Here is a 288358-nt window from a genome sequence, read left to right on the forward strand (position 1 = left end):
CAATGGCTGTAATGGAGGACATTGATTATTGGACCAAGCATGCTTTGATATGCAAATTTCTTGGAATCCAGATTTCCCTATCCGCTCTTGAGGCATGGATCCGTCGCTCTTGGCAAGTGGAAGGCGATATGGAGATTATGTTGGCAGGGAATAGTTTTTTTTTTGTTGCATTCTCTTGCATGTCTGATCGTGATCATGTTTTTGAAGGAGGCCCTTATTTGTACAACCATGTGGGGTTATTTGTCAAACCTTGGCATTCAGGTTTTAATTCTACTGAGGATCTCCCTTCAAAAGTGCTAGTTTGGGTTCGCTTGCCTCGTCTTCCCTTGGAATTTTGGCGTGAAGACATCCTTCGACAAATTTCTACTTTGTTGGGGAAGTCGACTATGATCACACATCAATCCCTCGATAAAGAGGTTATTTCTTATGCTAGAATTTGTGTTGAAATTAATTTGAATAACCCATTACCAGATTCTTTGGAAATTTGTCTAGGGGATTCTTCTTGGGTGCAGCAGTTAGATTATGAATCCCTCCCTTTCCATTGCTAGATTTGTCATGAATATGGTCATTTATAGCGTTAGTGCCCCTATAACTCGAGTTTCAAAGGAGTGGATGGTTCTACAGCTGGCAATGCTGGTGGTTTGGCAGATACTACAAGGAAAGGACAATCTCAAATGGTTAATACTACCAAGAGGATGAATCTGCAAGATGCTACAGGTAAGGGTAAGGCTCAAATGCAGGATAAGGATGGATTTACCCTTGTTTTCCCTCAAGCTAAGGGACGTGGTCAAAAGAGGCCTTTGAAAGAAAGATTATCTGATTCAGGTTTTAACCGCTTTGAGGTGCTAGATAGTATGGTTCTAGAGGAGGGTATTCCTCCTCCTATCTCTTCTGATCCAGTTTGCCCAAATGAGAGATCTGTTCCTAATGATGCTTGTGGGGCATCTCAAGTTGTAGTATATCAGAACTGTGAGGTTCCTATAGCTCCTATGATAGAGGCTCTGGTGACTCCTGTAGTGTTGGAAGATAATGATGTTGTTTTGGCTGACTTGGTTAAGGATGTGCTACCATCAGGTAAGGGCAAGGGATCTCCTCTCCCCTTGGGGTTGCTACCTCGACCCTTTAAGTGGGCTTCTTCTACTCCCCCTCTAAGGAGTGGGTGCAAAATAGACCAAGAGAAGATTAAACTCACAGGAGATATATTGATTGAGTCTGGTTCAGTGAAACCTTTGGATTCTCATTTTCCCAATTCTACCCAATGATGATTATTCTCTCATGGAATGTAAGGGGGTTGAATAGCATCCCTAGACAAAAGGCTATTCATAACTTGGTGGTTGATCATAGTCCTGATGTTTTTGTATCCAAGAGACTAAGCTCTCTATGGAGTCTATGGTCCAACATGCCTCTAGTATTTGGTCTTGTGGCAAATGCCAGTGTGTTGGGGCAACAGGCAGTGCTGGTGGTTTAGCTATATTTTGGGATCCTCAAAAAATTTCTCCTCTTGGCTAGATGTCTTCTCACTCAGCTCTCTCTATGGTAGCTTCTACTCTAGACTCAAGAGAGGTAATCATGGTTATTAATGTGTATGCACCTGTTGATCTTGTGGGAAAGGAGGAAATTTGGGAACATATTCAATATGTTAGAAATTGTCATCCTTATCATCCTTGGGTGTTAGCAGGGGACTTCAATTCCATTTTAAGTCTAGAGGAGAAACATGGTGGTTTGGCTAGATTGGGGCCTTCTTCTACTCTTCTTCGGCAACACATATCTCTTTTGCATCTCTCTGATGTTAAGACTTCTAATGGTCTCTATACCTGGAATAATCGTAGGACTGGTGTTGTTGCTATCTCAGAACGTCTGGATAGATTTCTTGTTTCTTGCTTTTGGGTTACTGGCACCCTTACTATCTCTTCAGAAATCCTTGATTGGAGGGGTTCAAATCATTGGCCAATCAAATTTTCCACTATAGGGGCTTATGTTTTGAAGCATCCTCCTTTTAAGTTCCAGTTGATGTGGCTTCGTGACTCCTCTCTTCATGATTTTGTTTTTTGTTGGTGGAAAGATGGTGCTCCTGCATATGGTACTACAATGTTCTCATTTTCTAAAAAGCTTCAATATGTTAAAAGGTAGCTCGAGATATGGAATAGGGAATGCTTTGGGAACCTTCACTTTATGAAGAGGCTTGCTCAAGAAGATCTTGATGTCATCACAAGGGAGATTAGAGATTGAGGTTTCTCAGAGGATCTTGGCAAGGCTGAATCCCTTGCTTCTAGAGCTCTAGAAGAATGGGAACTTCGAGAGGAAATTTTTTGGAAGCAAAAGGCTAGAGTTGATTGGCTCTAGGAAGGTGATCGAAACACTGCCTTTTTCCATAAAATAGTGCAATCTCGCTGAAATCAGAGCACTATCTCTTCTTTGGTTAATTCTCAAGGTATCCAACTGAATTCCTTGCCAGCTTTGTTCCAGGAGGCTATTTTGTACTTCTCTACCCTCTTCTCTAGGACTCTCCTCCTGCTGATAATGAAGAAAATATTATTTTGTCTTGTATTCCTTCCCTTATCACTCAAGAAATGAATGATTATCTCATGCATCCTATCTCTTTGGAAGAGCTGGAGGAGGTGGTCTTTGGCATGCCTAAGGGGAAGGTTCCTGGTCATGATGGCTTTCTAGTTGAATTCTTTTAGGAATTTTGGGACATCATTAATCATGATTTGTTGGAGATGGTTAAAGAATCCTATGCTAGCAAGCAGATGCTTCGAGCTTTGAAGTCTACATTCTTGACTCTTATTCCTAAGAGAGAGGGTGCTAATCAATTGGAGTTTTTTAGACCAATTGCCTTATGTAATGTGGTTTACAAAGTTATTACTAAGTTGATTGCTAAGAGACTAAAAAGGTGGCTTCCCATTATTATCTCAGAAGAACAAGGTGGTTTTGTTTCTTGGCAGACAAATTTTGGATGGGGTGATTATTGCTACCTAGGCTATTCACTCTATGGCTACTTCAAGGGAGAGAGCCATGTTTGTTAAGCTGGATATGGCTAAGGCCTATGATAGAGTTAAATGGAGCTTCCTAAGGAGTATTCTTCTTTCTTTTGGATTTAGCTCTGACTGGGTGAGTTGGATTATGAGTTGTGTTACTTCTACCTCTTTTTCTATTCTTATTAATGGTCAACCTTCTCAACTATTTGGTGCTTCTAGAGGCCTCTGCCAGGGTGACCCTCTCTCCCTATATCTATTCATCATCATGGCTGAAGGCTTGGGCAGATTCATTAAGCATTAGGTGTCCCAACATTCTATTCAAGGCTAGCGGTGGGGTAATGGCTTACCTTCTCTTTCCCATCTTCAATTTGTTGATGATTCTTCTCTTGCTAGTCTTGCTAGGATCAAGGAAGCTAAAGCCTTTCGACATGCTTTGGACGTTTATTTAGCAGCTTCAGGCTAGAAAGTTAATGAGCACAAATCTTTCATTTACTTTTTTAACACTCCTGATTCTATTCAGCGTAGGATTGTTGGTATCCTACGGTTTCAGATAGGTTCACTTCCTTTGACTTATCTTAGCATTCCTATTGTTATTTCCAGGCAGCCACGTCTCTTTAGGAAAAATTTGATTACCAAGCTTCAGGATAAGGTAAATCATTGGACTCATAGATGGCTTTCTACTGCTGCCCAGGTTACTCTTCTTCAAGCTGTTATCCAAGCTCTTCCTACTTATAGAAGCATGGTTCACGCTGCACCTATTTACTTTCTCAAGGAGTTTGATGCTCTTTCTCAACAATTCCTTTGCAGTGGTAATTTGCATAGTACTAAATATAGCTTGGTTAATTGGGCAACTGTTTGTAGGCCTAAAAAGGAGGGTGGTCTTGGTCTTCGATCTACTCTATTGAGTAGTCAAGCTTTGGCTGCTAAACTTTATTGGCGATGGTGCTCTGGAAAACATCAACTTTGGGCTCGTATTATCACTCATAAATATTTTCATGGTGCTGATCCTTGCTCTATTTCTCCACTTCCTCTTGAAGGTCGTGGCTCAATGGTTTGGCATACTTTGAAGATAGGTGCGATGTTGGTGAAGAGGGGTCTGTTTTGGATATGTAAAGGAGGTTCTCAGGATTTGTTTTGGTCTGATGCTTGGGATGGATTCCCTTCCATTATATCCATATACCCTCATCTTTAGCCTCTTTGTGACTCTTTTCTTGCTGCTGGATGGGATAAAGTGGCTCATTACAAGACTCCTTATCAATTGGAACCTATTGTTGGTTATAAATGGAAGCATTCTTCTAATTGGCCTCCTGGAGGTACAGACATGGATCGTCAGGAGCTTTCTCAAATTTTGGCCTCTAGAGAGTGTTCTTCTATGCTTGGTCCAAATGTTTTGGCTTGGGGCGATACCTTGTCTGGTAAATATCATGTCTCTACTGGGTATCAGGAGATAAGTAGACAATTATTTGGGGATGTTGAGGTCCCTTGGTGGAAGCAAGTTTGGAATAAAGTTTCTTGGTCCAAGTGCAATTTTTTCATGTGGCTAGTGGCTCACAACCATTGTCTTACCTAGGATAATCTTTGTAAACATGGATTTCAGGGCCCCTCTTATTGTGTTTTGTGTGGTAATGGAGAGGAGTTTGTCTCCCATCTGTTCTTCCATTGCTCCTATTCTACTCATATATGGTACCTTTGGTGGAGCGCTTGGGGTTGCTCTTGTCGGCATGCTTTCTCTTTGCCTGAGTTCTGGGCCCGCTTGGGTAGTGCTCCCTCCAAGTCTTCTTCTCTCCATGTTGCTTGGATTGCTGGCCCATCTTTCATGCTTTGGCATATCTAGTTGGAGAGGAATCATTGCATATTCCAAGATGTTCGGCTTGGTGTTTTGCATCTTTGGTGGAAAATATCACATTCTCTTCAGGAAACTATTCTTGTGAAGTGTGAGCTTGATGGGGGTATGGATCCAGTTGATCTTGCTATCTGTAATCACCTCAATTTTCATCTGCAGGATGGGATTGCAGCTCATAGGTTTCCTTCTATGTCTAGGCAGCTTCACCATTAGAGGAAGGGTTGGGTTAACTGAGATGGGCACTAGACTCCTCCTCCCTGTGGAGTTCTGAAAATTAACACTGATGGTTCTTCCCGTGGGAATCCTGGTCTGGCTGGTATTGGCAGAGTGGCTCGTTGTAGTTCTGGGGATGTTAAATTTTTCTTCTCAGTTCATAAGGGTGATTATACTAACAATCTCATGGAAGCTTAGGCTATTTTATATGCTATGAAACAATGTTGCTTGCAGGGATGGAGTAAGATTATTTGTGAGTCTGATTCCCAAGTGGTGGTGAACATGCTTCCTTCACAAGAGCCTAAGGATGTTAGTTGGCAGTTGGCCACTGTTGTTAAGTAGATTCTTTTCTTCTCTTCCTCTTTTTAGTTCATTAGGTTCATGTATATTCCTCGTGAATGGAATAGAACTGCTGATTGTTTAGCCAAATGGGCTTCTAGTCATGATCTGGGTTGGAATATTAGGGATAGGGGGCAACTATCCTTTGAGATGGTGCAAGAATTTGATGATCTTGTTGCTCAGGATTGAGCTCCTTATTGAGCTCTCCTTGTTGTATTCCTTTCTGTCTTAATAAATTTTTACCCCTCTTTTTGCATATGTGGGGGTATCAAATTCTAGACCACATTAACATTATCATTCTTCTCTTAGAAATGCCACTGTTTTAGAAAGTCTTCAATATTTCTAGGAAAAATCAAATTTAGCTTCCAGGGAGTAACACATTGGTTCCATATTTCATGAGGACAATGATGTTTGGAAAATATATGCTAGTTGGTGTTCTCTTCTTTTTTGTAGAAATAACATATATTGGATAAGGAAAAATCCCCTCCTACAAAGATTATCCAAGGTTATAATCTTATTTTAAATCATAATCCAAAAGAAAATACCTTATTTTGGTATAATTCCATTTATCCAACAACATACGCAAAATAGGGAAACAATGCAAGGATTCAAAAAATCTAGACTAGACGCTACTAAATAAATACCATTCATTTATGCCTTAAATGATGAAACTTTAATCCTAATTAATATGAAAGGCATTAACGATTAATTGAATTTTTTGAAGAATAGGATTGATACTCTGAAGATCAGTCCAACTCTAATTTATCCAATAGTCTGAGACTTGAGAACCAAAAGTCCTTTTGCACTAGTTAGTGCTATCAATGTTATCCATCTTGTCATTAGGTGGATCCTCCCACAACTATCAATCTTCCAAAAATATGATCCTTCTTCAATTTCTCAATCTCCACTTTTCTTCCTTTTTAGTAGTAAAATTTTAATCTTGAATGGATAGCCATGTAAAAGAACTACCTTTAACATTCATCCCATTTAGAAACTACTTGAAAGAACCAAAGCAAACAGATTTCCACAATCCATGAGTATTGAATTTTAATTTCTAGTGAAGATTGTGTGAGAGTTTTTTTCATCAACATTTCGGATCATACTGTATGATCCATCATCAGGATGCCACTGAGTCACTGAGAGCAAAAAATGGAGTGCAGATCTAGGAGAGGGAATAAAAAGAGGATGGAGAGGAGGGAAGGGGCATGGAGACCGAGGAGGCACGGAGGACGGAGAGGGAGAGAAGTCAAAAGAGGAAAATGCAAGGAAGAAAGGAAGAGAAATGAAAATAATAAGGAAACAAGAATAAAATAAGAATATAAAAGCGCGAATAAGTGTATATATATATATATATAAAATCGAAAAATTCCAAAACAGAAAACAAGGACAAACAACCAAAAAATTAAAGAAATAAATAACAAAAAATAAATAAAAACCTAAGCCAGTAACCAGGCAAAAACCAAGAAACAAAAAATTACATAAGTATTTCTCTTCCTTTCTTCCTTGCATTTTCCTCTTTTGACTTCTCTCCCTCTCCGTCCTCCGTGCCTCCTCGATCTCCGTGCCCCTTCCCTCCTCTCCATCCTCTTTTTATTCCCTCTCCTAGATCTGCACTCCATTTTTTGCTCTCAGTGACTCAGTGGCATCCTGATGATGGATCATACAGTATGATCCGAAACGTTGATGAAAAAAACTCTCACACAATCTTCACCAGAAATTAAAATTCAATACTTGAAAGAATTTTAGAAAAACAATAATTTTCTCTTCAAGATATGATTTCATTTATTTTCCTCTATATATATCCTCCAAATCTTGTTTGTTAAGAAGGCTTTATTCACATTCCCAATAGATCGGATACGTAGACCTACTACTTTTTTTGGTTTACATAATTAGTTCCACACTATGAGAGGCATTCTTTTTATTTCTTCCACTCTACAACATAAAAGGAATTTGTTGAGTTCTTTCAATTAAATCAAAAAATGTACTAGGAATTTTGAATAGGCTGAGAGAATAGGTGAGAAGATTCTATAGGAAGCCATCATATTTTTGGATTCCTAAATGGTAGCCTCCTAAATCATGATGGTATCATCTATGAATTTCTCATAAGTGTAGGATTGAGGGTGGCATAAAGGATTGAGGCCATGGATAGAGCCTTGATAAGAAAAATATGATAAAAATATGTTAAGACAAAAAAAATATATAGAAAAAAGGATAGGGGATAGGGGATCCGCCTCCTATAAACAGTTGACAAATTTGTAAAACTTAGAGGAAGCACCATTAACGATCATAGCAAGTTAAGGAGTAGAAATATTCTAGAATATGATTTGGATACAATAGTTATCAAATATAAAATATTTAAGAAATTTCATGAGGAAATACCAATCCACTATTTCATAAGCTTTGTAGAGGTACATCTTCATAAGGAAACCATTCTTTCAAGATTTAATGAGTAAGTGTACATTTTCATGAAGCACCATAGTAGAGTCCACTATTTCTACCTAGAACAAAACCATTCAACTAGAAGGAGATAATCTCTTAAAAAATTCTCAATAATATGCAAGTTAAAAATTTTGAAGTAATAATGTAAAAGGAATTATAGAGACTAATAGACCTAAACTAGACAACCTCATCCCCCTAGGTCTAAGGGTGGTAACATTAAAATTTGGTATTTTTATCACCCTTTATGAGACAAGTGGACCAGTATGTTTGTTTCCAAAATATTTCCTCCCTAGAAATAATGTCATGGCATTTAACTAAAAGGTTTATTTTCTTTATCAAAGAGATCTAGAGAGAATCCTTCCACTTGGATCCTATCTTGACAATATTTTAAGTTATCTTAGATTTCCTTCTTTTTTTCAAAAATTTTACCAAAGATATTATTCTAGACTCTAACACACTTCTTCACATTACCAAGTTTCTTTTCCAATCTAAACATGGTTGTACCTTCCACTTTGAGATCCCACCATTCTTTAAAGATATTCAAAATTGAGATGAGTTATGCACATTTTTTCAAACCTAAAAGGAAATTTTTTAAATTTTTTTTTCTAGAAATAGGACTAGCATTAAAAATAATGAGGTAATGGTCTAATTTGATCTTAGGGAAAGAAGAAAGAGAGAGATAATACATTTTTATCTAATCATGAGTAATAAGACCTCTGTCTAAGTTGACATGAATATGATCTACCCTTTCACTTCTATTATAACAAGTAAATTTCATACCTTTGAGATCCAAATCCATAAGGGCTTGCTCAAAAAGGAAATTCATGAGGTCAAGTTGATCATCCTAATAGCATAGAAACCCCCCAATTTTGTCTCAATAAGTTAAGACATTGTCAAAACCTCCTATAATCAACCATCTAACATCATTGAATAAGGATTTGTCTTTAGAAATTCTATTCCAAAAATACCTTCCTGAAAGATGAAAGTTATATAGAGCATAGATACTAGATATAACCCAAGAAAAATCATCCTTAAGATGTGTTGAAAATAGATTGAAAAGATCATTGTTTTGAGGGATTAATGAAAGAGGGAGATTTTTGATGATGACTATGTGTTTCAATCATTATTTTGTCACTGATGTTAAACCCACTATTTGTTGGTAAGACGACTACTTATAAGATTCAAGTACCATCACTTATTTGATTGATGAAGAGGATTTGATCAAAATATGTAACAATACCACCTAGAGGAAAGGTTGAGTTATGATTAGGTAATGAAGTACAAGGATCAGTTGAGATAGTGATGACATGATATGTTGATAATCTACTTAAGGTTACAAAGGTTAATTACACTAAGAAAGATTAGAAGAACAAGTTACACAAATTTTGTCTACCAAGCTTGACCAAGTGGATAATAGGTGCCGAGCAAAATCAATACAAGTTGAGTAGAATAGTTTATGTCGATTAAAGTTAAGTTGATGTTGAGCACCTATAAACTTTAGTTCGTGCCGAGTAATTTCATAGCGAATGTTGAGTAACACACTATGATGAGCATCAAAAGGTTGATAATGTTGAGCTACTACATTATTTAAAAGACTATGAATTTGATGAATCTATGCCAAAAAGTCTTTTTTCTTGGATTGTGTGACTAGGTGGAAGATAAATTTAATGAGCTAGTGGTACAAAATTCAAGGTAAACCATTTTTAGGCAAATTCAAATGGATTCTAGGAGAAATTTCTAGAGGTATGAGATATGGGGTAGATACAGTGTATCCTACCTAATCCATCTGAACCCTAAATTAGAACATGGAAATTGAGTGGGAAAATATCTTAATTTCCTATTTATAGGAATGGAAAGTATTGAAGCAAGGTTATCATGTGCAAGAACCTATGGGAGACAAGGAGTCAAGGGTTTTGCTTCATCTAGTGACCTAAGATAAGAGTCTGCAATGACATGTTAAGAAAGAAGGCTTAAGGAGATAAATGCTTGAAGGGTGAACAAGCTATTAGAGCTACAAAGTTTGAAGGCCAAGTAAAATTGAGGATTGAATAGAGATATGTAATCTACAAAAGAAGTTGTAAGTTGTACCAGATCAAAGACTCACTATTACTCTCTAACAATTGTACTAGTCTAGGTTAAATCTTTGGATTAAGGTTGACCTAATAGTCATTTGTAAATCCTTTAACTAGGTGACATTCCAAGTAAATGGTCTAAATTCCTCTAACAAGACTCACTCCTAATGGGGTGATTGAAATCCTTTAATAGGGTCACATTCAATAGTGTGTATTGTAACCTTTAACAGGGTTGGCTTTTCATAGGGAATCACTTCCAAAAAGTGAGAAAGAGTAGCATGTTATTGATGGTTTTTTCTAAATTAAGTTTCCACATAAATCATTATGTCAAGTATATTGATGAATATATTATGTTTCATGCTTTACATTTTTGCAAGTTGATTTGATAGTTCCTACAAGTTTTTAAATGATTGCATAATCTTATGGATGCATGCATGAATATAATTTTTATATGGGTTCACTAAGCTGTGAATAGTTTTATTTATTCACCTAGACCTTGGATAACTGATTCACCCTTCACCTGCCACTCTCAATTATTCTAAAGTATTCCAAAAATTGGTATCAAAGGTAATCTACTTGAAGAGAACTAGTTTAAAGGTACTAGAAGCACAAAGATCAAGATTTCTAAAAGAGAAGTACCCATGCTCAATAGAGATAACTTTCGTACATGGTAAAGTTTGATGAATCTACACCTTGGAAGACTTGGAGATCATGCAAAATCTACCATTTTTTTGGAGCATGTTGATCCTTTTGGTGCCCCTACTACTAAAGATATGAGAACAAAGAAAGAACACAATCAAGAAATGCTGGAGATTGCCTCTGCCCTCAGTTATGCAAAATTTGATGATATCAAAGGTCTTGATAGTGAAAAGAAAATGTGTGATGCCCTAACTACTATCTATGGAGGAGATGCAAATGTTCTTAGAACCAAAGCCAAAAGTCTCAAAGGTAAGTTTGATGATATGAGAATGGAAGAAGGTGAGAATATTGCTCAATATGTTAAAAGGATAAAAGAAGTTTTCAATGCAATAAAAGGAGCTACTAGTAATATAGATGATGATATTGTTTTAAGCAAGGTTTTAAGAACACTCTTACCTATATATGCTATTACAGTTTCTACAATTCAATAATTGAGATGTATTCCAGGGAATAAGCTATCACTTGAATGTCTAGTAGGTAGACTCACTACCTTTGAGCTATATAAATTTGATAATTACAAGTATGAAAAGATTGAATCTTCTTTCAAAGGTATCATTAAAGGAACTTGATGAGAAGAAGAAGAAGAAAAAGAAGAAATATATATCTAGTGATAGAGATATAGATGAGGAGGATGTTGAACAACTTCAAGCACTACTAGCAAGAATATTGCAAAAAGGTAAAGGCAAGTTGAAAGGTAAGTTACCCATCATTTGTTTTAGTTGCAGTGAAGTTGGTTATATTGTTGCTAGATGCCCAGAGAAGAACTATAGAGGTGGTGATAAATACAATAGTAGAAGAGATGAAGACAACAAGGACTAAAAAGACAAAGGAAAGAAGTCTTGCCACATTTTTGAAGAGGAAAAAAATGATGATTTTGATGAACATGATGATGTGGTGGTCTATGTTGCAATGATGAATGCATATAATGAAAATGAGGTAGCTACACTTCTGACTTGTGTGAACAAGAATGATAGATGGATCATTGATATTGGATGTTCACATCACCTGACTAGAGGCAAAAGTAAGTTCATTAATTTGAATTGTTATGATGGAAATAGTGTAAGATTTTGTAATGATGCACCATGTTTGACAAGAGGAAAAAGTTCTATGAAACTCACAAACAAGATTTTGTGTGACAATGCTTACTATGTTGAAGGACTTAACTATAATTTTTTGAGTGTGTCACAATTGAATAATTTGGGATGTATGGTTGAGTTTGAAAACAAGATTGCTAAGATATATGGCACAAATGGGAAACTAATTGGGAAAGATGATCAAACTAGAACTAATCTATTCTATCTTGACATAGAGGATGCTACTTGTCTTGTTTTAAAATTTGATGGTGTATGCCTATGGCACAAGAGGTTGTGTCATGTTAACTTTGATAACTTGGTCCATATTAATAACATAAAGAAAGTTAGATTTTTTCCTAAGTTGAAGAAGCTCGATAATGTAATGTGCAAACAACCTCAGTTAGGAAAAATGACAAAGTCAAGTTTTAAGAGTAAAACTTATACCTCTAAAGGAATACTAAAGATTTTTCATACTAACTTGTGTGATCTAATTGATGTGCAATGCTACAAGGGATATAAGTACATAATGTTATTTGTTGATAACTATTCTAGGATGATGACAGTTATGTTTCTAAAATGGAAATCTAATTCTTTCCAAATGTTTAAGTGGTACTTGGAAAGATTTGAAAGGGAAATAAGCAAATGTCTGAAGTGTTTGAGATCTAATAGAGGATGAGAATTCACATCAAATGAATTTGAGTTGTGTTGTAATGATATAGGAATCAAAAGAGAGTCATCTACCCCTAGAACACCTCTAAAAAATAGAATAGTTGAAATGAGAAATAGATCTATGATGGATTGTCCTAGAACACTCATGATGGATAAGAATGTTGCTCTAAAATACTAGAGAGAAGCTATAAGTATAGTTGTCTATACCTTGAATCATGTGCAAGTCAAGGAAGGTACTCATTTAACACCTTTTGAACTATGGTATGGATATCCACCCAATATATAATACTTTAAGGTATTTGGAAGTATATATTACATTATTAAAAATGTTAGGAAAGGAAAGGTTGATGCAAAAAGTGAAGAAGGTATATTCCTAGGATACTCCTGTGTGCTGGAAAAATGTACAAATTGCTAGAAGCCTAAGGAATCAAGCTAATTTAAAAGAAATTCACAAAAGCAACCAACAAACCAAAATTCCAACCACCTTTACTACTCAACAAGGGCAGCTATGTGTAGCCATTATTGGTGTATCTTTGATGGAGGGTGTGTTTGGTATGCTCTCACAAACACAACAATAAGTAAATTCCTTGTGTGGAAGTGCAAATGTGAGTGTGAGTGCAAAGTGAATGTGCAATATGATCCTAGACTATATGAAAAGAAGAATACTTTCAAGATATGACTATGGAGGAAGTCACACTCAAAGGTATTCTATGATGCAATGAATATGAAATTATGAAAACTATCTATGGATGCAAGCTATAATTAGAATGAAAACTAAAGCTAGAATGTGAACTAAATATGAATGCACAACAAAAACTAAGATGCAATACAAAATGTAAATCTTACCAACTATCAAATCACTAATATGCAGCCTATGAACTCCATGTAGAAATGTAGCTATAATGCAAGCTCTCAATGTGGTGATTCTAGACTCAAAGCGACGGCGTGTCAATGCAATCCAATAATCCTCTATATGCAATGCTTGAGACAAGGGTTCTATTTAAAGACTCTTAGAAAACATCTAGAGGGTGTCTAAAAGATAAGGATAAGGATTATCAATTAAACACCTTATCTCATATCCTTAGTTGGGAGGATAAAATGATGAGGTGGCACATGTGTGTAGAAAGTATTCAAGTTGTAGACACCATGTGCTTAAAAAGAAATGCAAACCCTTATGATGACAACTTATGAGAGTACACATACTCTTAGGCTTATAGATTAGGATAAAAATTAAATTAAATAAAATTTAATTTAATTTAGGTCTAGAAGAAATTAATAGGATATGGAGGATTTAAATATATAAAATTTATTTTAATAAAAAGGAATAAATGGAGAATCATGTGTTAAATTAAATTTAACACATTAAGGCTAGGAAGTATTTAAATTAAATTTAAATACTTAGGCCAAAAATGAACCTATTTAATTAAAATAATTTTAATTACATAAGTAGAAGAATGTGACCATTATTAATTTAAATTAATAAAGTCATTCTGGACAATTTTTAGTGTCTACATTTTGCCCCTCTTTGATGTGGTGTTGGCCCGACATCATATCAAAAAAATAAAATTTAGGTTGCCCCAGAGAAGGAAGGAGAATCCTAATGCCCCCTCACGAAAATTGTGCAAGAAATGTAAATTTGGGCAATTTTTGTGAAAAGGTCTTGGAATGGAAAGAAGGGAAAAAGGGAAAGAAGAAAAATAGGATGAAATATGGAGAAATCATGAGACAGAAACGACTCATAGTGGAGAAGGGCACAAACGGGGTCCACGGGGCCTACATAAGCCTCCAAGAGACCCATAGGAAGGTCATTGTCACACCACAAGAAGAGCATCCAGAGCAGCTATGGATTCGATCGAGAGATTACAGCTTGGTGAGCGTGTTCAGGAGCACCAGAGACCAGTTACGATGGGGGCACCGGTGAGTCATTTGATCCTCCTAGTATTTTGATAGCTAGACTAGGTTAGAGGCATTTATGATGCCCTAAATGCGGCAAAAACTGATCCTGGGCGGAGACAACAGTCTCCACCTTGTCGTCTGCACAGACGATAAAGAAGGGATATCGGTGCCTGCGGAGACGACAAGGAACATCTTGTTGTCTGCGTAGACACTAAGGCTACGACAAGACCAACGAAGACGACAGACCATAGTCTGTCGTCTACGTGATAGGTAATCGGCCTTAGAGACAACAGACCTTGCCATGTCATCTTCGAGAGTGGAGCGGAGACGAAATACACATTTTGCATAAGTGCAAACCAGTGTCTTCGCAGATTTGCATCTGCGCTGATCAGTGTCTGTGCTGATTAGCATCTCTGCCTAATGCAACAGAAATGAGAAATGGCAAGCATGAAATGCCCCATTCTAAAAATGAAATGACTGACTTACTGCATGTCCAGGTTGCAGGAGGGCACGGTGCTCTTTAGGTCACGGGAGCACTATCCACCGACCATGGTTATACAGGAGAGATTGACAGAAGCAGATTGGGGACACGTACGTTTGTGCGGACTAGAGCATGTTCACGAGTGGCTAGACTTGAGAGCTCACACAAAACAGCTATCGGCTCTCATAAAGCAATGGCATACACCCACAGGGAGCTTCCATCTACCGACAGAGGAGGCTACTGTCACTCTCTTGGATGTATGGCGGATCCTTAGAGTGCCTATTAGAGGCACATATCTAGAGTATATAGGTGAGGGAGCTGATCCCTTCCTGAGAGAGTTCTTCGGTAGGCAACGACAGAGACTACCAGTAGAGCGATCTTGGCTATCCTGGTGGGGAGCCTTGGAGCAGAGACTACCGAGACTGGTAGTATTTCTAGCTTCTTTGATATGGCGGATGTTACCAGATCATGCAAGACATGGGTGGCCTATTGGCTGGGCATGGGTGTTGAGCACCCTATTATAGGAGGATGGCAAGGTCTACTGTTGGGGATAGACCATCTTAGCAGAGTTGTACCATGATCTTCATATGTGTGCATACCGGACACAGCGCATGATGGGACCAGGACTGACACTACTGATGGTCTGGTCTTGGGAGCACATTGGGGTTACTCGACCCATCACACGGAGAGATACCAGGCAACCTGGAGAGCCATACGCATGCAGATATCAGCCTACTATCCAGTATACATTGACAGAGTCAGTGGGATTCTGGCGCAGGTTCCTTGATGAGATTATCATGTTTGACTGGACTCCTTATGATGGAGTGGAGCACTGGGGGAGAGTACAGGCAGTAGGGGGTGACGATGATACAGAGGATCAGATGTATCTCCCATTTACACAGACTGATTGCTAGATTATTGGTCGATCCGCTCATGTGATTATGCGATATATGCCTTCTCGGGTGCGATGATAGTTTGGGCGTATCCAGGATGTGGTTCCAGACAGATTCTTGTATCCTGTAGTGAGTCATGAGTATGGTTGGCTGTGGGGTCGGGGGGCGACGTTACGATTTTCTCAAGCATCATGGTTACCGATGGATAGAGTGCCATGGGTTCATGGTCAAGATAGGGGAGATGCTGGTATGACACCAATATATGCGCAGTGGTGGGAAGCACACCGGCCAGTCAGACTGATAGTGCCTAGAGTAGTTCCACCAGAAAAGTAGGCACAGGGAGAGGGAGATGGTGCAAGAGATGGGGAACAAACTGCTATGGTAGCAGTGCTAGCTCAGGGGGGCACAACATGGACCACAGGGTCGTAGGGTAGTTGCTAGGAGGGGTGTTGTAGTAGCACAGGTGCCACCACAGAGGGGACCTCAGGTATAGGCACAGGCACAGGCATAGGTACCACCACAGGTGCCTCCACAGAGACAGGTACCGAGAGAGGAGCCAAACATAGTTAGGGCTGAGTAGGATAGCCTACGGGCAGAGGTTGCTAGGCTACAGGTAGAGGTACAACTGCAGAGAGTCAGAGCAGATAGCACATAGGAGGCACTAACAGCTTTACAGGCATGAGTGGATGCAGAGTATTTTGTGGGTATGGCATTGTGTGCTGATGCTGAGGAGCTAGTGAGGTTATAGGGAGAGGTGGCTACCTTGCATGCCGAGCGAGCGACATATCAGGCTCAGGTCAATGAGTATCGCAGGCAGCGAGACATAGTGAGACAGATGGTTACGCTGGGAGCCAGTGTGACAGTGATGCAGGATGCCATCTCAGCCAGGAAATTTGAGGCACAGGCAGTACGAGAGGTAACTTATTATAGGTCACTGTATCATGATGACGTACCTGCCGACCAGCGGCAGCCTAATTTTGAGAGAGGGGCTAGTTCCTGGACCATGGGTGGCATAGCCAGATCAGAGCAGTCAGTAGGGCAGAGCCGACCACCTCGAGGGGGTGACACAGGAGGAGCAGGACCCTCATAGCATGGCTCCTGGATTTTGTATAGAGATCCGATATTGTGACAGATATGTGCAAATGATGCATTTGTACTATATGATTCTATATGTATTTGGACTGTACAAACATTGATTCTTTTGATATATATACATGACATGAGTTGATGATTCTATATGTGTATGAGTGTTTATGATGTATATGTATGAATTTTATGTGATGCTTATGAGACTGACATTTATGGTGCAGGATGTAGTGGTAACTTTTCTATATACTATATGATGCTTAACCTATGTGATGTAGATTGGCTAGCGATTATGAGACTTATGCATTATGATATGTATGTGCCCCTAAATGTAATGCTAATGCTAAAATGAACTAGACTATCTAATGAGTACTAAGAAATGTAATTTGACGAGTAAACTAATGCAATCTATATTGAACAATTAATGTAACTTAAAAGGATGAAAAATGAACACTCCTAAAGATGCAACCTAATGAATATCTGTCAAAATCATCGCCTATAAAGATCCAAGAGCATAGCATAGGAGGAGGACATAAATAGAACCTTGTCTCAAGCACGACTCGAATGAAACCCTATATTACATGGACCCTAACTATGTGAAGTCAAGGGATTCTGTTGTGTTTATGTGGAGAGCACACCATTATTTTTATTTTGCGAAAGAGTGTATGCATTATATGCTATAGAAGCATAAATGTTAAAACTCCTTTGCATAATTGCCCCCATTGCGGTAGGCATTAATATCTAAGACATACACCTAGTAAAACCATAAAAGGCATAAAGAAAATATGACAAACCAAACAAAAGAGACTTCATGACCAAGTAGTCATATATCTCACAGTTCCTGCCAAGATCCTTAAGTCTGGAAAAGTGAGAGTCCCCATATCGCCTACAGGAAGGACACAACCTACGGGGAAACGTTGGATCAAGTGTTTTATGGTAACATGATTATGTGATTCCGACAGGGGTTTGTGAAATGAATGAACTTCTCGAATCATTAAGCCTCCAAAAGGTGATTTTATGTGTATCCAAGTGTTGTCACTATCGTAAGAGTGTACAATAGAATGTGATTAAACAACCATTTGACAGGAAACATGCTTAGAATGGAAATGAAAATGAGGCCTCGCGGACAAGAGGTCTTTTGTTGGATTTAGCAACAAGCCAAAGACTAAGTACTACTCTACACAAATGGAAAAAAAAGGAATGATGGTAGGACATGAAAGGAATGGTTTGGATAGACAATGGATTGGCATTTTTTTTTTTTTTAAATTTTTTTTTAAAATTTTTTTTTTTGGGTTTTTTCAGGACTTTTAAAGACTGTACAGGATCTACAAATGCTCAAGCATAAAAGCGCTTGAGATGCTGAGTATTTATAGGTTCAGGGAGTGGATCCCCCTCAGGTGTAGCAATCTGATATACCCTAGAACCATATTTGGCTATAACAATGAATGGACCTAGCCAATTTGCTTCAAATTTTCTCTTCTTTTCACAGTTTTGGAGATTCCTCATATTATGTTGTAGCACTAGATCACCCACTTCAAATTTCCTCGGCTGGACCCTCTTATTATATTGTAGTTGGAGGCAATGTTGATACACGGAAAGGTGGTTAAGGGTACGGAGGCGTCTCTCATCAAGGAGTGCCAACTCTTGCAAGTGAGCAATTCGGTATTCTTCATCGGATATGAGGTTTTGTAGAGAGACTCTAAGGGAGGGTAACTCAATCTCAATGGGTAAAATGGCTTCAAAACCATAGATGAGGGAGAATGGAGTGGTTCTTGTGGGGGTGCGAATGGAGGTTCGATAGGCCCAAAGTGCGGGAGCAATCTGGAGATGCCAATTACGGCCAGCTGCATCAACAGTTTTCTTTAGGATTTTCAGGAGGGTTTTATTTGTGGCTTCAGCTTGGCCATTGCCTTGAGGGTAGTATCTGGTGGAGAAATGGTGGGTTATTCAAATTTTTTGGCATAACGTGGCTACCTCTTGGTTTTTAAATGGGGTTCCATTATCAGTGATAATATCTTGAGGTATACCAAAGCAGCAAATAATATAGTTTAGGATAAATTTAGAAATTTGCTTTCTGGTGATGTAGGTTAAGGGAATGGCTTCAACCCATTTTGAGAAATACTCAGTTGTGGCAATAATATACTTGTGACCATTAAAAGAATTAGGATACACTTGACCAACAAGATCAAATCCGCAGCGGGAAAAGGGCCAAGGTGTGATGGTAGGTTGCAAGTCTTGGGCGGGAGCATGTATCAAATCGCCATGCTACTGACAAGGGATACATCTTTTCACAAAATGATATGCATCTGCTTCCATAGTGGGCCAATAATAACCTGTCCTAAGAAGCTTTTTCGCTAACGTAAAACCACTAGAGTGGGCACCACAAATCCCTTGGTGAACCTCTTCTAACGCCATTTTGGCTTCATCTGAATTGAGCCATTGGAGGAGGGTTCCATCAAAGTGTTTCTGAAAAAGGGTATCACCTATAATGGTATAACGAGCAGTTTGGAAAATAAAGGTCTTACTTTGGTTTGGAGTGAGGGTTATGGGAATAGTTTTATGACATAGATAGGAAAAAATGTCGGCATACCATGGAGACTCAGGACCAACAATCTCGCACACCACTTTAGAATCATTCTACTCATAAGCAGGAGTAACAAGATTCTCAACGAGAAACTCACATTTTGGACTATATTCTGGCATGGCAATAATAGAAGCAATAGTGGCCATGGCATCTGCTACTTTATTGTTAGCCCTTGGAACTTGTTGAAAGACATTTTCTGAAAAGTGTTGCTTAAGATTCTCAACTATTCGGTGGTAGGGCAACAATTTCTCATCTTTGGTGTGATATTCATCAGTCACTTGTTTGATAACCAGTTGTGAGTCTCCAAAGACAAGAAGATTATTAATATTCCATTTAATGGCTTGACACATTCCTATCACTAATGCTTCATACTCAGCTATGTTATTTGTGCAAGGGAATGAAATTTTGTAGGACTTAGGAATTAAATCCCCTTGTGGCGTTACAAAAAAAACTCCTGCTCTTGATCCCTTTTGTGTAAAGGATCCATCAAAAAATAGTTTCCATGATATACTAGGGTCTATAGTCATAATGGTATCATCTGGAAAGTCTGCCACAATAGGGTGACTACCTGGAAGAGGTGCTTCAGCTAACTGATCTATGATTACTTGTCCCTTAATAGCTTTACGATCCTTATACACAATGTCAAATTCACTTAGGATTAAGACCCACTTTGCTACTCGACCAGTGAGGGTGGCTCTTGACAATAGGTATTTGAGTGGATCAATTTTGGCAATGAGAAATGTAGTATGATTAAGCATATAATGATGTAGTTTCTGTGTACAAAAGACCATAGCCAAACATGCTTTTTCAATAGCAGTGTAATTCAACTCATAACCAACTAGTGTTCGACTGAGGTAATATATGGCTTGTTCATTTCCATTATCATCTAATTGTGCCAGGAGTGCTCCTAAGGCAACTAAAGTAGCTGAAATGTACAAGATCAATGGTTGTCCTGCTACTGGAGGGACTAAGACTAGAGGATTAGTCAAATATGCCTTGATTTGTTCAAATGCTTTTTGGCACAAGCAATCCCATTGAAACTGATTTCCTTTACGAAGCAAATGCTAAAGGGGATGAACTTTATCAGCTAGCTGTGACACAAATCTTCTGATTGATTGTAATCTTCCTTGAAAACTATGAAGCTCTCTTAATGTGGAAGGAGGAGGCATATCCATGATGGCATTTACTTTTTCAGGGTCTACTTCAATTCCTCTTCTGGATACAATGTAACCTAATAATTTACCAGATTTGACCCCAAATACACACTTTTTTGGATTAAGGCACACTTTGTACTTTTCCAATCTTTCAAAAATAGTAGTAACGACATCAATATGGGTTTCTCTAGTCTTGGATTTTCCTAAGATGTCATCAACATAGTCCTCCATTATGATGTGTAGAACATCATGGAATATGGTAGTCATCGCGCATTGATATGTGGCGCCGGCATTTTTCAAACCAAAGGGCATGACTTGATAACAGAAGGTTCCCCAAGGCATGATAAATGCCATCTTATGTTGATCTTCTTCTGCAATCCTAATTTGGTTATAACCAAAAAGTCCATCCATCAAAGACAACATCTCATGTCCAGTTGTCAGATCCACTATAATGTCTATGTTGGGTAGTGGAAAATCATCCTTAGGACATGCGAGATTCAAGTCTCAAAAATCAAAATAAACATGGATGCCCCCAGATGCTTTTCCTACAAGAACAATATTAGAGATCCACTCAGGATAGTCAATGGGTCGAATGAACTTTGCTTCTAGCAGCTTTTGTAATTCTGCCTTGACTAGAAGTGCTACCTTAGGATGCATTTTATGCAACTTTTGTTTTACTGGCTTGATTTTGGGATCAACTGTCAAATGGTGTACCACTAAATCTGTATCCAATCCAGGCATATCCTTATAGGTCCAAGCAAAGTTGATCTTTCCTTTTTTCAAGAATATTGTCATAGTTTTTTGTTCTCCAGGACTCAAAGTGGCAACAATGTAAGTAATCTGTGGATTATCTTCTGTTCCCAAGTTTATTGGAATAGTATCTTCATTCAAAATGGATGACTTTTTTGGTGGCAAGGATCTAAATGGAAAATTCAACTCTCCCTCATCTGGCGCCTCTACAAGGTTTTCACCAGAAGATGCGTCCTTTATTTTATCTTTTTCATTATCCAAAAGCACCCTAGAAGGGTTTTCACTAGAGGATGTTTCTTTGATTTTTTATTTTTGTTTTCCTTTTCATTTTTGCGAATAAGAGAGTTGATTTGGCTACCAAAGTAGGCTTTTTCATCATATTGGATCTCATTCTCGTAATCTTGAAGATTCTTAAGGCCAAAGAGTGCCATCACTGCCTCATCAGACTTACAAATGTCCAAACTTGGTGGCATATCTTGAAGGTCCCAGTATATCATGTCAGGGTTAGTGAGAGGTAGATCAATGAATGAAAGGTCATTTATGGTAATGGTATGAACATGATTATTTAGGTCATCTTCAACATATTGGAAAGGCACTTCAAAGAATTCCTCCTCTTCAGTTTCAGATTCAGGTTCGGCCAAATAGTTGTCAACAAAGGTAACCTTAGGTTTGAGGGAACCCAAACCGCATCTTTTAGGATAGCTATTAGCTTCTAAGGGTTGTCTAATTCCATTTTCATTTGGGCCAAGACCAGTACCATGATATCCCATGCTTTCAACAATGGGAAGTGCTTTGACATATTTATCCTTAGGAAATTTCACAGGTTCGTCTTTGCCATCATAATATAACCAATCCAAAATATTATCTTCCATGTGTTCATCATTAAGGGAACCCCAATTTTCAAATGTCATTTTGTTAACTTGCATGGTTTCCTTATTAGTAGAGGATGGAAATTGTGAAGGCTTTCCAAGGGAACGAGGGGAGAGTGGTAATTGTCCAATACACAAGGAATTTTCAAACTTATACTCTCCCATTCCCAAGTTAGTAAAGGTGGTCTTTTCCACTGTAGTGCTGACTTTAGTATCTTCAACTTTCTCTTTTCCTTTACGAGAATTTGACCTCTCATGGGCTGCTTCTGGTACTGTAGGGGAAGCAGTTTCTTTAATGACAAGAGGCTTAGGTATAACTGCAGAAAACTCACTTATGGGACAAAGATTTTTCAGAGTACCTTCCAATCTTCTACAAAATTCAAAAGGTGTAGGATCCCCTAGAATTGTAACTTCTTGTCCTTGGTGTGGGAATTTCAAACATTGGTGGTATGTGGAAGGCACTACTTTGAGAGTATGTATCCATGGTCTAAGAAGCAAGATGTTATATGGCAAATCTAAATCTAGGACATGACATTTAGTATTGATAATGGCTGGTCAAACTTTGAGAGGCAACATAATAACTCCTTTTGATTCCCTTTCTCTTTCATCATATGTCTTTATAGTAATTCTTTTGCTAGAATCAAGGAGATCCTCTAGAAGTCCCAGGAAATGAATCATCTTTAATGTACAAAGATTTAGACTGGATCCATTGTCTATGAGGACTCTTTTTATTTTATGTCATTGTATGAGGACTTCAATATGAAGTGACATATTATGGTTGGGACTAGGAGCTTGGAAATCTTTATCTGTGAAGACCAAATGTTGTTGAGTGGCAAGGTTTCCAATCATGGTAGTGAATTGGGCGGCATTAATATTATCAGGGACACGAGACTCTAAAAGGGCCTTTTCCAAAATTTTCTTATGTACAGGTGAGGTGGTAAGAAGCTCAAGGATGGATATTTGTGCAGGAGTCTTACCTAGTTCAGATAATACATCATAGCGTGAAGCGGGCCTTTGTGGAGTGGACGGTGCAGCAGGCACGTGTGGAGCTGGTGAATTATTGTTATTAGGAGTAGCTGCTTGCAAAGTGAGTCTTCCACGTCGAGTGGTTGCATCAAAATCAGCTTCTTGTAAGACAAGGGTATTCACATGGGTGTCTACCCTTTCGATGTGACCACATAAGGAGTCAAAACCACATATATCGTTGGTATCTATTTTACAACACAAGGAGTCAAACCCTAATATGTGGTTAGTAGAGTAATCATAAGGTACAATGTTTGATGTGGAGGCTTGATTCGTATTATTGTTACCATCATTGTGATCGGGAAATGGCTTTTGAAATATTTTCAAACTTAGCATTCTTAGAGGAAGGACCTCCTTCCACTTCAATTTCTCCATTATCAACAAGGTTTTGGATAAACACCTTGAGTTTGAAACACTTATTGGTATCATGTCCTTTGACGCGATGGTATTTGCAATATTCATTTTCTTGATACCACCTAGGTTTTGGTTGATTTTCATCAAAAGCACGTGTATTAGGAAACACCATCAAGTTATGATCCACCACCTTTTGAAAGATGGCTTCCAGTGGTTCACAAAAGTTGGTGAATGTCCTATTTCAATCATAATCACGATTGTAATTGTTATGCAGAAAGAATCGAGTTTGCTGATTTCCCTGGTTGTCTTGATTTGAGTTATTGTTGTTACATTTGCGGTAATTATTGTTGCTACTTCCTCGAAGGCTTTTGACATCCGTAACACCATCGTGTGTAACACCCCTATTCTTAGACCATGATCTAGGCTTGTTATCATTGTTCGATTCATTATGGGAAGATGAAGAACTATAATGTTTGATGGTGCCTTTTTCTAAAAGTCCACTTTCAATGTTTTTACCCTTTTTGATTAGAGTAGGAAAGTCCTCAGGACTCGCCATTTTCAAGTGAAAGGACATTTCAGGTATCAAATTTTTGATGAACATATCTACAAGATGAGAGTCCTCAATTTTATATGGCATATGACTAGCAAGATGTCTCCATCTTTGCAAGAAATTGACAAAAGTTTCTCCATTTCATTGCTTAGTATTACACAAGTCACTTAATGAAACCTGATTGTCCGTGTTGTAAGAGTATTGTGCTATGAACTTATTTGCCAATTCATCGAAGGTAGAATGAGAATCCTTAGGCAAATTTATGAACCACTCAAATGTAGGGCCTTCGAGACTTCATGGAAAGAGTCTCTTAAGGTAATCATCACTGTATGCCACCTCTTGACACAAAATATAGAACTCCCTTACATGTGCGACAGGGCATGTTTTTCCCATATATTTGTCAAACTTTGGAATCTCAAAACCAACTGGGAATGGAGTAACAGGAACAGATTTATCAAAAGGATGAATCTCATCAATAGACAAGTGTTTTACCCCTTTATTGTTTGTGCTGTGCACCTCATTTCGTAGTTCATGAAACATTTGAGTGAGATGTGTTACTTCAGAGTTCATTTGGGCTTGTGACTGCTGAGGTGGTGGAGTTGCTCCATTTGAACCACCCTGTCGATATGCACTCATTGCGTTTGGCGCCAATGTTGTCACCATGGTGGTAGGCACATGCAATTGAGGTGAAGGTGTAGGCTGTGTAGAAATGACCATTGGTTGAGTTGGTGCTTGACTAATACCAAGTCCTCCTACATTTGAAGTTGTTGAGAGGTTTTGTGGAGCATTAGCATATGTGGCAAGATTAGATAGAGCATTGATGAATTGTTGAAAGATTTCAGGGTTGGTTTGAAGCGTTGGTTGTGGTAAAGTGCTAGATGTGGGCATTGCACTAGTTGTCACCATAAGTCCTTTTCCTTTGCTTGATGTTGGCATTGCATTTGAACTAGGTGCTAAGGGAGCACCACCTTTCTTGACTTGAGTAAATAGGATGTTCTCATCAAAACTTGTAGGAATGTTAACACCATCCTTGATCAGATTTAAGATTATGTCGGTCTTATTTGCCTTAATGGATTTTTCCATCATCTCTACATTGTAAGGGTCTGCAAGGAAGGTCTTAACCTCACTAGAAATATCACCGAAATCAATAGGGTCTTCATCTTGGTATACTTCTTCATCATTATCACCTAGATTGCTATTATGAAAATGTTGTTGTGGCTCTTGGATATTAGGCATACCAAGGTTCGGATTAGAGGGAAGCACATCCCCTAATGAAGTTGCAGCTGAGGGAGGAAGATTCTCCATTTCTGATTTCTTTGTTGATTCCCACAAATGTGTTTTGGGGTTGAATGTAAACCTTCCTGATTGTGTGTTTACCATACAAGAATGGCTAAATGATGAATGAAGGCTTAAAAAATAGAAAATGAAAATGAGAGCTCTTAACTTTAGATGATTAGTGGGTCAACTACCCAAATTTGAACAAGAGACCTTAGTTTAGCAAACAAAATGATATTGAAAGATAATAGTATCCTTTTCTTACCAAAGATAGTCAAATATGATCTTGTAGGCAAGATAAGACACCAAATGGATCCCTTACTATTTGGAGACTGACTTGTGGTCCCAAATAAGCAAGGTAAGGTATTGAGTGGACTGCTTACTATTTGGAGATTGACTTGTGATCCCAAATAAATAAGACTTGAGTATCTTTCTCTCACCAAAGATAGTCAAATATGATCTTATAAGCAAGATAGGACACTAAATGGATTGCTTGTGATTTGGAGACTGACTTGTGGTCCCAAATAAGAGAATGTGATTAGGATAAGTGTTTGCTTATGGATGTAAGGTCTAATGTCACGATAAAAAGATGTTTTTAGGTTTTTAGCTCCCTTAGAAGAAAGTTTGAAGATGGAAGAAATGGAAATGAATAAGAAAGACGAAAGTATGATGGCCACTTATACGGTTGATTCAATTTTTGTTTACGGGAAATAAGAACCTTGGGTTTACACCTAGGAAAGCAGACCAGTTTCAAAGTTTTCTATTATAGGTGATCCTATCGTAGCAGTCTTGCCTAGCTTCTTCTTTTTGAATGTCCTTGATCGTGTAGCTGAATTGTTTGTCACGGTGGGTTAGTCTCTTCCTTTCTTTTAGACAGGTGGTTTGGACAGTTTCACTTTCTTATGCTTGGTCTGGTTGACTTTTTTGGTCATGGAAAGAACAAAACAAGACTCAAACTTTTTGACATAAAAAATGGACTCAACCAAAACTCTAAACGTGACTCTAATGCAAAAACTTCCACAAGATGACCACGAGTCAAAGAGACCTCACCTAACCTATCTTACTGCAAAGGTTCCCTCACAATTTCACTCATTTTTTGGCTTGTTTGAAGTTTTTGTGTTTTGTATTTTTTTAAAATTTTTTTTTTTGATTATTTGAACAAACACACCAAACACAACAACAATCCTAATAAGGCTAATACTAGGCTATACAAGGCTTAGCTAAAGGGCATCCTCAATTTACACTAGGTACATGAGGCCCAATTCTGTAGATGAAAGGAAATACTGCCACATAGCTGAGGGGAGACGGTAACCCAAATCTCCTCCTTCACTTCCCAAAGGTATAAAGTTCTTTGGGGCTTAGCCAAGAGTGACAATATTTACACTTCCAAGAGAGGTGTCTTTTGATTCACCTCCCGATTTTTATACTCTGCTAGAACACTGGAGTTGAGGTCATCCCAAGGGGTGATAAAATCCCCAAGTAGGCCTCCTAATAAAATGAAAAGAAAATCCACTTATTTCTTGTGCACCCAAGGTTGCCCAAAGGCGTGAGGGGAGAGAATATGTAAGTGGACTTGGGGTTTAAAAGACACTTGTTTGTTATCCACAAAAATTTAGGTTTGCTACTCTAATTGAAGACACACATGTTTAGAGCATACAAGGTTCTTTCCAACTTTAAATAGCAGAAAATAAAATACTAAAAGAAAATGCTGAAAATGAAAATGCTGAAATGAAGTTAATTTTCCTTAAGGCTTTGGATGTGATTTCATTTTAAGGCCCAAATTCAAATGTGCTCTATATTAAATGTATCCATTTAAAATGCTCCAATTTCAAATGTGACCCAGTCTTTTTCACTCTAGTTCGTCCTCTAACATAAATCATTGACCTGCAAACTCACAAAATGCTCAAGAAAATTGTTAACCGTTAGTTTAAACCACAATAGTCGCAGACACTAATAATCGGAGACACTAAAACATGAAGACGTCAAAGTGCAGAACACAGACGCAAGAGTGCAGAGCGTAGATGCTAAAATGCAGAGCGCAGATGCCAAAGTGCAGAGCGCAGACGCCAAAATGCAGAGCACAGACGCTAAAATAAAAAGCGAAGATGCCAATTTCGGATCGCAGACGATAGATCACAGTGCGCTAATGACAAAGAAATAATCACAGATGACAAAACCCTAACTTAGATGACAGAATAAATTAGACAAAGCCGCAAAAAAAAAAAACCTAACTTTTTAGCAGTGGCGCAGATGCTTCTTCTCGAAGACGCTGATCTACGGAGATGCTGATATGCGGAGACACACAACACAAATGACACTATGATTATCAGAGATGACAAAACGCTGATCCGAACTGTAGAAATTTTTATTGGCGGACTTTTGAAGTGAGATCAGGGACGTGGGTCCCATCGGGTGTGCCAAAATGTGTGCTGAAAAAATGTACAAATTGCTGGAAGCCTAAGGAATCAAGCTAATTTAAAAGAAATTCACAAAAGCAACCAACAAACCACAATTCCAACCACCTTTACTACTCAACAAGGGAAGCTATGTGTAGCCATTGTTGGTATATCTTTGATGGAGGGTGTGTTTGGTATGCTCTCACAAAAACAACAATAAGTAAATCCCTTGTGTGGAAGTGCAAATGTGAGTGTGAGTGCAAAGTGAATGTGCAATATGATCCTAGACTATATGAAAAGAAGAATACTTTCAAGATATGACTATGGAGGAAGTCACACTCAAAGGTATTCTATGATGCAATGAACATGAAATTATGAAAACTATCTATGGATGCAAGCTATAACTAGAATGAAAACTAAAGCTAGAATGTGAACTAAATATGAATGCACAACAAAAACTAAGATGCAATAAAAAATGTAAATCTTACCAACTATCAAATCACTAATATGCAGCCCATGAACTCCATGTAGAAATGTAGCTATAATGTAAGCTCTCAATGTGGTGATTCTAGACTCAAAGCGACGGCGTGTCAATGCAATCCAATAATCCTCTATATGCAATGCTTGAGACAAGACTTCTATTTAAAGACTCTCAAGAAACATCTAGAGGGTGTCTAAAAGATAAGGATAAGGATTATCAATTAAGCACCTTATCTCATATCCTTAGTTGGGAGGATAAAATGATGAGGTGGCACATGTGTGTAGAAAGTTTTCAAGTTGTAGACACCATGTGCTTAAAAAGAAATGCAAACCCTTATGATGACAACTTTTGAGAGTACACATACTCTTAGGCTTATAGATTAGGATAAAAATTAAATTACATGAAATTTAATTTAATTTAGGTCTAGAAGAAATTAATAGGATATGGAGGATTTAAATAAATAAAATTTATTTTTAAAAAAAGGAATAAATGGAGAATCATGTGTTAAATTAAATTTAACAGATTAAGGCTAGGAAGTATTTAAATTAAATTTAAATACTTATGCCAAAAATGAACCTATTTAATTAAAATAATTTTAATTAAATAAGTAGAAGAATGTGACCATTATTAATTTAAATTAATAAAGTCATTCGGGACAATTTTTAGTGTCTACAACTCCACAAGAAGTAAAGCTTATAAGTGTTTAAATTCTAACACTAAAAAAATTGTGAAAAGTAAAAATGTGAACTTTGATGAATATAGAAGTAAATGAGACTGAACCTATGAAAAATTTAGAAGAATACAATTTTTTTGTATACTTTTATGAAGGGATTCCTACTAAAGAAGATGCTGCAAATCAAGTTACAAAGCAATAAGAAGTTTTAGTGACTTTCAAGACACACCCTATGAATGTCAAGTTGCATTCAGGAATTGAGCTACATTCATATGCTAAGTTAGATAATGAAGTGGATGCACATTCTAATTCTAAGATTAGTGAACATGGAAGAGATGTTGAGATATACCTAATAGAGATATACACAACGATTTTGAAGTTGAGAGACAGAATAAAGACACAAGAGCTAAGCCAAGATTATCCAAATATGTCAAAAGGCATCATCCTACTATAGATATAAAGATGCTAGACCAATGACAAGAAATAGATTGATAAGTGAAACATGCTTGGTAAGCATGAAGGAACCCAAATTAGTAAGAGATGCCTTAGAAAATGTTGACTGGAGTAAAGCCATGGAAAAAGAGATTGAACAAATAGAGAAGAACAAAACATGGAGTCTTGTTCCTAGACCAGAAGACAAAAATGTGATTAGTACCAAGTGGGTATTTAGAAACAAGCTAGATGAAAATAGTGAAGTTGGAAGGAATAAAGAAAGATTAGTTTGCAAGGGATATGTGTTGAGCTATCATTTGACATGATGCTAAATGGTAGGATTTCTTGCAAACTCCTCTCTTAAAAAGTTGATCTTGTGAATTGACTCAAAGGTTCTAGGTGATCTTGCGACCTACTTGAACCCACCCAGTTGAAGATAAATGTTAATGTTCACAAGGAGGCCATTTTGATTCATTTTGATTTCAGATGGAATGTACAATCTGCACACTATTTTAAAAATAGCACACAAAGAACTATATTTTTGTATTTTTTATTTTTTTTATGAATGCAATCTAACAATGCAACTAATATGAGCTCCTATTCTAACAAATGATTACCAAAGAAAATAATAGAACTTGAAAGAAAATAACATGAAATTAAAAGCAAATAACATGAAATTGAAATCCTAATAGACATAAGCTATAGAAAATAATACACTACAAGTTAAGATTTCAAAGAGATTAGTAGGTAACCAATGAAAATAGGAGCAACACTTCCTAGATTCCATTGATGCAATCGTCGATGTGAAATTTCAATAATTGAATGATGTTTCACTCTTCATCAAATTGCAAGGCAATAGAAAGTGCACTCATGAAAGACAAAGAGTTAGGCAGGCACAATTTGGTGATTTCTTCTTGAGCTTGATACATTAGCGAAATTCTGAAATCTTTAGCAAACACTAGAACTAAAAGATTCCACAACCAAAAACAATGCAATAAACCTTTGGCTCAATCATAATATCATGAACAAAATTCACAAAAAAATGACACATTCAGGCAAGAATCACTACACTCCAAATGCTAGCACCAAAAGCATAATTTTACTACATAATAATGGTGTCATTTGTTACATATTACAATGGGGTATTTATAAGAAATCATCTCCTCAATTTGTGCTAAGAGTGAGAGATATCTTCATGCAATAAAATACTTTTACAACTATAAAAAAAACTAAATATATACAATCTAACAATTAATCTAGTGCTTAGAGGGACTCCATCCATAATTTATTCAATAATTAGATGCATGAGTCCTTTACATGTCAAAAACAAAGGAATTATGAGAGAGAAAGCATGAGAAAGCTCCAAGCCAAAGTAGAAGTGTTTGGAAGTGCCAAAAATAGAAGCTAATCCTTCTCTAGGCATGTGTCAAAGTTAAACTACCATCAGAACTCATTTTTGATGCATGGAAAGTGCCATTTTTGGAACAAGTAGTTAACTATCGGTGCACATCTAAATTGTGGAGTTGTAGACTTGTGTACCTATGGAGCTATGGAGTTGTGGACCTCAATAGGGTCAAAATCTCAAAATTTTACCAAGTGTCAAAATTCAAATTCTAGCATCTGGGTTTTGTTCTTCTTCATCCCAAAGCTATGTTTGGATGTTTGTCCTTGAATTTCTCTATCATCTCAGTAATTTTGGTTGTATTTAGTAGATCTAAAGCTTCATATTTATCTTTGACCTTCTTTCTATAACTATATACCTCAATCTGGGTGTCAAAAAAATCTTTCATTTTGGTATCCGATTCTAATAATGCTTCTTTAGTTTTGAAGGCCTATTAGATGTCTTCATCATCTGCAACCTCCACAAAAATATTCCTAAAATTTTCCATTACTATCTTTATAGGTAACAACTTTTCTCATTCCTCATCTTCAAAAAGATCAAAGCATGCATCACTATAGTGTCTCTCTACTTCCAAAATTCCCTCTCGGGCTTGATCCTTGAGTCAATGGGTCTCCTCATGTAATGTTCCCATTACTTTATTGCTATCTTCTATCTTTTCTATCTAGTCATAAATCATATCTAATTCTTCTCCAATGTATAGATAAATAAAAACTTGGTACCTTTTCCAATTTGTGGCTTGTAGAGTATGTAAATCCTTACTCCAGGCTCGTACTTCATCCATAATACTGAAGTCCTACTTCAAAATTGCTATGATCTTATTTATGTTCTCCTATGTAACATGTAGTAACTTTAAATTCCCTATGATGATCAAGATACCTTTCTTCTTAAAAATTTCCCACCACTACTAACAAGCTTTCAAAAATGGATCAATGTGCAACACTACCCCTTCTCTAAGAACAGTATGCAAAGCTTTCTTGGGGTGTTCAGGATCCAGAGGATCAACTACTTCTGCTAGATATCCTTTTAGGATCTCAACCTATCTTCAACATGCTTGAAGTTTGGCCTCATCCTATTCCATATGCTTGAGGATGTTTTTTACTCCTAGGGTCATCATCAATTAGGCCAAATCTCATGTAGGCCTCCCAAACATAACATCCCTCATTTCATAATCCTCAAGACCAAGGCCTTCCACATCTATGTCTTCAGGAGGGACAACTACTTTTGAAAACAATTCCTAGTTCCTTATGTTGGTGAAAAATTCCAATTGCACTACCTTGTGTGATGGAGACTCGAGTTTATTCAAAATCTCTGCAATGTCACAAATGTCTTCCACTAAAGAACATAATTGAAGCTTAGTACTCAGTATTTCCTTTTAGATCCATCTAGGAATGCATCTTGTTGTGGACATAGCACTTGATGATGAAGGGGTATGTTCTACAATTTTCTTCCCTTTGTCACTCCTACTCAGAGTTGTCTCTTTTTTTGAGGACTCCTTTTCTATGGTCTTAGTCTCCATGGATCCTATAGCTTGCACCTCAGTGTCTTAGGAAGGTGGTTGAGAATATTCCACCATTTGTCCCTCCTTTGACACTTCATCAATTTCCATTTGTTCTGGTCTCTCCTCCTATGATGGTTCCTTCTAAACTTGCTCTTCTTCCAAACTCTAAGGTGTAGGAGTCACTGAGCCCTATTCTACCACTATAACTCATGGTGGAGATGGAGGAGTAAGATCAAGACCCTATGTATCTAGCAACATTTTCATCTAGTCTTCTTATTGAAGTTCACCTGTAGAGGTGTCCCTGATCTTATCCCCAATCAACTCTATACCTATGAGCATAAAATAAAAATCTAACACTGAAAAAATTTCATTGCCCTCTTCACTCTACTCATCCACCCACTACTATAATTCATCTTCTAAGGAAGAGAGTTCTAAGGGTTTTTCTTGGGTCGATGGCAAGGTACCCGTGGCACTATTTCTCCTTTGTAATTCTATGGATCTTGCTAGTTGAGTTCTTCCCTATAGGAGCACATGTTCCTTTTCCCTTTCTGATTCTTCTTCTCCTTCCTCTTTGTCTCCCTCCGGAATGCTTTCAGGAATAGATGGGGAAGGCACCAATCTTCTATTGATCCTTTGCCCCTTTTTCATCTGGATCTTAATCCTCTTCTTTTGTTTCTTATAAGTAGAAGGAGAAGCTATCTCTTCTTGCATAGAAGGAATGGAGGCCTATGGAATCTCTCCCTTTTCTAGTTGGCTAGGTACAATGGAGGAAAATTAAGGTTTATCCTAGACTTGAGTAGCTCCAATATCTTTGGACCCTTGTGTACTCTCTTCTTGCTACTGGGAAGGCACTTGTGCTTTAGCCTATTCTATTTGAATCCTCTGAGGGGAGGTCCTCTTTCTTTTTTCCTTTCCCTTCCTCTCTAGATGGTGAAAATATCCAACTGGGTGATCAAGTTGGTACACTATCTTTGCCCTGATAGGAGACTGGGCTGTAAAGGTAGGAATTGTTACTTTCTTCCCTCTACCTCCTTTTGGTTGGGCATGTGTATGGAAGATTACTTTATTAGGAATTGGATCAAATGGAAAAGGCATCTTGATCCAATACTTCATCATTCTGATGACATGCCTTGCCCAATGATTAATATCATCGGCCTCTTCCCTATCAACCTTAGCATTCATAATGGTTCTTTCACCAATTTTGTCTATGTTAAATAGGGGGTCCAGTAACTGCTTCAAATCCTGCTACCTTATCTCCTCTAGGATGTTCAACTCAAGCACCTTCTCTTCTATATACAAAGTCATCCAACAATAGTGCCTTATGCAAACATTGTAGTCATTAGTTGCATTCATCTAGTGATCCATAACAACATCTTCATGATGGAAGTCTTTTCCTGCTAGACTCTCCACTCTCCTATTATTGTCAAAGTATGGTCGAGGAGAGTTATACTCTTCAAGGGGATAATTCTCCCATTCCTACTCAAAGGATGGAATGTCTTGCTTCTCCTTCACCTAATATGGTCCAATGACCAATGGCCATGCCTAGCAAGGTCTCTGTTGTCTCTTTATCATCTCATAGGCTGACTAAATTTGTCGAGTAACCTATAATAGAACCAATTTATCACTTGGATATCTTGGGAGCTTTTTTAGGATTGATGGAGGCACCAAATACCCTAAGATATGTGAATGTTTTGAACTAGATAAAGTAGGCTCCATGAATAGTAATCAATGCTTTGGCTTCATCAGATAACCTCTTCCCATAGTCTCCTTCAATGAATTGAATGATTGCAAAATGAACACTTCATTCATAATTCTATATTATTTGCTCTATACTGAGAGCTTTTTCTTCACCAGCTAAGGGTAGACTATGTTTGGCCAGGCATTGGGATCCTACATATTGCCTCTCCTATACAAATCATAATAGTTTTTTGCCCTTGTTGCAAGTAGGTATACCATATAAGAATTCATGTAAACCTTCTTCTTGTCCTTCACCATCTTCAATTGCTCACACAAGTTTTCACTTAGTGTGGTGGCCCAATCCAGTGGTATCTTTGCATGTCTAATGGTCTCAATGAAGTTGACCATGAAAGTATTGAGATGGCCTACTACGGGTAAACCCATGACTCTACTTAAAAGAATAATAGAGTATCAAATGTTCTCCTTCATGTATCCCTAATTCATGTCAAATTTTCCTATTATCCTTCCTTGAGGAGGCTTCTCAATAAGGTAAGAGGATTGTATGATGTCTATCACCTCTTGTTGGTGCTACCTATACCATCTTTGTACCACTTCATATGAGAGTCTAATGAACTAGTCTACTTTTGGGAGATGGAAGACCCTCTCAATTTTGTCAAGTTGTAGATCCAACACAACCTCTCTAGTGACACTCTTGATGACCCTTTCTTCAAGAACAAAACACTATGCTAGGGCCATGATTAATTTTGCTAATTGTACTAATATTGGATGCGGCACTATGTTTACTAGTTTGGAAAAAATCAATGAGGAAACTAGAGCTAATCTTTTGGTGGTCTTGATGCAAATTCTTAAGAATTATCCCAAATCCATGTGTCCTAGGTCGGTATCTCTGATTTCTGCATAATCATCATAGATTCTCGACTTCGAGGGTATGCCTTGAAACTTGGAAACTAAGAGTTTGGGTGCTACTCCAGATATGGAAACCATTTGATCACCTACACGTTATGAGAAAGACATTAGTTAGTTGACAAATAAAAACTAATTGCAACAGAAAATGTTTAATTCAAAAAGAGTGTTGAATAATTAAAAAAATTGCATCCTTTTGGGTTTATTTCATTTCTATTATTACTATTTTTTTATTTCATTATATCCTCTCTTTTTTTCTACTTTTTAAAAATTTAAATTTTTAATTTCTTTTTTATTGCTATATATATATTTTTTTTTTCAAATTTTTTTTTAAATTTAAAAGTGGGGCAAAAAAAGTGAATGTGTGCATGTGGTTAGGGTTTGCAAAGCTGTGTGGTGGCACTTTGCTAAGGTAGGCGACAGATGATGGTGCATCATGATGAAGGGAGGTGTGGCAAAGGAATTTAGGCACCATAGGTGCAAAGTGAGCAATGTCCCAAGCAATGAGTATCAAGTGTTGCAAGCATAGTGTGAGCACTACAGGCACAATGTGTTTGGCACTGTGAGTGTGATTTCCATGGGTGCAGTGTGTTTGGTACCATGGGCACAAATGCCTCAGGCATAATGTTAGGGTTATAGGCACAATGTTGGTGCTATAGGCACAGTGTGAGCAAGCACTACAGTGGTGGTGGTGCAGGCATAGAATGTTTAGCACCATAGGCATAATGTGTAAAGCACTGTGGGCAGTGAGTACCAAGCACCATGGGTAGTGAGCATTTACCTTGTGCAGCATGAAGAAGCCCTAATGAAAATGAACAAAAAATGTTGACTATTGAGGGGGGTAGGGGTTTTATAAGCCCCTGCCCACATGGGGTGCATATTGTGCCTTAGAACATGTGCATAGGCATGTGGTGCACCCCTCATGGGCCACATGCATGATTTAGAATTTTTTTTTTTTTGACTTTTATAATTTTTATATATTTTTGCATTTTTCAAAATTTTGATTCTTTTGTGTCCTTTTTTAATTTTTTAAATTTTTTGGGGTTTTTCTATTCTTTTTTTGTGTTTTTGTCAACCTTTTGACTCTAACATCTTTTACCGACTCTTGAACTGTGAGTTTGGGAGTCTCAAAAAAGTATGGGCTCCTCATTCCTGACTAGGAATGGGGCATGTGTTGTGAGACCACAACAAATAGCCCCAAAAAAAGGAAAAAATGACCAAGGCATTTCTTCATCAGAAAACATTCTTTCAACATATGTCAAACACCAACTGAACTTTGAACATCTCAAGCATCTTTCAGATGACTTTGCAATCAAAATCCTAGAATCTAAAACCTTCGAGCTCATGTGTGATTCATGTATTCATTCCCTTTGATATGTCAAGATGCATTCGATCAAAGTTTTCTGACAACTTGGAAACAATTTTCCACTTCACCTGGCTCATTCATTCAGAATCTCCACGAAGCCTATTCATCGATCACTTACTTGACCAAATGAGAGAATCAGTTTTAGGGCTCTTGGTGAGGTGTCATGTTCTTTTAGCTTTCTAGAAAATTTGAATAATTTCTCGATGACATTCAAAATTTTACTCTTGATGAAGCAATATTTAATATTTTGGATACAAGATACTTTCTTTTGAAAATGTATTCTTTTCCATTTCAAAATTTTAGAATCCTTCAGTCTTAACATTGTATTTTTTCTCTATTTTCTCTCTCTCTCTCTCTCTCTCTCTCTCTCTCCCTCTCTCTCTCTCTCTCTCTCTCTCTCTCTCTCTCTCTCTCTCTCTCTCCCTCTCTCCCTCTCTCTCTCTCTCTCTCTCTCTCTCTCTCTCTCTCTCTCTCTTATCTTCTATATCTTAACTATGCTTAGACTATGTAGTCAAGACATCAATGTTGTTTCTTAGATTTGATCTCTTGGGAACATCCCTTGAATTCCTCTTTTAGAACTTTTTAGAAACTCTCATGCCAAACAATGATCTTGTTGGAGTTGATGAAATTCAACTTTGAAGATGCCCAAGATCACCTGCATGCAAATATCCTATCAAAGGGAAGCCAAGGAAGGAGGAGTGTGGAGCAAGGGAAAAACCCTAAACAGACATGAGAGAGAAAAGATATTGCAACACAAAAAAAAATGTATTTACAATATGCTAAATGTCTTGTGAAATACAATAAGGGAGAGACCGCTTATAAAGGCCTCAAGGAATCTCCTAGAACAAGCTAGAAGATGCTAGGAGATAGGTGTGACAACTAAAGATACATCCACATGAGGTAGAAAGTCCTCGAACAAGGTGAGAGGATAAGTATGACTTAGGAGAGAACAAACTCATGTATTGTCAACAACTTATAACAAACTCTTAGACTAAAACTAATTAATGAATGCATTAACCTAAGTAAGCTTAAGTAAATAGAATAAATAATAAATAATAAATTATTTACTCTAACACCCCCCCTTAAGTGCAAGTTAGGAAAATGCCTTAAGCTCACAAAACTAAGATGAAATGTAGAATGGGTCTCAAAAATGAGGCCATGTTAGGTACCCATGTACAAATGCAAAAGATGAAACCTTTGAAAATGGGGAAAGAGAGAAAACCACGTGAGAAAAACCCTCCCCCAAAAAGAGGTGAGAAGCTAGTGAAGAACTGAAGAAGCCTCCAACTAGGTGAATATCCCATAAATAGGAACAAGGATTGATCATGAAGAACATCACTGAAGCAAGAAGAGCCATAAATCTACCATCAAGAAGAAAATTGCTGATCTGAAGAACCTCCATGGAAGAAGAAGGCATGAACTGAGCATCTCTATATGGTAGATGATCCATCTCACCAAAATGCATAGGTAGCTAGCCACTGCAATCGCCTTGTATATAGGATCAGCCATTGAATACATAGTTCACACTATTGAACCATCAAACCAAGGATGCATTAGAAAAATAGCATAACCCCATCTTAATGTAGACAGGGTGAGATGATAGGCAACTAAGAAGGTGGGCCAAAAATCTCTTGCAGACGAACCAAGAATGACCATAGAGGAAGACATACAAACACCCATAAAAATATGGTTAAACTAACTCTATATGGGCTAATGTCATGGAAAGGACACTCACTTGACAAAGGGAGAAGGCCTAAAACAACAAACAACTATCCCCCTCATGGTGCTTTATAAAAATAGTGCATGCACAACTAACTCAAAAATAATGTTCATTAACCTGAAATGCAAAAGTGACACTTTATCTCAGTGCGTATACATAAGTTCTTAGAAGTGATGTTTACAATGATCAAAATAGGAAAAAAGCTAACAAAAAAGAAAGTGCAGCCCAAACAAAGAAAACCATGCTAGGAAAATGAACCTCAGACCTAAAACACCCATGATATCCAACATATAGAAAAAATGTCAAAACAACGATAAAAAGAACATGGGGTAGAATCTAAAGGAAATGATAGCATTTATAAAAAGTAGACAAAACTAGTTTTTTAGAAATATAAAGTTTTCAAAAAACTAACATGGAACGCAAAAGATATGCATGTTGAAGTCAAAAATAAGAGTTTGGACTTTGACTAAAAAAAATGGGCAATAAAAATGCATCAAAACCTTAAAATACCTACACCAATGTCATCGTCTTGGAACCAGCTTTTCAACACTTCTTTTGGATGGAAAAAATACCTCGGTATGCTCAAGTTATTGCCAAAAAATTGAAGGTAGGTATAAAAGGACCTAGGATGAGAGGTGCAAGAAGTGGATGATGAAGTGCTGATGTCAATATATCACTATACTAAATTTGATTGTCAGTGGCTTGTCATAGCAAAAAAGAAGCCATGTTTCATGCCATGTGGTAGGTCGACGTAGCAACCACGTGGAAAATGACTGATGTGGCAAGGGTGACATGGAAGATCCACATGGCACCAGGCCACATGTCACCGTCACATTGGCTACTGGTGCTAATTGTAAATGCTGACATACTAGCTGAGTGTGCATAGTGGAGGTTGAGTGGTGGGAGAGTTGTAGAATTTGGTGGAGCTACCAAAGTAGTAGAAATAGGTGGTAGAACTTGAAAGCACCACAGAGGAAGGAACTGAGCTGATTGACAGAGAGTGGCAGACAGTCGGTGGCCAGGCCGTGGGGGTGCTGCGGTTGTGCAATCGGCTATGGTGGCCCATGAGCTAAGCACCAGTGGCACTGTGGCGATCGCCTATTTAAAAAAAAATTTAAATTTTTTTTTGTCAAAAATCATCTGTATAGTTGTATAGAAGCCCTAGAATGAATTTTTTTTTTTTCCTCCCAGAGGTCTGTCTCCAAAATCAAAAAGTTTTATGTGAATCCTGACTATAAATAGCTTTCTGGATCCAATGACAGTGTCCATTTGGGCCCAAAGTGCTCCAAAAATTTTATGTTCCCTTGATTTGAAGAAAAATGCACAAAAAAACTAGGGTTTGTGACTTCAAATCACGGCTTCAAAAATCATTCAATGAAGCAGCAACAAGAAGGCTCTGATACCATGTTGGAGTTGATAAAATTCAACTTTGAAGACTTCCAAGATCACCCACATGCAAATAACCTATCAAAGGGAAGCCAAGGATTAAGGAAGAGCATGAAGCAAGGGAAAAAACCTAAATGGACATGAGAGAGAAAAGATATTGCAATACAAGAAAATATGTATTTACAATATGCTAAATGTCTTGTAAAATACAATGAGGGAGAGACCGCTTATAAAGGCCTTAAGGAATCTCCTAGAACATGCTAGAAGATGCTAGAAGATAAGTGTGACAACTAAGCATACATCCACATGAGGTGGAAAGTCCTCAAACAAGGTGGGAGGATAAGTATGACTTAGGAGAAAAAAAACTCTCGTATTGTCAACAACTTATAACAAACTCCTAGACTACAACTAATTAATGAATGCATTAACCTAAGTAAGCTTAAGTAAATAGAATAAATAAATAATTATTAATTATTTACTCTAACAAATCTTGGCAACCTTTCTAGGAGACCCCTCCTATTTGAACCAATTGAAGTTTGGATTGTCCCTCATCATCTTTGACTTCAATTTAACAAGACCTAAACCATCAAATTTTTAAATTTGCAAAGTTTTGAGAACTTTTAGGTCTAGACTCCTGATTTCTAGACTAAAAATCCCCTATTTCCATAAGGAATTTTCATTGCTCAGTTGGTATAAGACACCCAATCTTCCAAATATTTTGACAAAGAAATATCTCTTCCTGAAATCAAAACCAAAGAGTGGTTAGTAAAATCTTTAGAGAAAATCTCAAGTGTGCCTTACCCCCTAGGACTAACATAACTTTGAAAACAAAACACATGACTAAAAGGAAACACACAACATGAAATAAAACACACTTGCAGGAATACAAATCTAATCTAAATGTAGAAATAAAATCTTACTATTTTTTTTTCTTTTTTTTTTGGTGTCTTTTAGGCCTCAAAATAATGCTTAAAAAACTACCCATTTATAGGCAAGGGATGAAATTCCCCCTATAAGGAACTAAGCCTAAAAGTATTTTCTCTGAGAATTTTTGTGATTTGATAAGGGCCCATCCACAATTGTTGAAACTTAGTATGCCCACCTAAATTTTCTTTTTCCTTATCCCAAAGTAGAAAAATGTCAAAAATCCTAAAATATTTTAATCATGGCCCTTTTGTTGCACCATCTTTTCACAACAGCTTGATATTTAGCCATGTGCTTCAATGTAGCTATCTATTTCTCATCCATCTCTAAAAGATTCATCAATTTGATTCATACTTTGTTAGCATCTTTAGCATACCCACTCATGAATTTCAAAATAAGAATTTTGAGATTAAGCGGGAATACTGGCTCTTGTCCATAGACAAGAAAATATGTAGGAGTACCCAAAGCATTTTTTACCCTCACTCGATTTTTCCATAATGTGTATTTGAGTTGTGTATGCCAATTCCTAGGATTCTCCTTCAATAATAATCTTATTACTATGATCAAGTTCTTATTTGTAGATTTTGCTACCCAATTTCCTTGTGAGTAATAATTTGAAGACAACTTGATGATGAATTTATTTTCATATGCCCACTAGGTCAAGAATGTAGATGTGAAAGTAGATATATTATTGCACACTAGGGTGAAGTGTTGGGATTAAAGATAGAGTAACTGAGAGGGGGGTGAATCAGTTACTAACAAAAATTAATCCACTGATCCCTTAGATGTCTTAAAGATCTAGTTACTGATGATTCTTGGTAAACAAATGTTGTAACTCAATAAATTAAACTATTACTTTTCTTCAAGAATTCATGCATGTAACTAAAAAAAAAATGAACACAAGAGACACCAGATTTAATGTGGAAACCCAATGTGGGAAAAACCACCAAGTAACTACTCACCAATTTTTCACTCTTTTGAAGTGAGCCCTATTAGGAGCCAACCATGTTAAAGGTTACAATACACACTCTTAGGTGTGACCCTGTTAGAGGATTTAATCACCTTGTTAGGAGTGGCCTTGCTAGAGGTCTTTAGAACAATTCAACTGAACTATTACCTTGTTAGAGGATTTACAAAATGGCTGTTAAACCAACTCTATTAAGAGATTTGAAATCACTGCTACAATGGTTAGAAAGAAACAATGAATTAACTTGAACAAGATGCAACTGAATTTTTTGGTTACAGGTCTTTGTTCAACATCATTAGATCCTCCTTGATCAAATATGGCTCTACTGCTCCTCAAAAGTCTCTGATCATCCTTCAAATTCACTTCCATAATAATCAATCTTCATTTTACATTAATTCCACTTCCATTTCATACTTCTTAGAATTCAAAAGTTGACCTCTTACTTATACCATTTAGATTGTCAAGTCAGCCCATTTACATGTTACACTTACTAATAAATCATACATCTGTCAGCTATAGATATTACTCTAAACAAATAAACCTTATTTCATAAAATAATGAAATCCTTTACAGGCCGACCCTACTCAATAAATACTACTTTTAGAAATTTTTTGAGTTAACCATCTTGACTCGGTTAACATTGCAATATCCTTAAAGTCATTTGGCTACCGAGTTTACTTGGTAAGAATTGAATTTCTTTGATTACCTTGAAAGCTTAGTAAGAATTGCTTCTGCCAAATTACCTTTGATGATCGAGTGAGCTTGGTAAGAACTACTTCTTCCAAATTTTCTTTGAGACTGAGTGAGCTCGGTAAGAACTGCTTCTTCCACATTTCCTTTGATGACCGAGTGAACTCGATAAGAACTGCTTCTTTGCTTTGCTGACCTTCTGAGCTCGGTAGACACTATCCTTTGTCTAGCTAACCTTCTGAGCTTGGTAGACACTATCTAATGACCGATATGATATTTTTGTAACATCAAAGACAACACATAATTAAACAATTGTATCCAACATGAAGGGCATCCCAGATCTAGTAACAATGCTTTCTTCCAAAAAGTTTATTACCACCTTAGCAGTGCAATTTTAAAATATCTTAGCTTCTATCCATCATGTACAATAAACCATAGCTATGAGAATAAAATCATGTCCAATTGATGATGGTGGATTGATGGGACCAATAAAATCTAGTCCCCACTTTGTGAAGGGGTGTATCTCGTACACAGGCTATAAGGGCATTGCTAAATTCCTTTCTCTATTGGCACTGGTTTGACAGATATGGCAAGAGCATACATGCTCAAAAGTGTCTTTGAATATTGAGGGCCAAAAATAACCCAATCTTAGAATCATGTGAGTTTTTGCTTCTACTAAACCATGTCTTGTACCATACTTGTCATGAAAGTGTTTCAAGACTTCCTTTGCTTCCTCATGACCTAAACGCTTTAGATAAATCCCTTCATAATTCCTCTTATACAACTTGTTTTCATGTAGCATATAAGATTCACACTTCATTTTAAGTCCCCTAGGTTGTGAACTATTCATCCAACTAGGAAATTGGTCTTGTAGAAGATAATAAAAAATGTCTTAATACCAAACATCTGTCACCACACCTCGAGCAATATCAACTTGAGATACAATCCTCTTATTTTGATCATCTTCATTTTTTTCAATGTCAAACTTGAACTCCTTTTAATCTTCATCATACTTATCAGCTATCATCTTTGATAACCCTTGACCTCTGACCAATCTCATAGATTTAATTTTGAGATCAAATTCTTGAAGTATGGTTGTCCATTTTCCTCTCCTTTCACCATGTTCATTCTACATCAAAAGTGTCTTTACTGCTAGATCAGGTACAATTGCATACACCTTACTTCTTTGTATGTAATGATGGAGCTTCTTCATAGCTTAGATTAACACAAAGGATTTTTTTACTAAGGTTTGAGTATTTTAATTTGGCATTCTTCAAAGGGAAACTCTTTTATCCTCCTTTTCCTTCTTTTATGTTAGGATCATTGCACAAGAGTGTTCAAAAGCAAAGGAATAGATTATAAAAGGTAACTCTTAATTAGGACTTACTAAGACCAAAGCTATAGAAATAGCCACTTTCATATCTTCAAATGATTTCTTTATCTTTGGAACCCATTCCATCTTAGCCCCATTTTTGAGTAAGTCATCAAGGGGATGAACTATCTCTACAAATCCACTTATAAATTTTGGCACAAAATTTATCTTCCCAAAGAAAGACTTGAGTTCTTTTTTACTATGGGGGGGTGACAACTTTAGAATAGCTTCAATTCTATTAGGGTAGATGGAAATTCTAACTTTAAAAATGATATGACCCAAGAGCTTTCCTTTAGTGACCCCAAATGAACATTTCTTGGGATTGAGGGATATGTCCTACCTACGAAATCTATTGAATACCTGCCTCAAATCAGCAATGTGAGTGCTTTGATATTTTGAAAAGATGATTAAATCATCCATGTAGATGACTATACACTTATTTACCAATCCATCAAAAGCTTCATCCATGGCTTGCTGAAATGTAGCCCCTGTGTTAAGCAATCCAAAAGGCATTCTCCTATAGGCAAAAGTTCCCCATTTAGTTGTGAAAGTTGTCTTTAGTCAATCCTCTTCTTCAACCATCACCTAATTATATCTTGAATATCCATCTAGGAAAGACATATTTTTTTATCCATTTACAATTTGTAGAACCTCGCCAAGTGAGGTTAAAGGATAATTGTCCTTTTGAGATGCCAGGTCCAAGTTACAAAAATCAACACAAAGAAGAATCTCTCCAATTTTCTTCTGCATAGGAACCAAGTTGGCCAGCCACATAGAATGGTGAATGGGAAATATGATCTTTGCATCCAATAATTTCTTGACTTGCTTAATTATCAGGGGCTCAAGGATAGGATTAACAAGCCTTTGTCTTTGCCAAAAATGTTTGGCATTTGGTTTCAATGGAATGTCATGAGTTATAATCTTAGGGTCATATGTATTTAATTCTTCATAGCTCCAACCAATGACATATTTATACTTAGTAAGAAACTTGAGCATTTCTTCCCTTTCTTGTGTATTGCATGCTTTCCCTATTTGGACCATCCTCAGATCTTCTTTAGTTCCTAGGTTGTATTCATCACACTTCTCAATACCCTTTTCTTGGATCATTCTTTTATTAAGTGTTGATTCATCATATCAAAAATGCATTCTAGCTCAACCATCCCCTTGGGAATAGTGTTAGTCTTTAAATTCAAAATCCCATTTTCATCTTCAAGCTCATCATCCTTAGGTTTGTCATCCAATGTGTCATCAATCTCTTGTCCTTGAAAATGGTGACTACACATGATAAACTTGAGTATGTGTTGATCATCCTGAAAGACCTAAAAACATGTGATATTATCAAGAATGAATGGAATAGCAACCAATTCCACTAAAAATATTTTCAACTTGGTTCTATCAACTAGTTGTAAAGCACTTGCTGAAATGGTGAGAGCATCTTCTACCATATTTTTTCTTCTAGGAATGGACTTGATGCTCAAAGCTTCAAAGTCATCTAGTATATCCCATACCCTTTTTTTGTAAGAAAGTAACCTCTTATCATTGCAAAATTATATTGATTTTACTTTTCGTATGACCAATTGAGAATCCCCTTTGATTATGAGAGCTGTGACTCCTTTCTCTAGTGCAAAGAGAAGTCCTCGAATTAATGCTTCATATTCTATGACATTGCTAGTACATCTAAATTCTAATCGATATGCGGCATAGAAAGACCTACCTTTTGGGTTGACCAATTTGATACTTGCATCGGCTCCCAGCTTGCACCTGGAACCATTGAAGTAGAGTGTCCAAATTGAATTTTCCTTGGGTTTTTTGACTTTATGGTTATTCGTCCTTAGCTTTTCTTTCACTTGAGCCTTGAATAGTTGTTTCTTAGGAAACCATTGTAACTTTCCTTGTGTAGGACTTGATGATTCCCCTTTGTAATTAGTAGATAGAGGAAGTGTGTGTTTTTCCTTTTTATCTTGGATTTCCCCTATCAGTTCTTTGATTTCCTCAACTTTAGGTTCAAAATGAAATACTACTAAAGTCCATCCTTTACCTTTTACATATCATCTTCTTCTTTGGACTTTAATCATCCCTGGAGGAGGAGAAGACAAACCTCCCTCATTTGAAGAGGCATCTATATGACACATTTGAATCTTCAATTTTTTCTTCGATCTACCTTGTCAACTCAGTTGAGTTTATATTACTTTGATCTTCCACAGGTCCCTATTCTGGAATGTGGTTATCATTTCCTTACATTATATGTGTTAACACCTTTGCAACTACTTCCTGGCATGATGAGCATTAAAACTCAGAGTGACTACCTTTTTGTAATCGATAGAATCTAGGGAGAAGTAAGATGCTTGTGTCAGCTTCTTCTCCCAAGCGTTGTAAATTAGTCACCATATTATCTATGAATTATGTCATGATCTCATCCTTTGGGATTGATCTCTTGAGTTACTTATACTCATCTTAGGATTCTTTGATTGGAATAGTGTTGAATGTCATTACCTTGTATGAGCCCAAATTTGATTGTAAGAATGCTCTCATTCAAGGCATTGCAATCTATAATCATAATTTTCAATTTGGATTCTACATCTATCTTTATTTGATTGTTCAATCCTTTCCATGGTAACCATAACTAAGTGAAATCCATAGAAAACCATCCTCTTAGGCATTTTGTCCATTCTCTAAACATGAGCAACCCATATGTCTCTGGAATGTCCACCACATGTATATCAATAACATCTTGAATCCGAGATCAACTGTAAATTGTATTCGAACATCTTTCAACACACTGATGATTTTGACCTCTATTTTGTCCAACTATATGATTATCCTATTGGAATGTTGAGGACTTACACCTAACCTTTGAACTATTGATAGTGACATGACATTACATAAGGCTCCTGAATTAATCAAGCAATTTTGGAGATTCTTTCCATAAATCCATATGTTGAGTAGAAACGGGGGTACTTCAACCTTGTCTTTAAACATAGTGGGCATCACTTCTACTGCATTGAATTGTTGAGATACTATCTTTTGGGGGACCATATTCATGTTATTGAGTACCTTTGTATGATCCAAAATTTTCATGAGTGCTTCTTGCCATTGTGGAAAATTCTGCAACATGTTAAACATGGATATATTTTCTTTGGTTCTTTTCAAGACTTCGACACCAGTATACTTCTTAGTAGACCAAGTAGGATTTTTCAATATTGTTGGTGCACTCACTGGGTTCTAATTCTATTGTCCTCCATATAGTGGCCTAATTGGTGCTAGATTATTACTTTCTCTCAGATTAGGAGGATTTGGTTGTAAACCTAGAGAAATCCTATCCATTAAAGGTTCTTTTCTATTTCTCAGATTATACATATTTCGATTGTCATTGCAAAAAGAAAACATCTCATCATGCTAAACATCGAGTTCTTGACTAAATGGAAAAGAGAACTCTTCATTAGTAGGTTGTTCTACCTACACATTTTGTGTAGAATCATAGGATTCTAGTAACCATAATAGGAGCATTATCATTCACTTGTGAAATTTGAGTCATCTCTTGATTCCCATTGTAATACAAACCATCATTGTTGGGTGCATTCTGACTATCATCATACTGATTGATATCTGCATACTAAACATTGTTATTGTTGTTGTTGGTAGGAATGCTTCCATTATTTGGCCGAGTGTTCCATTATTGGTTCTATCTTTGGTAGCCATTATTATGATCAGGAGGATTGAAGTTGTTTCCCCCATTGTTGTTTCCTGCATTATTGTTGTTGTTCCCACTAAAGTTCCTAGTATAATTCTAGCCATAATTGTTGTGTACGAACCAACTTTATTTTTTTGGAAGTTGTTGTTTTTTCCTTGAGAAAACCTAAGATGAGTTAGTTCATTGTTCATTTGGGACATAGTCTATTTCATCTAACCAAATTTGAAAACAAAACCATTGTCTGCTTTAGTGGGTACTGCTACCTTTTTCTCAAAGAAGGTAGCATTCGAAGGTTCAAACCTTGGATACATTAGAGTAGGACTTTGTGGAGCGAGTGCCTATTTTAATCAAACTAGGTTCATAGGTATGAATTGATTAGGCATCAATGGTACTCTGGCAGGGTATGCTGGCATCATTGTGATAGCTGGAGCTGGAAGCATTAATCCTCCTCCATTAGGATTAGCTTGCTTAGTGAAGGTAATCGCCTCTATGAAGACATTATCCAATGTGTTGATACTTTTTGTAGGAAGTCTTCTTAGAAAAGTTGTTGTAAGATGATCCATAGCATTTAGATAAATCTAAATAGTGGCTTGAACTAGTACAATGTATGGTGTCTCTAGCTTGTGATATGCCATATGAAAGCAATGATTGAAGTGAGAAACTATCTCAACTGGGTCTCTTTTGATTGATATGAATTGTTGATGTATCATAGCTAGGTTGATGAATGTTTTTAATTGTTCCAAGAATTTTTTTTCAAAAATGTCCCAATCTCCAATGCATCTAGGTGGAAAATTGACATACCAATTAAAGGCAATTTCCCCCAAAGAGTAGGTGAATAAAAAAAGAACCATGTTCTCATTAGCAACCTACTTTCAATTTCAAATTTCCTTGAATACCTTGACATGATCCTTGGAAGTTCATGTTTCGCCATAGATGAATCTTGGGCAAAACTTCTCAGGATTCTTAGGGAGGTCATGGAGTGCACCTCTCAAGTTTATTGGTGAGTCTATGATGTTCACAAAAAAGACCATTAGAGGGATTGGTGGACCCAATAGTGGTTGCTGAGGAGTAGCTATTGGAATATGTGGTGGTCCACCAAGTGGTTGGACTGGAGGTGGAGTTGAAGAAGATGATGAAAATTCAAATGGAAGTGGTTGAACACAAGGTATTCCCTTGTCACTACGTGGTTTTTGGAAGTGGGTAAGCTTGAGAAACTTGTGTGTACTTGGAATAGAGCTTAATGCTTTCTAAAATTGGGATTTTGGATCAATATCCTCTAGCTTGCATCAATTCTAGGAAAAGCTCATCTCTGTAGAAGTACACTTTCTCACCTCTCTAAATTTTGTGTACCATAGAGTTTTGCACACCTATGCACCTACAAAGTTGTGGATCTATGGACCTATTAATAGAAAGATCTGCAAACTTGTGTACCTTTGAAGTTGTGGAGCTACAAACCTAAATTTCTCAAAAACTCAAAAAAAATTCCGAACTTGTGTGAAGTGCAAATTTTTGCAAAAAGTGTAGAATTTTGAAACTTTGGAAAATTTTTGACTTTGCTCTGAGTTCTAAAAGTGCAACCCTCCTTCTAGCACCACTTCTATTGAGCTATCATTTGACATGATGCTAAATGATAAGAATTCTTGTGAACTCCTCTTTTGAAAAGTTGATCTTGTGAATCAACTCCAAGTTTTAGGTGATCTTGCAAACTACTAGAACCCACATAGTTTAAGATAAATGTGGATGTCCATGAGGAGGCCTTTGTTGGTTCATTTTGATTTCAAAGGAAATGTAAAATTTGCACACTATTTCAAAAATAACAGACAAAGAACTCTAGTTTTGTATATTATGTTTTTTTTTTTAATGAATGCAATCTAACAATGCAACTAATATGAGATCCTATTCTAACAAGGGGTTAGAAAAGAAAATAATAGAACTTGAAAGAAAATAACATGAAATTAAAAGAAAATAATGTGAAATTGAAATCATAATGGACATAAGCTATAGAAAACAACACACTACAAGTTAAGCTTTCAAAGAGATTGGTAGGTAACCAATGAAAATAGGAGCAGAACTTCCTAGATTCCACTGATGCAATAATCGATGGGAAATTTCAATAACCAAATAATGTTTCACTCTTCATCAAGTCACAAGACAAAGAAAAGTGCACTCATGCAAGACAAAGAGTTATGCAAGAACAATTTGGTGATTTCTTCTCGAGCTTGATACATCAACAGAATACATAAATCTATAGCAAACACTAGAACTAAAAGATTGCACAACCAGAAAAAATGAAATAAACCTTTGGCTTAATCACAATCTCATGAACAAAATTCACAAAAAAATGACACATTCAGGCAAGAATCACTACACTCCAAATGCTAGCACCAAAAGGATAATTTTATTGCATAACAATGACATCATTTGTTACATATTACAATGGGGTATTTATAAGAAATCATCTCCTCAATTTGTGTTGAGAGTGAGAAATATCTTCATGCAATAAAATGCTTTTAAAACATTAAAACAAGAGGGGCTCCATCCATATTTTATTTATTAATTAGATACATGAGCCCTATACATATCAAAAAAAAAGAAATTATGAAAGAGAAAGCACGAGAAAGCTTTGAGTTAAAGTAGAAGTGTCTGGAAGTGTCAAAAATAGAAGCTAATCCTTCACTAGGCATGTGTCGAAGTTAAACTATCGTCAAAATGCATTTCTAATACATAGAAAGCATTATTTTTGGAACAAGCAATTAACTATCAGTGCACCTCTAAATTGTTGAGCTATCGACCTATGTACCTATGGACCTACACACCTATGAAGTTGTGAACCTCAATAGGGTCAAAATCTCAAAATTTCACCAATTGTTATAATTGAAATTTTGGCATTTGGGTTTTGTTCTTCTTCATCTCAAAGCTATGTTTGGATGTTTGCCCTTGAATTTCTCTAGCATCTCAATAATTTTGGTCACATCTAGTAGATCTAAAGCCTCATATTTATCTTTGACCCTTTGTCTATAATTATCTACCTCAATTTGGGTGTTAGCAAAATCTCCAAGTTTGATATCCAATTCTAACAATGCTTCTTCAGCTTTGAAGGCTTGTTAGATGTCTTCATCATAAAAAAATCCACAAAAATATTCCTAAAATTCTCCACTATTGTCTCTATAGGTAACAACTTTTCTCATTCCTCATCTTCAAAAATATCCAAGCATGCATCACTATAGTGTCTCTCTATTTCCAAAATTCACTCTTAGGCTTGGTCCTTGACTCAATGGATCTCCTCATGTAATGTTCCCATTACTTTATTACTATCTGCTATCTTTTCTATCTAGTCATCAATCATATTTGATTCTTCTCTAGTATATACATCAATTGAAACCAAGTACCTTTGCCCCTTTATGGCTTGTAGAGTTTGCAAATCCTTACTCCAAGCCTGTACTTCATCCATAATACTAAATTCCTTCTTCAAAATTGATACGATGTTATTTACATTCTCCTGCATAGTATGCAATAACTTTAAATTCCCTATGATGGTCAAGATATCTTTTTCCTAAAAATGTTCTTGCCATTGCTGATAGGCTTTCAAAAATTGATCGATGTGCATCGCTCCCCCTTCTCTATGAATAGTATTCAAAGTCTACTTGAGTTGTTCAAGATCCAAAGGACCAACTAATTTGGCTAGATATCCTTTTAGGATCTCAACCTACCTTCGAAGTGCTTGAAGTTTAGCCTCATCCTATTCCATATGCTTGAGGACCTCTTTGACTCCCAAGGTCAGCATCAATTGGATTGAATCTCATGTAAGCCTCTCCAACATAACATCCTTCAATTCATAATCCTAATGACCAAGGCTTTCCACATCTATGTCTTTAGGAGGGATAGCCACTTGAGCAAACAATTCTTGGTTCTGTGTGCTGGTGACAAATGCTAATGGCATTGCCTCATGTGATGGAGACTCAAGTTTATTCAAAATCTCTACAATACCAAAAATTTATTCCTTTGAAGCATGAAATTAAGGCTTATTAATCCTCATTATTTCCTTTTAGACCCATCTAGGAGTGCATCTTGCTGAGGACCTAGCTCTTGATGACAAAGGGGTATGTTCTGTAGTTTCCTTCCCTTTGTCACTCTTTCTTGGAGTTGTCTCCTATTGTGAGGACTCCTCTTTTACAACCTCAGTGTCCATGGATCCTATAGCTTGCACCTCAATGTCTTGGGAAGGTGGTTGAGAATATTTCACCATTTGTCCCTCCTTCAACACTTCATCAATTACCATTTGTTCTAGTCCCTCCTCCTATGATGGTTCCTTCTGAACCTACTCTTCTTCCAAAATCTAAGGTGGAGGAGTCACTGAGCCTTATTCTACCACTGTAACTCATGGTGGAGATGGAGGAGTAAGATCAAGACCCTATGTATCTAGTGGCATTTGCATCTAGTCTTCCTATTGAGGTTCACTTGTAGGGGTGTCCCTGATCTTATCCCCAATAAACTTTATACCTATAGGCATGAAATCAAAATCTTACATTGAAAAAATGTCATTACCCTATTCACTTTTATCATCCACCCACTATTGTACTTCATCTTTCGAGGAAGAGATTTCTAAGGGTTTTGCCTGGGTGGATGGCAAGGTACCCATGGCACTCTTTCTCCTTTTTAATTTTGTGGCTCTTCCTAGCTGATTTCTTCCCTATAGGAGCACTTATTCCTCTTCTGATTCTTCTTCTTCCTCCTTTTTGTCTCCCTCTAGAATACTTTTAGGAATAGATGGGGAAGGAAGCAATCTTTTTTTGATCCTTTGCCTATTTTTTATCCTAATCTTAATCCTCTTCTTTTGTTTCTTGGAGGTAGAAGGAGAAGCTGACTCTTCTTGCATAGAAGGAATGGAGGCCTATGGAATCTCTCCCACTTTTGGTTGGCTAGGTACAATGGGAGGTAATTAAGGTTTATCCTAGACTTGAGTAGCTCCAATATCTTTGGACCCTTGTGTACTCTCTTCTTGTTGCTAGGGAGGCCCTTTTGCTTCAACCTATTATATTTGAATCCTATGAGGGGAGGTCCTCTTTCTTTTATTTTTTTCCCTTCCCCTCTAGAGGGTGATAATATCTAATTTGGTGATCAAGCTGGTATACTATCTTAGGCATGATAGGAGACTGGGCCGCAAAGGTAGGAATTGTTACTCTATTCCCTCTAAATCTCTCTGGGTGGGCATGTGCATGGAAGATTACTATATCAGGAATTGGATCAAGTGGAAAAAGTTTCTTGATCTAATCCTTGATCATTCTAATGACATGCCTCACTTGATGATTAATATCATTGGCCTCTTCCTTGTCAACCTTAGTGTTCATAATGGGTCTTTCACCAACTTTTTCTACATTGAACAAGGGGTCCATTAACTCCTTTGAATCCTACTACCTTATCTCCTCTAGGATTTTCAATGGGTGTGCCTTCTCTACTAGATACAAAGTCATCCTACAATAGTCCCTTATGCAAACATCATAGTCATTTGTTGCATTCATCTACCGATCCTAAATAACATTCTCATAATGGAAGCCTTTTCCTACTAGACTCTCCACTTTCCCAATATTGTCAAAGTATGTTCAGGGAGAGTTGTACTCTTGAAGGGGATAATTCTCCCATTCCCACTCAAAGGATGGAATTTCTTGCTTCCACTTCACTTTATATGGTCTAATGACCAATGGCCATGCCCATCAAGGTCTTTGTTGTCTCTTTATCTTCTCATAGGTTGACTCAATTTTTCAAGCACTCTCCAATAGCACTAGTTTTTTAGTTGGATACCTCAGAAGCTTCTTATGATTGATGGAGGCACTAGCTACCTAAAGATATGTGAATGTTTTGAACTAGATAAAGTAGGCTTTGAGAACTATAATATATTTTTTGGCTTCATCGGATAACCTCTTCCCATAGTCTCCTTCAATAAATTGAATGATCGCAAAAATGAATGCATCATTCATGATTCTATATTTTTTTCTTTGTGTTGAGAGCTTCTTCTTCACCAACTAGGGGTAGACTATGTATGGCTAGGCATTGGGATCCTGCATACTCCCTCTCCTATAGAAACTAGGATATTTTGTCACCCTTGCTGCAAGAAATTATACCATATAAGAAGTTATGCAAAACTTCTTCTTGTCCTTCAGCATGCTCAATTGCTCACACAAGTTTTCACTTAGTGTGGTGGCCCAGTCCAATGGTATCTTTTCCTGTTTGATGGTCTCAATAAAGTTGACCACAAAAGTGCTGAGATGGCTTGTTGTGGGTAAACCCATAAGACTACTTAAATGAATGACAAAGTATCTAATGTCCTCCTTCATGTATCCCTGAGTCATGTAAAATTTTCCTATTACCCTTCCCTGAGGAGGCTTCTCAATAATGTAAGAGGATTTTATGATTTCTATAGCCTCCTATTGTTGCTCCCTATACCACCTTTCTACCACTTCATATGAGAGTCTAATGAACTAGTCTGCTCTTGGGAGATGGAAGACCCTCTCAATTTTTTTGGGTCGTAGATCCAACACAACCTCTCTAGTAACACTCTTGATGACCCTTTCTTCAGGAACAAAACACTATGCAAGGGCCATGATTAATTCTACTAATTGTACTGATATGAGGTGCAATGCTACATTTACCAGTCTAGAATGAATCAATGAGGAGACCAGAGCTAATATTTCATTGGGCTTGTTGTAAATTCTTAGAAATTCTCCCAAATTTGTGTGTCCCAGGTTAGTATCTCTGATTTCTACATAATTGTCATGGAATCTTGACTTCGAGGTTACAGCTTGGAATTTCAAAACTGTGAGTTTGGTTGCTACTCCAGATGTGGAGGCCATTTGATCACTTGCACATTATGAGAAAGATGTTAGTCAATTGACAAATAAAAACTAATTGCAATAGAAAATGTTTAATTCAAAAAGAGTGTTGAATAATAAGAAAATTGTGTCCTTTTGTGTTTATTTCATTTCTATTATTACTATTTTTTAATTTTATTATATCCCTTTTTTCCTTTTTTTTAAGTTTTAAAAACTATATATATATATATATATATATATATATATATATATATATATATATATGATTTAAAAGTGGTGCAAAGAAAAAGTGGATGTGCATGCATGTGGTTAGGGTTTGCAAAGCTACACGATGGCACTTTGCTTAGGTAGGTGGTGGATGATGGTGTGTGGAAGCAAAGGGAGGTGTGGCAAAGGAATTTAGGTATCATAGGTGCAAAGTGAGCAGCACCATGGGTAGAGAGTTCCAAGCACCTCAAGAGTAGTGTGAGCATTGTGGGTGCAATGTGTTTGGTGCCATCAGCATAAGCATTGTGGGCACAATGTGTTTGGCGTCATGGGCATGAATGCCATGGGTGCAGTGTTAGGGTTACAGGGACAATGTTGGTGCTACAAGCACAAACTTCCATGGGTGTGGTGTGAGCATCAGTGGTGTAAAGTGCCATAGGTGCTATGTGTCGGTGTCACGAGCGCTATAGTGGTGGCACCATGGGCATAGTATATTTGGCACCGTAGCTATAATGTGAGCATTTACCTTGTGTGTTGCAAAGAAGACCTAATGAAAATGAACAAAAAATGCTAAGTATTGAGGGGGGTGGGGGTTTTATAACCTGCTGCCCACATAGGGTGTGCATTGTGCCTTGGCGTGTGTGCACAAGCACATGGTGTGCACCTTGTGAGCCATGCGCATGATTTCATTTATTTTTATTTTTTTAATTTTATAATTTTTATGTATTTTTGCACTTTTCAAATTTTTGATTTCTTTGTGTTTTTCAACTTTTTTATTTTTTGTGTCCTTTTTAATTTTTTTAAATTTGTTGGGTTTTTTCTAATTTTTAATTTTTTTTTGTGTTTTTAAATTTTTTTTGACTCTAACATCTTTTACTGACTCTTGAACTATGAGTTTAGGAGTTCGAAAAAAGTAGGGGGTACCGATTCCTAACTAGGAATGAAGTGTGTGTTGTGAGACCACAACAATACACACAAAAAGAAAAAATTGACTTTGGAGAGACATTTGCCCCTGTAGCTACAATGGAAGGAGTAAGAACTCTACTTGCTTATGCTACATAGAAAGGTTTCAAAGTTTATCAAATGGATGTCAAATCTGCATTTCTAAATGGTATATTAGAGGAAGAAGTTTACATAGAATATAAAAAAGGTTTTGTTGATGTTAACAATAGGAACATAGTAGTAGACTACATAATGCTATATATGGTTTGAAACAAGCACCAAGAGCATGGTATAAGAGACTTGATAATTATCTTGTGAAGATTGGATTTGAAAGGAATGATGATAACAATAATTTGTACATAAAGATAGGGAAAGGTAAAGGTATTTTGTTATCTAAAATATTTGTTGATGATATCATATTTGGAAGACAAGATGCTTTATGTAGGTATTTCACAAATTAGATGAAGCAAGAATTTGAGATGTCTATGTTTGAAGAGATCAATTTTTTTGTGGGTTTTCAAGTATATCAGAGGAAATATGGTATATACATCACTAAGTCAAAGTATGTCAAAGAAATATTAAAAACTTTTGGATTGGAGGATTCTATGCCAGTAATACACCTATGGTGATAGGACACAAGTTCTCAAAGAATGATGATTCAGCTAAGGTAAATCAAACATTGTACATGTCTATGATTGGAAAATTACATGTAATACACAACAAACCTGATATTACATTATCTATAGGGATAGTTGAAAGATTCTTTGCTAATCCCAAGGAGAATCATTTAATGGTTGTGAAAGAAATAATGAGATATTTGAAAGGAACAAAAAAGTTTGGTCTATATTACAAGAAGAATGAAAATTTTTTAATGAGAGCCTGCATTGATCCTGATTGGGCTAGAAACATTGATGATAGAAAAAGCACTAGTGGAAGAGCATTTTTCTTAAGCAAGAGACTAGTTACATGGACTAGGAAAAACAAAGTTGTACTTCACAATCTTTTGTTGAAGCTAAATATGTTGTTACTATTGTAAATTGTAAGAACATTGTGTGGATCAAATATCTTCTCAAAGGTATTAAGGAAGAAATTATAGAACTAGTGATAATACTAGTGCTATCAATATATCAAAGAATCCAATGATCCACACAAAGACAAAGCACACTACAATCAGGTATGATTACTTGAGAGAGTTAGTTCAAGAAAAGAGGTGAAGATGGAATATGTCAACACAAAAGAAAAAAATATTGATATCTACACAAAGCCATTAACTAAAGATGCTCATGAGTATCTAAAAGGTAAATTAGGGGTGATACCCCTATCAAAGTCTATCTAAGTAATAAGAGGATTGACCTTCATCAAATAAGTTGATGTTCATATATTACACATTAGTGCAAAGGATATTACTTTAGGAGTTTCATAAAGTAATCATAGAGCTGAAACATCAAATCAGTCACAAGCAAGGTGATAGAGGGAGAAACTGAAAGAACCTGACAAAGTTTATATCTACATACTAAGATTATAAGTTTTTGGTAGATATGATTGGTATTGTTGTCAAATAAGGGGAGATTTAATAATCAAAGGGAGATAGATCAAGCCAATATATATAATTGTTGAGGGCGAGTTTACTAATATGAGTAGAATCGAGAGAGAGAGAGAGAGAGAGAGAGAGAGAGAGATTTCTATCAAAGAGATAGAGAAGAATATAAGTAAGAGGGAGAAATCTTAATCTATCTAGTTAGAGGGAGATATAGTAAGAGGGAGTTAGAATTTTGTAACCTAATTAGAAGATGGCAGCTACTAATAGAGGGAGAGATTTCAATGCGATTGATAGAGGGAGATATTTTAATACAAATTTTGTTTTTGGTATTGTCTTACTATTTTAACCTAGTTAGTGTAGTTGAACAAGGGTGTTTACCATTTGGTTGATTTGGTTGATCAATTTGGTTTGCCATCAATGCAAAAGAGGGATATTGTTATAAAGGCTATGTGTTTCAATCATTGTTTTGTCATTGATGTCACTCCTACTATTTTCTAGTAAGACAACTACTTATAAGATTCAAGTACTATCACTTATTTGATTGATGAAGAGGATTTGACCAAAAGATGTAACAATAGCACCTAACAAAAAGGTTGAGTTGTGATTATGAAATAAAGTACAAGGATTAGTTAAGATAATGATGACATGATATATTGATAATCTACTTAAGGTTACAAAGGCTAGTTATACTAAGAAAGATCAGAAGAATAGGTTACACAAAGTTTGTCTTCCAAGCTTGACCAAGTGGATAGTAGGTGCCAAGCAAGGTCAATACAAGCCAAGTAGACAATTAGTGGATCCAAGTAAAAGTTCATTCTAGTGTATACCAAGTAGATTAGTTGATGCTGAGTAAAGTTTAGTTGATGGCGAGCACTAGAAAACTTTAGCTTGTGTCAAGTAATTTTACAATGGATGCTGAGTAATGCAGTATGTGCTGAGCAATAGAAGCATTATAATGCTGAGTTGTTGCATTATTTAAAAGATCATGAATTTGATGAATCTGAGCCAACAAATTTGTTTTCCTAGATTGTGTGAACTAGGTGGAAGATAAGGTTGATGAACTGATGGCAAATAATTCAAGGTAAATCATTTTAAAGAGAATTCAAATGGATTCTAAGAGAATTTTATAGAAGAGATATGAGATGTGGGTTACATGCATTGTATCCTACCTAATCCATTCAAGCCCTAAATTGGACAATAGAAAATTAAGAAGAAAATGTCTTAATTTCCTATTTATAGGAATGACTAGTCATGAAACAAGGTTGTCATGTGTAAGAACCTAAGGGAGACAAGGATTCAATAGTTTTGATTCATCTAATGCCCTAAGAGAAGAGTCTACAATGGCATGTTAAGCAAGAATGATTAAGGTGATAAATGCTTGAAGGGTGAACAAGTTATAAGAGCTACAAAGTTTGAAGGCCAAGTAGACTTGAGGACTGAATAGAGATCTACAATCTACAAGACAAGTTGTAAGTTGTATCAGATTAAAGACTTACTATTACTCTCTAACAATTGTATTAGTCTAGGGTAATTCTTTTCGATTAAGGCTGACCTAACAATCATTTCTAAATTCTTTAACTGGGTGACATTCCTAGTGAATGGTCTAAAGTCCTGTAAAAAGGCTCACTCCTAATAAGGTGATTGAAATCCTTTAATAGGGTCACATTTAATAGCATGTATTGTAACCTTTAACAAGATTGGCCTTTCATAGGGCATCACTTTAGAAGAGTTGAGAAGAGTAGCATGTTATTGGTGGTTTTTCCCAAATTGGGTTTCCATGTAAATCATTATGTCAAGTGTGTTCATGAATCTATTATGTTTTATGCTTTACATTTTTGTAAGTTGATTTGATAGTAACCTAAAAGTTTTAAAGTGATTGCATAATATTCTGGATGCATGCATGAGTATAAATGTTTTATGGGTTCACTAAGCTATGGAAATTTTTATTTATTTCCCTAGACCATGGATAACTAATTTACCCCCTCCTCTTAGTTATTCTAAAGTATTCCAACAAGAGTGTTGGAATTATTTATAACAATGAAGAGGGGGGTGAATCAGTTATCTAAGGTCCAAATGTACAAATAAAACTTTTAGTGCTTAAGAAATTTATATCCATAAAACTATAACATGCATGCATCCATTAGATCATACAATACCTTAACTTAGTAGGTCATTGTCCTAGTTCAAAATAACTTTAAAGAAATGTAAACATGAAATGCTACAAACTCATTCACACAATTTGATACAAGGATTTTATGTGGAAACCCAATTCCAGAATAACCACTAGTAACATGCTACCCAATTTCACTCTTCTAAAGTAATGCCCTATTAAAGGGCAACCCTTTTAAAGGCTACAATACACAATGTTAAATGTGACATGGTTAAAGGATTTCAATCACCCTATTAGTAGTGAGCCTTGTTAGAGGACATTTAAAAATTCCATTAGAATGTCACCCCATTAAAGGATTTACAAATGATTATGAGGTCAAACATAATCCAAAGGATTTATCCACATTGATATAGTTGTTAGAAAGTAACAAGAAGACTTGATTTGATAATAAAGTACAACTCACTTGTAGATTATAGATCTTTGGTTTAGTTCTCCATGTTCTACTTGGCATTCATATTCTTCACCTTTGACATCTTGTTTACCCCTCAAGTATGCAACCTACTAAGCCTTCTTTCTTTGTATGCCAATTGTATCCTCTTCTATTTGGCCACCAATCAAAGAAACACTCTAGACTTCTTGTCTTCCTTAGGTTTTCACACATAAATTTTTTTTCTTCTAGCCTAATATCTCTATAGATAGATAATTTAGATTATTTTTTATTTAACCACAATTTTCTATTTTATGGTTAGGTAAGATTCAATGAATCTACCCAATTTTCCATTTTAGTTCCTCTAGAAAATTCTACTACAATCTTCCTTGATTCACCTCAAAATGGTTTATCTTGAATTTTTTGCCACCACCTCATCATAATTATCTCTCACATGCTTCACATAATTCAAGAAATCAAATTAGTCAACTCAAATTAGTCAAATCTTTGATTTAACACTTTTTTCTATCACTTGGCATCTACATTATTCACTCAACAATAACAGTCTTCTCAAACTTGGCGAACACTAGGTTTCTTGGTGCCAACTATGTTTTCTTAGCTTAGTCACTACTATTATTTCCTTAATGCTTGAAACTTAGTAAATTTTACTGATGCTTCACATATACTAACTTTTTGCTCCTCCTTAACTAGAATTTTCTTAGCTTACACTACTTGCTCAGCTAGGCTTACATAAACTTTTTATGAAAACACTTATTCTTGGCTTAACTAAAGAAACCATTTACCTTAGCCTTAAGTATTTCAACAATACACAATATGATCAATGTCTTACTTCATCTTAGTGTTCCTTTTATACACCAAATAACTCAACTTTTCTCTAGGTTCTCTTATTATATTTTGTTTTCAAATCCTCTTCATCAATCAACCAAATGATAGCATTCAGATGAAAAAGAAATTGTCTCTCCAACAAGTAGCAAGTTTGACATCATTGAAAAAATAATTATTGTTCTATGATAGGTTCTACACTTCAAACAATCTCTTTTTTGAAATCTCCCTCTTTCACATTGATGGAAAACCAATACCATCAACAATAAAAAGAAGAAAATTAATATCTTTGAAATTTCTCCCTCTATTAGTATATATCCTTCCTCTCTATAGATCAGTGTAAGCTTTTCAATCTTCTTCAACGTATCTTCTCTTGTTAGTAATTTCTCCCTCTATCCTATATCTCCCTCATTGACAACAATTCCAAATACTTCTCATCTTTCATGTAGATATAATCAATTTAGGTTATCTATCACCTTGCATAAAACTATGAATCTTTTGCTTTAGCTTCTTCATTACTTTAGGAAGCTCCTAAAGTAAGATCCATTGCACCAAACTTTAAAATATGACATTCAATTTAGTTGATGTAGGGAACTACTCTTACTTCTTAAGTAGCTTTGGATAGGGGTATCACCCCTAGTTTACCTGTAAGATATTCATGGGCAAACTTAGGTAAAGCTTTTGTAAATATATCAGCTATTTGTTCTATTGTATTCACATATTCCATTCTAACTTCTTTGTCTTAAACCAACTCTCTCAAGTAATGATACTTGATTGCAATGTTCTTTGATATGTTTATGACACTTGTATTATCACAATAATGTACAACTAGTTCAGTAATTTTTTCTTTCATTCCTTTGAGTAGTTGTTTGATCAACACCACATTAGTACAATTTACTACAACCACCACATATTCAACTTCAAAAGTAGATTGAGATATCCAATTTTGTTTCTTACAAGTCTAGGTGACCAATCTATCTCCTAAGAAAAGTGCTTCACCACTTGTACTCTTTTTATCATTAATGTTTCTAGCCCAATCAACTTCTATATAGGCTCTAAATTCAAACTTATCATTCTTCCTATAGTATAGAACATAGTGTTCTATTCCTTTCAAGTATATCATGATCCTTTTAACAACCATAAACTATTTCTCCTCTTCTAGTATACCATTCAAAAATTTTGAATTCACATCCATTTGATAAACTTTAACCTTTGTATGCAAAGTAAGCAAGAAGAGTTATTACTCCTTGTAATCTTGCAACTAGGGAAAATGTCTCTCCATATCCAATTCCCTCTTCTTGTGCATATACCTTACAAACTAATCTTTCCTTATTCATTGTGACTTGACTATTCTTATCAAGTTGTTTTCTATCTAACTACTTGGTTCCAATCATATCCTTGGTCTCTAGTCTAGGTACTAGTGTCCATGTTTTGTTCTTCTCAGTCTAATCAATCTCTTCTTTTATGAATTTACTCTAGTATTAATTCTTTAATGCATCCTTCACTAACTTGGGCTCATGCATGCTCAACAGACATATATCACTTCTCAACCTATTCCTTGTCATTGTTCTAGCTTCTTTATCTCAAATAATTTGTTTAGCCTCTAATGTCTTCTGACATACTTTCATAGTCTTGGTTCTAGTCTTCCTTCCTTAGTGTGTTTTCCAAATTTAGAATCATTGTGTACTTCTCTATCAGGTAAATCAGAATTCCTTTCATGTACACTAATTTGAGTATTAGAATGTACCTCAGCTCCAATCTATAACTCAGCTCTTGAATGAAACTCAGTTCCTGAATTCAACTTGACATCCATTGTATGTGACTCAATGGTTACTGATACTTGTTGGTGTTAATTTACACCTTGGTTCACAACTTCATCAACATCCATGTCTTCATAGTAGTAAATTAAGGTTTTATACTCTTTAGGTTCCTTCTTAGGTTTAGCTTCACATACCTCTACACATTCATCAAACTTCACATTTGCACTTTTCACAACTTTGTTAGTGTTAGTGTAAAAAAACTTATAAGCTTTACTTCTTGTGCAATAGCCTAGGAATATACCTTCTTCACTTTTAGCATCAAGTTTACCATTCCTTTTTTCATTAAGAATGTAACACTTGCTTCCAAATACCATAAAATATTTTAAATTGGATGAATTTTCATATGATAGTTCAAAAGGTGTGGAATTAATACCTATCTTGACTTGTACTTGGTTCAAGATATAGACAACTATACTTATATTTTATCTCTAGTATTTCAGAGAATTATTCTTCTCCAAAATTAGTATTCTAGCATAGTCCATTCTAGATATATTCCTCCTTTCAACAATGCCATTTTGTGGAGGAGTCCTAGGTGTAGATGTTTGTATTTTGATTCCTCTATCACTACAAAATATCTCAAACTCATTTGATGTAAATTCTCCACCTCTATTAGATCTCAAACATTTCAAAATTTTACTAGTCTCCTTTTCAAATCTTACATGATACCACTTAAACATTTGAAAAGCATAAGTTTTTTGTTTCAAAAGTATAACTATCATCATCCTAGAATAATGATCAACAAATAGGATAATGTACTTGTCACCTTTGTAGCTTTGCACATCAATTGGTCTACACAAAACAATGTTAACTAACTCTACAATTTCTTTTGAGGACTAAGACTTACTTATAAAACTAGATTTTTCCATCTTGCCTAACTAATATTGTTTACAAATTACATTATCAAGTTTCTTTAGTTTTGGAAAATCTCTAATTCTTTTCATGTTACTGATAATGACTAAGTTATCAAAGTTAACATGACATAGCATCTTATTTCATAGCCATACATTATCAAATTATAGAACAAGACAAGTAGTATCACTCATGTCAAGATAAAATAGATTTCATCTAATCTGGTCTCTATTTTAAATTAATTTTCCAACAATCTCATATTTCTTTCCTTTCTTATTATCAAATTCAACTCTGCAATTTGAACTATTCAATTATGACACACTCAACAAGCTATAGTTAAGTCCTTCAACATAATAAGCATTTTCACACATGATCTTTTTTGTTAGTTTGATTGATCCTTTACCTTTTATTAGATAAGGTGCATCATTACCAAATCTAACACTATTTTCGTTGTAGTAATCAAGGGTAATGAACTTACTTTTTATCTTCAGTCATGTGATGTGAACATCCACTATCAATGATCCATCTATAACTTTTGTTCACATAAGAAATCAATATTGTTTCCTTATCCTAATCAAAATTATATCTCATAGCAACATATACAACTTCATCATCATGATCATTAAATCCTTGTTTTTTTTCCACTTTAGTAATGTAGCAAGACTTCTTATCTTTGTATTTATAATTTTTGTTGTTCTCATCTCTTTTACTTCTGTATTTATCTCCACTTCTATTGTTCTTCTTCTTTGGACATTTAACAACAATATGACCAACCTCATTACAATTAAAACAAATGATAGGTATCTTACCTTTGTGTTTACCTTCTCCTCTATGAAATATCCTCCCTAGAAATGCTTCAAGCTCTTTTACATCATCTTCATTTATACTACCATCACTAGAAACATACTTGACCTTTTTCTTTTTCTTTTTAGGTTCTTTTAATGACAATTTACCTTTGAAAGAAGGTTCAAAATTTCACTTTTGGAATTATCAAAATTAGAGAGTTCAAAAGAAGTGAGTCTACCCATCAGTCCTTCAAGGGTTATATTATTACCAGGAGCACACCTTTGTTCTTGTATGGAAAAGAATATAATAGCATAAATAGGCAGTAGGGTTCTCCATACTTTTCTAATCAAAGTCTCATCTTCAATAACGCTATTTTCTCCTCTTAAAGAATTCACAACATCTTTGATTCTTGTGCAATATTGGACTATAGTCTCACCTTCTTGCATTCTCAAGTCATCAAACTTTACTCTTAGACTTTCATCTTTGGCTCTTATAACATTCTTATCTCATCCATAGATAATCTCTATAGCATTGCACATCTTCTTATCATAATTACAACCTTTAATGTTATCAAACATTAAGTAGTTTAGGGCAGAGGCAAGCTCTAACATTTCCTAATTGTGTTGTTTCTTTTTCTTTGGATCATCAACAGTAAGGGCTCCATTAGGATCAACATGCTCAATGGTGATAGTAGATTGTGCATAGTCTCTAAGACCTCCTAGATGTAGCTTCATCAAACTTTTTCATTTAGGAAAAATTTCCTTGTTCAATTTGGGTAACTCCTTTATGTACTTCTTCATTTTTATCTTATAGTAGCTACAAACTATTTCCTCACAAGAATCAATGCTCTAATAACAATTCTTGGAATTCTTTAGAATAACTAAGAGGGGGGTGAATTAGTTATGCAAGGTCCAAATGTAAAAATGAAACATTTTAGTACTTAACATATTCATATCCATAAAACCATAACATGCCTATATCCATTAGATCATACAATACCTTAGCTTACTAGGTCACTATCCTTGGTCAAAATAACTTTGTAGAAATGTAGACATAAAATGCTACAAACTGATTCACACAATTTGACATAATGATTTTATGTGGAAACCCAATTTGGAAAAAAACACCAGTAACATACTACCCAATTTTATTCATTTGAAGTGATGTCCTATTAAATGCCAACCTTGTTAGAGGTTACAATAAACACTACTAAATGTGACTTGGTTAAAGGATTTCAATCACCTTATTAGGATTGAGCCTTGTTAGAAGGCTTTAGAACATTCCATTAGAATATCACCTAGTTGAAGGATTTACAAATGATAGTTAGGTCAACATATATCCAAAGGATTTATCCACACTAATGCAATTGTTAGAAAGTAACAACAGGACTTGATTGTCTAATAAAGTAAAACTTATTTTCAAATTGTAGATCTTTGGTTCAGTCCTCCATTCTACTTGGCATACATATTCATCTCTAACAACTTGTTCACCCTTCAAGCATTTAAGCTCTTAAGCCTTCTTTCTTTGCATGTCAATTACAACCTCTTCTATTTGACCACCAGATGAAACAACACCCTAGACTTCTTGTCTTCCTTAGGTTCTCACACATAACAACCTTTTCTTTTAGCCTGTTATCTCTACAAATAGAGAAATTGGATCTTTTTCCATTTAACTATAATCATCCATTTTAGGGTCTTTCCATTTTATTTCTCTAGAAACTTTTACAATCTTCCTTGAATTCACTTCAAAATGGTCTATCTTGATTTTTTTACCACTAACTCATTATATGTATCTTCCACATGCTTCACATAATTTAACAAATCAAATTAGTCAGCATAGATTCATCAGATCTTTGGTTTAACACATTTTACTATCACTCAGCCAACACTAGGTTGCTAAACATGAACTATGTCTTCTAATCTTGGTCACTACTATTATTTTCATGATCCTCAACATTTACTAAATTTTACTAATTCTTGGCACATACTAACTTTATGCTCGACTTGAACTAGAATGTTCTTGGCTTACACTATTTTCTCAATTAGGCTTGGTAGAAACTTTTTATGAAAAAACTTCTTATTGGCTTAGCTAAAGTAGCCATTTAATTTAGCCTTAAGTAGATCAATAATACACAATATCATCAATCCCTTAATTTTTCATAGTGCTCCTTTTATACACTAAATAACTCAACCTTTCCAAAAAGAAAAAGTATCAATAGCAAGTAGTAGGTTTGATATTATTAACAAAATAATGATTGTTCTATGATAGGTTCTACATTTCAAAAAATCTATTTTCAACAAGATTTTTTCATTTAAGGTTAGTAATATTTTTATCATAATAAATAAGGATTCCAGAAATAATATTTTTGTTCTAAAAAATCATAATACCTCTGGTAGCTTCTTTATCACTGCCACCTAGAACACCACAATTTGTTAGTTTGTGCTGACTGATAAAGAAAGTATTGTACATACTTCATAAACTCTTTGGGGCTTTAAGCATCTCCCCCAAAAAAATTTGGGCTCTATTTTATTAGGATTTTGGGTCGACATGTAATTATTAACTATAACCCTAAAGTAGTTAAAATACTTGTATAAAGGGGCTTAGGGTTAGGGATTGTTTGAGTGTTGTGATGTGAAAATTGGTTCTTGTAGTGGTATTGAGCTATAAGGGTTTATAGATCGTAATCAGGTTGTAATCACTAGATCTTAATAATATTAGACTTTTTGTTTGGTGGACATAGCCTAGCGATTGGGTGAACCATGTTAAATCTTGGTGTCTTATGTCCTTTTTTGTATGATCTATTATTTTTTGATATTTTTTATATTTCCATGTAATTTTTATTTCTTTCCTTTTTTTAATCCTAACACAATTTTTGTGGAGTTTAATTTTTCTCACATGGTCTTTAAACATTTTAGTCTCTTGATCATCCATCATATCTAACTTATGACCTCTTACTATCTTTCTTGAGATGTCCATCTTATGAGGGTCATTTAACCCTAAGATATTACAAGAAATAATCTTCATTTTTTTAGAGTAAAATCTTGGATGGTGGATTTTTTTACCATCCAATACAATATTCTAGACGCATTCCATCTCTCTTGTTTTCCCAATAGTCCTTCTCCTAATAGAGTTCTTTGGAGATCCCACGTCCACTTTATGGGATCCACGAGTCGATATGATTTTGGAGATAGAAGACTTGATCTCCTTGTCCACCTTCATCCAATTCCTTTGTTTGGTGTTCTCACCTCCTTTAAACACATTTCCTTTGGATTTAGCTTTTTTATCATTATAAGATGACATGTTCTTTAGAAAAGTGGATTTCACACTAGAGGGGATTGATTACATTATCTTTCTTTGTCTAAATCCTAGCATAAAAGATAATAACTTACCATTTCCTCATTCAAGAATGCATCTTGAAGTTTCTCTCATTCATTCTCCTTTTGCCAGGGAGAAAAATGTTTTTCTTCCCCTTGAGGACCTTCATCCATGTTCTCACATTCTTGTTCTATTTTCAAATTGGGGTGGGGTCTTCATATTTTTGTCCTCATCCTTTTTCTTACAAGGACTTGGAGAGACTCATAGTGTCATTGACCATTTCATCTCCTTGGGCTTCTTGCTCTTCTAATCCATTTCTAAGGGAACCATCTTTATATTTTTCTTCAAAGTCAACATGGATGAAACATTCCCCCTTGTTTAGGATTTTCTCCCAATTTATCATTTTTGGTTCCTTGACTTTTCACAGCTTTTTCTCCTCTGGTTTTTTCTCTAATGCACCTTGATTTCCTTCTTTCTTATGTTTCTTTGGGAAATTTTTAGCCAAGCGCTTAGATTTCATACAAATAAAGAAAGAAAAGGGAAGTTCTTCATACACAACTTAATATTTTCATTTCTTCATCATGGAAACAATGTCAATATTCTCTAATAGATTTGAAAGTTGATTGACATTGACATTGACATTGGTAAATAAAATCTGAGATTTGGAAGAAGTCATTGGATTGATAGAAATAATCTTCCCAAAAGAGGATACTAGACCTTAAAAAACATCTTCATGCCAAAATTATAGAGGAAGGATTTGGAACTGCACCCAAATGGAAGCTGAGTGAAAGAAAGTATCATAAATATCCATATTTGGTTCTAATTTTTTAAGAGCCAATAAGTTTCTTCCAAATATCCATGAAGCGGTATAAAGGGCACAATCCATGTCCTCATTGGTAAAACTAAAATAAAGGAAGCCATAAGGAAGAGCAAAAATATTAGCTTGCCCCCCTTAATCTTCAATTTTCCTTTCACAATGGTTAAAATGATTTTGATGTTTGCCCTAGGCCTAAGAAACTTAGCCAAAAGGATCAATTCCATTGAAGAGATCAAGCGCTCCACCAATGTACCAAGGATGTGGATTCCAAATTTGTTAATTTGAAAATCATTTTTGCAGGTAATGGGTGGGAAAGAAGACTTACTAATGGGTTTGAGCCCAAGAAGGGATGACCATTCCTAAGATTCCTAAGGAAAATCCTTTAATAGTTTTTCCTCACAAAAAGAAGCCTAGAGATCCCTAGGCTCCACGAGTGGGTCATCCTAGGCCCTATTTGATTCCTCATCTTCACTTGTGATACCTCCCAAATCTTCCAACCTACCATTAGTCTTGTCATCATGCGTATACCCAACCATCCTACCCAATCCCTTATAGAAGGATGGAGTACTAGGTCCTAGACCACCTTTTCCCAAGTTCCTTCTTGTTACATAATTCAAATTTCCCATTACTCTAGGAGTTTTCTCATTTTTTGACCAGCACATGATTTCTCTTATTGATTTTTGCAACCATATATGAATAATTATTTGATTTATGTTCCCTAATTTATTCTTCTAACTCCTTTTCTATCTAGCCTTGAAATATCAATTTGATTCTAAAGCTTCTTAATGTAATCTTGTGCATTCTTAAGCTTCATCTTTAATCTATCATTCTCTTACTTTACTTAATCCTGATCTTCAAGGGTTTCTTCAAAGTATTTTTTTAAATAATATGTATTCATTTAGACCTTACTCAACATGTGAAACTTCTGAGTAACTAAGATTTTATACCAATTTCTAGAAATAGGCAATATTGAAGGCTAAGTGGTGGGCAGGGGGCTTTGAATTAGTATTTCAAAACTTTTAGAACAACTATATATTTTAAAAATTAACCACAAGAATCTACAAATAAATAATCTCAAAAGTAAATCACACAATAATAAGAAACACCTAACACCATAATTTATTTTGTAGGAAGCCCTAGCCAAGGGAAAACCCTAGTGGGTATGGTACCCATGAAAATATACTAATCTTAAAATTATTTTTTGAGTTTGGACCTAGTTAGATTCATTACATATATTTAGTATAATATTCCTTCTAAGAGGACTAGATCTTATTGGAGGTCTCAACCCTAATAGAAGTTCTATTACAATGGGAGTTGATTTCTCTACAAAGATATTCAACCTATACAATAAGTAATAGATACAATACCAAATTGACTATACTAATATCTGGAATATATTATTATTCCATTGTATGCCTCACATCTATTCTCTATCATACAATAATAGTTCACAAATTATCATCAAAATAGAATCATAACATCATACATTAAGTTTTTATGTCATGTGTGTTGCCCCACTTTTCATCCTGCACCCAAGTAGAAAAAAGTAGTTTCTTATGTCTTAGTAGTTTCCTAGGCATGTTCAAGTTTAGGTCTACCCCCCATCCCCTTAGGTGGAAGGAGTCTTCATCAGATTTTTCATTTTCCCTTTCTCCACATTTCATATCCGGGTGGTTTTTCTTTTTCCTTTTTGTGAAGGGATTGTATAGGTAGCTTAGTGCCTAATCCAATGGAGACTCATATGACTTGTTTAAGGATCATTTATAAAGATTAATATACTTTTGGCCTATCATTTTCTAATGAAAATAAAAGTCTACAAAATTTTGGATTTCATCTTCTCCTCGGTGGGTCTTCGACCTGTGAAGACGATTTCCTACGTAGAGCATGAAATTATGCAATCAGATCTAAATGAGGAGATAATAGGATGCTTCATGGAAAATTAATGTTTCCCTTATGATTATCTACCTTAGGGAATTTTCAAGATTTGTCATAACTCTTATAATCATTATAGGTTGAAAACTAAAAATTGGCTTCTCCTTGTTGGGTTTTTGACCCATGAAGTCAGCAAAAGGCAATTTTGAAGGAAAGGAGATAACAGGTAGGCCCCCAATGAACTTTGCACTCCTTCTGAACATTTCTAAACCCAAAAGAAACAATAGTCAAAGTGATAAAGTAAAAGGGAGGCCTAGGTGGAGAAAAAAAAATTGTCTTCTCCTCTATAGGTTTTCAACCCATGAAGATGATTTTCGGGATTTTAAAGAGAATCAAGTTGCAAATAGATTGGACCCATAATTTATGCACAAAAATTCTCAAGTTAAAGATAGGGAACATTCTAACTATCATGGGATAGAGTTATTAGGAAAAATTTGACTTAGTGGATCAGAGTACTCTATTTGCAACTTCCTGAAACTTAAAGGGAAATGAGAAAGTAAGAATGAGAAGATAGAAACACTAAAAAGGCACTAAGACTAAAAAGGCACTAAGATTTCCATTAAAACCATGCATTTACTACCTCAACGGATCACTCCTTCAATTCTCTCATGTGGCATGAATCCTAAAGACTAATGGATGAATTGAGTGTAGGATTTGAGCAAAAGTGCACAATAAATCCATGAAGACCAAGAAAACCTGCATGCAGAAAACCTATCATGGAGAAGAAAAAGACAAGAAGAGGCAAGGGTTTGATTTAAAAAAATCAGACGAAGAAAATATTATTCAACGGATCTTCATAATTAAAAATACAAAGAGATCAATCCTTAAAAAAGGAGATTGAAACCAAAAAGGGTAACCTAAAGCCTAAAAAAGTCAGGTTGCACAATATAATTAATAAAATATTAATTATATGCACCTACAAGATAGCTTAAGAAAACTAGAGTAATAGGCAACTTATTTAATTAAATCAAAGTGATTTAATTAATAAGTGCAAAAAAATAATTACTCTAACACCCCCCCTTAAGTGAAGCTCAAGAGGTAAGCTAACCTAGCACAGCTATGAAAGCAGAAAAGTGGGTCCTAACAACATGGCTAGATCAGGTACCCAACACAAGGAAATCTCTGTAAACTAGAGACAAAGGAGAAAAGCCAATGGTAAAAACCCCTCTCCAAAAAGAGATACCAAAGAATGTTCTAGGAGATAGGAACAAAGAGAGATCATGAAGAGAACTACTAAAGCATGAAAACTTGCAAAACTCTGTCAAAAGGTGTTGATCTGAGAACCTCCACAGAAATAGAAGGCACGAACCAAGTGTGTCTATATGGTAGATGATCCATCTCACCAAAATGCATAGGTAGCTAGCCACTACAATCGCCTAGTATGTAGGATCAGGTACTAAATACATAGCTGATACTAATGAACCATTGAACCAAGGAAGCATAGAACAACAATATAACCCCCCTTTAATGTAGATGGGGTGAGGTGATAAGCAACTAAAAAGATGGGCCAAAATTCTCCTACAACCAGGAACCAAACACATCAAGAGTGAGGTACATAAACATCATGGGGCTAATGTCATGGAAGGGACACTCACTTGACAAAGGAAGAGGGCCAAAATGGCAATCAACTATCCCCCCCATGGCACTTTATAAAATATTGCAAGTACAACAAATCACAATGATGAAAAGTATCCCAAAACACAAGAGTGGCACTTTATCTCAATGTGTTTACATAAAGATTCTTACAAAGAATATCAACAATGATAAAAAAAAGCATAAGGCTGATACAACATAAGATACAACCCAAAACAAAGCATCTAAAGAAACAAAATTGATCTCCAGACCTGAAACAACTAGGATATCCACCAACATGCAAAAAAACAAAAGGCTAAATAAAATGTGCCTAGAGAAAAATCTGGAACAACAACTAGCATCACTAAAAAGAGCACAGAAAGATCTTTCCAGTAATATAAAGAAGTCCAAAATTAGAGATCGGATGCTCAAGATACACCTCCCAGAGCGCAAAATAGAACATCTAGCTTTAACTACCAAAATAAGCAACCAAACTATATCAAAAACCAAAAAAATCTACACTAGCATCTCCATTTTAGAATTAGCTTTTCGGCACATTTTTTGGAGTGAAAAAATACATCCATATGCTCAAATTACAAAAAAAAAACCTCCAGGGCCTTCGGAATACAATATATATATATATATATATATATATATATATATATATATATATATATATATATATATATATTTTAAATTAAAAAAAAAAAAAAGCAAAACCACCCTCCCCCCCACCAACAGAACGGTGGCCAAGCAAGGTTGCAGTGGAGCCACTGGGCAGGCTGCCAGGGGTGACCACTAGTGGTGGCCACCAATGGTTACCACGTGGTACCGCTAGCAGGTAATTAATTGCTGCGGCCAAAAAATGCCGTAAATGTTTTTTTTTTTTTTTCAATTTTTTTTGAAATTTATGCCTTGATCTACATGCCAGGGGCCATATGGCCCTATTGAGCAAAAAAATTTTGCTTCCTAGATCAACGTTGTCCAAATTGAACAAATTTTATATCAAAATAGGGGTTTTGACACCTTCTGAATCCATCCATGAGGTATGTTTGGCCTCAAAATGCTCTGAAAATTAGTGACCCCCTTATTTTCTTAGAAAAAGCCCAAAAAAAACCAAATCTGATCTGCCAAACCCTTGTTCTCCTTTTTTCTTGAAACATCGAACAAGCTACAGTAGATCTGGGTCTAATACCATGTAGGATTTGAGCAAAAGTGCACAACAAATCCACGAAGTCCAAGAAAACCTACATGCAGAAAACTTATCATAGAGAAGAAAATGACAAGAAGAGGCAAGGGTTTGATCTTAAAAACTCATATGAAGAAATTATTATTCAAAAAATCTTCATAATTAAAAATACAAAGAGATCAATCCTTATAAAAGGAGACCGAAACTCGAAAAGGGTAACCTAAAGCCTAAAAAAGCTAGGTTGCACAATATAATTAATAAAATATTAATTATATGCACCTACAAGATAGCTTAAACAAACTAGAGTAATAGGCAACTTATTTAATTAAATCAAAGTGATTTAATTAATAAGTGTGAACAAATAATTACTCTAACATTGAGTTTCCTATATAGACAAAAACATGAATATTTACGAAAACCACTACTCTTTCTTGAACTATTATTCTACTGAAATTGTAAAACCTTTTAAAAAGTTAATATTTATGCATTTTCTATTCTTTCTATTGCTTTGAATTCAAAATTAACTCTCAAATAGAAATGCCAACTAGATTCATGGGCTTTGATGGTTTAAATGAAATTTGCAAAATTTGACGGATATTTCTCTCCATTTCTAATATATGCAAGATTTTTAGAACAGATTGAGATTGAAGCCAATACATCCCATTACTAACAAGATCCAAGGATGCAGGCTTGTGGAGGTAACCTATTTTCCTATTGTAGACTAGGCTTTGGAATTAATCTATGAATGTATAAACCATTACAACCCAGACACCAGACAGATTGTATTGCTAGATGACACAATGTTGATCTCCATTGATAGACAAACTATGGTGAATTGCCTCTGTGTCTAGAAGTGGGAAGAATTTTTAGACTTGACAATTGGAGGAGCTATTTTTGAGTTCTTCATGAAGAAGATGAATTAGAAAATGAGATCATGTAATCATGGTTCTAGAAACCATGAGACACCAAGAGTAAGTTCCTAAAACCCTCTTTGGGACTAATCTCAAACCTAAAATTGTTGACATCATGGTCCTCTTACATAGATTGAAAGGTAAGGTTGAAGCTTTAAACTTTGTTGAGCAATATTTATTTTTGGTGCAAGTCATCTATTCTGATACCCAACATATTAATTGGGCCTATGAGGTAAGAAAGATTCTATCCAATGCTCTTAGTGCTACAAAATTCTATAATGCATTCTACATGTCATCATTCTGCATTTACATGTTAGCTTCTTTACAATTATGGCCAGGGCTCCCAAGAGTGGAAAACTTCCTTGATGATGTGAAGTCTTATGAATTCTACCCATGTTTACAATTGAAAAATAGCTATGTAGAGTATATCAAAGTTAATGATGCATTCACCATGATAATTTGTAGGGAACACCAAGTATGTCTAGAAAGGAGGTTCAATCCCAAAGTTATGGCAGGTATTAGACAATTTGGGAGTTATTTCATTTAGTTCTCATCCTTTTCATATTTGCATCTTGTACCATTTGAAGGATTTCCCTTGAAGCTGCTAAGATATCCAAGTGATGTGATTGTGTTGATTGAGATTGCACAACAAGAAATCTAGGTGAATGTGCTGAGTGAAAAATTGAAGAAGAAAGGGTACGAGTTCCCTATGAAGATGACAGCTTACAATTGTGAATTTTTCTCAGACATGAGGAACATGCTAAAAGTTTTCAAATCAAAATATAAATTAGAGATGCATGAGGTCTTAAGACCTAGCTTTGATCCCAATGGACATGCAAGGGAGGTGTTGCAAATTTGAAGTGTTATCAAACACATCACCACCATTGAAGACTACTGGGCTGACTATAAAGATGAATTCAAAATCTGTGACCATGCTTTTGCTAGACTCACTATAGATCAAGTGAAGATGTATAAAGTTGATATTAATGTCAAGGGAGTGGAATATGATGGACAAAATATGTATAGTAATACTTATCTAACAAATCTAAGGAATACTCCTATTAGCACAGAACCTTATGAAGATAATAGAGAAGAGCTAGAGATCATGATGGCCTTGATTATTAAAAGAACTAGGAAGTGGATTAAATGGATCATATTTAGAACAACTCAAAGAAAATGTACATCTACTCAAGCTTCTCCAGCAACTGCAATGGCCCCTTCTTCTTAAGGAGGTACATTAGGTGTGACCCTGGCTATCACTCATGGACTAGCTCAAGCATTATGTGGAGGTGATCAACCTCCTGAAAAGAATATTCCTTTGGCTAAAACTTGTCACGATCACTCCCTCCAGTGATTGGAACTCAAACATAAGACAAGAAGAAGAAAGAAAAATAACCTAAAGATACCATGGCTACTCTAGTCCCCTCACCTCACAATAGTCTAGTTCCATCTGCTAGTGCTGCACTTCTCCAACTAATAGTCCTCAAGTGTATGTAGTAGATTTAAGAGATGGAGGAAGTAGTGACAAAAACTCCACTAAATCTAATGAGGCAACCAAGAAGATTTTGAATTCAAGAAAAGGCCAAGAGTCTTCAAAGCTCATTTAATAGGCCCAAAAGAATCCCTTCTCCTCGTCCACAAAAGAAATCACTCCAATCAAAAGGAAAATGTTTAGTATAGATTCTCTTGGGATGGCCTCCAAAGTGATAAGTATAGATTCATTGTTGGAGGATACTTTGGATAGGAAGAGAAAGATGAAAGATGAAGGCACCACCAACAAGGATACCTTAACTCTTGTGGTTCATTTTGGGTCAGAATTGAGTAAGGTCAAGAAGAAAAAGACCTTATCCATCCTTGGAAAAGATCCTAAAATAGGGCATCTAATCATGGAAATAGCAAAGCCAACTAAAAAGGGAAGGATTGAGGATATCTCCACTAATGATTTTACTTTGCATTCATTGGATCTTGGGGAGGCCAGACATGATACTAAAGTTGGTTTGTGGAAGTCAATAAATGAAGTGATTGAAGGACAACTGGAGAGCCTCAAATTGTCAAAGGTCTAGATGAAAGAGATAGTAAATGAATTGAATGGCTTCATTAGGCAGTTGGTCACCCCATTGGCAAGCATCTCTAGGATGCCCATTACTAGTGATCCCATCATTGTAGACATTCAAGCACTTATCTCCCAACTCCAAGAAGATAAGCATTTTGGGCACATCAGTAGAGAGTGGAGTAGGAAAGTCAAGGTAGAAGGAATCTCTATAATAGAGCAGATTGGTAATGTTATATTGAGATTGGAAATAGATAAAGATAACATATCATCAAATAGAACCATCTTGGCCATGGAGAAAACTAGAAGTTATGATTGTGTTTCCTTGTTGAAGATGATCATCCACATGAGGGCAAAGGAGGCTATTGAAGCAAAAATCATACCTAAAGGAGATGAGCCCCTAGTTGAGTGGTTCTAGAGTATGCAGTTCAAGTCTAAAATGATCATGGCAGAAAAAGAGGGACTTAAAGAAATTGAAGCCAAATTAAAGAAGGAGCAACATAGAAATTATGAGCTTTTAAGAGGTTTGCACATACATTCATAGTCTAGTGGATAAGCGAAAGTGATCATTGGAGTAGCTATCATGTAGGAAAATTTCTCTAGTTTCATAGATGGTCTGATAGGAATAGCTTTTGGTCACCCAAACAAAATCTCTAAACTTTAGAAGCTAGGTGGATGTGTGCATGTGGCTATGGAAGAATTATAAGATTGGTTGGGTGATGTCAAGGATTTGGCCTATGAGCATTCTAAGTAGCTCTTGAGATACACTAATGTACATGTCATAAACACAAAGAGCTAATCCTGATCATTATTGCCACCAAGACCTATAGGGAAAAGATGAAGAAAGGAAAGAAGGTGAAGTGATTCATATTCCGCCTCTTCTATTTCTCCAATGTAATCATCATAATAGACAAATTGGCTCCTTGACATTTTTTTATTTTTGAGGAGATGAACTGATTCAACTTCCTTTGTAATGGTCATCATAGAAACCTATATGTATGATAATGAAAGATTAATAAAATGTCGGTGAATTTTGGTGTGAAATACTAGATGTTGTAGAGTCAATTGATGGTATTTTGTATCAATTATTTTCCATTCTGTTCTATTAGTTGATAATTGTTTGTTTCATCTTTCTCTTTTAACTAAATTAAAACAAGGAACAAATAGAGTTTCATCCCTTGTTTTGAGGTAGTGAACTAAATATGATAAGTATTGTCATCATAGGTTCAAAAGAGATCTTTTAGATGTTCCCTCCTAGTTAATCTTTCTTCTTCCATCTTTTAGTTTCTGGCTGGTTTAGTTAGCATTAGTTGTTATGCAATATTGAATCTTTAAGTCATATTAGTTCATAAGATGTGTGAGTTCATAAACTTAATTTACCTTTTGAAATCTTTTCTTTCCTGAGTTAGATCCTGTATAGGTCTTGCTTGGTTTACCTCTCCTATTCTTAGGTTAAGAACATACCCCCCTTTTTATATTCAGGAAGAAACATAATTCATTGCAAATCTATGATAGGGAGCTATACCTAATAATTTAGAGGAATGTTAGTCTTCTTAGAAGCAACTCTCCAACTATTGTAACTAGATATTTTTCATGAAATTCAGGGCACCAATGGTTAAATAGAACATAAAAAAATCTATTTAGGAAAAATTTGTATATTATTACCATACCTTACATGAGTAAACTATCCTTTTTATATACCCTTACAATTATATTGTTTAGTGATGAAGCATGTAACACTTCTCCAAAACCAATTATAAAAACCTATTATTGAGGGTTAACATCTAGGATGTCATCCCTACATGGCCAATTAATTTGATTAACAAGGAAATTCAATTTCATAGGCCAAAATGATTGTTCCCCATCTCTTATCATGTACTATATCATATAAGACTACCTTCACATTCTTTAACCAAAACATTGTTAGAATGAATTCTCCATTAGCATGAATATTGATGATACTACATTGGGGGGGAGGGGTATCTAGTACATTAGATAGTATAGACATTTTGCATTCATTATTGTTTTTTCCATTGGTGTCAACATAGCATGGTTTCTATAAAGAGTGGCTAAGTAACAGACATAGACCTTAATGGTACAAACAATGGTTTGATCATTTGGTGATGTGTAGTCATGGACATGTTCTACAACATGTCCTGATGACATGATCAAGTGCATAAATTCTAAGTCAAAGATGTATGAAAGTTGTACCTAATTTAAAAGGAGTAGTTCAGAGAAAAAGTATTGGAAACCAATTCCTAATGTTTGTTTGCTATCTTAGGTCTTAAATGCAATGAGAAGATGCACAATCAAGTAGTGATAGAAGACAATCAACTGATGAAATCAATAAGTCCATAAGCCCTAGTATCACACGTGTGAAGTTTTGTATAGACTATGAGCCAACGATGCTATTGTAATTATAATTAATTAATTATCTTATTATAATTAATTGGGAAAGCCTCAAGGTCAAATCAAGGAATTAGTTTGAAGATATGTTATAAAGGAAATGTGTTTTCCTTGATTGTAAGATGTATCCATTATTGTATGAAGTGTGAAGTGTGAAAAGGAGAAGAGTGCTTGAGGAATGTATGTAAGTGATCAAAGGGATTATTGGATGCAAGATTTATGATCTAGTTACAAGATCAAAAGGACTAGAAGTTTAGTTGATAGGACAAAGAAAGAGGAAGGAATAGTACAATATAATTGTATTATTTTGCAAGGAATAATACATAAATCATTTGGACAATGGGTTCATTGGTCTTGCCCTTGAAGTTGTTTTCATAGTGGGTCTACCTATCTTCCACATCTCATAACAAGGATTCCAAGTCATCTCATAGGGACTAATATGTACTTAATGTATTCATAGAATCCTAATGGGGTCCATCCTCTATCAATGAATATTTATATTAGTACATCATTTTGTGTGTATGATGCCCACCTTCATTTTGTTGGAATAATTTAGATTAACTGAGATTGTTGGGGGGTGTATTAGTTATCCAAAGTCCATATGTATAAATAAAACTTTTCATAGCTTTAGTGAACCCATAAAACATTTATACTTATGCATGCATTCATAAGATTATGCAATCACTTAGAAACTTGTAAGTTACTATCAAATCAACTTGCAAAAATGTAAAGCATGAAACCTAATATATTCATCAACATACTAGACACAATGATTTACATGAAAATCCAATTTGGGATAAACCACAAATAACATGCTACTCTTTTCACTCTTCTGAAGTGATGCTCTATGAAGGTCGATCTTGTTAAAAGTTACAATACACACTATTAAATGTGACCCAATTAAAAGATTTAAATCACCTTGTTAGGAATGTGATGCAGGAGCATCCAGAGGTATAAGGGCAATCCTGTGTCACCCAAAAAAATGTACTTAGACTTAGTTTATGTTTCATGTCTTTACATTTTTGGATACCCATTTGGATCAAATAAAGGTTCCAACTCTCACAGTTCAACTATTAGTGTGCTAGAAAATCCCAAAAAAATAGGAGCATGCAATTTGGCCGTCGTTTTGGTGAGCTAGAAGGTGTAAATTGGCCAGATGAATGTAATTGTGATTTAGAGCATTCCAAAAAAAGAATCAGGTCAAAAGGCCCCATGGTTTGAAAGTTATTGCAGTTTTTTGGATTTTGGAGACCTCCTAAGAATTCTTTGAAGTCAAGTTAGGGGCATTAAATGACCTTGAAAAGGGCCAAAAAATGGGGGACGAGAAAAGCTTGTCCATAGGGCTATAGAGCGCTTCGAGAGATTTTCAAAAATTTAAACAGTTCGTCAATCGGAGCTATGGTTCAAAAGTTATGCCTCCCGAAAGTTCGGTTACCGTTTCTGGATTCTTCTAGATTTGCACCGACTTCTAACGCAGCTTCTGGAACCTTCTATTTGGTCAGTGGAAGCCTACTAGCACTTTCTAGAATGTACTCATAGTCCTTAACCCTCTGGGGTCTATTTAAGGAGATTTCTGGCATTATAACAGGCAGTTCGGTGTGGAGTTTGAGAGGAGGTACTGAAAGGAGAAATTATCTCCAGATTTATGCTATTGTAAGCCCTTAGGGCATGTTTTGAAATTTACTTTCCTATACTGTTGTACTAGCTTATTTTTCTCAGTTAATATAATTTTCCCTTTGCTGTTGTGTCCATTTTGTTCTTGGGTTGTGTCCCCATCAGAATGAGCCTTGTTAGAGGACTTTAGACTATTCACATGGAATGTCACCTAGTTAAAGGATTTACAAATGACTATTAGGTCAACTTTAATCCAAAGGATTCACCTTTGACTAATATAATTGTTAGAGTGTAACAATAAGACTTTGATCTGATACAACTTATAATTTCACTTGCAAATTATAGATCTCTATTCAATCCTCAATTCTGCGTGGACTTCATACTTAGCAGCTCTGATAGCTTGTCCACCCTTCAATCATTCATCTCTTTAAGCCTTCTTTCTTAAAATGCCATTGTAGACTCTTCTCTTAGGTCATTTGATGAAGAAAAATCCTTGACTCCTTGTCTCCCTTCGGTTCTCACATATGAGAACCTTGCTTCATGACCAACCATTCCTATAAATGAGAAACTAAAAACATTTTTCCACTCATTCTCCATCATCCAATTTAGGGTTTGGATGAATTAAGTAGGATGCAATGTATCTACCCCATATCTCATATCTCTTCTAGAAACTTCTCCTATAATCCACTTAAAATTTTCCTTAAAATTGATTTACCTTGAAATTTGTGCCACCAACTCATCAACCTTATCTTCCACTTGGTTCACATAATCCAAGAAAAAAAACTTGTTAGCTTAGATTCATCAAATCCATGATCTTTTAAATTATTTCTTGTAACTCCTTCTTACTATATCTCCCTCTGACTAGTCAAATATTTCTTTGCTCTCCTGATCAACAACTATCTCCTTTAGTAATATTTTCCCTATTAGGATTAGTAAATTCTTTCTCTTTGACAACAATCACTTGATATAATCTTTCTCTTTCTAAATTATCTCCCTCAACATTTATACTAGCTTGATTAGAAGAGTTATCTCCCTCTTTGATAACAATGCCAAAGTCATATGCCAAAAACTTGTCATCTTAATATGCAGATATAGGCTTTTCAATTTCTTTAGCTTCTCCCTTTGTGACCTTGCTTGTGACTGATTTGAAGTTTCAACTCTTTGATTACTTTGGGCAGCTCCTAAATTAAGATCCTCTACATCAATGTGTAACATATGAATATTAGCTTACTTGATGCAAGGCACCCCTCTTGTTACTTAGATAGGCTTTGATAGGGGTATCACCCCTAGTTTACCTCTTAGATACTCATGATCATCCTTAGGTAATGCTTTTGTGAAGATATCAACAATTTGTTCCTTTGTGTTGACATATTCCATCTTCACCTCTTTATCTTTAACTAACTCTCTCAAGTAGTGATACTTGATTTCATTGTGCTTAGTCTTTGTGTGCACTTATTGGATTCTTTGATATGTTGATAGCACTTGTATTATCACAATACAATATCACCTATTCTATGATCTCTTCCTTCATTCCTTTCAATAGGTGTTTGATCCACACAATATTTGTACAATTTATAGTAGCAACAACATATTCAGCTTTAGCAATAGATTGTGAAGTACAATTTTATTTCTTGCTTGTCCATGTAACTAGTTTCTTTCCTAAGAAAAATGCTCCTCCATTAGTGCTCTTTCTATCATCAATGTTTCTAGCCAAATCAACATTAGTGTAGGTTCTCAATTCAAAATTTTCATTCTTCTTATAGTATAGATCAAACTCTTCCATTCCTTTCAGATATCTCATTATTTTCTTCACAACCATTAAATGATTCTCCCTAGGATTAGTTGAAACTATCCCTACAGATAATGCAATATCAAGTCTGGTATGTACTACATCATGCAATTTTTCAATCATAGACCTGTACAATGTTTCATTCACCTCAACAGAATCATCATTCTTTGACAACTTGTGTCCTATCACCATACGTGTAGTTACTGGTTTAGAATCCTTCAATCCAAATTTTTTCAATATTTCTTTAACATACTTTGATTGAGTGACATATATGCCATATTTCATCTAATATACTTGCAAACCCAAAAAAAAATGATCTCTCCAAACATAGACATCTCAAATTCTTGCTTCATTTAATTTGTAAAATCCTTACATAAAGAATCTTGACCTCCAAATATGATATCATCAAAAAATATTTTAGATAAAAAAATATCTTTTCCTTTATTTGCCTTCATGTATAGATTGATGTTATCATTAGTCCTTTCAAATCCAATCTTCACAAGATAGTTATGAAGTCTCTCATACCATAGTCTTGGTGCTTGTTTCAAGCCATATAAAGCTTTGTGTAGTCTACATACCATGTTCTTATTGTTATCATCAAAAAATCTTTTGGCTATTCTATATAAACTTCTTCTTCTAATATGCCATTTAGAAATTTAGATTTAACATCCATTTGATAAGCTTTGAAACCTTTGTATGCAAAATAAGCAAGTAGAGTTCTTACTTCTTCCAATCTAGCAACATGGGCTAATGTCTCTGCATAGTCAATTCCTTCTTCTTATACATATCCCTTGCATACTAATCCTACTTTGTTCCTTGTGACTACACCATTTTTATCTACTTTATTTTTGAATACCCACTTGGTACCAATCACATTTTTGTCTTCTAGTCTAGGAACTAGAATCCATGTTTTATTCTCTGTTTGATCAATCTCTTCTTCCATGGCTTTATTCCAGTCAACATCTTCTAATCCATCTCTTACTAATTTGGGTTCGTTCATGCTTAGCAAACACATTTCACTTCTCAATCTATTTCTTGTCATTGTTCTAGCATCTCTTTATCTCCAATGATTTGAGTAGTGAGATGATGTCTTTTGACATATTTGGACAATCTTGGCTCAACTCTAGTTTCTTCATTTTGTCTTTCAACTTCAAAATCACTATGCATATCTCTGTTAGGTAGTTCAACATCTCTGTCATATACACTAAGCTCAGAATCAGAATAAGCATCCACTTCATTTTGTAACTAATCATCTAAATGTAGCTCAGTTCCTAAATGCAAATTGACATTCATGGGGTGTGACTTGGTAGTCACTAAAACTTGTTGTTGAATTGTAGCTTGATTTTTAGCATCTTCTTTAGTTGGCATACCTTCATAAAAGTATACAAATGATTTGTATTCTTCTGGTTCTTTCATAGGTTCAGCCTCATACACTTCTATATATTCATCAAAATTCACATTTGTACTTTCCACAATTTTGTTAGTGTTAGTATTCAAACACTTATAAGCTTTACTTATTGTGGAGTATCCTAGGACTATACCATCTTCACATTCTCATTAAGCTTTCCATTCCTGACATCTTTAATAATGTAACATTTACTTCCAAATACATTAAAGTATTTTACATTGGGTGTGTATCCATACCATAGTTCAAAATGTGTTGAATGAATGCCTTTCTTGATTTGCACATGATTCAAGGTATAGAAAACTATACTTACAACTTCTCTCTAGTATTTCAAAACAACATTCTTCTCCATTATGAGTGTTCTAGCACAATCTATTATAGATCTATTTCTCATTTCAACTATTCCATTTTGTGGAGGTGTTCTAGGGGTAGAAGTTTGTCTTTTGATTCTTCTATCATTATAAAACATCTCAAACTCATTTGATGTGAACTCTCCTCCTCTGTTAGATCTCAAACACTTTAGACATTTTACCTATTTCCTTTTAAACTCTTGCTAAGTACCATTGAAACATTTGGAAAGCATTGAATTTCTATTTCAAAAACATAACTATCATCATCCTAGAATAGTCATCAACAAATAGCATTATGTACTTATCTTCTTTGTAGCTTTTCACATCAATTGGTCCACACAAGTTAGTATGAACAATCTCTAGTATTCCTTTAGAGGTATAAGGTTTACTCTTAAAACTTGATTTTTTCATTTTGCCTAACATTGTTTGCACACTATATTATTAGGGTTCTTCAACTTAGGAAAACCTCTATTTTTCTTCATGTTACTAATACTAACCAAGTTATAAAAATTAACATAATATAACCTCTTATGCCATAGCCATACATAATCAAATTTTATAATAAGACAAGTAGCATCCTCTATATCAAGATAGAATAGATTACTTCTAGTTTGATCACCCTTTCTAATTAGTTTCTCATTTGTGTCATACATCTTTGCAATCTTGTTTTCAAACTAAACCTTACATCCCAAATTATTTAGTTGTGACACACTCAACAAATTATAGTTAAGTACTTCAACATAGTAAGCATTGTCACATAAAATCCTATTTGTGAGTTTGCTAGAACCTTTTCCTTTTATCAAACATGGTGCATCATTACCAAATCTTACACCATTTCAATCATAACAATTTAGGGTAATGAACTTACTTTTGTCTCTAGTCATGTGATGTAGAAATTCACTGTTAGTGATCCATCTATCATTCTTGTTTACACAAGTCACAAGTGTAGTTTCCTGATCTTCATTAGATTCATTTTTCATTACAACAGATACCACCTCATCATCATGTTCAATAGAATCATTATTTTTTTCATCTTCAATAATTTAGCAAGACTTCTTCCCTTTATCTTTGTAATCTTTTTTGTCTTCATCTCTTCTACTCTTGTACTTGTCATCACCTTTGTAGTTCTTCTTTGGATATTTGGTAGCAATACAACCAACCTCATTACAATTGAAAAAAATAATGAGTAACTTACATTTGAACTTGCCTTTACCTTTGTGGAATCTTCTTGCTAGTAGTGCTTCAAGTTTTTCAACATCTTCCTCATCTGCATCACTACCACTGGACCCATACTTCTTTTTCTTTTCGTTTTGTTCCTTCAACGACCCATTAGCTTTGAAATTAGATTCAATCTTTTTAGGCTTGTAGTTATCAATGTTAGATAGCTCAAAAGAAGTGAGTCTACCTACTAGACCTTCAAGTAATAGCTTATTCCCTAGAATACATCTCAATTCTTGAATTGTAAAAAATCTAATAGCATATATAGGTAACATTGTTGTCAAAACTTGCTTAAAATAGTATCATCATCTATATTACCAGTAGCTCCTTTTATTGCATTGACAATTTTTTTTATCCTTTCAACATATTGAGCAATATTCTCACCTTCTTCCATTCTCATATCATCAACCTTACCTTTGAGACTTTTAGCTTCGGCTCTTAAAACATTTGCATCTCCTCTATAGATAGTGGTTAGGGCATCCCACATTTTCTTAGCACTATCAAGACCTTTGATATCATCAAATTCAGCATAACTTAGGGCATAGGGAATCTCCAACATTTTTTTCTTGTGTTCTTTAGATTCTTTTTCATATCTTTAGTAGTTGGGTCCCCAGTAGGATCAACATGCTCCATAAAAATGGTAGAGTGTGCATGATCTCCAAGTCCTCCAAGGTGTAGCTTCATCAAACTTTACCATGTAGGAATTTATCTCTATTGAGCTTGGGTACTTATCCTTTTTGACATCTTTATCTTTGTGCTTCTAGTACCTTTGAACTAGTCCTCTTAAGAAGATGGCTCTAATACCAATTGTAGGAATACTTGAGAATAATTGAGAGGAGGGGGTGAATCAGTTATCCAAGGTCTAGATGTATAAATAACTTTTTTTATAGCTTTAGTGAACCCATAAAACATTTATACTTATGCATACATCCATAAGATTATGCAATCACTTAAAAACATGTAGGTTACTATCAAATTAATTTGAAAAAATGTAAAGCATGAAACATACAAGATTCATCAACACAATTGACACAATGATATACATGGACACCTAATTTGGGATAAATCGCCAATAACATGCTAATCTTTTCACTCTTTTGAAGTGATTCCCTATGAAAGGCTAACCTTGCTAAAAGTTACAATACACACTATTAAAGGATTTCAATCACCCTATTAGGACTGAAACTTCTTAGAAGACTTTAGACTATTCACTTGGAATGTTACCTAGTTAAAGGATTTACAAATGATAGTTAGGTCAACTTTAATCCAAAGGATTTACCCTAGATCGATACAATTGTTAGAGAGTAACAATAAGGCTTTGATCTGATACAACTTACAACTTCACTTGCAAATTATAGATCTATATTTAGTCCCTGGTTTTGCTTGGCCTTCATACTTTGTAGCTCTAATAACTTGTTGAACCTTCAAGCATCCATCTCTTTAAGCCTTCTTGCTTAACATGCCATTGTAGACTCTTCTCTTAGGTCACTTGATGAAGAAAAACCCTTGACTCCTTGTCTCCCTTAGGTTCTCACACATGACAACCTTGCTTCATGACCAACCATTCCTATAAATGAGAAATTAAAACATTTTTCTGCTCATTCTCCATCATCCAATTTAGGTTTTGGATGAATTAGATAGGATACAATGTATCTACCCCATATCTCATATGTCTTCTAGAAACTTCTCCTAGAATTCACTTTGAATTTTCCTAAAAATAGTTTACCTTGAAATCTGTGCCACTAGCTCATCAACCTTATCTTCCACCTAGTTCATGTAATCCAAGAAAATAGAATTTTTGGCTCAGATTTATTGAATCAACTATCTTTTAAAGAATGTAGTAGCTCAACATTATCAACCTTCTGATGCTCAACATACACTAGAATAAGCTTTTACTTGGCTCCAACTAATTTTTTTCTTGGCTTGTATTGTCTTTTTTTGGCACCTACTATCCACTCAGTCAAGCTTGGCAGAAAAACATTGTATAACTTGTTCTTCTAATCTTTCTTAGTGTAACTAGCCTTTGTAACCTTAAGTAGATTATCAATACATCATGTCATCACTGTATTAACTGATTCTTGTACTTTATTATATGCTCATAACTCAACCTTTCATCTAGGTGCTATTGTTAAATGTTTTGATAAAATCCTCTTCATTAATCAAATAAGTGATAGTACTTGAATCTTATAAGCAATTGTCTTACCAAAAAATGGCAAGTTTGACATCAGTGACAAAATAATGATTGAAACATAGTCTTCTTCAACAATCTCTCTCAACAATGATATTTTAAATCTATTTTCAACAAGTTTCTCCTCATATTCAGAGGGTCTCCCTAGTTAACATATATGGTGTTATTGTGTATGTGTATCTTGTGTTGGTTCAAGTTTATATTTCTCATATGTTTAAGGGTAAAAGCACAAACTTGTGTAACCCTTTTGTAAAGGAAAAGGCTAACAAACATATAATTGTTCACCTTTAATGACATAAAATCAGTATTATTATTTTGAATTTGGAAATGAAGTAAAGTAGTGAATGTATAGAAATGGATGAATTTTAGGATTATGGTTTTTAATAATTATTTGGAATAAGAATTGATATGTTTTCCTATTTTTTATAGATAACTTTTTATGTGTTGGAAAAAGCTAAAAATTAGGGGTCTAGTTCCCACCACAAAACTATATGTAAATAAACTTATTTCCCTTTGATCTTAGACTATGTTATATAAAACATATATATCTAGAACAATCAAAATTAAAAATGAACTTTAGAACTATATTTTTTCTTTTATAAGGATTAAAATTTCAACTCACTTGAAATCGATAGTTTTCATCTCTCACCACATTTTTCAAAACAAATCTATTTTAACAAGGATAAAAACTATACATTCTAGAAGAGGACTCTCTCCTCTAGAACATGATATAATTTTTAAGATTTTTTGATATTATTTAATATTTTTCTTTCTCAAAATCGACATCTTTTTGAGTGTTGAAAGACATGATTGTGTAATTTTTTAATTTCAATATACTATATATAATTAAAACACTATAAGCTCTACATGGGAATATTCTTGACTCTAAACTCTATAAAATGGTGTTTATATGTTATTAAGAAAAATATCATACAAAATAGTAAGAGTTATTGAAACACCACTTTTCTAAAATAATTTTATTTCTTAAGTAACTCAATACAAACTAGTATAAAACATGCATTTAATAGACATTTCCAATTGGAAAAGTGTGAGACCATATGTAACTTAGCTAGAATGAATTTATGTAGATCATATGTTTTTAAAAAATTGAATTTTAGATAGAAATAATAAAATTCAGTCATTCTGATAAGTTAGCATTAAAGGCAACACAACTTTGAACTTTTACCCTTAAGTTTGTTTAAGGATGATAATTGTGATAATAGTTGGATAATTGATTCACCCCCCACTATCATTTATATCAAAGGACTATATATTCTAACAATTAGTATTAGAGAACTAGGTCCTTGAAGGATAAGCTTAATATCTTTGGTAGATCAAGGATGAATCTTTTCATTAAGGATAGTCCTAGATTTGATGTTGCCAACTATGACAGTTGGAAGGAGAAGATGAAGAATCATCTATTGTGCATGGGTCTAGGATATTTGATCTTGAAACAGAGTAAAAATACAACATATCATACAGTAGGAATTAGATGAATTATTCTTGATAGGAAAAATAATACTAATGAATTATATTTTGTTGATGGGTTGAAGCATACGTTGTTGAGTTTTGGACAATTGGTGGACGATAGTTATCACTTGCAATTCACTGACAAGACCTACATTATCAAAGAAAGAAATGGTAAGCTAATTGGAATAGGGACAAGATCCATACATAATGTATTTTAGTTGAATCCTACTGAAATTAAATATTTGGTAGCTAAAGCAGATAATAGTTGGTTGTGGCATAGAAGATTATGTCACATAAACTTTGATAATATCAGGAAGGTTAGTACCACCTTTGCACTTAGAGACTTTCCTAATATTACAAAGCCTATTAATGTTGTGTGTAAAGAATTTATTTTTTCTAAATAGAAGAAAGTATCATTTCCTAGCAAGAAGTTCACTACCACAGAGTTCCTGGAGATCGTTCACAGAGATCTAAGTGGTTGCTCAAGAAAAATAGGATTCTATGCTAAAAGATATTTTATGATTTTTGTGTATGATTTATATAATGATGTGTAGTATTGAGCAAAGATGAGAGAAGAGGTCTAATCCTAGAGAAGAGACAAGAGTTGAGATGTCAAGTCCTACCCCTAGCTAGAACCTGACAACGAATCATCCTCTTGAGTAGATAATTGGAAGCAAAGACAAAGGTGTGATGACAAGGAATAGAATGAATGAGGAGAAATATTTGATATCCCAAGCTAAACCTAAGAGGATAGACAGAGCATGCAAAGACGATAATTGGATTCAAGGAATGAAGGAATAATTAGAGCATATTGTTATGAATGATAGATGTGAGCTAGTTCCTAGACCTAAAGACAAGAATGTGATAGGAACCAAATGGGTATTCAGAAAAAAGATGAATGATCAAGGTGAAGTTGTGAGAAATCATGCTAGACTTGTATGCAATGGATATTAATAGAAATAAGGCATAGATAATGAGGAAACATATGCACCTATGGCCATAATTGAAGCAATAAGGATGTTCCTAGCTTATGCAGCAAATAGAAGTTCAAGGTTTATCAGGTGGATTTTAAATCAGACTTCTTGAATAGAGAACTTGAAGAAGAGCTATATATTGATTACCCTAAAGGTTTTCCTTTACCAAAAGACAAATACATGGTATGCAAACTAAATAAATCGCTATATGGTCTTAAGCAAACACCTAGAACCTTGTATGCAAGGTTGGATAGTTATTTGTCAAAGCTTGGAATTGCTAAAGGTGTGACAGATAGTGGCTTGTATTTGAAAGGAGCTAAAAATGGTTTGCTGATGATAGTAATATTTGTTGATGACATTATTTTTGAAGGTAATGATGAAGCAAGTGATTAGGTTTCCGAAGAGATGAAGAATGAGTTTGAAATGAGCATGATAGGAGAAATAAATTTTTTCCTAAGATTGTAGATTATGTAGAATAGTAATAGTATTTTCATTTCACAAGATAAGAACTTGAATGATTGGTTGAAAAGGTTTGGTTTGGAAAGTTGTAAACCTATTGGTACACCTATAATTACTATTCACAACTTATCTAGTAAAACTGAGACACTTGCAATGAGCAGAAGAAGTAGATATCCATGATTGGAGGTTTGCAGTATCTAACTCACACTAGACTATATATAGAAAATTCAATTGGGATTGTAGCTAGATTTGAAGCTGATCCTAAGGAGTATCATTATGCAATAGTAAAAAGAATATTTGGATATTTGAAAGGACCATTTGACTATGGAATTTGGAATGAGAGATCAAGTGATTTCACTTTATGTGCATATACTGATGTAGATTATGAAGGTAGTATGGATGATAGAAAGAGAACAAGTGGTGGAGCATTCTTTCTTGGAGGAAGATTCATTTCTTGGTTAAGAAATAAGCCATATTGTATCTCGCAGAGTACAGCTACTTGGCAGAGTATGTTGCAATAGTAAATAACTGTATTCAAGTTATGTGGATGAAACATATATTGAAGGATATCATAATTGAGTTTAAAGAACCTGTTATCATTTACTGTGATAACACAAGTGCAATGAGTATGTCTAAGAATCCTATATAGAATTCTATGTCTAAGTATATATCTATTATGTATCATGTGCTAAGAGAGGAAGCAATAGAAAAGTAGATCATATTGTATTATGTGAGTACTAAATATTAGATTGCAAATATCTTTATGAAGCCTTTGCCTTAAGATTCATTTGATTACTTGAGAGGTATGCTTTGGGTTATGCCCCTACCTACTTCTAAGTAGATGATGTAGAGAGTGCACCAGTCCAGTGGTACAAAGCACTATTGTTAGCCTGGACTAAATTTTGATGCTTCCCATATAGGGGAATATCTATGATCAGCCAATTTATTAGGGACTCTTGGTATGTTGTTTTGAATAGTGTCTTTAGACACTCAAGCTAGTTGAAGACATGGAACAACATATTAGTAATTGGTATGTAACAATTGGTATGTTGTAAAATTGAGATTGAGAAATTTGACATTGATGTCAATGGGGGAGAGTATGCATGAAAAACATCTCATAAGTTATGGGGGAGAAGAACTTCTAAGTAATGGGTGGGAGATATCTCTTTAGGTAGATTTAGAAGGATTCATGAAAGGAAGTAGGAATATGAACTTGATCTATTGTAATTGTTTCGTGTGAGGTAAACAATTGATGGCTAAGAAGGAGTATGCACCTATTGTGTTCAAATTTATTTAGTATGTGAATAGCTGATATCAATCCTAATATCCAGATGATTTTAGAAGATGAGAACAATAGTAGCAGTAGAGTATTAGTTCATATTATTGGAACTTAGATGTTTTTCATCTATGTTTCCATCAATGCCAAATGTGGAGATTTTTAGCATGAATGTTGATTATAGTACATTGGGAGAGTATCCTAAGCATTAGAGAGTATTGATATGTTGCATTCATGATTGTGCTTGTCATTGATGTCAATGTAGAATGGTTTTTGTAAAGATTGGGTGAGCAGTAGACATAGATCTTAATGGTATAGACAATGGTTTGATTTTCTAGAGATGCACAATCATGGACATTTTCTACACTATGTCATCATGATCTGGTCGAGTGTGCAATGTCTAAGTTGAAGACATATGAAAGTTGTACCTAATTTATAGAGATAAGATCAGAGACAGAATATTGGGAAAGCAGTTCCTGATGTTTGTTTTCTATCTCTCATCTAAGATGCAATGAGAAGATCTACAATTAGGTAGTGATAGAAGAAATTTAGCTAATGACGTTAGTGAGTACAAAAGCCCTAGTATAACACATGTGAAGTTTTACATAGACTATGAGCCAAAAGTGATATTGTAATTATAATTAATTAATTGTCTTATTATAATTAATTTGCAAAGCCTTAATGCTAACTCAAGGAATTATTTTAAAGATATAGTATAAAGGAAAGATATTTTCCTTGATTGTAAGAAGTATACATTGTTGTATGAAGTACAAAGTGTTGAAAGAAGCAGAGTGCTTAAGGAATATGTGTAAGCAATCTAAGGGATTATTAGATGTGAGATTTATGATCTAGTTACAACATCAGAAGGAGCAAAAGTCCAGTTGATAGGATAGAGAAAGAGGAAGGAATAATACAAAGATTATTTGGATAGTGGGTTCATTGGCCCTTCCTTTGAAGTTTTTTGGGTAGTAGGTCCAATTGATTTCCAAAACTCCTAATAGGATTGACACAAATCCCAATAGGGTTGAAATCTCCTAACGGGGAATCAAAGTCTCCTAACAAGGACTTATATGCACTAAATGTATTAATATACTTCTAACATGGTCCACCCTCTAACAAGGAATATTTATATTAGTACATCATCTTTTGGGTACCATCCCCACTAGGGTTTTCCCTCTGAACAAGGATTTCCCTAGTTAACATACCTGGCATTATTATGTATTGGTATCTTGTTGTGTTTTTATTTTATATTAATCATATGGTTAAGTTTGTTTAAGGATGATAATTGTGATAATATTTGGATAACTAATTCAGCCCCCCTCTCAGTTATATCAGTGAACTATTTATTCTAACATGCTCATGCTATTCATTTGGGGGAGCATCCCAAGCATTACTATAACACTCAGGGAGATTGTTAGCATGATTGACATGTTGTATTCATGACCATATTTTTTTATTGATGTCAACATAGCATTGTTTTAGTGAAGACTTGAAAAGTAGAAAATAGAGAACAAGGTTGTCTAGATTGATTATTGAAGATTGGGTAAAATGTAGTTAAGAAGGTGTTCTACACTATGTACTAATGAAGTGGTTAAGTGTACATACAAAGAGGTAAACACTTGTAGAAGATACACTTGATTTATAGAGGATAGTTTATAGATAGAGTACCTGAGAAGAAGTTTTAGATGTTTGGATTGTATCTCCTAATAGAGATAGAATCATGATATGCATATTTAGATAGTGATAGTAGATATCTTGATGATGACATAAGTGAGTGCACGAGTTTTATGGTCATGCATGTAAGAGGTTGTAAAGACTATGAGCCAACAGTAATTTGTAATTGTGAAAAGATGTAATGTTTTCTAATATCTTAATAAGATCCTATTATAATTAGTTGGGAAAGCCTCAATGTCAACTCAAGGAATTATTTTGAGAATAAGCTATAAAGGATGGTTATTTTCCTTTTGACGAATTATTTATTTGATAATAAGTGCATACCAAATATTCAATAAATGTGAGTAGGTGGTCCAATGGATTAATGGATACAAAGTTGATGATTTGGTATTGAGATCAAAAGAAGAGAAGTCTAGTTAGAGGATAGAGAAGGGGCTATTCATTTCTATTTTTCTATAAGGAATAATACAAAGATCAGTTGGAAAAAGAGTTTAGTGATGTTACCCTTGAATCTATTTGGACAGTGGTTCTATCTTCCATCTACAACTCATAACAAGGTTAGAATCTCCTAATAGGGATTCAAAGTCTCCTAATATAGACTAATATATACTGAATATATTTCATTGACTCTTAATAGGATGTATCCTCTAATATCGAACATTTATATTATTGCATCATTTTATGGGTGTCATTCCCACCAAGGTTTTCCCTTTGATCAAGGGTTTCCCTAGTTAACATGTCTAGTATTATTGTGTATGAGTATCTTGTTATGGTTACTGATTATATTTCTCACATATTTAAGGATTAATAAGGTTGATAAATGTTTTAATAGTTGGATAATTGATTCACACCCCCCTATCTCAATTATCTTTATGGAATTTACTTTCTAACAAACATGTGTTAGCTAATATATTAACTTAGGAAAACATACTACCTTAATATATTTACTTGATTCTTCTAATACCCAAAATTATGTCCAATAAAGCTTACACTACTAAGCACACTAATCAAAACAACATGTCTTCTGACTATTTTCCTAAACTAGACTTAGTTAATTTTCTTGAAAAAGAAAATGAAAAATTGAAATTAAGTCAAACTGACCTCAAAATCTGATTGTGTTTCCATAATTACAACATTCATGACTTTATAATTGATTTGTTTCCAACACCTCCATGTTGTGTTTTTTTGAATATGTTTTCTTTGTATTGTTTTAGATGATCTTTATTACTCCATTAAAGCAAGGAGATAAAGTGATCAAACATGTTGTACACATTCTATTTGTATATCTCTTCTATATATTTTTACATGTTATTTTGTATATGTGTTGGCCATTTTAAAGTAGATTTGAACTCTTATGTAGTCTTCTTAGATACTTCTGATATGGTAGTAAAGATTTTTTTTGTCTCCATGATTGCACCCAAAAAAGACTTTGCTTCATATCTCTTACATTATTTTCCTTCATTATCTTGTAGTTCTAATTCCTTTAAGGAATTATGAAATTTTATATTTTATATGATATAATATATATTATAATATGATCATATTGACCCCATATTTGGTAGATCCCTCTTATAATTTCTTTTTTTCATGTGTTTATTTCCCTTGAAGTGTCTCTCCTGGGGGCATCTCATAGTGGAAAAAATTATAGTTGATGCATGTACACTTCCATTAGATCCATTTATCTTGTTGAGATATTATTAATCACATTAAGGTTATGTGCAAGATTAGGGTGTGCCAAAAAGTGGCGATCTAAAAAATAGGTAGTTCTAAAATACCTCAAAGCATTTCAAAATCTATTCCAACATTGTCCCCACCCATCCTGATAACAAAAAAAAAAATATAACTTTATAAGGCCTAGTATATCTTTGGATACCAACCCTACATGGTCAACTTTAAAGATGTCCCAAAAAAAAGTATTTTTGGTCTATTCTTATGTGATTTTTGCTTCAAACATGTATCTAATGACTTTTCTTCCACCCAAATTTGATGAAACAAAAATGGTTTCTTAAGAATGTTCCTACATTTCCATAAAAGTAATGTTTATCAAATTATGAGTTTAGTAATTAATTATTACTTATCTTTTAATGGAGTTAAAGATATAAAGTGTTGATTGACACACTGATTGAAAAAGAACTATAACATTCAAATGGTACATCCTTTTTCAAATCCAAAAGATGCATCACATTCTAAAATTCTTATACTATAAGGAGAGAAAAAAGAAAAATTAAATTTTATGGAGCTTTAAATTAGTTAAGGTGGTCAGACATTAGATTTTATTATTCCAAAAATACTATAGTATAAAATTCATAATTAATTATTATTTAGAATAAAAATAACCAAAAGTATGCATCACATCTGGGGATGAGTCTACTTCATATATCTAGAATCCTATTAAAAAATATTATCATTTGATTTTTTATTAAGGTGGTTAGACATTCATTTACTTCTTATTTTTGTCCTAAACATTTTTTACTATTGCATTAGAATTAAAAAAATTTCCCAATCAATTTTAACTTTTATCAGATAAGGTCTAGTAGTTTAGAAACTAATTAAATTTACTAGAGATTCTTTTCTCTCAACATTTTGATAGAAAGTCCATAACAAGTTGAAAATTGCATGCCAAGTTGATACAACCTTGATTTTTATTTTTTTTATTACTACTTAAGGTAATAGTTTGGTTGACCATGATCCTATACATACCCTTAACATAGAGTAAATAGCTCTTCTTAGGTTATGCACATATTCATTTGGAATTTTTTTAATAACCTTTTGGATCCATCTATTAGATTATTAACAGCATAGGGGGTGTAATTGTTGTAGCTCTTTTTGTATCCCTCTATAAAACTATTAATATTTTTGGATGCTTGATCCCCACTACTTTATGATCCCTCTTTCGATTACCAAACAATCTAGGAGGCTTGATATTTTCCTTTTTCATCTTTCCTTGGAGTAATAAACAATATGTGAAGCTTGATCTTCCTTTCTTAATCCCTCAAGAACACACTCATCATTATTTCTAGGTTAGTTTTGTAGATTACCCTTTTGGGTCATAACTTTTCCTGAGGATGAATATTTGATGTATTCAATTTCTAGATCATTTAATTTATGTTTGATTGTTGAATAGCATACTAGACACAATTTCTAGACTATTTAGTGTTATATTTTGTTGTAGTCCTCCTTCTCATTGATTTATAATAAGGAACACAAACCTTATTGAGTGGGTTTAGAAAGCTTTATCTCTTTCTATCTTTTCAATGAAATATTTCTTGTTACAAATTTTGATTTGGAAAAGACTCAATTATTTTTGGGGCTTGGTAGTTTCTTTGCCTCCTTATTCATGGTAATATTATATCTTTCTCTTGATCTACTTTACCATGAGAATGGTGTAAGCTCATACTCTCACTAAATTCATGGATAAACATACCATCCTAAAATAGAAAACCCTATCATTTATGACCTTTTGGATCCTAATATTTAATTATCTTATGGTCCATAGATACATTTTTACTCATATGGCTTTTTACATGCACTTTCTCTACTTTTCTAATTTTATTTGTGCACTTTCCAAGACTCTAGGATTATCTCTCCTTTCGATAATCTTATCATAAGTTGACCTCATTGAACTATAAATCATATAGGTAAGCCATGTCAACTTGCACCTAACTTATTTTTGGTGTTGGGGTAAGTTTTGTGTTGGGGACTTAATTTATAAAATTTCATGACCTTGTTAGTTTCTTGTATATTTTATTCTAAAAAACTAACATATATAAGGAATATTGGACACCTTATTTTCACATCTACTTGCAATAAAAAGACATATATACACTCATACAAATTACTTAAGAAATAATATTTAAGGAATTCATCAATTTTTGAAGGCATTTCACTAAGAATTCAAGCAATTCTCAAAATCCCAGGGTCAATTATGAGCATTTCCTCTTCAAGATCTAGCATTTTGTTGGACATCAAGGCATATATATATACATGGCTTCATGATTTGTTATTGACTAGATACACTCCATTTTTGGTGATTTCCTATATTCATATTAAAGCTTGGACATCAACAATATCTTTCGATGAAAAAAAGCTTCCTAATAAGGGTTCCATCAAGTAAGGTGAAAAATTGTATCCGTATTACAATTTTACATACTTTTTCATAGTTATATGTTTCAAGATTGATTCTTAGACAAGGGCTTGACAAGGGAGAATCCCCTCCCCACCCCCACCCACCATCCCCCCCCACCAAAAAGATAAAAACAAATCCTTTCTTGTATGAATGAACAAGTTATCAAAATTATGAATTTAGATTCAAAAACCTACTATCAAGTGTTATCTACTAGGAACATGGTCAAATGCAATTTTATCTTTTAGGAACATGGTAATAATCCCATTTATATACATGCATAAGTTTATAAAGTTAACTTGTACTAAAAGATCTAATATATTTAGGGATTTTTTGAGTTTTATGTTCTAGTTCTAAGTCCTGATTCTAGTTTTCTATCATAGTTTTTAGGAAATAGTTTTATGAGTGGAAAGGTCATTTTTTATACCCTTCTTCAAGATCTCTCTCTCTCTCTCTCTCTCTCTCTCTCTCTCTCTCTCTCTCTCTCTCTCTCTCTCTCCCCCACACACACACACACACACACACACAGATCTAATTTCTTTCTTTATTAGGGTTATACATGTGTTTCTTTCATTAAAATCAATTAACCCTAGCAATGTTAATCAATAAATTTAATCAATTTAATTTAACCACATTTAAAATATAAGATTAACAAATATGGCATAAAAGAGGAATTTCTTTGATACATCCTTAGTATAATTTGTTTTCAATAGTAACATCCCTTCATCAAATCTTAGTTTTTCTAATATAACTTGAGTTATATTGAGAGTGATTCTTGGAAGTCCCTCTTTCTCTTGTATTAAATGGACAAGGGTGAATATTTTTAATAAATAAACTCATCTCATTTAGTTTATGTTAAAAAAATTATCAATTTCATTTTCCCACTAAACAAGACAAATTAAAGGTAACTAAGATACAATAAGTAAGGGAAAAAAAAAACCACATATAAAAGTCAAAAATTTGTTAGGAAAACATTATAGTTTATACAAAACCTTAAACACCTCTTCCTCCATCCTAATGATATGTGGATAAATTTACTTCATGTATATGGGCTCTTTAGGGGACATTTATGCCTTTATTTTGATGTTTCCTCTATTCCTCCCACTAGGCACAAATAGATTTTGTCCTCTATCTCTATTGAGTTCCATGGTCAATTTATCCTTGTGTTCTTTTTCACGGGTATAAACTAGACTTGTAAGAACCTCAACTATATGGTTTATACTCTTATGGCTCTATTTCACAGCCTTCCAAAAAATATTCTTAATGCTATTCATATCCTCCTCTAGCTAAGAAAAGTCCTTTTTCATCTTTTCTAGTGCATTCATTGTTTCGTTTGGGAAATCAACCACCAAATTATTTTCCTCCTTAATCAATAAATCATTTCATACAACATCAGTAACATAGGCCTTGCCCAATACTTAAAAATTCATTATTTCAAGCTTACTTTTTAAATCCCTTTCTTTAATATTCATCTCCTTGCTTTAATGAAATAGCCATTTAGAAAGAGAAACAAAGTCAATTTTATGGTCTCTATCTAGACCGATCACATCACAATAATTAATGTAGCTACATTTGAGATAGAAAAGTCAGTGTTATAACTCTAAAAATGATTCAAAACCCTCCTCATTGAGAGAGGTTTTAAAACTTTTGAAGGGGTAACTTTGGAACTAGGTGAGCTTGGGATATCAATTTCCACTATGAGAACCTTCCTTTCATTAGAAATTCATGAGTATGTCTAGGATCATGGTATGCTAAAAAATGGTTATGTGATAAAGAAGTCACGATTAATAGAATAACTGAAAAAAAAACTATAACTTTTAAGTAATATAGTTTTTTTAAAATCTAAAATATTTGTCACATTTGTGCTTTACCTAAAACAAGAATTTTATTTTTTTATAAATTTGATAAGGTGTATAATAATTTAATGTTGTCAAAGATAAGATCTTTTATATTTTAGAAAAATTGTAGGAGAAAATTATGTAAATAATTATTTACTTATAAAATATTACAAAAAAAGGAATCACTTGTGACAATGAGTATAAATCTTATATTTAGAACCTTATTAAAAAAATTAATCATTTGATTGTATTTAAGGTGGTAAAATATACACCTACTTATGTTTTTAGACTCGATTGATAGACTTACTAAAAAATAGCTATAACTTTTTTCAAATTTGAAACATGTGTCACATTTTATGATTCAGCTACTACAAGAAAAAATATTAATGTTTCAATTTGATATTTTTCACAAGGTTAAGGTGGTCAAATGTAAGAGTTTTTATATACTAAAGAAGTTATAGACAAAAAATTATAGTTAATTATTTACCAGAAAAACTATAAAAAATATATGTCACATCTAGACAACAGTCTGCTACTTATATCTAGAAGTTATTTAAAAATATTATCATTTGATTGTATTTAAGGTGGTTAGACATACACCTCATTCTTATCTTTTGCCTATCATTTTTAGATCACTACATTAAAATTTGATATTTTCACCATATAGAATATTTATTTTCAAAAAAGGGCTAGTATCTTATACAATACATTTATTTTTTTACAAATTATCTTCTTACATATTTTTATATAATATTGGTAAATTATTCAAAAAATTATGTCAAATTTTGTAACCCTAATTTAATGAGTTTTCATTGCCACTTAAGGGCCTAGTTTTGCATATCATGACATTGCACACACCCTACTCCTTAATCTTCCCTTTCTTCAAGGTTTTAATGTTCCCAACAATACCTTCCTCTGAATGGTATTCATTTCGGGGATCTTTACCCTTACATTTGATCTCTTGAATTTTACCAACAAGAGTTTCAACATAGGAATCCATACTTTGGCCTTCCTAGAGTTTCCAACCTTAGCATGTAACATATGAGTTTTATTTATTTCATTAAAAGGAAAAAAATTGAAATCTTCAGTGTTAGAGTCTTTCCCATTATCTCTTCTTCCAAATTTACTTATCATTTTAGGATTTTTTAATTTCAGAGGATGAAATATAATCCTCTTCTCTATAATCAATATCTCCATCCTATCTAGGTTCCTGACGTAAAAAGTTGACATTAGTAGCATCCTCATCGGATATGAAAATTAGGATTGATTGGGCAAGGATGGATTTATAGATTGTGTAAATTAGAACCAAGAGACCTTCATGCAACACTAGGTTTTTGTGATGGTTGTTGTGATATGATTTCACACTATAATTAATGGACAACCACAAATAGAAAATTATTAAAACCCTAATTGTATGATATAATTGTACAAGAAAATAAAGTGACATCCGAAAGCTCCCATATGATAACCATCCAAACTAATATAATCCATAATAAATTTTAGTACTTGACCTCAAATATTCATAATTTTGGTCAAATTGTACCTACTTTTGGTACCTATCTCTTCTTGTTTATCCTATTTTCTATCCATTTTGGGAAACTTTTAGACCTCCACCTCATTTATTTTCTACCTCATTAGAATTTATTACTACCCTTGGGAATGATAGTAACATTAGCTATCAATTTTTTATCCATGTCCGTAGAGAACAATTCTACCATCTTTCTAACCTTTGGGAAAGAGAATGATAATATTTAGGTCCTAGCCATGAAGATTCTCAAAATACATAGTGAATCTACCTCCTTCTAGAATGTTCCTAACCTAATCATTAATTTTAATCTTCTCATAGGCCATGGGTTCCATACAACTTTAGTGACCTTCCATCTATTCCTTACCAAAGATTTTATTCATTATGTTAAAACCCAAATCCTATCTATAAAAGATGAGTGGAGGAAATGCCAAAATTAATGTCAAGAGAGAGTGCAATAATCAATTCATAAGGTGATCTAATGATCCAGTTCTTTCCAAATTTCACTTCAATAGATTCTAATAATATCAATCTAGGGAAGCCTAAAATATATTACATCATCAATCTACAAATTAACATTATACTTGTCACCCAACTTGTTGTGAAAGAGTAATGTGGCCACATTAGTCTCCAATACATCTTTATTTTTCCACATACAATTCCCCATGGTGACAACATCTTTGCTTATAAACCAACTAGCTACTCCCTAACCTTATGGTAGATGCAAGAAATTTAAAATTTTTCTAAGGATGATGTAATGTGTTTTGATCTCTATATAAAATGTATAATAGATCATGAAGGTCTACATTTTCTTTTTTTTATGGAATTAATAATATTTTTTGCATCCCATTCTACCAAAACACTCTTATATTTTAACTGACTAGCCATCAAGAGACCCTACTAAGCTCCAATGGATTTGACCATGTAGTTTGTTTGGCTACCCATAGGGATTACCACAAATGATATTGAGATGTCATTATCACCACTTAACACTAAACAAGTAACTTAAGTTGGTAGTCTAAATTTTTTTTTTAAAATTAAATATAGGCATTATTCAATATTTTCTCTATGATTTTTTTTCATTGCACTATGATATTGTCTCAAAATTGATATGAAAAATGATCATTCATTTCATGGAGTATCTAGTAGGCCCTTCACTAGTATTCAATAATCAATGAAGTAACCTTCTCATAATACAGATGTTATGACAAATAAGCTTTAGAAAACACTAATTAAAAATATCAAGGATGATCTTTCTCAAACTAAATATTATGACCTATTAATTATATCAATTATGTGATTAAAATTTCATTTCAATAAAATATATACTTTCATGCTTTTACACTAAGTGGGTGCTACATGATGTAAAATTCCTTGAGACATAAAATATTAGAAATTGTTGCATACATTATTGATTTGATGATTCAAAATTAAATCTATGAAGTTTTTGTGTGTGATGTTAGGAAAACAATCAGTGATAAGTCCCCAAGGCTTAACTATATACCTCATGATATCATCTTTAAATATTTTTTGATGAATATATTTAACTGCATGATGGAAGCTCATCCATAGAATATATTTATAAAGGTTATGTTTATAATCATTTATCTAATGCTTTTGGATAGTTGTATAAATATATGTGAAATATAAGTATCAAAGTATGGCAAATATAATGAAGAAACAAGATGATTTTCTTTCTTTCTCTTTTGTATATAATGAGCATGAAAATAAACTTTGAATCCAAGAATATATTTATCCTTTTAGTTTCTACGTATATGTTGTACTAATTTACTTAATTCAATGTAGTGCATTTTTTACCTTAAAGATTCATTCCACATGTTTTATTGATATTTTATTTATTGTTGGAGACCTTTACATGTAAGATTTTGAGGGCTTAAAACATCTTCAAATGGCATTCTCTCTTTTGTGTACTACTAAGATACTGATCTTTTGAACAATATTATATTTGTCAAAGATATTTTTGGAGTTACTAGGAGGGTGCTTTATCTACTCTTTACCTAGATTTCCATTACATGGAGGCAAGTGTTGTTGTCCTTCTTCAAGGAATACTTATTTTCTTTTATTTTTCCTTTTGGGAGGAATCTTTCTTCTCTCTTTTTTGTTTTAATGATGATTAGTGTTGTATCAGTAAAATATTATTTATCCTCTCAAAGCATTCATCATATCTTTTTGGTGACTTTGGTATGTTGATGCCAAATTTTTGTATCTCATGTTTATTTTCCTTTTATACATTCTTTGTTAGTTGTTGGTAATCAATCATCTTTGAACAATTCTTTTAGATAATGTTAAGTTGAAATCCTTAATAGCTATAATGTTTTAAAATACATATCAAAAGAAATTAGTTTATTATTATTTTTACTTCCACACTATATAAAAAACATCAAGCATTGCACCTATTACCAATCTCTAAAGCATCTTTATTGACTCTTATTTTCTAGGTTATTAGCCTTAAATGTGTATTTGAAAACTTGTTTTCTATTGTAAACCTAGAATACTAAAATTATTATTGGAGTTTAGAATATAAGAAGGGGGTGAAATATGTACTTCAAAAAAATATGTATTATTATTATTTTAGTATAGATAGAAACAAGGGTTCCAAGTAGATATTTTAGGGTTTTATTTCAACATTTAAGAGTTTAAAAATAGTTGGAAAGATTTTAAGTTTATGGTTTAGCTTTATAATTATTGGAATAGTGTTTATTATTTATAGTTTAGGGGTTGTCAGAATATGTTTCCAAGGTCTTAATTTGACATTTTAAGTTCGAGAGGTAATTGTATAGCATTTTCATTAAATATTCTAGGGTATTGAATTGATTATTTAGGAATTTAATTGATGATTTCATTATTTCAAGATAGTCAATTAGGGTTTTAATATATACATTTAGAAATGAAAAATATTCAAGGGTAAAAAATATTGTTTAAGGTTTGAAATAAATAATTTAGATTTTAAATTCTTGATATGAGAGAAAGAAAAAAAAAGAGATCTAGCACTAAAAACTAACTATACAAGTTTAAAAGAAAGTCATGGATACTAAACATTTGTTTATGAGTGCTTGAAGACCCTTATTAGTACTTGCTAAAGGCTAAGTACTATTGTGACATTTTTTTGCATTTCATTTCTTAACTCATGATTAAAACTTATTATTTTTATGAGTTTAAATTTATCATGCATAGTTAGATACAAGTTTTTTAACATGATAATTTATATCAAATATTTTTTTATGATTTGATTAGGTGAATCAATTTGAGTCTTATATGGGGAGGATTGAAGTTAAATATTTTTATTTGCGAGTAAGTTAGGTTACATGTTTATAATTTCAATGTTTTATTTTTTAAAATTATTTTTTTCATTCAACTAAAATATTGAAAAAATATTATCTATACTTATATTATATAATATTTTAAGAAATGCTATTATATATTATTATTATTAAAATATTATTATTTTCATATTATAATTTATTTATAATAGTATATATGATATACATGGAATAGATTAAGTTAGTTTAGATGTTTCAATATTCTATTTTTTAGAATTAACTTTTTCATTCAACTAAAATATTATGTATATTTATATTATATAATATTTTAAGAAACACTATTAAATATTTTTATTATTAAAATATTATTATTTTCATACTATTATTTATTTATAATAGCATATATGATATACATGGAATAGAATTTAACTATATAAGATTTGTGTTGATTAAAATATTTTATATACTATGATAAGTTGATTATTTTAAAATTAGATTTATACTATTTAAGCTATTAAAACTAAGGCAAGTATTAAGTCATTATATGGCACTTGTTTACTTATCATGCCTATATTTTAAATATGACTAATGAAAGTGTTGGAAGCTCCACTATTGTAAATGATAAGATAGTATTATAAAAATGTAAAATATATTATAATATATATTTAAATATATTTTAGAATTTTAAATTATATTGAGTAATTTTAGAGAAGTGAATGCAATAGTATATTACCTATGGAAAATCAATAAGATGGTGAAATGAGTTCGCTTGACTTTTTTGATGAAGAGGCCCTTCCTTATATTAAAAAAAATACAATAAAGTTACATATTCATGTGGCTACTAGCCAAAAATCAGCTATTCATCAAAAATCTTTAGAAAACAACAGAAAATAAAGAGATCTTCAAGCAACCAGCATAATGCCAGCTGAGGAAGGAGGATCTTTATCATGAGAGCCCCACCCAAAAGTGGGGAGAGTAGATGGCTCAGGGGAGTTCACTTTACTTTTGATTGCTTTAGTTTTTTAAAACCCTTATTCTTAAAGAATAAAATGCTAGTTTGAAAGGTCACTTTGGAATAAAGGTGTGACTTCATTGAGAGGTATTTTCTAATTTTGTGGCTCCCACTAGATAAAAAAAGTTATGTGACAAGTTTAAGATTTATTATTATATAGCATCCACAACATCATATGATTAAAATAATATGATTAAATAAAACTCTTTAAACTTAACTACATTTTAAAATTATATAAATAAAATATATAATAATTCATATAATAAAGATTTACGCTTTGAAAATCTTATCTTTATACAATTCACATGGTTAAGGCTTTGCCATAATAGAGAGTGCTCAAGTTTAAATAGAAAACTTTGTCTAATAGTGAGGAACTTGTATGTTAAATGGAGATCATAAATTAAAATCCCTCTATAAGGTAGGTATGTAAATCTCAAAACGATACATACTCTTTTAACAATCACAATTCTGAAGACTATTTATATTAATGCGTTGTAAGACAATATATTACCCCTAAATCATTTCACACTGCATACGTACACTTGGAAATGTATTCTTAAACAACCAACTCCAATGTCCTTTCCTGTTCTTCTCTAGGCTCTACATTTTCACTGGGTTGAGGGTGCTCTTGATCCGCTGGTACATTCCTAGTCTGTGATTTGGAATCCGCGTATTCCCCATACAAATACGATGCGAAACCCCACAAAGCCATAACGAGAGCCATGGCCTTTTGCCCACTGAATTTCTCATTGTAAAACACCACCGCGAGCAACTCAGTCACTGGAATACATGCAGCAATAATGACACCGCTCATTAGAGATGAACTCAAAAAGATGACACCAAACACCCCAATGAAAAACAACTGCCAGCAGATTGCGTTCCACACAAGAACCATGTAATAACTGATCTCCCCCAAGTCAAATGCACGGGCCTCCCTCCCAATAGCCTCAAAATCCTTGTTCACAACCATGCCTATTGTACAGAATACAGTCGCAGAAAAAGACATAATCACCTGCATCTCCATAACAAGAGTATATGTTATCCTGTGTGCTGTTTTCTTATAGACAAGTTCCGTCAAAGGAAGGATCAATCCATAAAGAGCTGCTGCAGAAACTGTGACTATAAACCCTAACCAGTACTGACCAACACTGACTCCCTTTGGCCTGTCACCGCTGACGTGGAAGGTGAGCATAACTGATCCCATGGTGAGCAAAATGATGGCGTTGATTGAATATGAGCTAAACTTGTGCTTCACTAAGAAGAATGCAAAGAGCGCAGTGAAAGCAAGGTGAGAGGCAATTAAAAGAGACAAGGTGGAGAGGGGCAGGTATGAGACCCCCCAAGCGTACAAGAAGTCATCTGCACCAGTGAGAACACCCAGTGCGATAGATGCAAGGCAGAGCTTGGGAGTTACATGGGTGCCTTCTGAGGACTCTTTATTGTGGGAAGAGAGCCAAATGGGCAGAATGAGAATAGGCCACCCACCAGTTTCTAGCCATGAAGATAGCCATTTGCGGGTACCCCCATGCAAGAAATAGAAGCGAAGTAATAAGGGACCTGCAATTGTTCCGATGCACAGAGCTGCACAGCTTAATAGCAAGAGGGTCCATTGCCTTAGGGTTTTCTTGCTTGCTTCCATGTCAGGGCTCTTTTTAACTTTACCAGATCATTTGGTCTCATACTACTTCTCAGAGTCCTTTTTGGTGTTTGTCATAGAGTTCATTCTCTACGTTCAACCAATAATATTTCCCGGTCAAAACAAAGAGTGTAGAGAGAATCGTGCACGGCTTTGAGATAACGCTTGGTGGACTAGATCTTGAAAAGCGTGGTGGAGGGATTGGGTTACGGGCCTAAGGATAAGAAAGGTCTCTTCAGAGCATCTTATTATCGAGTTTGATGACAAATTATTATTATTTTTTTGATAATAGTCTTTTTTTTATTAATAAAATATACTAAGAATACAATTCACAAAAAAGAGCATCTTATTATCTAGTTTGATGAGAATTTTTTTTTTTTTTTTTTTGATAATAGTCCTTTTCTATTAATAAAATATACTAAGAATACAATTCACAAAAAAAGAGTTGTTATTAACTAGTTTGATGAGAAATTATTATTATTATTTTTTTGATAATAGTTCTTTTTTATTAATAAAATATACTAAGAATACAATTTACAAAAAAAGAGCTGAGGATACAACATCACCCCGTGAAAGAGTTCACGCGGTTGAAGCCAGACTTGAAAACACGGCCTCAACCAGAAACTTTTAATTATTGAAATTATTGGAAAGTACTAAGGAATAGTGCATAGAATAGTTGAATAGATTTGTGCTCTATTTTTTTTAGTTTTTACTTAAGAATATTTGAATTTAGTATTATTTAGTGTTCCCAAAATGAGTTCGCTATTAAATCAGATGTAAAGAGATTAAAAAGATAAAGAAAAGGATTATTAAACATTTATTGTGGAGTTGCAATAATTGTAGATTCAAATTATTAAATATTAGAAAATTATATTGGTGGTGGGTGGATGTAATCTATTTAATTATAGAATTAATATGAAGGAAGAAAAAAATAACATGTGTTTAGGTGATGAATCCTATGTATAACTATAGATATATTCATAAAGAAATATCATCTTATAATGACCTCTGAAAAAGTCAAGAGAAGACCAATAACTTAGCATCTCTTGTTGGATGGAAATAGTTATCTTCAAACATGATTTGTGTTTTAGGTTAGCTATCTTTACTTTAACAAATAAGGTAAGGACAAAAATAAATTATGTGAATATTATATATATTTAGATTTGATTTAAATTTTAATAGTACTATTATATTAATTTAAGCATCTATTCCAATCATTTCTATATTATAATTTACATTTTTTATATTCTTTTACTTTATATAATTTTATTGGATAGTTCAAGTCATGTGATACACCAATAAAATAAATCAGTGCTTGAAGACCCCTTACATATTTGTCATCCATGCAATTTCAAAGATGACGAGTCAAAGTTGATGTTAAGAGATTGAGATTTGATATTGTAAAATCATACACATAAGATATTAAATAATTAAAATTACATGTTAGGATTTAATTTGAATTTCATATAGATATTAAATAGTTATTTAAAAGAAAAAAACATGACATACAAGAATGAAGTAATCATGGAACAAATATTGTATGAATGGTATTATCATTAAAATTGTGAAGAGAGAGGGATATAGAACTTATATTCCACTTTTAGTAGTAAAATAATATTTGATATTTTTCAAAAGATTCCAATCAATTATAACTAACAATTATCAAAAAAAATATTAATTTTAGACAATATTGTGGATATTTGGTAATGAATATAATGACTCAAATTATTAAGTTTTAGTATTCAAACATTTTTTTAATTGAAGATTTGAAAATTTTCACATCTAATATCTTTCTTTTTTTTTTCTTTTTTTTTAAAAATTTAAATTAATTTAAAAATTCTTATGAGAAAACAATTTTGTGGACAAACATACTCATTTTCTTCATCATTGTTTTGGATATAGATATGTTTCTATATGTTAATTTTTTTATAGAATAAAATCTATAGGTTTAGTCAACCAATTTTTTTAAGAAGTCTTCATAAATAAACCTTGATTAATGCAATTATATTGTGAAGCCAAAATCAAGAAATTTAGGTTAAATGTGCTCAACAATTATTTTGAAGAAAATTCACTAATGCATAAAGATGATGTGGGAGAGTAAATATAAATAATTAGAAAAAAAATCAATTTATATAATCTCTATCAACCACTAAAGATGAACTTAAGGCACAAAATGTACACAAACTAATGCTTGTACCTATGAAGGGTCTAAGGGTTAGGCTCATAGTCTTGTATACTTCTGATGGCGTTCTTGATATTTTTAGTTATAATTAAATTTTTTCTATTCCATAACATGTTTGGTAGAATATTTCTATATTTACTTCTTTATGCTATCAAAATAAATACATACTATTTAAAGTGCAATAAGTTTTAGGTGAGAATTCTCTTTTTTGTATAACTATATATGTATTACTTTGCATTTGTAGAGTATCTATCAAAGGTGAAAGATGCTGGTCGATTAAAAATCCCACCTACTTACTTAACTCTAGATATAGAAATGATCTATTATGTAAATAATATCACTAATCTCACCAAGAGCTCCTTTAACAAGTCATTCTTCTATCCAAATGTTTATTGTATGCATAATGTGTTGTTCTTTCCAAAGGAGAACACATTTTTCTAGTTCCTTGGCATGCATCTAAATATTCTTTTTCCTTCTCCAATTAATTTGTATTCTTATTGTCACTAGGTGATTCAAATATTTTAGCATCTTTGTGTTGTGTAATGTCCAAGCTTGTTGGTGGCAAATAAGTGCATAGATCTATCAAATTTTGTATTTCCATTAACACTAAAATTGAAATTTGTATGACTCATTAGATTTCCCCAACTAGGTTCTTCTTTGTTTCATGTTGTATGTTACACAGTAGTTAAAGAAACCCTAGTTGCATTTTATTCTCATCTTCTTGTCAAACAATTGTTTGTAATCTAATAACTTTATAAATTGGTCCCACAGTAACATAACATTTGAATGTGGAATGTAACTTGAATTTCTATAAGAAGGGGTACTTATGCTAGGTCACTAAAAAGTATAATTGATACTCCAAAAAAGTGTACATATTGTCTACTGGGAAAGACCTTTTATAGATGACTATTAATTTTAAGTTGGATCTTCAGACCATTGTAACTAATTTCATCAATAACAAAATATTGAAATGTTTTTAATCTTCTTGGTATTGAAATAAATAACACCATTAAAAAGACAACTTAAATAGTTTCCCTATCTTTCATTTATATCACTATCATTGACACATGCATACACACCATTGTTCACCCTCTATATCTCTATCTTATCTGAACCCTCATATCTATTTGCATTTCAATATCTATCTCTATCTTATATTCTATTTACCTTTTACTCATCTTTGTCTATATCTCATTTTCTACATTTCTTATCTATCTATCCATCTATCTATCTGTCTATCTAGCTAGCTACCTATCTAGCAATCTATCTACCTACCTACCTACCTACCTACCTATCTACCTACCTACCTACCTACCTACCTACCTACCTACCTAACTATCTATCCATCCATCCATCCATCCATCCATCTATCGATCGACCGATCCATCCATCCATCTATCTATCTATCTATCTATCTATCTATATATCTATCTATCTATCTCCCCATCCATCAATCTATCTGTACATGTATCTATCTATCTATCCATATATCCATCTATCTATCTATCTCTCTATATATCCATCCATCTATCCATCAATTAATCTATCTATCCATCTATCCATCTATCTATCTATCTATCTGTCACCTCAAACATCTTTATTGTACTATCTCTTCATCTCTCTCTCCCATCATTTTGTTCCTATTTATTTCCCTCTCACTTTCTATCTATTTATAATCTCCCTCTTCTTTCTCATCTTCATATTTCACTCCCTTTCCCCCAATTAAATTCTCTTTTTCCCTTCTTCACAATTATTGCCAACTTGGATATCATATTCTAATTTATTTTGTTAGAATATATAGTCCAGCAATATAACTAAGACAGAGGTGGCTGAATTAGTTATCCGACTAATATCACAATTATCAACCTTATTAAACTTTAACCATATGAACAATAGAGTTGTAAATCATAAAAAGATACTCATACACAGTGACACTAGATATGTTAACTAGGCAAACCCTTTATCAAATGAAAAAAACCCAGTGTGGATGATACCCACAAGAAGATGTAGTAATATAAATATTCCTTGTTAGAGGATGGACCCTATTAGGAGTATATGAATACATTCAGTATATATGGGTTCTTGTTAGGAGACTTTGAATCCCTATTAGGAGTTGTGGAAGACAATTGGACCCATTGCCCAAATAGCTTCAAGGTTAAGACCAATGAACCCACTATGAAAATGATCTCTATATTATTCCTTGTAGACTAATAGAAATAAAATGTACTTCCTTCCTCTTCCTCTGTCCTATGAACTAGACTTCTTCTCCTTTAGATCTTGTAACTAGATCACAAAAATCATATCCAATAATCTGTTGGATTTCTTATATGCATTTACCAACCACTATGCTCATTTTTGTACTTCACACTTCATACAATTATCACAACACTTTACAATCAAGGAAAACATATTTTATTTAAACCACATCTTTAAAAAAATTCCTTGAGTCAACATTGAGACTTTCACAATTAAATATAATAACATAATTAATTAATTACAATTATAATTATAATAACACTATCAAAACATAGTCTATACAAAACTTCACTGTGTAATACTGAAATGTCCCTTTTCTGATTTTACATGATATTTCCAACCTTTAATCAGATCTTTAAGATCAAACAACTAATATCACAAAGATCCTCCAAATTTCTCAAGAAACCCCAAATCGGGTATGCCAGAAATTGTGCCAAAAGCTTCACAGCTTCACCAATTATTAATAAATCTGAAAGTGGACATTTTTACAGAAATTTCAGCAGCATAACAGCCTACAAAATGACATTTCTAGATCCGTATAACCTTTACACAACAGTTCTCAAATGTAGGACAAAAACTATGCTCATCAGGCTCCCGAAATTAACACAAAAATGCCCGGAAACACCACACAACACTAATAAACTATCTCAGAAGTTTAATCACGTCCCAATACATATATTCAGCTCTATTTTAACAGCTTAAAGTCTGAAATACAGAAGAAACCAAAAATGATATGAAATGCTCAACTGAAAACACCAAACTCATGCAAAAAACACACCCAAAAACCCACAAATCTACACTGTTCAGAACAAAGGCAAACTCTGTATGAGCATGCACATGGAATGGCTTCAAACTACCATCCTTAGCCTTCCTAGAAACCTGCAAACTCACGTTCTTGGGTCTCCCTAGAAACCTGCAAACTCCCGTTCTTGGGTCTCCTTCTCCACAGGTTTGGCAGCCTCTGAAGAATAACAAAGAATGAGCAAAAATCAAGTTCTCCCCTCCGCCCAAAATGCCTCCAAACCCCTTAAAAGAGGGCATAACTGTAACTCACGTCCAAGAGAGGTTAATGAAACATATTTTAATAATAATTTTCATTTATTAGTCCAACAGTTTCCAAAGATTAACCCCCTTTTTCCGAAACTTCACTTTCTTGGGCCTGCCTGCCTTAGCAAAGATTATTATTTTTTAATTATTTGAAAAGGGGACATGACAAGTCCTCCCCTCCCAAACATTTCTTGTCCTCAAGCAATGGTTGAACAATAAACCAATCAATCCACCTGGATCCCAAATGTAGTCATGAACTATACTACTACCAATTAACACAGGCTCCTGCAATATCCTCTGCAATATGACCAAGAGGAATCCATCATCAAACTGACAATTATAGCTCAACCAAACTCTGAAATCACCACTACCACAATCAAAAACCCATGAGGCACAAACTCTTAGAACATCATAACCCAAGCAAAGTGGACAAATCAAACTACCAACACAGTAAATACCATCAACACATCCCACTAGCCTATACGGAATGCACAATCCAACTCTGCAACAATGGTGAATGCTCTCGAATGAAACTGTACCAAGTATGGAGAATCCACACACTATACAACTCCTGCAGTCAACACAACTTTGCAAATCACCGGCCACTATCTCATAACCATAACTACCATGCACCCCTGATGGTGAAAAGCCATCACAAGATAAATAGCAAGAATTGGAACCCAAACCAAATCAACCTGCCATCAACTCCTCAACACAAGGATCAAATGCTAACTGATGTACATACCTTGCAATATAATGTTGATAAAAAAAACCAACCTTAGTCAAAAACTCACCATGAACAAGTGATACAACCCACTGTGACTGATCACCAGCTAAGTCAGGAGATGTCATAGCCAAAGGAGTAGAATCAATAACAACACCCACTGAAGCATCACTCTGAAACTCCTGCTCTAAGTCATGTATTATCAAGCTGTCAACTGTAGAACCTATCGCCATGTCATGCCCATCACAACTCTCATCTTGAGGCATCAAATTGTCCCATAACTGATGATAAGCACTAGGAACCAAAGTACATCTCTGTATCATTATCTCATCAACATGGTCATCAAAGGTAAATTGATGAGCATACCTCACAGTGTAATGCCGATAGAATGCACCAATCTCAGTCAGTGGCTCAGACTGTAATCCAGATGAAACTAACTGCAATTGATCATTAACCATGTTGGAACTAACTACTACCTCCAAAAATATCACCAAGGGAGTAGTGTTACTAGTAGGAACCATGCCAACTGCCGACTCACCAACATCACACATGATCTTTGATAAATCTCTAGTCTCTGTGCCATCAATACTAGAGGCCACCACCATGTCAGGCATACAACAATCTGCTACAACACCCAACTCAACTGAACCTAACTCTAGTGGGAATGAACCTGATATTCCAATGTTAGTATCAAGAATGGATGCATCCCCATCTCCACTGTCTCTGACAATCTTGGCCATGGACATCCTCAGATCACCAAACACCACTGCTTGTGACTGTATAGAATCAGGTGAAGATTGTAGTCGCTCTAACTCCATGGTCACCTTAGCCAAATGAAACTGTGACTCCTTGAAAGCCAACTGTGTACTCTCAAGAATCTTAGAAGTCACCACAAGCTACTCAGTAAGCTCACTCACCTCATCTTCCTTGGCCAACAATGCATCATATGTTGTACTGCCCCACTTCATAAGATAATCTCTGTCGGCTACCAACTGCATATAATCCTGTCTCAGAATCTGGATAGCCTCCCATAAAGAGTGGAACTCTGTCAAGGAAAGATAAATGCCTCCCTGCTCATCACTAGTAGGAGAACCCCATCCATAAACTGCTAACAACTGACGAGCAACACCAAAATGCTGGCAAGTGATAGCAATGTCTTGGTCACTAACTCTCAACTGATTAGACACATGATGTAACTGGCTTGACTGTCTCCTACAAACCTCCTCTGATGCACTGTCTAAAAGAGTATCCTCAAAGTTACTAGTCTCTAGAGTATTACCATCCATATCCTGTGAATCAAATCTAAAACTCATATCAACATATGGAGTATCAAAAACATTAGCATTGCTGTCCAACTCCTCTATACCCAAGGAAACTAAGTCTTCAAAATTGCCCACTGCATCCTCCTGGATTTCATCAATGCCAATATGATCCTGGGACTCATCTATACACACTGCCAAATATGAAATATCATCAACACATTCTAACAAGTATGGTCGACTGGATATATGAACAAAGCCCAACATCGGTGTATAAAAACTAATACCAACATTGGACAAGCTGCTAGCACAAGAAAAGACAACACCGTGCAATCTGCTAATCAAATCCATGATAGCACCCAAACAAACACTGCTACCAAAAAGTGTTAAAGATCTCCTGTCAACTGAATCCCAAATGCCAATATAACAATCTTGAGTCCATATCTATAAACTAGAATTAGCTGGTAACTCAAGCAAAATCCTCACTTGAGTAATATGACCAATACCAACTAACTCCACATACCTATCATGATGAGATAATGAAGTCAAAATACTATCTTCACTCACCTTCAGTTGGTGGGATAAATCATGTGTAGTACTACCTACCTCAACCTCATGTGATGAAGCATCTAACTGTGTCTGGTACTCTTTCTCAGCAAAGTCATGAATGCTCAATGTTTGCTCATCTCTACCAGGTATCTCACCATCCTGCACAACAACATCCTCATAATCATCATCTGAACCCACTACATTGTAGTCACTGCCTATTGTAACTATACCATCCTGAATACCTGTGGCATCACCCTTTAACAACCTGTAAACAATTGTCTCAATTTGAGTATCAAGTTGACTGTTACTATCAATTTGTGTAATATCCTTTCCCACCACCTCCTGTGGCAGAGTAGAATTTGAGACCTCTACTTGGCTATCAGCTAGTTTCTAAAACTCCTCATGCAAGTTCTTGGTAATTGTGTCATCTTCCCTGTGAGAAAATTTGCCAAATAGAAATCCAGTCAACTTATCCATCTTAGCTGGGTCAGACAACATGTCATTCATTATACGGTGGTGCTCAATCAACTGTTCAGACATGTCATGGCTTATTTTCATAAGTTTATCTCAAATGTCTAAATAACCATCCTTTCTACTATTTTGACTCTGGATATCAATTGTCCAAGATCGTGTCCTCTGAGACTTTGTACTATACCTGTCCATTCTGGATAAAGTAGAGTGTAACCCCAATAGGATATAACTTCTTCAAACACCAAGAACTAACATGCAAATGATTAGAAGTAGCATGCAACCATAAATTTTTTCATGCAGATGATTAGAAGCAACATGCAATCATCAATGATGACATGCAAGATCTGGGTAGTTGTCAAAAATGCAAGATCTGGGTAGTTGTCAAAACTGACATGCAAGATCTGGGTAGTTGTCAAAACTGATGTGCAAACTTCTACAACCACCAAATTCACCAAGAACTAACATGAAAATGATTATAATTAGCATGCAACCATAAAATTTTTCATGCAACTGATTAGAAGCAACATGCAATCATCAATTATGACATGCAAGATCTGGGTAGTTGTCAAAACTGACATGCAAACTTCTACAACCACCAAATTCACCAAGAACTAATCATGTAAATGATTAGAAGTAGCATGCAACCATAAATTTTGACATGCAGCTGATTAGAAGCAACATGCAACCATAAATTATGACATGCAAGATTTGGGTAGTTCTAAAAATTGAAATGCAAGATCTGGGTAGTTGTCAAAACTAACTTGCAAACTTCTACAAACCCTCAGGCTGGCAAGATCATGGCTCTAATACCACTGAAATGTCCCTTTTCTGATTTTTTTTGATATTTCCAACCTTTAATCAGATCTTTAAGATCAAACAACTAATATCACAAAGATCCTCCAAATTTCTCAAGAAACCCCAAATCGGGTATGCCAGAAATTGTGCCAAAAGCTTCACAGCTTCACCAATTATTAATAAATATGAAAGTGGACATTTTTACATAAATTTCAGCAGCATAAAAGCCTACAAAATTACATTTCTAGATCCGTATAACCTTTACACAACAGTTCTCAAATGTAGGACAAAAACTATGCTCATCGGGCTCCCGAAATTAACACAAAAATGCCCGAAAACACCACACAACACTAATAAACTATCTCAGAAGTTTAATCACGTCCCAATACATATATTCAACTCTATTTTAACAGCTTAAAGTCTGAAATACAGCAGCAACCAAAACTGATATGAAATGCTCAACTGAAAACACCAAACTCATGCAAAAACACACCCAAAAATCCACAAATCTACACTGTTCAGCACAAAGGCAAACTCTGTATGAGCATGCACATAGAATGGCTTCAAAATCCCATCCTTAACCTTCCTAGAAACCTGCAAACTCCCGTTCTTGGGTCTCCTTCTCCACAGGTTCGGCAGCCTCTGAAGAATAACAAAGAATGAGCAAAAATCAAGTTCTCCCCTCCGCCCAAAATGCCTCCAAACCCCTTAAAAGAGGGCATAATTGTAACTCACATCCAAGAGAGGTTAATGAAACATATTTTAATAATAATTTTCATTTATTAGTCCAACGGTTTCCAAAGATTAACCCCCTTTTTCTGAAACTTCACTTTCTTGGGCCTGCCTGCCTTAGCAAAGATTATTATTTTTTAATTATTTGAAAAGGGAACATGACAAATACTAGGGCTTGCACACTTGCTAGCATCACCAAAAAATTTTCCTCTATCACTTTCTAACTGTGTATCATCTCATTACATCTTAGATGAAAGATATTAACTAAGCATCACAAACTACTTTCCTTATGTTCTATCTTTGAAATTATCTCTCTAACTCAACTACAACATTTGTACATCTTTGAGTTAGACTTTGTGCACTGAAAAAAATCATCAAGACATATTATAAAATATGTTCATGGCTACACTAAGATCTTTATCTTCTACTTAGCCAATCTTTACATAAACTATACTACATGTTGACATCAGTGAAAATGCAGTCATGAATAGAACATGTCAATACTCTCCAATGCTTAGGATACTCCCCCAAATTAGTATCATCAACATTCATGCTAACAATCTACCCCTTTGGTATTGACAATAACATAGATGAAAAAATATATAAGCTCCAAGAATACCAAATATTACTCTATTGTTGCTTCTATCATCTTGTCAAATCCTCTTCATTAACTAAGCCTAGAATCCTCTAGATTTTAGAAATATTATTAGTAGTTCACATGCTAAACAATTCTCAACACATTAGGTGCATATCTCATGCTTCCTCACATGAATCATTATAAATCTTTGTAAGGAGATATGTCTTTGTTAGCATGAATATTGATGATACTACATTGGGGGAGTATCCTAAGTATTGTAGAGTATTGATATGTTTCATTCATGAGTCTATTTGTCTTGATATTAACATAACAATAATTCTATTAACACTATAATATTAGTAGTTAGTAATATTGAGATGCATTGAAGCTAAAGAAGTTTAAGATGATGCGTAGTTGAGGAAATGTTCCTAAGGTTGTCCTAATGATGTGGTTAAAAGGATTAAGTATGATTCTATGTTATACAAAAGTTACACTTGTTCTACTACAAGTAGTGCAGAAAAAAAAAATTTGAAAACATAGTTCTAATGATCTATTGCTATCTTTCATTTGAGATGTAATGAAGGTGATGAATAGATAATAGTGATAGTGGATGATCATGTGGTGACACTAGTGTGTGTGCAAGACATGGTTTTACACATGTAATGTTTTGCATAGGCTGTGAGCCAACTATGTTGTTGCAATTATGAATTAATTAATTATCTTATTTTAATTAATTAGAAAAGCTCAAGGCTGACTCAAGGAATTATTATAAAGATATGGTATAAAGGAAAGTTTTTTTTTTTTTTTAATTTTTTTTTGAAGAGACTTGGATTTAGTGGATCAACTTGAATGTGAAGTATTAGTGCATAGTACAAGGAGAAGATTGCTTGTTGAATGCTTGTAAGCTATCCTAGGGGTCATTGGATGCATAGTATGAGATTGGCTTAGAAGATTTGAAGGAGAAAAACTCTAGTTGACAGGATGGAGACAAAATAAGGAAGCATATTTGAGTTATATTATTCTACAAGGAATAATATAGAGATAACTTGGACAGTGGATTCTTTGGTCTTAACCTTGAAGTTTTTTGGACAATGGGTCTAGCTATCTTCCACAACTCCTAATAGGGTTGGCTCAACCCCTAACAGGGTTGGAATCTCCTAACAAGGATTCTAAGTATCCTCATTGGGACTCATATGTACTCAATATTTTAGTAGACTCCTAACAAGGTCCATCCTCTAATAAGGAATATTTATATTAGTACATCATCTTGTGGGTACCATCCGCACTAGGATTTATATCTAGTGTTAATTGTGTATAAGTATCTTGTTCTAGTTTTAGTTTATATTACTCACATGGTTAATTTTGTTTAAGGATAATGTGTGTGGTGATAGTTGTATAACTAATTTACCCCCATCCACTCTTAGTTATATCAGTAGACTATATACTCTAACAATTGGTATCAGATCATTAGGAGCTTGAAGATAAGGCTTAACAAATTTGAGAGATCAATGGCGAATATGTTTAGGAAAGATAGTTTGAGTTTCAATGGAGCTAACTATGATAATTGGAAGGAAAAGATGAAGACTCATTTATTATGCATGGGTCTAGGTTATTGTATTTCAACAAAGAGTGAGAAGAGAATTGTGGAAGAAGAAAATCTTGAAAAATACAGTAAATTAGAAAGAGATATATTCATGTGTAACATGAGAGTTGGAGAATCCCTACTATCAACTATTTTAGAGAATGAATACAATTAGGTAAATTCATTTCAAAATTTGCATGAAATTTGGAAAGCATTACAAGTTACTTTTGAAGCTGATGAACATGTAAAAAGAGTGGAATTGTGAAGTTGGATTTGCACATTTCAAGACGCTAAGATGCTGGAAGATGAATCCATCAAAAATTATGTAGGAAGAATATCATAAATTATTGTAGGTATTCAATCTCTTGGTTGAACTAAAAAAGATGATAAGGTTATATGGAAGATCTTGAAAATTTTATCACCACTACTCAAGTAAACAATTTAGATGATTCAACTAGTAATGTCCTACACTAAAGATTTCACAAAGGAAACTTTTCTTGGAAGATTAGAATCTGTAGAAATGAAAATGAGAGAGCTTGGAGAATTAGCTAGAGTTGTGATAACCTTTAGTGTGATGCACATTAAACCTAGTCTATCAAGAAGTACAAGTACAAGAGGAGACTTTTCCAGTAGCAGTATATTTGAAGAAGACAAGAAGATCAAAGAAGGAATAACACTTTTGGTAAAAAGAGAAAAATATGGTAATAAAATCTTTAAATGTTGGATTTGTGGTGAATGTGGTTATTTTGCATCTAAATATCTTAAAAGAGAGGAAAAGTTCAGAGTAAAATTTAAGCCTACAAGAGACAAGGATAAAAATTGTTTATATGCTAATGAGGATGAAGAATATGATGAAAAGGATTAGAGTGAAAGTGTTAATGATTAGGATTTGTGACTATTAACAAAGATAACCTTGATAGAGAAAATAGAGAAGAGAGAGCTCTAGTTACCCAAGTTGAGAAGAAATCAAATTGGATAATTGATGGTGGATGTTCACATCACATGACTGGTGATATGAATAAATTTCTTAAGTTTAGAAATTGTGACAAAGGTATTATTAGAATTGGTAACAATGCAACCAATCATATTATAGGGATTGGATCTATTACTCTTGATGGTAAAACTAACACAAATGATGTTTACTTTTTTGATGGTTTGAAACATAATTTGTTAAGTATTGGACAATTCATAGACAAAGGATATTTGTTATGATTCATAGAGAAGACTTGCATTATCAAAGAAAAAGATGGTAAGCTGATTGGTACTTAAATAAGATCTAGAGGTAATGTATTTTAGTTGAATCCTACTAACATAGGATAGGAAAGGTTGAAAATAGTTGGTTATAGCATAGAAGGCTTTGTCATATAAACTTTGATAATATTGTGAAAGTTAGAAGATTTGCCTAAGATTATTAAGCCTACTAATGTTATCTACAAGGAATGTATTTTGGCTAAGTAGAGGAAAGTGTTTTTTCCTAGTAAGAAATTATCTACTATAGAGAAATTGGAGATTGTTCACACAAATCTAAGTGAACCTATGAGAACTAGAGGATTCTATGGTGAAGGGTACTTTATGATTTTTGTTGATGATTTCACTAGGATGATGTGGGTAGCATCTCTTACAGAGAAACTATCTAAAGCTTTTAAGAAATTTAAGATATTCAATAATAGAGTTGAAAATGAATCTAGTGTTATGATTGAGTGGTTAAGATCAGATAGAGGAGGAGAGTTCACATCTAGAGAGTTCAACAAGTTTTATGAAGAGAATAGAACCAAAAGATAGTTATCATCACCTAAAACACCTGGACAAAATATGATTTTTGAAAGAAGGAACAAGTCAATAGTAGAAGCAACAAGAGAAATGTTATTTGAGAATAAAGTCTCAAAGACATTTTGGAGAAAAGTAGTTAATACTATAGTACATATTCTAAACATAGTACAAATCAAAAAAGGTATGAGAAGAACACCTTATGAGTTATGGTTTGGTTACTCACCATCAGTCAAGTATTTCAAAATATTTGGAAGTAAGTGATTTACATAAAGAGAGATGATGATATTGGTAAGTTTGATCCTTGAAGTGATGAATGTATATTTCTTGGTTACTCATTGAAAAGAAAAGCATATAGATGTTTCAACTATAGAACTAAGGCAATAGTTGAGTGTGTAAATGTAAGGATTGATTAAAAGTTTGGTACTAAAAAGAAGATGATATATTATAATTTTGATAAAGAAGAAGATAATTTTGGATCTATTAGATAGAATATTGAAGTTGTTTTAGAGACTAAAAATGACTTTCATAATGATGTAATTGTTGATCATAGAGAAGGATATAGATCTAACACTAGGGAAGAGATCAGAGTTGAGATGTCAACTATTGGAAATATTCAAGACTATGCTAAGTTACTAAGAGGGGAAGGGTAAATTAGTAACTTCTAAAAATTTACCCTTTTAATTTCAAATCTTAATACAATAATCCAATTAGCATTTAGTTCATCACATATGCATGAGAAACTGAAAAACATAAAAGCATCCATAACATTTTGACACAAAGATTTGGTGACCCAGAAACCTTCCAAATAGAAAGTAAAATTGGGGGTGGGGATGATACCTAAAAAACTTCAATACTATAGCATAAATTTTTTCGGTTAAGGTTTACATTGATCAATTCTAATGATTTTCCCTATTAGGAGCAATCAGGACTACTAGCTCAACCTTGTTAGATGTTTTTACAAATATACAAGTATGCACTCGGTAAAGAGATTTATGAAAGACTATTTGGTATACCTTGTTAGAGGATTTTGATTGATCCACTTGTTAGAATAAAATAGTAGATCTCTAATCTAGAACTTAATTTGTTGAGTGAGATTCTTTTTGAGTACTAATCACCTTTCTATGATAGATAAGTTTCTACTGCACATTATGCTAATATGACCTCTACAATTCACTCTTCTTTTGTTGTATTATTTGCACAATCACATTCACATTCATATTCTGCTTGATTTTTTTTGATATGATACAATAAATTACATATATATACCAACCCAAATTACATAATTACAAAGTCATCCTTCATACAAGTTAATGTACATATTACAAAGTCAGCCCACATGAAGACACTCAAGTTCTAAAGACTAACTTAGTGAAGTTCTAATACACGACATCCACTATAATTTCTTAGTATCATCATGCACTTGGTAGATGTAGAGGGTCGATCCATACTAATCACTTCAAAGTATTCTTGAACTTGGTCTACACTGATGACTTGATAGATATTGTGCAACTTGACATAAACTGAAAAACTTTTTTACCATGACTAAACTTGGTAAACACTATCACCATAAGCTCAGTTAACACTAGCTTCGCATTACCTAAACTATGAACTCATTAGATACTACAATTCTCAGTAACCACTGATAAAATTTTTGTATACTAAAATACTTGGTTTGAACTATTTGACTTCACACTAATTGTTTATGCTCGATAACCACTAGGATTTGTCCAAAGGACTCGGCAGAAATTGTAATACTTGGCAAACATTATAATGAGCTTGGTAGCCATACAAAATCTTAATAAGTGTATGTCATTAATAACAAACTTGACTGATATGTCACAAATCTCTCCCTTTGGCATTAGTAACATAAACACTTATCAACCAATATTTATATACATCACCACTTGATACTAGCTCATTAGAGTATACTATTTTTGAGATTTTTCAAGATTGATTTTGTAAGGTATACTATTCAACTTCTGCTATATGCATCATATTTGAAAATTATCTTCTACTATATACATTTTCCCCCATATAATGTTTATCCCCCATACTATGTCTCTCTCAAAATAATATATAGACAATATACAGTATACTATGTGCCTCTGCCCCTTTTTGATAATAATGCCAAAGATTTATTCTAACCTATTTACATAGAGACCCCAAAATGATATAAGAATTTAGAGTGTACCTTGAGAATAACTGCCAAGGTTTTATCCCAATTGTCTTGTAGGATCTTGCATGTATGAAGTGCAATTTGTACCTCTGCAGATACCTCTATCATGTGATCCCCAATAGAGAAGTTGTTGTCATGGATCAAATTTTTTGAATATACAATATGTTTTTGCATTGTACCCATGTTTGGAAGGATCATATTTTGTATACCAATCAATGTTGATTAGATCCTTGCTTCTTCTCTTAGTAATTATGCTTGCATATCTAACAAAAATATGATCTTGTAATGTGTAGAGCTTGAACTAGGTCAAGTTGCAACTATTGAGCACTGGCTTTTAGAGCCTTATCTATTTTGGACAATTTTTCCTTTATTTCCTTTTTAAATTATAATACATCACATAGCTTCCCAAAAAGTGATGTCACATTTGAATAGGATGTCTCAAGATTAACCAAGATTGTAGAAAGCTCTACTTGATAAATAGCTATTTGCTCAGAAATGTGCTCTGACACTTTATTATCAAATTTCTTTTTAGCCTTCTCAATTAGCTTGTCTTGTCCATCTATTTCCTCATTGAAATTTTGGATTACATCTGGTAATAAAAAAAAAAAAGGTTGAGAAGAATCAATCTTAACTCTTATTGCCTTGGAAAAAATGTTCTTAGCATCCTCAATAATCTTATACTCCTTAGCTCTATCCTCTCTAAGTCTTTAATGTTTTTCCTTTTTCTAAAAGAGTTCACCAAATATCTACATTTGGTCTTGAGTAAGTTTGTAGATATCCCAATTTTAGAATACTATTTCCTCATCTAGATCAATGTCTTCTTCTATCTCCTTTCCTTTCCCCAAAAATTTTGTGCTCTCTTAAGCCATAGGCTCATCTATCCTTGTACTAATTGCCTTTGTGTCTAGAATGGAAACAATAGTAGATATACTTGGACTTGCAGAAAAAATTGATACTGTACTCACTGATGGAATACTTATAGAAATACTTGAGGAATCCAAAATTAATAAAGTCAAAACTATAGAATTCAAAACTAAAGTAGACAAAATTGGAGAGCTTACCATTGATGTACTCAAATCTATAGAAGCCACTATATACATGAATGGTGATACTAGCTCAGTAGAGGAAGAGGGAGTTTGTAGCTTGGTAGATGAAGTAGAAGTTACTTTTGTCATTGATGTACTAAGCTAAGTAGGTGAAAAGAGTGATTGGACATTTGATGTATCAGTAGTGGTCACAAACTTTCTCAAGATGTCTCCATGCTTGATGTAGTTAATGGTTTTCCTAGAGAGTGAGGAAGTGAGGCAATGATTCCTATAACTATCTTGATTGGGTCAATTTCCTCATCATCTTCCTTATCTTCCTTGGTAGATTCTTGCTCCTTGAATTCCACATAATCAACTATGAAAAACTAAGTCAATTCTTCATCATCCTCTTCATCCTTATCATCATCATCATCATCATCATCCTTTACTTCAATTAGATATTCACTAGGCTTGTGAAGATGATAGATGTTTCTCCAAGTATTTGTGGCATTCTTCACAACATGTTTAATGTCCTTCATCAAAAATCAAATAGGTGATGAATTTGAGAGTCATTTTATTTTTATTTTACTTTAATGACTTATTCACCTCAACATTTGATGTGCTTGGTAGTAGCTACCTCAAGGTTTGTGCATAGATATCTTTGATAGTTTGCTTGGTCTATTCCCACCTTGGTTTGATTTTCTTCATTAAGGTAATAGGAATCTAAGATGCTAGCTAGTCAGGTGAATACTTCAATTGACCCATTTTATCCATGACCAAATCTTCAATCAATTTCTACTCAACCTTAGTCCTAGTCACATATTTTAAAGCTTTGAAGTTGGTTATACCAGCATTTCCTTTCAATTCCTTTAATCTATCTTGGGAGGTGGTTGGAGGTCAGCTGAATATAATTTCACCTCCTTTTTTTTCATCCTTCTTCCTTGACCTCTTTATGAAGACTATAGTGGATGGCTTGGCTGGCTTGGTGATGATCACCTTGTCTTTATTCTTCACAAGTTATTCTACTTTTTCTAATTCTTCCACATCCTCTACTTCTTCCACATTCTCACCTTTTCCCTTGGTTAACAAGAGAGGTGTACTAGTTTTTAGTTTTTCTATCCTCCTCTTTCCTTTGTTTACCACTTGAGGGAGCTTTATTTCTAGCTCAATTCTGGCCTTAGCTTCATCATAAGTTCCAAAATAAGGGTCCTTGGGATCAACAAGCTCATTGACAAGGACTTCAATGATGTCCTTTGTCTCATCAGTATTCACCTCATAACCAAGAGGTTTGACCCACACAACTCTAGGCCTAACTTCCTAGATATATACCTTGTCACTATCTACCATGAAGCATACATCATTCTTGTAATCTTCAACTAACTTCTTTGGAATTCTAAAACTATTGTTCATTTTCTCTTTGAATGCATCGAAATAGTTTTCCATGATGATGTTATAATTCTCACCCATTTCTATAATATATTCATTTATTTGATAAAGAATAGGCACATCCTTTCTCTAGACTATAGTGCCTTTAGATGGGAAAAACTTTTGAACATAAAAGAATAGATAGGTTAACAGTGAACCAAATTTGCATGGGTTTTTCTTTGATGTTCTAATACTTTCCATGTTTTTGTTTAATTGCTTCAATAATAGGTTAGCAAGGTCATAAGATAGGTTATTTTTAATGACTTTATATGCCAGATCCATGGCTTCACATGACACACTATTGAGATGGCTTGAATTGTATATCTTATGATCAATAACATGAATGCCGAATTTCAATTTTGTATTTGAAACACTACTTATCTTCATACCTCTACCATCTTATTTAGCTAGGGTTTTCTTCTCCAACTCTACTTGACCTAGGGTTTTCATTGTTTTGGCTTTGGCAAGCATGGGAATGCTAGTGATTTGATAAATCATCTTCTTGGTTATTAGAATTGGTTGCTCTAACCAAAGTTTTTCTTTATGCACCCAACTAAGGATAAACCTAATCCATTTAATTTGAAATTCTCAAGGTATATGTGGAATATTTGTCAATCCTTTTGCTTCCAAATGTTGATGCTTAGGTTTTAGGGTTCCATCAACACATAACTAACCTAGGGCATCATCCATCTCTAGAGTACCAATTTCTTGAATAGCACATTTAAAATGAGTGTGAATGTTGTTAACAAGAAGTACCTTGGGAGGGATTTGGGATTGAGCTTGAAATTTAGCACTTTCCATTCAACTCCTCGAACAACAATATCAGACTCTTTCTTCACCTTTCTATTGCTTGATACCATCTCCACTTAGTAGCTTGAGAAAACTTTGAAAAACTTTTGTAAGAAATTCATTCGAGTCACTTGATCACACTGAAAATTGCTTCTTTGCAATAGCTCTTGAAAATTCATGGTAAGAAATGAATTTGATTTCATGCCTTTTGTTAAAATTTTGTCATTAATTCTTGGTACAAAGGTATATGAGTTGATGTCATGCTTGACAGACTATCATCCACTATTCTACTTTGATCATTGGGCAAAGACTTCCTAGCTCGTTAATCATAGGTGTATTTTTTAATGTAGACCCACTTACTCGATAGAGTCTATGACCCAAACTTACTCAATAGAAAAGGTAACTTGGTGATAACTAATACTAATCTTGCTTAGTGATCCCTTTATATCTTGAATAAAAATTTGGATCTTTATCACCTTTCAACTGGAACTATTTTTGATGTTAACTTGATAGCCTAGTTCTAGTTCTCCTTTTAGAACTTAATTAGAAGTGGTAGAGTCACCCAATTCTTGAGTGACTTGACCATCATTTCTTGGACTAGTATCCTTTCCAAACTTAGGAATCCATTTCTATCTCATTTGCTTTCAGATGTTGTCAACTTTTTCCTTCTTCTCATCTTCAATTCTACCTATTTTTATGAAATTCTTGGCAAGATGACCAAGTTTTGTACAAGTGAAACATCTTTTTGTGGTGTCTCTTCTCCTTATATGATGTTTGACACAATTCATGCCAATGTGTCCAAATTATCCATAGTAATGACATCTACACTAGGTATTATAATCCCAACCAAATATTGCTTTCACAATTTGCTCTGCTGGATTAAATGTCTTGGTTTTACATTTTGATGACTTGTGTCCTTTTTTCTTACATTTGTGACACTTTCCTTCAAATTTAGGTTTCTCTTTGCATTCATTAGCCCTATGACCATGTTAACTACAATTGTAGCACTTTCCATTGAATTTTATTTTTCCATTACTCCAACGTTTGTTTGATGTATGACCTATCCTACCACAATGTTTGCAATTAGGTTTTTGATTCTTTTGAGCACCTTGTTTGGAGGATTTACTTTCTTCTTTGTATCCAATTCCTACTTTTCCCTTTTGTCTATAGAGATTTTGTTCATTCAACTAATTCATGTCTTCTTGGGATTTCATCATCCTTTCATTGAGTTTCCTTTTAGAATTTAGATCATTTTGCAATCTTTCATTCTTTGATCTCAGGTTCATGATTTTTTCATTTACATTTGTGAGATAATTGATGAAGTCAGTCTACTAGAGGGATAGATGTTGAATCTCATTATTTTTACCTTCCATTTCTACTTTTATTTTGTTTTTATCTTCCATGATTTCACATAACCTTACTGACTAGATTTCTTTCTCTCTTCTTAGTTTCCTCACTTCTTCTTATAGTGAACCATTCTTCTATAGGAGTTATTTGATTGTATTATTCGCTTCATCTAAGCTACTTGAAGGGAAAAAGTCTTCAATTCTTTCTTCAATGTAGAGGTAATCATTCATCTGATTTGTAAGTTCCTTCCTTCTTTTCAGGGATTGGGAAAGTTGCTCTTTTTCTATCTTGAGTTGGGCAATGGCTATTTCCAGATCCAACTTTTCATTGTCAATGGCTTTGTCAAGTCTAAATATCTCCATATCCTTGATCTTTTCTCAAGCTATCAAACTTTTTCTTGAGAACCACAATGCTCTGATACCAATTGTTAGAAATATTCAAGAATATGCTAAGTTACTGAGAGGGGAGGGGTGAATCGGTAACTTCTAAAACTTTACCCTTTTAATTGTAGATCTTAATACAATAATCCAATTAGCACATATGCATGAGAAACTAAAAACATAAAAGCATCCATAACATTTTGACACAAAGCTTTGGTGACCTAGAAACCTTCCAATTAGAAAGTAAAATTGGGGTGAGGATGACACCCAGAAAAATTCAATACTACAGCATAAAGTTGGTTGGTTAAGGCTTACATTGATTAGTTTTGATGATCTACCCTATTAGGAGAAATCAGGCCTTCTAGGTGCACATTGTTAGAGGTTTTTACAAACATACAATGAAGTATGCACTTGGTAAAGAGATTTATGGAAGACTATTAGGTCTACCTTGTTAGAGGAGTTTGACTGATCCACCAGTTAGGATGAAACAGAAGATCTTTGATCTATAACTTAATTTTTTGAATGAGATTCCTTTTTAGTATTGATAACCTTTCTATGATAGATAAGTTTCTGTTGCACCTTATGCTAATATGGCCTTTACAATTCACTTTTCTTCTACTATATTATTTGCACAATTGCATTCACATTCATATCCTACTTTTTTTTTGATATGATACAATAAATTAAATATATATATACCAACCCAAATTACATGATTACAAAGTCAACCATCATACAACTTAACACACATATCACAAAGTCAACCCACATGAAGACACTTGGGTTCTGAAGATTGACTCAGTGAAGTTCTAATACATGGCATCCACTATCATTGCTCAGCATCATCATGCACTCAATAGATGTAGAGACTCAGTCCATACCAATCACTTCAAAGTAGTCTTGGAATTGGTTTGCATTGGTGACTTTGTAGATACTGTGCAGCTTGACATAAACTAAATCACTTGTTTACCATGACTGAACTCAGTAAACACTATCACCATAAGATCAGTTAACACTACCTTCGCATTACCTAAACTATGAACTTCATAGATAATGTAATGCTCAATAGCCATTGATAAACTTGGTGTACAGTAAAATGCTCAATTTGAACTATTGGACTTCACACTGATTGTGTCTACTTAGTAACCACTAGGATTTGTCCAGAGGACTCAGTAGCAATTGTAATACTTGGAAAACACTATAATGAGCTCGGTAGCCATACAAAATTTGAATAGGTGTTTGTCACTAATAAAAAACTTGATTGATATGTAACCATTCAACTCCTACTTCCAACAAAATCATAACAAAGAATAACCTTCCAGAGTAGATAACCAGAAGTAAGGATAAAAGGTGCGATAACAAGAAACAAAGTGAATGAGGAATTACATCTAATTTCTCAAGTAGAACCTAAGAGCATAGATGAGGCATGTAAAGATGATTTCCAAATGTGAGATATGGAAGATGAACTACATCAAATTGTGAAGAATGAGACACGAGATTAGTTCATAGACCTAAAGACAAGAATGTGATAGGAACCAAATGGGTATTCAAAAATAAGATGAATAAGTGAGGAGAAGTTTTGAGAAACAAGGCTAGACTTGTTTGCAAAGGTTACTCATAAAAAGGAGGTGTAGATTATGAAGAAACCTATGTATCCATGTCAATAATGTAAGTAGTAAGGATGTTCTTGGCTTATGCAACAAGAAAGAATTTGAAGGTTTATCAGATCAATATGAAGTCAACTTTTCCTAATGGACAACTTAAAGAAGAAGTCTAGATTGAGAAACCTAATAGATTCCCTCTAATAGAAGATAAATATTTTGTATGTAGACTAAGTAAAGCATTGTATGATCTAAAGCAAGTACATACAACTTGGTATGAAAGGTTGGATAGGTATTTATCAAAGGTACATCATATGGTAATTTGTATATGAGGAAAACGAATGATGGTCTATTTATCATTGTAATATTTGTTGATGACATAATATTTTGAGGAAATGATAAAGAGAGTGACAAGTTTTCTGAAGAGAGGAAAAATGAAAATTTTCCTATGATTGTAGATTGTGTAGAACAAAGATGAGATATTTATTTCATAGACTAATTATGTGAAAGATTTGTTGAAAAGATTTGGTTTGGAAAGTTGCAAACCTATTGCTATACCCATGACAAGTAATCACAAGTTATCCAATAAAGATGAGACACCTACATTTAAGTAGAAGAAGTATAGATCTATGGTTGGAGGATTATAATATCTAACTCACATTAGACAAGATATAGCAATTGTAATTGGCATTGTAGCAAGATTTCAATATGATCCTAAAGAGTATCATTATGCAGCACTAAAGAGGATATTTCGATATTTGAAGGGTACATTTGATTATGGAATATGGTATGATAGGTCAAGCATATAGTGATATAAATTAGGTAGATAGTATAGATGATAGACAAAGCACTAGTGGTGAAGCATTCTTTCTTTGAGGATGATTGGTTTCTTGGTTGAGCTAGAAACATGACTGTATATCTCAATGTATAGATAATGTAGAGCATGTTACAATAAAAAATAACTATAATCAAGTTATGTGGATGATTCAAAAAATATTGAAGGATATTGGGATTGAGTTTATAGAATATTTTATCATTTATTGTGATAACATGACTACAGTAAGTATGTCAAAGAATCCAGTATTATATTCAAAGACAAAGCACATATCCATAAAGTATCATATTTTGAGAGAGAAGGAAACATAAAAGGAAATAAGGTTGGAGCATACAAGTACTGAAGATCATATTGCAAATATGTTTATGAAGCCTTTTTCTAAAGATATCTTGAGCACCTAAGAGGTATGCTAGGGGTTATTCACCTACCTACTTCAGTGTAGTTGATGTAAGGAGTGCATTAGTGCAATGGTACAGAGAACTATGTTCCTAGACTAGATTGAATGTTGATACTTCTTTATATGGGGAAGTATCTGATATGTATCAAGTCATTAAGAACTCTTGGTAATTGATAATTGGTATTGAACAATGCCTTTAGATACTCAAGATGGTTGATGATTTTGAGCAGTTGATTAGCAATTGGTATGTAACAATTAGTATTGTGATCGACACCTTTGATATTGATGTCAATGGGAGAGAGAATGTGCATAATAAATAAGAAGAGAAGAACCTCTTGAGATCAAAATGGGGGAGAGTTATCTCTTTAGGGAGATTTAGAAAGATTCATGTGAGTGTGCAGAAGAATATGTAAGTGTACATAAGGATGTGTAAGTGCGTAGATGTAGCTAGAAAGTATTGGAAGTTGTTTACTAGTGAACAATTGTTGCCAATCCTAAAAGAAGAAGAACAATATAGTGTTCTAGAAGATATTAGTTTAATGAAGAGGACTTGAGAAGATGACAACAACAAAGTATAGTTTGGTATTCTTGGAACTTAGATTTTTTTCATCTATGTTTCCATTAATACCAAAGGGGGATATTGTTAGCATGAATGCTGATCATACTACATAATGGGAGTATCCTAATAATTGTAGAGTATTGATATGTTTCATTTATGACTATATTTTTCATTGATGTCAGCATATCAATAATTCTATTAACACCAAAAGATTAGCAGTCAATAATCTTAAGATGTGTAAAAATTGAGGAAGTTTCAAATAATGTGCAATGGAGGACATGTTCCTAAGTTCATTCTAATGATGTGCAATGGAGGACACTTGTTTTTACTAGAAGTAATATAGAAATATAGCATTGGAAAATAGAGTTTTGATGATCTATTGCTATCTTTTATCTGATATGTAATGTAGGTGATGCGTAGATAACAGTGATACATGACAATCATGTGGTGACGCTAGCATGTATAGAAGACTTGGTTTTACACATGTAAAGTTTTATATAGACTATGAGCTAATAGTGTTGTTGTAATTGTAAATTAATTAATTATCTTATTTTAATTAAATGGAAAAGCCTCAAGACCATCTCAAGGAATTATCATGAAGATATGGTATAATGGAAATTTGTTTTCTTTATTTGTGATGAGACTTGGATTTAGAGGATCAAGTTGAATGTGAAGTATTAGTGCATAGTGCAAGAAGGAGTAGAATGCTTGTTAAATGTGTGTAAGTGATCCAAGGAATCATTGTATGTGTAGTATGAGATCTGATTAGAAGATTTGAAGGAGTAGAAGTATGGTTGATAGGATAGAGATAGAGCAATAAACTACTTTTTAGTTCTATTATTCTACAAGGAATATTATAGAGATCACTTCGATAGTGGGTTCTTTGATCTTAACCTTGAAGTTTTTTAGGTGGTGGATCCAACTATCTTCCACAACTCGTAACAGGGTTGGTTCAACTCCTAATAGGGTTGGAATCTCCTAACAGTGATTCAAAGTCTCATAATAGGGACTCATATGTATTTAATGTTGTAATAGACCCCTAATAGGGTCTATCCTCTAAGAAGGAATATTTTTATTAGTATATCATCTTTTAGGTACCATCCCCACTATGGTTTTTTTTATCAAGGGTTTCCCTAGTTAACATATTTACATATTTGGTGTTAATTGTGTATGAATATTTTGTTGTGGTTTTAGTTTATATTACTCACATGGTTAATTTTGTTTAAGTTTAATGTATGTGATGATTGTTGTATAATTGATTTACCCCCACCACTTGTCTCAATTATATCAGTGGACTATATATTCTAATAGTCTTCCCCATTCATACTTAGGAGTTCTTGTTCCCCATTACTTACGAGATGTTTTTCATGCATATTCTCCCCCATTGACATCAATTTCAAAGGCCTCAATATTACAAAATACCAATTTTTAAATACACTTTTCTAATTCTTCAACCAACTTGAGTGTCCAAAGACACTATTTAAATCCAAATACCAAGAGTCCCCAATGATTCATGTCATCATAGATACTGCATCATATGGGAAACATCAAACACAATCTAGTCTAAAAATAGTGCTATCTACTGCTAGATTGATGCAAAAATTGTATAATATACTCTAAATTAGACATGGGCATTATTGGGACTCAAAATTGTAGCATCAATTTTGAGTACCATTGAAAAATTAAGCCCCATAAATTCTTTTGATGCATGTGTACCCAGCTATCCATTTGAGGCCTAAAAGGTGTTTAATGTTTCTAACACCTTCCATTTAGTATATCCACTCGTCCCATGAAGATAAATTGCCATTTCGAGCCATTTCGTGAAGTCTCATTTTGAGCAATGTTCAAATCTGCATTTTTGCTCAAGTGTCAAACAATGAAAGGAGGCCTTGTTTGCAATTTAGTATCTCACACCCAGCAATGTTTCATGACTCACCACTTTGGGAAGTGTTTAGTTTCCATACTAGAGAACCTATGTTTTAGATTTCAAGTCATTTTGATTCTGTTTGACTATATTTTGAATCCCTCAAAGTTGGTCATTTATTAATGTCATGCTGATGCAAAATGTTTAGAATTCTAGGAATCCCTATTTGACTTGTTATTATTTTGACCCAGTTGCCTGAATTGAGAAAATTATTTTTGTGTTTCATTTTATAGGTTAGATACTTTTTATGTTTCAATTTTGAGCTTTTGACAAATCTATTTGATTAGTTTTCAAAGATGATTCCAAATGCAATTTGTAACATTTTACTAGTGTCAAGAAAGGTAGATTTGTTGGTACCCTTGTTTAGGATGTTATAACTCAAAATCTATGACAAGTGAGATTGAATGGATTGTACCACTATGTTCTCCATTGAAAATAATTTAAGTGTTCCAATTTTCAAGTCTTGACAAATCCATCTGCACACTTTCCCAAGTCAATTCCATTTGCAAAAACCATTTTTCTATCAGTGTTTCCATTCTATAGATTCTAAGTAGCTCACTTTGACCATTTGTAAAATGCGTCCACTTATTATTCATGAACCCTAATTGTAGATCCATATTCTCCTTGTTATATTGAACCAACACCCTATTTTTTATTTCCCCAAGTGTCAATTTACCTAGTTTTTAGAGCCAAATCAAAACATGTTGTATTGCTTTTTGACATGTTTTCTTGGAGGCAGTTCTAAGGGGGCAACTTCAATAGTTAATATCTTTTGACTAAGAAATTGTCATGAGACAAGATTTGACAGGGTAAAAGTATGCATAATAGAGAATCAATGTAATTGATTTCAGAGCCCAATCAGCTATTTGGGTTAGTTTTCAAAGCTAGTGAAAGGACTTCTTGACACAAAGTTTACGAGTTGTAGAAAGAGGTGAATTAAATTTTAAGTCTCAATTCAATAGTCAAATTTGATTTTGATCACTATCAGATGATGAATGGATCAATTTAAATGATTAGGTATTTGAAAACAATTTTTTTTTAGCCAAACACACTTTGGGGCCTAGCTAAATTCATCATATTTGTGAAAACCAATAAGGATTTAAGTTGTTTTCAAAGGAGCTATCATGATTCTACTATGTTATAACCAATCTTTTTCAATCTATTTGTACACCATGCAAGAAACTCAATGACTCTTCAATACCAATCACACAGTTTTAACAACAAAACAAGAGGCACATGAATCTTTGCTACAATGGATAATGAAAGTAGTTGGGTGTTTGGCACAAGAACTGAATTCTTCAAGACAATGTTAATTCAAAAGCGATAGAAAATTACTAGCAAGTGAGAACTATTGCAGCTCAAATGACAATGCCTTATTTCCTTCAAGATCAAATGGTAAATTGTGCATGGTAAATTGTGCACAACAAATGTACAACTCTTGGCAACAAGGATCTTCTTTTATTATCTAGAGGGCATCTATTTAGAAAGCACTAGCTAATTAATCACCTTTTTCCCAATTCTTTTTTGTGACTGCGTATTGTGCATAAGCTTTGAAATAGTGGTGTGATTCCCTTAGATCATACCAGGAGCCAAAGCTATCATTGTGCAACCAGCATTATTACCAGATTGTTTTAAAAGATGGTGGGATGAAACCAACAAGAGAGGTTTACTAGATTTGACAAAATTTATTATTGGGATTCCTTTTGTCACTTCAACATCCAATTTTCCATTTGGGTTTGTCTAACAGAGGGTTTAAGGAAGGAAGACGAAGTCCAATTGCAAGAATTTTGAGAAGTAGAAGCTTATCAATATGCTAATGGTTTGATGAAAAGTGCATTTTGCAAAACATGGAATATGAAAGCTATAGAGATGGTGAAATTATTACCAAGGTTGTGAAGCCTCCCAAGAAGGTAGAGTGGTCAGTTATTAAAAGACATAAGTAGTCTGTAATAGTTGTAGCTCTAAGAGAAGATGATTCAAAAGGAGCTGCAGTCAAAATATGGAAGACCCTAAGCAAAAGAAAGTCGTTGCATGAAAGGAGCATCTAATGTTGTAGAAGTACTTTTGAAAGAGGAACACATGCATTAAAGGAAGACCAAGACATGATACTAGATGAATTAAAGAGGAAAATGCATGCAAAGGACCTGAATTCCTATCCTCCACATTTCTAGTCTACAGTTAAGGTGACACATAAGAGGAAGCCACATTATAAAGCTAATAAGGAATCTTTCTAAAAGGGTCTGACTAAATTCTACATCATGTGGAAGTGCTTTTATAGCAGGATAAGCAACTGGAATAGCCATGACCAAGTGCATGATAGAGGAGGGGAAAAATAGTGAAAACACTTTAATCCCACATTGGTTCCATGGGGAATATTTCATGTATTTAAATACAAGAGTCTATAATTGTTAAGATGTCTTAAAGCCATTGGCTTTTATAAGCCTAAGGGTTTAGCTGTGGGACCTAGGCTTGCCAGAAATTTGGAGGGAAAAATAAATTTTAAGCAAATCCGTAGTCTAAAGGATGAGATGGTGAGCTCAATGAGCAAACACACAAGATGATGACACATGGCCTAATCAGACGGTAGGCACTTCCTTGCTTTGCAGGAGTGCTCAGAGGATAAATAATGTGGTAAAGTGCCTAACATCCATGTGGTAAAAGGCCCCAAGTTAGAGGTGAGGTGGTGTACCTATTCAACATGGTGATGTAGAACTTGGCAATGAATCCTAAGATGACACATGGCAACCAACAAATTCAAAATAGATGCATCAAATGTTGCCACCTGGCACATCCAATGATCAATAGTTCCCCACTTCAAGAAGTTGCATGGAGGATAAGCAATGCATTAATATGCTTGGGAACCATGTGGAAATGGGCCTAGGTCAGATAGGTGGGAAAATCAAGTGCTACCACTTTGTAATCCAGTCAAAGCATGGTTGACCATAATTATTAGGGTGAGGAAAAATTCAAAAATGTTTTTAAAATTGATTTAAAATGATTTTTCAAAAAGGGTCATGTACATGTGTTGAATTGAAAGATGGTATAAGCTATAGTTTGAACTTTGTCATTTTTAAATTTTTCAAAAATTTAAAAGTGCAGACCAGAGTTTTATAGCAGAGGGCTAGATTTTTTAAAACTAGTTTTTGGGCATTTTTGGTAGGCTAATATAGGCATATTATATATTATTGGAACCCAAAGAAGACAAACTTTCTAATTATGGGTTTTGTTTTCACATAGGAAGTCATTGGTTCAAGTTATAGGTAGAAATGTAAAACTTGGGCCTTCTCAATGAAATGGGAAAAAATTGAAAACACAGTTACATGTGTGGTAAAATATGATAAAAATGCAGTTGGGATTGATTTTGGTCACCTTCATTTAGTTTAAACCCAAATTCTTAACAAAATTTCATGTAGCTTAGATATGTTGGCAAACAGAATTGTTTTCATCAATAAACAAGAGATTTTTTAAGTTGGTTACAGAATATTGATGAAAACAAAATTAGATCAAATGGGTGGAAAGATGAAAGAGGTTTCACAATAGCAAAGGATGGAATTTTAAGTGGACACATGTCATCCTCTAAACAGATATGAGAATTCTCTCCTATATCTTTCTTTCTCTCATCCATTATGGGGGTTCTAGTTTTTCACTATGGGATCAGTGTTGGTTGGTAATTGTCAATATGAGACCACTTTGTTAGATCTAGAACTAGGATTCCACCACATTCTTTAGCATATTATCTCTTGTATCAGAGTAGTAGTGAAGATAATAGAGAAAGTTCAGATCTATTAGGTGTTTTTATGTTTTGATTTCATGCATTTGAATGTATAGTTTCAAAGAAATGGATACAATTGGGCAAGAATTTCTTTAGTTTCATTCTGATTCTCATCTCCTATCTCTATAATTTATAGTCTAATATGGTCTAGGAACAAATAACTAAGATTCATTTACATCCCTTTAAGGTTGTATGTCTGATATGTTTTTTTGTTGGAACAAAGGGCCAAGTAAATGCTTGATGTATTTGATAGGATTGCTAGTTATTTTGAGAACGATATTTTATGAGAATGAGGTCTTTATGAACACTGATCTCTAATTTTAAAAGTGATTAGATAGATCTGATATCTAGGTCTATGGAATATGTCCTTGATATGATAGATGTATGTATTTGATTCATGAAATTGCACAATAGATGCACTAATAAGCTAGAACATCAACTTGTTCCTATAGTTGCATATATGGGGCTTTTTTGAAATCAACATCATTAAATCAAATGTCTTTCCCTTTCATGTTGAAGAGCTAAAAAGGATCCCCTCACTCAGCTTGTGAATTTCCTAGATTTGCAATTTGTTACTGCACATCTTTGTTATTGCATGAGTATAGGAGATTAAGGGTTTTTATTTAATTTGTTAGATTTAGGAATATGTTTGAGCACTAGTACCATATAATTGAATCTGAGGTCCACCCACCTAGGTTTTTCAAAGCCTAAAGTAGAAGAAGAGTCTAGCCTTATAGCTGGCCTAGTGTGTGAAGAGATATGTTAAGGATGGGAGTTAGCTAGCCCTAGATGTGTCTTGTTTTCATCGGGGTAATTTGAAACCATCTTTGTTGCAAAACACCAACAACATGGTGACTCTACTAAGGAATAAGGTTGTATATGCCTAAATTATGGAGCTGGAAACCTCTAATATATTTTTCATATTTAGTTTGTATGCAAGGTTTTGTGTTCACTACTTAAGCTTTATGCATGGATAATAGTAGCTTTGAAGGATAGAATGCAGATTGTGTTGTTACTAAGTTTTATTTTTAATCAATTTAGTTAGTTTTAGTTTTCAAAGTACTATTGTAATTTCATAGTTAGAATTGATCAAAAGTGGTTTCTCTCTTTGAAGCATCTAAAGATTTGCAAATCCCACAAGTTGAAAATCTACTTCAAATTCATCATGCAATGAATCATGTTTTGAAATCTTTCTCAAAATTGTGAGTGGAAACTCTCTAAAGGATCTCTATACTAGTTTAGGTTGGTTATATATAAATTCTTTCAAAGAGGTTTTAGCTTGGTAATGTAGATTTGAAAGTTATTTTAAGTTTTAGGCATGAAGAGAGAGTCTATGAATTCTTGACTGAAGAGTTTTAAGGTGTTGCATTTGATCTACTATCATAAGAAATTTAAATGTTAAAATGAATCACAACAATGATTTCATTTGGTTCTCTTGAAAGAGATGGAAGCTCTACAAGGATTTAATCAATGGTCTGAAGAATTGAAATCAACACCTATGTCAATTAGTAGATTAATGTTTTCAGCATCAACACTTCAAGTATTTTATTTTTTCATGATGTTGTTCTTTTTGTGAAAGAAAGTGGTATACATATGTGTTCTCTTTCAAGTGGTAATTTCAGCACTAAATAGTAGATTAGTTTGATTTATCTCAACATACTTTGTGAAGAACAGATTCAGCAAGTGTTTTCATATTTTGAAGTATGTTTGGAATTTGAATTGGTAGAAAGAATTTCAGATCTACTGCAAGTAATGAATTCTAAAAGTAATTATGGTGAATGAGTTTTAAACTTGTTAGAAATGTCAAATTTCCCTTCACCTGGTATGCAGTCCATGGATAAGAATTATAGATTTGTTTCTACCAAGAGATATATGCCATAAAATTTCAATGGCATTCATGGTTTTCCAAACCCTATGCCATATAAGCCAAGAAAATATTTTCCTAAGTTTGGTGGGAGCCATGAAAATTTAGCTAGTTATCATGTTTAGATATTCAGTGACTTGGTTGGTGATTTTGAAATTGCTCATGAAGACATTCATATGAAGTTATTTGTTCAAACTTTAGAGAGAAATGCTAGGGATTGGTTTTCCTTTCTACCAACATGATCAATTTCATCTTGGGATGAATTACCCTCAGCCTTCATGAAGCAATTTGGGGAAAGAGTAAGCATCTCTAATTATTTTGATAAGTTCTTGAAGATCCAAATCATGAATGGTGAATTAGTTCCTGAATTTAATATCAGATTTGCAAAAGTTTTAAATGAGATTCCTAAAAGTTATAAGCTGGATGATCAAGTGTGTTTAGTGGTTTATCTTGATGCATTTGATAAAAAGATGAGTTATCTATTAAGAGATAAAGAACCTGAGACTTTGCATTAGGCACTCATGACAGCAATAGAGATTGAAAACAACATAAAGTATTGATTAACTAGGAGTCACTTCTCAAGGAATATTTTCTAGCAAGATGAGATCATAAGGAAAAGTCAATGTCATAAAGAATGTTTGATTTTAGATCAGAAAGTGAGTACTATTGTTGTTGTAAGTAATCTTGTTGAAAATTCAGAAATAAAAACATGTGTAGATGAAGACTCTTTGTTACAACAAGAAGTTGATTCTTTTATTGTTGAAAATAATGCATATGTTGGTAATATTATAGTAGTAGAAGATAAAATTAGCTCATGTGATGAGTTATACATGCAAGATTTAAATGAAGTCATTCATTCTCCCATTGGTGATTTGCATTATATTGAAAACATAACAGATTGTGAAGGTGAAAGTTATTCATCTTAGTATGAGGATGAGGAACTTGAAAGTCATGTTTCAAGTGATGAAGGTAAAGTTGCTGATCCAATGTTTTATAAAGAAGCATCATGTGAAGACAATGATGAGAGTGGTTGCTTGAGTCAAGAAGAGGATAGTGATAGTACATATTTGTCTTCATATGAATCTGATGTAAATTGGGAAGAAGAAAGCAATGAAAAAAGTGAGTGCTCTTATGCAAGTAAAAGTATGAATTCCTTTTCTAAATCTGAAAAAGAAAATGCCTCTCAGTTTTTGCATTACACAAATCAGTTAGTTAATGAAGAATTTGAGAGTGATTTGTCCTCCATGTATGAAGATAAAGAAATGGTCAATCCGATTGATGCTAATGAATTTGAATATGAAGATTTCAATGAAGGGTTGTCAAGTGTTCTTACATTGGACAATAAAGTTGTAGCATGTAGTGAAGGGTTTAGGAATGAATCATGGTTTGTCCATGATGGTTATCCTAAATGAAATATTGAAAATAATGAAATCATGGATACTATATATTTGGTAGAAGAAATAGAAAGCGAGTCTTCATATAGTTCTAGTTCTTCTTCATATGTTGAGTCTTCGTGAAGATGAAATGGTTAGTGATTTTACAGTGTATATTAACACTTTATATGATGAAGATATTGATGATGATCTACCCATCTTTTTTCAAAATGGTCAAAGAGGATCATTACATGGGGTTATCAATCCATTGTTTGAAGAGCACATGGAATGTTCAAATTTAGTTGAGGATGAGTTTTATGATGAATACTCTAATCTGATGAATAATTCATTTGCTGATTTCAAAAGACCATTTGAATATTCTAGATTAGTTTCAGATGCTAACATTGATGACATGTGTGAGTATGAATCTGATTTCTCATAATACTCTCTGGTTATGCATAAGGATACACAATTTCAAGGTATGTGTGATCCCTTTCCCCATGTTAAATATGATGCCTTCATATTCAGAACTGATGGCATGCATGATTCACTTGATGAAAATAATTTTCAGTTTGAGTCTGATATGTTTGAGCATGCTGATCAAAACTTTCATAATGAGCAAGTGGTTGAGAATGAAGCTAGTTTTTGTATGTGTTATGAAAATGAAGATGTAGATTCAATTTGGCCAAGTGAGTTGATTTATGATGCTAATATGATCAGTACAACTAATAGAGTAAATTTTTTCAGTTTACCTCATGAAAGTATAGATGAAAATCAAATTTTTGGTAGAGGTAAGAAATTTGGTTGAAGTTCGATGGCTCGGGGCCATTGTTTTTACATAGTAGAAGTAGTTGTTTCTTGCTTTCAATAAAGTTGTTTGAGAGAAATCTTTTGCTATCAATTGAGTGGTCTACTTCTTCCAAAGATCTGAATCCTTGCCATGCCTACAAGGGGCATGCATCCCCAGATAGAGCCACTATTGGGACTCAAAATTGTAGTCTCAATTTTGAGTACCATTGAAAAATTAAGCCCCATAAACACTTTTGATGCATGTGTACCTAGCTAACCATTTGAGGCCTAAAATATGTTTAATGTTTCTAACACCTTCCATTCAATATATTCACTTGTCCCATGAAGATAAATTGCCATTTTGAGCCATTTCGTGATGTCCTATTTTGAGCAATGTTCAAATTTGCATTTTTGCTTAAGTGTCAAACAACAAAAGGAGGCTTTGTTTGCAATTTAATATCTCATAGCCAGCAATTTTTCATGACTCACCACTTTGGGAAGTGTTTAGTGTCCATACTAGAGAACCTATGTTTCCAATTTTGAGTCATTTTGAATCCATTTGACTATGTTTTGAATCCATCAAAGTTGGTCATTTATTGATGTCATCCTAATGCAAAATGTTGAGAATTTTAGGAAACCCTATTTGACTTGTTATAGTTTTGACCCAATTGACTAAATTGAGAAAATTATTTTTGCATTGCATTTAAGAGGTCAGTGACTTTCTATGTTTCAATTTTGAACTTTTGATGAATGTGTTTGATCACTTTTCAAATGTAATTCCAAATGTAATTTATAACTTTTTACTGGTGTCAAGAAAGACAGATTTGTCAGTACCCCTGTTCAGGATGTTATAACTCAAAATCTATGATAAGTGAGATGAAATGGATTGTACCACTCTATTATCCTTTAAAAATACTTAAATGTGCCAATTTTCAAGTCTTGAAAAATCCATCTACACACTTTCCCAGGTCAATTCTATTTGTACAAACCATTTCTAACAATGTTTCTAATCTACGGATTCTTAGTAGATCACTTTGACTATTGACGAAATGCCTCTAGTTATTCATATTGATCCCTAATTGTGGATCCATATTGTCCTTGTGACAATGAACCAACACCCGAATTTTCATTTCCCCAATTGTCAGTTTACCTAGTTTTCAAAGCTAAATTTGAACATGTTTTATTACTTTCTAACATGTTTTCTTGTAGACAATTCTAAGAGGGCAACTTCAACAATTAATATCTTTTGACTGAGAATTCATCATGAGACGAGATCTAAAAGAGTAAGAGTTTTCAGCATAGAGAATTAGTGTGAATGATTTTAGAGCATGGTCAGGTGTTTGGGTCAATTTTTAAAGCTAGTCAAAGGACCTCCTAACACAAAGTTGACAAGTTATAGAAAGACGTGAATTAAGTTTTAAGTCTTGATTTAGCGGTCAAATTTGATTTTGATCACTATTGGATGATGAATGGATTAGTTTAAATGATTAGGTATTTGAAAATAATTTTTTTTTTAGCCAGACCCACTTTGGGGCTCGGCTAAATTCATCATATTTGTGACAGTTGGTAAGGATTTAAGTTGTTTTGAAAGGATCCATCATGATTCTACTATGTTAAAAGCAATATTTTTCAATCTATTTGTACACGATGCAAGAACCTCAATGACTCTTCAATACCAATCATGCTTCTTCAACAACAAAACAAGAGGCATGTGAATCTATTCTTGCAATGGACACTGAAAGTAGTTGGGTGTTAGGCACAAGAACCAAATTCCTTAGGACAATGTTACTTCAAAAGCTATAGAAAATTACTGGCAAGTGAGAACTATTGCAGTTCAAATGAGAATGCCTTCTTTCCTTCAAGATCAAATGGTAAATTGTAAACAACAAATGTACAACTCTAGGCAATGAGGATCTTCTTTTGTATCTAGAGAGTATCCATTTAAAAAGCACCAGCCAATTAATCACCTTTTTCCCAATTCTTTTTTGTGACTGTGTATTGTGCATAAGCTTTGAAATAGTGGTGTGATTACCTCAAATCATACCAGAAGCCAACGCTATCATTGTGCAGGCAACATTATTACTAGATTATTTTAAAAGATGGTGGAATGAAGCCAATGATAGAGGTTTACTAAATTTGACTAACTTATTATTGGGATTCCTCTTGTCACTTTAGTGTCCAATTTTACCTTCTAGCTTCATCTAATGGAGGCTTTAGGGAAGGAAGATGAAGCCCAACTGCAAGAATTTCAAAAAGTAGAAGCTTCTCAATATGCCAGTGGTTTAATGAAAAGTGCATTTTGAAAAATATGGAATACAAAAGCTATAGAGATGGTGAAATCAGTACCAAGGTTGTGAAGCCTTCCAAGTGGGTAGAATGATGAGTTGTTAAAAGACACAAGTAGTCTGTAACTATTGTATTTGTAAGAGAAGATGATTCAAAAGGAGCTGCAGTCAAAATATGGAAGACCCCAAGGAAAAGGAAGCTAATGTATGAAAGGACCATCCAATGTTGTAGAAGTTCTTTCTAAAGAGGATCACATGTATTAAAGAAAGACCAAGACATGAGACTAGATCAATCAGAGAGGAAAACACATCCAAAAGAACTGACTTCCTATCTTCCACATTTCTAGTCCATAGTGAACGCAACACATAAGAATAAGTCACATTGTAAAGCAGCTAAAGCATCTTTTTAAAATGGTTTGACTAAATTCTATAGTGTGTGGAAGTGATTTTATGGCAAGATAAGAAAATGGAATGGCTAGGACCAAGTGTACAACAAAGGAAGGGAAAAATAGTGAAAACACTTTAATCCCACATTGGTTCCATGGGGAATGTTTCATATATTTAAATACAAGAGGTTATAATTGTTAAGATGTCTTAAACACATTGGCTTTTATAAGCCTAAGGATTTAGTTGTGGGACCCGTGTGCACTAGACATTTGGAGGGAAAGATAAATTTTAAAAAAATCTTTAATCCAATGGATGATGTGGCAAGCTCAATGACCAAATGCATAGGATGATAACACATGGCCTAATCTAATGGTGGGTGCTTCCCTACTCTATGGAAGTGCTCGAAGGATAAATAATATGGTAAAGTGCCTAAGCACCATGTGACAATGGGCCTCGGGTCAAAGGTGAGGTGGCATACCTATTTAGAATGGTGACATGGAACCTTGCAGTGAATCCTAAGATGACACATGGTGAGCAACAAATTTCAAATAGATGCATCAGATGTTGCCATGTGGCACATTTGATGGTTGGCACTTTTGTACTTCAAGAAGTTGTAAGGAGGATAAGCAACACAAGAATGAACTTGTGTGCCATATGGAAATGGACCTAGGGTGAAGATGAGGTGGTAGTTGATTGGGAAAATAGGTAGGCCAATCAAGTGCTACCACATGACAGCTCAGTCAAAGCATGGTTGAACTAAATTGTGAGGGTGAGGGAAAATTCAAAAATGTTTTAAAAATTGATTAAAAACGTTTTTTCAAAAAGTGTCACATATATGTGTTAAATTAAAAGATGGTATAACCTATAGTTTGAACTTTGGGATTTTTAAATTTTTGAAAAATTTAAAAGTGTAGACTAGAGTTTTATAACATAGGGGTAGATTTTTCAAAACTAGTTTCTAGGCATTTTTGGTATGATAATATAGGCATATTATATATTGTTGAAACAAGGATAAAACAAACTTTCTGATTATGTGGTTTGTTTTTGCATAGGAAGTCACTGGTTCAAGTTATAGGTAGAAATGTAAAATTTGGGCCTTCTTAGTGAAATGGGAAAAAATTGAAAACACATTTACAAGCATGGTAAAACATGGTAAAAATGTAGTTGGGGTTAATTTTGGTCACCTTCATTCAGTTTAAACCCAAATTCTTACTAGCATTTCATGCAACAGATATTTTTGCAAACAGAATGGTTTTCATAATGGAACATGAGATTTTTCAAGTTGGTTATAGAATATTGATGAAAACAAAATTAGATCAAATGGGTAGAAAGATGAAAGAGGTTTGACAACAAAAAAGGATAGAATTTCAAGTGCGCACATGTTGTCCTTAGAATAGATCCAAGAATTCTCTCCTTCTATAGCTTTCTTTCTCTCATCCATTGTGGGAGTTCCAATTTTTCACTATGAGACCATTGTTGATTGGTAATATTCAGTATGAGACCACTTTGTTGGATCCAAAACTGGGAGTCCACCACATTCTTTAGCATATTTTCTTTAGTATGAGAGGAGTAGTGAAGATAATAGAGAAATTTTAGATCTATTAGGTTTTTTTATGTTTTGATTTCATGCATTTGAATGTATAGTTTCAAAGAAATGAATACAAGTAAGCAAGAATTTCTTTAGTTTCATTATGATTCTCATCTTCTATCTCTGTAATTTGTAGTCTAATGTGGTCTAGGAACAAAGAACTGAGACCCATTTACATCCCTTTAAAGTTGTATGTGTGATATGTTTTTCTATTGGAACAAAGGGCCAAGAAAATGCTTGATGTGTTTGATAGGATTGCTGGTTATTTTGAGAAGGATATTTCATAAGAATGTGGTCTTTATGAACACCAATCTCTGATTCACAAAGTGATTAGATAGATTTGATATCTAGTTGTATGGAATATGTCCTTGATATGACAGATGTATGTATTTGATTCATGAAATTTCCCAATAGATAAGGCACTAATCAGCTATAGGATCAATTTGTTCCTACTATTGCATATTTGGGGTTTTTTTGAAATCAACATCATTAAATCAAACATCTTTCCCTTTCATGTTGAAGAGCTAAGAAGGATGCCCTCACTTAGCTTGTGAATTTTGTAGATTTTCAATTTGCTACTACATATCTTTGTTATTGCATGAGAATATGAGATTAAGGGTTTTTATTTGCTTTGTTAGATTCAAGAATATGTTTTAGCACTAGTACCATATAATTGAATTTGAGGTCCACCCACCTAGGTTTTGTAGAGCCTGAAGTAGAAGAAGGGTCTAGCCTTATAGTTGGCTCAGTGTCTAAAGAGATATTTCAAGGATGGGAGTTAGCTACCCCTAGATGTGTCTTGTTCTCATTGGGGCAATTTGAAACCATCTTTGTTTCAAAACACCAATAGGCATAACCCTAAGCATACCTCTCAAGTCCTTAAATGTATCTTTAGGAAAAGTCTTCATAAAGATATATGTAGTCTAATATTTAGTACCCATATACTCCAATCTAATATCCTTTTATGTTTCTTTCTCTCCTAACACATGATACTTAATAGATATATGCCTAACTATAGAATGAAATACATGATTCTTAGACATACTCAATGTACTAGTGTTATTATAGTAAATGATAATAGGTTCAAAAAACTCAATTATGATATCCTTCAATATTTTTTTCATCTACATAATTTGGGTGCACTTATTTTCTACTAAAACATACTCTACCTCAATTGTACTTTGTGAAATATAATCTTGCTTTTTGCTTAGCCAAGAAACCAATCTTCCTCAAAGAAATTAATTCTCCACCACTAGTGCTCTTTCTATCATCCATATTGCCTACTCAGTCTGCATCAGTATATGAACATAGAGTAAAATCACTTGATTTATCATGCCAAATTCCATAGTCAAATGCTCCTTTCAAATATTTGAATATCCTTTTTACTACTGCATAATGATACTCCATAGGATTAGCTCAAAATCTCAACTGCATTTTCTATATCTAGTATAGGGTGAGTCAAATATTGAAAACATCCAATCATGGATTTTTACTTCTTCTAATCTACTATGAGTGTCTCATCTTTGTTGGATAACTTGTGACCAGTTATCATAGGTGTACCAACTAGTTTACAACTTTCTAATCTAAACCTTTTCAATAAGTCTTGTAGGTACTTAGCTTGTGAAATGAAAATACCATCACTATTTTGCATAATCTACAAACTTGGAAAAAATTCATTTATCATGCTTATTCCAAGCTCATTCTTTATTTCTTTAGAAAACTTATTAATTTCTTCAACATTAAATTTAAATATGATGTCATCAACAAATAATACTATTATCAAGAAACCATTCCAAATTTCTTTCAAATACAAGTTACTATCCATCATACCTTTAGCAATTCCAAGCTTTTCTAAATAACTATCCAACCTTGCATACCAGGTTCTAGGTACTCACTTCAGACCGTATAGAGATTTCTTAAGTTTTCATATCATGACTTTGTCTTTTGTCAAATAGAAACTTTCAAGCTACTCAATATATACCTCTTCTTCAAGTTCTCCATTCAGGAAGGTTGATTTAATATCCATCTGATAAAGCTTGAACTTCTTATTTTTTGCATAAGCTAAGAACATCCTTACTACTTCCATTTAGGCTACAAGTGCATATGTCTCCTCATAGTATATGCCTTCTTGCTATGAATATCCCTTGCATACAATTCTAGTTGTATTCCTCACAACTTTTCCTTGCTCATTCATCTTGTTTCTGAATACCTATTTGGTTATTATCGCATTCTTACCTTTTAGGTCTAGGAACTAATTCCCATGTTTCATTCTTCATAATTTGGTCTAATTCTTCCTTCCTTTCTTGAATCTAATCATCATATTTACTTGCTTCATCTACACTCTTGGATTCAACTTGAGAAATCAAACATATCTCTTAATTTACTCTATTTCTTGTCATCACACCTTTGTCTTTGCTTCCAATTATCTGCTTAAGAGGGTGATTCTTTGGAAGATTCCTATTAGGGGTAGGAGATGATATCTCAACTCTTATCTCAACTCTAGGTTTGGATCTCTTCTCTCCTCTTTTCTCAACAATTAACACATCATTCTATTGATCATTGTTAGTCTCAATGATAACTTCCACATTTTAATGGTTATCCTTAGGATCAACCATAGTTACCAAACCTATCTATTCTACCACTTTCTCTTCACTAACCAATTTAGGCTCACTAACTTTGACATTACAATCATTCAATAATCTTTCCATACTTGATTGAAATTCTTCATCTTCATTAGAAAGTGAACTCTTCCAATATTTTCTTACTCTCTTATGACATCTAGAAGAAAAATGACCAAAATCTTTACATGTCCAACATATGAAAATTTTCATACCTTCCTTGATCTTCTTGTCTTTTTTGCAGAAGTATCTAACTTTGCATGATCTATTCTTTTGTATGCAACAAAAGGATTATAGATCAGGAAAATCAATGTCCAAAATTTTGCATATATTTGATAATTCTCCAAGAAGCTTTATCTTCTGTTAGACAAAATTGTGTTCATCAAACTTAGGACTAATCTTTCTCACATGATCTCCAAAATTTGTTAAGCTTAAATCCTTCAAGGATCTTATGCTCTAATACTAATTGTTAGAATACATAGTCCACTGATATAAGTGAGAGGGAGGGCGGGTTCATCTATTATCCAACTAATATCATAATTATCAACCTTATTAAACTTTATCCATATGAGTAATATAATCAAGAACTATAACAAGATACTCATACACATTAACACCACATATGTTAACTAGGGAAACCCTTGATCAAAGGGAAAACCCTAGTGGGGATGGTACCCACAAGATCATGTACTAATATAAATAGTCCTTGTTAGAGGATGAAACCTATTAGGATCCTATGAATAGATTTAGTACATATGAGTCCTTGTTATGAGACTTTGAATCCCTTTTAGCAGTTTCCAACCCTATTAGGAGTTATGGAAGATAGTTGGACCCACTGCCCAAATAGCTTCAAGGTTAATATCAATGAACCCACTATCCAAATGATCTCTAAATTATTGCTTGTAGGATAATAGAAATTAAATATAATTCCTTCATCTTCCTCTATCCTATCAACTAGACTTCTGCTCCATATCTTTTAACCAGATAAAGAAACCTACACCCAATAATCCCTTGGGTCACTTATACGGATTTACCAAACACTCTGCACCTTTTTTCACTTCACATTTCATACAATGATCATGACACTTTATAATCAAGGAAAACATCTTTTCTTTATACCATATCTTCAAAATAATTCCTTGAGCTGATCTTGAGGCTTTCCAAATTAATTATAATAGTATAATTAATTAATTACAATTACAATAATACTGTCGGTTCATATTCTATAAAAAAAACCCACATGTGTGATACTAGGGATTGTGCACTTTCTAATATCACCAATAGAATTTCCTTTCTCACTAGCTTAGTACACATCTTCTCATTACATATTAGATGAAAAATATCGAACAACCATCAGGAACTTCTTTCCTAATGCTTTGTCTTTGAACTAATCTTTGTAACTCAAGTACAAATTTTGTATGTCTTCAACTTGGACTATATGCACTGAATCACATCATCAAGATATATTAAAGAACATGTCCACAACCACACATCACCAAAAAATCAAAACATTGTCTATATGACTAAGATCTTTTTATGTTACTCAATCAGTCTTTATAGAAAGCATACTATGTTGACATCAATGAAAAACATAGTCATGAATGCAACATGTCAATACTTTCCAATGCTTAGGATACTCCCCCAAAGGAGTATCATTAGCATTCATGCTAACACATTTATCTAAAACCTCTCTCAGTTTACAAGTATATTCTCATGTACTATGCCAATCTAACTACCTTACATTACTTAAGCATCACATGCCAAGCTAGGGCTCAAGGGTTACCAAAGAAAATAATTCTACATGAAGTGAACAATTAAAAGAACTACATAGAAAAAACATGAAAGTAGATTGAATAAGCTATCCAAAATAATTCAATAATTCATTTTTCCTTTTAATAATATGTTGGAACCCCTTATATATGCACCATGATATAAAGTTGTTCCTATATATTCCAATATCTTTTGTCAAGTTAGGGCCCAAGGGTTCCAAAGAAAATAGTTTCAAATGAAGCAAACAATAGAGGAAATAGCCATATGATTAATATGTAGGAGCATATAATTCATTTTGAATATAGTATATAAGGTATATTACTATTAAACATAATCTTAAGATAATAATGAATTAATACATTTCCTATGTAATGAAGTTGCACATTTACTCTTCACAATGAAGACTGTATGAATTTTTACATTATCTCTTCACAATATTGAATCTCTATGATATGACATTTGCATAATATTTAAATTTAAATTTATATTATCATTTAATTTAAATATCTATTATAATTTACATCATTTATTATTCTCTAATCTCAATTTTTTCCATATTAGATTGAGAATTCAAATAATTATTTACCTCACACCAATTATCACTTAAATATTAAGTGTGAAAACTTAAAATTTTAATAAAATAATAACTATTTATATTCTAAATGATCATAATATCAAATATTTAATTGTCCAAAAATAGTTTAAAATTTTAACTATTTTTAACAATTGTTTTTACAATCATTTTGAAATCTTGATCTTTGCAACTCCTTTGCCCTACAATGGTATCACCCTTGAGCTCCTTACCACCTTCATGCCCTCTCAATCTTGGTAGGGATGGATCTCCCCTCCACCTCCCACACACCCCCCCCCCCCCGCGCACTAAAACTGACCCTCATTTTCCTAGATTTTGAGCTTTTTGTGAAATCCCAAATAGACCACATCCCTCTTTAGGAGGAAACTTCTCTTCTGATGAAGCCTGGTGTCATTCTTGATGAATGTGATTTTTTGGGACCCAAGACCTTGGGTGTTCACATAAAAATGTTAGCCCAAAAGTCAAATGAGTTGGGGGCTATTCTTGGATCCAATACTCCTATTGGTTCTGGGGCTGAACCCACATTCTCTTTAGATCCTACAAATATGGAAATATAAGGGCTTTATTTCCATATCTATGATGACTTGGGCCCTCTTCTAGTTCAGTTTCATGGTTGAAAAAGATAGGGATGCAAACATTTTTGGGTCTTGGAAGTTTTGCAAACATCACTTGATCCTAGAAAAATGGAAACTAGGTTTTAACATGGAGAGTGATCTTTATAGATCCACCCTAGTTTGGATCCACTTACTTGGGCTCCCCTTGGAAGTTTTGGATGAGTGTGTTTTCAGATGGATTGGTAGCTCCTTTGGGCAGTTCAAAAAATGGATTTGATGACTGGCTCAAAGATCAAAAGGAATTTGACTAGGATCTGTGTGAATGCAGGAATGAATAAACCCCTACCAACCATGGTGGACCTAAAGTCTAAATGGGGTACATGGTTGCAACCATTGGTGTATGAGAATGTTTCTCCTTTTTGCTAGAAATATAACAACTTTGGCCATCATTTTATGAAATGAAAGATGAGTGAGAAACTTAAGAACAATGTCTCATCCCTAGGTATGGAGGTGGTTGAAATCTTAAAAACTACATAAAGGACTATTGCACCTGAAACCTAGGAAAACACAGAACTAGGTGTGCCCATCAAAATTGATGTGGGGGAGCCTTAACTAAATGGAAACTTGGTGAAAGTGTTTATTGTTGCACAAGGTGAAGAGAAGAATGTTGTGGCTTATGAAGAGGGGGAGATTTTGGATATACAGACCCTAGAGAAGCTAGATTTGGGTGAGGGGTTGCTAGACAAAGAAATGGTTCTTGTGGGGGCTAGGAGATACTACACCCCATCCCTCAACTTGGGGGGTTGGCCCTCCACTTTCTAATAGAAACCTTGTGGTTTTCCTACCTAGTATAGCATTGATTTTGTAAGAAATGAAGTGAAATGGACAGTCTCAAAGAGAAAAATTAGAGAGGGGAATAAGGAGGATGTTGGTTTAACTGTGAGGAAATGGAGACCTCTAACTAGAAACATCTATTAAAAGGGAAATAGAAAAGTATATTTCTTAGGGGAAGCAAAAACCCTTGAAGGAAACCCATAACCATAAAAAATGAAGATCATATCCTAGAATGTGAGAGGGCTAAATAGCCCCAAGAAGTAGTATGAAATCAAACAAAATATCATTGAACTTAACACAGACATGATTATTTTGTGGGAAGTGAAAATGACTTTTTAGGTCTTTGAGAGAGTGGTTAATTATATGTGGCAAAGCACTAAATATACCTATTGTGATGCTAATGGAGCTTCTGGTGGCATTACTACAATGTGAAATACTAATAGGGTTGTGTGTGTGGATAGTTCTGTCAGAACCCATTTTGTTGCCACAAATTTCACCACCCAATCTGGCAGCTGGAATGATTTTAATTTCTATCCCCATAACACTAATAATGGTAGGCTTGTTATTTGGAATGAAGATACCACTATGGCTTATTCCATGAGACAATGAAATTTTTTGTGTATGGGAGACTTGAACAACTTGTTGTACCCTTCAAAGAATTGTGGGGTTTGAAGGATTTTTTAGAGAGCATGTAGGACTTAGAGGATTTTTAAGAACAAATGATCTGATTGATATTGATCTTTAGGGTTTTTATTTTACTTGGTCTAATAACTAACTAAGGAAAAACTTGATTCAAGTTAGGCTTGACAGGGTTCTAATCTCCTCTCAATGGGACATTATCCAATAGACCTCCCTTAAGTTATATCCATGGACCATCTTAGATCATTTGATGCTTCTTCTCTCTCAGACTCAAAAGGATACTAAACAAAGGCCTTTTAGGTATGAGATCATGTCACACTAGCATATTGATTTTAGAGACTATATTGCATGATGGTGGAAGGAACCAATGTAATTTACGATCATGTTTTGTATTGCTAGGAAATTCGATAGAGTCAAAAAGGATGTGGGAGTTTGGGGAAAATCCTCATTTGAAATTTTTTCCAAGGAAAAAAAGGCTACCAAAGAAAATATGGAAACTCTCCAAATGAAACTTATGCAAAGCAACATGTAAATTGAGAAGCAACAAAAGGACAACAAGTGGAGAGACAAATAGAGATCCCTCCTAAATAGTGAGGAAGTCTACTAGAAAAGATTTCTAAGGTCCAATGGCTAAATGAGGGAGACAAAAATATAACATTTTTCCATATATTGGCCATAAGAAAATAAAAGAGAAAAACTATCAACATTCTAATGGATGATAATGACCACAAGATCACTGAAATGGTATAGACAGAGGATAAAGTCAGTTCCTATTTTCAAGAAATGTACAACCCCCAAAAATCTTGGGTTAATAGAAACATCCATAGTGATATCCTGAGGTCATTTCAACTAGTGATTAATGATTATATGAATGAGGAGATGACATGCAAGTTCAAAGAAAAGGAAGTAAGAATGGTTGTTTTCTATAAGGATCAATATAAAGCCCTTGGTCCTGATGGGTTTCATCCTACTTTCTTCCAAGAATTCTGGGACATTGTCAAGTACAATATTATCCATGTTGCTTGTGACTTTTTTAGGACATGAGAGTTGTTGAAGAAACTTAACAAGACCTTCATTATTCTCATTCCTAGGACAAAGAACCCCCACAGATTGGAAGACTTTAGACCCATCAACCTTTATAACACTATTTATAAGGTTCTTGCTAAGGTTATGATGAATTGCATCAAGCCTCTCCTAGGTAAATTCATTGTCCCCTTTTAGAATGGCTTTGTGCCTAGGAGGTACATTCTTGACATGGTTATAACCATCCATGAGATAATACACTCTATAAAAAGGTCTAAGAAACTAGGTATGGTACTTAAACTAGATATTTCCAAAGCTTATGATAAGGTTAGGTGTGAATTCCACTTTTTTATTCTACCCAAACTTAGATTTAATGTGAAGCTTAATAGTATTATAATTAATGTTATCACCTATGTTACTATCTCAGTGATCATTAATGGAGCCCCTTGCTATTTCTTTTCTTCCTCCCAAGGTCTTCACTAAGGTGGTCCCCTATATCCCTATCTTTTTATTATTGTGGTAGAAGTTCTAAGAAGAAATTTAGTTTATTTGACTAACTCTAATAGAAGTAAGGGAATTAAACCTACTTCCTAGTGCCCCCCAAAAATCATACACTAGTTTGTGGATGATACTTTCTAATTTGGAATCTCCTCCATCCACAAATCTAGAGAATGGAAATATACCTTGAATTATTATGCGTTGGTCTTTGGTCAGTGCCTAAATTACTAGAAAACAAACTCTTTTTCTTTAACACCAATTTGAGGGAAAAGGTGATAGGCATTCTTGGATACCAAGAGACATATCTTGCTGATACTTATCTTTCTCTACCACTTAAAATAAAGGAAGTCCCTAATTGTTTTTGGAATGGTCTAGTTCAAACTTCCAAAAAATGTTTGCAAGGTAGAAAGGAAAAATATTGACTAATACTAGGAAACTCGAGCTCCTCTCCACCCCCCTATAGGGCATCCCAATGTAGCTCCTCTCCACCTCTCTATAGGGTAGTGTATGTCCTCTCCATTTTCAAAATTTAGGGTACGTTCAAAGACATTATCCATAAAATCTAGTGGGACTTCCTATGGTCTAACATTAAAGAGAAATTAAGAATGAATTTGGTTAGCTAGGAGAAAGTCTATTGATTGTCTAAATTCAAGAGAAATAGGACACTTGAATAAGGCCTTGTTAACCAAAATCAGCTAGAATTTAGTGAGGTCTCAAGGTAGCTTTTGTGAAATCCTCAAAGCTAAATATTGTGGAGGATTGTCTCCCCACTAATTCCCTTGGCCATATGTTCTCCCCTAGGCTACAAGATTTGGAGTAATGTGGTTAAAAATAGAAAAATCTTGGAAAAGGAGTGTCAAAAGATTATGGGGAATGGTAATTCCATTGAATTATGTGAGGATAAATGGACTCATGATAACCAACTCATGTATACTAAGTTCTTACCATTTTGTGAGAAGTTTACTAGATTGTACGGCCCTTAGAATCAAAGCTTCATCACCCCTAATAGATAATGGATTACTTTTTGCAACCTTGAGCCTATGGAGGTGGGGTTTTCCTAGGAGCTACATAACCTTCTCCATACCTATAAGATCCCCCTTGATTTGGTAGAGGACTCCTAGACATGGAGACTCACACCATTAGGGGAGTATACAGTTAAATGTACTTATCTTTGTTGTATGGTAGGGGTGGGGGGGAGGTGGTCGAGGATGATAGGAGAAGAGATTGGTACCATTGGATCCTACCAAAGATAAAATTATTTTGGTGTATATATTTGCATGGGTCTATCCTCTCTATTGATAACCTCCAACACAGAGGGTGTCAACACAGTAACTTCTATATTTTATGTCTCCAAGATATTGAGTCTATTCCATACCTTCTTATCCATTATCCTTTTTCCACAATTGTGTGGAGGGAAGTTATTGCACTATGGGAGTGCTAGTAGTGCATGAAGAGTGAGTTGAAGAAATTTATTCATTTGAACTACCCAATTTCTTACCTATATCTCAAAAACTTGTGGTCAATTATCCCCCCATATGTTACTTGGGATATCTAGAAGGAAATCAACAATAAAATATTTATGGAACAAGCTATTACAAGAATGAATGCTGATGATATTCGTATGGTGGAGTATTGTAGATATGTTACAATAATGATATGTTGCATTCATGACTAATTTTTTCATTGATGTCCACATAGTAGTTTTTTGTGGTATCTGATAGAAGAACAATGGAAAGATCAAGTTGGTTTAGATAGCTAGTTGAGAATTATAACTATTCAAGGTTATGAAATATACTTCTTAGTATTTGGTATATGGATGTAATGTCAAAATAAGAAATGATAAGTCTAGAAGAAGTTATGTAAGTATTGATGATGTTTCTTCTCAGATAGGGTTTATAGAGTCATGTTCAAGTAAACTTGTTGTTAGGATAAACCATGGACAGAAATAAAAAACTACATGCAAACATAACCAATAATAGAAAATAATAGAACACACAGAAATGAACACAAGGCACCAAGATTTAACGTGGTTCACCCAATCCCTGGGCTACGTCCACCAAACAACAAGTCCGATCTTATTACAATCCAGTGATTACAACCTGATTACAATCCGTAATCCCTTACAGCTCAATACCACCGCAAGAACCAATTTCGTATCACCACACATGAAAAATACCCAACCCTAAGCCCTTTTTATACAAGTATTAAACTACTTTAGGGTTATAACATTTCGGCCATATATCAGCCATAATATGTTGGCTACCATGTCGGCTACTTCCCAAAAAAAAAAAATTTTGGGGCGATGCCCCGAACCCCACTATTTATGAAGTATGTATAGTACTTTCCTGATCAGTCACCACAATCTAAGACTTGTTATATCTCCTAGTAGAGTTATTATTTTAAGAATCAAGGTTGAAGACATGAAAAAGACATGTTGGTGATGATGTGGCTAAGTTCACTCATCATAATATTGCATGTATGAAAAGTTATTCAATTTGCATGATAAAAGATTTATGTTATTGATAAGTGTAAAGTTTTCTTAATGTGGTTCTATAATAATTATTTGAGAAGATATAACAACCAACTTAGAGAATTGTTTTGAGGACTTGGTATAAAAGAAGGACATCTTCCTTTATCAGGGATGACATGGAAAAAGTAATTGTGTAAGTAGTAAAAGTGTAGAGTGCAAAGTTGAGTAGAGTAAAGCAAAAGTGAAGGAAACTTTATTCCTAAGGTTTTTCTGGGTGATCTAATATTTGATATTTGGATCCAAGGTTTATGACCTAGTCTATAGGGTCTTCTAGTGACTAGTTTGGTTGATAGAATAAAGGAAAGAAGAACATAACAATAAATTGCATGTTTGAATATTGAGCTCTTCTTGTAGTTGAAATTGCATGTTTTGGCAGTGAGCTCATCTTGCATACATTTTACTACAACTCCCAACAGGGTTGGCACAACTCCTAATAGAGTTGGAATCTCCTAATAGGGATTCAAAGTCTCCTAATAGGGACTCTATGTACTAAATGTTTTAATAGACTCCTAATAGGGTCCATCCTCTAAAAAGGAATATTTATATTAGTACATCATCTTGTGGGCATCATTCCCAATAGGGTTTTCCTCTGATCAATAGTTTCCCTAGTCAACATATATGGTTTAATTTTCTATGTGCATATTATTATTATTGATGTTTACTTTGATTAAATGGTTAAGATTATTTAAAGAAGATAAATGTTTTAACTATCAAATAATTAACTCATCCCACACACACAAACCCCCACAAGTTATCTTGGTGGAGTATTATTTTTAACAATTTTCATTAAGCATTAGGTTCTTGAAGATAAAGTTTATTAATTTTAAGAGATCAATGGAAAGCATGTTTAGAAAAGATAGTATGAAGTTTGATGGAACAAAATATAACAGCTAGAAGGAAAAGATGAATACACATTTATTCTGTATGGGTCTAGGATATTGGATCTTGACAAAATCAATGAAGATAATCATTGTTGAAAAGGATTTGGAAACTTGCACTGAGGAAAAATGAGATATTTTTATGTGCAACATGAGAGCTAGAGAGCTAGTATTGACTACACTTCCTAAAATTGAATATGATTAGGTAAAATAACTTGTTACTTCACATTTGATTTGGAAAGCTTTGGAAACTAGTTTTGAAGTCATTGCACATTCTAAAAAGTTAAGGTTACAAAGTTAGATTTGTGCATTTCAAGATGCTAAACTGATGGAAGATGAATTTATAAGGACATATATAGGAAGGATATCAAAAATTACTATAGGTATTAGATCTGAAGGAGGAACCAAAGAAGATGATGAGTTTTTATGGAAAATATTGAAGACTCTAATACCACTATTTAAGTTAGCAGTTTAGATGATACAATTGTTGATATCTTGTACCAAAGATTTCACAAAGGAAACATTGCTTAGAAGACTTGAAGTAGTTGAAAATGAACTTAGACAGTTTGGAGCATTGACTAGAATAGAGACAACCTTTAGAGCCTTAAATATACGACCTAATTTATTAAGGAGCACAAGTTCTAGAGGATATTTTGCTAGCAACAATAGATCTAAGGGGGATAGAAAGATTGAAGAAGGATTAGCCCTTCTGGTAAGAAGAGAAAATGGAGACAAGAAAATCTTTAAATGTTGGACTTGTGATGCATATAGTCATTATGCATCTAAGTGTCCTAAAAGAGAGAAAAAGTATAAAGGAAATTACAAGCATAGAAAATATAGGGAGTGTCTATATGCAAATGGAGATACTAATTCTAGTGAACAAGCTTTAAGTGCTAGTGATGATGAAATTGGATTTGTGGCAATTAATGAAGAAAGTCCAAGAAAAGTACCTTTTATGTCATAGGTGAGAAGAAATCTAATTGGATAATTGACAATTGTTGTTCACATCACATGAATAGTGATATCAACAAGTTTGTTGACTTCAAAATTCAAGATGGAGACATTGTCAAAATTGGAAACAATGCAGCAAGCCAAGTTAAAGGTATTAGATCTATAACTCTTGATGGTAAAACTAATGCTAAGGATGTATACTTTTTTTACAGTTTGAAACACAACATGTTAGACAACTAGTGGAGAAAGGTTATTAGTTTTAGTTCATAGAGAAGACATGGATGAACAAAGACAAAGATGGAAAGATAATTGCAATAGGAACCAGATCTAGAGGTGATGTATTTTCAATTGAAACCTACTTAAATGACATGTTTTTTTGCAAAGCTAGATGACAATTGGTTGTGGCATAAGAGAATTTTTTCTTATAAAATTTGAAATTATTTTGAAGACTAGTGATGTGTTTGTAGTTAAAGATTTTCCTAAGATTCTAAAGCCTACTGAAACCATTTGCAAGGAATGTTTTTGGTAAAGTATAACAAAACTTCTTTTCCCTACAAGAAATTTAATACTACAACAAAGTTGCAAATTATACACATAGATCTTAGCGATCCTAAAAAAAATAAAGTATTCTATGGTGAATGGTATTTTATGATTCTAGTTGATGAGTTTTCTAGAATGATGTAGGTTGCAATTCTTAAAGAGAAACATGAGGCATTTGATAAGTTTATGATATTCAAGAATAGAGTTGAGAATGAATCCGTTATGAAGATTAAATGTTAAAGATCAAACAGAGGATGATAATTTACTTCAAATGAGTTTAACGTGTTTTGTGAAGAAAATGGAATAAAAAGATAGTTATTATCTCTAAGAACCCCTGAACATAATGGAATTGTAGAGAGAAGGAACATGTCAATTATAGAAGCCACAAGAGCTATGTTAGGTAAGAATGATGTATCCATGAAAATTTTGAGAGAATATGTGATTACAGCAATCTATAATATGAATAGAGTGCAATTTAGGAAAGACACATACAAGACCCCTCATGTACTATAGTTTGGTCACTCACCTATAGTTAACTATTTCAATTTTTTTGGGAGTAAGTGTAATATCAAAAGAGATGATAATATTGGTAAGTTTGATGCTAGAAGTGATAAAGGTATGTTTCTTGGTTATTCATTGAAAAACAAGGCTTATAAATGTTATAATTAGAGAACTAAGACTATTATGGAAAGTGCAAATGTGAGAATTGATGAGAAATTTAGGATACAAGATAGAATAGTAGATTAAAATTTAGATAATGATATTGTTACCAAGCCAAGGAAAAATGAGTTATTTCTTGAGACTAAAACTAATTTCTAGAATGAAGGAGGGACAAGGCAAGAAAAAAACTTAGAACCTTTAGTGGAGGCAAGAGTTGAGATTGAAATTCCTACTTTAGGAAAAAAATATGATAAAGAATCACCCATCCAAGAAGATCATCAGAAGCAAAGACAAAGGTGTGATGAAAAGAAGTAGAGTCAATAAAGAACTATATTTGACATCTCAAGTTGAACCCAAGAATGAAAATGAATCATGAAAAGGTTATTATTGGAAACAATTTGTGAAAGAAGAATTGGATCAGATAATAAAGAATGAGACATGGGAATTGGTTCTCAGACCAATTGGCAAGAATGTAATAGGAACTAAATGGGTATTTAGAAACAAGATGAATGAAAAAGGTGAAGTTTTAAGGAACAAAGGAAGATCCATATGTAAAGGTTACTCATAGCAAGAAGGAATAGATTATGAAGAAACCTATGCTTCAGTGCCTAGAATAGAAGTAGTAAGACTATTCTTAGCCTATGCAACACAAAAGAAATTCAAAGTATATCAGATGGATGTCAAGTTAGCATTTTTGAATGGAGATTTTGAAGAAGTGTAGATTAAGTAGCCAGAAGGATGTCCTTTGATAGAACACAAGGATATAGTATGCCAATTGAAGAAAGCATTATATGGCTTGAAGCAAGCATCCAAAACCTAGTATGTGAGGTTGGACAAGCATTTGACAAAACATGGATATAGAAAATGTATGATAGACAATAATCTATATCAAAAAGAAATTGATGATGGTTTGATGATTTTGGTAATATTTTTTGATGATATCATATTTGGAGGAAATGATGAGGAAAGTAAGAAGTTTGCAAAATAGATGAAGAAATAATTTGAAATGAGTATGATAGGAGAGATGAACTATTTTCTAGGATTGTACATTATCAAAAATAAAGAACGAATCTTTATTTCTCAAACTAAATACTTGAAGGATTTACTAATTAGGTTGGTTTGGAAACATGCAAACTTGTCAAAAAACCTATGGTAATTGGACACAAGTTATCTACAAAGGATGAGACACCTACAGTTGAGCAGGAAAAGTATAGATCTAGGATTGGACGATTACAATATTTAACTCATGCAAGACTGAATATAGAAAATATAGTTGGAATTGTTGCAAGATTCCAAGCTGATCTTAGAGAAGCACATTATGTAGTAGTTAAAAGGATATTTAGATATCCGAAAGGAACATCTGAGTTTGGATTGTGGTATGATAGATATAGTGATTTCACTCTATGTCCATATACTGACGTTGATTGGGTAGGGAGTATGGATGATAGAAAGAGCATGACTAGTAGAGCCTTCTTTCTTGGAGGAAGATTGGTTCCTTGGCTAAGCAAGAAGTAGGATTGCACATCACAAAGTATAGAAGAAGTATAATATGTAGTAGCAACAAACAATTACAATCAAGTTGTTTGGATGAAGTAAATACTAAAGAATATAAGGATATAAATCAGTTAACCTATTGTCATACATTGTGGGAATACAAGCACAATAAATATGTCTAAGAATCCAATATTACATTTGAAGAATAAGCACATTACACTTAAGTATCACATGTTGAGAGAGAAAGTTGAAGAAAAGGAAATTATACTGGTGTATGTGATCACTAAAGAGTAGATTACAGATATACTCACTAAGTTTCTTCATAAAGAAACTTCTAAGTATTTATGAGGTATGCTTGGGGTTAAGCTCCTTCCTACATCAAAGTAGAAGATGCAAGAGTGCATCAGTCCAGTGTAATGAAGCATCATTGTTATTTGGACTGAATTTTGATGCTTTATGTATGGGGGAGTATCTATGATGGATAGAGTCATCTAGGACTCTTGTTGGATATTATTTTGAACAGTGTCTTTGGTCACTTGATCTTATTAAGAATCAGTTGTTGTAGAATTCGATGCAGTAAAGTTGGTTGCTAGAACCTTTGAAATTCATGTCAATGGTGGAGAAGTATTACATGAAAAACATCATGACATCATGGGGAGAAAGCAAAGAAATATAGCATGGAATGATAGTTTGATAAAAAGCACATTGAGGTACATCAATAAGGGAGAATGATTGATGAAGAGGATTTGAAAATATGATGAACAATATTTTTTTGATATTCTTGGAACTAGATTTTTTTCATCTATATTGCCATCAATGACAAAGTGGGAGATTTTTGCAAGCATGAATGCTGATAATATTTCTATGGGGGAGTATTGTAGATATGTTACTATAATGATATGTTACATTCATGACCGAGTTTGTCATTAATGTCAACATAGCAATTTTTTGTGGTAACTAACATAAGAATAATAGAAAGATCAATTTGGAACAAATGGATAGTTGAGAATTATAACTATCCAAGGTTATGATATATACTTTTGAGTATCTGGTATATGTAATTAATATTAGAAGAAGAAATGATATGCTTGGGAGAAGTTATGTAAGTATTGATGATGTATGTTCTGAGATAAGGTTTATAGAGGCATGTTCTAGTAAGCTTGTTATATGTCTTAGAAGAGTTGTTATTCTAAGAATTGAGGTTGAAAACACAAAGAAGACATGTTGGTGATGTTGTGGCTAAGTCTTCTCATCAAAATATTGCATGTATGGAAAGTTATTCAAGTTGCAAGATAGAAGATTTAAGTTATCGCTAAGTGTAATGTGTTCTTAATGTGGTCATATAATAATTAATTCAAAAGGTCTAATAGGTAACTTAGAGAATTATTTTGAGGACTTATTATAAAGGAAGGATACTTTCCTCTATCAGGGATGACATGGAAAAAGTAATTGTGTAAGTAGTACAAGTGTGAAATGTGAAGTTGAGTAGAGTAGAGTGGAAGTGAAGAAAACTTCATTGTTGAGGTTTTGTTGGGTGATTCAAGGTTTGATATTTGGATACATGGTTTGTGACTTGGTCTACAAGGTATGGCAATGATTGGTTTAGTTGAAAAAATAAAGGAAAGAAGAACATAATAGTAAATTTCATGTTTGAGTAGTGAACTCTTCTTGTAGTTGAAATTGCATGTTTAAGCAATGGGCTCATCTTGCATACATTGTACTACAACTCCCAACAGGGTTGGCACAACTCCTAATAGGGTTAGAATCCCCTAATAGGGATTCAAAGTCTCCTAATAGGGACTCTATGCACTAAATCTTATAATAGACTCCTAATAGGGTACATCCTCTAACAAGGAATATTTATATTAGTACATCATCTTGTGGGCATCATTCCCACCAAGGTTTTCCCTCTAGTCAAGGGTTTCCCTAGTCAACATATCTAGTGTAATTTTCTATTTGCATCTTGTTATGGTTGTTGTTTAATTTGGTCAAATTGTTAAGCTTATTTAATGAAGATAAAGATAAATTTTTTAATTGTTAGATAACTAATGCATGCCCCTAGTTATCTTGGTGTACTATTGTTTCTAACACAAGCCACTACCATTTTGGGGGTGGGTTGATAGATTATTAGGCTTATAAAATAATGTAGCATGATATAGGGTTGGAAGCCTCACTAAACTCCCCAAGTAGTCTAGATATGAAATGGGACTCAACTTGGATTGTTATCCCAATTTTAGCACAATTTGAAAATTTAAACGTATTGGCTATGAAGAAGATGGTTTCCACCCACTCAATCCTAGTTTAAACTAAACTTTGATGGCTCAGCCATGATGGGTAGCACCATAGCGGGAGGTGTCCTCCATAACAACATGGGAAATATGGTGGTCAACTATTCTAGAAATTATGGAGGGGGATCTAACAATGAAGTTGAAGCTCTTGTGATCCTATCAGGTTGAGAATTGTGAAAGCTTGGGGAATCAATAAGTTGGCCATTGAGGGGGACTCTATTCTTATTATTAAGGATGCTAAGGGAGAGAGTTGGATCAATTGGTCAATTAAAATCATGATCAATGAAATCTAAAGGTTGATGGAAGACTATCATGAGATCCATATGACACATATATATCAAGAAGGGAATGGAGTGGTAGATGAGCTAGCCAAATTAGGCCATGGTGTTATGAGATTAGTGGAATAGGAGGACATAAAACTATTTCCATTATTGATGAAAGTGGTGATTGGAAGGGAGTACACTTTAAATAATGTCATATGAATAAAAAAATATGTGGAAAGCTTCATTTATTCGATGTGGGCATGAGTACAAGGTGCTTCATAAAGGGCTTATTTGGAAAGATTGTATGATGATATGCATTAATATTTCAACTACTATGAGTATTGATTATTGTCAAAAAATGACATAGAGGTGGGGGTTTAGTGAGATATAGAGAAAAAACTAATAATCGAAATGACAAGTTGCAGAATTCTCACACAAATCACAATTGGTGTAAGTCATTTACGGATGGAAAGATATCATTCACATGTGTTGTGGAGGGTGGATTTTTTTTTTTTTGGGAAACATTGTAGAGTTATGATGAGTATGCAATGCCTTTTCATTTTTATTGTTGAGGCTTTTCATTTTATAATTGGTAACTGCCATACCTATAATAATGCTATGTCATTTGAAGAATTGGTGGTCAAACTGGGAGAAGGTAGGGTGTTAGTGATCACATTGAACTAGTGGGAATGGAGGAAAGAATCAATAGTATTGAGGTGGCAGTGGTATACTTACAAGAAGGAAACCTCTTACCATGTATGGAGGGTATGAGGAAGCATGATGAGATTGTCTCAATGCATTTCTTCCAGACTTGAAAGGAAAGAAAGGTAATTGTTAATGGAATGGGATTTGATATGTATGAGGAAACTATAGTGAGGGTCAGAGAATTTATGAAATAGGAGCATCTTGCATCAAAAAAGAAAAACAGAGCTTAGGGGAAAGAGATTGATGAAAATTAGAGGAAAAATAACAATAAAAAATAAAAAATAGAAAAAGAAGAAAAGAGGAATTTCTATTTTTAAGGTGCATAGATTATGTAAATAGAAAAATAAATAAAAATGGTTGTCATTACATTGATCAAGGTGTATAGGTAGAATTCTAGAAGATTGTGGAAATTTCCATAAATCATGCATTTAATACTTGTTGGGCCACATTGTGGTGCTTACTTGTATTTGGGTGGGAATTAAATATTTTCTATAGGGTAGTTACATTTACATTTTATCCCACATTGGTTTTGTTTGTAATATCTTGGGTGGTGAGTATATATTTAAGCAAGGCATATAAGCATTTATATTAAAGATTCAAGGTTAGATCTCTTCTTAGTAGAAGCTTGGAGGGAAGGATGAAGCAAAGGAGTGAGTTTTATTGAGTTTGTGGACAAAGCGCCGATTGTGAGGAAGTTTACGCTAGGATTGTGGTGGGCTTCTAAGCACAAATGGAGATCTTCCTTGGAGGTTTCTACTAGATTGTGGATCTAGACTAGCTAAGGTTTGGATTGGATCTTGAGGGATCTTGCAAAATGATAACTTTCTTTGTGTTTGATCATAACTAGGAACACCTTATAGCTCAACACATTGGATGTAAACTATTATTTTATGAATAAAGATTTGTGATTTAGTATCAGATCTTACATTGTTACTGTGTTTTTTCTATGTGATTATTTTCTAGGGGCTAGGAGATCTCCCTAGGGATTCTTATGCCTTGCACAGTGCCAAGTGGTATCAAAGTGAAGGTTGTTCCTAAGAATTTAGACAAATCAATGAAGTTGACATAATTTGCATTAGGACCTTGGGGGACATGTAGATGGATCTATGGTTGCAAAGATGGAAGGTTGATCTTGTTTGGGAAGATTGATTTGTTGGTGATTTATTGCAAAGGGTTTGTGAATATCTTAGAAGATGGCTCTAAGAGGATTGGACCCTGGGATGATTGTGAATCTCCATGACATAGTGGAGAGGAGAACTAATGAGACAATAGCTTAGGTGGATTTTGTTGTGGATGTTTCTTTTTCTAAAAGAGTTGAATTATAGAAGGAGAAAATTTTATGCTATTAAAGTTAAATTCTACCGATCTAGAAGAGAGTTGTCTAGCTTGTTAGAAGACTTGTTTGAGAGAGAAGATGTCATAACAAGATTGAAGTAGAAGAGGTCAGTTTTGTTTATTAGTTTGTAGAGCCTAATAAAAAACCTACAGAGAAACTAGAGGTTGTTGCTAAGGGTATTTCTAACCTTGTTGAGGCTGGGTTGGAGATTCATTTTCATAATTAGTTTTTTGAGTCTAACATGGAGATTATAGAGCACATGGTCATTAATGATTTGGTTGTTATTAATGATGAGTTGTATGTTGCAGAGCATCTTGTTGTGAGCAATGAGATTGTTGGTGTTATGAGTTTGGTATGTGTTGATGGAGATCTACATATTGCTACTGATGTGGAGTCTATTGTTACTAGTGTTACTAGGTTTCCATTTTTTTCTTGTCCCTATTCAAGTGGAAACCTTTGGTGAAGATGATGGTTATAGATCTTTATATTGGTGTCAAATTTTGGGACACACATTTCTATCTACCTAGGGAGTCTAATATAGGAGCATCTTACATTAGAAAGGAAAAAAGAAAAAAGAACTAGATGAGAGAGAAAGTGATGAAAATGAGAGGAAAAATAATAATAATAAATAAATAAATAGAAAAAGGAGAAAAGATGAATTTCTATTTTGAAGGTCAATAGGTGGTGAAAATGGAAAAATAAATAGAAATGGTTGGACAAATTCTATTCACCAAGGTTTGTAGGTGGAATTCTAGAAGTTTGTGGATATTTTCTTAAATCATGTATTTAATATTTGTTGGACCACATATAGGTGCTTAGTTGTATTTGGGTGGGAATTCAATATTTTTTGTAAGGTAGTTTTATTTACCTTCTTTCCCACATTGGTTGTGTTTGTAACATCTTGGGTGGTAAGTGCCTATTTAAGAAAGGCATATGAGCATTTATAATGAAGCTTAAATATGTGATCTCTTCTTAGTTGAAGATTGGAATGAAGGAGGAAGTAGAAGAGCAATTTTTCCTAAGTTTGTGGACAGAGTGTCGAATGTGAGGCAATTTACGGTTGGATTGTGGTGGAGTTGTGAGTTTGTGAGAAGAGCTAGTGGTTACAGTTTAGATACAAGGAGATTGTTTGGTGGGCTCATGAGCACAAGTTGAGATCTTCCTTTGAGGTTTCTACCAGAGTGTGGATTTGGACTAGCTATGGTTTGGATTGGATCTTGAGGGTTCTTGTAGAACTATTACTAGCTTTGTATTTGGTTGTAATCAAGAAGGACTTATAGCCTAACACATTGCATGTAAATAGTTATTTTATGAATAAAGAGTTGTGATTTGGTATCAGAACTTGCATTGTTATTGTGTTTTCATTGTGTGATTATTTTCTGGGGGCTAAGACATCTCCTCTCAGGATTCTCTTGTGTTGCACTAAAATTAAATTACAATGGAAGGAAAGAAATGGTAGAGAGAGGATAATATCAATAATGAAGCGAGTTTGTGGAGGATTTTCAAACTCAAGGAGGCATTGATACAAATGTGGGGAGGGAATTCATGGCAAGCCCTCCTTAAGCCTTGGGACACCATTTTCTATGTGATCATGCACTATATCACCCTGGAGGACCACTTTCAAGTAATCTATTATTACCACTTCCCTATTTTGAATCACTTTAGGAATCTTGACCATATTTCCTTCTTGTATCTATTATTGCATTAATTAGAAGATTGTATTTTTAAGGCCAAAAGAAAACACGAGGGTAAAACTTTCTACCCGATCTCCTAGGGGCTTATAAACAAACCAAACACCCAATACCTAGCCAAAAACCTACCTCTTTTGGTTAACCCTCTAGCCTTGGTCATCCCTCAAGTTTCCTTGGACCCAAGCCCTAGTCTTAGCCATAATAAGTTCAAGAAAACCCCTAGCCTAGAAGTCAAAATTGACCCTGAGGTAAAAATTAGCCTCATAGAGTCATATTCAGATACTAGGAAGAGTTCACAAAAAAAACAAGAGAAGTATTGAACGTCCCTAGTAAGAAAAAAATAAGTACCCCCCAAGCATGATTTCACCTTTAAGTCTTCTAACAATGATGTAAGACTTACAAAAAAGAAGAGATTTCCTTAGGTCAACAAGCCATCCCCCAACCCTCTTAGCCCTTCCCACATCTCTAACACCTTGGAGGCTACCCTGACTAGAAGTGGGGTAGGATATCACTTCCCCTAGGAAAGAAACCATCAAAGGCATAGGTAAGAAAGGGAACCACATGAATAACAAGGCAAGACTGGAAAGACTAGAGCATTTTAGGAAGGAACCGACTGACAATCAAACTAGTTTATGCTTGAGATTCCATACTTTGGTGGAGTTTTCCACCAAGGTCATACACTCTACAACCACAACTTTATACTTCTTGTAGGTTAACAAGGAGGAGAAGGACTTATGAAAAGATATTGAGACCACCCAATCTATCCATGGATTCTTGGTAGAGGGTTGGCTAAAGACCATCTTAGATAAAGTGATCAAGGTGGAGGAGGAGGATGCAAATAAGGACGCTCCCGAGGAAAAGATAGAGAACAAGCAAGGGCAGGAAGAGCATAGCTAGCCCTATTTTTAGTATTTTTTTTCTCTAAGTTTTTTGTTCTCAATATTTTGAACTTGGTACCCCCAAGAGTTTAGTTTCTATGTTTATGTTGATTAATAGAAGCATTCTATTTAGAGGTTGGTTTATTTTAGAATATGCTATGCACATTAGACTAAGGACAAATAGTATAGCTAATTATGCTATGTACATATTGTATTTTTTGAAGTTTAAAGATGGCATAGAATAGATAATTGAGAGGTTTCATGTGGTTGATTCCTTATCATTTTTGTTACTTGGGATGAACCCCTCATCTCTTTTGGCTGCTATCTAATACTTCAAAAACAATTATCTTGATCATATCACTTAATATTATTGGCTACTGAATATTTTATTTACTATGAGAAAATTTAGTCCACTAATACATTTTTATTAGCATTCTTCCCAAACCTTAATAAGAAACTTTACAAACTTGGATACAATATTAAAAATAAATTAAAACATTATTTTCAATTAAAAAAATATAAAAGTTTTAATGTTTCAACATTATGCTCATTGAATATTTATTTTTTATTTTTTATCTTTTAGTTTCAATTTTCTAAGATCCAAAAGATAAAATAGATTTAAGATTATATAATGTTTAAACAAAATAATCATTTTCTCCTAATGAAATTAAATTTGAAAATATTTATATGCTTTCTTATATAAATGCTAGAGTTATATCACTTGTCATGATTGAAATTTTATATTTATGCAATCTAGTTTTAAAAAAGAAAAATGTTCTAGGCTTATAAATATATAGAAAACACTTCAAAACAATTTACAAACTTGAGTAATGAAAATCTATTTTGTATTTATTTTAAAAATATATTCTACAATCTTAGCAAGGAGTGAAATGTAATGATATGAGAATTCCAACAAAAGCTATTACTTGAATGATTTTTTTTGTATTTGTCAAATGATTATAAAAGAATATTTATGTTCACATATCTTTACTTTAAAATTATTAATTTAGAGTAAATTAATGTAATTTAAAATATACAAAATAGTTTTAACTAAATATATCTTAATATTTTTTAAATATTTATGTTTAAGATAAATATACTGAATCTATTTAAATTATAAATGAATTCTTGCTTAGTTGTTTATTAAGAATTCACCAAAATTAAAAGATTTTTTTTTTTGATGTCAAAGTTATGATTAACACAAAGAAAAGAATACATTTGAAAGAAATCGAGAATAACAAGTTAAATTTTTAATACAATATTGAGACCATTGATTATTTTAATATTTATCCAGAGATAAAACTTTTTCTCATGCCCTATATGCCCTATTGAAGAGCCATTTGAATTTAGCATGAAAGATGCTACAAAGTTGTTTAAAAAGTACAAATAAAACTTAACATTTTTTGTCCCATGATTATGTAATTATGAAGACCTTGAAATTAAAGATCATTTTTTTTATTGGTAAACGGTTGAATCTTAGATTAATTATTGATATTTAATAAATTAATTATTTATGTGTTAAGTGAATTTGAACCCAAAAAACTCCCACATGAGAGGCTCACAAGTTACTGCTATGTTCTTGGCTCTTGCCTATGTGCTTATGGATTATTTATAATATGTGCAAATGACAATAAATTCTACACAATGGTAAAAAAAAAATAAGATAGACTATTTAATATAATTAGAATTACTAATTAATAATATTTTTTTTTAAAGTACAATGTAAAATGTTAATATTATTATTTTTTATTTTTTAGGAAATTTTGGTCAATAGTGTATGTTGGTTTGTATCTTGATCTCAACAATAAAAATTCAAATGATAAGAGGTTTCTATTGCTCTATTCATCTAGTTAATTTTCTCTATGCTTTCTAACACAATGAGCAACATTTTATAGAGGTTTCCATTTCATTCCAGGATAGTCATATAAGACCACCACCTAAAGAGGAAAAAATGGTAGTAAAACATTTTATTTGGGGAAGAGTGAACTGACATTTCCATACATGACAATGATTTTATCTATAATCAATATTCGCATATGCCAAATCCTCTGCCATCTATAGGGCCGAAGTAAGGCCCTGTACATCGCCTAGAAAGTTGTTTTTTGTATGTGTGTTTCTTGTAAACAAATGAGAAGATTAAAATGTCAAACCAAAAACAAATCTTTAATTTTTTCAAATTCCTTAAGTTTTACAATGTCTGAGAGTGTCGTGAATTCAAAAGAATCCACAAGTAGTCTACGAAGAATAAGCCTATTGGCTTAATAAATTGTTTTATAATATCATAAAATTATTGTAAATTCTTACTCAAATAATCATAATTGAGTATTAACCATTAGGGACATATTCAGATTGCATATTTTAATCTAGTTTTAGTTACTAGATAATTAGAATATTGGACTTGTAAATGGTGGATGCAGCCTAGAGATTGGATGAACGACTTAAATCTTTGTGTCTTATGTTGTCTTTTATGTTCTTTATTGTTTTCTAATATTGGTTATATTTTGCATGTAATTGTTATGTTTTTCTTATTAATCCTAACAAGTTATACAACATGATGGACCAAAAACCATGTTTACAACTACTTTTCCATGCATATAAATCAATCATGGTCTAAAATACATAGTCATTTCCCAAACATGCAAAAAATATGCAAGTTGGACTGGTAATATGTTTTCTATTTTCTCTATCTCTCTCTTAATTTGAATTCGAAATTTAGGGCTTTTAGAGAAGAACCCTTTTTATTTCTTTGTAACCTGATTGGCTAAATAATGCCTTTTCTTCTCAATAACCCCATTAGGTGAGTGAGTGAGTAAGCAAGTGAGTGAGTAAGTGTGTGTGTGTGTGTGTGTGTGTGTGTGTGAGAGAGAGAGAGAGAGAGAGAGAGAGAGAGAGAGAGAGAGAGAGAGAGAGAGAGAGAGAGAGAGAGAGAGAGAGAGAGAGAGAGATCAAAACATGTTAGTATTCTTATTCACCAATTACTTCCGTGTTTAGGAAATCAAAACTAAACATTTAGAGAATTCTTGAATCAAATGGATGAAAAAAACCATTTTAATTTCCTAATGCTATTGTAGGTGTATTATATTGTAGAGGCTATTATGATTTTTCTAGGTTTTTTTTGATAGAGTCAATTGAACTGTGGATATGAAAGTTAGGGATTTTGGAGCATGGCCTATTTTTATTTCTTCATAACCCAATCAGGTTTTGGAGAAGTAAAATTATTATTTTTCATCTCCTTAACCTATTTACATTTCAAAGAAATAATTATTTTCATCTCCTTAACCCATTCATGTCTATCTTTTCTAGAATCATTATAAGTTTCACTAAAGAAAGGTTGTTGGTGTAATTGAGGTATTTTAACTTAGCTAATTCATATCTAGGTCCTAATTACTCTCCCCTTATGCTTATAGACAAAACTTCATAGTATTTGGAAATTATCTAAATTATTTTTTATTTATCACGTTATTATTTTATTATATGCATATATCCTAAATGGGCATTTCATCATACATGTGTGATTCAACTTTTGTGGTTTTAGCACTATACTAGCCTACGTTATTACACACATTGCACAAAAATTATTATGAATTAAAGGATGATCAAAATTTGGTGAGTATATCACTCCACTTTGTTGTATGTTAAGATATCTCTTGTTTAACATAACATTAGACAATGACAAGTTTATTGTCTCATTTTATCCTTCCTATTCACCTTGGATATATAATCAAGGGGTCTCCTAGATACAATGATCTATCTAATAACCTATATATTTCTCTACACTCTTGATATGAATATAAATTACTCTTATCATATTATTTCTTTATTTTATTTTTAATTTGTATTTTGTCTATAAATAATTGGTGGCTATCTTAAAAGTGAAATATTACAATTACTTGCACTAACATGAGATGTGGACTTTTAGAGGAAATGATGCCCCATGTGTAGTTTTCAACATATTATCTCCATATAAATCAAGGAGGAATTTGAAAAAATCAAAGAAGATATGAACTTTTATGAGGAATGTGTCTCATGTGAATTTTTTTAGGATAGATTAATCACACTCAAAGGGGATGTATCTTATTGTGCACGAGAGAAGGGGATACTCTAATGCTCTCTATTTTTTTATAGATGGATGCATGTTCTAGTATCACTAGATCCACTATTGAATTCCCTTATTTCATTTTGGTCTATGATGAGGATATGTAAAGGTGCTTCATCAAAGGCTCAAAGAGGGTTGGGTTAAAAATAATTGTAGTGTTCCACTCTTATTCAAATCATTTCAATAAGTGGGGTTTTTTCACATAATTCTTGTCAATAAAGTTTTAGTTTTAGTTTTTTAGAACTGAAAATATAATTTGAATTGATAGATAGGTCTTTTTATTGTCCATTTAAAAGATTTATTTTCCAACCAATAATTTATTGATGTTTTTTTTTTAGCATATTAGGTTGGTGTAACTCATATGGCATACGAGAGAATAGAAGAAGGACCTATACCAAAACAAAAGAGACATCATTATAATAAAGAAGATTGATACAAATAAAAATGATTACTTGAACAAATATAAATTTCTCCACTTTTTTTTGAACTATTGCAAGTACTCAATTGATATGAAGAATCTATGATGCATTTTTAATAATAAAAGTAAATTTTCACCTATGTAATTTATCTTTAACAAAGAAAATATTATCAAATAGTTATCATCTTAATTTTCTAATAAAATTTCTAAGAAATACTTCATTATGTCTTTGGAAACAAAAAAAACTAGATAGAAAATCCAAAAATGGAATAGTAAGTTGATATTTATTATTTCAGAACTTGTAGCATGGTGTGATATTAATGAAATTGAAAGAACATTCAAAAAATATTTCAAATGATTTACTATCAAATTAATGTTATTGATGTGCATTATGTATTAGGATAATAATTTATTGGTACATGATCTTACATATATTTTGATGTCTAGAAAGGTTATTCTAATTAAAGAAAAAAAAAACATAAAATTGTAATGAAACACATATTTGCTTCTAACAAATAACTATAAAAAATTTATCTTACTAAATTTATCCTAACTCAACTTTTGTTTCCCTCCTCTTTCAATGAAAAATCTTACCAAGAGGTTGATATGACATGACCAATTGGTCAAGGTGTTGAGGAGGTTTCTCAAATTTCTATATCTATTGAGCCACTAGTCACTCATCTTTCTACTTCAGTGATCATTATTGGTCAAAAGGTAATTGTAGTGACTAACTACATTGTAGAAGCTTCTCATAATATTATTACATTCTTCACCTTGACCCTGAAGATTCTCTAGACTTCTTTTTGATTCAATCATTCTCCATTCCCATGTGAGATAAGAGGAACTTGAAGTTCTAAAAAAAGTGTCTACTAAGTCACTTGTATCTATAGATTTTGGGTCACAAAGGATGGGATTTTTTGAGTTAGATAATGAGAAACAAGATAGCTTCATGCCTCCTATTGATTACACTATAGTGAGAAAAAATTTGGGCCCGTAAAGCATTAAATATTGATTATTTCGAGTCTTCCTTTCAATTTCAAGGACCAATTTTATCTCATGGAATTTTTTGATTCAACCCTCAACATAATTATTTTTAGGATAATATTATTCATCACATCATTTTTATGATGGTACATCTAATATTATATCCTTGGAGGATTTGAACTAGATAATTAATATCACTATGGATACAAAGTTGAAACAAGAGTTAACTAAGATGGATAACTCTCTTCTTGTGCATGTGGCCTTTGAGTAATATGTTATCATTTCCCACTAAAAATGCTTTGAAAAGCATATTTTATCACCTCCCACATAGATCAGTCCAAGAATTTTTTTAGAGAATTTAAGTAGTTGTGCCTAAGAATTTTAAGGAAAGATTCATCCCTGAAGGATAATGTATCACTTGGGTCTCGCCAACTTGAAATCAACTTTATACACGAGCATCTACAAGTTGAAATTTATCACCACATAATTTTAGTAGATGGGAATTTCCAAGCATTATTTTTTGAATTCTCCCAAAATTTATCATTTCTTTAATCCATGAAGCTTGTTGAATCTCATGTTACTTTTCCCTATACCAAGGGTATAAAGTCTGGAAGTACCAAAGATAAAGTGGAAATTACAACAATTTGCTACTCTACAATGGTGTAGAAACCCACAACAACTTTAATGCATCTTGTGGAAGGTGGATGGACAAAATAAACTAAAATTGAAAAATACTCAATGTGTTGCAGCACTAATATATTTCATTAACCATTTTTTCCATATCAATAACATTACAAGATGCCTCTATTTATAGAGGGATTCGATTATTTTCAAAAACATCTAAATTAGCTGACATAGGACAAATTATAGACTTTTCTAGAAATATCTAAATAGAAATGGCTTCCAGAACTTTACAAACTTAAATATTAATATGACCTAACCCTATTCTGTAGTCTAGTTAGAGTTTCTAGAATCCTCTAGTATTTCATTTGAGGGGAAAATTACACATTCCAACACTCCCCCCTAATTTCAACCTCAAATGTTGTTGCATAAAAATTCCAATATACCATGATTATTATTTATTTTTCTTTGCCTATTTTTCATGTCCACATCCATACCTATAGACATTGAAACATTTTGCCTCTTTGATGCCAAATTGATAGGGGTGGATGGATAGGATTGACAATGATAATTAAATACAAAATACACAATATAGGATCTTACAAAAATTATAGAATCATTTCATTTCCTGATCATAAAAAATTATTACATTGTACACCTTTTATAGAGGCCTTTGATTGTTTTTGGAAACATCTAAATTAATTGACATAGAACATATAGATTTTGTAGAAATATCTAAACAAAATTACCTTCTAGAACTTTACAAACTTAAATATTAATTTGACCTAACCCTATTCTATAATTCAATTGGAGTTTCTAGAATCCTCTAGTATTTCATTTGAGTGGGAAATTACATTTTACCTAATCCTATTGGATAATCCTCTTGGAATTTCTAGAATCCTCTATTATTCTTTTACATTCCATTGGAGGGGGAAATTACACATTCCAACAAATGAAAGAAAATTTTGAAAATGTAAAGGTCCCTATTTAGTCATAGTCAAAAGTGGCATTACATGACCATTATAGGTCAGTGAAAAAATCTACCCCCATTAAAAGAGTGTCAAGGAGAACTAGGTGATCTCCTTGGAGGATATGGAGTTCATAACATGGAATGTTAGAGACATAAATTCCTATGTCAAGCAAGGGGGAGTAAAGAAAATTCTTGAAAACTCTCTAGATGACATTTTTCTACTTCACAAGACAAATTCATACAAGTTTTTCTACCAAAAATTTGTGGGTAAATTACCTAAGTGGTAGTCATCTCATTTCCAAAGTTTTGGTGCCCCTAGAGGCTGCACTACTCTATAAAGTGCCACGTCAAATATAGGAAATCTAGTGAAGAAAGGTTTTGGTTAAAAAATTCTTTACTTTAATCATTATGATATTTTATTCTTAGTTCTTGATATTTATAGCCCATCTTCCACATAGGATAAGAAACAACCTTGGGACAACTTAACTCTAATGATTCAACCTAGGCTTGACCAACATTTCATCATTGGGGGGATTTCAATGCTAATAGAAATATTGTTGAGAAAAGGGAGGAATAACACCCACTATAAAAGTTATGGAAGATTTTGACCCATTTATTCAAGCTAATGACCTTCTCAATCTATCCTCCCTCAAGTGGAATTTTTACTTGGAACAATAGGTTAATCTCTTCTCATATTTTTGAAAGGCTAGATAGGTTCCTTGTCTCTCATTGTTGGAAATTATATAACTTCATAGTTGGATATGAAATCATCACATTCTTGGGCCTAGATCATTTCCTGATCTAATTAGGTTCAACTAAGATTTCTTCCATGGACCTCCTGACATGTAAACCCTATTTTAAATTTGAATTTTCCTTTCCTTAGGCAATGGTGGGTAAGTTCTCCTCTTGTTGATGAGACAATAATGTTCCAATTATACAAAAAACTACAATATGTCAAAAAGAAAATTAAAATTTTGAACATTAAATAGTACAAGAATATTTTTATTCAAAAAGAACTGGTATAAAAGGAGATAGAAGATATCAATGAGAACATCATTTGACATGGTTTGAAACCCCTAAGATTTACAAGGAAAAAGGAGAAGTAGGAAGAGTTGAGTAAATTAAGTTGTAGAGAAGAGGAATACGTCAGAGAAAAAGCTTGTGAGATATGGCTCAAAGATGGGGATGAAAAAAAGAGTTCTTCCATCCTTCAAATAAGCATCATAGATTTACCAACATTATTTTTAGCATTAAAGATGCTAATATAGGTGCTACCATTTTGTATCTTGTTGGCATTTAAAATGAAGGGGTCAAATTCTTTAAAAATATCGATCCTTCTTTGTGTCCCTCACAAGATGAGAACAAGTTATTTGAGTTGATTAATATTATTCCCACTTTTGTCTCCCAATATGAGAATGATTCCTTATTGGCCATTTTCTCATTAGAGGAAATACACGCGATGATTTCCTCTCTCTCTCCATATAAGACCCCTAGCATAGATGGATTTATTGTTCTCTTTTTTCAAAAGTTTTTGAATCTTATTCACTGGGACTCATTGTTACTTTTAGAGGAGGCTAGAAGAAATATTGCATCGATAAAAAAATTCAATACCACCAATAATGCAATAATCCTAAAGACATTAGCGTCTTACTCTTTTACAAATTTCATACTAATCTCTCTTTGTAATACCATATACAAGATTTTCACCAAATCTATATATCTAGATTTCAACCTATTTTGATGTGAATTATCTCCCCTAAATGTAGTGGTTTTGTTATTAGTAATAAAATGTGGAAGGTACACTGCATTCTATCAATGAAAATAAAAGTCTTGCTTTTGTGATTAAATTAGATATGGTGAAGGCCTATTAAAAATTGAATTGGTCATTTTTCTTGAATCCCTTAAGAAAATTTGGGTTTGCAAATAAATGATGTAGATGGATTAAGGCTTGTATATCTAGTACCTTTTTGTCAATGATTATCAATGGATCACCTAAAACATTCTTTAAATCATCGCAAGGAGCAAAAAAAGGTAACCCACTCTGTGCAGTATTATTTATTTTCATAGCTCAAGCTCTTAGAAAAGTTGTCACTACTAGACACTTTAAACTCTAGACTAGAAAAATATTGAGAGAAAAGACCTATTGATCATTTTTTCCCTATTTGTAGATGATACTCTTCTATTTTGGAATGCATGTATCTTAGAGGAAAGGAAAATTAAGTTTATTTTGGATGTCTATACAATATTTTTAGGGTAGAAAAGCAATAATTCAAAATCTAAGATATTATTATTTAATGTGAGTAATGACATCTCCAATAGAATTCATAAACTACTAAAATTTTCAAGGGATAATCTTCCTTATATATACCTTGGTATTCCCTTCTTCAAGGTCCTCAAAGAGACATATATTACAATTCATGTATTGATAGAATAAGGTACCATACACTTGACTCAAAAGTATGTTGGTTGTCACTCTCTAGGAACATACTAGGTATAAAATCTATCCTCTTAGTTATCCCAAATTATTATTTCTCCATACTCAGTGCCCAGTTTAACATTAATTATGAAATTGAGAAAATTGTAAGTGTTATACACTAGCAATATGAAAGGAAAATCTAACATCCCTCATATTTTCTTATAGGAGATTACATATGATAAGCATGAAGGTGGGATTTATCTTCATCATATATCCAAAAAAAGCTTGGAATTCAGATGGAAATCATGTTAAAATATCAATGCTCATGATACTCCTATGGGGGAGTATTATAGAAACATAACTAGATCATTATCATGATGATATGTTACAATCATGACTTTTTTTGTCATTGATGTCAACATAGCAATTTTATGTGCTATCTAATAGAAGACTAGTAGTAAAGATCAAGTTGGTATGAATAGATCATTGAGTACTCTCACTAGAGAGGTTAAAGGAAGATTATACTAAGTTTCTAGTATATAAATCTAAGCTTAGAATCATAAGATACTAAGTTTAAAAGAAGTTATGCAAGTTTTTTTGAAGAATGTTTAGATATAGAATTTATAGAAGTTTGTTCTAGTAAACTTGTTATATCTCCTAGCAGATTTGTTATTTTGAGGAGATAAAATTATAGATGTGAAAAATATATTATAAATTTTATGTAGCTAAGCTTATTCTTCATAATATTGGGTAAAAGCAAAAATCTATGTCATGTTTTTGTAAAGGAAAAAGCTAACAAAAGTGTAATTGTTCACCTTTCATTACATAAAGCTAGTATTATTATTTTGAATCCGAAAATGAAGTAAACTAATGAAATGCATAGAAATAGATGAAGTTTAGGATTTTAATTTTTATTAAATATTTGCAATAAGAATTGACATATTTTCCTAATTTTTATAGATAATTTTTTAGCTGCTAAAAAATGTTGAAAATTAGGGGTCTAGTTCCCACCACAAAACTATATAGAAATAAAGGTATTTTCCAATTTGATTTATAGGGGTTAGTTCCCACCGCAAAAATATATAGAAATAAAGGAATTATTTTAATGGATTTAGTATAAGGGAAGGACATTTTCATTTATCATAGAGAGGAGAAATACATATGATTGTAAGTAGCACAAAGAGCAGAATGCAAAGTTAAGAATAGTAGAGAAAAGGTGAAGGAGACTTCATTGTTGTGGTTTTATTGTGTGATCCAAAGTTTGATACTTGGATCTAAAGTTTGTGACCTAGTCTATAAGATCTGTTTGTGATTGGTTTCATTAACAAGATAGAGGAAAGAAATTAATTACAATACAAAAAATTATTTTGTAAGGAATAGTTGAGAGATTAGTTGGATAGTGATTCCAATGGTCTTACTCTAGTAGCTATTTGGACAGTGGGTCCTTCTATCTTCCATAACTCTTAATAGGGTTGGAATAACTCCTAATAGGGTTGGAATATCCTAACAGTGACTCATATGTACTAAATGTTGTAATAGACTCCTAACAAGGTCCATCCTATAACAAGGAATATTATATTAGTACATCGCCTTGTGGGCATCATTCCCACCAGGGCTTTCCCTCTGATCAAGGGTTTCCCTAGTTAACATATTTGGTGTAATTGTATGTATGCATCTTGTTATGGCTACTTATTAATTTAGTTAAATGGTTAAGATTATTGAAGGGTGATAAATGTTTTAATTATTGGATAATTGGTTCACCCCCTACCACCCCAAGTTATCTTGGTGGATTGTTGTTCCTAACATTTGGTATCGGAGCAACAAGTCCTTGAAGATAAAGCTTAACAACTTTTGGAGATCCATTTGCGAGTTATTTTAGAAAGAACAGTCCTAAGTTGGATGGTAAAAATTTCGGCAACCAGAAGATGGAGCTTCATGGTGAGAGATCAAAATTGTGTATAGAATTCAGCATTAAGTTTCTGGATAGAGGCACAAGTAAAGATAGATTTAGACCCGAAGAAGACATGAAGATCAAAGAAGGTATTGATCTAGTTATGAAAAGAGAAAAATAAGGTATGGAAATTTTTTAGTGTTGGACATGTAATGAGTTTGGTCATTATGCATCTACATGTCTTAAGAGAGTAAAAAAAACCATAAATAATTTTCTTTCTAATGAAGATAAAGAATTTAAAGAAAGTCTAAAATGATTATTGAATGATTGTGATGATAAAGATAATAAGCCTGAATTAGTTAAGAAAGATGGAGTATTAGAAGATATATCTTTGGTAACCATTGTTAATCAAAAGACTAACCATTAAAATGTGGAAGTTATCATTAACAATGATTTATAGAGTGGGAATCAAATTGAAGAGAAAAGATTTAATCCTAGAGCAGAAGAAAGAGTTGAGTTGAAGAATCCTAAGGAAAATGGGGTTGGAAAAGGAAGAAATGGGTTAGTAACAAAAGAAACAAGAACTATGTTATGTGAGAATGATGTATCCAAGATGTTTTGGGGAGAAGCTATGAATACAAAAGTATACACTATGAATATAGTACAAGTTAGAAACAAGATCCCTTATGAACTATGACTTAGTTACTCACATACAGTTAAGTATTTTAAAATTTTTGGTAGTAAGTGTTATATCAAAATGGATGATGATGTTGGTGAGTTTGATGCTAGAAGTGATGAAGGTATGTTTCTTGGTTATTCATTGAAAAGTAGAGCTTATAGGTGTTATAATCTAAGAACTAATACTATTGTTGAGAGTGCAAATGTAAGAGTTGTTGAGAAATTCAAGATATGAGAAAGAGTAGGTGATTACAATTAAGATGATGATGTTGTTACTAAACCAAGGAATAATGAAGTATTCTTTGAGAAAAACAATGATTTGTAGAATGAAAGAGAGAAAAGTCTTGAACAAAGCTCAAAACCTTCAACAAAGCTAAGAGTTGAGATAAAAACTCCTATTTCCAGTAAGAGTATGGCAAACAATCATCCACTCAAGTAGATCATCAAAAGAAGAGATAAAGATGTGATGAAAAAAGGTATAATAAATGAAGAACTAGGTTTAATATCTTAGTTTGAACCAAAGAATGCAAATGAAGCATGTAAAGATGACTATTGGAAGGAAGTTATAAAAGAAGAATTGGATCGGATAGTGAAGAATGAGACATGGGAATTAGTTCCCATACCAACAGATAAGAATGTGATAGGAACAAGATGGATGAACAAGGTGTAGTTGTAAGGAATAAATACATATTGGTATGTAAAGGTTACCCTCCAAGAAGGAATAGGCTATGATGAGACCTATGCTCTTGTAGAAAGAATAGAAGCAATAAGGTTATTCTTAGCCTATATAGTACATAAGAAATTTAAGATGTATCAAATATATGTTGAGTCTATTGGAAATATAGATGGAGTAATTGAGAGGGGGGGTGAATTAGTTACCACAAAAACCAATCCACAGATCCCTTAGATGTCTTATAAACTAGTTATTACTATCACTTGGTAGCCACATACGAAAATGATGTAACTCGATAGATGTACTATGTATTATCTTATTATTGATATTTAAGAATTCACAAAGATTTAATGTGCATGCATAAAATAAATAACATCAGCACAAGAGACACTAGATTTAACATGGAAACCCAATATGGGAAAAACCACCAAGTAACTACATACTAATTTTCACTCTTCTAAAGTGAGCCTTGTTGGGATCCAACCCTGTTAATAGTTACAAAATGTACTATTAGGTGTGACCTTGTTAGAGGATTTAATCACCCTCCTATGAGTGGGATTTCTAGAGGAATTTAGAGATATTCAATAGAACTGTCCACCTTGTTAGAGGATTTACAAAAATGGTTGCTAAACCAACTTTGTTAGGAGATTTAGAAATCACTGCTACAATTGTGAGAAAGTAACAATGAGGTGACTTGAATGAGATGCAACTGAACTTTTCTAATACAAATATTTGTTCTACTTCACTAGATCCTCTCTAATCAAATAGAACTTTGTTGCTCCTAAGGATATCTGATCCTTCTACAAAATTTGTTCACACTTTCCTCTTCACATAATCAACTCACTTGCATGCTCGTTCATTACAATTAGAATCCACAACTTGACCTTTTATTTATACCTTTTAAATTATCTAGTAGGCTCATTTACAAGTTACAATTATCAATAATCATTACATCAGTCAACTACAATCATTACATGAAACAATTAAACTTTATTTTCCAAAACAATGAAATCCTTCATTGGTTGACCTTGCTCAATAAAAACTGCTCCAAAAATGATTTCTAGTTTAACCAACTAAAGCTCAGTAAACACTAAAAATCTTGCAAAATCCTTTGGAGACCAAGTGAACTTGGTAAATATTGACTTTCCTTCCCTAACCTTATGAGCTTGGTAGAAACTGACTTCTGCTACAAAATTCTTCAATGCTCAAGTAAGCTTGTTAGAAACCATTTTCATAGAGTAACATTTAGGAATGCTTAGTAGACTCTATAATTCACTTTGTTGACCATCTGAGCTTGGTAGACTCTATCTTTTTCTTTGCTAACCAGTTGAGCTCAGTAGACTTTATCTGATAACTGATATGACATTTGTGCAACATCAAAGACAACACACAATTGAACAATTGTATCCAAAAATCTCCCTTTTTGGCATTGATGGCAACACAACATTTAATAGCAGAATGAAATTTGAGAACATGTCTTTTTCTAACAGAATATTTCTCCCTCTTAGATTTATGCCACAACCTTCTCAAATATAGTAATCTCCCTCTATGAAAGAATTAGATAGCTTCTTTTCAAATAGAAAACTCTCCACAATCAAATTCAAATTTTAGAAGGATATGATAGTATACTCTCCCTCTTTGAAAATAGATGCCGAAGACAACACAAATCAAATGAATAGCAATGTAACTTAAGTACTAATTCATATGCAATGTTTTCATGACTATGCTACATCAACCGATAGATCTTCAACTTGGTATCTATTGATGCATAATTAAAACTTCATTTTAGTGAGCCTCATATAGGGGAGGAATGACCCCTAACTTACCTCTTAGATACAAGAATGTATCCTTAGGTAATGGCTTGGTGAATATGTCAGAAATTTGTTCTTTTGTATGGACATATTCCAATATGATCTCCTTATCCTACACCAATTGTTTGACAAAATGATATTTTATTGTAATGTGCTTGGTTTTTGAATGCATCACTGGATTTTTAGATATGTTGATTGCACTTCTATTGTTACAAAACATAACCACAGGTTCTTTGATCTCCTCCTTCATGCCTTCCAATAATTGTTTGAACCAAACAATATTAGAATAGTTTACTGCTACTGCAACACACTCTACTTCAGCTGTAGATTGGAATGTGCAATTTTTCTTTTTACTTGTTCAAGAAACCAACTTATTTCCAAAAAAGAATGCTCCTCCACTTGTACTCTTTCTATCATCAATGTTTCCTACCCAATTTGCATCAGTAAACACTTTTAGATCTAGATTACCTCCAAATTTGTACCATAATCCATAATCTTTAGTGCCTTTCAAGTATCTCATGATCCTTTTGATTCCCATCATGTGATTTTCTCTTATTTTTGCTAAAAATCTTGCTACAATACCAACTGCAAGATCAATATTTGGCCTTGTATGAACTACATACTACAACTTTCCAATCATATATCTATATAATGTCTGATCTACCTCCTTTGATTCATCATCCTTGGTAAGTTTTAGTCTAGTACACATGGGAGTCCCAACTGGTTTACAATCTTCCATGCCAAACTTTTTGACTATCTCCTTGATGTATTTAGACTGAGTGATGTAGATACCATTCTTACTTTGCTAACTTTGAAGACCAAAAAAGAATTTAATCTCACCAAACATTGACATCTCAAATTCCTTGTTCTTTGAAAACTCTTTGCATAGATCATCATTTCTAGAGAACATACTGTCATCCACATATATTTTTGCCAAAACAATCTTGTTATCTGGTCCTTCCTTGATATACAAGCTACTGTTATCATTAGTTCTCTGAAAACCAATCTAAATAAGATAGTTATGCAATCTTTCATACCATGCGTTAGGGGATTATTTTAGACCATACAATGCTTTGCATAATTTGTAGACCATGTCCTTCTTTTCTAGATCAACAAAATCTTCAAGTTGCTTAATGTAGACTTCTTCATCCAATATACCATTTTCAAATGTTGACTTGACATCCATTTGATATACTTTAAATCCTTTGTATGTAGCATATGCAAGTAAGGTCCTGACACCTTCCAATCTTGCAATAGGAGAAAAAGTCTCTCCATAGTCTATTAATTCTTCTTGAGAGTATCCTTTACATACCAATCTAGCTTTATTTCTTGATACCTTACCATCTTGATTCAACTTATTTCTAAATAACCACTTAGTTCCAATCACATTTTTATCTTTAGGCCTGGGTACAAGAGTCCTATTGGTGTTTTAAAATGGACTAAAACTACTAAGCAACAAAATGCTTTATACCAAGATGATAGTACTCATACAATCTAAAGACTAGCCAATTCTTATTAACAATTGCATGTGCACAGCATTTAGGCCCAACTTCAACAAAACCAAGGGTGGTTTTCTACTCTTTTGGCTCTACAAAACTAGGGTGGGTATACTCAGGGATGATTCAAGACTAGGAAAACTATATGAGGATTATTTTTAGTTTCATTCTAATTCTCGTCTCAAATCCTCAAATACATACACAATTTTTGATAACTTGATAAACACATCCCATATAATAGATATGGCCAAAAATTCTTCTATAGATCTGCAAGTGCTCTCAGCAAAAGTGGCTAACTGAAGCTAAAATATTCCATGCAGACAAGTACTAGCCAACTTTTAAGATCTACAAGAAACAAAAGTAAAATTGATTTAATTATGCATTTTTGACAACCATTTGTGACATACTCCTCTTTCAGCTAGATCAAATTTGATCAATGCCTAATCCATTGGGGCATAGAGTCTACTACAAATTTCTAGATCTAATTTTTTGCCTTACAAAAATTTTTATCAGCAATTCTTATCAGAATTTATCATTCAAAACCCTTTCCACTACTATAGAAACCTTATCACATTCACCAAAGCTTTTACTTAATCCATTGAATTAATAGCAGTGATAAACATATATACAACCTAATTTGATTGCATTCAATTGCATAGGCCTTTACCTATACAACATCAAGATAACCAAGTAACCAAAAGGAGACAAAGTTTAGAAAGAACTGATATGGGGACAGTTCAAAATTTGTATTCATTTTCTTTGAAAATTGTATACAATTTACAATAGACTCAGAATGACCTTCAGAAAGAAACACATCTCATTCTGTATTCATGTATTCTCAAGATCTAATAGAGAAAATACACCACCAACTTTTACTCAATACAATGAACTAAAAAAAAGACTAAGCATATCACTTAGAAAAATAGAATTTGGACCTTTTCTCTAGCCCTGTAATCTCACTTATATACTATGAGATGCAACAAACTTCAGGCTAAGAGAAAATGACAGGTGTCCTTTACAAGGAATATTTACATACACCTATCAAAAAATGAAAAAAATGTGGGTAACAGAAGATATCTAAATCAAAACATTCTTTTAGGTGGGTCAGCTTCTATTACATGTTCTAGTGTTGCTAAGTTGGCTATTGATCTAATTCATCTTCATAAGAAACTACCAAATTAGCCAATGATGAAGCTTGTTCTGACGATGGCACATTAATTTCCACCTATAGGCTTTCACCATCTTTATCTTGTATGGTAGGAACAACTTCTACCTTTTCCTTTTCTTTAGCTGTATTGACATCCTGTGGTCCTGGGTCTACAACTAAAAGTGACAGGTTTTTCTTGTCTTCTTCTTCTAATTGGGTTTGATTAGTGATGGTATCAATTATTTGGACTTCCTCACCCTGCACCTCATCACTGTCAATTTTATCTGCATAAAACTATTCACTAGAAGCCATTTTTTCCATCAACTTGTCAAATAATGTGTCATCTGGCCAAATGAATTAAAAAATATCCTTCTATTTTATTATTATACAATCAGCCTCATTATCAATATCAATGAATTCATATTTTAAAGAATCAGAGAATATTTGGGCTTTCACCATTTCTTCTATTTTGGTGGCCCACTATATCTGCCCTGTTTCATTTATGACTTGATTCATTCTTAAACAAAATAAATCATCAAGTTCCTTTTCTCATTCCTCTTTTCTTTTCAAACTATTTTTCTTATCTAGGGCATGAGGAAATAAATTGAATTTTTGGCTCTTATATTTGTCTAAGTAGCCTATTATTATCTTCTGTAAATGTATCCTTTTGTTATCAAAATCGGCAAAATCAAAAATAATGTCAAAGGTTTTTTCAATCTAATCATGATAATTATTTACAATAGATAAACACAAAAAGGTCACTTCTTTCTCCCTTCTTACCCATTTGTTCACAATAGGCTTTAGAGCCTCATCATTTTCTTTCAACTCCTCCCAGATGTTAATCACCCTGACCCATTGATCATGGATTAGTGGCCATTCAACTTTGTCGCCCATATATGTAATAGATTTTCTTAGTTTATCTTCATACTTAGATTCTAGCTCTATATGTAAGGCCCATAGTTTAGCCTTCTCTTCTTCAAAATCCTCAGCAGTGTAGTACTGTGGCCCTTTGGGTGTATCTGGTATTTCAATGAGGGGGGTAGATTTAAAAGGTTCAATTGGAGGATGAGGGTATGTTATTCTAGGCTTGGTGAATTGTCCCAATAGCTTATTCTCAAGCTCAATTCTCTTTTTTACCTCTGTGTTGTAGGCATCCACCACTATCTCATACTCGCTCTGCAATTCAAACATGACCTGTTCCTCCTTCTTAGCAGTGGCCAAAAGAAACTGGGAAGAATCCACATTCCAATATGCTACTTATAGATGGGAGGTGTCAGCAACCCTTCTTACAAGTATATTGCCCATTAATCCAGACTCATCTGGTTGCAATGATGTGGCTCTAGATCCTTTTTTCAATGACCAACTAAACAATGTAGCTTGACCTTCAATAAATTCAGTTCCTTGGAAATCCTTTTTATTTGGGTCTTGCAATTCTAATTTATTTGAAACAGAATTGAAAATTAAGGCATCTGCAATATCCCAATTTGGCAACAATCGTATGTTAGAAGTCTTTACCATTTGCCTTCCCTCTTCAAGGGTAATTTTCTAGAATTCCTTCATCATTTCTTCTTTAATTTGGTTTTTCATGGAAGTTTCATCCATTCCAGGGTGCTCTATTTTCATCTTTTTACATTTCTCCTCAAAAATATTCATGTTTGTCCTTCATGCAAACTGCTGAAAAGCTCTTGATTTCACAAAACTGTCATCAGTCAAAAATTGATGACTTGCTTGTTCTAATATAGGGTCCAATTCCCTGCCTCTATAATTATCTTATGTTAGATCCAAACTTGGGAGAGGAGGTTCTTGAGGGTTACCTTCATCCAATTCTGCTTGAGGAATAAAAACACCTCCCTGTGATCCCATCTCTTCAACTTGCTCACCTGTGAGCTGTTCTTCTCCAAATCTCAAAGGAGATTGGGTGGGTGAATATTGCTCAACTTGGGGTCTCCCTTCTCTTATTACCTTTTCCCTCTTTGGGCTAGGCTCATTAGGTCTCTCCTCTAGAGCTATACTGGTGGATGCCATCATTTGTTTGCCCTTATCTACAGGAACCCTTTCATTTTGAATTATAGTGTAATGAAACTTTTTCTGTACAATTATTTGACTAGCTCCTATAGTAGGAGTGAAAACTAACCTCTTCATGACTTCTCTGGCCTTATCAGGATAAGAATCAATAAAAAAAAATTTCTTCTCATTCATGGCTTCCATTATTGTAGGGAAGTTACTCATGAGCTTGTTTATTCTGTTACCCTCTGTATTAGCATTATCTAAAGGACTATAATTCAAATCAAAACAATGAATGAATTCTAGGACCTGGGAGTAAACTCTAAATTTTTCTTTTTTAGTTTCTTGTTCCTACAATGAGAATTCATTTCTTATAATTTCCTCTGGGTAATATGAATCATGTTTGACTAGTCCTAGCTTAATCTTATGTCTTAAAACCTGATTGAAAAATTCCTCAGAACCACAAAAACAAGGGTGGGAGACAAACATCATATACTAATCCAAAATTTTGTACAAAAAGAGCCATGATCCTTTGGTAATCACAAACTGATGGGCCACTATGCAAGTAAGGAAAATTGACCCTAGTTGCCTTTTTGATAGGAACATTTCTTCTACTCCTCCTAGTTGCCATAATATTTTTTCCATTCCTACCTTTAGGGGCACTTGGTAAGGCAAGACATGAGGACTCCCTTTAAAACCATAAATTCTAAAAATTATAGAAATAGGGTAAGGAATAACATCTCCCCAATTGTGTGAAACTTTTAAATTATGGGGGCTATCCATAGGCCTGATGAGATTCATGAGTACCTTAGGGATTCTGTGATTGTCACTCAATATGAGACATCTCAATTTAGAAGCAAAATATCTATCAAATCTGACAAAACTGACTTTATTTGCATCCTAGGTCATATCTGCACTCTACAACTGGACTGGCAGTGTTTCCCCATCTTCCTCTCTCTTTAGTTCCATCTCATTACCAAAATCTATCACCCCCTTGAACAAGAACATATGCATTAATAGGGAGTAGTGGCCAAAATTTTTCTCCACTTTGCCTCTCACAATTCCAACTGAACTAATGTGAATTTCTTTAGCTAAGGAGGCAAAAGAAAAAATGACATCTACACCAAAAGAAGCAATTTGAATCATCATATACATAAGATCAATGGGCATGAAATCCTGCTCATCTTCACCAAAAAAATGACACAGGGTCTTATATATCTCTACAGCCCAGGAAGTGGAAAGGCTCTTCTTAAAAGGTTCTTTAGAGGCTATAGTAATTATTGGTAGAGTTCCTATAATACCAATGTGTTCCCTCAGTGCACCTCCCCTAATTACATCTCTCTTTGCTTTGTATTCTTTTTCTAATTCTAGCAAATTGATTGGCACATGGTAATCTGATAATGGTTCTAAGTGAAAAACCTCTGTAATTTATTCAGGGCTAATTGACACTAGAGGAACAACATCATTTCTTCTCACAACCCTAATGGATTGGTCATAGTTCTTGGCAATGTCTTCTAGCAAGTCATAGTCCATGAAAACACTTGGAACTACTAACTTTCCCAAATCAAAATTCAATATATTGGCATGACGGGCAAACAAATTCCTTTTTGAAAACCACTTCTTAAACAAAACAGGGCCAAGTTGATTAGTTACTACATCCCTAACCTAGTTTCCCTTGTCATATAAGCCATCAATAATTTTAAGCCTAGGGTTTAATGAAATTAACCTTTTAACCTGTGCAGACTCTATAGTGGATCCTAGGAGTAACTCTAACAAATCATCGTGGACATTCCTGTCCATATAGTTTACTTACCCAGAGAATGCTTTCTTAGGAGGCATCTTGATTGTAATAATGGGAATTGGAATGTCATAGAGGTTATATGTGAGTACTTACTTGATTTACTAGAATTATCCTTCTTTGAACTTCTGCAGTTGCTTTCGAATAGATATGGGATTGTTTCACATCTTCACCAAGCTTAACACAATGTGATCGACTGGTTCTTATGCTCAGAGAAAATGAAATCTTTTTTGGTGTGGGATTGTAATGAATGAAAATCTTCTAAATTATACTCTATTTTTTCTCACATGAAGCCTCCATTCATCATAAATGTGCAGAATAGAAAAATAGAGTAGCATCACACTTCCTTTTAAATTTGCACCTTTGATTCTTTGAAAATCCTACGATCTAGGAATGACAACTAAGCTAACTTAGTTTCTTATGAACAAATTGGCAGTCAAGCCAATAGAATACCTCCATCTGTACCTTTCCTTCAAGGCTGGTACTTCAAACTAGGCCCACAGATGACCATAGGCATGTGTCATCAACTCACTAACTCGCTATACTTATCTGTCGAGTATCTTTCCATAGCAAGCTAGCGATAACCACTAATCTTGCTTCAATCATATGGCAGATATTTGAAATCACTTTTTAAGGAATCAATGGTGGGCCCCTCACTCGCTAACTCACTATACTTATTCATCGCACATCTCTTCATAGCGAGTTAACGAGCATCGTCGATCCAGACATGATCTTGTGGACAACAATTTATTGCAAAAGTGGTGGGCAATCACTTGCTAACTCACTATACATAACTTTTGAGCACTTCTTCATAGTGAGTTAATGATGGCCTTTGATCCATGCTCAATCTCATGATTAGAAATCTTTATACTTTATACATGGGAAGTGGGTCCATGGTACCGCTATCGCTAAGCTGGCGCCACACGCTAGCACATATATATATTTTCTAATCATCTTATGTCCTGGGCCTCACTATGCTCTTGACTTTTAGGCCAGTTGCTACATCACTACTGGAAAAACACAAAATATCTAGCTAGCGATACAATGACCTCCCGATAAACAATTGTTAGGAAATGTAGCACAACTTGCATAGAAGTAAAGGCTAAATCTACATAAAAATTTTTTAGATTCTCCAAATCACTTCTAGCCATAAAAGAACGCTATGTTTTGCAATGATTGGGCCCTCTCTATGTTGCTACTAGGAAAATAGTGTTATGCTAGCTAGCGATATAGTGACCTTCGATGGATTCTCAATTCCAGTGATAGAAAACAAAACCCACCTTGATTGAAAGACCTGTCAATTAATGTTGGTGTTAGAGAAGGTGGTCGTGCACATTTATAATACTACATGGGAACTTCCATGGTCATATCAACCTTTAAAAAGAAAACTTCCTTTTTCAAGAATTCAAGCATTCGTTATGTCATGATTGGCAACTCGCATGGATTTTTTGATAGTGACTTAGCGAATTGTTGAAGAAACTTGGACGCCAGTGATATCCTTCACAGTTTTCTTCAAGTGCTTTCATTTGTAAAAATGACAAACTTGGGAAACAACATGTGCCAAAATTTACCTTATGTCAACACAATTCTCAAAGCTAGATTTCTCTTTTCAGTATCATAGATATGTGCCAACAGCTCGCTAACTCGCTATGCATAACAATCGAGCATTTTTCCATAGCAAGTTAACAATGACTATAGATTCAAAGAAAATTCAATGGTGGGGTAAAACTTATTTCACAAGGATTGAATCAATGATTTCAACATGGTTAGGAAAGGAATATTCACAGGAAAAAATTTAAATGGAATGGAACATAGGGATTAACAAAAAAGATGACTTAGTTAGAATCCTATTCATCATTAATGGATCCCAATCTGAAATATTTTTTTACCTGGATAATGTAATCTTATTATGCAAAAATTCAAACCAATGGTGGCTCTATCTGGGGACATTGAATGCTCTGGATTCAAGTGAGGGCTCAGAATTTTTGGGAGAAGTAGACCACATACAGGCTCTCAATCGATCAACCACTTATCAATGGAACAACACACAGGAAAACTATGCACAAGAACTATACATAGAAAAAAGGATTTTACAAATATATACAAGAAAACCCTAAACTACTATTCATGGAAATAATAAGTATTTTTTAGGAAAAATACCTCTTCAAGAATTGCCCATGAATTGGCAGTTCAAGAATATTGTTTGACAAATCTTTGAGTATATAAGAATCCTCACCCCAAGTAGTTTCAACCAAATAAGGGCCTAACCAGATAGGATCAAATTTTCCATGTTTCCCTTTATCTTCAATTTTGGCATTCCACATTAAGACTAGATCTCTATCTTCAAACTTTTTGCTTACTGTTCTTCTATCATAGAGTGTCTTAACTTGCAGTTGCAACTTTTGGTTCTTAAGAGAAGCTTCTCTTCTGGTTTCCATCAGTCCTACCAGTTCATTCATCCTTTCTTGCATTTCATATGTAGTATCTTGATCATATAACTAAATGTAATTGTAGAGTCCTATCAAGTTGTTGTGAGGCATTCGTGCTTGAATTCCATACACTATATCAAATAGAACTACACCAATGGCTTTCTTCACAGTTACCTTGTTAGCCCATATTGCTAACTATAGCTCAAAACCCCATGCTTTCTTATTATCATCCAAGGTTCTTTTAATGATTTTTAATAGGCTTTGATTGGTGGATTTATCTTGTCCATTTCCTTGTGGATGATAAGGAGAGGATGATGACCTTGTTATTCCATATTTATCACAATATTTAATGAATTCCTTAGACCTAAAGAACATAGCATTGTCTGTTACAATTTTTTGAGGACAACCAAATCTAGAAATAATATTATTCAGTAAGAAATTATTGACAACTTTACTTGTTGCATTTCTTATGGGGATAGCCTCTACCCACTTTGTAAAGTAGTCAGTAGCCACCATAATCCAAGAGTAGCCAGTGCTAGACTTGGGGAAAATCTCTCCTATGAAATCCAGACCCCACTATTGAAAGGGTGCTTGAACCTCCACTAGCTTCAATGGAGTATTACCTAAGAACTTCAGTTTTCTAGCAAACCTCTGACAAGGGTCACATTTCCTAATCATAATTTGGGCATCCTTGAAAAGGGAGGGCCACCAAAATCTAGCCCTCATCACTTCATGTACAGTGGTCTTGGCCATATAGTGCCCTCCACACACTCCAACATGCATTTCCTCCAAGACTTCTTTTGCTTTTTCTTGATCAACACACTTCAACAATACCCCTTCAAAGTTTCTCCACCAAAAATTGTCTTGGACAATTATGTATCTAATGGCTTGTAATTTAATACTCCTCCTTTCATTTTCAGGCAAATGGGGAGGAGCTTCCATATGTTGCAGGTAATATATAACATTGGTGTACCAATTACAATGATCCATGTCACATAAGCCAGGTCTGAAGTCATCAACTACCACATTTATCTAATTTGCATCTAAATTAGATTCAGCCATGAGTTTAGCCAAACCTTGACCTCTTACCAACTTATTTATCTGCATTTCAATATTAAACTCTTAGATCCTGTTGATCCATCTACACCTTCTGCCTGATACTTCCTGTTGAGAAAATATATCTTTCACTGTAGCACTAGGTGCAAAGGCAATGATAGTAGCACCTACTAGGTAGCATCTAAAAGCCTTTACAAACTTTACTAAAGCATATGCCTATTTTTCATTCATCTCATATTTCAATTCAGCAAGCTATAGTGACTTACTAAAAAAGGCAATGGGCTATTCATATCCTTCTTCATTTTTATGCAACAAGACTACAGCTACAGTGTGGAAGGATGCAAAAGAAAAATATGAATGAGTTTTGAATAATTTGGAGTTCTCAGTACTGTAGCATTTTTTATTGATATTTTAATATCTTTGAATTCTTTTGAAGGCTCACCATTCCAATCTATAGTGGCTCCCTTCTTGAGCATCTTTGAGATAGGTCTACTGATTTCAGAAAAATTGGTAACAAACCTTCTAAGAAAATTGACTTGGCCAAAGAAGGATTGAATTCCTTTTACATTTTTTGGCTTGGGGACTTTATCAATAGTTGCTACTCTCTCAGGGTCTATTTTCACCCCATCCTTAGACACTATATGTCCTAGTAATTTGCCTTCTATGACCCCGAATGTGCATTTCTTTGGGTTCAAGGATACTCCATATTCCAGAGCTTTGATAAAGATTTTTTCCAAATGTCTGTAGTGATCCTCAACCTTCTTAGAATATTCTATAAGATCATCCTGGCATACAACCATAAATTTGTCAATATAATCATGAAATGCCACATCCATGGCTCTTTGGAAAGTAACCCCTGCATTAATAAGGCCAAATAGCATCCTTACATATACATATGTTCCCCATGGAGTTGTGAAGGTTGTCTTGAATTGTTCACTTTCCTTTACCAAAACTTGATTATATCTAGAGAAACCATCCATCATTGACATTAGTTTAGAACCAGTCACTTACTGCAACATGGCTTCCATATTGGGTAATCTATAAGTGTCCTTCAAAGATGCAATGTTCATATTCCTAAAATCTATGCATAACCTTATATCCCCATTCTTCTTTCTGAGAGGTACCAAATTGGAAACCCAAGTGGAATGCCTAATTGGTTTGATTATCCCCCCATCCCTTAGTTTCATCAAATCTTCTTGCATTTTGGGAGTTAGGGTAGGGTTTACTGGTCTCTGTTTCTGTCTAAAAGGTTTTACATTATCTTTTAAGGGTATGACATGCTGGAACAAATCTTCCCTAAAAGCTTTAAGGTCATCATATGACCATGCGAAAACATGTATATACTTTCTAAGCAAGTCAGTCAATATGTTTTTTATTTTAGCATGCAGATTTTGGCCAATATAAACCCTTTTGGGAGCTTCATCAGTACCGAGGTTTATTTCTTCTAATTCCTAAGGCTTAGGGTCCTTAACTCCTGGTTTTACTCTGTCTTGGTTATCAAAAATGTTTTCCAAGACCACTAATCCCTTAGGCACCTTATTGGTTTTCAATTGCATAATCTCCTAGCCAAAAATGGTTTCCTTACCATCTATGGTTTCAATCAGTTCACTACAATCCTTTTCTTGACCATGGTACTTATCTTCATTTAACAAAAAAATTGTAATGTCTTTGTCATCTTCAAAGACTTGCCAATTTTCAATGTTATCAAGTCAATTTGAGATATTCCTACAAATGATATCTCCTTAGGCTTGATTGCTACATTTGCTAACAAATTAGCCATCTTATTTTAAGTCTTATCTCTCCATGAGATACCAAATGCATCAAAAGGTTCTATCTGATCCAAAACTACATTTGTATACTGCTTTAATTTCCTATTATTGGATGCATAAGTTTCTTTTATCTGGGAGATAACTAACTCAGAATCCCCTATGACATGTAACTTCTTAATCCCATGATGTGTGGCAACTTTCAATCCTAGCAACAATGCCTCATATTTTGCAATATTATTTGTGCAAGAAAACTTCAAAGTGAATGAATATCTGAAAGTATTTTTCTTAGGGGAAACAAAAACTACACTTGCCCTTGCACCCTCTTTGTAACTTGCCCCATCAAAAAACATTGTCCATAATATTGGTGAGTTAGTGAAACACTTGACTTCATGTTTAATGATAGCAAGTAAATTTTCAACTTCTTAAATAATCAATTCAGCTTTGAAAGCATTGACCCCAATATCTAAGAAACAAGTGGCATCTTTGTCAATTTCTTCCCCTAAAATGTGATTAACCCTTGGTTCTCTATTTACCCTGATAGCTATATCCCCAATGTGGAAAGTGGCATAGGTTAAGTCACACTGTAGGCTTCCCCCCCATGGTAGCACTCCATTTTCTAGAGAGTAACATTCCATAGTGTGGAGGTATATCCACCAGAAGAATAGAAATGGTTAACTCTACTTTGGGATATGCAACTAGTTTGAATGGTAAAGCATTTATGGTACCTATGATTGGCACTTACCTAGCATCCATTCCTCTACATCTACCCTACTTGGTATCCACTTTCAATCCTAAGGCTTCCATTACTTTGAAAGGCATTATGGTGTTGGAAGCTCCTGAGTCTATCATACATTTTTTTAGAGTCTTCCCTTTTATGATTAGACTAAGGAAAAAAGGGTCAATATCTTCTATAAATGCTATTGAGGAATCATCTAAAAAAATTTGGAGAATCTAGGATATGATACCATTATCCTCTATTACTAATGGGGTTTTTTGAGCAACAGTTTGATCTACAATAGTATTATTGTTTCCTATCCCACCCAACCATGATAAATTCTTTCTCTTATGCTCTTCAATTCTAAGAAGTTTAGACAAAGGTACTTTCACAGTTATTTAGGACAACATAGATATCATATCAACAAGTTCAGTAATAGTGGGTTTAACAAGAGTACCTAGACTTGAAGCCTTTGGAACAGTAGGCATCATTGTTTGCTTGATAGTATTAGTTTTTGATTTCTTTGGTTGCACCACCAGTTTTTTTGCTTCATTTGTCTGAAACTGAACCTTCTTTTTTGGTTCCCATTTCTTACCCTTATTGTCCTTGATCTTAGGCACATCTACATTGACTTTCTTTTTTTGATCATTCATTTTATGGATGATATCTTTGATGAATAAACTAGATGGCTTTCTTGCATCATTATTTACCATTCTATTTCTCAAATTGTAGTTACTATGGACTTGTGAAATCATTTTTGTTGTAATTCTGTCAATCTCCTCCTTGGAGGGCATCCTTTAGCTTATGTGTCCTACATCAAAAGATGTAACACATATCTTATTTGCATCATAACCTTCATCATCTAAAAGCACTTGCTGATGATGGGAATAATAAACAATTCTTTGACTGGTAATGTCATTTTTAGGCTCTTCTAAATTAGAATCTATCAAATCATCACACATGCTTACCATATTGCGACTTATATCATCATGGCTTTTCTTTTCACTTTCTTCTTCAAGTTGCACACCTTGACCTTGGGAAAATGACTGAGCAACAACACAATAATCAGTAGAATGAGGTGATTGACATATAATGCACCATGGTACATCATCATTCATATTCACAGTGTTCCTTTGTAGGGGATCTGGAGTACCCTTATCCTTCACATTTTGGGTCTAGTTGGGAACTAGCTTACCATCTTTCCACTGAGTGGTGTAAGGGTAATTTTGCATTATAGGCTGCCTATTGAAACTATTGTTATTTATAGGGGTTCTCTCAGAAACATTTGGCTTATTAAAATTAGTCAGATTCATCTTCTTGAGCAATTACAAAATCTGGCCTATAATGGGTTCTATTGGCTTCTTTCCTATAGGAGTTTTATTAGCCTCCCTTTTATTATTGTTCTTAGGATTGAAAAGCTTTGGATCATCCCTCCTACCCAGTTTGTTAGATGCCTTTCTATTATTCTCTATATTTACTACAATTTTATAGGCATCCCTTAAAGTCTTGGGATCCTTATCCCTCAATTGATAAGCCATTTTGCTATCAAAAGCATTGAAATATTTTGTGAGACATACATCTTCATTCAACCTCATAACTTGAAATAGTCTGTACATACCTTTCTGGAATCTTACATTGAAATCAAATGTGGACTCATTTGGATTCTTCTTGATGTTGTTGAATTCATTTAACATGAATCTTGCATTAGTGTTGTCTCCATATTGCTCCTTGAATAATTTCTCCAAGTCACTCCACAAGGTGATACTATCATCATGCAACCTCCTCAACCAATCCCTTGCACCCTCAGTTAGTGAATGCAAAAACAATTTCATTACCATATCTTCATGTTCGACTTCATAATCATTCAACATATCAATGAAAATTCTCAAATGTTCTTCACCAGTAACAACATTATTCCCAAAGAACTTAACCACTTTGTCTCTTAAATCAAATGATATGGGATGTGGGGCACCAGGAATACCAGCAAATGATATTTGTCTATACTTTTCTAGGTATATAGGTTTCTTTTGGAAACCAAGAACATTTGAGGTACTAGCTATATTAGCTTGACTCAGAGGAGCAGCTTGGGATTATTGAGGTGGGGAAAATGGGATTTGGGTGCTAATAGTGGATGATGAGGTAGGAGCCGATTGGGATATTCCCTGAGTTGAGACTATTGGACCACTAGTTGGTGTAGGAATTGTAGGTGGGATAGACAAATTGGGCCATGAAGCCAAAGCAAAATTAGATTTTATGAATTGGATTTTTCTCCTAGTTTCTGTAGCTTAAGCTTCATTCTCAACCTTCTCAAGTTCTTTTGCAAGATCTAAACTCTCTTTTTAGCCTTCTTCAGATCAAGATCTAATTTTGACATGGAGGGTTGTATGGGTTTTCTTGATATAGCTTGAGGCTCATTTATTTGGATTCCTATAGCTTTGCCTTTCCCTTTATTTGGAGCTTTTGTAGTGGGCTCTATAGGGTCCACTTGAACAGGTTTATAGGCTTGGACTTGAGCAATAATTGGCTCTTGCCTTTGATTTAGGCATTTTTCTTGTTCCTGAGAATCTCCAAATACATTAGTATGGAGAGTTGTGGTATTTTCTTCTAACTTTTTATTCTGCTCCTTCAAGGCAACCATTCTTCTTAGTAGAGAATCCCTTTCTATTATGGCATCCAAGGTGGCTCGCTCCTTCTCTTTTTCAAGATGAATGCATTTAGCTTCTTCCTCAGCAATAAATTTCTTCAAAACTCCTATCTCATAGTGCACTTCTTTAGGATCTACAGAAGTAGATTCTGAATCAGCAAGATCATCTAGGTCTATAAGATTTAGCTCCATGTATGGGGCTGCTCTGGGATTAAAAGGATTATCAAATGAACTCCTAAATCCTAGCCTATAGTTCATATCTGCTACAAGATCTGGCCTTGATGAAGCAATTCCTACTGTGGGCACATCATTGTCTTGAAAAAATCTCTCATCTGGTAATGGGGTACTGAAAATGCCTCCTAAGAGTCTTGTAGTTTTGGATTCAACTCTAAGTGAAGAAGACTCTCTTCCTAATACTGGTTGATACTGGGAATTAATGGATGCATTGCCTCTAGGTTTCTAGGTGGAATTTGGATATATCCTTTTCTTATTTTGGTTCTTCCTACCACCTTGAGGTAAATCAGTATACATTGGTACATCAAGATTGGCTCTCATGTAAGCTCTTGTGTTCTTTCTCTTGTCAGCCATATTCACCTTTTGTTAAAATAAGCACTAGCTTCAAAACCTTGACTGAGTCACCACCCTATTCTCAAGAAAATATACAATGACACTTATTTTTGACTCAAAGAAAACAACTCAAAGTAGAAATAGAAATACTTGACATAGATAGACCAATCATTGATCTCGCAAGACTGCAACTCTTGCTTGTTAGATAAGACACTTGGATAGGTTGGTTACGTCAGTGTGTAGCTATGGTACTTGGGCAATACCCTCTTTAAATTCTCAAGGTTTATCATTAAAATATTCCCTTATACCCATGGGCAACACTTAGATAACCTGACACACACATACACAGCAGGACCAAAGAAACTATAGTACTTTTCACAGATGTGTTAGACAACTCCCCAGTAGAGTCACCATTTTGTTGGTGTTTTAAAATGGACTAAAACTACTAAGCAAAAAAATGCTTAATACCAAGATGATAGTACTCATACAATCTAAAGACTAGCCAATTCTTATTAACAATTGCCTCTGCAAAGCATTTGGGCCCAACTTCAAGAAAACCAAGGGTGGTTTTCTACTCTTCTAGCTCTGCAAAACCAGGGTGGGTATACCCAAGGATGATTCAAGACTGGGAAAATTGTATGAGGATTATTTTTAGTTTCATTCTAATTCTCATATCAAATCCTCAAATACATACACAATTCTTGATAACTTAATAAACACATTTCATATAACAGATATGGCCAAAAATTCTTCTATAGATCTGCAAGTGCTCTCACCAAAAGTGGCTAATTGAAGCTAAAATATTCCATGTAGACAAGTACTGGCCAAATTTTAAGATCTACAGGAAACAAAAGTAAAATTGATTTAATTCTGCATTTTTGACAACCATTTGTGACATACTCCTCTTTCAGCTAGATCAAATTTGATCAGTGGGTAATCCATTGGGGCATAGAGTCTACTACAAATTTCTAAATCTAATTTTTTTCCTTACAAAAAAATTTATCAGCAATTCTTATTAGAATTTATCATTCAAAACCCTTTTCACTAATATAGCAACCTTATCACATTCACTAAAGCTTTTACTTAATCCATTGAATTAATAGCAGTGATAAATAGATATACAACCTAACTAGATTGCATTCAATTGCATAGGCCTTTACCTATACAACATCAAGATAACCAAGTAATCAAAAGGAGACAAAGTTTAAAAAGAACTGATATGGAGATAGTTTAAAATTTGTATTCATTTTCCTTGAAAATTGTATACAATTTACAATAGACTCAGAATGACCTTCAAAAAGAAACACATCTCATTCTATATTCATGTATTCTCAAGATCTGATAGAGAAAATACAACACCAACTTTTACTCAATACAATGGACCAAAAATAGACTAAGCATATCACTTAGAAAAATAGAATTCAGACCTTTTCTCTAGCCTTGGAATCTCACTTATATACTGTGAGATGCAACAAGCTTTAGTCTAAGAGAAAATGGCAGGTTCCTTTACAAGGAATATTTACATACACCTATCACAAAATGACAAAAATGTGGGTAGCAGAAGATATCTAAATCAAAACATTCTTTTAGGTGGGTCAACTTCTGTTACATGTTCTAGTGTTATTGAGTTGGCTATTGATTTGATTCTTCTTCATAAGAAACTACCAAATTAGCCAATGATGAAGCTTGTTCTGACGATGGCACATTAATTTCCACCTACAGACTTTCACCATATTTATCTTGTATGGTAGGAACAATTTCTACCTTTTCCTTTTCTTTAGCTATATTAGCATCCTGTGGTCCCGGGCCTACAACTAAAAGTGACAAGTTTTTCTTGTCTTCTTCTTCTAATTGGGTTTGAGTAGTGATGGTATCAATGATTTGGACTTCCTCACCCTACACCTTATCATTGTCAGTTTTATCTGCATCAAACTATTCACTACAAGCCATTTCAGTCATCCACCTGTCAAATAATGTGTCATCCAGCCAATTGAATTGCAAAATATCCTTCTATTTTATTATTATATAATCAGCCTCATTATCAATATCAATGAATTCCTATTTTAAAGAATCAAATAATATTTGGGCTTTCACCATTTCTTCTGTTATGGTGGCCTACCATGCATGTCCTATTTCATTTATGACTTGATTCGTTCTTAAACAGAATAAATCATCAAGTTCCTTTGCCCATTCCTCTTTGCTTTTCAAACTATTTTTCTTATCTAGGGCATGTGGAAATAAATTAAATTTTTGGCTCTTATATTTTTCTAAGTAGCCTATTATTATCTTCTGTAAATGTATCCTTTTGTTATCAAAATTAGCAAGATCAAAAACAATGTGAAAGGTTTTTTCAATCTGATCATGAGAATTATTTATTATAGATAAATGCAAAAAGGTCACTGCTTTCTCCCTTCTTACCCATTTGTTCACAATAGGCTTTAGAGCCTCATCATTTCCTTTTAACTCCTCCCAGATGTTAATCACCCTGACCAATTCATCATGGATTAGTGGCCATTCAACTTTGTCACCCAGATATGTAAGAGCTTTTCTTAGTTTATCTTCATACTTAGATTCCAACTCTATATGTAAGGCCCATAGTTTAGCCTTCTCTTCTTCAAAATCCTTAGCAGTGTGTACTATGGCCCTTGGGGTGTATCTATCATTTCAATGAGGGGGTAGATTTGAAAGGTTCAGCTAGGGGATGAGGGTATGTTATTCTAGGCCTGGTGGATTGTCCCAATAGCTTATTCTCAAGCTCAATTCTCTTTTTTACCTCTTTGTTGTACACATACACCACTATCTCATACTCGCTCTACAATTCAAACATGACCTGTTCTTGCTTCTTAGCAATGTCCAAAAGAAATTGGGAAGAATCCACATTCCAATATGCTACCTGTACATGGGAGGTGTCAGCAACCCTTTTTACAAGTATATTGCCCATCAATCCAGACTCATCTAGTTGTGATGATGTGGCTCTAGATCCTCTTTTCAATGACCAACTAACCAATGTAGCTTGATCTTCAATAAATGCAGTTCCTTGGAAATCCTTTTTTATTTGGGTTTTGTAATTCCAATTTATTTGAAACAAAATTGAAAATTAAGGCATCTACAATATCCCAATTTGGCAACAATAGTATGTTAGAAGTATTTACCATTTGCCATCCCTCTTTAGGGATAATGTTCTAGATTTACTTCATAATTTATTCTTTAATTTGGTTTTGCATAGAAGTTTCATCCATTTCAGGGTGCTCTATTTTCATCTTTTTATATTTCTCCTAAAAAATGTTCATGTTTGTCCTCCATGCAAACTGTTGAAAAGCTATTGATTTCACAAAACTGTCATCAGTCAAAAATTGATGACTTGCTTGTTCTAATACAGGGTCCAATTCCCTACCTCGATAATCAGCTATTTTTAGATCCAAACTTGGGAGAGGAGGTTTTAGAGGGTTACCTTCATCCAATTTGGCTTAAGTAATAAAAACACCTCCTTGTGATCCAATCTCTTCAACTTGCTCACTTGTGACTACTCTTCTCCAATTCTCAAAGGAGATTTGGTGGGTGAATATTCCTCAACTTGAGGTCTCCCTTCTCTTATTACCTTCTACCTCTTTGGGCTAGGCTCATCAGGTCTCTCCTCTAGAGCTATACTAGTGGATCCCATTATTTGTTTGCCCTTATCTATAGGAGCCCTTTTATTTTGAATTATAGTGTAACCAGGCTTTTTCTATACAATTATTTGACTAGCTCCTATATTAGAAGTGAAAACTAACCTCTTCATGACTTCTCTAGCCTTATCAGGATAAGAATCAATAAAAAATTGTTTCTTCTCATTCATGGCTTCCATTATTGCAGGGAAGTTACTCATGAGCTTGTTTATTCTATCAGCATTTGTATTAGCATTATGTAAAGGACTATAATTTAGATCAAAACAATGAATGAATTCTAGGACTTGGGAGTAAACTCTCCATTTTTCTTTTTTAGTTTCTTGTTCTTGCATTGACAATTCATTTCTTATAATGTCCTCTAGGTAATATGAATCATGTTTGACTAGTCCTAGCTTAAGCCTATGCCTCAAAGGCTGATTTAAAAATTCCTTAGAATCACAAAAATGGGGGTGGGAGATAGCCATCATATACCGATCCAAAATTTTGTACAAAAAGAGCCATCCTCCTTTGGTAATCACAAACTGATGAGCCACTGTGCAGGTAGGGAAAATTGACCCTAGTTGCCTTTTTGACAAGAACATTTCTTCTACTCCTCCTAGTTGCCATAATATTTCTGCCATTCCTACCTTTAGGGGCACTTGGTAAGGAAAGGCATGAGGACTCCCTTTAAAACCATAAATTTTGAAAACTGTAGAAATAGGGTAAGGAATAACATCTCCCCAATTGTGTGAAACTTTTAAATTATGGGGGCTATCCATAGGCCTGACGAGATTCATCAGTACCCTAGGGATTCTAGGATTGTCACTCAATTACAGACATGTCAATTTAGAAGCAAAATATCTATCAAATCTAACAAAACTAGCTTTATCTGGATCCCAGGTCATATTTGCACTCCACAACTAGACTGGCAGTGTTTCCCCATTTTCCTCTCTCTTCAATTCCATCTCATTACCAAAATATGTCACCCCCTTGAACAAGAAAATATGCATTAATAGGGAGTAGTGGCCAAAAGTTTTCTCCACTTTGCCTCTCACAATTCCAACCAAACCAATGTGAATTTCTTCAGGTAAGAAGGAGCCAAAAGAAAAAATGACATCTATACCGAAAGAAGCAATTTGAATCATCATATACATAAGATCAATGGGCATGAAATCCTGCTCATCTTCACCGAAAACATGGCACATGGTCCTATATATCTCTACAACTCGGGAAGTGAAAAGGCTCTTCTTAAAAAGTTCTTTAAAGGCTGCAGTAATTACTGGCAAAGTTCCTATAGTACTAATGTGTGCCCTCAGTGCACCTCCCCTAATTACATCTCTCTTTTCTTTGTATTCTATTTCTAATTCTAGCAAATTGATTGGCACATGGTAATCTGATAATGGTTCTAAGTGAAAAACCTCTCTAATTTCTTCAGGGCTAATTGACACTAGAGGCACATCATCATTTCTTCTCACAACCCTAATGGCTTGGTCATAGTTCTTGGAAGTGTCTTCTAGCAAGTCATAGTCCATGAAAACACTTGGAACTACTAACTTTCCCAAATCAAAATTCCATATATTGGCATGAGGGGCAAACAAATTCCTTTCTGAAAACCACTTCTTAAACAAAACAAGGCCAGTTTGATTAGTTACTGCATCCCTAACCTAGTTCCCCTTGTCATATAAGCCATCAACAATTTTAAGCCTAGGGTTTAATGAAATTAACCTTTTAACCTGTGCAGACTCTATAGTGGATCCTAGGAGTAATTCTAACAAATCATCGTGGACATTCCTGTCCATATAGTTTACTTGCCTAGAGAATGCTTTCTTAGGAGGCATCTTGATTATAATAATGGGAATTGGAAACTCACAGAGGTAATATGTGAGTACTTACTTGATTTACCAAAATTATCCTTCTTTGGACTTCTACAGTTGCTTTCAAATAGATATGGGATTATTTCACGTCTTCACCAAGCTTAACACAATGTGATCGACGGGTTCTTATGCTCAGAGAAAATGAAATATTTGTTGGTGTGGGACTGTAATGAATTAATATCTTCTAAATTATACTCCATTTTTTCTCACACGCGAAGCCTCCATTCATCATAAATGCATGGAATAGAAAAATAGAGTAGCATCACACTTCCTTTTAAATTTGCACCATCAATTCTTTGAAAATCCTAGGATCTAGGAATGACAACTAAGATCACTCAGTTTTCTTATCAACACATTGGAAGTCAAGCCAATAGAATACCTCCATCTGTACCTTTCCTTCAAAGTTGGTGCTTCAAATTGGGCCCATGGATGACCACATACATGTGTCATTAACTCGCTAACTTGCTATACTTATCTCTCAAGTATCTTTCCATAGTGAGCTAGCGATAACCACTAATCTTGCTTCAATCATATGGAAAATATTTGAAATAAATTTTCAAGGAATCAATGGTGGATCCCTCACTCACTAACTTGCTATACTTATTCATCACACATCTCTTCATAGTGATTTAACAAGCATCGTCAATCCAGACTTGATGTTGTGGACAAAGATTTACTACAATAGTGGTGGGCCATCACTCGCTAACTCACTATACATAACTTCCAAGCACTTCTTCATAGTGAGTTAATGATTGCCTTTGAACCTAGCTCAATCTCATGATCAAAATCCTTTGTACTTTATACATGGGAAGTGGGTCCATGGTACCGCTTTCACTGAGCTAGCACAACACGCTGGCACACACACACACACACACACACACACACACATATATATATATATATATTCTAATCATCCCATTTCTTGGACCTCACTATGTTCTTGACTTTCAGGCTGGTCACTACATCACTACTAGCAAAACATAAAATATTCGGCTAGCAATACAATGACCTCCTGGTAAACAGACGTCGAGAAGTGTAGCACAACGTGTAGAGAAGTAAAGGCTAAATCTGCATAGGATTTTTTGAGATTCTCCAAATCACTTCTAGCCATGAAAGAATGCCATTTTTTGCAATGATTGGGCCCTTGCTATGTCGCTACCAGGAGAATAGTGTTATCCCAGCTAGCGATATAGTGACCATTGACAGATTCTCAATTTTCGTGACAAAACAAAACCCACCTTGATTGAAAGACCTACCAATCAATGCTAGTGTCAGAGAAGGTAGCCGTGCACATTTATAATACTGTGTGGGAACTTTCATGGTCATATCAACCTTTAAAAAGAACGCTACATTTTTCAAGAATCTGGGCATTCATTATGTCATCACCAACAACTCAAATGGATTTTCTGATACTGACTTAGCAAATAGCTAGAGAAACTTGGATGTCGGTGATATCCTTCATATATTTCTTCACATGATTTCATTCATAAAACTAACAAGCCCGAGAAACAACGTGTACCAAAATTTACCTTATCTCAACACAATTCTCGGTGCCGAATTTCTCTTTTCAGTATCATAGGCACATGCCAATAGCTCGCTAACTCGCTATGTGTAACAATCAAGCATTTTTCCATAGTGAGTTAACAACGATCGTAGATTCAAAGAAAATCCAACAGTGGGGTAAAAAATCTTTCACAAGGATTGAATCAATGATTTCAACATGGGCATGAAAGGAATATTCACTTAGCCCACTTTTTAAAAAAAAAACTTTTGCGCTAGGGAAAAAATTTAAATGGAATGGAACATAGGGATTAACAAAAAAGATGACTTAGTTAGAAACCTACTCACCATTAATGGATCCCAATCTGAAATTTTTTTTACCTGGACAATGGAATCTTATTATGCAAAAATTCAGACCAACAAGTCCATTTTTTGTTCTTCTCTATTTTCTCTATCTCTTCATTGATAGCCTCAATCCAACTTTCATTTTCTAATGCATCTTTGACATTTATAGGTTCAAAATCAGCAAGTAAACACATACCTTTTAGCTTACTTCTTGTCATAGTACCTTCAAATTTGTCTCCAATAATTTGATCTAGTGCATGACGTCTCTTGACATACTTGGCTAATATAGGATCCTTGCCTTTTGATCGAATTGCATGGTCATCCTCTTGCATTTCAACTATAGGTTCTAGCTTTGGTCGATCTAACTATTGCTTGGGACCTTTAGACTCAGTAGGAATTGGCTTGGTAGCATCTAAATGTGACTTAGGTTCATGCAGCTTGGTTTGAACTTCTTGCAACTTGGTGACAAAAGACTCAGGAGTGGAAGATTCATGATTGACAGGTGTATCTGGCACTGTATCAAGTTTAATGAAAACAAATCTCCTGTAATCTTCTAGTTCCTTTTTTCTTTCTTCTTTAGTCCTTTCTACAAACTCATCAACTTTCACATGTACACTTTCTATGACTTTGTGAGTAGACAAATTCAAACATCTATATGCTTTACTATTATAAGAATATCCCAAAAATATGCCTTCATCAGCTTTCACATCGAATTTACCTTTTCTAGATTCTTTCAAAATATAACATTTACTTCCAAATACTTTTAGGTAACTTACATTGGGTTTATGGCCATACCATAACTCATAGGGGGTTTTGAATGAGTCCTTCTTTAGCTATACTCGATTCAAGGTATGAACTACAATGTTGATAGCTTCCTTCCAGTATTTGATAGCAATGTTCTTTTCAATCATTAAAGTTCTTGCATAGTCCATGATAGATCTATTCCTCCTTTGAGCTATTCCATTCTATTTAGGAGTTCCAAGGGCTGATACCTATCTTTTGATCCCTCTTTCAATGAAAAAGTTATTGAACTCATGGGATATGAATTCACCACCTCTATTTGACCTCAAGCATTTCAGTCTTTTTCCTGTTTCCTTTTCTACTCTAGCCAAATACCACTTGAACTTTTCAAATGCTTATGATTTCTCTCTCAGATATATGAAAATCATCATTCTTGAGTAATCATCAACAAAAAGAATGAAAAACTTTTCTCTAGTATAGCTCTCAATTCCAATAGGTCCACACAAATCAATATGCACAGTTTCTAAAACTTCTTTAGATTGATAATTCTTAATTTTTAAGCTAGTTTTTCCCATCTTACCAATCTGACAGTTCTTGCATAGACCAACATCAAGTTTCTTTATACTAGGAATGCCTCTTACTTTTTTGAATTTACTTATTTTCACCCTTCTATGCCATAACCAACTTTCTTTAACTTGAGCAATAAAACATGAACATTCACCAAGTTCAAGATAGAACAAGTTGCCTTTTGTTTGTATGCTAGATCCAATCAACTTTCCTTTGTCATCCAACAGTCTTTCTTTTCCATGCATGAATTCCACTTTGAATCCAATATTGATTAGTTGTGCCACACTCAACAGATTATGTTTTACTCCTTCAACCCAATATGCATTATCACATACAAGCTCTTTGGTTAGTCAGATTCTTCCTCTTCCTTTTATGCAACAAATTTCATTATTACCAAACCTCACACTACCACCATCATAGTCTTCAAAATGTTCAAACTTTGTTTTGTCACCAATCATATGATGAGAAAAACCATTGTCTGTGATCCACGCATCATTTTTTCTCACATGAGAGATAAGTACCATTTTATCTTCCTCATCATTATTAGATTCATCTTTCACAACAATGTAAACAATTTCATCTTCACCATCTTTAGAATCATTAGAATCCTTAGCCATCAAATAGGTTTTCTTACCTTTATCCTTGAATGATATGAAGTCTTTCTTACCATTGCACTTGTGGCTTTCTTCACATCCTTATTTTTCTTGTTTGTGCACCTAGCAGCAATATGACCAATTTCCCCACATGAAAAATAGATTAGAGGAACTGTACCCTTTTATTTTCCTTTGCCTCTAGAATATTTCCTTGCTAATAGAGCTTCGACCACCTCAAGATCATTGTCAAATATCTGTTATGATTCTTCTTCACTTTCAAACTGAGAATATTTTATCTTCTTGCCTTTTTCTTTGAGTGAAAGCTTAGCGTCAAATGTTGATTCAATGTTCTTGGAAGCTAGAACATAGTTGTCATAGTTATCTAGATCAAATGCAGTTTGTCTTCCTACTATATGGCCTCAAAATTTATCTTATGATTTGCTTCACATCTTATTTCTTGAATTGTAAAAACTCTAATTGCATAAATGGGAAGTAATGTTCTAAGAACTTTACTTACAATTGTTTCCTCCTCAATGTCTCCTCTAGAAGCCTTGATTGCATTGACTACTACTTTGACTCTTTCAACATATTTGACAATGTTTTCATTCTCTCTCATCCTCACCTGATCAAATTGTCCTCTTAGAATTTGTACTTTTTCTCTTCTCACATTATCATCACCTCCATAGATATCCTTTAGCTTGTTCCACATTTTAAAGGCAGTTTTACAATCCTTGATATCATCAAATTGTTCATAGTTTAGGGCAGATGCAATGTCTATCATCATGGTATTATGAATCTTCTTCTTAGCAATGTCATTGATAGATAGTGTACTAGAAAGAGTTACATATGCTTCGTCAAGATATTTCAATTCTGTATCTCCAATGGAAGCTAGATGGGGTCTCATGAGACCTTGCCATGCTGAAAAGTTATCCCTGTTAAGCCCTAGAATTTCTCTTTTGTAAGACATCCTAATCTTTAGTTTAGATCCTTGAAGTCCTTCCTACAAGCACCAAAGGCTCTGATATCAATTGTTGGAAATATAGATGGATTAATTGAGAGTGGGGGGTGAATTAGTTACCACAAAAACAAATCCACAAATCCCTTAGATGTCTTATAAACTAGTTACTGCTATCACTTGGTATCCACATAGGAAAATATTATAACTTGGTAGATTTACTATGTATTATCTTATTATTAATCTTTAAGCATTCACAAACATTTAACATGCATGCATAAAAGAAATAACATCAACATAAGAGACACCAAATTAATGTGGAAACCCAATATGGGAAAAACCACCAAGTAACTAGCTACTAATTTTCACTCTTTTGAAGTGAGCCCTATAAGGAGCCAACCCTGTTAAAGTTACAAAACACACTGTTAGTTGTGAGCTTGTTAGAGGATTTAATTACCTTGCTAGGAGTGGCCTTGCTAGAAGATTTTAGAATAGTTCAATAGAATTGTCCACCTTGTTAGAGAATTTACAAAAATGGCTGTTAAACCAAATCTATTAGGAGATTTGGAAATCACGACTATAATTGTGAGAAAATAACAATGAGGTGACCTGAATGAGATGCAACTAAACTTTGCTAATACAAATCTCTATTCTGCTTCACTAGATCCTCTCTGATTGAATACAACTCTATTACTTCTTAAGGATATCTGATCCTTCTACAAAATTCACTCACACTTTGCTCTTCACATAGTCAACTCACTTGCATCTTTATTAATTGCAATTAGAATCCACAACTTGAAATTTTATTCATACCTTTTAAATTATCTAGTTGGCTCATTTACATGTTACAATTATCAATAATCATTACATTAGTAGGCTACAATCATTACATGAAACAATTAAACTCTATTTCCTAAAACAATGAAATCCTTCATTGGCCAACCTTACTCGATAAACACTATGAATCCTACAAAATCCTTTGGAGACCGAGTGAACTCAATAAATACTAACTTTCCTTCACTAACCTTATGAGCTCATTAGAAACTAACTTTTGCCACAAATTCCTTCAATGCCCAAATGAGCTTGATAGAAACTGTTTTCATAGAGTAACATTCAAGAATGCTTAGTAGACTCTGTAATTCACTTTCTGACCATTTTAGCTCAGTAGACTCTATCTTTTTCTTTTTTGACCAACTAAGCTTGGTAGACTCTATCTAATAACTGATATGACATTTGTGTAACATCAAAAACAACACACAATTGAACAATTATATCCAACAAAGTCAACATTTTTGAATGGAGAACTTGAAGAAGAGGTATACATAGAATAGCCTAAAGGTTTACTTATAATATATGACAAAGACATAGTATGTAGATTAAAGAAATAATTGTATGGCTTGAAGCAAGAACCCAGATCATGGTATGTAAGGTTGGACAAGCATTTAACAAAGCTTGGATTTAGCAAAGGTATGGTAGATAAAAATCTATACTAGAAAGAAATAGATGATGGATTGATGATTTTGATAATATTTGTTGATGACATAATATTTGGAGGAGATGATGATGAAAGTGATAAGTTTATAGAAGAAATAAAGAAGGAATTTTAAATGAGTGTGATAGGAGAGATAAAATACTTCCTAGGATTATAGATTGTATAGGACAAATAAGGAATCTTTATTTCTTAGACTAAGCATTTGAAAGATTTATTAAAAAAGTTTGGTTTGGAAATATGTAAACTAGTTGGAACATCTATGGTAACTAGATACAAGTTATCTACAAAGGATGAGACATCTACTATTGAGTAGAACTATAGATCTATGATGATAGGATTGCAATATCTAACTCACACAAGGTTGGATATAGAAAATGCAGTTGGAATTGTTGCAAGATTTCAAGATGATCCCAAAGAAGCACATTATGTACGAGTGATTTTTTTAGTGGTGAATCTTCACCAATTGGCTATTCCATCTCTTTGGAAAATAGATATTTGGCTAATAAAACCTACATATGGGGTCAACCATATCGCTAAGATATTAAATAATTTGGGTCAAAATCCAATGCTAATCGCTTATTAGTTTACACATAATTGGTCCCAAATATTAGTCCAATCACCAATGTAATCTACATTTAAAACACAAATATTTTAAAAATTTTGCTAGTGTTTCTGTAATGTTTTCTTATTGGACAATATTATTTCACCCTTAAAATAAGATAATATTTTTCGTTGGGTTGAGTATTGCCTACCATTTTACTGATGTATGTCTCTAACTATCCCCATTTAGCCAACTATTTTATGTTTTGGTCTTTTGGACACATGTCCTAATTCCATGAAGATTTAGACTTTATGGTATGCCATTTAAAATTGGGCTTGAAATAGAGCTAAAGCCATTGATCTATATTACATCAATGGTCCAAATTAATTCCTTTCACCATAAAAAGACAACATTAAAAGTGATGACAACCAGGTTGGCAATACAAAAGGGCACATTATTAATTGAATCTTAATGGATTCGCATACTACAAGTACACTGTATAATGTACACTTGGCATGTGGGCCATGGACCACTTGTGACTCTATAAATTCATCAAAAAATAAATAATCTCTCTTTCAAAACTAACATATTATCCAACTATATTAATATTTTGTGTTATATGAAATAATTATTTCGCCTCTCACATTACAAAAATATTTATGACCAACAAAAAAAATCACCTACATGTATTTGCATACCAAAAAAAATAAAATTAATTCACCACAGTTATTATTAAATTTTGATACAGAAAGGAACATTTTTCCAATAGAAAATAATTTTCTCCCTTGCCTTGAATGAAAAAATCACCATCAATTAGAAATTTTTCATGCATATTTAATGTTGAATTCGCCAACATTTTACATATTTTTCTTGGGAGGGGTTTCTTAAAGTTATCCCTATTATGTACTGGTCAAAATGATCAAAAGGAACACCAGAGTTTGGATTATGGTATGAAAGATCTAATGATTTCACTTTATATACTTATATTGATGTTGATTGGGTAGACAGTATGGATGATAGAAATAGAACCAATGGTGGATCCTTCTTTATTGGTAGAAGATTGGTTTCTTGGCTAAGAAAGAAGCACGACTATATCTCACAAAGTACATTAGAAGAAGAATATGTTCCTGTAGGAACAAACTATAATCAATTTATTTGGATGAAGTAGATGTTGAAGGATATAAGGGTAGAGTTCAATGAACCTATCATCATACATTGTGACAACAAAAGTATAGTAAACATGTCTAAGAATCAATTGTTGTATTCTAAGACTAACCACATTTCTATCAAGCATCACATGTTGAAAGAAAGTTACAAAAAAGGAAATTAGATTGGAATATATGTAAAAACCAAAGAGAAGATTGCAGATATTTTTACTAAGCCTCTTTCCAAAGAGACTTTTGAGTATTTATGAGGTAAGCTAGGGGTTATGCCCCTTCCTAAATTAGTATAGATGATATGAGAGTGCATCAATCCAATGCACCAGAGTACTATTATTTGTCTAGACTGAATATTGATGCTTGCTATATGGGGGAATATCTGTGATGGATAGAGTTGTGTAGGATTATTTTTGGATGTTGTTTTTCAATAGTGTCTTTAGATATTTGAGCAAGTCAAACAAAATTATTACAGAGATTGATGATTGATGAAACCTTTGACACTAATGTTAATGGGGTAGAAGTACAACATGGAAAATAGTTTAGAAGAAGTAATAGTTTGATATAAAGCACATTGAGGTATATCAATGGGGGAGAATGATTAATCAAGAGGATTTTAAAATGGTTTATGAAGAGGGTTCAAAAAGAAAGGTTAAAAGTCCTTTGTAGTTGGTATTTTTGGAACTAGATGTTTTTCATTTATGTTACCATCAATGCCAAATTGGGAGATTGTTAAAGCATGGATGTTGATGATATTTCTATGGGTGAGTATTATAGAAAAATGATTATATCATTATTGTGATGATATGTTACATTCATGACTATCACTATTATTGATGTCAACATAGTAGTTTTATGTGGTATCTAACAAAAGAACAATGGTAATGACCAAGTTCGTACAAATAGATCATTAAGTACTTTCACTAGTGAGGTTAATGGGAGATTATTCTAAGTGTCTATTATATGTAGCTAACCTTGGAAGCATAAGAAACTTTGTCTACAAGAAGTTATGCAAGTTTTAGTGAAGACAATTTTGAGATAGAGTTTACAAAAGCTAGTTCTAGTAAACTTGTTATATCTCTTAGTAGATTTGTTATTTTGAAAAGCCAAAGTTGTAGATGTGAAGAAGACATTCTGAAGATGATTTACCTAAGATTTCTCATCATAATATTACATGTATGGAAATTTATTCGATTTATAAGGAAAAGGATTAATGTTATCACTAAGTGTAACATATTCTTAATGTGGTCCTATAATAATTAATCGAGAAGGTGTAACAGTTGACTCGGAGAATTGTTTTATGGATTCGATATAAAAGAGAATTTTCCTTTATCATAGAGAGGAGGAATAGGAATGATTGTAATCAGCACAAAGAGAAAAATAAAAATTTAAGTAGAGAGGAGAGAAGGTGAAGGAAACTTCATTACCGAGGTTTTATTATGTGATCCAAAATTTGATACTTGGATTTGAGGTTCATGACCTAGTCTACAAGGTCTAATAGTTTATTGGTCCAATTAGCAGGATAGAGGAATAAAGTTAAAATACAATATAGATAATTATTTTATAGGGAATAGTTGAGAGACCGGTTAGACAATAAGTTTAGTTGTATTGTACCAAAAGCTATTTGGACAATGGTTCCTTCTATATTCCACAACTCCTAATAGTGTTCGAATCTCCTAAAAGGGATTCAAGGTCTCCTAACAAAGGCTCATATGTACTAAATGTTGTAATAGACTCCTAATAGGGTCCATCCTGTAAAAAAGAATATTTATTTTAGTACATCATCTTGTGGGCATCATTCTCACTAGGGTTTTCCCTCTAATCAAGGGTTTCCTTAGTTAACATATTTGGTGCAATTGTATGTGTGCATCTTGTTATGGTTGCTGATTACTTTGGTTTAATGGTTATGATTATTTAAGGCTGATAAATATTTTAATTTTTGGATAACTGATTCAACCCCCTCTCCAAGTTATCTTGCTGAAATATTATTTCTAACAAATTGGTATGGAACCTATATGAACATCCTAATGGAAAATGGTGTCAAACTATCTAGTAAAAGTATCTTGACTCATAGGATTCCTTAAGGATATTTACTGCAATGCCTACCCCTAGTTGACTTTCTAGATCATATTGCTGAATTCTTTTAAGCCATTTTTATGGTTATGTTTTATTATTATCGTTACTTGGTCACCAGATTGGTTTAGATGTTATTTTATATTCAATTAATATATTTGATGAGCTACTTTGGTACTATTTATTTCATGTATGCATGATTGTTCTTTGGTGATGATTATTCTATATAGTGATTTCATTTATCTCATGATGATCATAAATAGATTATTTATATGTAGTTCTATGGATACTTACCCCATACTTGCATGTGTATGGTTTACTTGTATGTTTTACTTTATGATTGATATTTCTAATGTGGTTGAGGGAAGGAGTCATAATCACCTACTAATTGAGATCTACACGATGTGCCACTCCCCACCATTTCCTATTTAGTTTAGATTATATATTTATGTATATGTTCAAATTTTATGCAAATTGTAGATATCGGGTATCGACTTCCCTAAATTGCTAGGATGACTATACACTATAATAGTTAATGGTAAAATAGGGGATATAATTCTTGAGTCCAAATCCTAACTGTAAGACAATTATAATAGAAAGTAGGACAACTATCTGAGTTGGTTACTCGTCTAAATTCATCAAGTGATGGGAACTCATGATTTTGACCTTGGAGTTTGAATCAGAGCTTTCTCTTTCATTTGAGTTTTTGTATTTGGTTTTCTAGTTCTATTGTGATTTTTAGTTAGAATTAAATCAAACTAAAACATAATTTAAAGATTTAATTTAATGAATTTTTTTATTAGGAATAATTAGTACTTAATTAAATAAATAAAAGAATAAATTTTAAATATTTTATTTAAGTTCTAATTGTATCATATTAATATTTATTTAATTTAATAATACTTTATGTAGGAGTTACATTTTAATAATAAACTCTAAATATTACTAGCAGTTGAATTAATAAATATTTAATTAAAATTTCTCGTGATTTAATGAGAGAGAGAGAGAGAGAGAGAGAGAGAGAGAGAGAGAGAGAGAGAGAGGAATTGAATTAATAAAGTTATTTTAATTAAAGTTGCAAAAAGGTTGTACATGTAATTTAAAATTTAATAAAAATAATAAAGGAAAAAGGTTTTGTGTGCTTGCAAAATCAAAGCCCTAATTAGCGAAAAGCTCTTTATTAAGAAATTATAGCTCATTTCTCCATATACAGGTTTGGAGGATCTAATTTTTGAGAAGACAATTTTCAAAAGAAAAAGAATTGTTTGCAAGTACTTTGCTTCTGTCATTTAGTTTTAGATTTAGGATGGATCTTGTGGGTTTTGCATAGTAGTTCTTTCATTAAAAATATTTGTCTTCTCCATGTTTGAATAAAATAGTTTTTGAAATTCAATTGGGTTGAAACCCTCATTTGAAAAAAAAAAAAATTTATTGAATTGTCTTTGAATGAATTCAATATTTGAAACCCTCATTTGATTAATTACATAATTCATAGATTGAATTGATTTAGAAAATTGTGTTTTCGGCTAGGGTAAAATTAAATTATTAGAAAAATAAAAAAAAATTAAAAAATGTGGAGGAGAGAGAAAGTGACAAAAATAGAAAGAAAATTGAAAAATAGGAAAAAAGGAGAAAAGTGGAATTTCTATTTTCAAGGTGCATAGGTGGCGTAAATAGAAAAATAATAAAAATAGTTGTTATTCCATTAATCAAGGTGTGTAGGTGGCATCTTAGAAGTTTGTTGAAAGTTCCTTAAATTATGCATTTAATATTTGTTGTGATCCATAAAGGAAATGTAATTTTCTAATTGGGCCACATGGTGGTGCTTAGTTGTATTTAGGTGGAAATTGTAGAAGGTTGTGGATATTGTAGAAGGTTGTGGATATTCTAGAATGTTGTGGATAAATCATGCATTGGGTGTCAAATGCCTATTTAAGGAAGGCTTATGTTCATTTGTAATCAAGCTCTTTGAATGTAATCTCTTGTAAGGAAGCTCTCAAGGAGTAGCGAACAAGCTCTTTCATTGTAAGCTCCTCTAGTTGGAAGCCCTTAGTGAGGAATCTCTCTTATATTATAAGAGTTTGGAGTTTTTCCATTTGGAGAATATTGTAATGAATTTCAAGTATTAATGGAAGTTTTATGAAGCATTTTTGTCATCTCTTTGTCTCCATCTTGCTATGATCTTGGTTGTGAGTTTGGTAAGGGTGGTGTGGCCCTACATTAGTGGTATTAGAGCGTACCTTCATTAGTGGTATCAGAGCACGAGTTCCTGAGCATGCGAACAGATCGTCGGACATGAGGCAGTTTGCACCAGGACCTTGATTTGGGTGAAGTTTGTCAAGAAGTTCTTGATTGTGTAGATAGATCATCGACTATGAGGTAGTTTGTATAAGGTTCTTGTGTTGCATGAGATTTGTCTTCTAAAGACTTGAGCATGGAGGAGAGAAAGAAGAAGATGACTTTTGTGATTGGATGGATTCTAAGGATTCCTCGACTTGAAAAATTTAGAGCAAGAAATCAACAGTCATTGCTAGTTGATTTGTAGAAGCAAGTGAATGAATTAGAAGTTGAGTTGCGGAAGAGAAGACAACATTACCAGAAAAGAGACATCGATAATTATTTGGATGCAGAAAAGAAAGATGATCCAGTGGAAGAGAAAGCAGATGAAGAGGAAATTATTTGTGAACCTAAAGTTGAAGAAGATGAAAGAGAAGAGGAAGAGCATGAAGATGACAAGATTTACGAACTTGAAATAGATCAAGATGATTTTGATGATTGCAGCAATGGAAGAAAAATATAGTGCCTTAGTTGGAGATCAAGCAAGTAGATTACTTACATGCATTTTTGACAACATGAAAGAGGCAAGTGAAGATAAAGATGTCAAATAGGTAAATTCTTATGAATTATATGATGCTGAATTTGAGGTGAGTTTGAAAGATATTGATGATGGTTTGCATGAGGATCTTGTTCGTGATGTATGGTATATAAAGGAAGATTGGTATGGTGTTGCTGGGTTTATTACAGGTGTGATTAATTCAACAAGATTGAATGAGGATGAGATTTATACTTGGACAAAGTTCATTGCAAAGGAGAAATTTCAGCAACAAACACTTGTTCTGACTAGGTGTTGGAAAAGAAGAAAGAAGGAAATATATCAGCACCAGATACTTGTTCCAGCTATGTGTTAGCAGAAGAGAAAAAAAATATGTCAACAATGGCTACTTCATTTTGTGAATCCATATTCACAAAATTTTTCCTACCATGAGAGTGGGATGCAAGAGCATCATGCATCAGAAAAAAAAATGTGGAAGATTTGCATGTTGGTTTTCTTGTCCCTGTTGAGGCGGAAGCTTGTGGCAAAGATGAAGATGGTTGTATATCTTTCTTTTGGCCTCAAAATGTGGGACACACTTTTCTATCTACCAGGGGAGTCTGATGCAGGAGCATCTTGCATGAGAAAATTAAATTATTAAAATATATATATATATATATATATATATATATATATATATATATATATATATATATATATATATATATATATATATATATATATATATATATATATATATATAGTGGAGGAGAGAGAAAGTGATGAAAATAGAAAGAAAATTGAAAAATAGGAAAAAAGGAGAAAAGAGGAATTTCTATTTTCAAGGTGCATAGGTGGCATAAAATAGAAAAATAATAAAAATAGTTGTTATTCCATTAATTGAGGTGTGTAGGTGGCATCTTTGAAGTTTGTGGAAAGTTCCTTAAATCATGCATTTAATATTTGTTGTGATCCATAAAGGAAATGTAATTTTTTAATTGGGCCACATGGTGGTTCTTAGTTGTATTTAGGTGGAAATTGTAGAAGGTTATGGATATTGTAGAAGGTTGTGGATATTCTAGAATGTTGTGGATAAATCATGCATTGGGTGTCAAGTGCCTATTTAAGGAAGGCTTATGTTCATTTGTAATCAAGCTCTTCGAATGTAATCTTTTGTAAGGAAGCTCTTAAGGAGTAGCGAACAAGCTCTTTTGTTGTAAGCTCTTCTAGTTGAAAGCCCTTAGTGAGGAATCTCTCTTATATTATAAGAGTTTAGAGTTTTTCCATTTGGAGAATATTGTAATGAATTTCAAGTATTAATGGAAGTTTTATGAAGCATTTTTGTCATCTCTTTGTCTCCATCTTGTTGTGATTTTGGTTGTGAGTTTGGTAAGGGTGGTGTGGCCCTTCATCAAAAAGTTACAAATTTGATAAGTTCTTATTTATTTTCTATCAAATATATAACTATTTTTGGGTGGGCAGGTGCTACCACCCCCCCACACCCTTGCCTCCTTCTCTTTTCTTATAGCTGTAGGCTAAGGCTATCAAGGACAACAGCAGTTGCCTTGGTAGTGCTACAACTACCTTAGGTAGCATACCAACTCCCTTTGCAAATCGTTAGCTACCACACCTTTTAAGGCTTAAAGTTTTTTTTTTTTAAATTAAAAATTTCATTAAAATATACATATATATAATATATTATATGATTATATTCTTTTTTATAATTTTGTTTAAATAAACATTTTACTATTAAATATTATTAGTAGTTTTTAAAAAAAATTATTATATTATTTAATTTAGTAAGTATGGTTATTGGGAAGTTAGTATTATTTTATTTATAATTTAATTTTTGATTATTTTAATAATTTAATATTTTTTATTAAAAGATTATTACAAAGTTATCATAAAAAAATGAAAATATAGTAATATTTTTAACTAGAGAATTTTAATAGATATTGGTGTTATTAAATTGATATATATATATTTTTAAATGTAAAATAGGGTTTTATATTTAAATGACTTTTAGTGGATTATTAAGTCTCCAGAGGTTCCTGTGGACTTAGAAATTTTGTCAGACATGACTCTATGAAAATGAAAAAATAATGAAACCCTAATTTTATATCAAACCTTTGTGTTTTGAAAACAAATTGAACTATGAAAACATTTTTTTAAATACTAATGAGATGTATGATGTATTATATGATTTGGGGTTTAGGTTTGACTTGTATGTTAACTAGTCAAGATGTTTACCAGAGGCTTTGGAGTTTTTTCTATATGATGAAATTATGGATACAATCTTTTGTACTCGACCATGGTGATGTGTCACATATTTTTTACAATGAGTTTGTTTGGATGTTTGTGGTGATTTCTGATTTTCTTGTGTAGAACTAAGGTGAATGATGTGACTTTTCTTGTGTAACCTTCGTGTATTCAATCGATTATATTTTAATGCTTTCTAGTTGCTTTTATAGGATTGAAGTGTTTATTGGGTTTATCTTTTCATGTTTTCTAGTTGCTTGTATAGGACTGAGGTAATATTGTGATTGGTCTTTTGGTGCTTTCTAGTTGCTTGTGAAGGACTAAGGTGAATTCTATGTTCTATCTATAGGTGCTTTCAAGTTGTTTGTAAAGGACTAAGGTGAAAATTGTGATTGTATGAGTTGTACCTTTTATGAACCTAGGGTAGGTAATATATGTGTACATTGGGAAGTGGCTTGCAATAGAGGCCAGAGCCCTAAGTGGTTGCCTAGGTAATCCATTGTAAGTTGTTTTAACAATTGATAACATTTCATTAAATGAGTTTATTATGAAAAAATAAGAGTCAATGTTTTTCTCACCCATGCCTCGAGTGCTAGTATAGGCTAGTATGGGAGTAATAGGATGCTTAGTTATGACCTTTCTTCATTAGTATATCTTGTCCATATGGAAGGATATTGGTGCCACATAAAGACACTAGGCATCCAGAGTCCATAGAGGCTACCACGGTAACCTTAGAGTTGGCTCATGCAATGATACTTTCCCACTTGCTTAGTAGATTTCCTATGTGTCTCTGTTGCCCCTAGGATTAGATGATACTTGTGTCTTGGTACCTTTGAGATAGATTGCTATTAGGATTTCCTTAGCCTAGCTATTGGTTATGACTTGGGGATTGATATCTATATGGGACTTGAGATTATATCCTCAACACATTTGGAGTGGGAGATTTAGGTTCCACAAGGTTGGGTGGTAGTTCCTTTTTCATATACCATTGAGATCTAATAGTTGAATGTCATTGGTGGATGTCTTGTGTAGTTGTAACTTTCTTTCTAATCTTATATTTATGATAGTAATTTATGTTTTGTATTGTATTTGTTTACTATAGATCTTATGAGATGATGCATTTTATTTATGATGTATGTTCTTTGAGATTTGCATACCCTATGACTTGTACAGTGGATTATTATGCATTCTAATAGTGTCAAGTGACATTTTATAATTGCATATTATTTAAATAGATTTGTACTTGTGATTATTCTTTGATATAGTTTTGCTATGCATTTTATTTAGTATTAATTAAACTTAAATTTGTTTCAACATCATGGGACCCTTAATGGATGTAATCTTTTTTATGGATTGTGTTTATGTATGCGATTAATGCTTCCACTATATTATATATGTCATTTTTAAGTTATTATCTTTCAAAAAAAAATGACAAACTTAGTGAAATATTAGGTTGATTTCTTTTGGGTTCCCTGGCGAGGTCTTACATCTAGTATTAGAGTCTAATTTCTAGATTGGAAGCTCTGGCATATTGGAAAGAAACTATTAGTCAACTAGTTAACTAAATTAAAATTTAAACAACTTATACATATCTATTGCAATTTGAACACTTTTAACTTCAGACTCGACTACTTCAAACATAGAAAAAGGAAAAACTTGAATAACTCTCAATTTGGATTTCAAACTTATTTTCTTATTATTATGCTTTAAAATAACATACCTTTGTTGAATTTGAGAGTATTTTTTTGTTGGTCTTGATTGGGTGTTTTAAGTGGACCCATATCCTCTTATAGGAGGAAAAGATCCAACAAGACTTGTATAATGAGTGCTAGAGTTTTATATTTCTTGTAGACTTCTAGGAGTAAGCCTAAGTCTAGGGGGAGTGGATGCAATTCCTACCCCTAGTTGACTTTTTAGATCGTATTATTGAATTCTTTTAGGCCATTTTTATGGTTATGTTTTATGATTGGTGGTACTTGGTTATTGGATTGGATTAGATTTTATTTAATGTTTAGTTGATATATTTGATGAGCGAATTTGGTACTAGTTATTTCATATATGCATAATTATTCTTCAATGATGATGAATGTATATAGTGGTTTAATTTATCTCACAATGATAGTAGATGGATTATTTCTATGTAGTTCTATGGATACTTATCTCATACATGCATGTGTATGGTGTACTTGTATGTTTTACTTTATGATTGACATTTCTGGTGTGATTAAGGGAGGAAGGCATAGTCACCTGCTAGTTGGGATCTACACGATGCACCACTCCTGGCCATTTCCTATCTAGTTTCAATTATATGTGTATGTACATGCTCATATTTTACATAGATTATAGATGCCAAGTATCGACTTCCCTTAATTACTAGGATGAGCATACCCTATCGCAGTATCTCAATGGTAAAATAGGGGAGATAATTCTAGAATCTAAATCCTAACCCTAAGATAATTTTCCAAGAATGTAGTATAACTATCTAAGTTGGTTACCCATTCAAATTCATAAAGTGATGTGAATCCATGATTTTGACCCTAGAGTTTTAATCTGTGTTTTATCTTTTGATTAAGTTTCCATATTTGGTTTTGTGGATCTATTCTGATTGTTTTGTTATAATTAAATCCAATTAAAAGATAATTTAATGATTTAATTTATTAAAAAAATTATGAAGAAATTATGTATTTAATTAATTGAGAAATTAATTAAATAAAAGAATTAAATTTAACGATTTTATTAAAGTTCTAATTTTGGCATATTTATATTTTTAATTTAATAATAATTTATTCAGGAGTTTCATTTTAATAATAAATTCTATATAATATTATTAGTTAAATTAATAAATATTTAATTTAAATATCCCATGATTTAATACGAGAGAGAAAGAAATTGAATTAATAAAGTTATTTTAATTAAAGTTACAAAACGGTTGTAAATGTAATTTAAAATATAATAAAAATAATAAAGGAAAATGGTTTTGTATGATTGCAAAATCAAAGCCCTAATTTGGGGAAAGATCTTTATTAAGGAATTAGAGTTCATTTCTCCATACACATGTTTGGAAGAGCCAATTTTCGGGAAGAGTGTTTCCAAAAGAAAAAGAATTATTTATGAGTTCTTTGCATCAATTGTTTAGCATCAAATCTAGGTAAGATCTTGTGGGTTTTGTGATGTAGTTTTTTCATTGAAAATATCTTTCTTCTCTCTATCTAAATGAAACTATTTTCAGAATTCAATTAGGTTCCCTTATTCGAGGAAATTTTGATTTTCATTATTGAATTGTCTGTAAACGAATTTAATATCTAAAACCCTCATTTTATTAATTACATGATTCATAGAATGAATCGATTTAGAAAATTGTGGTTTGGTCTAGGGTTTTAATAAAAGAACTACCAGATATTAAAAAGTTACAAATTTGATAAGTTCATATTTATTTTCTATCAAATCTAACCAGGTTTATATATATATATATATATATATATATATATATATATATAGACACACACACACACACACACACACACACACACACACACACACATAGATTACCATAGTAAAATTATTGAGATAATTTTATATATGAAATGGAAACATGTTTATAAGAAAAAGAATTTCATTGATTAGGTGTGTTGGAGGGGAGTTTTTTTATGGTTTTTATTGGTGCAACATTTTTTTCAAATATATATATATATATATATATATATATATATATATATATATATATATATATATATATATATATATATATATATATATATATATATATATATATATATATATATATATATATATATATATATATATATATATATATATATATATATATAATGACATTTTAGTGGGTCGGGGCCACCACCTCCCACACTCTTTTCCTACTTCTCTTTTGCTATGGGTGTAGGTTGTGACTATCAAGGACATCAATAGTTGTCTTGGCAACACAACGGCTACTTGGGCAATGTAGTGGCTACCTTGGCAATTATGTCTAACTTGGCAAACCATCAGTTGCCAAGCCTTTTAAGGCTTAAAGTTTTTTTTTTAAAATCTTTTTTTTAATACACACACACATATACATACATACATACATACATATACATATACATATACATATACATATACATATACATATACATATATATAATATTTATTTATTATATTTATTTTTAAATTATTTTCTAATTTTGCTTAGATAATAGTTTTATTATTAAATATTATTAATAGTTTTTAATAAAATTTGTTATATTAGTTAATTTAGTAAGTATAGTTATTATGAAGTTAGTATTATTTTATTGATAGTGTAATATAATATTATCTTTTAATAATTTAATAATTTTTATTCAAAAATGCTTACAAGATTATCCTTAAAATTGGGAAACATACTTTTTTTTTAAAGTAGAGAATTTATCATATATTGGGGTTATTAAATTGATAATTTATTTTGATATAAAAATGGGGTTTTATATTTAAACAACTTTTAATGAATTATTAAGTCTTTATAGGTTCCTATGGAATCAGAAATTTCATCAGACATGATACTATGAAAATGGAAAAAAAAAAAAAAAAGCCCATAATTTTACTTCAAAGATTTGTATTTTGAAAAAAAATGAATTACTAAAACACTTGTTTAAATGATGAGGAGATGTATGTTGTATTCTATGATTTTGTGTTCAAGTTTGACTTAGTATATTGACTAGTTAGGATGTTTACTAGAGGCTTGTGGGCTTGTAGATTATGTGATTATAATATGCATATGCTCATTTCTACTCGACCATGATGATGTGTCATGTATTTTCTATGATGAGTTTGTTTCGATGTTTGTGGTGCTTTCCAATTTTATTGTGTAGAACTGAGGTGAATGGTTTGACTTGTTTGGTGTAAGATCCAAGTCTTCAATCAATTATCTATTGATGATTTCCAATTGCTTGTATAGGACTTAGGTGATTATTGCATTGATCTTTTTGTGTTTTCCATTTCTTGTATAGGACAGAGGTCTAGGTGCTTTCTAGTTTCTTGTAAGGGATTGAGGTGAATCCTACATTTTGTCTATAGGTGCTTTCCAATTTCTTGTAAAGGACTGAGGTGAAGCTTTGATTTGATGATTTGTACTTTTTTTATGAAGGTACATAATTAATCTATACATTGGAAAGTGGCTTGTAATGGAGGTCAGAGCCATAAGTGGTTGCCTAGGTAACCCATTGTAAGTTGTTTTAATAAGTGATAAAATTTTATTAAATGTGTTTAAAATGAATTAATAAGAGTAGGGTACATAATTAATCTATACAATTGAAAGTGGCTTGTAATGGAGGTCAGAGCCCTAAGTGGTTGCCCAGGTAACCCATTGTAAGTTGTTTTAATAAGTGATAACATTTTATTAAATGTGTTTAAAATGAACTAATAAGAGTCACTATTATCCTCACTCATGCCTTGAGTGCTAGTATAGGCTAGGATGGGAGTAGAGAGGATGCTTGGTTGCGACCTTGTTTCATTAGTATGTCTTGCCTTACAAAAGGATATTGGTTCCACATAGAGATAATTAGGGGCCAAAGTCTAGAGAGGTTGCTAGGTTAACCTTAGATTTGGCTCATACAATGACACTTTCCTAGTTGCATCATAGATTTCTTACGTGTCTTTGTTGCCTCTGGGAATACATGATACTTGCATCTTAGTACCTCTGATATAGATTACTATCAGGATTTCCTTGACCTAGATGTTGGTTATGACTTGTGGATTGATATTCATATGGGACTTGAGACTATATCCTTAGTATGATGGGAGTGACCCATTTAGATTTTATGAGGACGAGTGATAGTGCATTTTTCTTATACATTTGAGATCTAAAAGTTGGATGTTGTTGCTAGATGTGGTTGTGTAGTTGTACCTTTCTTTCTGATATTGTATTTCTGATGGTTGTTGTATTTTTTTGTACTATATTTTTTATTAGAGATCCTATGAGATGATTTATTTTCTTTGATTTTTTTATACCATGTGACATGTACAATGGATGATTATGCAGTTTGATTATGCCAAGTGGCATTCTGTAATTGTATATTATTTAAATGGATTTTTACTTGTGATTATTCTTTGATGTGGTTTTGTTTGGTATTGAATTTAGTATTAATTAAAATTAAATATGATTCAACATCATGAGACCATTAAGGGATGCAATTTTTTTTCTGAATTGTATTTATGTATGTGATTAATCCTTTCACGATACTATATATTTGTTGTTGTTAAATTATTATCTTTCAAAAAAAATGTTTGACAAACTTAGTGAAACATTAGGTTAATTTATTTTAGGTTCCTTGGTGGGGTATTTTAGATTAAGGTAACAATAGGTTTTGAAGGGACTCAAAGCCCTTTAACAAAAGAAAAAGATTAGCATTAAGAACCAGCCAAGTTTTACAAGGACCTAAAACCTAGAGTAAAGAACAAAATAAAAAACTAGGTTTTACAAGAACCTAAAACTACAAGTTTTAACCAAACACACCAAAGTTTTACAAGGACCTAGAACCTAAAATTTTTTAAATAGGAAGTGGGAATAATTAAAAAATAGAACTAGAAACACCACATGGACCAACAACCAACACCCCAACACCTACACTAGTTTCTTGATGCTCTTCTCCACCTCCTTGGCGGCTTCAGTAATAGCTTGGATAATAGTAATCATGGTAGAAATAGGAACCTTAAGAGCATCAAAAATATTTTTTCTCATACTCCACCTCATTTTTTGCTCGATCCTGCTAGACTCCTCACCATAGTAGTGTTTGGAGACTTGATCTCCCTATTTCTTTTCTTGCTTAGATTGGCCACTTTGGTGCACAAACTAGAAATAACCTACTCCATTCTCTGCCCACTTTCATTAATAAGTTGATAGAGTTCCATCTTGTAATCCTTAAGTTTATCAAGTATGTTTCTAACAAGTTTCTCCAGGTGGGCTCTGATAACATGTTCATGGTCCAACTCTTTTTGAATGACTCCAACCTTTTTCTTGAGCAACACAATTTCATTATATAGCCACGAATCCTCTTATATAGAGGGCTTCACTTTATGTTTGGCAGTATGAAGAAAAGAGAGTTTTGCATGGTGGGTCACATCCCTAGTATCTTCTTCAGTTCTAATCACAATTTTAGTGTTTGCATCCTACTTCTCCTTAAACTCCTCTTCCTACTCCTTACTTGGGATTTTTTCTTTCATAACAAGGACATTACCCTCATTTTTCTTTTATGTTTCAATGTCCATTTTCTCCTTACTAGATTTAGTATTAGGAGGGGAAGAAAGAACTTTATCTTTCCCCTCATCATCTTTTAAAGCTTCAAACCTAGCACTCACTTCAATTTTTCTATCTTTGCTTTCGTCTACTTGGTCCTTACCAATAGAAATGCCCTTACTTCCATAGTAGCCTTCCAGGTTTGAGCTAAGGTCACCCATTTTAGTCTCATTTTCATCCTTAGCAGAATTCTCAGAGAATGACACTTTCTCAACATTTTTCTTTTTAATCTCCCACTTATGACCCCTTTTAGTGCTCTTACTATTATTGGTTCTGTTGGTCTTTGAAAATGCTAGAGGATTTTTCAATTATCCCACTGAGAAAGTGACACATCTAGGGGCAACTAACTCCCATTTTCAACATGCCATTTTTGACAACAAGCCAACTATAAGGCATGACCCTTCTTCTACTTCAGGCTCTGCTAGACCTAGGTAGGTAGACCTTAGATTCCAATGATACCGTACCAGTGCAAAAACATATCCCTGAATCTACTAAGCAGATACAAGCCCTTATTTCTCCTAGTAACTCATGAAATGACAGAGATCTGCAGTAGCTAAATGAAAATCTAGAGTATTCAAAAGTTGAGTGAGGGCATTCTATTTAGGTCCTTCAACATGAAATGAAAGAACATTTGATTAATAATGTTGATTCCAACAAACCCTTAGATATGCAACAATAAGACCTAATGATCCTATATCTGATAAGTGCCTTAACCATTGGACAAATCCATGAATCAAATGCATACATATGGATATTTGATACTTATACATATATTCAGATATACGGCCTATCTATTCAACTTGTAAATAGACATCAATGCTCAATCTAAACCTCATTCTTGCATGATATCCCCATTAGAAAACTTGCAACCTTGTTAATTTCCTGAAGCATTTACATAACTACTTGACTTACAGGAAACAATGAAATAACATACAGCCTTAAGGGACTACAACTAGGATCTAGGCTCTTTGTTCAAAGACCATAAAACATTGAAACTCACTGATGAAGGGAGACAAGAATCAGAATGAAACTAATGAATCTGTTATTCCTTTATTAATTTTCTTGAAACAATACAATCATATGCATGAAATGAAAGCATGAAAAACACCTAACAAATCTAGACTATCTGTATTATCCTTCTTAATGCTATTCATACAAGAAAAATTTGCTGAAGAATGTGTGGTATCACAGCATGGGAACATATCAAAATTGGATACAAATTTTGGTATCTCAGTAGTGACTAGTTTTTCTCCAAAGACTGGAACCTACTGGTTTCTCAATCACAAAAATTGGAACCTGCTAATTTCTCAGTCACAAAAATTGGAACCTACTAGTTTCTCAGTCACAAAAATTGGAACCTTTACAATGAAAGAAAGAATGAAAGATATAGGAGAAGATGAAATTCCTAGATCTGATCTTTACTTGACAAGTGTCCACTTGAAACTCAATCTTCTAGAAACTGAAAAACCTCTTTCTTCTTTCTTCTCATCTAATATAATTAGGTTTCATCATTGTTCTATTACTGTTTTGCAAATATCCTTGTATAATGATGAAATTCTTTTGAATCACTAAAATATCTAATTTCTTCATGAAAATGCTGGTGAAAATAAGTTTTTACTAAGTAAATCTAAACAAATTTGACCCTAACTATATTTCCATTGCCTTTTACTGATATTCAAGTCATCAACTCATTAGAAATCAGTTCTGAGCTTTGATACCTGAATTTGGTTGCATAATAGGAATCTAGAAGAAAACCTCCTGTAGCTCAAACAGACTGCTACCTGTGCAAAAACAGACCTCATATTTGGAAAATTTAGATCCTCATGATTCTGGTGATATATAACATCACCTATCTGGCCTTCAGGAAATGCCCAAAATCTCAATTTGAAAAACACTCCCCTGCTATAAGAACTTAGGTCTGCAACTTAAATTTTAAAATTTTCAAAAAATTTAAAACATCCCAAGGTTTAGAACTTTATAAAATATGCCCCTTTTGAATTTAACATGATTGAATGTGCATTTTTGAGAAAATATATTTAAAAAAATATTTTTTCAAACATTTCAAATTTTCCCTATCAACTAAGCATGAAGTCAAACCTCTGTTGACCGATGCCATATGTCAATTGCTGATTGATTGACTACTGCCAACAGGTACCACATGTCGCTTGTTGATTGACCAACTCTGCACACATGCCATGTCACCATCTACTCTGGGCCTAGTGACACATGGAAAAATCCCACTTTCCCACATTTTTTAACTTCCTAACAACTTGATAATGCAGGGAAGCGGGCACTGCTGAATTTGGACACTTGGTAGCATCTCAATGAATTTGGCCACATCAGCTTGCTTGCATGCTTTGTCAAAATTGTGCCTATGTCATGCTAATGTCATCCTCCCTGACACATCAGCATGGAACCCACAACATGGGCATGGATTTCCAAAAGACGCTGTCTTAAACACATTATGACTATTGTGTGTGAAAGTATATGAATACTTGAAAATTTCTTCACACTCCCAATGTGGGACAATGAAATCACTCTGGCCTACAGCTTTTCCAAGCTGTGAGTGGCCTTCATGCCTTCTTCCTGCAAATGTGGATAGCTAAAATGTGGAGCTCCCCTACCTGGTTTCATTTCCCACTAGCTACCACCATGGATGAGTTCTCCCTGTAGATCTACATATTTTTTAACATGGCAAACCTTGTCTTTGGCTATGGGTGGCTTTGTATTTTTTGAGTGCTTTTGAAGTCTACACCTTTCCTTGCAATGAGGTCCTCTTGTATATGTGGATGGTGTTCCAATGTGGGGTTTGACCCCTCCAATACTGGGCTAGAAATGGGAAGAAGGCACTCCCCTACTACAAACTGCGACTTTTGCTTTCTTGATGGCATGGAGATGGAAAATCCCCATTACGTTGATTTCCCTCTTCATGTTGCATGGGACATCTTTGTGATGTGGCTGCTACATTTTTTGGCTTGCTATTTCTTTTGTTAGCATGACTTCATCCTATTTTATTTTGCCTCTAGCTACCTTGCTTCCTGCTTATTGATGGCTTGGAGTTTTTATCTCCCTTATCTATTGACTGTATGCATATTTCTTTATTGCACAGACTCCTCTTTATTTGCCTGTGACTTGGTTCATTTTGTGTTTCCCCTTCTAAGTTGTGGGCATTGGAGGGTGGGTCTACTACTCCTTTGCACAAGGAGTTCCTTAGTTGCTAGCTTCTATGTTTTGGATTGAAGCCTTTCTTGACTGCTACACTTTTTAAAGATTACCTTTTGCCTAAAAAATGTGATCATCCCTTGCCTTTTGAATGTGTGTGGGAGTTCTCTGCTAGGCGTAGAGTGTTCCTTTTAATACGCCATAGACTATCTTTGCCTCTTAGCCTGTGGCTATCCTCTTTTTATATGATTTGTTACACATAGACTCCTGTGTGGATACTCTATTGGTCGGGTTCCCTTTCTTGCATCTGACAATTGAAAAACTACTATATGTCTATGAGGATCAAATAGCTCATCTATTAGATCAAACCTCTCAATTCCATATTTCTTAAACACATCAGATAATTGTTTTTTTGTCATCTCTACTCTTCTAGGAGTGTTTTCAGAAGTGTTGCTGCACCATTTGAACCTTTTGAGGCATCTAACTTACTAAGGCTTTCTTTCACAAAATATGAATCTCTTCCCAAATTATTTGCAACATCTAATAAGCTCTTGGAAAAGCTCTACATTGCAAACCTTTTTGAGTTTCCTATTTTCCTACTGAGCTTGGTTGCTTTTGATTGACAAAGTCAATAGACTCCTTTCCTTAGTTATAAATGACCCTTTCTTCAGGAAAGGAACTAATCATCTAGCTGATAAGAATCAGATACAAACATTATATTTAATCAAACACAAGTAATTCACTTTCCCAAAATATGCACAATCCTCCATATCAATCAGCCTGATGCAATCAGTCGGACCCCAAAGTGGGTTCGGCTAATTTTTTTTTCATTTTTGAGCAACTGAATTGGAAAATTAATCCACTGATGACATGATACTGACTCACATCAAATTCTACTATTGAACAATCAATTTGAAACTCCTTTTACCACTTTCTTGCAAACTATGAATTTCATGCCAGGAGGTCTACTGACTACCTTTGAAAACTTACTCGAACCATTGACCAGGCCTTGAAATTGAACACACTGAATCTCTACTCCACATTCTTGTACCCTGTTAGATCTCATCTCATGATGAATTCCCAGTAAAAAGATATTCAATGTCAAAGTCGGCTTCTCAGAACACCTGTAGATAAATACAATAGAAAGTAGTAAACTGGATTCAGATTTGGCTTGGAAAACTGGGCAAATGAGCACATGAGAAGACTAAAAATGGGGCATTAAAACTCTATCATGAGGTTAGTATGAATATGCAATTTGGGTTCATGATGAATAACAAGATGCAAATGGCAATCAATCAAAGTAGGCTAATTGGATTTTGTAGATTGAAACAATGGCAGAAAAGTGATTTTGACAAATGGAATGGACCTGAAAAAGTGTGCATATGGATTCATCAAGACTTACAAACTGACACACTTGGAGTATTTTTAGTGGAAAACATAGGGGTATAATCCATTTGATCTTACCAATCATAGGTTTCAAGTTATAACATCCTGAACAAGGCTACCAAACAATCTAGAAATACTAACACCAATAAAATGTTAGAAATTCCATTTGGAATCACATTTGAAAACTGAACAAATAGATTCGTCATAAGCTGAAACTTGAAACATAACAATTCTTTGATGTATACAATATAGTACTATAGGAATTTCAACATTTGGGTCAATTGGTCAAAAGTTATAATATGTCAAACAGGGCTTCCCAAAAATGTGAACTACACAAATGCACAAAATAGTAAATGATTGACTTTGAGGGGTTCAAAACCTAATCAAATGAACTCGAAATGAATCAAAATCTGAAATGTAGATTCTTAGGTATGGACCCTAAGTATTTCCAAAGTGGCAAGTCATGAAACAATTCTGGGTGCAAGATATTCAAGTGCAAACAAGGATTCTTGTCCCTGTTTGACACTTAGGGTAAAATGCAAATTAGACATTGGCTCAAAACAGGACTTCGCCAAACAACTCATAATATCAATTTAACATCATGGAACACTTAAACAGATTGAATGGAGGGTGTTAGAAACATTAAACATGTTAGTGGCTTGACAAGTACAATCAGGTACAATCTTATCAAATAAGCATTTATGGGGCTTAATTTCTTCAAATTTTTGAAATGTGACTAAAAATGAACCATACAATTTTTAGTCCCAATAGGTTCCTTCTTCAATTTGTACCTTTTTCTTTGAGGATTCATTACTAGAAACTTTCCTTTTTTTCTCCAAATTAAAAAAGGGTATAATAGCCTTACTTTTACAATAATTTTCAATAATAAAGATTAACCCCTCGTGGAGCATGAGATGAGAATCCTACTTCCTATGTTCTTGGAGGCTTTGTATCAAAGAGTACTTAAGGTCTAATGAGAAATAAATTCTATCTTTATACCTAAAATTAATTAGGAACACAAAATGGAACTTGTGGACTCTCTTAGCTCTACCATCAAGGATAAAATACTCATGTATAAATGAAAGAACATCCCTCCAAATTACCTTAATTTGGATGAAATCATAAAAATTACCATTCTTCTCTAGTGTTTTCTCCTCCTAATCAGTTTTAGGGAATTTTTTGAAGGCTAAACTTGAGATACCAGTTTCCTTGATGAATTTGAGACCCTCCACTAGAAGACCCATAATCTTAGTGATGAACTCCTTCGATGACCTCATAGTGACCCAATGTAATGTTACCCTATCTTCAATCCAATTTTTGAAGGACTCTATATTGTGTGGCTTATACTCTTGAAGTTTCTAAATATAAGCTATGACCTTCCCTTATTTTCAATATTTTCCAAACATCCAAATTTTCCCTCCATTCTTTGCAATTGTTCAACTCTTGCTTTCTTGGTTCCTCTCCCATCTTATCTTTGGCTATGCACCTACAATTGAACTAAAAAATGGTACCCAAAAATTAGATTAATTTGTTAATGATTTCCAAGAATCCTTTAATCCTTTCATGCATGCTAAGTACAATCCATAATTATGTAAAAGTACCACCTAGGGATACTCAAAAAATATACCACAAACCCATCACTTCCCTTTAATCCATCCCAGAGGTGGAGATCTCCATTTAACATTCTATCTCTAACCCTTTTGTTTTGTTGTAGTAACTTTATCATTCATAGGATTTCTTATTTGAATCTAATCAAACATTTTTCTTTGACCTTTTAAATTCTCTATTATGGCTGTAATTATATTATGACCTAAACCCCAATCAAGATTCTACTTATTTCTAAAATATCTATTATTCTTCTCCTTCTAAATTCCCCACTAGATATGAGGAAGAGAAATATTCTAAGGAAAACCAATATCATCATTCATGGGAGGACAAGTCCAGACCTGAAAACAAAGATCAATGTCATTGTGTTTAACCCAATCTAAATTCCAATATTTAAAAAGATAGCTCCAAACATTCTAGCTAAAACAACAATTTAAAAAATGGTGGTTCCTTTCTTCAAAGTCCTTCTTACAAAGAATTTTTCTTTTCACCAATTAGACTCCTTCCTTTTGTAAACTTTATCTAGAGTTAAGTTTTGTTTTGAAAAAAAGTCCAAAAAAAGACATTGATTTTGGGAGTAAGCCCTTCAATCAATGCTTTAGCCCATTGTGGATTATTTGTTCTTTCCTTCAATTTGAACAAAGAAGAGACCTTGAAACATCCTCTTGGTTTAATCCCCCAAACCCAAATATCTTCTTTTTAAGAGTAAATGCTAACAACATTCAAGGCCAACTGGATACTAGAAAAAAAATGATTAATGTCATCAATATTGACCCATTTACTCTAAGCCTAGTAATTTTCCACATATTCACCATAAACCTATTTGCATATATCCACAAAATTCCTATCATCAAAATACTCAATCAAAGGATGATCCATAAGCCATTCATCATCCCAAAACCTGATCTAGCTCCCATTACCTACTTTCCATTTGCACCTTTGGTTTAAAATATGTTTATCTCCCTAAACCACATTTGAGATTGTAGAAGATGAAGGAACAATAGGGTAGGAAAGAAAATTAGAAAAGGAAGGGGCCCCATAAATGTAGTTATGTTTCTAGATCAGGCTTCATTCCTTGTTATCATGGTAGACTCTCCAACCCTATTTAGCTAATAAAGATTTATTCATACTTCTGGCATATCTTATACTCAAACCCCCTTCTACTTTAGGTTTAAAAATCTTATCCCAAGAAATTAAAGTCATTATCTTCTTTTCCTCTATACCAGACCAAAGGAATTTCCTTTGAATTTTGTCAATTGCATCAGCAAATTTTCTTGGGATCATGGAAAGGCTCAAAGCATACATAGGAATACTCTGAAGACATGCTTTGAGGAGAGTAACTTTACTGGCTTGACTTAGAAAATTACCTTTCCATCCAGCCAACTTCTTGTTGAATTTCTTAATAAGATCCCCCAAAAAAACTCTTCAAAGGATTCGATCCCAAAGGAAATCAAAGATAGGTACACAAAAAATATCCTATAGAGCATCTAGGAATGTTTACAATCTTACCCTTTCTTGAAGCTAGAGTGTTAATATAAATTATGGAACTCTTGTTACAATTAATCAACTGGCTAGCAATAGAGGAGTAAAGATTAAGTGACATTTTAAGATTCCTAGCATCTCTATCCTTAGTTTTTCTAAGGAAAATGGTATCATGCACAATTTGTTTGTCCGAATAGATAAGAGGATGAGACAACAATCTCAAACCTTGAATTTATCCTTTAGAAATCATCTTCCCAATATATCTCCCCAGACAATTAGCCATCATAGTAAAAATTATCGTAGATAAGGGGTCACCCTACCTCAACCCCCTAGAGGGCCTAAGAACTTTACTAGAGCTCTCATTGACTAGCACAACAACCAAAGTAGTAGAAATCGCCTACATAATAAGCTTAATCACATTGATAGTAAAGCCAAAAATCATAAGGATCTTTTGGAGGAAGGACTATTCAACTCTATCATACACTTTGGCAATATCAACTTTCATAATAAAACTTTGATTGTTAGAAAGCAATAAGAAATGGATATTCCCATGCACAAAAATAATGGAATTAAGAATTTTCCTACAAGGAATAAAACATTTCTATTTCTTAGAAATCAAATCTGGAAGAATGTTCAACAATCTCAAAGTGAGGACTTTAAAGATGATTTTATAAATCAAGTTGTAGAGACTAATAATTCTGAACTAGTCTAAAGAATCAGCTCCAATCTTCTTTGGATTAAGGTAGAGGAAAGTAGAATTAATTCCTTTCAACATACTTTTTTCTCTAAAGAAATCTTTACCAACATCATAGACATCTTTTCCAACCACTTTCCACTCTTTTTGAAATAAAAGCATAGGGAAACCATTTAGCCCTAGGGATTTGTATCCTTCAAGTGGAAAAATAGCTTTGTAGATATCCTCTCCCTTAGGGATAGCACAAAACATCTTGTTCTGCTCCTCAGAGACCAAGGAAGGAATAGAATCTAGTAACTTGGCCTATTTAGATTAGTTGATATCAGGGTTTGAGGACAACAAAGTTGAAAAAAAGGAAACCAATTCATTAGAAATTTCCTACAGGGTGTTACATCTAGTATTAGAGTCTAATTTTTACATTGGGAGCTTTGGTATATTGGAACATAACTAGTAGTCTTTATTTTTCTAAGTTTTTTTCCAAATTGATAGTAGTTGAGGATTTAGATGAGTGCATTGTGGCTCCTATGGAAGAATGGGCCTATTGTTGAGAAAAAAATTGTTCACGTGATCGGTTTCTTCCATTCTTCTTGTATCACTTAATTTTTAATAACAATATGATCCATATTTTCTGGTGCAAGGGTCCCAGAAGGCTATTCACACAAATTTTTTGGCTACACAAGGTTAGGCTAAAATGTTATCTTTGATTCATATCAAACTCACTTTGATCTATGTTTCTTTGTTATCTCATTTTTTCTATAGCTTCTAGTGGTGACCTCTTCTCCTTTTGATTATGGTCTTTTCGTTCACCCCATTCTCAAACTTTGTCTATACATACTAGTCTAAAATCAATTTATTGACTATGATGTCTAAAGTTTTTGTGATCAATTACTAGCCGATGCTCTTTCACCAGTTCAAAGTTCAGCTAAAGTATGCTTTATTTCATTGTTTGTCAGTTTATAAATGGGTTGACCCACACTTCCTCCATACCATAATTTTTTTAAATAAGTCCTTTTTGGAGTATTTTTTTTGTTCTTACCAACTAGTTTTTTGGATGGATTGGTAGCTACAGTTTTGCAAAATGGATTAAAGCCTATTTATAAGGGAATTTTAGTGCTACTTATTTGACTTGTGCTTCCACTCTCTTGGTACATTTAATAATGCATTCATTTATGAGCCTCAAACTTTCTAACCTTTTGTATTTAGTAAGGATTGTGGGTTTTCTTGCTAGTTTTTTCCCTCGTGAACCTTGAATCAGAGTTATTTATTAATATATGTATGGCTTCGCTACTTTTGCAAAAAAAACAAAAAACTAGAACAAAATCATAAATTGAGTGGTCAAATAATTGAAGGAACATATAGTAAAATGAATTGTTTTGTATATTATGAATAATTAAGTTTAAAATGTACATTATATATAAAATCATTGTAAGAAACCATAACACAAACCTTCACTAAATTGTATTTGTTGAACAAAGGAGATGTTGTATAAGAGAAATGACATATTTGATTCACCTTCACTACCATTTGCTCCAAATTTGACATGGTTTTAATGACCTTTCTTAAAGTGAACTACACCTAGGATCTAGCTACCAACCATGACAAGTATATCCAATCAAACATATACAACTAGTTGACAAGACAATACGGTCTTCTACCCTTTAAATTCTAAAAGATACAAGTGGGTATACCTAGGATTAATCAATATTTCTTTCTCTACAATATCTAAACAATAATCCTCATAAAAGAAGATGGTTACCTTTAAATAATCTAACTTAGAGATAATAATAGAGATGTAGGATAACTAATATTTCTTCTCCAATATTTCCTAAGTCAAGTATAGACCAAAGCTTCTAGATCTAGAAAACACATGAAATTCAAATTCTTGATTAAAGACTATACTTCTATCTAAATTAGCATGTCCATTTAGCGTGAAACATGACTAGTGCTTTATCTATTGGGTTCTAATTCAAAAATCTGACACCATGACTTATGATCTATTTCCTTATCTTGTAAGTGAAATGAATATACCATTAACATCTAGTACTTATAATAATATTATTGTAAAACTATATGATCTTCTCACACTGTATCAAGAAATTACTTAATCCATTAAATTCAAAAAAAAAAAAAACATTACAAGATATAATTCATAAATAATTACAACTAAAAATTCACATATACTTGATGTTTAATTTGAGAAATTAAAGAGCATGACACAAAGGCACAAGATCCATATGGTATACCTTTATTGATCTCTTCAATTTGTATTAACTTTTCTTGAAAATTATGCATAAATATTTAGAACTATATTTTAGAAATACCAAAGACATAGATAACTATTGTTTAGTTCCTTTCATTCATCAAAGACAAAAAATATATTGAATACGTAGGAAACTGGATTGGTTCAAAATGAAAATTCCTTACCTAGATCAAAATTTTGTACCATCCAAGTCTTGGGAACTTGTTTATAGATATGAGTTGTAACAAGATTTAGACTTGAAGGGAAAAGATGCATATCATTACATTATTTGGACATGACATTCTAGTTAAGATAAATATATGACTCACTAAGAAGGGCCCATGCAGTTAACTTTTCCTTAGTCTTATCTAATAGTTTTGAGATCATGTGACTAGCTGCTATTTCTTCTTAACAATATATTATTTCATAAATAAAATAACTTCAAAAACCATTTCTTCTCAAGTGGAAACTCATTATTACAGTCACTAGTAGGAATGTACCATTTTATCCTTTCTTTAAATTCATCATTCATTAGAATTTTTTCCTTGAGGATCTGATCTGACACTTTTCTACATGGATTACATTTTGCTTTTGTGTGTATGACTTATTTCTCATAGTTTTCATTAAATATCCAAGAATTTACTAATTTTAAAATATACTCTTGAAAAAGTGTCATATCAATATCTTGAGTTATGGGTCTTACCATCTCATTTACCTTGGTAAAAGCCTCATTTCTCCACTCAACCTCTTTTAAAATTGGTGGCACTAACGTGTCCTTGAAAATATCTAAATTGTATTTAAGCTCCATGATTTCATTTTCAATATAATTGGGCAAAACTGAATTTTTTTTGAGTGATTTTATAATTTTAACTGTGGGCAAGTCATCAAAAGGAGAATTAGGGTCCAATCTCACCCATAGTTCATGTTGGCTAATTTTTTCCTCCTACCAAAATGGAGATATTTAAATTTGAACTTAGGAAGGTTCATACATTTTAAGTATTCAAATATATTAGGGCACATAAATAAATATTTCAAGACCTTAAGTTATATATTTTACTAATCATTTCACATTTTAAATATTCCTTTGTGGGCCCATGTTTTATCCACCATCAAATGAATTATAATCAAGTGGTTGTCACTTTTTCGCTAATGAAAGTTGCATGAAACATACCCATAGTGACATAGTGAGGTATTGACATGTGCCCAAGTTGCTAAAGGAGTCATACGATCTTACATTATAGATTGTGTTCATGAGATAGCATGAAGGAAAGATTAAGTTGTTGATGTTATAATATCCATCTATTGCAATATCATAATAATGGATGATCATGAAAATGTTAAGAAATGGACACAATCTTACTATAACTATGTCATAAGATCATAGGTAGTGTTAAAGGGTCTTCCAATGCTATAAAATATTGGTGTGTCATAAGATCATAAGAAGGGTAAAAAGAGGGCCCGATGTTAAGATTAATTGATGATCTTAAGATTTTAGAGGTTATAGAGGGTGCTTTTGACCATGAGATGTATTGGTGATCATAAGATCATAGTGGTCGACTTCCAAGATAAAGATGATAGGACAATTTTTGACCTTATTTGATGATCATAGGATTGTGGGAATTTAAGTTGACTATAAGGATATTTTCACTTTTCTAGGCTAAAAAATAAAGGGGTCTTCAACTAATAAAATTATATGAAGGGTACAAGATGAATGTTGAATGGTTGACCCATGCTTCTATCTAACTTCACCCACTGATATAGAAGAATAATAGTTGTGTAATAGAAAATTTGATCTGGTCGATCAATTACTAATTGCTTCAACTACCTCCCATGCCTGTTGAATGAAAAAGGAGAAATCCCTCATTGCTTGGTTATCTATCTACCTAGTTGTGCATTAATGGTCATTTTTTTTGTCTTCTTAGGGTTGTTCTTTTGGGAAAATATTGGATTTCTTGCATCTATCTTTGTTCCAAGATCATATTTTTTTGATCTATATGATTTCTCTCTACAATTTTAATGGTGGTAATTATTCTTTTCCTTGGGGTAGAAGCTATTTGAGTTATGCTTGAACTATAAAGGTAGATTGCGTAATCTTTCTTAGGGTTGGTCCTTCTCTATGTTCCTTGGCATGTTTTGGCATGTACATTGTAAATTCCCTTTTCCTCTGAATTATTCATGACTTCTTACCTTATCTCTTTTAGCTATTGATGTACTACACAAGATCTATTTGACTCACCTCTATATATTGTGGTTGTCTACAATTTGCATTATTGTATCTTTGACCTATCAATGATATATAAGTGAACTCTCTTCTTCTTTGAGTCATTTATCTAGTTGTTTGATCTGCATGTCATTTCTGGGTTAAAACAAGTCTAGATGTATATATATTTTGGTGTCATAATAGTTCAAGTTTGCATGTATGGGTAGAGATAGGATTTAACACTCTCTTTTGGTGCATCACCCGTTAGGTTACAATAGGTAGATTTTGTTTCTTGCACCTCCTTCTCCCTTTTTTCTCTCCAAGTGTAGTTAGGCGCACCCTAAGAGTAAAGGAAGCTAGCCTTCTCCAAAGATTCAACTTCATAGTTCAAGTCCCACAGCATGGAGGTTGTTTCCATGTTTCGTAAGGTTGTCCTTAGGTAAAAACTTTAGACAAGGATGGAATTTTTTGTGACAATAGTACAATTTACTCAATGTTATCATTTTTGCTAACCCACATGGACAAGTTGGTTTTACCAAACTTCTATGATCCTCCAATTTGTTGATGGCCAAATAAAATAATGCATACACTTTGCAAAGTCTAATCATCCTAGAGTTTATTCTCTCATGCAAGTACATTAATGTAGTTTGAATAATGATTTCCTTATAAAAAAGAAAATATATTTTGTCATTTTTAATTTTCATTTATAGGTCAACCACATCTTTGATCAAAGCATTAATATATTTTCCTTTATTGGGTGGAATCTCTTGAAGTGACACTATGGCAGCTGTTGGTGTAAATGGAAAAATACTCAAGTGTCTTGAAGAGCTTTCTCTATCTATAATTAATGGCCTATTTTTAATGGGACACTTAGTTTCTTCTAGATCAGCCACTTTCTTTTTTAGAAAACATAATTTGGTTTGCAAACTAGTGCTTGGATTTAACTGATTCTCATAGGCACTAAAAATATGATTATAACTCTCTTGCAAATATTAACACTTGTTCTCCTTTTTCCTTGCTACATCATGCATGTAGAAAACATATTCCTTTACATCTCTACTATATTTAGAGAGCTTAGCATCTTACACTATCTTGAGGACTATGTTTCTATTGATTCTAGTATCATCAATAATCTACTTCAAATAAGTAGAGGATGAGAAGGACCAAGTAGATAAGGTGGATAAGTCCTCACTACAATACATGACTATTATAGGTCTATTTGATTCCTTAACATTAGGAATTTTCAATCTCATGTCTTTCATAATAGAATATAATACCACAACATATGCTATATTAACATTTTGTAACGATAAAACTCCATATTTCTCAACAATCTTTCCTCCCTTTTCTAGTGTAAGAGCCTCAAACCTATTCATCATTTCTTCTTCAATTTCTCAAATGACATCACATACATCAACATCAAGCCTTTGTACCTTCTCTTCTTCTATGTTTTAATGACTTTCAAACATATAGTATTTCCATAACAACTACTTTAAGGTTAACAAATTATGTTAGAATATATAGTCCATTGATACAACTGAGAGGGGTTAAATCAATTATTAAACTCATATCAAAATTATCAACCTTATTAAACTTTAACCATATGAGCAATATAATTAGAAACCACAACAAGATACTAATATATAATAACACTAGATATGTTAATTAGGGAAATCCTTGATCATAGGGAAAACCCTAGTGGGGATGGTACCAACAAGATGATATAATAATAGAGATATTCCTTATTAAATGATGAACCCTATTAGGATTCTATAAATGCATTCAGCAAATTTGAGTCCATGTTAGGAAACTTTGAATATCTTTTAGGAGATTCCAACCCTATTAGCAGTTGTGGAAGACATTTGGACCCATTTCCCAAACAACTACAAGGGAAAGAACAATGAATCAACTATGCAAATGATCTTTGTATTATTCCTTATAGAATAACAAAAATGAAGCATAATTCCTCCCTCTTCTTCTTTCTTTTCAACTAAACCTTTTCTCTTTCTGATCTTGAAACTAGATCAAAACACTCACACCCAATAATCTCTTAGATTTCTTACACACATTTACCAAACACTCTTATCCTTTTCTCACTTTAATGGAATAAATTTTTTTTTTAAAATTCTTTCCTTTATACCATATCTTAAAAATAATTCCTTGATTTGGCCTTGAGCCTTTCCCAATTAATTATAATAATATAATTAATTAATTACAATTATAATAGCATTGTTAGCTCATAGCCTTTACAAAACTTGACACCTGCAATACTAAGGTTTGTGTGCTTGTTGACATCACCAAAAAACTATCCTCTATCACTTCTTGACTATGCATCTTCTCATTACATTTTAGATGAAAGATAGTGAAAAAACATCAGGAACTACTTTCCCAAGACTATGTCAGTGAACTAATCTAAATAAATTAGATGCAAATTTCATACATATTTGACTTCAAATTTTCACACTTGACCACATCAACATGAAACTATGTCAAACATGTCCATAACTGCACATCACTAGAAAATCAAACCATTGATTATACCATTAAGATCTATGTCTTCTTGATGTAGGAGCATCGACCTTGGATTTTGGTGGAGTTATTCTTTTCTTTTTTATGGATGTGTTGGAGATATATTGGAGAACCTTTCCTCATAATTTCATAGAGATTGGATGGATCGAGTTGAAGTTTGAACTATTTTTACCATGCTACTAGAACTATGCTTTTCTAGTTTCTAGGTTCTTGTTTTAGAGTCTATAATTAATTATCCTTATTGAATGTGAGACTGAACACTTCAAGGATTAAAAGGGACCTATATTAATATCTATGGTCAAGTGTGCATGTTCTAACTCTTTACAAGTTGGGAGATATGGCAATTTCCTAGGAGTATCAATTTCTAGCAGTTCTGCACAACAATTTTATATGCTTAACTTTCAAAGTGGATGCACACTTTTTTTAAAGGAATTAGACGTTGCACATTTAAAGAGTTTTAGAGGACCTAAATATCTACCTATAGATTTAAGTGAACATTCTAATTCAATAAAAGATAGGAGATATCGCAATTTTACTCAAATATCAATTTCTAGACATTTAATTGTTGTTGCAGGCCGACCTGTGGCATTTAATTTATGTATTTGTATTTAATTTGTGTTCTGGGATGACTTGTGGCCTAGATTGGTATAAGTAAGGGTTGTGTTGGATTCTTTAGCTAGGGGATTCATGTAATGATTCATGTGGAAGTAGCTAATGGGTGAGTTTTCCTAATTTTATGAGTAGATCATTGAATGTGAGGCAACTTACAATAGAATTGTGATGAAATTATGAATGTGTGGATAGAGCACCAAATGTGAACTAGTTTATGCTTGGATCCTAGATAAGTTGGAGTAGAGCTAGGGCTATGGCTAGAACACAAGGAGATTTCTTGGTAGACTTATGAGCACAAGTTTATATTTCCTTAGCTTTCTGGGATAGTGTTTTGTTTGGATCTTGAGGGATCTTGCAGAATTGATTTTGTAATTGTTGCTTGTATTTGGCCCTAACCCAAAAGGCCTTATAGCTTTGCATATTGCATGTAATAAGTTATATCTATGAATAAATTATTGTAATTTGGTATCAAATCTTGCATTATTGCTTCTTGTTGTTGTGTTTCCATTGCATGGTTATATTATTAAGTACTAGGACATCTCCTTTAGGGATACTCTTGTGCTACATCAGATGGTATCTAATGCAATCCAAGATAGGTGTATCGCCAAAGGAGATGTCCTATCCCCCTAGTAATATAACCACATAGCAAAATCAAAATAGTAAGAAGTAACAATGCAAGATTTGATAACAAATCACAATAATATATTGATAAAATATAACTGATTACATTCAATGTGTTAGGCTGTCAGGCCTTCCTGGTTATTTGAAAATACAAATCAAGTAATAGTTCTACAACATCCTATCCAAACTTAGCTAGTCTAGATCCACACTCTAGTAGAAGCCTCCAAGGAAGATCTCCACTTGTGCTCATAAGCCCACCAAGAATCTCCTTATTTTTCAAGCTCCAACCACTAGCTCTACTTCATCCAAGATCTAAGTGTAGACTACCTCATATTTGGTGCCTTGTCCACACATTCATAACTTCATCACAATCCTACTATAAACTGCCTCACATTTAGCACTCTATCCATAAACTTAGGAAAACTCTCCTATTAGCTGCTCCCACACTCACTCCTCCTTTGAATGAGTCACTCCATGAATAAATGAATAAAAGACTCCACCACAACCCCTATTTATACCGATATAAGCCACAAGTCACCATATAATGCATATTAAATACCCATACATAAATTAAATGCCTCAAGTCAACCTGTGATAGAAATTAAAAGCCCAAAATTGATATCTAAGTAAAATCATGATATCTTCTAGCTCCAATTCAATTGTGCTTCAAACTAAAGGTAGTACTCTAGGCCCTCTTCAATCCCTAAAATTTTCATTCTCTAAATCATTGTGAAAAATTAGTTACATGGTCTAAAATAGACACCTAGAAAACATATCTCTAGAAGCAAGGTAAAACTGTTGGAGTTGAAGAAAGCCAACTCTGAAGATGCCCAAGATCACCTACATGTGAAACCTATCAAAGAGAAGCCAAGAAGAGGAAGAGCATGGAGCAAGGGAAAAACCCTAAACAGACATGAGAGACAATATGTGCAAACACAAGAGAAAATGTATTGACAATGAGAAATGATGTGATTTGAAAATACAAAGAGGGAGCCCACTTATAAAAAGCTCATGGAAGCTTGTAGAACAAGCTAGAAGGTGGTAGAAGATAAGGATGACAACTCAACACACATCCACAAAAAGTGGAACATGCTAGAAGGGAACAAACTCCCATGTTGTCAACAACTAACCACAACATGCGTTAAATACAAAATATTAAATAAATACATTTACCTAAGTAAGCTTAAGTAATAGAATAAATAATTAATTAATTATTAACTCTAACATCCTCCCTTAAGTGCAACTTAGGAAAATGTCTTAAGCTCAAAAAACTAAGATGAATGCATAATGGGTCCCAGCAATGAAGCCATGCTAGGTACCCATGTACAATGCAAGAAAATGCAACCTTTGAAAATGGAGAAAGAGAGAAAACCACATGGGAAAAATCCTCCCCCAAAAAGAGGTGAAAACTTAGTGAAGAACTGAAGAAGCCTCCAACTAGGGAAATGTTCCCTAAAACAAGAACAAGGAGTGATCATGAAGAAGCATGAAGAAGTTGCAAATCTGTTAAACTGAAGAAAAAACTATTGATCTGAAGAACCTCCATGGAAGAAGAAGGCACGAACCGAGCATGTCTATATGGTAGATGATCCATCTCACCAAAATGCATAGGTAGTCAGCCACTACAATCACCTTGTACATAGGATCAACCACTGAATACATAGTTCACACTATCAAACCATCGAACCATGGATGTATTAGAACAAAAAATTAACCCCCCCCCCCCCCCCCTAATGTAGACAGGGTGTGATGACAAGCAACTATGAAGGTGGGCTAAAGTCTCCTACAGATGAATCAAGAACGACAAGAGAGGGAAAGAGGTACAAAACACCCATAAAGACACGGTCAAACTAACTCTACATGGGGTTAATGTCATGAAAGGGACACTCACTCAACAAAGGAAGAATGCCTAAAACAACAAACAACTATCCCTCCATGGTGCTTTATAAAAATAGTGCATGTACAACTAACTCAAAACAATGTTCATGACTCTCGAAATGCAAAGTGGCACCTTATCTTAGTGCAATACAAAAAAGTACTTCAAAATGATAGCTACACTGATCAAAACTAAAAACAAGTTGCAACAAAACAAAGCATAGCCTAAAACAAAGGAAACCATGCCAAGAAAATGATCCTCAGGCTTAAAACACTCAAGATATCCACCATATAGAAAAAATGTCAAAACTATGATAGAAAGAGCATGGGCCAAAAACTAAAGAAAAGGACTATATTTTTGAAAAGTACGCAGAACCAACTTTTTAGAAATATAAAGTTTTCAAAAAATACCCATGGGATGCAAAAGATATGCTTGTCAGAGTCAAAAATAGGACTTTGGAATTCAACTAAAAAAATGGGCAATAAAAATGCATCAAAACCTAAAAATACTCACACCAATTTCTCTGTCTCAGAACCAGCTTTTTCGCACTTCTTTTGGATTGGAAAAATACCTCCGTATGCTCAAGTTATGGCCAAAAAATCGCAAGTAGGTCCAAAATGACCCTAGAAGATGTGCAAGCAAGGTTGATGTAGTGTTGATGTCATGATGACATCAGCAAGTCATAGCATTAAAATGGACGGCTTGTGGCACATCATAGCAAAAAAGAACCACATGGCTGCCATGTGGATGCCACATGGCAAAGTGCTAAGTCAGTAGGGTGACGTGGCAGGGTGATGTGGCAAAGTGCCACATGGCACCCATGCCACGTGCCACCCCCTGGTTGGTGCTAACTGGGCTTGTGGACCGGTGGCTACCAACAGTGTAGATGTGGTAACATGTGGAGGCAAACTAGTAATGATGTAGGAGGACCAGTGCCTAACGGAGGAGCACCGACGGAACAGAGGGTTTGCTGCTAACAGAGGTGGCAAAAGTTTGAAGCACAGCCAGCAAAAAGCTATAGGTGGGTAGCGATTGAGCCACGATGGTGCAATGGCTAGATAGCCAGCTACGACGGCCTGTGGGCTGAGCGAAGGTGGCACGACAATGGCCTCGCAGTGGTGGTACATCACAAATTTTTTTTTTGCCTCAAAAATCATCCATACGGGTCTGTACGGCCCTGCAACCAAAAAAAATTTGGCTCCCAAAGCTTTGACTCTAAAAATGACAAGATTTATATGAATCTTGAATGCAAACGGCCTTTTGGATCCAATGGCGATGTTCATTTCGACTGAAAGTGCTCCAAAAAAAATTTGATCTCCTGATTTGAAGAAAAAATCACAAACAAACTAAAGTTTGTGACACCAAAATCATGGCTTCAAAAATCTTCAACGAAGCAGCAGTAGGAAGGCTCTGATACTATGTTAGAGTTGAAGAAAGCCAACTCCAAAGACGTCCAAGATCACCTACATGCGAAACTTGTCAAAGAGAAGCCAAGAAGAGGAAGAGCATGGAGCAAGGGAAAAATCCTAAATAGACATGAGAGATAATATGTGCAAACACAAGAGAAAATGTATTTACAATGAGAAGTGATGTGATTTGAAAATACAAAGAGGGAGCCCGCTTATAAAGAGCTCATGGAAGCTTGTAGAACAAGCTAGAAGGTGGTAGAAGATAAGGATGACAACTCAACACACATCCACAAAAGGTGGAACATGCCTCGTGTTGTCAACAACTAACCACAACATGCATTAAATAGAAAATATTAAATAAATAAATTTACCTAAGTAAGCTTAAGTAATAGAATAAATAATTAATAATTAATTAATTAATTATTTAATCTAACAAAAATAACTCAAACTTCAACTTAATCCATCCAATATCTATGCAATCATAAGGAAAGGTTCCCCAAAATGTCTCCAACACATCCCTAACCATGAAAAACATAACAACACCAAAATAAAATTTTGATTCTCCTACATCAAACCAAATTGCTATGGTGTTATAGATCTAGACTAGCTAGATTTGAATTAGATCTTGAGGGATCTTGTAGAACTATTACTTGCTTTGTATTTGGCTATAACTGAGAAGGCCTTATAGTCCAATACATTGCATGTAATTAGTTATGTTCTATTAATAAATTAGTATAATTTGGTATCAATTCTTGCATTATTTCTTCTTTCTTTTTTGTTTCTGATGTGTGGTTATAATGCTAGGGGCTAGGACATCTCCTTTGGTGATACTCCCTCCATGCACTACATTAGATGGTATCAGAGCATAGTTTTTTCCAAGTGTATAGACAGATTGCTGAAGTTGAGGTAGTTTGCACCAAGACCTTGTGATGACATGTAGATGGATCTATGGATGCGAAGATGGAAGACTAATCTTGTTGAGACATGATCATAGAGAGTTTGTGGATTGTAGATCTATGGTCCTAGACTTGTGATGTGGTTCTTAATTATTTGTGAGAGGTGGTAGGTTGTGATCTAACTTGCAAAAAAAATATCTTTTTCATAAGGAGCTTGGGAAGGATTTTTTGTAGAGGGTTTGTGAAGAGCTTGGGACATGGCTCAAAGAGGATTGGACAATGAGATAATTGTGAATCTCTGTGATGTGGTGGAGAGGAATTTTTCTAAGATGTCTTCTCAGTTTGAAGCTAGTTTAGCTTATTGAACTAAGAAAGTGGTTGCTTAGTTTGAAACTATTATAGATGATTGAGTGTCATGTCCCCTTTTCAAATAATTAAAAAATAATAATCTTTGCTAAGCCAGGCAGGCCCAAGAAAGTGAAGTTTCAAAAAAAGGGGGTTAATCTTTGGAAACCGTTGGACTAATAAATGAAAATTATTATTAAAATATGTTTCATTAACCTCTCTTGGATGTGAGTTACAATTATTCCCTCTTTTAAGGGGTTTGGAGGCATTTTGGGCTGATTCCAGAACTTGATTTTCGCTTATTCTTTGTTATTCTTCAAAGGCTGCCAAACCTGTGGAGAAGGAGACTCAAGAGCGAGAGTTTGCAGGTTTCCAGGGAGACCCAAGAATGGGAGTTTGCAGATTTCCAAGAAGGCTAAGGATGGGAGTTTGAATCCATTCCATGTGCATGCTCATACAGAGTTTGCCTTTGTGCTAAACAGTGTAGATTTGTGGGTTTTTGGGTGTGTTTTTTTGCATGAGTTTGGTGTTTTCAATTGAGCATTTCATATCAGTTTTGGTTGCTGCTGTATTTTAGAATTTAAGCTATTAAAATAGAGCTGAATATATGTATTGGGATGTGATTAAAATTTTGAGATAGTTTATTAGTGTTTTTGTGGTGTTTCTGGGTATTTTTGTGTTAATTTCGGGAGCCCAATGAGCATAGTTTTTGTCCTACATTTTTGAGCTGTTGTGTAAAGGCTATACAGATCTAGAAATGTCAATTTGTAGGCTGTTATGCTGCTAAAAATTTTGTAAAAAATTCCATTTTCAGATTTATTAATAATTTTTGAAGTTGTGAAGCTTTTAGCACTATTTTCAGCATACCCGATTTGGGGTTTCATTGAGAAATTGGTGGATCTTTGTGATATCAGTTGTTTGATTTTGAAAATCTGATTAGAGGTGTGAAATACCATATCAAATCAGAAAAGTGGAAATTTCAGTGGTATCAAAGCCATGATCTTGCCAGCCTGAGGGTTTGTAAAAGTTTGCAGAAGTTTGCATTTCAGTTTTGACAAGTACCCAGATCTTGCATGTCAGTTTTGACAACTACCCAGATCTTGCATGTCATAATTTGGTGGTTGCATGTTGCTTCTAATCAGTTGCATGTCCAAATCTATGGTTGCATGCTACTTCTAATCATTTGCATGTTAGTTCTTGGTGTTTGAAGAAGTTATATCCTATTGGGGTTACACTCTACTTTATCCAGAATGGACAGGTATAGTACAGAGTCTCAGAGGGAACGATCTTGGACAATTGATAGCCAGAGTCAAAATAGTAGAAAGGATGGTTATTTAGAAATTCAAGATAAACTTATGAAAATAATCCATGACATGTCTAAACAATTGGTTGAGCACCACCGTATAATGAATGACATGTTATCTGACCCAGCTAAGGTGGATAAGTTGACTGGATTTCTATTTGGCAGATTTTCTCATAGGACAGATGACACAATTCCCAAGAACTTGCATGAGGAGTTTGAGAAACTAGCTGATAGCCAGGTAGAGGTCTCAGATTCTACTCTGCCACAGGAGGTGGTGGGAAAGGATATTACACAGATTAATAGTAACGGTCAACTTGATACTCAAATTGAGACAATTGTTTATAGGTTGTCAAAGGGTGATGCAACAGGTATTCAGGATGGTATAGTTACAACAGGTAGTGACTACATTGTAGTGGGTTCAGATGATGATTATGAGGATGTTGTTGTGCAAGATGGTGAGATACCTGGTAGAGATGAGCAAACATTGAGCATTCATGACTTTTCTGAGAAAGAGTACCAGGCACAGTTAGATGCTTCATCACATGAGGTTGAGGCAGGTAGTACTTCACATGATTTATCCCGCCAGCTGAAGGTTTGTGAAGATAGTATTTTGACTTCATTATCTCATCATGATAGGTATGTGGAGTTAGTTGGTATTGGTCATATTACTCAAGTGAGGATTTTTCTTAAGTTACCAACTGATTCTAGTTTACAGATATGGACTCAAGATTGTTATATTGGCATTTGGGATTCAGTTGACAGGAGATCTTTAACACTTTTTGGTAGCAGTGTTTTTTTGGGTGCTATCATGGATTTGATTAGCAGATTGCATGGTGTTGTCTTTTCTTGTGCTAGCAGCTTGTCCAATGTTGGTATTAGTTTTTATACACCGATGTTGGGCTTTGTTCATATATCCAGTCGACCATACATGCTAGAATGTATTGATGATATTTCATATTTGGCAGTGTGTATAGATGAGTCCCAGGATCATATTGGCATTGATGACATCCAGGAGGATGCAGTGAGCAGTTTTGAAGACTTAGTTTCCTTGGGTATAGAGGAGTTGGACAGCAATGCTAATGTTTTTGATACTCCGTATGTTGATATGAGTTTTAGATTTGATTCACAGGATATGGATGGTAATACTCTAGAGACTAGTAACTTTGAGGATACTCCTTTAGACAATGCATCAGAGGAGGTTTGTAGGAGACAGTCAAGCCAATGCCATCATGGGTCTAATCAGTTGAGAGTTAGTGATCAAGACATTGCTATCACTTTCCAGCATTTCGATGCTGCTCGTCAGTTGTTAGCAGTTTATGGATGGGGTTCTCCTACTAGTGATGAGCAGGGAGGCAGTTATCTTTCCTTGATAGAGTTCCACTCTTTATGGGAGGCTATCCAGATTTTGAGACAAGATTATATGCAGTTGGTAGCTGACAAAGATTATCTTATGAAGTGGGGCAGTACAACATATGATGTATTGTTGGCCAAGGAAGATGAGGTGAGTGAGCTTACTGAGCAGCTTGTGGTAACTTCTGAGATTCTTGAGAGTACACAGTTGGCTTTCAAGGAGTCATAGTTTCATTTGGCTAAGGTGACCATGGAGTTAGAGTGACTACAGTCTTCACCTGATTCTATATAGTCACAAGCAGTGGTTTTTGGTGATCCGAGGATGTCCATGGCCGAGATTGTCAGAGACAGTGGAGATGGGGATGCATCCATTATTGATACTAACATTGGAATATCAGGTTCATTCCCACTAGAGTTAGGTTTAGTTGAGTTGGGTGTTGTAGCATATTATTGTATGCCTGACATGGTGGTGGCCTCTAGTATTGATGGCACAGAGACTAGAGATTTATCAAAGATCATGTGTGATGTTGGTGAGTCGGCAGTTGGCATGGTTCCTACTAGTAACACTACTCCCTTGGTGATATCTTTGGAGGTAGTAGTTAGTTCCAACATGGTTAATGATCAATTGTAGTTAGTTTCATCTGGATTACAGTTTGAGCCACTGAATAAGATTGGTGCATTCTATCAGCATTACACTGTGAGGTATGCTCATCAATTTACCTTTGATGACCATGTTGATGAGATAATGATACAGAGATGTACTTTGGTTCCTAGTGCTTATCATCAGTTATGGGACAATTTGATGCCTCAAGATGAGAGTTGTGATGGGCATGACATGGTGATAGGTTCTACAGTTGACAACTTGATAATACATGATTTAGAGCAGGAGTTTCAGAGTGATGCTTCAGCGGATGTTGTTATTGATTCTACTCCTTTGGCTATGACATCTCCTAACTTAGCTAGTGATCAGTCACAGTGGGTTGTATCACTTGTTCATGGTGAGTTGTTGACTAAGGTTGGTTTTTTTTATCAACATTATATTGCAAGGTATGTACATCAGTTAGCATTTGATCCTTGTGTTGAGGAGTTGATGGCAAGAAGATTTGGTTTGGGTTCCAATTCTTGCTATTTATCTTGTGATGGCTTTTCACCATCAGGGGTGCATGGTAGTTATGGTTATGAGATAGTGGCTGGTGATTTGCAAAGTTGTGTTGACTGTAGGAGTTGTACAGTGTGTGGATTCTCCATACTTGGTACAGTTTCATTCGAGAGCATTCACCATTGTTGCAGAGTTGGATTGTGCATTCCGTATAGGCCAGTGGGATGCGTGGATGGTATTTACTGTGTCGGTAGTTTGATTTGTCCACTTTGCTTGGGTTTTGATGTTCTAAGAGTTTGTGCCTCATGGGTTTTTGATTGTGGTAGTGGTGATTTTGGAGTTTGGTTGAGCTATAATTTTCAGTTTGATTATGGATTCCTCTTGGTCATATTGCAGAGGATATTGCAAGAGCCTGTGTTAATTGGTAGTAGTATAGTTCATGACTACATTTGGGATCCAGGTAAATTTATTGGTTTATTGTTGAACCATTGCTTGAGGACAAGCAATGTTTGGGAGGGGAGGACTTGTCATGTCCACTTTTCAAATAATTAAAAAATAATAATCTTTGCTAAGCCAGGCAGGCCCAAGAAAGTGAAGTTTCAGAAAAAGGGGGTTAATCTTTGGAAACTGTTGGACTAATAAATGAAAATTATTATTAAAATATGTTTCATTAACCTCTTTTGGATGTGAGTTACAATTATGCCCTCTTTTAAGGGGTTTGGAGGCATTTTGGGCTGATTCTAGAACTTGATTTTCGCTTATTCTTTGTTATTCTTCAGAGGCTGCCAAACCTGTGGAGAAGGAGACCCAAGAACGGGAGTTTGCAGGTTTCCAAGGAGACCCAAGAATGGGAGTTTTTAGGTTTCTAGTAAGGCTAAGGATGGGAGTTTGAAGCCATTCCATGTGCATGCTCATACAGAGTTTGCCTTTGTGCTAAACAGTGTAGATTTGTGAGTTTTTGGGTGTGTTTTTTTTCATGAGTTTGGTGTTTTCAGTTGAGCATTTCATATCAGTTTTGGTTGCTTCTGTATTTCAGACTTTAAGCTGTTCAAATAGAGCTGAATATATGTATTGGGACATGATTAAACTTCTGAGATATTTTATTAGTGTTTTTGTGGTGTTTCCGGGCATTTTTGTGTTAATTTCGAGAGCCCGATGAGAATAGTTTTTGTCCTACATTTTTGAGCTGTTGTGTAAAGGCTATATAGATCTAGAAATGTCAATTTTTAGGCTGTTATGCTGCTGAAAGTTCTGTAAAAATTTCCATTTTCAGATTTATTAATAATTTGTGAAGTTGTGAAGCTTTTAGCACTATTTTCAGCATACCCGATTTGGGGTTTCATTGAGAAATTGGTGGATCTTTGTGATATCAATTGTTTGATTTTGAAAATCTGATTAGAGGTGTGAAATACCATATCAAATTAGAAAAGGGGACATTTCATTGAGATACGGATAGGATGAGGAAGGTATTTTGTAGATGTTTGTGGAGCTGGAGTCTACCGATCCAAAAGAGAGTTATTTGGCTGGTTAGAAGACTTGTTCATCAGAGAAGATGGCATAACAAGGTTGAGGTTGGTTTTATTGATCAGTTTGTGGAGTTTGATACAAAAATCAAAAAGCAGATGGGGGTTGTTGCTGAAGATATTCTGATCCTTTTTGATGTTGGGATAGAGGTTGATTTTCATGATCATTTGGCTAAGTCTGACATGGAAAATTTATAGCACTTGGTTGTGGATGATTCAGTTTTTTTTGGTGGTGACTTGTATGTTGCAAAGAATCTTCTTATGAGAAATGAGATGCTAGTGTTTAGAGTTTTGCATGTGTTGATGGATATCTTTATAGTTGTACTGATGTTGAGTCTATTGCTACTGGTATGGATTCACTAGTTGCTGATGTGGATGAGGGTTTGTTGTTGAAGCTTGTTCTTGGGTGTGAGCATGTTGATTGGGTTGTTCATATACATTTGATTCTAAAGTTTCAATTGATGGAGCATTTATGGTTGACTTTTATATTTTCTTGATTGACTTTGATGAAGTGGAAACCTTTGGTAAAGATGAAGTTGGTTGCAAATCTTTCTTTGGGCATCAAAGTGTGGGACACACTTTTCTATTTACCTAAGGAGTTTGATGCAAGAAAATTGAGCTTGTAATTTGGTAGATTTATGATTTTCATGGTTAGGGATGTTTTTGAGGCACATTGGAAAAAATTTCCTCATGATTTCATAGAGATTGGATGGATTGAGTTGAAGTTGAGCAGCTTTTGCCTTGCTATTTAAACTGTACTTTTCTGGTTTATAGGTTCCTGTTGTAGGCCATATAAATAATTATCCTAAATGAATGAGAGAATGAAAAATTTATATCTTAAAGAGGGCCTAGATTAATATCTGTGATCCAAGGTGCATCTTCTAATTAATTATGAGTTAGGAGATATGGCAATTCTCTTAGAGTATTGATTTCTAGAAGACTGCACGATAATTTCTTTTGTGTGACTTTCAGATTATATATATAATTTTCATTAGGGAATCAGCCTTCATGCACTTAAGGGGTTGTATAGAACCTAGACTAATACATATAGTTCTATGTGTGAGTTCTAATTTAGTCAGATCTAGGAGATATCATGATTTTACTCAAATATCAATATCTAGATATTTAATTGTTGGTGTAGGCTGACTTGTGGCATTTAATTTATGTATTTGTATTTAATTTATGTTCTAGGATGACTTTTGGCTTAAAATAGTATAAGTATGGGTTGTGGTGGAGTATTTTATTCATTCATGATGGAGTGAATCATTTACTTGAGTGTGGAGAGTAGCTAAAGAGTGATTTTTTCTTGAGTCTATGGACAAAGCATTGAATGTGAGGTAGTTTACAATAGGATTGTGATGGAATTATGAATGTGTGGATAGAGCATTGAATGTGAGGTATTTTACACTTAGATCTTAGATAAATTGGATTAGAGTGAGGGATATAGCTAGAAAACAAGGAGAGTTCATGGAGGGCTCGTGAGCACAAGTTTAGGTTTCCTTAGTGGTTTCTTCTAGATTGTTGTGGTGTTATAGATCTAGACTAGCTAGATTTGGAATTGATATTGAGGGATATTGTAAAACTAATTACATGATTTGTATTTTTCCATAACTAAGAAGGTCCTATAGCTTGACACATTACATATAATTAGTTATATTCTATGAATAAATTATCATAATTTGGTATTAGATCTTTCTATTGTCTTTCCACTGCATGGTTGTATTGCTGAAGGCTAGGACCTATCCTTTGGGGATACTCCCTCACTATGCTCATTAGATGGTATTATAGCATAGTTGTTCTTGAGTGTGTATAAAGATCACAAAAGTTGAGGTAGTTTTCACCAAGACCTTGGGAGGACATGTAGATGGATCTATGGTTGCAAAGATGGAGAACTAATCTTATTGAGGCATGATCATATAGAGTTTGTGGATTACAGATCTATGGTCCTTGACTTGTGATGTGATTTCTTATTGTTCATGAAAGGTGGTAGTTTATGATCTGACTTAAAAAAAATTTTCATTTTTCATAAGGAGCATGTAAAGAATTTGTTGTAGAGGGTTTTCAAAGATCTTGGGAGATGGCTCCAAGAGGATTGGACCCTAAGATGATTGTGAATCTTCATGATGTGGTGGAGATAAATTTTTCTAAGATATATTTTCAATTTGAAGCTTCTTTGGTTGATTAAACTAAGAAGGTGGTTTCTTATTTTGAAACTAGTTTGGCTGATTGAGATAAGGATAGGATGAGGAAGGTATTATGTAGATGTTTGTGGAGCTGGAGTCTACCAATCCAAAAGAGAGTTATCTAGCTGGTTAGAAGACTTGTTCGCGAGAGAAGATGGCGTAGCAAGGTTGAGGTTGATTTTGTTAATTAGTTTGTGGTGTTTGATACAAAACTTACAGAGTAGAAGGGGGATATTGCTGAAGATAGTCCTATCCTTTTTGATGTTGGGATAGAGGTTGATTTTCATAATCAATTGGCTGAGTCTAACATGGAAATTGTAGAGCACCTAGTTGTGGATGATCTAGTTGTTGGTGGTGAATTGTATGTTGCAAAGAATATTTTTATGAGTAATGAGATTTTTTGTGTTGAGATTTTGGCATATGTTGATTGAAATCTTCATATTGCTACTGATGTTGAGTCTATTGATGTTGGTGTGGATTCACTAGTTACTAATGTGGATGAGGGTTTTCTATTGAAGATTTTTCTTGGGTGTGAGCATGTTGGTTGGATTGCTAATATGAATTTGGTTCTAATGTTTCAAGAGATGAAGCATATAAGGTTGATTTTCAAATTTTTTCTATTGATTTTGATGAAGTGGAAAACTTTGGTAAAGATGAAGTTGGTTGCAGATCTTTCTTTGGACATCAAATTGTGGGACACACTTTTCTTTTTATTTTAGGAGCCTAATGTAGGAGTGTTAAGCTTAGATTTTGGTAGATTTATGGTTTTCATGGTTAGTGATATGTTGGAGGCACAATATATAATGTTTCCTTGTGATTGCATAGAGATTGGATGGATTGAGTTGAAGTTGAGTAGTTTTTACCTTGTTGTTGGAACTATGTTATTCTAGTTTCTGGGTGCTTGTTGCAGGACATATAACTAATTATCCTTAATGAATGAGATTTTTTTCACATAATGGATGCAAGAGGGCCTAGATTAATATCTATTATCCAAGGTGAATATTCTAATTCATTATGAGTTGGGAGATATGGGAATTCTCCTATATTATCAATTTCTAGCAGACTGTATGACAGTTTTCTATACATGACTTTCAGAGTGGATGTGCAATTTTCTTTTGGTAATCAGCCTTTTTTAATTTAAGAGGTTATAGAGGACCTAGATTAATACCTATAATTTGAAGAAAAAGTTCTAATTCAATCAGATCTAGGAGATATCACAATTTTACTTGGATATCAATTTCTAGAAATTTAATTAATGTTGTAGGCCGACTTGTGACATTTAATTTATGTATTTGTATTTAATTTATGTTCTAGGCTGACTTGTGGCTTAGGTTGGTACAAGTAGGGGTTATGGTGGTGTATTTTATTCATTCATTATGGATTGAATCATTCAATTGAGTTTGGGGAGTAGCTGAAGAGCGAGTTTTTGCTAAGTCTATGGATAGAGCACTTAATTTGAGGTAGTTTACAATAAGATTATGATGAATTTGTGAATGTGTGGACAAAGTAATGAATGTGTGGTAGTTTAAACTTTGATCTCAGATAAGTTGGAGTAGATCTAGGGATGTGGCTAGAAAATAAGGAGATTTCTTGGTAGGATTGTGAGCACAAGTTTAGATTTCCTTGGTGGTTTTCTTCTAGATTGTTGTTATGTTACATGTCTGGGTTAGCTGGGATAGTGTTTGGGGTTGGATCTTGAGGGATCTTGCAAAACTGATTTTGTAATTGCTATTTCTTTTTTCCCCTAACCCAAAAGGCCTTATAGCTAGTAATATTTCATGTAATCAGTTATTTTTTATGAAAAAATTATTGTATTTGGTATTAGATCTTGCATTGTTGTTGCTTCTTGCTATTATGTTTCCACTACATGGTTATTTGTTAGGGGCTAGCACATCTCCTTTGGGGATTCTCCCTCCCTATGATGTGTTAGATGGTATCACATTATATTCATTTCTAAGTGTGTGGATAGATAATCCAAGCTGAGGCAGTTTGCACCAAGACCTTGGGAGGACATGCAAATGGATCTATGGTTGCAAAGATGGAAGACTGGTCTTTTTGAGGCATGATCATAGAGAGTTGGTGATTTCTTCTAGATTTTTGTGATGTTATAGATTTGGACTAGCTAGAATTGGATTGGATATTAAGGGATCTTGTAGAACTATTTCTTACTTTGTATTTGGCTATAACTGAGAAGGCCTTACAATTGTGCACATTGCATGTAATTAGTTATATTCTATGAATAAATTATTATAATTTGGTATTAGATATTGCATTATTTCTTCTTGCTATTGTGTTTCCACTACATGGTTGTATTGCTAGTGGCTAGGACATCTCCTTTGGGAATACTCCCTCCCTATACTGTGTCAGATAGTATCAAAGCACAGTTGTTCTTGAGTGTGTAGACAGATCATCAAAGTTGAGGTAGTTTGCACCAAAACCTTGAGAGAACATGCAGATGTGTTGATGGATGCAAAGATAGAAGACTAATCTTGTTGAGGTATGATCATAGAGAGTTTTTGGATTGCAAATCCATGGTCCTAGACTTGTATTGTGGTTCTTGATTATTCGTGCAAGGTGGTAGGTTATGATCTGACTTGCAAACAATTTGCTTTTATCATAAGGAGCGTGGGAAGCATTTGTTGTAGAGGGTTCACAAAGATCTTGGGAGATGGCTCCAAGAAGATTGGACCCTAGGATGATTATGAATATCCATGATATAATGGAAAGGAGGATTAATGAGACAATAGCTCGAGTGGATGCTATTTTGGATGCTTCTTTTTCTAAAAGAGTTGAGAAACTAAAGAAAGAATTTGTATGTTACTGAAGTTGGGGTCTACTAATTAGAAGGAGAGTTGTCTAGCTAGTTAGAAGACTTATTCAAGAAAGAATATTTTATAGAAAGGTTAAGGTGGAAGAGGGTAGTTTTGATGATCAATTTGTGGAGTTTGATATAGAACCCATGGAGCAACTAGAGGTTGTTGCTAAAGATATTCCTAAGGTATTAGAGGTATCATGATCATAGAGATTTTGTGGATTTGTTCATAAAATATAACTGATTACATGCAATATGCCCAACTATAAGGCCTTCCAAGTTAGGGACAAATACAAATAGTTATTACAAAATTAGTTCTACAAGATCCCTCAAGATCCAACCCCAAACACTATCCCAACTAGCCTAGATTAGTAACATAACAACAATTTGCAAGAAACCACCAAGAAAATCTAAACTTGTGCTCGCAATCTGTCCAAGCAATCTCCTTGTTTTCCAAGCCATAGCTACTATCTCTTCTAAAACTTGATACAAGATCAAAGTGTAAACTATGTCACATTTGGAATTCTATCCAACATTCACAACTCCATCATAATCCTCTTGTAAACTACCTCACATTTGGTGCTCTATCCATAGACTTAGGAAAATCTAACCCTTTATTTGCTCCCCACACTCAAATGAATGATTCACTCCATCATGAATGAATAGAAGATTCCATCACAACCCCTACTTATACCAATCTAAGCCACCAATCAGCCTAGAACACAAATTAAATATAAATACATAAATTAAATGCTACAATTCAACCCTGCAACAACAATTAAATGTCTAAAAATTGATATTTGATTAAAATCATGATATCTCCTAGCTCTTATTGAATTAGAATTAATTCTTTGAACTATTGCTATTAATCTAGGTTCTCTACAACCCCTTAAATTAAAAAAGGCTTATTCCCTAAGGAAAAGTATGCATCTACTCCAAAAGTCATGTACAAAAAATTATCACACAATCTTCCAGATATCAATACTATAGTATATTTACCATATCTCCCAAAATATAAAATAGAGGATGCATCTTGCATTGTATATATTAATCTAGACCCTCTTCAATCCCTAAAGTGCATAGACTTTCATTAATTAAGGATAATTAGTTATATGTCCTACAACAAGCACCCAAAAACTAGAAAAACATAGTTCTAGTAGCAAGGTATAAATTGCTCAACTTCAACTCAATCTATCCAATCTCTATGAAATAATGAGGAAAGGTTCCCCAATGTGCCTCCAAAAAATCCCTAACCATTAAAATCATAACTCTACCAAAATCTAAGCTCAATGCCCTTGCATCAAACTCACTAAGTAAATAGAAAAGTATGTCTCACACTTTGATGCCCAAAGAAAGATTTGCAACCAACTTCATCTTTACCAAATATTTATACTTCATCAAAGTCAATAGAAAAAATTTGAAAAATCAACCATCTATGCTCCATCCCTTGAAACATTAGAATCAAATTCATATCAACAACCCAATCAGCATGCTCACACCCAAGAACAAGCTTCATCAACAAACTCTCATCCACATTAGCAACTAGTGAATCTACACCAACAACAACAAACTCTACATTAGTAGTAATATGAATATCTCCATCAAAACATGCCAAAGTCTCAACACCAACAATATCATTACTCACAAAAATATGCTCTACAACATAAAAGTCACAACCAACAACAACTAGATCGTCAACAAGGATAGGAATATCTTCAACATCAACCCATAGCTACTATGTAAGTTTTATATTAGAATCCACAAACTAATCAACAAAACCAACCTCAATCTTGATATTCCATCTTCTCTTATGAGCAAGTCTTCTATCTAGCTAGATTACTCTCTTCTAGATTGGTAGACTCTAGCTCCACAAATATCTATGGAATTCCTTCCTCATCCTTTCATTATCTCAATTAGCCAAACTAGTGTTAAACTAAGCAACCACCTTCTTAGTTTGATCAGCCAAACTAGCTTCAAATCATGAAGACATCTTAGAAAAATTCCTCTCCACCACATCACAAAGATTCACAATCATCTCAAGGTCCAATCCTCTTAGATCCATATCCCAAGATCTTTGAAAATCCTCTGCAACAAATCCTTCCCATACTCCTTGTGAAAAATGAAAATTGTTTGCAAGTTAGATCACAACCTACCACCTCGCATGAACAATCAAGAACCACATCACAAGTCCATGACCGTAAATCTACAATCCAAAAAATCTCTATGATCATGCCTCAACAAGATCAGTTTTCCATCTTCACAACCATGGATCCATCTACATGTCCTCCCAAGGTTGTAGTGCAAACTACCTCAACTTTGATGATCTATCTACACACTTAAGAACAACTATGCTCTGATACCATCTAACACTTCGCAAGGAGGGAGTATCTCCAAAGTAGATGTCCTAGCCCCAAACAATACAACCACATAGTGGAAATACATCAATAAGAAGAAACAATACAAGATTTTTTACCAAATTACATTAATTTATTCATAGAATATGACTAATTACATGCAATGTGCTAGACTATAAGGCCATCTCAGTTATGGCCAAATAAAAAGAAATTAATAGTTCTACAAGATCCCTCAAGATCTAATCTAAACCTAGCTAGTCTAGATCTATAACATTTCAAAAATTTGAAAGAAACCACCAAGGAAATCTAAACTTGTCCTTGCAAGCCCTCCAAGAAATCTCCTTATTTTCCAACCGCAACCCTTGTTTGATTCCAATTTATCCAAGATCCAAGCATAAACTACCTCGCATTCAATTCTCTATCCACACATTCACAACTCCATTAGAATCCTATTGTAAACTACCTCACATTCGGTGCTTTATCCACAAACTTAGGAAAAAATCACTCTTCAATTTCTTTCCACACTCAACTAAATGATTCACTCCATCATGAATGATTAAAATAATTCTACAAGATCCTACTTATACCAATTGAATGTACAAGGCAGCCTAGAACACAAATTAAATACTCATACATAAATTAAATTATGTAAGTCAGCTTGCAACAATAATTAAATGTGCAAAAATTAATACTCAGGTAAAATTGTGATATATCCTAGCTTTGATTGAATTAGAACTCACACTTGAAACCATAGGTATTAATTTAGGCCCTCTACAATGCCTTAAATTCACAAAGGCTTATTCACCAAAAAAATCTATGCATCCACTTTGAAACTCAAGCACAAAAAGTATCACACAGAACTACCAGAAATTGATACTTTAGAAGAATTGTCCTATCTCACAACCTATTATGGACTAGAAATTTTACTTTTTAAATAATTAATTGATCTAGGCCCTTTTTAATCATGGAAGTGCACAAAATCTAAATCATTAATAAAAATTAGTTATATAGACTATAATAGGAACTTAGAAATCAGAAAAAACATAGTTCCAATGACAAGGTAAAAACTGCTCAACTTCAACTCAATCTATCCAATATCTATGAATTCATGAGGAAGGGTTCTCTAAATTTTCATCAACACATCCCTAACTATCAAAATCATAGCTCCACCAAAATCCAAGCTGGATGGTCCTGCATTTCACTTCCTACGTAAATAGAAAAGGATGTCCCATGCTTTGATGCCTAAAGAAAGATCTACAACCAACTTCATCTTTACCAAAGGCTTCCACTTCATCAAAGTCAATAGAAAAAAATCTGAAAATCAACCATCTATGCTCAATCCAATGAAATATTAGAATAAAATTCATATCAACAACTCAATCAGCATGCTCACACCCAAGAACAAACTGAATATAGTGCTTCAACAACAAACCCTCATCCACATTAACAATTAGTGAATCCACACCAGCAACAACAAACTTCACATCAGAAGCAACAAACTCCATTTTTGTAGCACTATGTAGATCTCCATAAACACATGCCAAACTCACAACACCAACAATCTCATTGCTCCAATAGCAAGAAACAAAAGTGAAAGATCTGATACCAAATTACTACTCTTTATTCATAAAATATAACTAATTACATGCAATGTTCTAGGCTATAAGGCCTTCCCAATTACATCCAAGTACAAACAAATTACAATAATAGTTTTTCAAGATCCCTCAAGATCCAATCCAACCCTAGCTAGTCCAAATCTACAACATAACAAAAATATAGAAGAAACCACCAAGGAAATCTAAACTTGTACTCACAAGCCCTCCAAGAAATCTCCTTGTTTTCCAAGCTATAGCTACTAGCTCTTCTTAAACATGATACAAGATCCAAGTGTAAACTACCTCACATTTGACACTTGGGTAAAAGCACAAACCTATGTCACCTTTTATAAAGAAACGTGATATCAGAATGTAACAGTTCAACATTAGTGATAAAAAAAATAGTATTTCTGTTTAAAATATGGAGATGATGTAAATTAATGAAATGTGTAGAATTGGATGAATTTTATGCCTATAATTTTTATAATTTTTTTTAGTAGGAATTTATTCATTTTATTTTATTTTGAAGTCCCTTTTTTAACTATAAAAAATATAGGGTGTGGTTCCCATCAAACAAGTATATGCAAGTCATCTTTTTTTTTTTTTGATTTGAAAATATCTTATAGATGATATGTATATCTAGTGCACAAAAAAAGAAATAATTATTTTTGATGTAAATTTTCTTTGTTATAAGTACTCAAGTTTGACCTTATCCGAATCCAACAGTTTTTTCCTCCCATCAAAACTTTCCCATCAAATCTATACCTTCTTGAAAAACAATTAAATATTCATGAAGAGGATTCTCTCCTCTAGAGATAAATATAATTTTTAAATTTTTTTGATATTATTTACTATTTTTCTTCCCTTTTTGAGGGAGTATCTTCTAAAATGTTGAAATATCGACTTATAATACTTTGAGATTATAACATATTATAACTAATCAAAACACTCAAAATTTTATATAATGATGATATTGAATCTAAGATATATAAAAGGCTATTTTTAGTTTTTGAAAAAAATTGAATTTTGATAGAGAAATGAGATTTGACCAAAATAGGTTTTGGTATCACAAACGGTGACATAGATCTGTGCTTTTACCCACTTTGTCCACAAACTTGGGAAAAAACTCACTCTTAAGCTGCTCTCCCACACTCAACTAAATGATTCACTCCATCATGAATGAATAAAAGACTCCACCAAAACCCCTAATCATACCAATATAAGCCACAAGTTTTCCTAGAACACAAATTAAATACAAATACATAAATTAAATGCCACAAGTTGGCCTGCAACGATAATTAAATGTCCTAAAAATTGATATATGAGTAAAGTTGGGATATCTCCTAGCTCCAATTGAATTAGAACTTGAACTTCAAAAAAAAGGTATAAAATTAGGTCCTCTACAACCCCTTAAATTTGAAAAGGCTGATTCCTTAAGAAAAAGTGTGCTTCCACTCTAAAAGTCTAGCACATAAAACTATTGCACAGAACTACTAGAAATTGATACTCTGGGAGAATTTCCATATCTCCCAACCTATAATGAATTAGAAATTTTTCTCTTGAAATAAAGAAGCACTCTAGGCCTTCTTCAATCCTTGGAGTGTGTAACCTTTCATTCATTAAGAATAATTAGTTATACTCTCTACAACAGACACCTAGAAACTAGAAAAAACATAGTTTCAGCAGCAAGGTTCAAACATCTCAAATTTTAACTCCATCCATCCAATCTCTATGTAGTCATGAGGAAATGTTCCCCAATGTGTCTCCAACACATCCCTAACCATGAAAATAATAGCTTTATTAAATCCAAACTTGATACTCTTGCATCAGACTCCCTAGGTAAATAGAAAAGTATGTCCCATACTTTGATGCCCACAGAAAGAGCAACAACTATCTTCATCTTTACCAAAGGCTTCCACTTCATCAAAGTCAATAGAAAAAAAATTAAAATCAACCATCTATGCTCCATCCACTAAAACATTAGAATAAAATACATATTTGCAACCCAATTGGCATGTTGACATCTAAGAACAAACTAAACATAATGCTTCATTAGCAAACCCTCATCCACATCAACAACTAGTGAATCCACACCAACAGTAACAAACCCCACATAAATAGAAAAAAAATCCACATCAACAGAAACGTATGCCAAACTCTCAACACCAAAAATCTCATTTCTCACAACAAGATTCTCTACAAAATACAAGTCACCACCAACAACAACTAGATCATCCACAACCAAGTACTCTACAATTTCCATTTTAGACTTAGCCAACTAATCATAAAAATAAACCTTTGATCTCACGTCAACAAGGATAGAAATATCTTCAGCAATAATTTCTAATTTCTCTACAAGTTTTGTATTAGAATCCATAATTTGATCAGAAAAACCAACCTCTTCCACCTCAACCTTGTTATGCCATCTTCTCTTATGAACAAGTCTCTTAACTAGCCAATCAACTCTCTTTCAGATCGATTGACTCTAGCTCCACAAACATCTATTTAATGCCTTCTTCATCTTGTCCTTATTTTGATCAATCAAAATAGTTTCAAACTGAATAACTTGCTTCTTATCTTGATCAACCAAATTAGTTTCAAACTTAGTAGACATCTTAGAAAAATTCATCTCCACCACATCATAGAGATCCACAATCATCTCAAGGTCCAATCCTCTTGAAGCCATCTCTCAAGATCTTCATAAATTATTTGTAACAAATCCTTCTCATGCTCCTTGTGACAACCTAAATTTTTTTTCAAGTCAGATTGCAACCTACCACCTCATATGAACCATTAGAAACAACATCAAAAGTCTAGGACCATGGATCTGCAATCCAAAAAATCTCTATGATCATGTCTCAATAAGATTAATCTTCCATCTTTGCAACCATAGATCCATCTGCATGTCCTCCTAAGGTCCTAGTGCAAACTTTCTCAACTTCAGTGATCTATCTACACTCAGGAAAAATTGTGCTCTAATACCATCTAATGCAATGCATAGAAGGAGAATCCCCAAAGGATATTTCCTAGCCCCCACTAGTATAACCATGCAGTGGAAACACAACAACAAGATACAAAAATCCAAGATCTAATGCCAAATTATAACTCTTTATTCATAAATTATAGCTGATTACATGCAATGTACTAGGTTATAAGGCCTTTCTAATTATGGCTAAGTACAAAGTAATTACAATAATAGTTCTGCAAGATCCCTCAAGATCCAATCCAATAGTAGCTAGTCTAGATCTACAACATAACAACAATTTAGAAGAAACCACCAAGGAAATCCAAACTTGTGCTTGCAATCCCTCCAACAAATCTCCTTGTTTTCCAATCCATAGCTACTAGCTCTTATCAAACTTGATCCAAGATCCAAGTGTAAACTACCTCACATTCGGTGCTCTATCCACACATTTACAACTCCCTCATAATCCTACTATAAACTATCTCACATTTGGTGCTCTATCCATAGACTCAAGAAAAAACTCACTCTTCAACTACTCTTCTACACTCAACCAAATGATTCACTTCATCATGAATGAATAAGAGAATCCCCCACAATCCCTTTATACCAATCTAAGCCACAAATCAGCCTAGAACACAAATTAAATATAAATACATAAATTAAATGCCACAATTCAGCCTGCAACATCAATTAAATGTACAGAAAATTGCTATTTGAGTAAAATTATGATATCTCCTAGCTCCAATTGAATTAGGTTTTTTTCTTCAAACAAAAAGTATAATTTTAGGTCCTCTACAACCTATTAAATGTACAAAGCTTATTCCTTAAGAAAAAGTGTGCATCCACTTTGAAATTCAATCATAGAAAACTATTGTGTAGAACTTAGAATTTTGATATCTCCAAACCTATAATGAATCAAGATTTTTTCTCTTGAAAAATTAATTTACTCTAGGCCCTCTCCAATTCTTGAAGTTTTAATCCTTTCATTCATTAAGTATAATTAGTTATACGCTCTACAACAAGCACCTAGAAACTAGAAAAAAAACATAGTTTCAACAATAAGGTTCAAATAGCTCAAATTTCAACTTAGTCCATCCAATCTCTATGAAATTATGAGGAAAGGTTCCCAGATGTGTCTCCAAAACATCCCTAAATATGAAAATCATAGCTCCACCAAAATAAAAACTTGATGCTCCTACATCAGACTCCCTATTAGAGTAAATAATTAATTTATTATTAATTATTTATTCTATTTACTTAAGCTTATTTAAGTTAATGCATTTATTTAATATTTAGTATTTAATGCATGTAGTGATGAGTTGTTGAAAACATGTGAGTTTTTTCCCTTCTAGCATGTTCCACCTTTTTGTAGATGCTTGGTTGTCAACCTTATCTTCTACCACCTTCCAATTTGTTCTACAAGCTTCCATGAGGCCTTTATATTTAGGCTCTCTCATTGTATCTCACATCTCATTCCATTGTAAATACAATTTAATTATTTTTCATTACTTCTCTCTCATGTTCATTTAGGTTTTTTCCAAGCTCCATCTCTTCCTTCTTGGGTTCCCTTCGACATGTTATTTTGCATGTAGGTGATCTTGGTGACTGGGGAGTTGGATTTCATCAACTCCTACACTCCCCAAGTAAATAGAAAAGTATGGCCCATACTTTGATGCCCAAAGAAAGAGAAATAACCATCTTAATCTTTACCAAAGGCTTCCACTTCATCAAAGTAAATAGAAAAAATCTAAAAATCCACCACCTATGCTCTATCCACTAAAATAAGATACTATTGGATACTATTACTTAATTTTTTTTTGCCTTTGATGTTACACAAATTTCATACCAAATGATAGTCAATGCATGCCAAGCTCACTAGGTTAGAATAGATAGTTTTCCTTGTTTATTTGGCATTCCTAAGTTTACTTTGTCCAAATATTGTGCCCACTAAGCTCACACAAGTGTTGAAGGAATTATGCAAAAAAGAGTGTTAATCAAGCTCACTTAGTTAATGAAGGAAACTTAAATAGAGTTAGTGCTAACTGAGTTCACTTGATTACCAAAAGATTTTTGCAAGTTTACAGTGTTAACCAAGCCTCTATTGGTTAACATAGGAAATCATTTCAGAGCTAGTTTTTACCGAGTTGGGTTAACTACCAAAGGACTTTCTTATTTTTGCATGTGAAGCTTGATTGTTTTACCTATTGATTCTAGCTGACTATGGTAATGAATATTGATCATAGTAATTTGTATTTGAGCTGACTTGACAATTTAGATGATATAAGTATAAGGTCAAGTTGTGATTTCAAAGTGTGTAAGTGTGTTGATTGAATTGGAAGAGAAAAGAGAGGAAGCAAACTTGAATGATAAGTAGGTATCCTTATGGAGCAAAAAAATGACATTTGATCAGGAAGGATCAAGTATAAGAAGAATAGAGATGTAGATTCAACAATTCATTTACATCACAATCGGGTTATTTCATTGTTACTCTCTAACCATTTTCATAGTGATCTAAAATCTCTTAACAGATTTGGTTTAGTAGTCAGTTACAAATCTTCTAACAAGATGAAAATTCCATGCAATTCTTTTAAGACCTCTTACAAGGCCACTCCTAACAAGGTGATTAAATCCTCTAATAGGGTCACACCTAACAATGTGTTTTGTAACCCTTAATTGGGTTTGCTCCTAACAGAGCTCACTTCAGAAGAGTAAAAATAGTAGCTAGTTACATTGGTTTTTTTTTCCATATTGGGTTTCTACATTACATCTTGGTGTCTTATGTGTTCATTTCTTTTCTCTCATGCATGAAAATTAAGGTTAAGTAATTACTGATAACATCTAAAGGATAATTGACTACCCAGTTTCAACAATTTATGTTTGTTTACTGAGTGTTATTAGTAATTAGTTTTATTAGTCTAAATTTTAAGTTGACATATAAGGGATCTGTGATTTATTTTAGTGGTAATTGATTCACCTTGCCTCTTAGTTACTCCTCTTATATTTCCAAAAATTGGTATCAAAGCTTTTAGTGCTTGCAGGAAGGTTTCAAGGACCTAAGCCAAAGATTAGGATGTCTTAGAAAAGAGAGATTCCAAAGCTAAATAGAGACAACTTTTGAACTAGACAACTTTGACAACTATGTTCCTGCATCCAAAAATATTGAGTCTATATTTGAAGCTAAACTTTCCCTCAAAGAAAAAGGAAAGAAAATAAAAGATAATAAATTAGAAAGTGAAGAGGAAACTGAGGAAATTTTTGATAGTGATCTTGAAGTTGTTGAAGCCCTACTTGAAAAGAAATATTCAAAGAGTAGAGGAAAGTACAAAGGTAAAATCTCTCTAATCTATTTTTATTGGGAAGAGATTAGTCATATTGTTGCCAGGTGTCCAAACAAAGAAAGCAAGAATGAGAAGAAAAGCCACAATTAAAAAGACAAGAAGGAATTCAAAGGTATCAAATCGTAGAAAGACAAGGGTAAGAAAACTTGTTTTATGGCTAAAGATTCTAATAATAGTGAGGATGAAATAGTGTACATTGTATTATAAGATGAATCTGATGATGAAGGAGATAAGATGACACTTATCTCTCATGCTAGTAAAAATGATACATGGATCATAGATAGTGGATGTTCACACCATATGACTAGAGATAAAATAAATTTTGAACATTTTGAACACTATGATGAAGGTAGTGTAAGGTTTGGAAATAGTGAACCTTGTTACACAAAAGGAAAAGGTCTTATCTCATTAACCAATGAACTTGTATGTGAAAATACCTATTGGTTTAAAGGAATAAAACATAATCTACTAAGTGTGGCACAACTAATCAATATTGGATTCAAGATAGAGTTAATGAATCACAAGGAAACAATATTGGATGACAAAGGGAATCTGATTGGATTAACCAAGAAAACAAAAGGTAACCTATTTTATCTTGATCTTAGTGATTGCTCATGTTTTATTTCTCTAGTAGAAGAAAGTTCATTGTGGCATAGAAGACTATGTCATGTAAAGTTTAATAATATGGTCAAGATAAGAAAATTTAGAAAAGTAAGAGGTATCCTTAGTTTGAAGAAACTAGATGTTGGTTTATGTAAAAATTGTCAAATTGGCAAAATGGGAAAAACTAGTTTTATGAGAAAAAACTATCAATCTGAAGATGTCTTAGAAATTGTGCATATTGACTCATGTGGACCTATTGGAATAGAAATTTATAGTAGAGAAACATTCTTCATTCTTTTTTTTGATGAGTACTCTAGAATGATGACTATTATGTATCTAAAAGAAAAATCAGAAGCATTTAAGAAATTCAAATGGTATCTGGCAAGAGTAGAAAAGGAAACTAGAAAAAGATTGAAATTCTTTAGATCAGACAAAGGTGGTGAATTCATCTCCAATGAATTCAAAAAAATTTTCATTGAAAGAGGAATCAAAAGACAACTATCAACCCCTAGTACTACTAAGAAGAATGGAATAGCTAAAAGAAGAAATAGATCTATCATGGATTGTGCAAGGAAACTAATGATTGAAAATAATATTGCTATAAAATACTTGAAGGAAGCTATCAACATTGTAGTTCATACTTTGAACTAAGTACAATTGAAGAAGGACTTAAATAAAACTCGCTATGAACTATGGTATGGCTACAAAACCAATGTAAGCTACCTAAAAGTATTTGGTAGCAAATGTTATATCTTGAAAGAATCTAGAAAAGGAAAATTTGATGTAAAAAGTGATGAAGGTATATTTTTAGGATAATCCTATAGAAATAAAGCATATAAATGTCTGAATTTGTCTTTTCACAAGATCATAGAAAGTGCACATGTGAGAATTGATGAGTTTGTAGAAAAGACTGAAGAAGAAAGCAAAAAAGAACCAAAGAACTACAAAATATTTGTTTACTATGAACTTGATACATTGCCAAACATATTTGACAATAAGGAGACTTCACCTAATGAGCTCTTTATAGTTACTGAGTTGTAGAAAGTGAAAATTGAGTCATAGGGACCTAAGTCACATTCAGAATCTATCAAGTTAGTGCATACCAAGTCTGAAGGACCCAAGCCTAAAGTTGAAATTCAAAATGAAGATAATGCAATTCATTCAAAAGTCAAAGAAACTATATTGGCTAAATATGTCAGAAGGCATCATGCACCTGATTAGATTATTGTAGATAAATTAGATGGAACTATGACAAGAAGAAAACTAAAAGGTACATTTTTACTTGCTAAATTTGAATCTATAAGTATTAAAGATGCACTAGAAAATGAAAGTTGGATTGAGGCTATGAATGAAGAAATAGAACAAATCGAAAAGAACAAAACTTGATCTCTTGTTCCTAGGCCTAAGGATAAAATTGTGATTGGTACAAAATGGGTATTTAGAAATAAGCTAAATGAAGATGGAAAAGTGTCAAGAAACAAAGTAAGATTAGTATGTAAAAGTTATTTTCAAGAATAAGGTATTGATTATGCTGAAACCTTTTCCCCTGTTGTAAGATTGGAAGGTGTTAGGACTTTACTTGCATATGCAACTCACAAAGGATTCAAAGTATATCAGATGGATGTTAAATATGCATTCTTGAATGGAATTCTTGATGAAGAAGTCTACATTGAATAACTAGAAGGTTTTATTGATCCTGACAAAAGGGACAAGGTCTGAAAATTACACAAAGCACTATATGGTCTCAAACAAGCTCCTAGAGCCTGGTATGAATGATTACATAACTATATATAACACATTGGTTTTTAAAGTACTAATGATAATAGTAGTCTGTATATCAAGGAAGGACTAGATAAGAAGATTGTGTTGGCAAATATATTTGTGGATGATACTCTATTTATAGGAAATGATGACCTATGCAATACATTTTTCAAAACAAATGAATAAATAGTTTGAGATGTCCATGTTTGGTGAGATAAAATTCTTTATTGGATTGTAGATACAATAAAATAAAAATGGTATCTATATCACTCAATCTAAGTATATCAAAGAGATACTCAAGAATTTTGGAATGGAAGATTCAAAACTAGTTGGAACTCCCATGTGTACTGGACTTAAGCTTACCAAAGATGATGACTCCAAAGAAGTAGATTAGACCTTATACAAATCAATGATTGAGAAATTATAGTATGTAGTTCACACAATGCCTGATATTACCTTGAAAGTTGGAATAGTGGCAAGATTCTTAGTAAAACCTAGAAAAAACCACATGATGGCAATCAAAAGAATCTTGAGATATCTAAAAGATACCAAAGACTATGGGTTATGGTAAAAAATTGGAGGAAATCTAGACTTAAGAGTATTTACTGATGTTGATTGGGCAATAAATCTTGATGACAAAAAAAGCACTAGTAATGGAGCTTTCTTTCTTGGTAAAAGATTGGTATCTTGGAAAAGTAAGAAGCAAAATTGCACATCCCAATCCATAGTAGAAGCAAAATATATGGTAGCAGCAATAAACAGTTCTAACATTATTTGGTTCAAACAATTGCTAGAAGGAATGACAGTTGAAATCAAAGAGCCAGTAGTCATGTATTGTGATAACACCAGTGCAATTAACATATCAAAGAACCTAGTGATACAATCCAAAACAAAGCACATTGCTCTAAAATATCACTTTGTGATAGAACTGGTGTAGGATAAAGAAGTTATATTGGAATATGTCAATGCAAAAGAATAGATTGTAGATATATTCACCAAGCCATTACCTAAGGATCCATTCTTGTATCTAAGATGTAAGCTAGGGGTCATTCCCATATATGAATCTCATTGAATAAAGTTTAGTGATGCATCAATAGGAACCAAGTTGAAGATCAATTAGTTGGTGTAGCATAATCAAGAAAATATTGCATATGAATCAGTACTCAAGGTAGATTTATACTAATTTGACATGTTTTGTCAAAGAGGGAGAAGTTGATTGTCACATCTTTCTAAAATTTTGTCATTCCAAGAGGAAGAAAAGTTAAGTAATTCTTTCATAGAGGGAGAATACTACAATGAAGGAGAAGTTTTCAATGTAAAATCAAAGAGGGAGAAACTTTTTGTCAGAGGGAGTCTTGTTCCCAAATTTCATTGTGCTATGACATATTGTGTTGCTATCAATGCCAAAGAGTTAGATTGTTGGATAGAATTATTTAGTTGTGTGTTATTATTGATGTTACACAAATGTCATACCAAATGATAGTCAATGCATGCTAACCTCACTTGGTCAGAAAAGATAGTTTTCCTTGTCTACTGAGCATTCCTAAGTTTACTCTATGCAAAGATAGTGCCTACTGAGCTCACTTGGGCATCGAAAGAATTATGAAGAAAAGAGTGTTAATCGAGCTCAATCAGTTAATGAAGGAAAGTTAAAAATTTTAGTGCTAAGTAAGTTCACTCAGTTACCAAAGGATTTTTGCAAGCTTGTAGTGTTAACCAAGCCTCTATTGGTTAACATAGGAAATTATTTTAGAACTAATTTTTATCGAGCAGGGTTGGCTACCAAAGGACTTTCTTATTTTTACATGTGAAGCTTGATTGTTTTACCTATTGATTCTAGATGACTATGGTAATGAATATTGGTCATTTTTATTTTTATTTGAGTTAACTTGATAATCTAGATGATAAAAGTATAAGGTGAAGTTGTGATTTCAAAGTGTGCAAGTGTGTTGATTGAATTGGAAGAGAAAAGAGAGGAAATGAACTTGAAGGATAAGTAGGTATCCTTGTGGAGTAGAAAAGTGACATTCAATCAGGAAGGATCAAGTATATGTAGAATAGAGTTATGGCATTGGAAATTTAGTTATATCATAATTAGGTCATTTCATTATTACTCTCTAATCATTGTAGCAGTGATCTAAAATCTTTTAATAGAGTTCGTTTAACAGCCTATTTTAAATCCTCTAAAAGGTGGAAATTCCATTGAATTGTTTTAAGACATCTTACAAGGCCACTCCTAATAGGGTGATTAAATCCTCTAATAGGGTCACCCCTAATAGTGTGTTTTGTAACCTTTAACTAGGTTGGATTTCAATAGGGTTCACTTCAGAAGAGTGAAAAATAGTAGCTAGTTATATTGGTGGTTTTTCCCATATTGGGTTTCCACATTAAATCCTAGTGTCTTATGTGTTCATTTCTTTTCTCTCATGCATGAAAATTAAGGTTAAGTAATTATTGATAAAATATAAAGGATAATTGATTATCAAGTTTCAATAATTTATGTCTATTTACCAAGCATCAATAGTAAATCAATTTTATCACTCTGAATTTTAAGTTGACATCTAAGGGATCTAGGATTTATTTTAGTGGTATTTGATTCACCCCCCTCTCTCAATTACTCCTCTTATATTTCCAAAAAATGCTTCCTCATTAAATTTTTTCTATTGGTTTATTTTCATATTTTTTCTATTGACTTTGGTGAAGTGGAAGGGTTTGGTAAAGATGAAGTTAGTTGAAGATCTTTCTGTGGGCATCAAAGTGTAGGACACACTTTTCTATTTACTTGGGTAGTCTGGTGTAAGAGCATTGAGCTTGGAATTTTTTGGAGTTATGTTTTCATGGTTAAGGATTTGTTAGAGACACATTGGGGAACCTTTCCTCATTATTTCATAGAGATTGGATGGATTGAGTTGAAGTTTGAACTATTTTTAACTTGCTACTAGAACTATGTTTTTCTAGTTTTTGGGTGCCTATTGTAGAACATGTAATTAATTATCCTTAATGAATGAGAGGCTACTTAATTCAAGGATTGAAGAGGGCCTATATTTATATCAATTATCCAAGGTACTTCTTCTAATTCAATATTAGTTGGGATATATGGTGATTCTCCTATAATATCAATTTTTGGCAGACTGCACGATAGTTTTCTTTGCATGAATTTCAGAGTGGATCCACAATTATTATTTAGGAATCAACCTTTTAATCATTTAAGGGGTTGTAGAGGACCTAGAGTACTAATTATGGTTTATAGTGAAAGTTATATTTTTTGAAAAAAAATCTTTGGTATATTCTTAATCGTTAATTTTGGTAGAGGAGTCTTAGGTGGAGCAGCTTGGAAGCAGAAGTTTGTATTTGGGTCTTGACATTTGTTCTTCTTTGTAATGGTCCTAACTCAAAAGGCCATACAGATGGGTATGTTTTATTTAAAACTCTTGATTTGAATTTATGAAATATTATCTCTCTGGATTTGAATCTCACTTCTCTTGTTCATTTTCTACTATGTGTTTGTTAATTGGTTTTCTGGATCATCTCATTTTTCAGTACATCTAGATTAGCACCACATTAGTTGGTATTAGAGCTCAATTGTTCTTGTGTGTACAAGAATATCACCAAAGTTTGAGGTAGTTTTTACTAGGACTTTGGTTGGGAAAAGTTTATTAGAGAAGAGTTTCAATTTTGGAAGTCCTAACTTGTTCACATTTGGTGTAGGGTGGAAGATCTACAAATTTGGCCTACACTTGTAGAGGACTTTCTATTCAATTCTTTCTTGTATGTGTAAAGATGGTTTGAGGAAGGAGAAATGTCAATCCAAAGTTATTAGATATGGTGAGGAAACTTGCAGCCATTGTAGAAGCTATTGAGTTAACAAAAAATCATGGGAGACATCTTGATGAATATGATTCTTTTTGGGATGATTTACATGAAAGGATTGATGATCTGGAAAAGCCTAATTTGAGTTGGCATCTAAGGATTAGAAAGAAGGTTTATTGGATAGTTAAAGAGATTATGAATAGAAGAAGATAGATCGTGGAATTATGTGATGATTTTTCTAAAATGGAGGAAGTATATTTTGGTTTTGATGAGTAGATAGATAGATCTGACATGGAAATTGCAAAGCATCCTATTGTGTCCAATAAGATTGTGGAAGAGGAGAATTTCACTTATGTTGGTAAGGAATTAGATATTTTTGTACAAAATGATGTTAATGTTAGAATGGACGTGATTGATGACTTAGCTACTATTGACATTTCTTATCTGGAGTTATATGTTCATTTTGTTATAAATGATGTTGATTTGGATGTTGCTTGTGGCAAGAAGATGGATTTACTTGATGGTAATATGGTTGAGGGTTTTAGAGGTGTTATTGATATGAATTTACATGATATTGTCATTATTGATATGGATCTAAACATATTGTTGCTGCTGAGATACTGAATGATATGGAAGTTACTACTAATGTGGATTTTGATGATACTACTGATCTCCATGTTGTTCGAAGAATGAGTATATATACTATTATGAGGATGGACGAAATAGGGTTATTATTGTATATTCCTAACATGGATTCATTTTATATTGATTTTGTGGGAGATTCATATGTTATGAATTTATATGCATTCACTAAGATGGATTTGAGTTTATATATTGTTGCTGATTTCATTTTCATGTATGGGGATAATATTATTGATGATTTTGATGATAAGTTGCAAATGGAGCATTGTGATTTTAAGTTGAGCTCATATGTTGATTGGTTGGATGAGATTATAATTTTTGAATGGATGAAGCATAGATGGTTGATTGTCAAATTTTTCTTTTGGCTTTGATGAAGTGGAAGCTTTCGGTAAAGATGAAGTTGGTCGCAAATCTTTCTTTAGACATCAAAGTGTGGGACACACTTTTCTATTTACCTAGGGAGTCTAATGCAAGTGAATTGAGCTTGTATTTTGGTGGAGATATGATTTTCATGGTTATGAATGTGTTGGAGTCACATTAGGAACCTTTCCTTATGATTTCATAGAGATTGGATGGATTGTGTTATAGTTTGAACAATTTTTGCCATGCTATTGCAAACTATGTTTTTCTAGTTTCTAGGTGCCTATTGAAGGATGTATAACTAATTGTCCTTAAAAAATGAGAGGTTGTGCACTTAAGAGACTAAAGAAGGCCTAGATTAATATCTTCATTCTATAGCACATGTTTTAATTCATTATGAGTTGGTAGATATGGAAATTTTCCTACAATATTGATTTCTAACAGACTGGACAATAGGTTTCTATGCATGACTTTCAGAGTGGATGTGCAGTGATTCTTAAGGAATCAACCTATGTGCATTTAAGGGTTTGTAGAGGACCTAGAGTACTACATATGGTTCAAAGTGTGAGTTTTAAGCCATTTAGAGCTATGAGATATCATAATTTTACTTAGATATCAATTTTTTAATATTTAATTATTGTTGCAGACTAACTTGTGGCATAGATTGGTATAAGTAGGGGATTCATGGAATGATTCATATGGGAGGCACCTATGGGTGATTTTTCATATGGTTGTGAGTAGATTTCTAAATGTGAGGCTACTTGCACTAGGATTGTGACAGAATTGTGAATGTATGGACAGAGCACCAAATGTGAAGTAGCTTACACTTAGATCTTTGATAAGTTGGAGCAGAGCTAGGACTACAACTAGAAAACAAGGAGATTTATTGGTAGGCTTGTGAGCACAAGTTTAAATTTCCTTGGTGGATTTTTCTAGATTTCTATTATGTTATAGATCTAGGATAGCTAAGATAGTTTTTGGGTTGGATCTTGAGGGATCTTGCAAAAATAATTTTGTAATTGTTGCTTGTATTTGGCCCTAACCTAAAAGGCCTTATAGTTGGGTATATTTCATGTAATAAAATATATCTATGAATAAATTATTTTAATTTGGTATTAGATCTTGCATTATTACTTCTTGTTGTTGTGCTTCTACTACATGGTTATATTGTTGGGGGCTAGGACATATCCTTTGGGGATACTCCTTCTCTATGTTGTGCCAAGTGGTATTAGAGCTCAATTGTTCCTGAGTGTGCAAGAAAATCACTGAAGTTTGAGGTAGTTTGTACTAGGACCTTGTTTGGGTGAATTTTATTAGAGAAAGGTTTCAATTTTGGAAGTCCTAGCTTGTCCAAATTTGGTGTAGGCTAGAAAATCTATGGAATTGGCCTATACTTGCAAAGGACTTTCTGTTTGATTGTTGTTTTTGTGTGTAAAGATGGTTCAAGGAAGGAGAAATATTGATCTAGAGTTTTTAGATATGGTGAGGAAACTTGCTGCTTGTGTAGAAGTAATTGAGTTAGCACAAAATTTTGGGTGACATCTTGATGAATACGATTCCTTTTGGGATGATTTACATGAAAGGATTGATGATCTAGAAAAGCCTAATTTGAGTTGGCATCTAAGGATTAGAAAGGAGGTTTATTGGCCAATTAATGAGATTATGAAGAGAAGAAGACAAATTGTGGAAGTACATGATCCAATCCAAACCTATCTAGTGTGTATCTATAACATCATAGTAATCTAGAAGAAACCACAAAGGAAATCTAAACTTGTGCTCAGAAGCCCTCCAAGAAATCTCTTTGTTTTCCAACCACAAACCTAGCTCTACTCCAATTTATCCAAGATCCAATTTTAAACTACTTATACCAATCCAAGCCACAAGTTTTCCTAGAATACAAATGCATAAATTCAATGCCACAAGTCGGCCTACAACAATAATTAAATGTCTAGAAATTGATATCCAAGTAAAATCATGATATATCTTAGCTCCAATTGAATTATAACTCATGATTCAAACCATAGGTATTAATACAGGTCCTCTACAAAGCCTTAAATCTGTAAAGTCTGATTCATTAAAAAAAAATATGCATCCACTTTGAAAGTCACACAGAGAAACCTATCATATAGTTAGCCAAAAATTGATATTGTTGGAGAATTATCATATCACCCAATTGATATTGAATTAGAACTTTTACTCTAGAACATAGATAGTAATATAGGCCCTCTTCAATCCCCAAATTCCACAACCTCTCATTCATTAAGGATAATTAGTTACACATCCAACAATAGGCACCCAGAAACTAGAAAAACACTATTCCAATAGCAAGGTAAAAACTACTCAAACTTCCACTCAATCCATCAAATCTCTATGCAATCATGAGGAAAGGTTCCCCAAAGGAGATCTTAAAGTGGTAGATATAATTTCTTTTTGCAAGATAGGAAAATCTAAATAGAAGAATGATAACAAAGACAAGATCGAGTGGAAAGGTGGTAGTTCTCACCAAGGAGGTACTAGATCTTACCAAGGAAGAGGTAATTCTTATCCTAGAGGTGGTTTCCATGGTAACTATTTCAGATGTGGCAAAGAAGGGCATATATATTTTAAGTAGATCTTCTAAAGGTGGGTAGAATAATAGAAATTTTGTGATTCAAGAAGACATTGAGAGTTCATGAAGTGGACTTGAGGGTGGAGAAAATATGATGGTGAGAAGAAACTTATGTAATAAAGAAAGCAATGAGGAACTTGTCCTTAGAAGAAGTATTTTCAAGACCACATGTAAGATAGCTAAAAAATGCTATAAGGTGATCATTGATAGTAGAAGTTCTACAAATTTGTCATTAGAAGAGTTGGTTACAAAGTTATAGTTGTAAAGTTTAAAACATTCCAAACCTTATCATGTTTCATTGATCAAAGATGAGCACAAGATATTGGTAAGTGAGAAATGCCTTGTGAAGTTCAAAATTGGACATTACTTTGATGAAGTATTATGTAATATTATGCCTATGTATTTTTGTCATTTTTTTTGGGTAGACCTTGGCAATATGATAGATATGGTGTGCATGATGGAAGATTGAATCAATATACTCTTTGGGTAAATGGAGAGAAGAAAATATTACCTTTGATTGAAAATCCAAATGAGGTCAGTTTTACTGCAATAAAAGTTTGCATGATTAATGGAAAACATTTTGAAAAGAAAGTGAAGAAGAATCAAGTCTATTTTTCCAGAATCCTTAGAGGACTGAGTGTTGGTAGTAAAAAAACAAGTGATATCAAAAGCTGGTAATGATAGAGTACCAGAAGAAATTATAGAATTGTTGAATGAATATGAAGATATTATTGCTAATGATATTCCTAATGGTTTACCTCCAATAAGGATGATACGTCATTGTATGGATTTGATTCCTAGAGCTATTTTTCCAAACAAAGCACCATATAGATTGACACCTACAAAGAATGGAGAACCTAACAAACAAGTACATGAGTTGTTATAAAAGGGATTAATTAGAGAAAGTTTGAGTCCATGTGTTGTACCTACTATATTTGCACCTAAAAAGAATGGAGAATAGAGAATATGTACTAATTCTAGAGCTATTAACAAGATCACAATGAAATATAGGTATACTATGCCAAGGATGGATGACATAATGGATTGTTTGAGTGGAGCAAAGTATTTTACCAAGGGTGATTTGAAAACTGGCTATCATCAAATTAGAATCAAAGAAGGTGATGAATAGAAGACTACTGTCAAGACAAAAGATGGTTTATATGAATGGTTGGTTATTCCTTTTGGTTTGACTGATGCACCTAGTACTTTCATGGGATTGATGAATGAAGTTCTGAAAAGACTCTTGGGTAAGTTTATGATTGTTTATTTGGATGAAATTATATTATTTAGTAAGACTAAGGAAGAACATCCTAAGCATATTAGACAAGTATTGCAAAGGTTGAAAGAGGAAAAGTTGATAATTAATCTTAAAAAGTGTTCTTTTATGCAAGAGGAGATTGTATTTTTGGGATTTTTGATTTAGTTGATAGTTTCAAGATGGATCTTGAGAAGGTTAAAGTAATTTTGGAATGTCCTACACCTCAGAATGTGGGTGAGGTAAGATAATTTCATGGTTTGGATAGTTTCTATAGAAATTTTATAAAGAATTTTAGTTCTATTTGTAATGCTATGACTCAGACAATGAGGGGAGATAAAAAGGACTTCAAGTGGACATATAAAGCTGATAAGAGTTTTGAGACTTTAAAACAAAAGGTTGTTCAATTACCTATACTAGCTTTACCTAATTTTAATAAAGTATTCCAAGTTGAATGTGATGCAAGTGGTAATGCAATAGGAAAACATATTTCTTTCTTTAGTGAAAACTTGAATGATGCTAAAAAGAAGTATTCTGTTTATGATCAAGAATTTTATGCTATTGTCTAGATTTGAAGATGTGGAGACATTATTTGATTCCTAAGGAGTTTGTGTTGTATAGTGATCATAAAGCTTTAAAATACTTGGGAAGTAAACATAAATTCAATCAAAGACATATGAAGTAAGTTGATTACTTGCAGAGTTTCACATTTGTCATTAAGTACAAGAGTGGAGTAACTAATAGAGTTGTTGATACATTGAGTAGAAGATGTTCTTTTTTGATTGAAATGAAGGTTGAAGTTCTTGGTTTTGATGAAATCAAAGAGTTTTATGATGTTGATCCTAATTTTTCCAAGGCATGGAGAGACTGTAGAGCACCAAATTTGAAAGATACCATAAGTATGATGAGGATTTCATTCAAGAAGGTATGTTTTTCAAAGATATTCAGTTGTGTATTCCTAGAAGTTCTATGAGGTTGAATCTAATTAAGAAAAATCATAGTGGTGTATTGGCTGGACATTTTGGAATTGATAAGTGTCATGTCCCCTTTTTAAATAATTAAAAAATAATAATATTTTCTAAGGCAGGCATGCCCAAAAAGGTGAAGTTTCAGAAAAAGGGGATAATCTTTGGAAGCAAATGGACTAATAAATAAAAATTATTATTAAAATATGTTTTATTAACCCCTCTTGGACGTGAGTTAGGGTTATGCACTCTTTTAAAGATTTTGGAGGCATGTTGGGCTCATTCAAGAACTTGATTTTGCTCATTTCTTTGTTATTCTTCAGAGGTTGCCAAACCTGTGGAGAAGGAGACCCAAGAACGGGAGTTTGTAAGTTTCCAGGGAGACCCAAAAATGGGAGTTTGCAGATTTCTAAGAAGGCTAAGGATGGGAGTTTGAAGCCATTCCATGTGTATGCTCATGCAGAGTTTTCCTTTGTGCTGAACAGTGCAGATTTGTGAGTTTTTGGGTGTATTTTTTGTAAGAGTTTGGTGTTTCCGGTTGAGTATTTCATATCAATTTGGGTTGCTACTGTATATCAGACTTTTAAATGTCAAAATAGAGCTAAAAATATTTATTTGGATATGATTATACTTCTGTGATAGATTATTAATTTTTTGTGGTGATTCTGGGCTATTTTGTGCTATTTTCGAGAGCCCGATGAGCATTGTTTTTGTCCTCCGTTTGGGAGCTATTGTGTGCATGTTATACAGATCTGGAAATGTCATTTTATAGGCTGTTATGCTACTCAAATTTCTATAAAAATTTCCACTTTCAGATTTATTAATAATAGGTGAAGCTGTGAAGCTTTTGGCACTATTTCTGGCATACCCGATTTGGGGTTTCTTGAGAAATTTGGTGGATCTTTGTGATATTAGTTGTTTGATTTTGAAAATCTGATTAGAGGTATGAAATATAATATAAAATCAGAAAAGGGACATTTCAATGGTATCAGATCCATGATCTTGCCATCCTGAGGGTTTGTAGAAGCTTGCATGTCAGTTTTGACAACTACCCAGATCTTGCATGTCAGTTTTGACAACTACCCAGATCTTGCATGTCAGTTTTGACAACTACCCAGATCTTGCATGTCAATTTTGATAATTAATTAGATCTTGTATGTCATAATTTATGGTTGCATGTTTCTTCTAATTAGTTGCATGTCAAAATTTATGGTCGCATGCAACTAAGTGAAAGAGAAAAAAGATATTTGCAGCGAGAAAAGAAAAAAGAAATTTTGATCAAACCTCCAGTTGAAAGTGAAAGTACAAAATCTAAGGAAGGTAAAAGTATGGCTAATCTAGATGAGATGGAAAAGAAATTCTTCCAAGACATCCAAAATACTCAGAAGCAAATAGTGGATAGTTTGGCAGAAACTAGAGAGGCTTTGCGAATATTGACAGATAAACTACAAGGAGTTGCATCTATTAATGAGAAAGGGAGCACTTTAGAGGAGCCAAGAAATTTGAAATCCACACCATCTAAATCAACCAAAACTATTTTCTTGCCTGCAAATGAGCCACCAGTACCAAATCCAACCATTAATCCTATGGAAGAGGTTACAAGTAACTTAATTACATTAAGAGCTACTTACAATGGCTTAGATGATAACTTTCCTAGTTCAGTTCCTTTTAGAGAATATGTGGATATGATGAACACTTTGATGCCCAAGAAAGAGTATAGAAGGGATCATGACATAAGTGGAAGAGAGCTCAAAAATAAAATAAGAAAGTTTATAGCACCTACTTTTGATGGAACAAATAAAATTTCAGCTAGAGCATGGCTACAAAAATTACAGACCTTCTTCACACTTAACCCCATGAAGGAGAGTGATGCTATTCAAAATGTAAGTCTACACTTGGAAGATGTAGCCTATGATTGGTGGTATCATGGAATGACTACTCAAGGTCATGATCAAGTAACTACATTTGATGATTTTAGTCAAAGAGTGATAGATAGATTTGACCTCAAAGATGATGATTATGAGGATGTTGTTGTGCATGATGGTGAGATACCTGGTGGAGATGAGCAAACATTGAGCATTCACGAATTTTTTGAGAGAGAGTACTAGGCATAGTTAGATGCTTCATCATGTGAGGTTGAGGCTAGTAGTACTTCACATGATTTATCCTGCTAGTTGAAGGTGAGTGAAGATAGTATTGTGACTACATTATCTCATCATGACAAGTATGTGGAGTTAGTTGGTATTGGTCATATTAATCAAGTGAGGATTTTTCTTGAGTTACTAGCTAATTCTAGTTTATAGATATGGACTCGAGATTGTTATATTGGCATTTGGGATTCAGTTGAATGTAAATCTTTAACACTTTTTGGTAGCAGTGATTGTTTATGTGCTATCATGGATTTGATTAGTAGATTGCACGGTATTTTATTTTCTTGTGCCAGGAGCTTATTTGATGTTGGTATTAGTTTTTATACATTGGTGTTGGGCTTTGTTCATATATCCAGTCGACCATACTTGCTAGAATGTGTTGATGATCTTTCATATTTGGCAGTGTGTACAGATGAGTCCCAAAATCATATTGGCATTGATGACATCTAGGAGGATGTAGTGGGCAGTTTTGAAGACTTAGTTTCCTTGGATATAGAGGAGTTGGATAGTAGTGCTATAGTTTTTGATACTCCGTATGTTGATATGAGCTTTAGAGTTGATTCACAGGATATGGATGGTAATACTCTAGAGACTAGTAACTTTGAGGATACTCCTTTAGATAGTGCATCAGAGGAGGTTTGTAGGAGACAATCAAGCCAGTGCCATCATGTGTCTAATCAGTTGAGAGTTAGTGACCAAGACATTGCTATCACTTGCCAGCATTTCGATGCTTCTCGTCAGTTGTTATCAGTTTATGGATGGAGTTCTCTTACTAGCGATGAACAGGGAGGCAGTTATCTTTCCTTAATAGAGTTCCACTCTTTATGGGAGGCTATCCAAATTTTGAGATAGGATTATATGCAGATGGTAGCTGATAGAGATTATCTTATGGAGTGGGGCAGTACAGCATATGATGCATTTTTGGCCAAGGAAGATGAGGTGAGTGCACTTACTCAGCAGCTTGAGGTGACTTCTGAGATTCTTGAGAGTACACAATTGGCTTTCAAGGAGTCACAATTTCATTTGACTAAGGTGACCATGGAGTTAGAGCAACTACAGTCTTTACCAAATTCTATACAGTCACAAGCAATGGTGTCTAATGATCCGAGGATGTCCATGGTCGAGATTGTCAAAGATAGTGGAGATGGGGATGCATCCATCCTTGATACTAACATTGGCATATCAAGTTCATCCCCACTAGAGTCAAGTTTAGTTGAGTTGGATGCTGTAGTAGATTGTTGTGGTATGCCTAACATGGTGGTGACCTCTAGTACTAATGGCACAAAGACTAGAGATGTTGTATCAAAGACCATGTGTGATGTTGGTGAGCTGACAGTTGGCATGGTTCCTGCTAGTAATACTACTCCCTTGGCGATGTCTTCAGAGGTAGTAGTCAGTTCCAACTTGTTTAGTGATAAATTGAAATTAGTTACATCTAGATTATAGTCTGAGCCACTGATTGAGATTGGTGCATTCTATCAGCATTACACTATGAGGTATGCTAATCAATCTACCTTTGATGACCATGTTGATGAGATGATGATACAAATATGTACTTTGGTTCCTAGTGCTTATCATCAGTTATGGGATAGTTTAATGCCTCAAGATGAGAGTTTTTATGGGCATGACATGGTGATAGGTTCTTCAATTGATAGCTTGATAATATGTGACTTAGGGCAAGAGTTTGGGAGTGATGCTTTAGTGGGTGTTGTTATTGATTCTACTCTTTTGGCTATGACATCTCCTAACTTAGCTAGTGATCAGTCACAATGGGTTGTATCACTTGTTCATGGTGAGCTATTGACTGAGGTTGGCTTTTTTTAATCAACATTATATTGCAAGGTATGTACATTAGTTAGCATTTGATCCTTGTGTTGAGGAGTTGATGGCAGGAAAATTTGGTTTGGGTTCCATTTCTTGCTGTTTATCTTGTGATGGCTTTTCACCATCAGGGGTGCATGGGAGTTATGGTTATGAGATAGTGGCCAATGATCTAAAGAGTTGTGTTGACTACAGGAGTTGTACAGTGTGTGGATTCTCCATACTTGGTATAGTTTCATTTGAGAGCATTCACCATTGTTGCAGAGTTGGATTGTACATTCCGTATAGGCCAGTGGGATGCGTTGATGGTATTTATTGTGTTGGCAGTTTGATTTGTCCACTTTACTTGGGTTCTAATGTTCTAAGAGTTTGTGTCTCATGGGTTTCTGATTGTGGTAGTGGTGATTTTGGAGTTTGGTTGAGCTGTAATTGTCAATTTGATTATGGATTCCTCTTGGTCATATTGTAGAGGGTATTGCAGGAGCCTATGTTATTTGGTCGTAGTATAGTTCATGACTACATTTGGGATCCAAGTGGATTGATTGGTTTATTGTTCATCCATTTCTCTAGGACAAGAAATATTTGGGAGGGGAGGACTTGTCATGTCCTCTTTTCAAATAATTAAAAAATAATAATATTTTCTAAGGCAGATAGGCCCAAAAAGGTGAAGTTTTGGAAAAAAGGAATAATCTTTGGAAGCGAATGGACTAATAAATAAAAATTATTATTAAAATATGTTTTATTAACCCCTTTTGGATGTGAGTTAGGTTTATGCCCTCTTTTAAGGGGTTTGGAGGCATGCTGGGCTCATTCCAGAACTTGATTTTGCTCATTTCTTTGTTATTCTTCAGAGGCTGCCAAACCTGTGGAGAAGGAGACCCAAGAATGAGAGTTTGTAGGTTTCCAGGGAGACCTAAGAACAGGAGTTTGTAGGTTTCTAGGAAGGCTAAGGATGTGAGTTTGAAGCCATTCCATGTGCATGCTCATGCAGAGTTTTCCTTTGTGTTGAACAGTGTAGATTTGTGAGTTTTCGGGTGTATTTTTTGTAAGAGTTTGGTGTTTCTGGTTGAGTATTTCATATCAATTTGGGTTTCTTCTGTATATCAGACTTTTAAATGCTAAAATATAGCTGAAAATATTTATTTTTATATGATTATACTTCTGTGATAGATTATTAAGTTTTTGTGGCGATTCTAGGCTATTTTGTGCTATTTTCGGGAGCTCGATGAGCATTATTTTTGTCCTCCGTTTGGGAGCTATTGTGTGCATGTTATACAGATCTAGAAATATCATTTTATAGGCTGTTATGCTGCTCAAATTTTTGTAAAAATGTCCACTTTCAGATTTATTAATAATAGGTGAAGCTGTAAAGCTTTTGGCACTATTTCTGGCATACCCGATTTGGGGTTTCTTGAGAAATTTGGTGGATCTTTGTGATATTAGTTGTTTGATTTTGAAAATCTGATTAGAGGCATGAAATATAATATAAAATTAGAAAAGGGACATTTCAATAATACATTGAGTTTGTTGAAAATGAATTATTATTTGCCACAAATGTATAAGGATGTTTAGAAATTTGTAAAGAGTTGTGGATTTTGTCAAGTTGCAAAAGGAGTGAGTCAAAATACTAGTTTGTATAGACCTATTACTATTCTTGACAAACCTTGGAGTGAAATTGCTATGCATTTTGTTCTTTGATTACTTAAGATAGTGAAGGGATATGATTTATATTTGTTGTAATGAAGAGATTTTCTAAGATGGATAATTTCATAACATGTAAGAAGATATTAGATGCTAAGAATGTTACTAAACTTTTCTTTAAAGAGATTGTGAGATTGGATGGATTACCAAGAAGAACTATTTCTAACAGAGACATTAATTTTGTTGGTTATTTTGGGAAGACTTTGTGGAAGAATATGGGTAATGAGTTGAAGTTTAGTTCTACATTCCATCCATGTATAGAAGGATAGGCAGAGGTTGTGAATAAAAGCTCGGGTAATTTTTTGAGATGTTTAGTTGGGAATAAACCAAGTAATTGGGAGATGGTACTGACACAAGCTAAATTTGCGTATAATAATTCTATGAATAGGGGTACAAAGAAGACAACTTTTAAAATTGTTACTAGAATGAAGCCTAGAGGAGTATCAGATTTGAGAGATATTGTTGGTGAAGAAAAGAGAAGTGTTGTAGGAGAAGAATTTGGTGATTTTATGGAGTCCTTTCATAAGGAAGTAATGCTAAGGTTAGAAAAAAGTAATTATAAGTATAAGGAGAATGTTGATCAATCTAGGAGACATCATGTTTTTAAAGTTGGTGATGAGGTGATGGCTCATTTGAAGAAAGGAAGATTTCCTATTGGAACATACAGTAAGTTCAAGATGAAGAAGTTTTGACCTTGTAAAATATTGAAGAAATTTGACAATGGGAAGAAGCTTGGGTAATTTAATGAGATGTTTAGTTGGGAATAAGCCAAGTAATTGAGGGATTTTATTGGAACAAGCTAAATTTTTGTATAATAATTATGTGAATAGGAGTACAGAACAGAGTTAGTGAAGGACTTTTGGCAATAGGTAATTGGTATGCAACAATGTCTTTTGACACTTGGGTTGTTTATAGACCTATATAGTTGTAAATTAATAGACCGACTTGTGGTCATGCTAATAGATTTTTATATGTTCAATTTTGTACTACTTTTGACATTGATGTCAATGGGGGAGAGAATGATATTGAAAACATTAAAGAAAGTTGGTACTATGGGGGAGAAATGTTGCAATAAAATATTTGAATAAAGATTTGAGTGATGAAGGGACTCTATTGGTATTCTTGGTATTCTTGGAATGAGATGTTTTTCATCTATGTTTCTATCAATACCAAAGGGGTATATTGTTAGCATGAATTTTGATGCTATGGTCGAGCATTGCAAAATAGTGTTATGACTATGTTTGTCATTGATGACACCATAGCAATATGTTTACATAAGACTGACAGAGCAGCAGATTGAGATTCATTTGGATTTTGGTGAAGTTATTTTTTCATGGTTGGGGATGTGTTGGAGACACTTTTGGGAACCTTTCCTCATTATTTCATAGATATTGGATATATTGAGTTGAAGTTTAAGTTGTTTCAACCTTGTTGCTGAAACTGTGTTTTTCTTATTTCTAGGTGCCTATTGTTGGGTGCGTAACTAATTATCCTTAATGAATGAAAGGTTGAAAAAATTAGGGATTTAACAAGATTTATATTAATTTATATGATCTAGAGAAAAATTATAATTCATAATGAGTTGAGAGATATGGAAATTCTCCTACAATATCGATTTCTAGCAAACTACTCAATAGGTTTCTATGCATGACTTTCAAGATGGATGCACACATTTCCTTGTGGAGTAAGCCTTTTCCCATTTAAATATTTTTAGAGGAGCTATATTACTACCTAAATTTTGAAGCACAATTTTTAATTCAATCGAAGCTAGGAGATATGATGATTTTACTTGGATATCAATTTTTGGAGATTTAATTGTTGTTGTAGGCCAACTTGTGGTATTTAATTTATGTATATTTATTTAATTATTGTTCTAGTCCTACTTGTATCTTAGATTGGTATAATTAGGGGTCTTTTGGAGTCTTTTATTAATCATTAAGTTGAGACAGAATGAAGGATAGATGCAAATTTCAAGAGCAGAGCTAGGGTTGTGGTTGGAAAACAAGGAGACTTCTTGGTAGGCTTGCAAGAACAAGTTTAGATTTCCTTGGTTTCAATTTTGGAAGTCCTAGCTTGTTCACATTTAATGTAGGGTTGAAGATCTATGGATTTTTCCTACACTTGCACAAGAATTTTTGTTCAATTTTTTTTTTATGTGTAAAGATGGTTCAAGGAATGAGAAATGTTGATCCAAAGTTATTAGATATGGTGAGGAAACTTGCAGCTAATGTAGAAGCTATTGAGTTTGCACAAAATCATGAGAAACATCTTGATGAATATGATTTTTTTTGGGATTATTTACATGAAATAATTGATGGTCTAAAAAGGACTAATTAGAGTTGGCATCTAAGGATTTGAAAGAAGGTTTATTGGTTGGTTAAAAGAATTATGAAGAGAAGAAGATAAACCATTGAAGTACATGATGATTTCCCTGAAATAGAGGAAGTATCTTTTTATTTTCATGAGTAGATTGATATATCTAACATGGAAATTGCAAAGCATTTTGTTGTGCATAATGAGATTTTGAAAGAGGAAAATTTCACTTATGGTCGTAAGGAATTGGATGTTGTTATACAAAATGATGATACTATTGGAATGGATGTGATTGAGGACTTATCTACTATTGTCATTGCTGATCTAGAGTTACATGTTCATTTTGTTATGGATGATGTTGATCTATATGTTGTTTGTGGCAAGAAGATAGATTACTTTCTTGTAATATGGTTGATGGTTTCATAGGTGTTACTGATATGGATCTAAACTTATATGTTGTTGGTGAGATACTAAAGGATATGGAAGTTACTACTAATATGGGTTTTGATGATGTTTTTGATTTACATGTTCCTATAATAATGAGTATAGATACTATTATGAGAATGGATGACATAGGGTTATCATTGCATGTTCCTAATATGGATTCATTTTCTATTGATTTGGTGAGAGATTCCTATGTTATGAATTTCTATGCTTTTGCTATGATGGATTTAAGTTTATATATTGTTGCTGATCTAGTTTTCATGTATGAGGATGATATTATGGATAATGATGATGATAAGTTGTAGATGGAGCATTTTGATTTTCAGTTGAGTTCATATGTTGATTGGTTGGATGAGATTTTGATTTTTTAATGGATGAAGCATAGATGGCTGATTTTCAAATTTATTCTATTGACTTGGATGAAGTGGAAGCATATGGTAAAGATGAAGTTGGTAGTAGATCTTTCTTTAAGAATCAAAGTATGGTACATACTTTATATTTATTTGGGGAGTCTAATGTAGGAGCATTTGAGGTCTTTTCTATTTACCCTAGTAGTCTGATGTAAGAGCAACCTAGCTATCATGTTATCCCACTGATTTTGTTATAGACATTATTAAGTGCTAGTAAATTTTTAGTGTCTGCAAAGTTTCAAAGTGTGCTAAGTGTTCCTTCATTTTCCAAGTTTTATTTTATGTTCCAAGTGTTTCTTCACATGCCAAGTTTTCTTTCATGTGCCGAGTGTTTCTTCATGTGTCAAATGTTCCTATTGGTGCTGAATTTTCTTATATGTGTTGAGCACTAGTATTAGTTTTCTACATTTGCTTCCAGTTTGGGAAAAGCTTGGATTTTGATGGATTTATGGTTTTCATGGTTTTGGATGTGTTGGAGGCACATTGGATAACCTTTCCTCATGATTACACAAAGATTGGATGGATTGAGTTGAAGTTTGAATTGTTTTACCTTGTTGTTGGAACTATATTTTCTGGTTTATAGGTGCCTATTGCAAGCCATGTAACTAATTATCCTTAATTAATGAAGGGTTATGTACTTTAGATATTGAATAGGGCCTAGAGTAATATCTATGATCTAAGCCACAAGTTCTAAATCCTCATGAGTAAGGAGATATGACAATTCTACTAGAGTATCAATTTTGTGTAGTTCTATGCAACAATTTTATGTGCTTGACTTTGAAAGTGGATGAGCACTTTTTATTGGTAAATCAACCTTTTCACATTTAAGGATTTGTGAAGGACCTATATTAATACCTAAAATTCAAATTATGTTTCCTAATTCAATCAAAGCTAGGAGATATCACAATTTTTCTTGGACATCAATTTCTAGACATTTAATTATTGTTGCTGGCTAACTTGTGGCATTTAATTTATGTATTTGTATTTAATTTGTGTTTTGGGCTAACTTTTGGCTTAGATTGGTATAATTAGTGGTGTTTTGTAGAGCCTTAATCATTAATTTTGGTAGAGGACTCTTAGGTGGAGCAGCTTGGAAGTAGAAGTTTGTATTTGGGTGTTGAGATCTATTCTTCATTAAAAGATTTATTCTTCTTTATAATGGCCATAAGTTGGAAAGCCATACAACTAGGAATTTTGGATGTAAAAATATTTATATGAATATTTTTAGAAAGGAAATTCTTCAATTTGATGGAACAAACTATGACAGTTGGAAGGAAAAAATAAAGACTCATCTCTTGTGCATGGGTCTAGGATATTGGCTTGTAACCAAGATAGCCAAAATAATTGCTAAAGAAGACAATCTTGAAACCTGAACTAAGTAATAGAGAGAACTGGTTATGCACAACATAAGTGTAAGAGAAGAAATACTACTAGCATTACCTAAAAGTGAGTACAGTCAAGTAAAACAACTCAAAACATCTCATCAAATTTGGAAAACTTTAGAAGCTAATTATGAGGGTG

The 288358-nt window shown here is 33.7% G+C and overlaps 1 pseudogene across 1 annotated transcript; it reads right to left on the bottom strand.

Moving 5' to 3' along the window:
• Positions 1–104029: 104029 nt before the first annotated feature.
• Positions 104030–105403, bottom strand: LOC149572657 (purine permease 3 pseudogene; annotated as a pseudogene). Its single transcript, XR_016359948.1, has one exon. The product of XR_016359948.1 is annotated as a purine permease 3 pseudogene (transcript).
• Between the last annotated feature and the right edge of the window lie 182955 nt (positions 105404–288358).

The sequence above is a fragment of the Cupressus sempervirens genome, chromosome 2 (assembly GCF_028749045.1).
Source record: "Cupressus sempervirens isolate cs-2001-9-10 chromosome 2, ASM2874904v1, whole genome shotgun sequence".
Lineage (NCBI taxonomy): Eukaryota > Viridiplantae > Streptophyta > Pinopsida > Cupressales > Cupressaceae > Cupressus > Cupressus sempervirens.